Source organism: Malaclemys terrapin, chromosome 11 (genome assembly GCF_027887155.1).
Source record: "Malaclemys terrapin pileata isolate rMalTer1 chromosome 11, rMalTer1.hap1, whole genome shotgun sequence".
Lineage (NCBI taxonomy): Eukaryota > Metazoa > Chordata > Testudines > Emydidae > Malaclemys > Malaclemys terrapin.
In genome coordinates, this window is record NC_071515.1 from 17,552,166 (window position 1) to 17,815,278 (window position 263,113).

Here is a 263,113-nt window from a genome sequence, read left to right on the forward strand (position 1 = left end):
CTTTCCCCCATCTCCTGGATTAACTGTAGGAGCCACCAACAGCAGCCCAGCAGAGGACTGTGGGAGGCAGGAAGAGAAAAGCGCCCCTGGCCCAGTCCACCCACCCAAACAGCTACACCCAGCTCAAGGGCAAGTCCTGGGACCTCCCATTCATGATTTCATGACTCAGCCCTCTGGCTAGGGCATTACCGTCACCCCCTCCAGGTTATGAGGCTCCCTGCAGACCAGCTGTCTGGTGGGCATTTCCCACAATCCTGTGCTACTTCCCAATTAGCCCCTCTAGCACCCGGCATCTAATCTTTAAAAAAAACTGCATGTCAGCAAAACTGTCTTCCCTGAAGGCCTCCACTAGTAACCTCACTCCAGCCTGACAGTTCGTCTTTCAGTATGTACCACTGTAGTCTTCCCTTTAACCAACTCCTTATCCACCTTTCAATTCTCATATTAATCCCCATCTTCTCCAGTGTAACTAATAATTTCCCATGTGGAACTACATCAAAAGCCTTCCTGAAATCCAGGTAAATTAGAGCAGATAGATTTGAGACAAATGAAATGCAGTAGACCTAAAGTCAATTATCTTCTCAAAGAAGGAAATCAGGTTGTCTGGCATGATCTACCTTTTGTAAAACCACGTTGTATTTCCCCCCCCAATTACCGCTACGTCCTTAACTACTTTCTCTTTCAAAATTTGTTCCAAGACTGGGCATACAATTGACATTAAACTAACAGGCCCTTAGTTTCCCGGATCATTCCCCCCTCCCTTCTTAAAAATAGGAACTATATTAGTAATTCTCCAGTTAGCGAGTATGACCCCTGAGTTTAAAGATTCATTAAAAATCCTAGCTATTGGGTTTGCAATTTCATGTACCAGTTCCTTTAATATTCTTGGATGGAAATTATTTGGGCCCCCCAATTTACTCCCATTAAGCTGTTCGAGTCTGACTTCTACCCTGCCACTATCTCTAAGCTCCTCATTAGCCAACAGACATGGTTAAAAATCAGACACTTACGTGCACACACACACACACAAAAGGGAACCTATTTAACAATAAACAACAAAAATGAGACAGCTGATTTAGCAGCCAGAAATGCAGCAGTTACAGAAGCACCCTGGCCATGGGAGACTGCTTTGAAAGCTATCCTTGTAGCAGTTTTCACTTTAGGCCAGCAACTATCACAATAAGATAAAGCGGAGTGAGCTACAGAGCATTCAACAACAGGATGTGAAGTTAAGACCACTTTGGGAGCAAGCTTGCAGCCCAAACATGAATGTACAAGGTCAAAACTTAATCATACAGCAAGAACTCCCATGTTTAATTTAAAGAAAGGTTCAGTATGGGTGGCACCACAAAATATGCAAAAAGATCGGCTCTTATGGGTGCCTGGGTCCACTGTGGATGATCACTCCAAAGACACAGAGGCCAAAGACAGATTAGCAAAAATATGGTGGTGGCCCCAATGGGCAAGAAACTTGAAGGAACACCTTGATACTTCCCTAATCTGTGCCAGACACAATCCAGCTAACAAAAAACACTGTTCTGAGACAGGCACTGAGAGGTCCATGGAAATGAATTCTAATAGACTATACTCGGGAGGTGTCCTTATCGGGTAACATCGGCTTTAGCATGTGCGGGGCCCCACACCGGGATGCGAATTGTCCCGTGTCCCCCCCAGCCCCAACTCCACCCCGACTCCGCCCCCAGCCTGTCCCATTGGATCCCTCCCCAAATCCCTGCCATGGCCCTGCCCCCAGCCCCGCCCCTTCCCTGCCCCATTGGATCCCTCCCCAAATCCCCGCCATGGCCCTGCCCCCAGCCCCGCCCCCTCCCTGCCCCATTGGATCCCTCCCCAAATCCCCGCCCTGGCTCCGCCTCTTCCCCAGCACGTCGCGTTCCTCCTCCTCACCCCTCCCTCCCAGGCTTGCGCTGATCAGCTGTATGGCGGCGCAAGCGCTGGAGGGAGGGAGGAGAAGCAGGACGCAGCTTTTTTTTTTTTTTTGCTCCGCCGGCAGCCCCGGACGTTGCGGGGCCCTCTTAAGCGTGGGGCCCCATTCCGGGGAATCAGCCGAATCAGCTTAAAGCCGGCCCCCTGTGCTAGTTGATGTAAATGCTTTCTCACACCTGGAGGAGGAGGCCTTCCACACTAAATATGTGACTGCCCTAGCAAGAGTGAAATAATTGATTAGCAATGTGTTCTGCAGATGGGGAGCCTAAGTGTAACCCTTCTGCCAGGCCAAGTTGATAGCAGCAAGGGCCGGGTTCAGTACATAGGGGTCCCTTCCCAACAGCGTGACACAGAACCAGCTCGAGCCCCCACCCAGTGACCTGGGAAAATCTTACACAAACCCCTAGGCGCCTCGAAGAGGCAATATTTCCCCTCTCGCAAGCACAGAGCCTCGGTGTAGCAGAAAATGTTTAATAACATGAGGTAAACGACATAGCATTAAATTGGGAAAACACCACAACTAGAGTTCATAGACCAAACCATGAGCGAAGACCCACCCCAGCAAATTGGGCCGTGTCCTCTCCCGTTGGTTCTTGAAACCAGCGACCCAAGAATCACCAAAGTCCCAAAAGTCCACCGATCCCAAAGTCTCTTGGGTCCAGCAACCCAAGAATCACAAAAGTCCCAAAAGTCCGACAACCCCCCAAAGTCTCTGTCCCTGATCGGTGCAGCCCCAGAGTTCAAAAGGGGGGGGTGAGCAGGGTGTTAAGGGGCACCTTACGTGATCCGAGGCCAACCCGGCTGCTTCTCCGTGGGGTTCCACCGCAGCCTTACCACGAACTGCTCCACTCCACCCGCAGTCCCACTCCTGCCGTCCCACGAACTGCTCTGGCAGCTGCTCCGCTCCGCTCCGCTCACCGACCTGTGAGCCGCGCCGCTCCGCTCCGCTCACCGACCTGTGTGCCGCGCCGCTCCGCTCCGCTCCGCTCACCGACCTGCGAGCCGCGCCGCTCCGCTCCGCTCACCGACCTGTGAGCCAGGCCGCTCCGCTCCGCTCCGCTCCGCTCACCGACCTGTGAGCCGCACTGCTCCGCTCCGGCCGTCCCTTGGGCTGCTCCCACAAGGCACTGCTCTGCTAGCTGCTCCTCCAGCCGCTCCGCTCACCGACCTGTGAGCTGCTTCACTCACCCCCGCTTAGCTAAGTTAGCTTAGCAATATAGCTTCAGGCTCCCCCACTAGTTAACACAGCCTCAGTGATCTCAGCTCTTAAATAGCTTTAGCTCTTAGTGATTTCAGCTCTTAGTGATTTCAGCTAGTAGTAGGGGAGCCCCAGTGCTGGTGCACTATTGGCCCAGAGTAAATTCAGCTCAGCAGTCTGTAACTAGACTCCTAAGGGAATCAAAGTTAGCTCTGACATTCAACAGTGGAGAGAGGAGGAGGTGCAATTGGTGTTTCAGGCCCACAAAAGGGACCCACACCACCAGGTACCAATACCTGCCCCCAACCTCTCTCAATTCACTGGGTTTTGTAACCCATGCCCCTTGACAAGCAAATGCTACTTAGGTAATGGTGAATGACTCACTCAGTCCTTCTGTCATACACCAGTTCTACTGGCCTTGATTCACAGAATCAGGGTAACAAAACTTTATTCTTCCTGCCCCAATAACAGAGAAACTGGGGATCCCACACCAGCCAAAGTAACCACTTTGAGTTGCTGTTGTTTCCTGCCAGGTGAGTGGGTGTGCCTATGCAAACAAGATCAGCCCCTGGAGTTCTTTTCCACACTCGCCATAATTCACCACCAGATGTCAGGGTAGAGCTCATCCTGACTCTGCTTACATCCTCCCCCCAGCCGAAAATTTGTCGTCCCGACAAATCACACTCCCTATTATAACAACTCACTGATTCCCTCCAAAGGGCCTCAGATAGCCCACTTTAGCTTCCACAAGCCTGTGTGCTAAACATATTGGTTCCTCACTAGTTACCCCAGGTGCATCATAAGTCAACCGTTTTACTGGTCTTATTACCCTGTCTCGTCTATTGAGAATCTCTGTTGCCGTGGTGCGCGGGACAGCCTCTTGAACGATGGATGGAGAGGTTTCCTTTGAGGGTCCCTCGGCTACTGGCATAGGCCCCTGCATTTCTAGTTCTAACAGTGGAGGGTCCAAGGTGCCCAGGACATCCTCCACCTGTATGTCTCCACTATCCAATAACCTGGGTGTGTCATCACATGGGGGTCCCACCAGTCGCTCAGGGGTGTCAGGAATGGGCCTAAATACTTCTGCCATGGGGTTTAGGGCGGAAGAAGAAGAGCTCTCTTTTGATTCAGCCGATCGAGACTGAAATCTTGTCTCCATCCCAGGATACACCATGGTTGTGTCTTCCTCCTCAGACTCACTCTCGGATGTGCTGCATGGGGGTAGGTTAGCTGCAGGGGGCTGGCTGTCCACGTTGGAGGGCGGCTTTGGTCCAGCACCTTCGTTCTGCCCAGTTGCCCTGTTGTGGCCCATCTCATACGGGGTGCCTACCAATTCCCCCACAGGGAGCAAAAGGTTTCTATGCACTGTCTTTGTCTGCCCTGGACCCTCTTCAGGTTTGATCTTGTAGACCGGCAGGTCTCCTAGCTTTTCCATCACCAAGTAAGGTATTGCCTTCCATCTGTCAGCTATCTTGTGTTTGCCAGCAATACCCAAGTTTCGCAGCAGAACTCTGTCCCCCGGCTGGAGTTCTTGCAGACGTACCCTAGCATCATATCGATGTTTGTTGCGGTCTGCGTTCTTCCGAGCTGCAGATGTAGCTAAGTGATAAGCATCCCGCAGCTTTTCTCTCAGTCGGGATACATATTGCTGATGAGTTTCATAGCTATCTCCATCCTCTGATACACCAAAGCACAGGTCTATGGGTAATCTTGGTTCTCGTCCAAACATTAAGAGATATGGGGTGACTCCTGTAGCATCATTCTTTGTGGCATTGTAGGCGTGCACCAGATATGCAACATGTTGGCTCCAGGTTGCTTTCTGCTCTGGTCGCAAAGTCCCCAACATATCTAATAGGGTTCGGTTGAACCTCTCTGGCTGAGGATCACCTTGCGGGTGATAAGGCGTTGTTCTAGACTTCTTAATTCCCGCTATCCTCAGCACCTCCTTCAGAAGATGACTCTCAAAGTCCCGCCCCTGATCCGAGTGTATCCGGGCTGGAAATCCATAAACTGAGAAATATTTCTCCCACAGTACTCGAGCAACAGTGGTGGCCCTCTGATCACGCGTGGGATATGCCTGCGCATATCGCGTATAATGGTCGGTCACTACTAGAATGTTCCCAATATTCCTCTTGTCTACTTCTAAAGACAAGAAATCGATGCATACCAGTTCCAAAGGTTTGGTGCTGGTGATGTTCTTGAGATATGCAGCCCTCGTGGGCAGAGTTTTCCTTTGAACACATCGAGCGCAAGTCTCACATTTCCTACGAACATCTTCAGCCATCCGGGGCCAATAGAATCTACTACGAAGAAGTTCCAGGGTCCTCTCCATCCCTAAATGTCCAAAGTCATCATGCAGGGCCCTCATGGCCAGGGCTCTGTACTCTTTTGGCAGCACCAGTTGTGCTCGTTGCTTTTGTAAAGGGTCGATGGTCATTCGATGTAACACTCCCTGGATCAGTTTTAGTTTGGTCCATTCTCTCAATAGTAGTTTACCCTCCGGGTTAGGAGGGACAACCGCAGCTGGGCTTCGCCCCTCCCTTTTGGCAAGTAGTGTATCACGAATGTCAACATCTTGCAGCTGGGCTTCTTGCCAGTCAGCCGCATTGAGCACGGGCAAGGGAGATTGGTCCAATGCAATATAGTTCACAGAAGCAGAAGGCACGCAGTCAGGGGGCAGGCCCAAAGCTTCAGCAACACATCCATGAATACTCTCATGGGCCTCTGGCTCTCGGCGACTCACACTGCAAATAGCCCTCACTCCATCCATGGGTATCATAGCCACTTCAGGTGCCTGCGGTCGCCGGGACAATGCATCTGCATCTACATTGCTTCTCCCTGATCGGTATTGAATGCTGAACTCATAGCTAGCCAAGGCGGCCACCCATCTCTGCCCTGTAGCATCCAACTTAGCACTTGTTAACACGTAAGTCAATGGGTTGTTGTCTGTCCACACCTGGAACTGAGCACCATACAAGTAGTCTCGAAATTTCTCAGTGATGGCCCATTTCAAGGCCAAGAACTCCAGCTTGTGGATGGGATAGCGAGTTTCACTGTCAGACAGTCCTCGGCTGGCAAAGGCTACGGGTTTATGTTTGCCTTCCACTTCTTGGTACAGTACTGCTCCCAGACCCTCCAAACTGGCATCAGTATGTAGGATAAACGGTTTGCTTGGATCGGCAAAGACTAGGACGGGGGCATGAGTTAGGCGACTAATGATTTCCTGAAAAGCCCTCTCACATCTCTCATCCCACCTTGGCCCAAACGGTTCGAAGGGGCCATAATGTCTCTGCACAGGAGGCTTTGGAGGCCTCCTCTTATTCTTGGTCCTAGATTTGTTCTTGTTGGACTGGTATCCCCTGGTAAGATCATTCAGGGGTTTTACAATTGTGGCGTAGTTCTTCACAAATCTGCGGTAGTAACCACTAAATCCAAGAAAGGTCTTGAGTTCTCTGTAGTTACTTGGACGTGGCCAGGTAGTGAGTGCTTCTATTTTGTCAGGATCAGTACTCACACCCTCCTGGGACACAATGTGACCCACATACTTCACTGAGGTTCGGCAGAACTGGCATTTGTCAATTGAAAGCTTCAAACCATACGCCTCCAACCTATCGAGCACTTTAAGAAGTCTTTCTTCATGCTCCTCCAAGGTTCTTCCAAACACAATCAGGTCATCCAAGTAAACTAACACTTGTAGTAAGTTCATGTCTCCCACGACTTTCTCCATGAGACGTTGAAACGTGGCAGGTGCCCCAGAAATCCCTTGGGGCATGCGTTCGAACTGGTAGAACCCTAACGGGCAGATGAAGGCTGTCTTCTCCTTATCTTCTTCTCCCAGAGGGATCTGGTAGTATCCACTCCGAAGATCCAACACAGAGAACCACTGGCTACCCAGCAAACAGTCCAAGGCATCTTGTACTCGAGGCATGGTGTATTGGTCAACTGTAGTGCGCCTGTTTAGAGTGCGGTAGTCAATACACATCCGGATTTTCCCACTCTTCTTACGAACCACCACAATGGGAGAGGCGTAGGGGCTTCGGGACTCTGTGATGATACCATTCGCGATCAGCTCTTGAAGATGATGGCGTACGTCTTCCATCTCAGAGAGAGCAATCCTCCTAGATCTCTCCCTGAAGGGTCGGGGATCTTGTAGCCTGATGTGGTGTTCCACTCCTTTGGCACATCCCACGTCCCACTCATGCAGTGAGAATACCTTCGATCTCTCGCAAAGCTTCTTCCGCAGGCGATCCTTCCACTCCTCAGACAGTGGGGAGTCCCCAAAGTCAAACTTTGCGGGATCCATCACTGGAACTTCAGCTTCACACTGGGGTCTCACGATGGTTTCAGGCTCAAAGAGGTCTGCAATCTTCTGCCCTGGTTTTACAAACACGTCACGGCGGGTTTCATTAGCAATCAATATAGCCACCTCTTCCTGGGCTTCAGCAGGTAGGGTTATGACTCCACTGAGAACCAGCACTCCTTCTGGGAGCCCTCCCTCGGTCGGCTGCTCTACCATTGCTAATGTTTTCTTACTGTCTTTTAGGCAGGTACTCATGACAATCACTTCCTTTTCTGTCATTGCAGGAACCACTAAAGGGACCGGGCCCGCATACCTCAATGCTCCCACTGGCAAATCAGGCATCACTTTTCTTGTGTCCTCAATTTTTCTGTAGGCTGCGGCACAGTGTGTGTGTATCACCAAGGTGTTCAGATATTGGTCCCCTGCTCGCTGTCTGCAGTAATCTGCGAGTACCTTAAAGAGGCTGGAGTTGGTCCCTATTAGCACGGACACATCAGAGGCTCCTTTAGGGTCAGGGCATATTAAAGCAGCAGTGTCCACCTCCTGTCTTACCCCCGCAATCTCTTCTGGGAATTCCAGGTGTACTATGACATACCCCTGATAGGGGTATTCATCCATGCTGAGGCCACACAGGCCAAGCCCTGTCAGGGGCCGTATAGGCAGATGCCTAAGCATCTGCTGGTAGAAAGACTGGAATATGATAGTCACTTGGGATCCTGTGTCAAGCACTGCTCTACATTCTGTCCCTTCAACCTTTATAGTTACCTCCGCTCGGGGTCCGATCAATCCTGGTGGGATTCGGGCTGCATGGTTCTTTCCAGGGGAGCCTCCACACCCTGTAGGCCTAGGCGGCTCCCTTCCCAGGCCCTGGGGCCGTTTCCCGACTTTCCCCAGGTGGTCCTCAGCTTTTGATATACTAGCGTGGGATTCTCTGCATTCTGACACCTTGCAGCAATGTGTCCACCCTGGCCACACCGGTAGCAGAAGAAGGATTGTCTTTTCCCTTGTTGTCTCGTTGGGGCAGAGGTTCTAAATGTAGTCCTCTGAACCGTGGTAGTGGAGGGTTCCATGTACCTTGAAGTATTTGCTGAATCAATGGTATTCTCTAATTCAGCCACTTTCTGTGTCAGGACCTGCACTCGTTGGGTAAGTTCCTCTTGAGGATTCACCATCAGTGCCTTGGGTGTTCGGGTGGATGTTGTGCCAGTCGCCGGGTGTGACTGCACCTCCCAAACCTCGCCAGCTGCCTGCCTCTCTTCTTCCTCTCGGACCTCTTTTATCAGCTGAGAGTAACTCGGTGGATTGTCTTGCCGTTCTCTTAATCGGAGGTGGAGAAGGATTGGGTTCTGATATTGAATTCCTCTCACAATCTGAGCCAATCTAGTCCGGTCCATTTGCCCAACTGCCACTGCTCCCCTCATGATGGCTCTCTGCAATAGTTTCTCCAACCTCTGGATATAGGCAGAAACCTTCTCTCCCTTTTGTTGCCTGGCATTGAGGAACTTGCAATAGACATCATCTGAGCCCTCGGTTCTCCCGAAGGCATGATCAAGGGCCTCTAGGCAGTCCTTCACCTTGACTCCAGGGTTACTGAGTTTCAGGGTGCGAATCACGTCTAGGGCTGGCCCCCTGAGGCACTCTACTAGTCGCCTTCTCTTTTCAGCATCAGGCACCGCCCACTCCTGCAGCATTTCAGTGGTGTGTTCCAGCCAGGGTTCAAATGCTTCCTCCCCAGGTATTGGGGTGGGACCCCCAGAAAACAACCTCAGTTTACGATAGGGGCTTGACTCAGGGTGGGGTGGCATAACCTTCTCTAATGCTTGCCCCAAAGCCTTCACCCACTCATCAGGTGAAGGAGCACTCTCCCGGTGTGGGACTCCTGGGTCAAGGCCCAACAGACCTGGCATATCAGCCAAAGTCTTTCCCTCTTTCCCCAAAAAGTCCGACATTTTCTTTAAAAACTCTACATCAGGGGCAGGGACTGGTGAGGGCTGGCTCCCAGTGGTTATTACCGTCCACTCACCATCTTCCACTGCTATCGTGCCTGGAACCTGTAGGGGTTCCACAGCCGATGGCAGCTCGCACAGTACAGCAAAAGCCCCCTCCTCCCTCACAAACATGCGCCCACGCATTTTGCACTTACTCAGGTACTCAGTGGATACCCTTAAGATAGGTTCTATTGCACCCTCATCAAACGCCTCCGGCACCCCCGTTACCAAAAGACAGTTCCTAGGGTTAATATTCATCCCCTTGCACCAGTCCTCTAGCAAGTGTAGGCCCATTATACAAACTGTAAAATTTTTTACAAATATATCAGATCAAAACAACAATAAGAAGATTTTTAGGTTTTCCCAAGTTAATGAATCACCCAAGATGTGCTTGCGAGGGGTACTGACCCAGGGATCCCGGACGAGCCCCCAAAAAATGTAACCCTTCTGCCAGGCCAAGTTGATAGCAGCAAGGGCCGGGTTCAGTACATAGGGGTCCCTTCCCAACAGCGTGACACAGAACCAGCTCGAGCCCCCACCCAGTGACCTGGGAAAATCTTACACAAACCCCTAGGCGCCTCGAAGAGGCAATATTTCCCCTCTCGCAAGCACAGAGCCTCGGTGTAGCAGAAAATGTTTAATAACATGAGGTAAACGACATAGCATTAAATTGGGAAAACACCACAACTAGAGTTCATAGACCAAACCATGAGCGAAGACCCACCCCAGCAAATTGGGCCGTGTCCTCTCCCGTTGGTTCTTGAAACCAGCGACCCAAGAATCACCAAAGTCCCAAAAGTCCACCGATCCCAAAGTCTCTTGGGTCCAGCAACCCAAGAATCACAAAAGTCCCAAAAGTCCGACAACCCCCCAAAGTCTCTGTCCCTGATCGGTGCAGCCCCAGAGTTCAAAAGGGGGGGGTGAGCAGGGTGTTAAGGGGCACCTTACGTGATCCGAGGCCAACCCGGCTGCTTCTCCGTGGGGTTCCACCGCAGCCTTACCACGAACTGCTCCACTCCACCCGCAGTCCCACTCCTGCCGTCCCACGAACTGCTCTGGCAGCTGCTCCGCTCCGCTCCGCTCACCGACCTGTGAGCCGCGCCGCTCCGCTCCGCTCACCGACCTGTGTGCCGCGCCGCTCCGCTCCGCTCCGCTCCGCTCACCGACCTGCGAGCCGCGCCGCTCCGCTCCGCTCCGCTCCGCTCACCGACCTGTGAGCCAGGCCGCTCCGCTCCGCTCCGCTCCGCTCCGCTCCGCTCACCGACCTGTGAGCCGCACTGCTCCGCTCCGGCCGTCCCTTGGGCTGCTCCCACAAGGCACTGCTCTGCTAGCTGCTCCTCCAGCCGCTCCGCTCACCGACCTGTGAGCTGCTTCACTCACCCCCGCTTAGCTAAGTTAGCTTAGCAATATAGCTTCAGGCTCCCCCACTAGTTAACACAGCCTCAGTGATCTCAGCTCTTAAATAGCTTTAGCTCTTAGTGATTTCAGCTCTTAGTGATTTCAGCTAGTAGTAGGGGAGCCCCAGTGCTGGTGCACTATTGGCCCAGAGTAAATTCAGCTCAGCAGTCTGTAACTAGACTCCTAAGGGAATCAAAGTTAGCTCTGACATTCAACAGTGGAGAGAGGAGGAGGTGCAATTGGTGTTTCAGGCCCACAAAAGGGACCCACACCACCAGGTACCAATACCTGCCCCCAACCTCTCTCAATTCACTGGGTTTTGTAACCCATGCCCCTTGACAAGCAAATGCTACTTAGGTAATGGTGAATGACTCACTCAGTCCTTCTGTCATACACCAGTTCTACTGGCCTTGATTCACAGAATCAGGGTAACAAAACTTTATTCTTCCTGCCCCAATAACAGAGAAACTGGGGATCCCACACCAGCCAAAGTAACCACTTTGAGTTGCTGTTGTTTCCTGCCAGGTGAGTGGGTGTGCCTATGCAAACAAGATCAGCCCCTGGAGTTCTTTTCCACACTCGCCATAATTCACCACCAGATGTCAGGGTAGAGCTCATCCTGACTCTGCTTACATAAGTTATTGACTCAGACAATGGGAGCGGATTTGTGGGGTCAAAGAAGTGTGCATCTGTCTGGATGGAGATCAGAAGGTTCCCATTCCCTGTCAGCCAGCAGCAGTAGGACAGGTTGAGCGAATAAATAGGACCATCAGATCCAAGGTAAAAAAAAGAGGTGAATTCAACAGGCAGCAACTGGGATGGAGCGTTACTACCGGTACTAATGTGCATCACAGGTCCAGAATACAAATCCACAAGCTTTTCCCCCCAATGATGCCTTGATGGGAAGACCAGTGAGAGCGCGGAAGGATATAATTAACCCGGTTCCAGCCAATCTAGCTACAGTGGCCCTGTCAGAAGCCTGGTACAGGACTTGCAGATGCAGGTTTTGGAGATACACAGGAGTGTGGCGGTAAGAAAGGAAGCGAAAGTATAAAAAACCAAGGCATGGTTCAATGCCAAAGGGGATGTAACTGAGCATCCAGTGGGATCATCTGGGATCAGCCACTCTCATCTCATAAAACCACGTGGACTACAGACATGGAGCTTTTTACAGCAAAGTTAAAGCGAGAAAGCGTCAGTGTAGATGCTGCCGTTGGTTATGTCGCCATAACTGGCCTCCCCCAGTATCCCACAATGCCCACCGTGACCGCTCTGCTCACTGTTTTGAACTCAGCTGCCCTGCAGGCATGTGCAAGCTTTGACATTCCTCAGTGTGGAGAGCTCACAGAGCTGCTGAGGATGCCGCTCCCTGCAGCTGAGGAGGCTGTGGGAGAACTCGGAGGGAATCACAGAACCATTAATGTGGAATTGGCAGGCAGGCAGAGCAAGCTGCTTCTGCAGGGGCGGGAGGGGAGGAAGATTGCTGTGCTGTGCAGAGCCAGGGGCTGATGTGGGGCGGGGGTGTCCCCCACCTGCAGGATTGGTTGCCAGGACCGGATTAACCTTTTTGGGCCTGGTGCCAAACATATTTGTGGGCCCCCATGGAGGCAATGGAGCATGGCGCGGGGAGGTCAGTCCCCAGAGCGAGGGGCCAGCCAGAGGCAATGGGGCATGGCATAGGAGGTGAGGCCCCACTCTGCTCAGCCCAGTGCAAGGGCACTATTTACAAACCGGCAGTGGCCCACCTGGCCCTGTGCTGCCAGCATACCCCTTCCCCTTGGGGGGCGGGCCCATATTGCACCACACAGCCCCCCTGCCCAACACCCCCTGACTCCCTATGGCCAGTCTCCCCCTGACCCACTCACAAATGCACAGCCCAGTGTCTCCCTGCCCACAGCCCCACCAAACTGCCCAGCACCCCCACAGAACCCCCACTCCCTACTGCCCCAACACACACATCTTCCCCGCCCCCTCACAGCCCAGCACTGCCCCAAACCCCTAGGAGACCCTCTCCCCCACGCACTGCCTCCCAGCCACACTCAACGGCCCGGCTGGGAGGTGACTGTCTGCCAGGCTGAGCTGGCAGCGGAGCCAGGGCTGGTCCCGGAGCAGGGAATCGCTCCGGCCTCTTGGGAGTGGCGCGATCAGCCAGGCCAGGGCCTGCCCCGACCAGGGTCCCTAAGGACCCACTTGCCTGAAGAGGCCCAGCCAAGCCCCATCCTCCCCACCACTGTCATCCCCCCCTCCCACCGTCATCCTCCCCCTCTCCTCCCCCCTCCACCGACTGAGACCTGACAATGGCCAGGCTTCTGCAGCAGTCGCAGGTGGCTCAGCTCCGGGGAGACAGGCGGGGCCCCACAGGTGGTGGGAAGCAGAGACTTCCCAGAGCTGGAGGTGCACTGGGGTCCAGCCAGGGGGCAGGGAGAAGCAGGTGGGTGGGGGTGGGGACGGAGAGGAGCCCTCAGCCAGCCAGCGGGCAGGCCGAGAGGAGCAAGTGGTGGGCAGGGGGAGCCAGCAGGGTCTCAGGGCGCAGTGCAAGTGGAGCAGGCCGGGGCCCCTTCTGAGCATGGGCCCGGCTCCATGGAGCCACTGGAGCCATTGTAAACCCAGCACCAGCTCAGGCTGTTGTCTGAACCTAGAGCGACAGCATGCCAACACACTCTCCCCAAACACAAATTTCCTCCGCCCCACCCACCCACCCAATATCTCACACTCTCCCACAACACACACTCTGTTCCTGTCTCTCTCTCTCACACACACACACACACACACGGTCCCTGTCACAAACTCTCCCCCTCCTGCCTCACATACACTTCAGCTGAAAAGCAGCTGGCAATCTAGTAGGCTGCCCATGGAATGATGGGATTGAGAACCCTGCATCATGTGACTGTATCTTTCCCAAAACCCTACAGCTAGTTGCAGTGGCATAGCTACCCACACTGCACAGTGTGGATGGGCCTTGCCGATATAAGGACCATAATGAGGACGTGCAACAGTGATTTAATGGAAGCACTTTAATTAAAGGGCTTAACTTTTGTCAACAAAACTCTGTAGTGTAGACAAGGCCTGAGAAACTCCTTCTCCTCATTCAGCCTGATGGAAGACTGCCTGGCCACGGGCTGCTAGGCTAAATATTGTGCAAGCTCAACCACTGGAAATGTGGGGTGATGAGGTGTGCTGGAAATGACTAGACCTGGGGACTCAGAACAGCCCTGTGTGGCTACGGATGGGAGTGGACGCTGCACACCTACTGAACAGCTGCTCATCTCATGCTGGTCTCGCAGGAGGACATTCCAGACTCCATACATCTGACCCCAAAGCTACTGAATGGCAAAAACACACATGAGGTCTATCTGAGCCCTTTTGACTTTTTTTTTTTTTACATTCACATTTCTGTTTTTATCTCCCTACTTTCTATTTTGTCATTTGAACCCTTTTCCATCTTTATTGAACCACTTCTGCATTCACTAATAACAATGCAACTGCAGAGACTCTATAGAGAAGGTTTGTGATGGCATCGACATCCAGTCCCCTCTGTCACTCGGCCAGAAGTTTCTCTCTTTTCTTGAACTATGTTGTCTTCAATGTAAAAATGGCTGTGCTGAACTGGTCACTGGTAACAATAGGAATAAAACCAGTTCCCCACAACACAAAACCTATGGACACTAGTACAAAGAGTGAATGATCCCCCAGAGTCATGAGTTAGCTCTATGAACAGAGAAAAGACTTTTGTTAACGTCTGCACACTTAGCACTGGTTGTGAGGTATAAAAAGGCAGTTGTCCGGCTGGAGTACTAAGGCTTGCAGCCTGAATCCAGCTACGATGGAAAAGGTAAGAGAAACCTGTCTGGACTGGATTGTTTGCTATGTCAGCCTGAAGCCAGGGACCTGATTCTCCTCTCATTTACAACAGAGTTACTCCGGCCTATATCAGTAGGAGAGGAGAATCAAGAATGCAGAGCTAGGGGACCTACTGCCTGTATTAGTCCCTGTATATTAATCTTTCAGAGCCCGTTTCTGCTTTCACTTACACTTGTGTAAATGAGGATCAATCCCACTGAAGTCACAGGAGTATATCAGTTTATCATCACTGTGGGTAAAATGTAAGGCCCAGACACTTCAGGCTTAGTGTGCTGGATGGAGAGAAATTGGAATGCCAGGACGCAGTCACACTGTATAGGATGTTACTGAAAACTCTGCCATTTGTTTCTCGCACTAGATCACTCTTTTCGAGGACAGAAACTTCCAGGGCCGCTCCGTTGAGTGCAGCAGCGACCGGCCGGATTTTCAAAGTCAGCTCAGCCGCTGTAACTCCGTCCGCGTGGAAAGTGGCTGCTTCATGCTCTATGAACGTCCCAACTTCCAGGGACAGCAGTTCTTTCTGAAACGGGGGGATTATCCTGACATGCAGTCTGAGGGTTTCAGCACCTCCATTAAGTCCTGCCGGATGATCCCACCTGTGAGTTCAATTTTGCTTCTTTTTTTTTTAAATGGCAGAATTGCCCAAACCACCGTCATAAGGCACTTGCTTGATCATTTTCAGCAGAGATACCCAAGACTGAAAATGAGAATTGTTTTCTTTCTTCTAGAGGTAGTCCCTCCAGGATGGCTGGGGGGACATTGCAGGGATGCCCTTTGCATCACTGGAGCAGTGCACAGGGCTGACTCAGGGTCCAGGATCACAGGCAGCCAGCCTGCTGCGGTCATTCTATTACCCTGTCTCATTTTCTGTCACAGCACAGGGGCACCTACAGGATAAAGATCTATGAGAAGGAGGATCACAGAGGCAACATGGTAGAGTTAACTGAGGACTCTCCGCAAGTCATGGACCAGCTACGCTCCCCCGAGATACTCTCTTGTTCTGTGCTGGAGGGGTACTGGATCCTTTACGAATTGCCGAATTACAGAGGCCGCCAGTACCTGCTGAGGCCAGGGCAGTACCGGAGATTCAGCGAGTGGGGCTCTATGAGTGGCAGAGTCGGCTCTTTGAGACGTGCCACTGATCTCTACTGAATCAAGACGCCTTTTGTCTGGAAGGGTCTCAATGAATAAAATGCTTTAGCAACCATTGTGCTCTCAGCGTGCTGTTATAAGTGTATTAAGGGTAACGTTGAGGCTTATCCTGTGTTCTTGGGCTATGGTATCATCTTCTGATCCAAAATTAGTCCCTCATCTTTCCCTGCCCTCCCCCAGCATTGCATAGCTACTTCCAGCACAAAGTGCTCAACACCAGACACAGGGCTCAGGCCTAGGCAGCCACACAAGGGCGTACGGGAGCACCGCGCTCCGTCCCAATCAGCTCCATGGCTGCACAGACCTTACCCAAAATGCAGTGTGCAGGCCACTTCATAGGAGCTGAACTATAGAATGAAACATACAGGGCTTGGAGGATAGAGAGGCGGCGGGAGGACTGTAACCATACAGCTGTAGTCTAGATGATAATCCTCCAACCCACCCATGGTCACAGATTTGGAGCTAGGGCTAAAGAGGTACTGGGAGCATCACCAGGGAGCAGTAGCTGGCGCCCCCTCAGCCACCAGGGATGGAGCAGGCAGAACTGGGCACCCAGCTGATGGCAGGAATGAACCACATCCTCCTCCCAGCCCAGAGGCAGCATCAATCATAGCTCTCTGCCCAGCCAAGCCTCAGGCCCGAGTTACCTGAGCACCGATCCAGGCAGGGCAGGATTAACTAGCTATAGGCACCACAGGCCTAGGTCAAGGGCCCCAGCTTCTGGAATCATCGGATTACACTGGAACTTTCTGTGCATAACAAAAACTGAGCTGTCTGTCCCAGGGGTGTGTGAAGCAAAGTTTGAATATGACCCAGGTGGAACCAATTCAGAGACATCTGCCCAAGTCTGTAGCCAGCCTGAAACAATACCTCTGAGGGGACTGAACAGACCCACGCGCTTCAGTGTGAGGTTAACTGCAGGAGCCACCAACAGCAGCCCAGCAGAAGACTCTGGGAGGCAGGAAGAGAAGAGCATTCCTGACCCAGTTCACCCATCCAAAGAGATACACCCAGGCTCAAGGGTGAGTCCGGGAGCTACCCTACCTCTATCCCTTCAGCTCAGGGTATGAGGGTCAAATGACCCCTGTTGTCCCCGAGGCTAGAGGGACCTTGCTCCCACTTCCAGAAGCAAATGCCCCCTTCCATCAGGTTCTCACGCTGTGACCCATCTCTCTCTCTTTCTTCATGACTCGGGGTGCTCTGTGTGACTTCATGACTTAGCCCTCTGGCTAGGGCACTACTGTCACCCCCTCCAGGTTATGAGGCTCCCTCCAGACCAGCTGTCTGGTGGGCATTTCCCACAATCCTGTGCTACTTCCCAATTAGCCCCTCTAGCACCCAGGATCTAATCTTTAAAAAAAACTGCATGTCAACAAAACTGTCTTCCCTGAAGACCTTCACTAGTAACCTCACTGCAGCCTGACAGTTCGCCTTTCAGTATGTACCATTGTAGTCTTGTTCCCTGCCAGCCTTTTCCAAAAGCAGAGTGGTACAGTCTGCGCTTAACATAGGATTGACCTGGCTTCTCTGAAGTCTTTTGGAAGACAGGACTCAGGAGGTAAATAGATCAGCAGGCTAAAAACAGAATGTTTGTGCTAAGAAAAGTAAATGGGTCTTTAAGCTAAGAGATAAAGTTTCTCAGCTAACTAGGAGGGGGAACACCCAGGGAACCATTTACTATGAACAAAATAATAATGGACACAATAAGTCAGGAATGAAAACATGAGGTAAAGAGTAGGTGAAACATGGACAGAGCATGCTGTACGAGGATCGGCTCCTACAAAGTAAGCGAGCCACTGCCAGCATATGTGATGCAACATATAGAAAATGAAGTAAAATGTGTCAATGTTTATAAAGGGAGAGAGTTTCTGTGCATCTTTGGATAGATATGTCATGTGCCCTAATGTGACCTTACCCAGGATACAATCTGGACTGTTGAACAGATGTGTCCCCTCAGTTCTCCAACCTGGGGTGCCTTTTACACTGCTTCACTGTGAAAGCAATCACTCCTGGTCTGCCCACACACTGGCTCCAGCATCTAAATTAGTCCCAGCTATACTACATGAGTGCTACATCCAGCCACTCAATTACACTGCAGGGCAACACCAGCAACAGGGCCGGCTTTAGGAAGTGTGGGGCCCAATTCGAATAGTTTCGACGGGGCCCCAGCAGGGATGTCTTCCGCGGCACTGAAGGACCCGCCACCGAAATGCTGACGAGGACCCGGAGCGAGTGAAGGACCCACCGCCGAAGTGCCACCGAAGACCCGGAGTGCCGCCGGGTGAGTAAAAATTAAAAAGGCGCCTAAGTTAGGCACTCTTCTTTAGGGCGCGGGGCCCTCTTAGGCACGGGGCCCGATTCAGGGGAATCGGCCTAAAGCAGGCCCTGACCAGCAAACTCCTGGTCTTGTACTCAGCACCCTCCTGCACACTACAAGCTCATATAAAGGCCATCATTTTATTAATAGACAAGTATATGCACAAATCCTCTTATCTCAAATGGAGTTTCCCAAACACTTCAGTGCAAACACACTGTTTAGGTAAAACAATAGAACAAGTTTATTAACTACAGAAAGATAGATTTTAAGTGATTACAAATAATGAGTCATAAAAGTCAGAACTGGTTACAAAGAAATAAAAAGAAAAACTTAATAAGCTAAATGAATTCAAAGCAAAGGTCTCTCTCACTACATATTTTAGCAGTCTTAATGGCTGGATTCCTTTTCAGACTGGACACCTGCCACGAGTGACCCCAGTGTCACTTTCTTTGTCCTTCAGGTGGTGTTGATACTGTGAGCAGACAGAAAGTGAGAAGTTTTGGGGTGTCTGTTCCCCCCCTTTATAGTTCACTCTCCATCTCCAGCTGAAGTCCAGGAGACAAAGTCTGTTTGGATGGGAACCTCAAGCTCTTCCTTTGTCAAAATATAGATTTTCACTCACACCCTCTTTCCTGCCAAAGAATGGCCACTTAACCAGGTGATTGTCCATTTGATCATGTTGACACCTGGCTGAGGCGTCAGTTTGCCTTTTGTCTCTGAAGAAGTGGTTTGTGGCTGCTCTTACTAACATAACACAATAGAATCTTAAAACTTTACATACAATGCTGCCACACATATTTTACTAGGACAATTACAATTAGCAAATTATGAGTTTTTGAATGATACCTCACAAGGCATGCTCTGTATGAAATGTATCATGGTCCAATAAAAGGAGTACAAATGGTACAGACTGTCACACTACATCCACCACCACCTTACATTTGAGTTTCATCAACTCAGTGAAGTGTTGCTGTATGACAAATAAAGATAACTGAATGACAAAGCCTGGAGTTGAACTGAGTTGTTGTGAAGAAGAGTGGAAAGAGGTCTCAGAGAAAAATCACACCACCTACTTCACAAGGGTCTTTTGAGAATAAATACTTTAAAGATGGTGAAGCACTTTGAGCTCTATTGAGGAAAACCTTTATATAAGTGTAAGCAGAGTCAGGATGAGCTTTACCCTGACATCTGGTGGTGAATTATGGCGAGTGTGGAAAAGAACTCCAGGGGCTGATCTTGTTTGCATAGGCACACCCACTCGCCTGGCATGAAACAACAGCAACTCAAAGTGGTTACTTTGGCTGGTGTGGGATCCCCAGTTTTCTCTGTTATTGGGGCAGGAAGAATAAAGTTTTGTTACCCTGATTCTGTGAATCAAGGCCAGTGAAACTGTTGTATGACAGAAGGACTGAGTGAGTCCTTCACCATTACCTAAGTAGCACTTGCTTGACAAGGGGCATGGGTTACAAAACCCAGTGAAGGGAGAGAGGATGGGAAAAGTATTTGTACCTGGTGGTATGGGTCCCTCTCTGAGGGGTTGAAACACTGATTGCACTACCTCCTCTCTCCACTGTTGAATATCAAAGCTAACTTTGATTCCATTAGAAGTCTAGTTACAGGCTGCGGAGCTGAATTCACTTTGGGCCAATGGTGCACTAGCACCGGGGCTCCCCTACTATGAGCTGAGATTGCTAAGAGCTGAAATCACAAAAGAGCTGAGCTTACTGAGGCTATGTTAACTAGTGGGGGAGCCTGAAGATATATTGCTAAGCGGCTGGCGGAGCAGCTAGCAGAGTGGAGCCTTGTGGGACGGTTGGAGTGGAGCTGAGCGACTCACAGGTCGGGGAGTGGAGCGGAGCAGAGCCTTGTGGGAGCAGCCCAAGGGACGGCTGAAGTGGAGCAGAGCTGAGCGGCTCGCAGGTCGGTGAGCAGAGTGGAGCAGCTGCCAGAGCAGTTCGTGGGACGGTGGGAGCAGCTCACGGGACAGCTAGTGGAGTGGAGCAGCTCGTGGTGAAGGCTGTGGCGGAACCCCATCGGCCTCGGATCACGTAAGGTGCCCCTTAACACCCTGCGTGCCTCCTCCCCCCCCCGAACTCTGGGGCTGCACTGACCAGGGACAGAGACTTTGGGGGGTTGTTGGACTTTTGGGACTTTGGTGATCCTTGGGTTGCTGGTTTCAAGAACCCAAGGGAAAGGACACAGCCCAACTTGCTGGGGTGGGTTTTTTGCTCATGGTTTGTGTTATGAATCCTCTTTGTGGTGTTTTTCCAATTTAATGCTGATGTCATTTACCTCATGTTATTAAACATTTTCTGTTACACTCAGACTCCGTGCTTGCGAGAGGGGAAGTATTGCCTCCTAGAGGTGCCCAGGCGGTGGTATGTAATTGTCCCAGGTCACTGGGTTGGGGCTCGAGCCGGTTTTGCATTGTGTTATTGAAACGGAACCCCTAGATACAGAACCCGGCCCTTGTTGCTGCCAACTTAGATGGGCAGAAGGGTTACATAAGAAATTGGCATTTCAATCAAATCAATTCAGAACTTGACATTACGGACTTATGTAGATGAGGAAAATTTGCACCAGTCCAACTACATCAATCTAATTGTACCAGCAAAAATCTCTAAATCAAACACACTGCAGCAGTGCAAAAACAACCCCATACAGACAGGACCTAAGTACATAGGTTCAATCCAATATTATGCTGCACCCATAAGACACCATTATAAAAGAAAAATTACTCCACAATAGCTGGAAAATTATTTCTGTAGCTAGACTAGCAACACCACCCCCTGCCCTCTGAAACTACACCTATGTTAAAAAGTGGGGGGCTTGGTGAGTGCAGGGCACACCCGACCCCTGCTGCAGTCCCCCGCGACGTAGCTCAGGGGAAGAGGTGGAGTGGGGGCGGGGCTGGGGCGGAGCAGAGGTGGGAAGAGGCGGGGCAGGGGTGGAGCAGGGGTTTTGGGGAAGAGGTGGAGTGGGGGTGGGGCTGGGGCGGAGCAAAGGTGGGAAGAGGCGTGGTGGGGCAGAGCAGAGGTTTTGGGGAACGGATGGAGTGGGGGCAGGGCTGGGGCGGAGCAGACTCAGGGGCTTTGGGGAAGGGGTGGAGTGGGCATGGGGAAGGGGCAGCTGTCCTGGCCAGCTTAGCTGCGTAGTTTGTGTATGGGTAAGGACAGCCCTGACTCGGAGGGAATCACAGAACTATTAATGTGGAATTGGCAGGCAGGCAGAGCAAGCTGCTTCTGCAGGGACGGGAGGGGAGGAAGATTGCTGTGCTGTGCAGAGCCAGGGGCTGATGTGTAGGGGGGGTGTCCCCCACCCGCAGGATTGGTTGCTCAGGCTGCTGTCTGAACTGAGATCGACAGCATGCCGACACACTCTCCCCCAACACACACTCCCGCCCCACACAATCTCTCACACTGTCCCCCAACACTCTGTTTCTGTCTCTCTCACACTCACACACACACACTCACACAGAGTCCCGCTCACACACTGTCCCCCTTCTGCCCCCACATACACTTCAGATGAAAAGCAGCTGGCAATCTAGTAGACTGCCCATGGAACGATGGGACTGAGAAACCTGCATCATGTGACACTGTACCTACCCCATGAGGCATTGTAAACCCTGCCCCAAACCCCAGGGCCAATTGAACAGTGGCATAACTACCCACAGTGCACTGCTATGTATCGATGCAAGAGCTGCTAGTGTGGATGGGCTCTGCCAACACAAGGACCATAATGAGGACGTGCAACAGTGATTTAATGAAAGCGCTTTAATTAAAGGGCCTAACTTTTGTCAGGAAAACTCTGTAGCGTAGACAAGACCCAAGAAACTCCTTTTCCTTGTTCAGCCTGATGGAAGATTTCCTGGCCTCAGGCTCCCACACTATGATGCAAACTTTTGAGTGGGATGATGTGGTGTGCTGGAAATGACCACACCTGGAGATAAAGAACAGCCCAGTGTGGCTGTGGGTGGGGGTGGACGCTGCACACCTACTGAACAGCTGCTTATCTCATGCTGGTCTCGCGGGAGTATGTTCCCGACTCCATACTGCTGACCCCAAAGCTATTGAAGGGCTCAAACACGCCTGATGTCTACCTAAGCCCTTTTGACATTTTTTTTACATGCACATTTCTGTTTTTATCTCCCTACTTTCTGTGTTGTCGTTTGAACCCTCTTCCATCTTTATTGTACCACTTGTGCATCCACTTATAACAATGTAACTGCAGAGACTCTATAGAAAAGGATTGTGATGGCATCGACATCCAGTCCCCTCTGTCACTCGGCCAGAAGTTTCTCTCTTTTCCTGAACTATGTTGTCTTCAATGTAAAAATGGCTGAGCTGACAGATCCAGGGCCCAGAACTGCTCACTGGTAACAATAGGAATAAAACCTGTTCCCCGCTACACAAAACCTCTGGACACTAGTACAAAGAGTGAATGATCCCCTAGAGTCATGAGTCAGCTCTATGAACAGAGAAAAGACTTTTGTTAACGTGTGCACACTTAGCACTGGTTAAGAGGTATAAAAAGGCAGTTGCCCGGCTGGAGTACTAAGGCTTGCAGCCTGAATCCAGCTACGATGGAAAAGGTAAGAGAAACCTGTCTGGACTGGATTGTTTGCTAGGTCAGTCTGAAGCCAGGGACCTGATTCTCCTCTCATTTACAACAGAGTTAGTCTCTTGATTTCAAAGGAGTTACTCCGGCCTATATCAGTAGGAGAGGAGAATCAAGAATACAGAGCTAGGGGACCTACTGCCTCTATTAGTCCCTGTATATTAATCTCTCAGAGCCCATTTCTGCTTTTGCTTACACTTGTGTAAATGAGGATCAATTCCACTGAAGTCACAGGGGTATATCAATTTATCACCAGAGTCAGTAAAATGAAAGGCCCAGACACTTCAGGCTTAGTGTGCTGAACGGAGGGAAATTGGAATGCCAGGACGCAGTCACACTGTATAGGATGTTACTGCAAACTGCCGTTTGTTTCTCGCACTAGATCACTCTTTTCGAGGACAGAAACTTCCAGGGCCGCTCCGTTGAGTGCAGCAGCGACCGGCCGGATTTTCAAAGTCAGCTCAGCCGCTGTAACTCCGTCCGCGTGGAAAGTGGCTGCTTCATGCTCTATGAACGTCCCAACTTCCAGGGACAGCAGTTCTTTCTGAAACGGGGGGATTATCCCGACATGCAGTCTGAGGGTTTCAGCACCTCCATTAAGTCCTGCCGGATGATCCCACCTGTGAGTTCAATTTTGCTTCTTTTTTTTTTAAATGGCAGAATTGCCCAAACCACCGTCATAAGGCACTTGCTTGATCATTTTCAGCAGAGATACCCAAGACTGAAAATGAGAATTGTTTTCTTTCTTCTAGAGGTAGTCCCTCCAGGATGGCTGGGGGGACATTGCAGGGATGCCCTTTGCATCACTGGAGCAGTGCACAGGGCTGACTCAGGGCCCAGGATCACAGGCAGCCAGCCTGCTGCAGTCACTATTACCCTGTCTCATTTTCTGTCACAGCACAGGGGCACCTACAGGATAAAGATCTATGAGAAGGAGGATCACAGAGGAAACATGGTAGAGTTAACCGAGGACTCTCCACAAGTCATGGACCAGCTACGCTCCCTCGAGATGCTCTCTTGTTCTGTGCTGGACGGGCACTGGATCCTTTACGAATTGCCGAATTACAGAGGCCGCCAGTACCTGCTGAGGCCAGGGGAGTACCGGAGATTCAGCGAGTGGGGCTCTATGAGTGGCAAAGTCGGCTCTTTGAGACGTGCCACTGATCTCTACTGAATCAAGACACCTTTCGCCTGGAAGGGTGTCAGTGAATAAAATGCTTTAGCAACCATTGTGCTCTCAGCGTGCTGCTGTAAGTGTAGTAAGGGGAACGTCGAGGCTTGTCCTGTGTTCTTGTGCCATGGTATCATCTTCTGAACCAAACGCTGCTCCTCATCTTTCCCTGCCCTCCCCAGCATTGCATAGCTACTTCCAGCACAAATGACACAGAGCTTAGGCCTAGGCAGCCACGCTATGGAGTACGGGGATACAAGACTCCCTTCCAATCACCTCCGTGGCTTTGCAGACCTTACCCAAAATGCAGTGCAGAATACGTGGTAGGATCTGAACCATAGTGTGAAACATGCAGGACGTGGACCATAGAGAGGACTGTAACCATACAGCTGTAGTCTAGATCATAATCCTCCAGCCCACCCGTGGCCATAGATTTGGAGCTAGGGCAGAAGGGGCACTGGGAGCATCACCAGGGAGCAGCAGCCAGAGCCCCCTCAGCCACTAGGCATGGAGCAGGCAGAGCTAGGCACCCAGCTGATGGCAGGAATGAGCCACATTCTACTCCCAGCCGAGAGGCAGTGCCAGTCACAGCTCTTCCCCGAGCCAGGGGCCGAGCCTTGGGCCGGAGTTACCTGAGCACCAATCCAGGGCAGGGCAGGATTAACTAGCCATAGGCACCACAGGTCTGGGTCGAGGGCCCCAGCTCCTGGAATCATCTGATTACACTGGAACGTCCAGTGTGTAACAAAAGCTGAGGTTTCTGGTCCGGGGGGTGTAAAGCTTGAAAACATGACCTGGGTGGAACAAATGCAGAGACATCTGCCCAAGTCTGCAGCCAGCCTGAAACAATACCTCTGAGAGGACTGAACAGCCCCATGCACCTCATTGTGAGATTAACTGTAGGAGCCACCAACGCCAGCCCAGCAGAGGACTGTGGGAAGCAGGAAGAGAAGAGCACCCCTGGCCTAGTCCACACATCCAAACAGATACACCCTGGCTCAAGGACGAGTCCTGGAAGAGACCCTACTCCTATCCCTTCATATCAGGGTGTGAGGGACTAAGGACCCTGTTCTCCCTGAGGGAGGAGGGCCCTTGGTCCCACTCCTGTAGGAGGGGAGGGCCCCAGGTTTCTGTTCCTGTCTTTTTTGGTGGGGACTCTTACAGAGTGTTTGCCGGGCTAATGGAGGGGGGCCATGGAGACAGCTCGCCAGCCTTACCAGCAGCAGAGGCACTTTGGATCCAAAGAGACTGTAACATCCAGTAAGATGAGTCGTGGTCCTTGACTCTTTTCATGGGCAGTGGTGAAGTGTCACCATTGTAGAAAGACTAATCTGTAAGTACGTTTATCAAGGTGTATACTGGGACACGATTAAATACAGAGGCACTGGCACTGGCCGCTATCGGAAGACAGGATACTGGGCTAGATGGACCTTTGGTCTGACCCAGAAGGGCCGTTCTTACGTACGTTCTTATGAAAAGAGCAAAGGCAACGAGACGTTCAGTATACACATGGCATTCGCCACTATGTTACATTATATATACATAAAAGAGGCTTAACTGGCCACTTAGGGTTGCCAACTTTCTCACAGCACAAAACAGAACGCCCTAGCCCTGCCCCTGCCCCACCCCTTCTCCAAGGCCTTGTCCCCTGCCCCACCCGTTCTCCGAGGCCTCACCCCCACTCACTCCATTCCCTGGTCTCTCCCACCCTCACTCACTTTCACCAGCAGGGTGTTGGGGAGCAGGAGGGGGTGCGGGCTCCGGGAGGGGGCTCAAGCGTGGGGGTGCAGGCTCCGGCCGGGCGGCGCTTACCTCAGGCAACTCCGGTTGGCAGCGCTGCAGGGCTAAGGCCGGTACAAAGCATTCAAAAACAGGATGTCAAGTTAAGACCACTATGGGAGAAAGCCTGCAGCCAAAACATGAACGTACAAGGTCAAAACTTAGTCATACAGCAAGAACACCCATGTTTAAATTAAATAAAGGTTCAGTATGGGTGGCACCACAAAATATGCAGAAAGATCTGCTCTTATGGTTGCACAGGTCCACTGTGTTTGGTCACTCCAAAGAGGCAGAGGCCAAAGACAGACTGGCAAAAACATGGTGTTGGTCCCAATGGCAAAGAGACAGGAAGGAACACCTTGATGCTGGTCTAATCTGTGCTAGACAATCCAGCTAACAAAGAACGTAAAAAAAGATTTTCTGAGACGACCATAGAGAGGTCCATGGAAACGAGTTCAAATCAACTATACTGGGGAGCTGCCCTTAACACCAAGGGGTAATAAGTATGAGCTAGTTTTTGTCAATGCTTTCTCACATTAGGAGTAGGAGGCCTTCCACACTAAATATGTGACTGCCCTAACGAGAGCGAAATAATTGGGGGGCAATGTGTACTGCAGGGGCAATAAGGTTATTGACTCAGACAATGGGAATCGTTTTATGGGGTCCGTTGTCAAAGAAGTGTGCTCCTGGCTGGACGTAGATCAAAAGGTTCCCTTTCCCCATCAGCCAGCAGCAGGACAGGTTGTGAGAGTAAATAGGACCATCATCAAATCCAAGCTTAAAAAAGACGCTGCAACAGGCAGCAATTGGGATGAAGCGTTACCGCTGGTACTAATGTATAACGGAGCTAGGGATGCAAATTCACAGCCTTTTCCCCCAACGAGGCCTGATGGGAAGACTAATGAGAATCTCTTCCCTGGCTACTCACCCAGCGGCGGTCCGAGTCTTCGGCGGCATTTCGGCAGCGGGTCCTTCAGTGCTGCCGAAGACACAGCGCGAGTGAAGGACCCGCCGCTGCCGCAGACTTGGAGCGCCGCCCGGTGAGTACAAGCACCACAGCGGGTGGTGCCTTTTTTTATGTCCGCTCCCCCGCTTTGCGCCAGGCCCCCTTAATCCTTTGGGCAGCCCTGCAGTTCCAGCCCATCTGGCTATAGTGGTCCTGTCAGAAGCCTGGTACAGGACTTGCAGATGCAGATACAGAGGAGCGTGGTGTAAGAAAGGAAGTGGACATATTAAAAGGCAAGGCATGGTTCAATGCCAAAGGAGACCTGACTGAGCATCATGAGTGATCTAAAGTCATCATCCAGGATCAGGCTCCCTGCAAGCCTTTCCCAAAGGCAAAGTGGTACATGCTTCAGGTAGGATTGACCTGACCCCTCTGTATTCTTCATAGTCCTGGAAAGTAAAAGGAAGAGCTGGGTTCACAAAAGTCAGCTCAACGCTCATAAACCTCAAAAATTTAAAAAGGCACAAAACGGTTTCTTCTTTTTGTCTTGTTAATTTGCAACCATGCAGTGGTGGAGGGTTACGACACCGCATGTCCTGATGTGAATGGTTTGGAGTTGGTCCAGAGGTTCAGAAACAGTAATTCCACACTCCCACAACCATTCAGAACATGCCAGACGCCAGCTGTACAATAAAAACAAATGGGAAAATATTCTGCACCCCACAATTAGGGGCAAAACAGAATCAGCCTACCAGTCTAAACCAATTGCCCTGTTTGGCCATTAAGGCAGTGGCTGTTAAAGCTGAAGAACTACAAGGGGTGTGTTCAAATGATAGATGTGGACAACAAGGGATGGGGTTGTATTGTTTAAAATCTATGAGTTCATAATATGTCCCCAAAAATACTAAAAAACAAAAACAAAAACAAAAAAATCCCAGAACGGTAGGATGTTGTGGCATATAAATAAGTCTGGGGAGTTTTCTAAGGCAAAGAATTGAACTTCACTAGGCCTAAAACATTTAGCGGGCACATTAGTAAATAAAACCCAGCTGTTTTAGTGGCAAATAAATGATAGGCAACACCCTTCATTCTAGCCTGAAGTGAGTATGTAGTGGGGCGGCCTGGCTTCCAGGCGCCCCAGGAAGCGATGAGCCAGAACAGCCGCCAGAGTGGGCGGAGCCACCGCGGCCTGTCCCCGCCCCCCGGAAGTCAAGGGGCGGGACAGGAAGTATAAAGGCCAGGCCAGAGTGCTCAGTAGCTAGCCGGCAGCGGGAGAGGACAGACGCTGGTGCCCGAGCTCCCGCGGACCTGAGCCTGCCGAGAGCCCGGTATCCCGAGGAGGACTGGCCGAGCCTGCCGAGAGCCCGGTATCCTGAGGAGGACTGGCCGAGCCTGCCGAGAGCCCGGTACCTCGAGGAGCGGCCTGAGCTTCCCCCCGCCGAGGGCCCAGAGGGAGCGACAGACCTACCTGGTGCTCGGGGCCCGGAGGAGCCCATGATCTGCGACCCAGCAGACGGAACTCAGGAGGAGCAGGTACCCATGGAGGAGGAGATGGGAAGTGGCCCGGGGATAGCAGACCCCGAACCCATGTCAGTGTGTTGCGGTCAGGATCCCCACTGACCGCGCGGCAGGCGGACTGCTGCATAGGGCCCCGGGCTGGAACACAGTGGAGTGGGTGGGCCTGTGTTCCCCCCTGCCATCCCGCGCCGGGTGGCAGTCTCTCCTCCTCCTTGTCCAAGGGGCCTGGGCCCCTGACAGACTATCCGTTGGCTGCCCTGCCCTGACCTAGGGCCTGGGCTAACCCAAACTGACCCAGCCCCTGCTACAAGGCCTGGGCCGCTGACTGACTATTGGTGTGCTGCCCCGCCCTGACCCAGGGCCAGAACTGTTAATTGTGTGCTCAGTCCCTGCACAAGGGCCTGAGTCCTGAACTGTTACTTGTGTGCTCAGTCCCTGCACAAAGGTTGAGCTCTGGACTATCAATTGCCTACTTAGCCCCTACCCAAAGGTCGGGGCCCTAACTGCTATTCGCTTTGTAGCGGGGCGGCCTGGCTTCCAGGCGCCCCAGGAAGGGACGAGCCCCACCCCGGAACTACTACAGAGTACCTTTAGCATATATTCCTTTGAAAATTATGTTCCTCCTCTATGTCCCATGACCACTTTGGGCCAGACAATAGTATTTGTATATACCTTGCTCGTAAAACAGTGGTAAGAAATACAGAATCAATACACCTCCCACTCATATTAAATTTGACATGATACAGACTGCCTGTTACCCATCCAGTCCCATGTAAAAATAGGTTTAGTAATAAATTATCAGGGCACACATTTGATGATAATAGGATCCAGTGAGAGGCATATTTCAAGGACACAAAAACCATAATTCCAAAGGAAAGACAGTGGCAACTATACTGGCTGGCAAAAGAGTTGGGTCCCCCTATAAAATTCTGCAGACGCTAAGGCATTAACCCTTAAAATGAACTTGCTAACTCATAAATTTAGTGCAGCCATTAAAAAAAAGAGGGAAAAAATTAGTACTTTAAATCTGCAGCAGGAGGCATTAAGCATCAGTGATAGGACACAAAGTCTAACATACAATAATATACTTAATTCATTAAACAATAACATCTCTCAGGCATGTGCATGCAACATATAAAACTAAACTTGTTATGTATTTAATAAAAAAAAATAAAGCAGGGGGAATGGTCAAGGTTATTTAACAGTACATTTATCTGGACAATCGTGGAAAAAGGCATTAATAATATTGGGGACGAAAATTTACCATTGCATGGCTAGAAGGCCCTCAACCTTGGGCACCACATGAAATTAGTCATTCAATCGTGCCAATTCTGGTTGCTATTCCTAGATGGACAAGGAATGCTAAATAATTGGTATTTATTAGCAGTAGTGGTACAACAGAGAATGGGACCTATATCCAGCATTATTCCAGAGTGAAGATGGCAGCACAAGGAGGGGAGGGAATAAATAGTCTGCTGTAAATGAATCAAGCACAGATGGTTCCGGGAGTGTTCGGCAGGATTGAACCTCACTGTAATAGAGGGCGTCTAGGCCTGACTACTCATTGCAGAGAGTGAAGGGGGTGGTACGGCTCAGGGACATAGCATGTGTTCTGGAGTCCTACAACTTTTTGGAGGGTACCTCACAATGCCAGGGGAGCATGGATGGATTTTGTTTGAACCTCACCTCTCTGATTCAGATTGGGACCCAGGCCCTATAGCCAAGTGTGCTGATGAACAAAAACGTGACAGACAACACTGAACGGGAGTCACTGGTGATCAAATGCACCTGTACCCCCCTTGTCCATTAACACCACTGATTTAGTACAAAGGAAAATAGAGCAATTGGTTCCCATTGTCCAACTGAGAGCTGAGCAACAGGAAATTGGGGTCAGCCTTACACAGGTAGTAGAAAAACCCTGGTGGGCTGTTCCAGAGGAAGTGAACATTGGGGGAGGCTCATTTCTTGGAAGACAGGATTCGGGAGATAAATCGATCAGCAGGCTAAAAATGGAATGTTTTGTGCTAAGTAAATGGGTCAGTGAGCTAAGAGACAAAGTGTCTGATTAGCTAAGATAAGAGGGAGTACACCCAGGGAACCATTTACTATGGACAAAATAAGTCAGGAACATATAGATGAGGTGAAGAGTAGGTTGAACCGGGACAGTACATGAACAGAGCATGCTGTATGGGGTTTGGTTCCTACAAGGTAACCAAGCCAGTCCCAATATATAATAATATATGGAGATATACCTATCTCATGGAACTGGAAGGGACCCTGAAAGGTCATTGAGTCCAGCCCCCTGCCTTCATTAGCAGGACCAAGTACTGATTTTGCCCCAGATCCCTAAGTGGCCCCCTCAAGGACTGAACTCACAACCCTGGGTTTAGCAGGCCAATGCTCAATCCACTGAGCTATCCCTCCCCCCATATTCAATGATGCAGTAAATGCAATTGTAACCCTTCTGCCAGGTGGAGCCAGCAGCAACCAGGGCCAGATTCAATATCTAGGGATTCCTTTCCATTGATAGGACACAGAATCGGCTTGAGCCACCACCCAGCAACCTGGGAAATTTACACATCACCACTGGGTGCCTCTGAGGCAATACTTCCCCACTCACAAGCACAATGTCTGAGTGTAGAAAATAAACTTTTAATTAAAGGAGGGAAGTAACTCGGCGTTAATTTGGGAGAACACCGCAAACAGGGTTCATAAACATAAACCATGAGTAAAAGACCCACCCCCAAGTAGGTTGGGCAGTGTCCTTTTCCCCTCAAGGTCTTAAGTCCAGCAATCCAAAAGTCTCTTTCATGTGCCCGATACTTCTCTGCACCTCACTCACAGTTGCTGTCCTTGGTCAGTGCAGACCCAGAGTTCACCTCCCACCCTGTGTGGGGTGAAGAGGTTCTTAACTTGCTCTGCTGCTTGGGGACTTGTTCGCCACCCCTCTCTGCCAGCCAGGTGTCTGCTCATGCCGGCCACCCACTCACCGCATCTTTCCACCAGCCACCCAGCTGACTGCTTATTGCGCCTCTCCACCCCACTCATTCACCAGCTGACTGTCAGTCACCTTCTGCTGCCATCTGCCTCTCTGCTGTGACCTCTGCACATCAGTCTCAGTATTTTTAGCTCTTTGGAGGCTAGGCAGAAACTCTTCCCCATCTCAAGTGATTTCCGCTCTGATTAGGCATTTAACATAACAAAGAGGCTCCTAATGAAGCATATTCAGCTCTATTCTTTGAATAGTCAGAAGGAACAGGTTAAACCAGTCTAGGAAGGACCCATGAGGGTATGTAGCCTCCTAACCAGGGATACCTGTCCCCACCCCTCTTACTTTAACATGGGTCTGACATTCAAGCCCCTGACTTAACGAGGTTCTTTCAACTGAGGGGGACAGATTAAGCCCAGTCATTCGGGACAGGTTAAGCAGTCCACCTCCTGTATTCCTACAATAATTACAACATTAGTAACCATATTTCACTACCCCTGCATTTAGTACTAAGGTGATTTGTACCCAACACCAGCCAAAGTTGATCACTTTTTGCTGAATATGTAAGCAGAGCAGGAGCAAACTGTATTTACATAAACACACCCAAGTCTCTACCCCTTCCAGATAGCTGTCAAGGAAGCATTCATTCAGACCCTGCTTACACAATAAAATGTGTAAGTGTATATAAAGGGAGCGAGTTTCTGTGTAACTTTGGATACGTATGTGACATACCCTATATCCACCGCCACTCCGTGTTTGAGTCTAATCAACAAAACATAGTGTTGCTATATGCCAAATAAAGATACCTGAGTGACAAAGTCTGGAGTTGAACTTGGGAAGCCAAGTGGAAAGAGGTCTGGGAGAAAATTCTAACACCTCCCTCACAAGTGTATTATGAGGATAAATACATTAAAGAGAGGGAAGCCCTTTGAGATCTATTGGTGAAAAGCTCTATATAAGAAATTGGCATTAACTGGTTACCAACTTCAAACCAATAAAGAACTTGACATTAAGGGCTTAGCTAGACAAGGAAAATTTGCACCAGTCCAACTCCATCAATCTAGTTGTACCAGAACAAACCTCTAAGGTCAAACATTACAGCAGCACAAGTCCAGTCCATATGGGCTTGATTTTAAGTCCATAAATTCAGTCTAACATTCTACTGGACCCATGAGCCACCATTATACCACAGTCTGTGTTCCCTATAAGCTGCGCTCTTGGGCGGCCACGCAGGAGATGTAAGTGCCGCCCAGTTGATAGCAGAGCATGTACAGCCGGCAGCATGTGTTCAGGTGCCCCTCCCCTCACATTGCGCCGTCCTGCAGCTGCTCCTGGGATCCTCCTGCTGGCTGTGCAGAGCGGGAAGTGGGGAAAGGAAGAGGGTGCTGATGTCAGGGTGTCCCCCTCCCCCCACCCCTGTACCCCATCTCCACAGAGCAGGGCAGAGGAGACAGCCTGGCTCAGGAGGACTGGGAGCTGCTGCTGTCTGAATGGTGAATGGCTGTCAGCTGAGTGCCTCTTAAAGAGACAGTGCACTATTTCTGAGATTTCCCCAGCAGTCAGACAGTCTCTCTCTCTCCCCTGCCCCCTGTACCCCATCTCTGCAGAGCAGGGGAGGGGAAACAGGGCACAGGACAGAGCAGGAGAGCTTTCAGTGAGTGTCTTAAAGAGACAGCGCATGGCTTTCCCCAGCAGCCAGCACACACAGAGAGTCAGTCACACACACACACACACACACACAAACACACACTCTCTCTCTTTCTCACTCACCTCCCAACACATCCTTGTATTATTGTTGTTGTTGCTGTTACTTCTTGGTACTTCCTGCAATGCACATATATTCTCCGTAATTTTATTCTTTCAAAGTGTTATTTTAGTGTTTTGACTTGTCTATGCATTTCATCATTTTTATTTCTCTTACACTTAAATTTAATTCTTTGAGTAGTGAGTTCTAAAATGTCTAACCTGTCCTGGCCGGAGTAACTATCCCTATGATAACTTTTTAAAAATATATATTATATCTAGGTTTTTTGTTTCTACTGGTGGCGCACATAGGCACATACCTCGGTGCAAATGAGAAAATTTATTTCGCACCTGGATGGAAATAATTAGAGGGAACATTGACCACAACAGCTGTAAAATGATTTCTGTATCTAGAGTACTATTTTATATTCCAATTTCCCAGGGAATAACATGTTACCCCAATGTCTCACAAAACCAAACTGAACAGGTCAAACAGAATCTTTGAGATGCTGGATGTTAACATATACAATGGGAAATGAAGCCAACTTTTATACAGCACAAATAATGTAACAACCCACCAACCATCGGTCAGCATCCCGAACAGCATCACCACCCATTCAGTTACCATGGCAAAAGCTGATAGGGATGAGTCCTTTGAGGAATCAGTAAAGAGTGGATGGCACTGATTCAGCCTGGCCCACTCAGAGTGAGGAAGACTTTTTCCAGCCCTTCTCCACTGAGGAAGTGGAGAGAGCACTGAGCTACATGAAAGCAGGAAAAGCATGTGGCCATAACAAGATTTCCACCAGAAATGCTGTTAAAATTTGATAAGCAGAGCATAAAATGGCTGTCAATTTTCATATCCAGTCTCATCCAAGAGGACAGCTATGGCAGAAAGCTCGGATGCTAACTACACCAAAACAAGGAAAGAACCATTCCCTCCAGCTGTCTGATATCACTTTCAGCCATGCTTCCAAACTTCTGGAGTGACTAATTCTACAAAGGCTCATGCTCACATTAGAGCAGGCTCTAAGTGTTGACAAGCCAGGTTTCAAACCTAGCAGGAGAACTTATGACCAAGTTCTTTCTCTTACCACCTATATAGAAAATGGTTTTCTACCAAAAGAAAACAAAAAGACAAGGTCTGTGTTTCCTGACTTGATGGCACACTGGCTTGCTGGTCAAGATGTCAAAGATGTTACTTTGATGCATTGTTATGGCTACAGAAATGATGCTTCAAAACAGACAGTTCCAAGCAGTGCTAGGGAATAAACTGAGCACATGGAGGAGCCAGAAGAACAGGTTCCCTCAGGAGCCCTGTTCTTGCCCAAACATATTTCCAAACAATCTGTCTCCAGATATCTCAAGACCATTCAAGTATGCAGATGACATCCACCTAGCCTCAAGAGACAGAGGTTTCAGAAAGATTGAGGACATCCAGAACAAGATATGGCAGCCATCAGTGGTGACTGCAGGAAGTGGAGACTGAAGCCCAGCATGTGAAAAACTGTGTTGTCATGCTTTCACATCAATCAAACCAATGCTTCATGAGAACTCAACATCTTCTTGAATGAAGAATGATTGGCACGTGATGTAAAGCCAGTATACCTACAAGGAACTCTAGCTCACACACTTACCTATAAGGATAACATCACCAAGAGAGCTCAGGAAATTAACAGCAGAAATGATCTGTTAGATAAGCTTGGACGCTCAAGTTGAGGAGCTAACGCACAAACACTGCATGGCTTGGCACTAACTCTCTGCTATTCAGTTGGAGAATACTGTGCTCCTGTGTGACTTAACTCTCCCCAGACAAAGCTAGCTGATGTGCAATTGAATCAAATGACGAGAATAACGGGGACTATGAGACCAACAAACACCGGGCAGCTGCCAGACCTCTCTACTATCCCAGCTCCTATCAGGGAACACTAACATTTCAGTGAAGAACCTCCTTGACACAACCCAGGAGATAACCACAACTGTCAAAAATACATGGGAGGTGCCTCGCCGCTGGCACATCAGTGGAAGATCAGTATGGTCTAGGTTACAGAACATAGGACTTAGCCTGATGGGAGACTGCCAGGCTTCGGGCTGCCACACTATCCGTGGTACAAGCTCTACCATTTTAGATGTGGGGTGGTGAGGAGTGCAGCAAATGACTAGACCTGGGGACTCTGAACCACTCCGTGTGGCTGCAGGTGGGGATAGGCGCTGCACACCTACTGAACATCTGCTCATCTCATGCTGGTCTCTCAGGAGGCCATTCCAGACTCCATACTGCTGACCCCAAAGCTACCGAATGGCTAAAACCGGCATGATGTCTACCTAAGCCCTTTTGACATTATTTTTGACATACAAATTTCTGTTTTTATCTCCCTACTTTCTATTTTGTTGTTTGAACCCTTTCCCATCTTTATTGTACCACTTCTGCATTCACTAATAACAATGCAACTGCAGAGACTCTATAAAAAAGGATCGTGATGGCATCGACATTCAGTCCCCTCTGTCACTCGGCCAGAAGTTTCTCTCTCTTCCTGAACTACATTGTCTTCAATGTAAAAATGGCTGTGCTAACAGATCCAGGGCCCGGAACTGGTCACTGGTAACAACTGGAATATAACCTGTTCCCCATTACACAAAACCTATGGACACTAGTACAAAGACTGAATGAGACCCCAGAGTCATGAGTTGGCTCTATGAACAGAGAAAAGACTTTTGTTAACATGTGCACACTTCAAACTGGTTGTGAGGTATAAAAAGGCAGTTACCCGGCTGGAGTACTAAGGCTTGCAGCCTGAATCCAGCTACGATGGGAAAGGTAAGAGAAACCTGTCTGGACTGGATTGTTTGGTGTCAGTCTGAAGCCAGGGACCTGATTCTCCTCCCATTTACATCAGAGTTAGTCTGTTGATTTCAAAGGAGTTACTCCTGGCCGATACGAATAGGAGAGGAGAATCAAGAATGCAGAGCTAGGGGTCCTACTGCCTCTACTAGTCCCTGTATATTAATCTCTCAGAGCTCAATTCTGCTTTCGCTTACACTTGTGTAAATGAAGATCAATCCCACTGAAGTCACAGGAGTATATCAGTTTATCATCACTGTGAGTAAAATGTAAGGCCCAGACACTTCAGGCTTAGTGTGCTGAACGGAGGGAAATTGGAATGCCAGGACGCAGTCACACTGTATAGGATGTTACTGAAAACTCTGCCGTTTGTTTCTTGCACTAGATCATCCTTTTCGAGGACAGAAACTTCCAGGGCCGCTCCGTTGAGTGCAGCAGCGACCGGCCGGATTTTCAAAGTCAGCTCAGCCGCTGTAACTCCGTCCGCGTGGAAAGTGGCTGCTTCATGCTCTATGAACGTCCCAACTTCCAAGGACAGCAGTTCTTTCTGAAACGGGGGGATTATCCCGACATGCAGTCTGAGGGTTTCAGCACCTCCATTAAGTCCTGCCGGATGATCCCACCTGTGAGTTTGCTTTTGCTTTTGCTTTTTTTTTTTTTTTTCTTACAGAAATGGTAACATTGCCCAAGCCACTGTCATAAGGTTCTGATTTGATCATTTTCAGCTTAGCTGCCGAGGACTGAAAACGAGAACTGTTTTCTTCCTACTAATGGTCGTCCCTCCAGGATAGCTGAGGGGGACATTCAAGGGATAGGATAGAAAACCTTCCACTGCCTGTTCCGGACCTGGATGCAGCTCTCCTTTGGTTAAGTCTATGGACAGTAAATGACAACATACTTCCAGTTAAGAAGGGAAAATGTTTCCGTAACTTCTGGGGATTTGGAGATACACTGGGCCCACTCCCCTCACACTGGTGTAAAATAAGGAGTAACTCACTTATGCCCACAGAGTTACACCAGTGTGAGGGGAGAATTGGGCCCCAATATTTTCTGTAACACTTTAAAACAAAGTCACTTCTCAGTTACCTTGATTCTGGGGCCGCTGAAGCCTGAAACAGCCCCCAGCAGAACTTGGAATAGCCTAGGAGACCACTTTGCTCACTGAGGATTGGCCAGCATTGTACATTCCAGCCCCGCCCACTCTTGCACCTGGATGGGCTCCCTCCTCCCCACCCCAGACATGCTCCCTGCACTAAGGGTGGGAGTCACGGTTCGTGTGGGTCTGAGTCAAATGGGTGGATATGCGGATTCCCCTCCTGTGGGGAGCAGAGGCAGCTTTAAGGGCCCAGGATCACAGGCAGCCAGCCTGCTGCAGTCACTATTACCCTGTCTCATTTTCTGTCACAGCACAGGGGCACCTACAGGATAAAGATCTATGAGAAGGAGAATCACAGAGGCAACATGGTAGAGTTAACTGAGGACTCTCCACAAGTCATGGACCAGCTACGCTCCCCCGAGATGCTCTCTTGTTCTGTGCTGGACGGGCACTGGATCCTTTACGAATTGCCAAATTACAGAGGCCGCCAATACCTGCTGAGGCCAGGGCAGTACCGGAGATTCAGCGAGTGGGGCGCTATGAGTGGCAAGGTCGGCTCCTTGAGACGTGCCACTGATCTCTACTGAATCAAGACACCTTTCGCCTGGAAGGGTCTCAATGAATAAAATGCTTTAACAACCATTGTGCTCTCAGCGTGCTGTTGTAAGTGTACTAAGGGGAATGTCGAGGCTTGTCCTGTGTTCTTGGGCTACGGTATCATCTTCTGAACCAAAAGTTGTCCCTCATCTTTCCCTGCCCTCCCCCAGCATTGCATAGCTACTTCCAACTCAAAGAGCCCAGCGCCAAACACAGGGCTCCGGCCTAGGCAGCCACACAAGGGAGTACAGGGGCACCTCCATGGCTGTGCTGCCCTTATCCAGAATGCAGTGCAGAACATGTAGTAGGAGCTGAACCATAGAGTGAAACATGCAGGACTTGGATCATAGAGAGGCAGACAGGAGGACTGTAATCATACAGCTACAGTCTAGATCATAATCCTCCAGCCAGCCTCCCTCCCCCCTTACCAGAAATTTGGAGCTTGGGCGAGAGGGGCCCTGGGCTGAGCTCCAGCCTTCACTCCCTGGCCAGAGGGCCCTGGAAGTACCACCAGGGAGCAGCAGCCAGAGTCCCCTCAGCCACCAGGCATGGAGCAGGCAGAGCTGGGCACCCAGCTGATGGCAGGAATCAGCCACAGCCCCCTCCCAGCTGAGGGACAGTGCCAGTCACAGCTCTCCCCCCAGCCAGGGTCTGAGCCTCGGGCCTAATTATCTGATTACGCTGGAACCTCCTGTTTGTAACAAAAGCGGAGGTTTCTGGCCCAGAGGGGTGTAAAGCAAAACTTGAAAGTATGACTCAGGTGGAACCAATGCAGAGACATCTGCCTAAATCTGCAGCCAGCCTGAAACAATAGCTTTTGAACAATGCAATGTGAGGTCAACTGCAGGAACCACCAACACCAGCCCAGTGGAGGACTGTGGGAGGCAGGAATAGAAATGCTGCAGGCCCAGCCCTTCCAACCAAGCAGATGCCCTGGAGCCTTGGTGAGAGTTTTTGGAGCTCCACTACCTCTACCCCTGTATCTCAGGGTGGGAGGGACAAAGAACCCCCTGTTGTCCCTGAGGGTGGAGGGCCTTTGCTCCCATTCCTGGGGGAGGGGAGGGCCCCATGCTGCTGTTCCTGTCTCTTTTGGTGGGGAGCCATACAGAGCATTCACCAGGGTGGTGGAGGGGGAGCCACAGAAAGCGCTCGCCAGCCATACCAGCAGCAGATGTACTTTGGATCCAAAGAGACTGTTATATACAGCAAGATGCGTTCTGATCCTTGGCTCTTCATGGGCAGTGATGAAGGGTCACCGTTCTGGAAAGACTAATCTGTATATATGATTATCAAGGTGTGCAAGGGACAAGATTAAATACAAAGGAAAGAGCAAAGGCAATGAGACATTCAGTTCTAGCCTGCCCTCCAAGGCTACAGCACAGTCCCCTTATGGAGACGCCAAAGGTGAGGCCGAGCTGAGTGTCTGCACGTAGATCAAAGACACAAGCTCTTTTGTCAGTGAGAGAAGCCCAGCATTGTAGAAGGGGCCAGGGCTCCAGTAATAAGTGCTAGACAGTATCCTCTCCAATGGCCCGTTGGCAGTATGTTGTACAGTCGTATGGGAGATGAATTCAATAGAAATCTCTAGACAGACTGCCCAAAACCTGTTGGCATTCTGGAAGCAAATGGCCTCTGCGGGACAGCGTGAGACTCTAATCCAGCAAAGCACTTAAGCGCGTGCTTAACTGAAGCTCATGGATAGTCCCATAGAGAAAGTTACGCATGTGCTTAAGTGCTGTGCTTGATTGGAGCCTGTGCGAAACAGCCTGTCATGGGGTTCACTCAGCAGCGGGGGCACCTCTTTGTGACTACATCTGGGATCAGCTCCCACCTGGGGCAGTACTCACGCTGTGAGCCTGCTCTCTCTCTTCACGACTTGGCCCTTTGGCAATGTCACTATAGTCCCCCGCCTCCTTCCAGGGCACCAATGTCCCTCCAGACTAGGGTGACCATATTTCCCTATGCTGAAGATGGGACACCTGGTAAAATTACTCGTATTCAAGCGAGTTCAACAGCAATCAATCAGCACTATGTAGTACCAACGTTCAAATTAACATCACGTTGACTGAACCCCATGTTAAAAAGAAATACTGCGTAGCTGGAGTCTTTTTATTTACCTTCTTATCTTTAAGGTTCACACAGGTAGAGGTGACACACACACACTCCTACACAACAGGGAGAGGTGACAGACACACACACACACACCCCTCTCTCAACGGGGTGGGTGACCAACTGACCTGACCCTACCTGTCCGGTGCTCTCCACCCTCCATGCCTGGCTGTGCTCCCAGGACGGACCCTCCTCTCCTGGTACCTGGCACCACATCTTCCTGAGGCAACAGGTGGAGGGGGGCACACAGGCACATTCCCTCCCCCCCACCACCACCAGTTTCTGTCAGGGTTCACACGAATGTGGCCAGCAGCAGCCTTTCAGCACTGTGCAGGAAGGAAGGGATGGGAGCTGCTTCAAGCCACAGGGCAGGAGGTGCTGGGGAAGGGTTGATCTGGCCCAAGTCTTTGCAGAGCTCATCTTTTCCACGCCCGCCCCTCTGTTTCTGAAAGCAGCTCCTCTCCCTTCCTGCCTGCACAGTGTCAAAAGGCAGCTAACACTTCCAGGCTACTGCTGGCCACTGGCGTAACCCACCCACCTCTTGTCCCCTGGCTACAGCGCAGGCAGGAAGGGGTTAAGCCCCACAGATGCATTGTGCACCAGGGCCCATGAACCTTACTGCAGGGGTTTCAGTGAACCCAGCCAGAGAGGGGGCTCAGCAGGGCAGGGTACCTACTGGACAGAGCAGCCCCACAATCCCTGGGGGCAGGATGGCAGGTGAAGAGAGAGTCTGCAGAGTCAGGGCACGAACAGGCTGGAGATCACTTCCCCCCGCCACTCCAGAGTTTAGCTGAGGGGCGGAGAGGCTACCCCCTGCCAGCGCTGTGCGGGGCGTTAGCACACACAGGGCTTGGCGCCTCCTGGCCAGCACCTCAGGCCAGAGGGTCTTGGGCTTTCCCGGGGCGCTGGCCCAGCCAGAGGCAGTGGGTGAAGAAAGCAGCCTGCCAGCCAAGCTGTTGGTGAGCTGAGTGCTCCGACCGGGCTGGTTCTCTGCACAGCGCTGGAGCAGGATGCGCCCCAATGGGGAGGAGCAGCAGGGCTGGGGGAGGCAGGTAAAGGCGCCAAGCAGGGAGAGGAGAGCAAGAGGGGGAGCATGTAAAGGGTCAACGGGTGGGCAGCAGAGGAGACATGTAACCCTCCGCCGCCTGGTGCCCGCCTGCACTCACCAGCCACCACAGTGCGCAACCAGTGCTGGCTGGAAACAGGACAGGGGGCGAGATCCTGCTGGCCGAGAGCCGGCACGCAACAGGAGCTGCGCTGATGGACCAGCAGGGGGAGTGGCTGGCCCCGTGCGCTGCAACTTTGCCCTGCCACCAACCTCACACACCCACCCTCATCATCGGCCACTGGATTCGCCCCTCCACTCACTGCTCGTGAGTGGTCAGCTGCTGAGCAGGGATCTGGCCAGCAGCAGGACCCACCAGTATTGATTGGGGAAAGACAGAAAATATGAAACAATTTGTACGTTTTAAGAAAAAGTCAGGACACCTGCAGGAAGACTTAAATACAGGAATGTCCCTTTAAAAACAGGACACCTGGTCACCCTACTCCAGACCAGCTGTCCAGTTGGTGTCTCCTGCAATCCTGTGCCACTTCCCAGTGGCTGGTAGGAGAACCTGTGCCTGCCTGCTACTCGGGGTTCCAGACCAGCCAGCCTATAACTAGCAACCATGGTCTTTGTTATCCCCGACTCTATTGCTGCTCTCCTAGGCTGCTTCCTACCTTCCTTTCACTGTGTTCTGGCCCATCCCTGGGTTACCATTAGAGCCTCCTCTGCTCCCTGTGGCTACTTCGTCCTCTCTCAAGTTCAAGTCCTACAGTCCAAAGCAGGATCCCAGGACTTACTGTCTCCCTAGAGCACCTCCTTCTCTCTTACCAATGTGCTTCCTCTCTAGGGAGTAACTACAGACTTCCTTCCTGTAGCCCCCTCCTTGTGCTCCACTTCCTGGTTTTATACCAGCTCAGCCTCTCCCTGCCCAGCTGGCCTTCATCTTCCATCAGACCTTATCTGCCCTAATTCTGCTCCAGGTGCAGCCTGCTTCAGCATTAATTGTCCCATTATACTTACTCAGGTCTGGAGTGGGGTAGACACCCCAACACCCAGCCATTATTTGAGTGCACTCTCTTAAGCAATATATACTGCAGTGTTGATTGCCCCCTTCTGTTCTCAGTCCTACCACTAAGTCAGGAGTAAGTCTACTGGAGGCAGGGGAGTTATGTTGTTGTATAAGTATGGTGAGAGCAGAAGAAAGCCCTGCAAGGGTGCTACTTGTCACACTCTTCCAAAGAAGAGCAACAGTTAACCTGGCAACCTTTTCAGCATGAAAACGAAAACAAGCCCAAGCCGTCCAAAGGGGTTGAGATACTTAGTACAAAATAACCCCTAATTATTTATATTACTTGCTCTCCTGCCTCATGACACATCATGCAACCCAGCTTTTCCACCTCCCTCTGTCTAATGCCACATATCTTGCTCTATTATAGTCTCTTTTCAGGACAGTAACATTTTTCTCAATGGTTTTCATATACATTGTCTATTGTCCTCCTGTTTTCTGCCTTCCACTAAGTGCCATCCAGTCAAAGGCTTGTTTAGGAATACAGTTTTTTGACATCTACACATGGCCAAAACACTTCGGCCTTCTTTCACTAATCATGATCTCTATAGCCGTTGGCCAAACTCCTACACAGGAATAAAGGGGTGTGTCATCAGAAAGCCATAAACCAAATAAACCCCAAAGAATGAATGCTGAGTGTCTAAGGGAAGAACACAATGGTCCAAATGCTCTGGGGCAGAGTCCTAGTTACAAAAGAGGACAGGATGTCAGATCTTCCAAGATTATCTAACTCTCGTTGAGATTTGTAAGCAAAGGTGTGGCCAAAGGCTAAAATCCTGGAGTCTAGATAATACTCTTAGTCCTGCCATGAGTGCAGGGGACTAGACTAAATGACCTCTCGGGGTCCCTTCCAGTCTTATGATTCTATGAGTCACAATATTAGCCACTTCCTTTAAAAGGATATGGGGGAAAGAGAAGCTTAGGAAGCAGTCTGTATATCCCAATTAGAGCTCATCACAAATTGGCTGATCCTACAGTGACTGACAGTAGGGACACAGGGTTTGATACACTGAAAAACACCGGCCTTCTTAGCCACTTGGCAGAACTTAGAGAAGTGTGTAGCATTCCAATGTCTCAAGGTGAAATAACACCCCACAAAAATCTGAGCGTAAGCGTGCTCCAGAATTTCAGGTTTTAGCTCTTACCCCATCCCTATAAAGGAGATTTGGCTACAGCACCAGAAAAAATGTGCTTAAGTGACTTACCCAAGACTATGTTGGAGCTGGGACTGGAACACAGGGGTGCTTGATTCTTACTCAGACCCTTAGGGCTCCCTTTTTTCTAGTATCCCAGGAGGTGACTACTTTGTGAACAGGAATTCTCATGGGGCATAACTATGGGCCTCTAGAAAACAGGCTCAGTGTTGATTCAATAACTGCTGAGAGGAAAGATGGTCTAGTGGTTAGGGTGTCAGTCTTAGACTAGGTAGACCAGGGTTCAGTTTCCTCCTTCACCCCAGACTTCCTGTATGACCTTTTGCCAGTCATTTAGAGACCTGAGGCAGAGAGAGGCTGTCTTTAAAATGGGTATAATAGCATTTCCCTACCTCACCGGTGTGTTGTGAATATAAACCCATTGAAGATTGGGAGCTCTTACCAGATACTGGTGTTGCCTGCCCAGAACTGGGCCCCGAGATGGCAAACAGGGTTCGTTGCCCGGTGTGCTTGGCACCAATAAAGACACCGAGGGGAGAAAGCAAGCCAAATTTATTTCAGAGCTCTGAAATGGCACTAGGAGACCGGCATGTCTCAAATCAAGTGCAACACATACAAACAACTTTTACCTTTTATATTCCAAGCTGTTTCTGTGGAAGCCTTTGTTCTGTTCCTCCCTCTTACCCCTCCCACCTCGAGCAGTTACAATTAGAAAAGTTCCCATTCGTCTGCTTATCTTTTGGTCTTGCAAGGCCTGTTTACAGCAGTCTGAGCAAAACAGCAGCTGTATGCTAGAGAAAAGCTGACCCTGACATTTCTGCTTCAGCATGTCAGCAGTTAGCACAGAAGTAGGTGAGAGTTCACAAGATGGAGTTTTGTGGTTCAGGTAAGCCCAGAGTAGAAGAGCTTCATCGGCTCTTTTGGCCTTCCACTCTCCCGAGTTACCTGGTAGCTATGCCTAGTGACATCAACAATGTGGTAACAAGAGTGCAGTGGGGTCTACAAAACCCCATACTGAGCACAGACACAGGGGGGAAGGAGACCCTCTCCTGTCTACAAGCAAGCAGCTTGATCACAACCCCACACAGCTGCCAGAGCTGCCAATCATGGAGGGAGGTGCCCACAGCTGCAACCAATAGAGGAAACACAAATCCTGCTATGAAGGGGAGCAGGCAGAGAAGGAAAAGGAGGTAGAAAGGTCTGGGAAAGCAATGGGATGACAGCCCTTTCTTCTCTTTCCTCAGCGTGCCCTCCAGTATCTCTTTCTCTCTATCCACAACATTCAAAGCTTGCCCCGTCTGGCTAACACCCTGCTGAGTAAAGGAGTCTGGGTGCGCTTCCCTCCAAATCCTTCATGCTCCTGTGCCAAAAATAGCCATTTGCTCCATTGGAACTGGAGACTAAATCATTGCAAAGAACGCTTTTAAATAAATCACCAAGACATCCAATTAAGTTTGTACGCCAAGTTAGGTGACAAGGTGGATACCCTTACATGCCTGAACAGGTTTCTCCAGCTGCACATACAAGCTCAATTTTGTGCTCTCATTTCTGAGTGTGCCAGTTTCTTTGCTTTTAAGCATTGCCTCTTGGAAATATTAAAGTCTACATGCATCGATTTGCACCCCCCGGTTAGGTGTGCAGTGGTTTGTTTTAAAGGTTTTAGATTTTGGGAATAGACATTGTCATAAGAGAACAAGCCAAATGGCTCATCCAGTCCTGTATTCCACAGGGACCACTACGGGAAGTGATGTATTTCCCCATGATGTACTGATTGTGTTCTTCTAGGGAAGAAAGTGTCTTCCTGGCTCCAGCTGGTGATCAGTTTATGCTCTGAATTCAAAACTGAAGCAGAGCTATTTGTAAGAACATTCAAAAGAAGAGAGTTTGCCAGGACTAAAACTGCTGAGCTTCAGTATTAGCAAGTAACCCGTAATTTGAAATCAAAGCAAAATGTCAGATAAGACCCAGTTGGTTCAATTGCTCAAATATTTGAAGTAGCTATGTTGATAGCACAATCAGCCCAATAAATGGTGAACTTTTCAGACGGTGCAGGGAAACATGTAACCCTCCAATGTGAAGTCAGTGCAAAGTCTACTTGAATATGTATTTTGATCTCTGCTATTCCTTTCTCCTTCCCTTCCCTTCCCATAGCTGAGCTATGGTACATGATACACGGACAGAAATTCCTTTCTGTTACTGTCTTGTGGAGTCAGGATATGTTCCAGTATGTAGGGTAGCATTGCAGCATGTATTATGATACACATCGATGTTGCTTCTTTTGCATGCCTTAAGGGCATCAGGCATTTTCCTATAGTAATTGAGTTAATATTTTGTCATCTCTTTATAACAAAAGGAGTAAGAAACAGTTCATTTTCACGAAAGAGCCGTAGTGATTGATTGTGGGCCAAATTTAGATGTGGTGCAAATAAGTGTAACTCCATGGAAGTCTCTCAATTCCAGGAGAGGCAAAACTGCTTTTGTAGTGAGCCAGCCACTCCCAGTTCCTATTCAAGCCTAAATTAATGGTGTTAAATTTTGCAAATGAATTTTAGTTAATTCAACAGTGGCGGGTAGATGGGATAGAATGCACACATGGGCCAAGTGTGCTGTTCGATCTCACTGGCAAATACAATTGAGGACACTTTTATCTACAGACGATAAGTCTCTGCTTAACATACTGGCCAGATCCTCAGCTGGTGTTGATTGGCACACATCAGTTTCCACTCTGCCGCCATTGTCTTCAAGGTTATATAATGAACAGTTCATTAGCACTCAGGGCACCAAGAATAACACAAATGTAGCAAAGATGATGAATGCAATATGCTACGTACAGTAAATGCCATTCCTCATGATAAAGAGAAAGCATGAAATCCCCGTACTCATCAGAAAATGCCCCTTTTGTGTTATTCTTGCAGTTGCAGCATTAGGTCTGCTGTGGATAAAAGACATCTCTGTATTTGGTCCTGGCTCCGAGCTGTCACCTCTACGAGCTAGTGAAAATGGGAAAGGTGAGCAGAGCAGCAGACCTGCAAGACCAGATATGCCAATATCGTGATCTAATACGTGCATTTGGGTGAGGTCTTATCAATATTTACATTGCAGATTGTCTTCTACCAAGACAGGAGCTTCCAGGGCCATTGTTACCATTGATCACCCGGATCTGCAATCCTACTTGAAACAATGCAATTTCAGCCAGGTAGAAAAAGGCAGCGGGACGACTTATATGAGTGCCCCAATTACTTGGGACAACAGTACTTTCTTAAAAAGGGGAGACTATCCTGACTTCTGAAAGTGGATGACTCCACTCAGTGCCTCCTCCCCCTCCCAACACCTCCTGCACACCATTGAACAGCTGATTGTGGCAGGTGGGAGCTCTCGGAGGGAGGGGTAGGACCTGATTGGTGGGGCCCACCGGCAGGAGAAAGGGCTGGGGGGTAAGGGGAGGAGCTGATCCGTGAGGCTGCCAGTGGGTGCTGAGCACCCACTATTTTTTTGCCATGGGTGCTCCAGCCCCAGAGCACCCACGGAGTCGGCGCCTATGCTAGGTGCTATACAAACATAGTAAGAGACAATACTTCCCTGAAGAGCTCACCATGGAAACAGAGAAGACTGACAGGGTGGGAGAAAGGTCATATCATCCTAATTTTACATTTGCGGAAGTGTGGCACAGAATGCAAGTGTCTTGCCCAAGGTCATAGGAAGACCGTGATAGTGGTGAGAGCTGAACCCACATCTTCCCCATCCCAGTCTAGTACTTTAACCACAATGCCACCTTTCCTCTCAGCAAACAGATATGAAAAAAGAGTATCTCTCTGTGTATGTTTCTTTAATAACAGCCAGAGTTAATCAGTAGAAGATCTGTCTGGCTTTCGAAAGTTAGAGGTATTTCAGTATTTCCTTCTCTGTGGTCCCTTTGCCATCTCAGAACACTGGCTCCCACAAGAGCGAGCTCTTCGAAAGAGATGACCTTCAAGGCCAAATGTTGGAGCTCACAGATGATTGTCCCTCAGTTCAGGATTGCAGCCATTATCCTGAGATCCACTCCCTCAATGTTTTGGGTGGCTCTTGGATCTTGTATGAGCTGCCGAACTTCAGAGGGTGCTAACAATACTTGCTAAAACCCGGGGAGTACAGAAGGCTCCTTGACTGGGGTGCTGTGAATGCCAAAGTTGGCTCTTTACAGCGGATGGTGGATTTACACTAAAAGATGGTGTTTTAAATACATCATTGACAAACTCCACATTCCTTTTTCGGTGTCATGTTTGCTAGAATATTTTAAGTAAATTTGAATTAAAAGAGGCACCAAGCCATGGAGTCTGATTTAAGATTGCTTGGTGTCCCTAGCCTCTGTTTACCAGAAGCTGGGAATGGGCGACAGGGGATGGATCACTTGATGATTACCTGTTCTGTTCATTCCCTCTGAAGCACCTGGCATTGGCCACTGTTGGAAGCCAGGATGCTGGGCTAGATGGACCTTTGGTCTGACCCAGTATGGCCGTTCTGATGTTCTTAACCAGATCCATAGATGGTTTCACTGGTTTCAATAGAGCCATGCTAATCTATACCAGTTGAGGATCTGGCCCAAATGCTCAATAGCCAGGCAGTCATTATGCAAAGAAAGAAGTGTGCCATTCTGGATTAGTAACAGCACGCTATCCCTGCTCTGACTGAGAAAATTCTATTTCAAATGAGTTATAATAAATGTAATTATGTCTGCATATAGCAGTCACCTCAGCCCCGCAGCATGCCGCGTATAATTTACAAGAAACAGTAAATTACAACAACACTATAAAACTCATGCTACATTTTCATGCCCACCATCATTCATTTAAGGCCTGATTCAGCGGAGCACTTAATCATGTTGTTGCATCTTGTGCTCCCTATACAACGTACGTAATATGAAGGGACCATATGAGTACAGTGGGGTCCAGATAACCATGTTTATAGCTATACACCAACATAGCTCCATATATACACTGCTACTCTGGAAGGGTTCTTCTTATGGCTTCCAAAGCAGGATAGTGAGGACCACTAGAGGGCTCACAAAGCATTGAAAAGGGATACCACACAATTCCTTATACACTACACACGTGCAGAACTTTACTGAATATCGATGGGATTAATCACATGCTGAAAGTGCTTAAAGATGTGCTTAAGTGCTTTGCTGAATTAGAGCCTTAGCTGGTGACTTTTTGTTTTGTAAAACAATGATGGAGGAGCATGAAGAGACCAAAGTAGTTTTTGTTTGTTTTTGTTTTGTTTTGGCCTACCAAAAATAATATTCCGTGCCCTAAGCCAGTAAAACTATGTGCGTTGTTTGCTGTCCTGGGTGCACTTCTGGGCCCCAGAGCGGAAGGTTTGTATGTGATTAACCAACAGGAGAGGGCATTAGGAGTTCTGGTTCTCTCCCCAGATGTATCATAGACTGCCCCTGTGACCAAGGGCAAGTGGAGTACTCTGAGTTTGGTTTCTCCATCAACAGTAATTCTCAGCTCCATGAAGAGTGTTGATGGGCTGTACTCATGCATGTTTGTAAATGCATTGAGATCCTTGAAGAGATGTCATGTAACTACAAAGTGTGCAGAGAGTCGGTATCGGAAATAGACAGTCTGGCTCACACTCTAAAAATAAGTTTGGGGCAAAATTCTTTCAGATTTACACAGCACATTTAATCTTCAATATTCTGCTCTCCTTAGGGGCATGCATCTCCTTCCGAGACCTGTACATGTGAGGTTTATGGTTTGTTTAAAGGAGTGACTGAAAAAGTCTTGATTTGGGGAATGAGAATGAGACAGCCACCGTAGGAAAGAAAGTGTGTGTGTTTGTACAAAATATAAATATGTTTTATTACCCAGCACTAGACTGAGTGGTATGACATTGTGGCACGGATATTCTTATTGCTCAGGTATATTTGTGTGTGCAAATAGTTCTACAGTTGTACACACATACATAGCATGATTGTGTGTGCAAAGTGGGTATGTACAAATGCATGGACATTTGCTCAGTTTTGACCCGCTGAAAATCTGGCCCCAAACTTCATACCGTAGCATTTTTTAATGTTATTTTGCATATAACAATCAATTGAGCTCACCAACAGTCTGACCCAAAGTGTTTGGTGTTCCTGAAATCCTCAATTAGAATAAAAATAAGGCGGCTCCTCCTTTGCCTGTCATCAGAAGTAGCCCGCCAATCCCAGTACACATACACTATGTAGTGGTATGACCTTGTAGAGCAATCATTGGGAAGGTAGAGACTGAGTACCTCACTCCAAAAACTGTGGACCTTACTGCACCAATATTGTGTGGCGTAGTATGCACCAACAGGTACTTGGGCATCCAAGTATTTGTTTGTATGTATAGTTACTCAGTTTACATACATACAATCATGGCACACGTGTGTACCATTGCAGATGTACAAGTTCAGCGCATTCCATAGTGTAGCTACCTCAGGCTCTGTCTGTTGAAAACCCAGCCTTCAATATCGTAGTAGACAGAAGGCCAAATTTATTCCTTATGTGATTTGTCTTCAGCGTGATTCTCCGCTCATCACTCGAGTATCGTGACATCAGTGGACTTAACGCTGGTGTGAAAGCAGGGTAATGTAGTGGAGCACCAGGTCCCCAGAGTCCTAACAGTTCCATGACACGTTTGTTGTACTATTCAATTTATAATATGTCCCTAATGGCCTCCAGCATCATTTACACATGTTTTGTCCGATTGCACATCATCCCTACCAGGATCTGAAGCACTCAACTGCCACACTAACCTCAGCTCTGGGAATGCCTTCGGGATGAATGGAATTCCATAGAGCGCAGATATTTCCTGACTACTGGGAGAGACCCACCCAGAACCTGTTAGGGTCTCACTAAATTCATTTAGATCCTGTCTCTTGCTCCTAAGGTTAACATGCTGATTCCCCACTCACCTGCACAGCTGACTTTACCCTGCTCCCTTGCAGATCCCTGCAATACGGCACAGAAGAGGTTAACCCTTTTCTTGCTTCCCAGAGGACACATTCTGTGGGGCCTACAGAACATTCATCTGGAATGTGATTAAAATAAGACCAGCACCTCTGTGCCGGAGCAGGCACTCCTAGTTGAGCCAGTTAAGGGGCTGGCCTGCACCTAGGCTACAAAGAGTTAGAGGGCAAATTCAGCCAGGGCTGAGCTAGAAAAAGAACTGCCAAGTGAAGCCGCAGGGAGAGAGGGGCTCCTGCAGTGGTTCCTGAGGAAGGGAATGGGGGCTGGGAAAACACAGCTGAAAGTTTTGTCTTTCCTTTGGGCAAAGGCCCCGAGAGCAGGATAGGACAGTGCCTAAGGAAGGAAGGACTGCACCCAGCTTAAGGCCGGGTGGAAGATTTTTTTGCATTTGTTTTGGGAACTGGGTGTTAATTAAGAAAACCCCCAAGTCCCCAGACCTCAAGAAGGGCTGTGATTGGCTGAGAGACTGCGCGGAGTTCTTAAGGGGCTCTGATGAAGAGGAAATTGAGGCCAGGTGCTACCGAGTGACCTCTGGCCGGGGAGGGGACACTCAGGAGGCTGCTGACCCTCTTACACCGACAATTCAGCATTATTTGAACATACAGTGTACTTTTCCATAAACAATTTTGCTAGCCAAAGTTGACCTCAAATATGTGCAGAAAGGAAACACACCTGGCTTATGAATTTAAATGAATCTGCACTGTCATCCGGGGCCATGTCCCACAAAGCCTCATGGCAACCCTGCAAGCAGCCCCCTGCTTCCATTTCCCACTCCAAGGGGTCTCTTTAGTAACTCACAACCCCATGTGTTCATTCACACCCATGCTTGGGCTCGGGGTTATGAAATTAACACACATTAAAAATGAAGGTCTTGCGTCCATCCACTTACCACCTTACCAGGTCACTCCCAGGCCTTTCCTGTCCGTGCCTCACTTCTCAGGTTCCAGGTTTCTCTGCCAGACCCTCCTCACCCCAGCAGCCTCTGCTCTCCCTGGGAATACTCTCTTGGTAGCTTCCTGCAGGGGAATCAGCTGATCCCTGCTCAGGTGTGCTTCCTGAGTAACTAGGGCTGGCTGGCCCCAGGTCTCTAGCCCTCCAAGGGGCAAGCCACCCAGTTCCAGGCATGCACATTTTTTTCCCTACTCAGCACCCAGTTCCAGCAGAAGCACATTTCTGCTCCATTGTGTAAGCAGTGAAACCCTAGGAACAGGGAGATTTCACAAAGGAAACGTGATCCCAGAGAAGACAATAGAGACCACATACCATTTTTAAAATCTTCAGCTCTGCTTCAAAAACTCCAGATGTTAGGCAATAAAGGCACAAGCCTGCAAACTTTTGCCCAGATAAGTACATTGACGAACTGCAATTGCTTGGCTGGGGGAGGACCTGCAGGGTCTTGGTGCTCCAATACCACTGGATGGAGTCAGGACTATAGTTCCACTAAGAAACATGTAAAACCATTTATTTTGTAGAGCATCCTTCACATGCAGACTGGTGGCTCGGTGCTCAGCTGCGGTACACTGGTGAAATCACCGGAGCTACGCCAGCATACACCAGCTGAGGATCTGGCCCCGTCTCTGAGACTGCATTAGAGAGTTACGGGACACAATGCAAATGTAGAGTTCAGAAGAAGAGTAGCACAAGGAGAAAGCAATGACAAGGCATTGGCAAATGAGAACACGTCAGTGTTAAGTGGGATTTGAAATGAGAGAGCAAGTACGTGAGGTGGAAAGATGCAAGAGGCGCAGCCCATGCAGCAACAGCTGTGAGAATGCTCTTGTACCATAGGTGGTGAGAATATGTGTAGGCCCAATTGAAGGTTGATGGTCTGAGTGGAGGGAAAGGGAGAGAAAAAAGGGTCTGTTGCAGCTTAGTGCAACTGCGCCTGTATTTCTTTCGTCTGGTCCAGCAAGGGCAGCCACTCTAGGCTCCCAGCTCTCAGCCATCCCCTCTCTTGGGTAGACACGGGTGTCTCTCTCCCTCCTGGTAGAAGTTTTTCCAGGTTGCACAGTTCTTTGGCTACGCTGTGAGTTCCCCAGCAAGTCAGACTGCCTCTGCAGACCATAATTGCCCATAGCTATACACTACCACACAGCCTTTTCTGAGCAAGCACATCTGTTCTTAAGCTGAAAGCCTTACAGAGAAAAGAACCTACACTTATGTCAATATTTCCAACCTATTTCCAACAAGGCTCTGGCAGACGATCCATCCTTCAAACCCCACCAAGGGGTTTCTCTGTGGTCACAAGTTCAGAACAGCTGTTAGCTCAGAACACATCTGCCCGCTCGAAGCATTACATACAGCCCCACAATAATACATAAAATACTTAACCTTAATTCAATCCGGTGTGTCCAGGATATTAAAGGAAATTGCCATATGTGCCACAGGGTCAGTGAGACAGCCTGGAATAATAGGGCAGCTTTGGCCCTGAGCTGTCTATGTTTCCCTTTAAAGGAGCAAGTAATCAAATACAACTGGTAGCTTATGGATTCTCAAGAACTTGGTATCAGTCCAGTTATATTAATGCTAGCATGTATAATCACTAGTCTGAATGGAAAAGCACAGAACACAGATTTGATATCCAGGTTTGGTGACACAGCCCCCTGAGTTCCATTAACTTCAGTGGGACGTGGAATGGGAACCGGTGTCCTTGCCAGTAGATCCCAGTGCAGGATGGGAGCCACAGTGATTTTTTAAACTAGCTTACGGAACACCTTAACTCCAGCCTGTCCCGCTGAGAAACCGCCAAAGTGGCTTCTGCTGATCGCCCTGCGCACCTTTAAGTGCTACCACTTTACAAAGGTGTAAAAGGAGTAATAATAATGGTGTATGATGCCAATCAAGCAACCAGAATCAAACCATGTGACCAATTCCAAACAACCCAGTTTAGGGATGGTGTCCCGAGTCTCTGTTTGCCCGAAGCTGGGAATGGGCGACGGGATGGATTACTTGATGATTACCTTTCTGTTCATTCCTTCTGGGGCACCTGGAATTGGCCACTGTCGGAAGACAGGATACTGGGCTAGATGGACCTTTCATCTGACCCAGTATGGCCGTTCTTATGAAACGCAAAAATGCACAGTGAAAACCTACCAGGAAATTCTGTGCTCAACTGGGACAAACTTTTTCTGTGCACAGAAAATTATGTACAAAGTGCTACATTTCTGTGGTAATATATATGAACTCTTAAAAGGTCAGAATAAATGGGACTATTTTCTATCCCGTGGCAGATAAAGTCTCTTTGCTGTTCTGAGGTGAGTGGTATTTATTCTTGAACTTCTTCAATCCCCCTGCCTATGGAACTTCAAGTGTTTAAATTTTCACTCTCAGTTGTGAATACCCAGTTGATTTAAGCATCCATTACTACACACAGGGTTTTTTTAAGTGTGAATAATTTACCACCATAAATACAATATAGCCCACAAAATCTAAGGAAAAACATTTTTCCCCCTGATATCCAAATCCTATTGAAGTCAATGGGCATTTTATTAGCATAATACCAGGGCTGCTTTTCAATGTCAGAGGGCCCATGGAAATTTTAAAAAGTCTTTGTCTCAGGGAACAACAAGAGATTGAGAATAAAGGTTATGAAACAATCCTGCAGCAGCAGTTTACCGGCATTTTCTCTTGAACATGTTCCCGTCAGTGAAATAATGGCAATATTGACTGACATACACATTAACCTGATCCCTTCGTTATTTACAGTAACAATACACTTAGCACCCAGTAAACAAAAGGCCATAACAATTCTTTACAATGAATAATGTTGATGATGAGAGGGAAAAGAATGAGGAATTCTCTTTACTGGACAAAAAACTCCCTTTTGTCCAATTCATGTGGAGCCAGCACTGTGTTGTCTATATAAAGCACTGTTGAACCTTCCAGAGTATTGTGGTCTCGCAGCTAAGCTCTGGCTAACATGGCAAAGGTAAGAAAAAAACTGAGTGAATCCTGTGTGGAAATACAGCATACCATTATGTTATTCTATGTGTGTGTGTACCTATACAGAGTGCGTCAGCTTGGGAATAACTTAACAGAAAGAAATGAAAACATACACAGAAGTGTGTGATAACTAGATTAAAAAGGAAATATTAAAATCTTATGTGCTTAATAACAGTCAAATACAAAGATATTTGATACGTGCAAAATCTTTATTTTATGTTTATTTTTTCTGTGCGGTTGGTGTTTTATTTTCTGACTTTTTAAAGAGGGTTAGATTTCACAATCACATGAACATGGAGTCATGTTATTATAAGGTGCTGCAATTTGCACACTGCAATATGGGAATGTGTCTGAATATTCTCCTTATTTTATTTTTTTTACGTATCAACCGATGTCACAAAAAAACTACATTTAACTCCTATTTGGAAGTTGCTGCTACTAGCATAAGGCTATTCAAGTGACTGAAGTATTAGCGAGAGGATACCACAACATCATCTGGAAGGAGTGTCCCAACTATGGGATCATTTCCCTCTGTTCCAGTTGGATGTTTTTCTTCCCTGAAACTTTCATCTTCCTCAACAGCACAGAGGCTGTCAGACCGAGGGTGGGACCGTTCTACTGTGTCCCAGAAAATCTCATCTATGTACCTCTGTCTCCCTTAGCTCCTCAGCTCAGCCACTCTGGTCTCCAGAGCCCATATGTGATCTCTGTGGGCCAGGAGCTCCTTGCACCGAATGCACACATACGCCACCCGCCCATAGGGCAGGTAGTCATACATGCTGCATTGGGTGCAATAAACTGGATAGTCCCCAACTCTGTTGCTGGACTTCTGCCTGCGTTATCTTTTTACTCCTGCAGCTCTTTCCTTTGTTGATGTTTTGTTTTTATCGGGAGGTGTTTTTGGCTTTAAAGAATGTTAAATGTATCTAGCCCCCTGCCACACTCCCGCTCACAAAACTCCCCTGTTAGCCGCTCCTGTTCACTAGCTGAGAGCAGTTTCTCACCTGCCTACGTTACACGGTTTCAGAATGCCAACCAGCCAAAAACCCCAGCAGTGCAAAAGAGTCTCATGCTCCTTCTCTTCTTGGACTCTCAGAGGCGCAGCACACAATCTCTGCCCGGCCAACTCGAAGCGCTGGAGAACGTCAGCTCGTTAGAATCCTTAGGGTCAGCTCTGAAGACATCTGCTATGCTCATCATCGGCTGAACCAGTCACACTTCACTAGCTGTGCCCTGATAGGAAAACATATCTCAGTGCTTCAGTATTAATCCTGGATGTTTTCTAGGCCTGATCCAAAGCCCACTGAGAACAATGGAAGCCTCTTCATTGATTTCGATGGGTTTTGGATCAGACCTTATGGGAGCCAGAAGATCAAAGCCAATTTTTTAAACAAATGCTTTACAATGTTATTAGACTTGCTTTGTTATTTCAACACAGATCACATTCTACGAGGACAGAGACTTCCAGGGCCGCTCCTACGCGGTCACTGCCGACCAGCCGGATATGCATGCTCACCTTAACCGCTGCAACTCAATCCAGGTGGAAAGTGGCTGCTGGATGATCTACGAGCGCCCCCATTACATAGGACATCAGTACTTCCTGAAAAAGGGGGAATATCCAAATTACCAGCAATGGATGGGGTTCAATGACTCCGTCAAGTCCTGTTGCATAATCACACCAGTAAGTTCACTGTCATTTCTCTAGGTGATGATTATTATTATTTATTTTAGAGTAACACTAGAACCATCAAACCAGTTGAGGGATCTATTGTGCTTGGTGCTGTAAGAGACAGTCCTTGCCACAAAGAATTTACAATCAGGATAAAGGGACAGCCAAACGGGGGGGATGGGAAACAGAAGCCCAAATAGATTTGTAAAGGTGTTTAAATGCCTAAACACATGCTTAAATACTTTGCTGGACTGGAGCAAGCATGCTCCGTCGGAACCTGAAGCTCTAGTCCTGCAAATGCCAAGGTGAAGGTTACTCATGTGAGTAAGGTGTTGTCTATGCACGAAAGTTGTACAAGGATATAGTTAAAGCAGTACAACCTGCAGAGGCAGGTATACTGATATAAAGGTGCTTAAAGTCACAAAAAGGGGACTAGGCTGAACTGATATAAAGCACCTTTGTACCAGTATCACTGTCTACACTCGTGGTTGCACTGGTAAAACTATATTGGTAAAAAAAAAAAATCACCCCGCTAACCTGCCATAGTTATACTGGTACAGGAACCTGCCTGCATACTTCCCAACATTTCGAGAGACTAAAGCAGGATGCACTGCCACTCAGGTTTGGCCCGTATACCCCTCTGTAGATGGAAACAGAGGGGCATCCGGGCCAACTACCCCCCGCATCTGTCCCAAAATGCAGGAAATGTTCACTTCAACTGGGACAGGAGGTTGGGGAGGGATCAAAGCAGAACACTCCTGCAAAATGCGGGATGGTTGGGAGGTCTGTGTGTGTGGCTTAGGCCTTCCTGTTTGCAGAATCCAGGCCTAAAATACTAACTCGGGGTCTGATCCTTCAATCGCTGAAGACAGTCAGAGTTTTTACCATTGATTTCAATGGGAGTATGATCAGGCTTTGATTTAGTACAGCATCTTTCATACAAATTGTATCCCAAAATGCTTTACACAGTTACAGAGTTAAAATAAAAATTCGTAGCAGAAGTAGAAAGAAACTAAGAGCGGTAGGGAAGAGGGAAAAATGAAGGTGAAATATTTAAAATATTGGGGTATATTCTTATTTCAAGGTGTTGGGTTTTCTCCTAGAGAGATAATGAATATATAAGGAGGAGGTTGTTAGGTGAGATTGCAATTCTGGGTATTTTTGAGAGAATAGGTATTCACTATTCCTTATGAAAAGCAGAATTACTAGTTGATAAATTAACACCAATCTGTTTATAGACATCCGAGTGCTGAGGCAAGAATAAAATTAGGGCTTCTGATTTTCGGTTTTAACCAATAAACGCTGATAAAACACTCGCAATAAAAAAATGAAATAGACGTTTATCCAGTAAACACTGGAAAAACACCAGAAAGGTTTACTAGTATCTAAGGGCTTGCCTACATGAAGCAGTAATGCGGACTATGGGGGGTATAATTTCTATAGCCCACCAGCGTCTTGCACATGAATTGCACCATGTAGAACCTGCCGGTGTGCACTAAAGGTTCCCCAGTGCACTTTACTGTAGCGCTGTTCAGAAAAATACTACATTCAAGCTCACTAGGGGACATTACAAAGAGATTATTCATTACTGTAATGAACAATATAGATAATATACATTCCTCATTACAGTGGATACAAACAGAAAGACCTTTTTGGACAGCCACATAAAACTCAAAAATTGCTAAAAATAAACCCCCCAAAATGAAATTAATAAACTCTGAAAAACAGATGCCCTCAACATAATAAATGTAGATATATAAGGCCCTAACCGATGAGGGTCCCACTATGCAGCTAGACCCTGTACAAACACATAGTGAGAGACAGGCCTGAAGTAGAGCTTACAATCTAAAGAGACAAAGGATGGGAGGGGAAACAGAGGGAGGGGAAACTGAGGCACAGAGTGATGAGGCGACTTGCCCATGGCCACCTTGCAGGTTAGTGGCAGAGTCAAGAACAGAACCCAGCTCTCCTGAGCACCACTCTAGTGCCCTATCCACTGGAGAACAGTAACGCTGGCAATGCTGGTGCATATGATCCGTATGGCAGTCCAGCTGTTACTTACCACTTGCTTTCATGCTTCACTTGCTAAATATGGGTATAATTTACGCACCCTAGGCTTGATTCCCCACTGCTTACACTATCCTTACACCACTGGAACTCTACTGAAATCACTGGAGTTGTGTAAAACTGGCAGAGCCGTGGTGACTCAAGCCCTTTTTCTGCTAATTGAACACAAGTCGTCATTCATTTCTATATCATTATTGTCAATAAGGCAGCAAGCAACCTGCAACCTATGCTCATATACTGTAGAGCTGCTGCTCGTGTGCTATATACCTGTGTTTGTGTTTGTCTTCCCAGAAGGATACGAGTCTATGAAAGGAATGACGTGGGAGGCAGGATGACGGAATCCTTCTGTGACTATCCTTCTCTCTGTGACGAATTTCATCCCAGGGACATCCAGTCCTGTCATGTTTTTGAAGGAAACTGGATTTTCTGTGGACAGCCAAACTACCGAGCATGGCAGTACCTCCTGAGACCCAGGGCGTACCGGGGAGTCACTGACTGGGGAGCTGTGCCCGCCATAGTTGGTTCCTTTAGGCCGACAGTGTACATTTCCTAAGCAGTACACGTTTCCGTGCTGTAAACGCTTCTCTTCATTGGGGTGGGATGTTCAAAGTTGGGATGTTCAAAGTAGCCTAATGGAAGTTAGGTTCCCAACTGTCCTTCAGTGTTTAAGGCCCCAATCCAAAGCCCATTAAAGTCCATGGGAGTCTTTGGATCAGGCACGTAAGTGATAGGGTCCAATCTGGCTCATTGGCCTAACACACGTAGTTCCACGGAAATCAGTGACCAGGATTAAACCCAGAGTCGGGCTCAGAAAACAAACAGGCAAAACGCAGCTACAGCCAAATTGCTGGAATGGAATTTGATCTGCCGAGTGAGAGTCACATAAATGGCTGCATGATTCTGCCCTTCGCAAAATGGTTTTCAGTTCTTGTCAGAAGAGAAGCGAACATTCAGCTTGAGGGTGTTCTGAACGGCTCTTCCCAGCATGACTTTTCGGTACTGCAACATAGAGTCAGTGGGTCATATTCTGAACCTGCACTCACTATGACCTGGACCTTATTTCAGGAGCGGGCCCATGAAATCAATGGCACTGCTCAGGGTGAGCAAGGGTGGCTGAGTTGAGCCCATAGTTCTTTTGCAAGTGGTTTTCTAGTCCTGCCCGTTGTATGCTGGGATTTATAGTCCTGGGACACCCAAGCTGGTCTACGACAAAGCATTTCAGATTGATTTATACCATGTTTATCAGTTACACTTCCCTTCTTGGCAACCAGCATTTGTAATGTGATTGGTATCATATAATAAACCTTATTGGCGCTTACACCTCGCTCTGTTGTTCATTTCTCAGTAAAATAAAAATATATTATAAAGACCCTAACTCTGCTATCAAATAGCAGAGGAAAATCTCTGTGCCCACCTGCAGTCTCACTGAGGTCAATGGATCAGAGGTCATGCTTTGCTTTTCTGTAGTGTCAAGTGTTTTAAAAATATGAACTAACCACAACCCTGGGAGGTAGCTACGCCCCAGGCCTGCTAGAAGTGCCAGGGGATTTTTTGATGTATTTATCTTCAGGTACATCTACACCGCAAATTAAGATGCAATTGCAGAACGGATAGGCATAGCCACAGTAGCTTTAGTCTAACACTCTGAAAGCTATGTGTCTTAGTGCCGTGTTGGAGCATCAGCCGTTTTTGTGGGAATGACCTCCAAGCTGTGCTATTCCCCTTTCTCGTAAGAGCTACACATTGGGATAAGGCTTCAGAAGTTGGGGGCTTTCAGATTATGAAGTGAAATTGTGAGCTATTTTGTTAACTACTGGTAAAGCTTTGACATCGTTGCCTCTTTGGCCAAGCCATAGCGGAAATACGGGGCCTTGCAGGGTAGTTTCCACTTGGATGAGAAATCGGTGACATGGGGCCAGGATGGTTTCTTTATGTAACTTGTCCATTTACAAAACGTACACACATCCCATTTCCCTGAACAGTCTGGGTATGAACTGCACACCGGGAAGGCACCCATGTCCTGCCCCAAGAAGCAGCTGTTTTCCAGCCCGCTGTTTCTCTCAGGGTTCACCAGACTTCAGGACCAGCCTTACAGGTGGGTGATCACCCAGGGTGCCGTGGGAGGCGCTGTGATCAAGAGGCTGCAGAAGGGCCGTGCCCATCCGGGAGGCGGGGAGAGGGGATAAAGGGGGCTGTGGGGCAGGAGGCAGGCGCTCACATGCATCCCCTCTTCGTCATCCTGGTAGCATGACACCTGCAATCCCGCCACAGCTCCATGGGTCTGCTGCTCTGCCTGGTAAGTGGCCGCCTGCTGCTCGGGGGGCAAGACTTGAAGGGCACCAAAGAAAGTTTGTCATTTTCCCTAAGGCCGGCCTTGCCGGACTCACAGCCACATGCAGCCTGCTTCTTTCCAGGGACCACTCCAAACTCGATCTCCCCACTGCTGAACATTTAGCCCCCTTCCACTCCTCAGCTCCTGAGTTTGAAACCTAGGAAACCCTTCTGGCTCCACACTCTCTCATGGGCATGCCAACGGATCTGGGCTTCAACACCTCCAGTCTGCCCTACCCTAGAGCCTCGGCTGAGTGCTGTAACCCACCCATTCACTAAGAGCTACTGAATGCCTTGCACCAGTGACCCCAATAAGGGCTGATTACAATGGCAATGTTCATCATGTTTGACTTGATTAGTAGCTTACAACCAAGATCACAATTTAAACAAAAACAAAACCTACAGGCAAAACACCAACAGTGTAATTAGAAAAAAAGGAACAACTTAATCCCTGGTGTATCTCCAGGGTGATTTGGGCCAGCACAGGCAGAGGCGGTTCTGAGCTGCAAAGTGCAGATTGGAATTTGGGTTTGTTCAGATGTAATATTTTGATTCAGGCCCACCTCTGAATATTATGATTTATTCCTTAGGAGCCCCAGTTACAGACCAGCACCCCATTGTGCTACACGGAACAAAAAGATGGTCCTAGCTTTAACCCTCCTTTACATAATAATCCAGTTATGAGAAGGGTTACTTAATATAAAATGATCCACATTTCCAGCAAACTGGGTTTGATTCCATGGATAATAAGTAAATCATTAGGTCCCAGGGAACTGACCTGGCCTCTTCCCCTCATTTCTACCCCTCCCCCATAAGTCTGGGTCACTGGTCAGGTCCCCCTCACTGCCAGAGGGCCAAACACCTCCAGAACTAGACCAGAGGAGAGGTCTTGAGGCATTTCGGACCTTCTCAATATGCCAGAGATCCAGCTGGGAAGCCAAGTGGTGACAGGAAATGCTATGAGGAGACCTCAGCTGGGAAGCTTTGGTGGTATATTTAACCAGTCCATCTCATTTATGCAGGTTCAGAGGGGCTTAGGGACCTTTATTCCAGGTTCTAAATGTGCACTAACATGACTGTTTATGGGCTGTTGGAGGCAGCTACAGGAGCGGATGGAAGTGTGTTTCCAAGGTTCCTTATAGCCCTGTTCAGTCATCATTTTCATTCCCTCTTTCCTCTCATCAGTTGATTTGCTCATTAAAACCTTCCCATATAGGGATGTTTATACTAACTGCACTCCTCCCAACCCCCTGGCAACTGGGAATAGCTCTTACCTTTTCCCACCTGGGCAGGTAGGGCTCTCTGCCTCCTCCCCAGCCATGGCTACATGTGGATGAGCACAACACGGCATGCAAGGATTCAGGACACCAGTGACTGCAACGCACAGACAGTTCTCCCGTCATATCTATCAGGGCTCTGATGTTTCTGATCAGAATGTTGGTCTCCTACATCAATACGCTGCACTGGGTTAGATTCCACATGTGTCCTCTCCAGAAGTTTCTCATTTCCCTGAAGCCATGGGACCCATCCTCCCTGTCCTCCTCTAGTGCTGGTACCAAAAGGAGTCTCCACATTCCCTCTCTCGGTGGCTAGAAGGTAGCTACTCAAAGGGCCACAGGATGCTGGAATCAGCAGGGGTTAAAGAGAGCTTTTGGGCCCAGTAAGCCCCACCCCATTATACCTGCGGCCAATGCCAGGCCAGGGGCAGGGAGGAAAGAAGAGAGCCAGGCTCAGTTCGGGGCTGACTGGCGAAAAGGCAGCAGCTAACCACCTCCCTACCTGAGGGGAAGGAGCACTAGCCTGCCCCCCTGGCCTTAAAGACTGAGGCTCCTCAACCAAGCAGAGGACTGAGAGCCACACGCTCTAACCACTAGGCCACTTGGCCCTCCAAGCTGCCTGTGACATGTATATTTTGGAATTCTCCCAGCAAGGTCTTAAGATGAGTCTAAAGCCCCAGACTCTCAAATGCCGAAGGGCAGCCATTTCCACAGAGACAGAGGTTAGGGGTCTATTACAGGAGGGGGTGGGTGAGGTTCTGGGGCCTCCAATGTGCAGGAAGTCAGACTAGAGGATCACAATGGTCCCTTCTGACCTAAAATCTAGGAGCAATGAGCACAGGATTCAATTTCATCTGGACATCAGACTAGGGTGACCAGATGTCCCGATTTTATAGGGACAGTCCCGATATTTGGGGCTTTGTGTTATATAGGTGTCTATTACCCCCCACCCCCGTTCCGATTTTTCATACTTGCTGTCTGGTCACCCTACATCAGACCGTCTCTTGGCTGCCTTGCATGTCAACCCTACACAACACAGGGAGCTCCCCCTTATCATCAGAACAGCAGTATTGCACCTCTCCTGGTAGCAAAGTTGTGCTAAGCGCTAACGCAGCCTGTGTCCCCCAGATAAACACTATGTTCTGCAGGAAACAAGAATTTGTTCTTCTCTCCTTTTGTTCACATACAAGACACCTTCTGAAAAGCCCTGGCGTGCTCTGGATGTCTGGCGAGCTCTAAAAATCTACATCGAATTACAAAGCAATCCAGAAAATCTTTAGCTCCGTTTGCTCTGTAACCATCTGTCCATCTTCAAATGAGAGGGGAAAAAAACCAAAAACAAAGACACAAAAAGCTTCAATGAGTAGATGTCCATGGTGCGTTTCAGAAATTCACAAATCCGGAAACCTTTCTTCATCTCAAACTTTCTTGTCCATTCATTCAGCACCAGGGCAGCCTCTTGGTCTGAAGGGTAACATACAAAGAGAGATGTCGGGTGGACACTTGGTCATCTGTCCACACCTTCACAAATTAAGTGTGCAGGCCTGATCAGGCCCTGCCTTTGGAAGGATGATTCCTCAAGCTGTGCTTACCTAGGGTTACCATACGTCCGGATTTCCCCGGACATATCCGGCTTTTTGGTACTCAAATCCCCGTCCGGGGGGAATTGCCAAAAAGCCGGAAATGTCCGGGGAAATAGGGAGGCAGCATAAGCCAGGGTCCGCCCGGCCCCAGCACAACCCGTCGGGTCCGCAGCGCAGCCCAGCCGCCCGGCTACATTGTAGCGAGCTCGGGCGGGGGAAGGGGAGGGGCGCAGCCACAGAAGGTGGCGAAGGGGCCACTGCTGCCCCCGGAGGCTGGGCAGACTGCGCGCCCCAGCCGAGCCCGCAGGACCATGGGGAGGCCAGGCCCAGCCAGCGGCTCGGGCTTCCCTCGCGGGCGAGGACTCCCCGGCCACTGGGGGACCCTTCCTGCGGCCCCGCGTGGCAGGAAGGAGGCTGCGGGGGCAGGGGGGAGTGCAGGGGCTGCAGGAAGGGTCCCCCAGTGGCCGGGGAGTCCTCGCCCGCGCGGCAGGAAGGAGGCTGCGGCGCGGGCCGGGGCTGCAGGGACCCGCGCTGCCCCGGTCGCTGCTGAGCATCCGAAGCCCCCCGCCAGGCAGAGGCTGCAGGGCAAGGAGGAGCAGGGCAGGCGGGGGCATAGAGGCTGCAGGGGCGGGGGGGTGCAGGGGCTGCAGGGTGAGGAGGAGCAGGGCAGGCAGGGGTATAGAGGCTGCAGGGGCAGGGCAGGCGGGGGGGTGCAGAGGCTGCAGGGCGAGAAGGAACAGGGCAGGCAGGGGTATAGAGGCTGCAGGGGCAGGGCAGGCGGGGGGGTGCAGAGGCTGCAGGGCGAGGAGGAACAGGGCAGGCAGGGGCATAGAGGCTGCAGGGGCAGGGGGGTGCAGGGGCTGCAGGGCGAGTGGGGAGCAGGGAAGCAGTTAGCAACCCCCAACCAAGATCAGAGCGGGAGGGAGGAGGGGGAATGCAGGGAGCTCAGAGGAGGGGGCAGAGTTGGGGCAGGGACTTTGGGGAAGGGGTTGGAATGGGGGCGGGGAAGGGATGGGGTTGGGGAGGAGCCGGGGGCGGGGAAGGGGCGGAGTTGGGGAGGGGCCTGGGGCGGGACTGGGACCCCGTGGAGTGTCCTCTTTTTTAAATGTTTGAATATGGTAACCTTATGTTCACCCATATAAAATAGAAAATCTATCTCCTTCATATTGCAGATGGCTATTCATCCTTTGTTTCCTCGCCGGGTTACACACTGCTATGGGATATCTCATTGTCCTGGATCGGTGGGCTTTCCTTGCAAAGAAAAATAGGAATTTATCTCAACTTACCTAGAAATTTCCTTTCTTCTAGCAGGAAAGTCTGCAGATCCATCCCATCTGGTGCAAATATTCCTATTCTGAGGGAAGGAATACAGTATTGCATCTCTACTCCTTTCTCTCTTTGGTACACAGTATATCTCTGTCTGCTGGTAATTGGGGTGGAACTTGAAGTTACTCTGTAGTACAAGGGTGGCCAACCTGAGCCGGAGAAGGAGCCAGAATTTACCAATGTACATTGCCAAAGAGCCACTGTAATATGTCAGCAGCCCCGCATCAGCTCCACACACATCCCTGCTACCAGCACCTCCCACCCACCAGCAGCCCCGCCGATCAGTGCCTCCCCCTCCCTCCCTGCACCTCCTGATCAGCTGTTTTGTGGCGTGCAGGAGGCTCTGGGGGACAAGGGGAGGAGTGAGGGCATAGCAGGCTCAGGGGAAGGGGCAGGAAGGGGTGGAGTGGGGGCAGGGCCTGTGGCAGAACTAGGGGTTGAGCAGTGAACACCCCCTGGCACATTGGAAAGTTGGCGCCTGTAGCTCCAGGCCCGGAGTCAGTGCCTATACAAGGAGACGCATATTAACTTCTGAAGAGCCGCATGTGGCTCCGGAGCCCACAGGTTGGCCACCCCTGCTGTAGTAGGAACATGTTTATGTGCATTTTTGGCTAGGGTCACTAACCTGTTGGTTAATGGTTCAAGGAATTAGGTTTATGAAGTAGCTTTGGAAGTATCACAAACTAGTTGAATCTCCACAGGTGTGGTCACGCCCTCTCTACTTTGACTGACTGGTCTGGTTCTGCCTCCCAGGAGGTGCCAGCAGAGGAAGACCCATTTTCATGGATCTGTGGGTTTTCCCTGATAGAAGAATGGAATGATATATATGATTTCATGAGATTAGGAAAATGTAAGGAACAACAATCAAAATCCCACAGCACTGGTTTTACTCTGCTTTAAATCAGAGAACCTGGCCATTCTAGAAAACAAAAAATTTCCCCTAATTTTTCATAACCTCCAGTGAGAATTTATTACATTTATTTCTCTGGCCAAACAAATGCGCCTGGAAATAAATATCAGCATCTTGCTCTGGGAGCTTGAGAACTGTCTGATTCTCTTGGGAATAGTTTTCAATCTCTCTCTATATATATGTGGAGGGAGAGAGAAATGTGGGCTCCCTAGAAATAATTTTGTCTTTACTGGCTCATGCATTCTTCACCATAACCTTGATCATTTATAACAGTTGCTTCACTTTTATCAACAGGTATAATAGAGGCATTAGCATGTTGGGAAAGTTAAGAAAGACAGATGTTCACTCCTAATTATACTAATCACATTTCAAGCCTTTTTAATGTCATATTCACAATAGTGAATATTGTGCTAATAATTAAGTCATTAGACATGGGATCTAAACCAAAACCCCAGATTTAAATACCCCAGGCTTTGGGGGCTTTTGAAATCTGCTGTGAACCTCAGTCAGAATTTTGAACGTCTGTATTATCAAAACCCTTGATCCAAACACTCCTAAACTTCGGAATCTGTTAGGCCCAGATATGAACTGTCTCTACGTACAACATAAGCTTTGCTTAGCCAGCAATTTACTGCACTAATGTGTTTAATGTGTGAATTATGATGTTTCTAAAATATATCTTGGAACGGGTTCTAATCTACTTTACCTTGTAACCATCACGGAGGGTTTTTTCACCCTTGTCTATTACTGCTCTGTCTTAAATCCTTACCCTTTCACAACCCTCTCTGTTTCTCTCTCTTAACTCCACTTGCTGACCAACCAATTCCATCTATAGCAGGATTACCGAGCTCCAGATACACAATGACTATTCAAAAGGCAAAAAGAACTAGAAAACAAGTCTGTGGTGAACAGAAAGAGGCAGAATGTGGAAGCACATAGGAATGAACCTGAGCTCCCAATGAAAGGCAGTGGCCAAAGCCAAATGACAATGCAATATGCAGACGAAGGGCTTCCAGCTTGGGTATTTAAGCTCCATTAAGCTATCAGTGTAGTAACTGCAGAAGAGAAAGTCAGTCAGGTGGTTTGTCAGGATGGCAAAGGTAATTTTTTATTATATTTTCATTCCCCTCCCACCACACACACACACTTTTTAAAGCCCCTTTTGGTAGCTGATGACTGTTCCCCCCACACACACACCCTACCTCCCACCGGAGTTACCCAACACTAATCCTATCCTGTCAGTCAACCAGCCAAGGATTGTTATTAATACACGGTAATGTGGTCTGTTCCTTTCTCGAGAGGGTCACCTACAGTGTTTAATTGTAATGAAAGAGGTGCCGGTGCTCAACAATTAGTTGCTGGAGCTCAAGCAATTATTTTACATTCATAACTGATGCAGCAAGTCCAGAGGTGCTGGGACTATGAACTACCAAGCCTAGAGGTGCCGGGGCTCAGCCCTGGCAAGCCGTGGCACAAATTAAGCACTGGTCACCTATTCTCTACCTGCCTCCACTGACATGGAGGGACCATATTTGAAGCCATGTCCAATATTAGCTCCCTACCAAACCAATGACTCTTCGTCACAGTGAGCAATATCAACATGAGCTGAACCAAAGCAAATAACTACAGCCAGCTAACACCACAATGGTCCAATCCACGCAGAATTCTCTGTAACACAGCTCTGATGGTCTATCCCCTTTCTCTAGATCATCTTCTATGAGGACAAGAACTTCCAGGGCCACTCCTATGAAAGCACCAGTGACTGTCCTGATCTGCAGGTCCAGCTGAGCCGCTGTAACTCCATCCGGGTAGAAAGTGGCTGCTTCATGATCTATGAACAACCCAATTACATGGGACAGCAGTACTTCCTCAACAAGGGTGAATATTCTGACTTCCAGCAATGGATGGGCCTCAATGATTCCATCAAGTCCTGCCATGTTATCACATCAGTAAGTCAGCTGTCCTTTATTTCAAACAGTAGTAATTCTATCAGAGAATTAGGCAGGATCTCAGACTAATACATTACAGAGTGCAGTAAAATCTGTATGTGGGCCTGGCTTTCCAGAAGGAAGCCAGTTGTGAGGATGATCCTGGTATAACCCAATTACAACATACCTGAGCAATAAATTGCACAAGGCTGTTGGCCACCGTGAGGCTTCAACAGTGCGTAATAGTTTTGTGTAGCTAGAGGAATGAAAGAAGTGTGGGTGCCACTGAGTCCCAGGTGACTACATGTGCATTGGTTGACTGGAACCTGCTCTCATGAACATTCGTTCTGAATGGCTGTGGGGTTCTACCTCTGCTCCCTTCCTGGTCCCCAGTGCATGTTAGGAACGGGCTGAAGATGTAGAGAGGGGATCAGGGAGCATTCCTGAGAGAAGAAGGGGGTGTATTGAAGCACACTGTGCTCCTGCTACTCTCTGTTTTCCATGACCCATAGGGTATAAATTACAGCCCTGGGGCAGCTCTAACTTACTCCAGGCCAGACCCTAGAGCACCCCCTTATAAGAGTATTGAAAAGGTGACTTAAAATGCAAGGATAGGCTTACTAAGAACTGAGGACGTGGGGCGAGATGGAGCCTTTGGGTTCAGCCCATGTAAGGGACAGTACATAGCTGCACCACCCAAAGAGAAGTACCTTTCCTGCTTCCTCCTAGCTAGACAGGGGGTGGTGTAACTTAGTACCACCCTTCTGGGGATGGAGCTTGCTCTCCTCAGGCCTGTCCAGTTCTGCTGTTCGGTATGGGGTAGGGGGCAGAGCCAAGACAGTCCTTTCCCCTGAGCTCCAGTCTAAGAGGATCGTACTAGCCCTTACCCCCCTTTGCAGCCTAGGGAACAATCAAGCCCTTCATACCAGATGTATTGCTCTGCATTTACTGCAGTGGGACCATGCACAGCAGCAAGCGCTATGCTCGGGAGTGTTTGCAGGACTAGTCCCTTCTAGTAAAAGACACCAAACAGGGGGACTTCCCAGGACCTCAGATTCTGCTGAAGGAATCAACCTCATCAGAACAGAACTGGAATTAACAACACAAGTGCAGTGCGCCAGAACCCACAGAGCTGTTGTCCCCGGATTCCCAGTCAGATGGGGCTCCGTCCTGACGCCATTGAATTCAGTGACCAAGCTCCAGTGAAGTCAATGAGGTAGGATCAGGACCAGAGCAAGAAACTGGAGGGAGTTCAGAGGTGTGCAATAAAAATGATCTGGGAGCAGGACGGATTAATATGCGAGGAAAACTGCGAAGAGCTACTTACGCCGAGTGAAGCAAGTGCTAAGGGTAAGGAGCGCATGAGAACGCTGTACAAATATTAGAAACATCGGGTGGGGAGAGGACTTAGTTTTGGTGGTAGAAGAGGAATATAACTAGGGGTGACAGGATGGAGATGAATTTCCACCGAGTAGCAGGATAACTTCCTAGCAGGGGGTCGTATTAGGATCTCTACACAAACAAGTTGTGCTGCTTTAACTATCCCGGCTGATTGTGGGGATCTACTACTCCTACACCCACACCACACACAGACTGAGCAGAAGGGCTCTTGTAGGAATGCTGGGTCTGTCACTGCCCATTAGTTCATAACAAAGTTTTAGGGCTGGAACAGCTTGTTTAAATAGATCAATACTGTCCCCTCTCTAGTAACAGCAGGGACTGAACTCGGAACCTTCACCACTAAGAAAATGACCTTCTACCCTTAAACTAAAGGAGCAACTCCATTAGGTAACAGCAATAGTAGCTTTTGGGGCAAACACATAGTGTACAGCAAGCTGGGGTATGAATGTACAGCACTCCAGCCTCTCCCCTGCTAACTGGTGATGTAGCCCACTGAACTCGTGAGTTGCACATCTATTTAGGCTTGTATAAAGGTGTCTCCCTTTAAAGGTGACATGCAAACCGAGGGGGAAGGGGGAATGGGTTTGTGCCCTTTTGTGCTACTTTATGGTCCATAAAGGAGCCCTGAAGGTTTTTTTTCCCCATGCCTTCCCCCTTCCCTCCCCCCAGAAATACTGGGAATGTTGAGTCTTGTTTCATTTTTCACCATGCCTTGGGTGACTCAGAAATGTGAGTTGGGAGCTCTCTTGCCCTTAACTGAAGAGATGTTGGAGCTGAATTCCTAACAAAGAGAGCTTTTTTTCGCATTGTTGTTAAATAGATGTTAATGAAAAAATAAACAAATCAAAGGGCTGGATACACTGGCTGGCCCAAAGACTTTCAAATAGTCTGAATAAAAATCATCACTTCTGTCATCAATTATAAGCAAGTCCCACTTCCTTTGTAGCTGTGGTATTATACTCCATGAGGTCTCTCAGAGTGGATAAGAGCTGGGGGGTTTTGTACACCTCTACCCTGATATAACAGGACCCGATATAACACGAATTCAGATATAACACGGTAAAGCAGTGCTCCAGGGGGGCGGGGCTGCGCACACTGGCGGATCATAGCAAGTTCGATATAACACAGTTTCACCTATAACGCGGTAAGATTTTTTGGCTCCCGTGGACAGCATTATATCAGGGTAGAGGTGTATCATTAAACTATATTTTTATTGTATTTGAACAATAATGTCATCAATAGAACATCGTCAATACAAAAGATTGTTAAAGATCAATCTATATCAGCAATGGTAAAATTTATCTAGTGAAGGAGACATCTGGAGTATCACCGGTTTCCAATACAAAATTCATTGAGAGGTAAATCAAACACTTACACTCTCGGAAGCCAACTGCTAGAGCTGTGTCAATAAAACAGCAGTTCATTTCCTGTACAAGTGCCTGAGTTTACTTCTCAGACGCACGGCAAATAGGAGCACACAGAAAAGAGGTTACACATTTTTCAAGGAAGGTTTCTTATAGAATAATAGGACTGGAAGGGACCTCCAAAGATTATCTAGTCCAGTCCCCTGTAGGAATTAAGGCTCTAAAAATTTAATCAGGTTCCTCTCCTTAGAGCAAAGATTATATATCTTTGATAGAGAGATGGAACGGAGGCCTGAAATCTTTAAGGCTGTGACTCCTGTTATTCTATAATGGACTATTTTACGGGACACACTTTACTCCAAACTAGGGCCCTGATTCAGTAAACCATTTAAGCACATTCCTAAATTCATCACTATGGAGCAAAGCACTTATGCACCTGTCTGACTTTAATGCAGTGTGGTCTCATGGATAAAGCACTAGATTGGGGCTCAGTACCCCTGGGTTTCATTCTCAGCCCTGCCACCACCTTCAGAGTGACTTCAGTTTACAGTCTTTGTCTGCTAGATTAAGGAGCCCTTGAGTATCAGATATCTCCTGTCTGTGTATAGTTACATATCTACCTTGACCAAGACAATTTTAACCTTTGATGAGATAAAAGGACAGAGTATCTTAAGTCTCCCATTGCAAGGTGTGATTTTTAGACCTTGAATCATTCTTGTATGCCTAGGTTATCCCTTGCATCATTCTTGTGCTGCATTTCCATTTTACAGATGGAGAAAGTGAGGCTCAGTGAGGTCTTCTGCATTTCCCTAGGATCTAGTGGATTAACCATAGCTCACAGTCAGGACTCATGCATTCTAATCCCAGATTTGACACTCATTTGTTCTGTGACCTGGGATCCACCAGCCTCACCACGTGCCTTCATTTCAGGTTGAAAGTTCACCACTGCCATTTTTTTTTTTTTTTTTTTTTTTTTTAAGCAAAAGGATCTTTTCAATTTCACAGACATTCAGATAGTGGAAAATGTTGCACGCAAAAATGAATCTTCATTTTTTCGATTCATTTCATGGAAGTTTCACAAACTCAGATTCAGCTGGGGAAAAAAAATGAATTTGATGGATGTTTCCCCCCATTTGTCATATTTACACATCTCTCGTGCTTCAGTTACTTTCCTCTTTTATCACCTTAATAATAGTAATCAGAGCACTTAACTCTTACATGATGCTTCACATCCATAGACCTCAACGTGCTATACTAAGGAGGGTTTCACCATTTCCATTTTCCAGATGGGGAAACTGAGGCACAGAGCATGACTTCTCCAAAATCACTCAGGAGGTCAGTCACAGACCTGAGAAAAGAAGCCAAGTTTCCTGCCTCCCATTCCAGTGTCCTACCCATTGGGCCAGACTGCTTTTGACTTAAATTCTTCTTTTGACAGATGTTTCCTTACCAAGACTCCAGACCCTGATCCAAATCTCATTGAAATCAATGGGAGTCTTTGCATTTATATCAATGGGCTTTTGGATCAGGTCCGCATCGCTTCCAAGTATCAGGAAAGGTCCAGGTACCTTTTTTATATTCTCTCTTCTCTTTTTGCCACTGCAGCAGAAAGGCTCCAAGATAAAGATTTATGAGAGAGAAGCTCTAAGGGGACAAGTGATGGAGTATGTAGGAGATAGCAGCGAAGTCCACGATTGCTTCCAATACCACAACGTCAGCTCCTGTAACGTTCTCGAGAGGCACTGGCAGAGCCACAGCACAGACGGCAGTAGCGCGTGCTGGAACCCGGGGAGCACAGGCGCCTCACCGAGCGAGGAGCCCTGAACAGCAGACTCTGCTCTCTCTCACCCCACAGAGACTTTCGCTCCAGACATTATCCGAGTTCTTGCCATTCTGCTTCAGTGGAAAAATAAACCCAGCACGCTGGCATTTCAGCAGCAGTTCTAGTCTGGGTGGGTGTCTAGCAAGGTTTGTTTCCTTTTAAAATGACTATTAAACTCAATGTCAAATGGTACAAGGGTTGTGAAGAGTGAGCACTCATAGGGAATATCTGTATATTTAAACCCTGTGCATTTATTACATTGAAAACATGCCTGTGACAGACCCTCCAGGTGACCTAGATGGGAGATAGCTTGTCACACAGAGGACTACAGACTAGATCCTGCAATGTGCTAAGCGTTGTGGTGCAATGTGCTAAGCCCCAATCCAGCAAAGCACTTAACCACATGCGTAAGTCCCATTGATTTCAATAGGGCTACTCACATGCTTCAAAGTAAGCATATGCATGAGTGTTTTGCTGGAGTTCTCAGAATCATGGTCCTGGCAGAATGAACACAGGAAGGTGGTGTAAGGGACTCTCAAATAAAGCCGGGGCAGTAGATATTGCAGCACAGAGTAGTCCCTGCCTGAGCACAGGAAATCTAATTTAGGGCAAAATCTTTGACCCCTGAAGAGAGCTTGAATCAGTGGATTTCTCTCTAGTAGGCCAAGGGAAAGGAACCTTCTCTCTCAGTGACTGAGCCCCAACCGCAAGGTTGTAGTAACATCTGCATCTCCTTCATGCCACTTCTCCTCTGGGTTCTGGTCAGTGTGTCTGTGTACAGACCCATGAGCCACTCCCTTGTTCTCTCGCCAGCCAGCCCTGCCTCAGTCTGTCCCAAACCCCTGCCTCCTCCCCAGCCCACTGAGAAAACTTCTCTGTGGCATGCAGCGGGTGCACAGCCCCCCAGCACAATGCAGTCACAGCAGTTTGGCTGAATAAGGCCCTAAACACCTATGGAAGGGGCAGGATTTCAGTTCAAATGGCATGTTCTGTGTGTTTCATGTCATGACCCCAGAGAGCTTTCTAACGCAGCCATGACAGCCTTGCCATTTCTTCTCCTCCTTGGCCTGTGAGTCAGAACGAGACATTTTCCCAACAAGAATCACTGCGCTCAGCTAAAATCCACAGGAGATCCCCCCAGAACAGAGACATCCTTTCTCTGTCAATACAAGTCAGCCAGGGAGACCACCAGGCACGTGAGCTGCTCTTGCTCACACCCAACACAGCCAGATGAAAGAACCCTATGTTCCTTTCCCGAATGGGTCACTAGCACTGTGCGACTGCTGAGACTAGCAGCTACAAACAGCAGTGATGAGAGGATGAAATAGAAAGATGAATGAGTAAAAGTAACGATTTTCATCCCTAGCTTTCAAAGCTCCTTACAAAGATGCAGCAGGGAACCTTGGACATAGAGAGATGAAGGCTGGGGTTTTCAAAGGGGCTGAAGGGAGACAGGTGCCCAGCTACCATTGGAAGTCCGTGGGATATGAACACTTCGCTCCTTTCGGCCTTTTTGACAATTCCAGGGAAAAAGACTTAAATACTCAGCCTGCCTCAGAGAAGAGGTCGCACCAAAGATCTGGATCTGAATACGCCCAATCTTTCAGGAGGGGTGAGTAGCAGAACCCGGTTCCAATTGCTGCAGCTGGTCCCAACGTTGACAAGGGCCTGAACCAATGCCTCTGATCAGAACATCTTCACGCTTTGGAGCAGGAAGGAGCTTAAAATCCAACTCTGAATTCAGAGGCCTGGGCCCATCTCTGCATGGCACTCTGCAACGTAAGGGCCACTTTACTTCTCCTTAGCCACTTCTTGGGTCCTTCCCTTCTGTTCCCTTCCTCCCATCACTCAAGCAGCACCACGCCCACTCTTCACTTCCTGAGCAGTAGCCTTACAGGTGTCTCTCAGCAGAATCCTGCATGACCGGCCATTGCTCTTACTGTTCTATCCCTAAGCCTTATCCTCACCAAAGACTCCCTCTCCACCCCCTTGACAACTTGCATTGTTCCACAGGAAAAGGAGGCTGCCTGACTGGGCCGCTGCAAGTACATCTGTGTTTTGCGGGTGGCTGGATTCTTCCATATGGTGATGTCAGATGTAAATGATAACACGGGACAGAGCACGAGATCAGAGCTGATTACTGTAAACAGATGTCTTGCATGCCCCGGGACACAGCTGGGATCTACGCATGGCCGGCCCCCTGAGGGCTGTGTGGATGTCAGTTCACGAACACCAATGAAATTATTTTTTTTTGTTTATGTTTTTAAGCAAATAAAGAAAAAAACAATGCTGGGGGGGAGCTCACATTAAACATTACATTAACTCACTACTCCAGAAGGGATGCTGGGTGGCTCAGGCACCTGGGAGTGGGACACGGAGGCTATCCCAGGTTGAAAGTGGGTACCACTTTTTCCTCAGTGGTCTGGATGAAGATATATTCGGATGCTGAGCACTCTAGACATAACTAGAAATACACGAGTGGATGGTCTGAGCCCATGGACCCGTAGACAGGGGTTGTACATCACCCCAGCTGGCAGTCTCATCGAGAGGGCAAGGTTTGAATTGTCCTGGGGGCTGAATTCTCTTCTCTCCTGCAGAGGTGCCCCCTCTGGAATGAGTTGAGACAGTTTGGGGACAGTTTCCCAGTATTGTAACTCAGTCATTCCTCAAACCCCACCGATCCCGCAACACACAAAACCCCCTCCATTCATGCTGCGATGCGAGTGGCTAGCATGACCGGCGGTGCAGGGCAGACCTCGAGCGAGATCACCTTTTCAGCTGCTGCCACAGCCTCTCTGGAGTGTGGATGCGCAAACTAACGCAACTAAAGCGTTATTCTGTAGCCGGGCCATGCTCTCACATGAGGAGCTAACGTGAGGGAAGTAACTCGAAGGCAGGTCACTTGGGTTAACTCTGGAGCGAAGACACATCCTGGGTGGAGCACTACATGGACACCCCACTCTGCTCGGACCCCAACGTACCCATTCTGTGGATACACTCAGCACCCAGGGCTGTCAATCCTGCAGTTTACACGGGCACAAAATTCCCTGAAGCAATTGAGATTTGTTAATGTACCTGTTCCTTTGTCCACGCTTCTTAGGACAGTTATTTTCTTGATGGAATTTTCCCTGTAACTCTGCGTTGACAGAGCCTACAGTGATCGAAACCCACTAGTGTTACTGCTGGGGCCTCATTGTCCTATGTGCCGCTCATGCACATATAATCAGGGACAGCCCCAGCATCAAAAAGCTTTCAGTGTAAACAGACAAGCTCGACACAGGTGGGAGAACAGGGGTTTAATGAATTAGCCCCAGTTTACAGAGGGGAAATGCTACACGACTCCCCGTTCCAGAACACCCTCTCATGGCTCAGGGGGCATTGCAGACGCTCGGGCTCAGCTTCCACGCCAGTCTCTTCAACCTACGCCAGCCGTAGAGGTGACGTGGCCCTCCAGCCTTGAGAGAGTTCAACCCCTTCCAGAATGAGAGAGTCCCTCAGTCCAAGTCCATCATAGCAAAAGGGTCTTCAGACCCAGTGGGCTCCGCCTTCAGCCCCCTTCCTTGCAGGCAAGCTCCCGGCAGCAATGGCCCACCGCACTGTCTAACCACCGGCTCCTGAGCTCCAATCAACCCAAGCATCTGGATGATAACTCCCCCCATCAAAGCCTCTGGCAGGCCACAGGCCTTTGGCAGTTCCTAGACCGAGCCCAGATTTCTGCCCACATCAGAGCAGCCTGCTTGCTCCCCCTGCCAAGCCAGCCCTCATGTGTAGGGCTCTCCTCCTCTCTGGCAGCCCTCTCTCCTCAGGACTAGCCACAGGAGACTTTGCCTGCCTGCCCTCCTTGCTTCCACTGCCTCGTTCTAAGCCTCACACCCTGCACAGGTGTAGCAGGGTGGGGCTAATGGAACAGAGCTGACTAGCCCCCAGTCTTCTGGACCTTAAAGGGGGCAGACCACCCTGTTGCAGGAAACTAAGGCCCAGGGAGTTAAAGTGACTTGTCCAAGCAAGATCACACATTAAGTCTGTGGTAGGGGTAGGAATTCAACCCAGGTTTCCTGAGTCCCACTCCAGCACTTTCACCCCACAGCCTCCCTCACAATGAGTTCAGCCACCTTCTTTCTATTCACAAATTATTCAGACATGCTTAGAATTTGATGAATTCGTTCAGTATTCCAAAATATTCAGCCTACGGACTGTCATGAACGGTCACCCCAACTATTGCTTTGAATATTGACGATGGGTAATTTGTTATTGACACTGCGTGATTGGTCACCTAAGTCACCCGGTATTGTTTCTCTGCCTGGATGATCTCCAGACCCACAAAGGGCTTTACAGATAACTGTGCAAGAACTTATGCAAATGTCTATTCACATAAAAATTCACTGCCAAAGTGGTTATGTTGCTCCTTGGAAACAGTCTAGTGAATAACTGTATGAACCGTTGCCGAATGCGGCTGACAGGAGACTGTAATAAAACTCACTGTCTCAGAGCGTCACCTCACAACATAGTGAGTTGTTGCAGCAGCTTTGTTTCCAGTTTCCTCTGGGGCTTCTACAACTCCACCCAACCAGTGCGTCCTGTGGGCTGCCTCAGCATCCAAGACCTCCAGTTAAGTCACCTTTAGTCCAGGGTACCAATGAAGCCTTACACTCAGGCCTGTAACTATTTCTTCTTCCCCTGTATCAGGGCAAACCACATTCCTTCTTCCCCTTGATTCCAGGGGTCCTCTATAGCCCTCTAGCTAGAGTCTTTCCGCTTCTCTCCGGCCCCAGTAGTCCCAGCCTAACCAAGGTCCTCAGGAAGGAGCAATCAATCCACCCCCATCAGCCTCCTGCTGTAGGGCTTTTTTCCTTTTAAGTCCCCCACTCTGCCCAGGAGTAGCAAGGTGACGCAGACATGAGAATTCACAGTGTTTATCTGAGACACTATTTACACATACATTTCCTTGTAACTTTTGCTATGCTACCTGTCGCTGCATTAACACATTGGTCACACTAGAGGGTGCTTGTAGGCTGTGGACTCCCAGCGAAGTACAGTGCTAAAAGAGAAATGTCTGAAGAAACCAGACTGGAGGTAAAGTGATACTGATGATTCCAGTGTACCTCACATCACTCTGGCAAAATGTGAAGGCTGAATTTAACCAGTGTAGAAAATTAGGTGTATGGCACCCAGAGACACTCAGATAATATGGTTCTGAGGGCCATCTAAGAAGGCTGAGAGATGTCTCTTTTAGGTACTTATATGACCCCCATTACCATAGTTTCTGGCTGCCACACAGTCTGTAATGTATCTACCCTCAGAACAGCTCTGGTGAGATAGGGCTGTGCTATTATCCCCATTACACAGATATGGAACTGAGGCACAGAGAAGCTAAATGGCTTCTGTTCTATATCGGTTATTATCGGTTTTCATACTGTGCTCGTCACTGTTGTGACGAGCACAGTCCAGTCCGGCAGTCCATTATGCAACACGACTAACATCTGGCACATGTTGTTTGTCCCCTCACCTCTCCCATGGGGGAGAAGCACGTGCCCTGGAGTGACTAGTTGTGGTAGGTTTTTTGGTTTTGTTTGTTCACCCAGATGGGATGGAGTCTCCCAGCCAAACAGAAATGATAAAGCACCACTCACGGCTGTTATGTGAGAGCTCAGTGCCCATGAGGAATCCAGGACTAGTCCTGGATCACAGACTGAATTGACTAATCGTGGATGTGAACCTGATGCCAAAGGAGAGAGCACGGTGGCTGCAAACTATGCAAAATACTTTCTTATGCCCACCAGCATCACCTCTGTCTTGCTTGGGTTCAGCTTCAGCCAGCTGCTCTAATGGACTTGCTCTCGGTCACACAGGAAGGCTGGGACAGAGGGAGGAACTCAACCAGCTCTGAGTCCCAGGTTAATGCCCTAGGTACTGACTCACCCTTCCTTTCCCAGATAGGTCTATATGTATGTTTGGCTCTTCAGTTTTGTAGAAGCTCACCACAAAGATTGTTGGTGGGCATGGTCAGATCCAGAGAGAGAACTATCGCTAGATGGGGGAAACATTACAAATGTATTCTTTGTGATGTCTGGCTACTCACAGCACAAGACTTTTGCAGAGTACTATGGCAAAATGTGCAAAACAAAATATCTGCATCCACAGTAACTATTGCATCCTGTTCTTTATTGTTTATGCAATGCCAAAGATGTGCATGGTGCCTAATAGGTTCCTTCCACTTAGAGATTATCATCTAGAAGCCCAACCTCAGACCTTTACTCATGCAGACAGTCCCATTGAATGCCTCCTGTGCTCTGATGTGTCAAGAACCAATGCATTGCACCAACATGCCCAAGCCTTGAAGCACTGTATGGCTGCATCAAGGTGCTGATGCATCAAGACACTGATGCATCCAGGGCCCACCAAGGACTTCTCTGGGTCAATGAGGATTGTGCCAATGCATTATGGTGCCACCCTGATGGGCCAACGGCCACACTGAGACACCAGAGCACCAGAGCCTATGCTGAGGCGCCACGGATCTGTGCACGAATCTGAAGGGCTGTTCCTAGACACCAATGCCCTTCTCCAGGCTTTAGGTGTCCAAGGACCTTGCAACTCCGCTGCAAACTCTGACTGCGATGCACCCATTGCAGCCAAACTGCACTGAAGCTAACGCCTCTGGAGCTCAACAATGCCCGCATGACGAACCCCCTTCCCCACAATAATGAGCACTTATCCTCTTGCCAGAAAAAGAAAAGTAAGCCCCACCCCCATCGAGCTATCTTCAGATAACATTAAAGGGCTGCCTTTCCAGCCTCCCCATGTTTGCAGACAACTGAGCACCTACGTAGGACATACAGCACCACCTCTGCCATAGCACTTAGCTACCACGGGGCGAGGGCAAAACAATTACTTTGCTACTTTGGGCTTAAACCGTCAGACCTTTGCTGTGATCTGAATGTCAAAGGCAGAGAGAGGGGTTCCATGTGCACTTTAATTCTTTAGCACCAGGGTTGCAGAAAGACTGGAGCAAACATTTTGATGCGTGAAGAACAACCTGAGGCTTAGGAAAGGCCAGGTAAATTGAGAAGCTCACGAAACCCTGGGCCAGATCCATGAGCTAAAATAAATCAACACAGTTCCATAGAAGTTGTGAAGCTACGCTGAGTTACACCAGCTGAGAAGCTGGCCAATGAGTTCCTCAGTGTTTAAAAACGGACCGTGACTCACTTCACAGACATTGGCCCAGCTCCAAAGTCCATTGGTATGGTTGGCGAGACTCCCATCTGCTTCCGAGGGCTTTGGGTCAGGCCCTCAGTGGAGGCATATCTCTGTGTGCATGCAGAGCGTAGGCTGTACACATGAATACGTACGCTGTAGCTGCACATAATAGCGATATAAACAGTACTTAGCTTGCTGAGCAGTGAAACAGAGACCAATTTCACAGGAAATCATGGTACTTTGAAGACCAGGCCTATTTACACGGACCAATTTGTTTCTCCACATTATTTGAGAAGGTTTTAGCGTTCAGGCCTGAGCCCCACAGCATCACAAGTACCTGAGGCTTGGAAAGATGTGTTGGGGGGCGGGGGAAGAAGGAGGCGTATTGCTATGGAGACAGATGAGAGCAAATGGTCACACCATCAAAAGGAAGGAAGAAAAGAGAAAAGGCACAAATAAAAAGAGAGATCTCATTAAACCCAACACTAATTTTGTAATCAGCGAAATAAAGGTACCCTTGAAAGCCTGCTGCTGGAAGACAGGGTACAACAAAGAGTCCGGTCTCATTTCCAGGTTACACGTTGCATCTGAGCACTCAGCTTTTCACCCCGTTCCTTCCCAGGTTGTTCTCTCCTACCGTAGGGGTCCAGCCCGCCGTCGGATCCAGAGATTCAGCAGCATGGGAAATAGCAGGGAGGCCTGCCCTCGATTTAGGAAATTCTTCCATGTTGCAGAGGCTTCTGAAGGACGGGAAGAATAATTTCTGACTATGTAGTAAAAGGCCTGGGTATCCGGGGACTGAATGCGGGGGAGATCCCTGAAGGGGCTTTTCTTGCAGCAGCAGCAGGGAGGGAGAGGTAGCTTGTCAAACCCTGTGTGTCAGCTGGATGTCAGACTGCGGCACATCTTCTCAATGCTGGACATCCTGGCTATCCATGGTAGTTCTACAGCCCCCATTCCCATAGTACCTGAGCACCTCACAGTCTCTAACCTATGTATCCTCACAGCACCTCCTGGAGGTAGGGGAGTGTTACAGATGGGGAACTGAGGCACAGAGAGACCAAGTGACTTGCTCACGGTCAGGCAGGAAGTCTGTAGTGGAGCAGAAATTGAAATCAAGTCTCCTGAGACTCAGACTAGCAACCTCACCACTTGCGCTCTCCCTCTGCCCCGCACAGCAGAAGACGCACCAGGTCATAGTATATGGAGCCACCAGGATTTATTGAGAGGAAACAACTAGCAAATAAACAGACATTCCAGCAGCTGCTCTAGCTCCAGCCTGACATGTTTGTTTACCAGGTACCACTTCCTGCCTGGAGCTCTACTCAGCACACAGAATCCTCTAGTGGCTGAATATTATACAGCGAGCAAACATTCTTATGGAGCAAGCACACACTGGGGCAAAAGCCGTGGAGAGGGGCTGGATTTGCACAGGGAGAGGGCCCTGGTCGTGGGAGGGAGATGTAGAAAGACTATAGGCAGGATGGCAGAGGGTTGCTATGTGCAGGAGTAGTCGTGGGTGGATGCCCAGGGGATTGTGGGACACTTTGACCAGCTTAGGAGTTTAGTGGTTTAACACAAATGTAATAATAATAATAGGTGTCATGGGGCGACTTGCCTTTTAAGAGGGAATGGGTCCAGTTCACCTGTGACTACCTAGTCGCCTCCCAATGGAGCCTGATAGACGGAACTGGCCCTCCATAAAGACCTGAGCACAAAAGGGGAGCAGGAAGGAGCAGGTGAGAGCTGCATGAGATCTGACAGAGCGTAGTGGAGAGTTGCTGGGGAAGAGACCTAGAGAAAGCTGCTGAGAGAGTGCTGTAGGTGGGAGCTGATGGAGAGGAATGGCTGGAGGGGGGATCCCTGCTGAGTGGAATGCTTGTGCAAAGGCCCCTAGATAATGGGGAAGAACCTGCTCAGTCCAGGAAAGCTGAGCCCAGAGGATCAAAGTGGTTGTTGTCCGGTGGGAGACCCAGAGAGGGCAATGCTGGCCTGAGGCTGAAGAACTGCAGTGTGTTAAGCTCTTGTACTCTGGGCTCTTGAGAACTGTCTGACTTTGAGGGACTGGCTGAAGATTGAAATTGTTCTAATCATCATGCCCAGAAGTAGGGCTGGATGTGGACTCTGAGAGAGACTTAATTCCTTTCCCAGGCAAGTGAGATGGCTGTTGGTCTGATCCAGGGGTAGGCAACCTATGGCATGCATGCCAAAGGCGGCACGCGAGCTGATTTTCAGTGGCACTCACACTGCCCGGGTCCTGGCCACCGGTCTGGGGGGCTCTGCATTTTAATTTAGTTTTAAATGAAGCTTCTTAAACATTTTAAAAACCTTATTTACTTTACATACAACAAATAGTTTAGTTATATATTATAGACTTATGGAAAGAGACCTTCTAAAAACGTTAAAATGTATGACTGGCAGGTGAAACCTTAAATTAGAGTGAATAAATGAAGACTTGGCACACCGCTTATGAAAGGTTGCTGACCCCTGGTCTGATCGGTGGTGGAAAAGAAGGCAACATGAAGGGGAAACTGAGGCAGGCCTCCCCTCTATTGTTGTGGGTATGGTTGGCTGCAGGATGGTGCCCTGGAGGGAGTGCAGCCTGTGACAGGGTATACTTGCCCTGCACTGGATGAGGAGGGGTTAACCACGCACTGTGGGCTGAGGAAGCCACGCCCCATCACCCCTGCTGGGCATGCTCCAACTGGAGCACCAGTATAAAAGGGAGCAGCTCAGGTCAGTCAGGACAGACTGCAGAAGAGGGAGGATGCATGTTGCTGGCTCTAGCCATGAGCTGCTGAAGCCCCAGATCACGGAAGCCAGACCCACCAACACACAGACAGATACCTGGCTACCTGAAGATGCCCAAGGGAGGGTGGAGCTGCTGAGAGCAGCACAGGCTGAGGAACCCAGAGACCCCAGAGACACCTGGACTGCCACGTTGGGAGAAAGGCTAGGAAGTAGCCCAGGGGGACTATACACTGATCCGGTTGTAGAACCGAGCAATAAGTTGGTGTTTTTCAGTCAGATCCCCAGTGAGCCAATGGCAAGTACACTTGCCACTGACAGGGCCCTGGGCTGGGACCCAGTAGAGTAGGGAGGGTCCGGGTTCCCCTACCCTGGCTGCCACCCACGCCTGAGTGGTGGCCCATTCCCCCAACAGGCCACCAGACCCCATAGCCCTGCAAGGGAAGGCAGCCATATTGACTCTGGCCACTAGGCTGCACAGCCCTATGAGGAGGGGCAAACATATTGACTCTGGCCACCCAGCCGTGAGGGAGAGGGCAGCTGTATTGACTCTGGCCATTGGGCCACACAGCCCCGAGGGAGAGGGTACTTACATTGGCTCTGGCCACTAGGCCAGCCTTCCCCAAGGGTAAGGGCAGTCAGATGGACTTAGCCATGGGATGCAATGCCCTTGCCCCATGAAGAGGAGGACAGGGTGTACCTGCCCCGTGACAGGGTCCTTTTGCAAATGGGTTTACAATAACAGGCAACTGGGCAAGGGGAGGGGTGACCCTTGCAGAGGGGTGAGGCAGATTCTTGGCAGGATGCCTGGATTTGCTGTGTTGAGGGAGAACTATTATGGGTGTGGGGGTAGTTTAGTGGGTTGTGGGGGAAATAATTAAAGTCACTACAGGCATGTAGATAATGGCCAAGCCAGGAACCGGAAAAGCTTTGGTTACAGGGCATCTGGGGATGGTTTAGAGCTTAAAAACAAATAAACAAAACCAACATGCCGCTGACCAGGTGAGTACTGATCACCCCCCTCACTCCCCCGACTGCTTAGCTCCAGGGATCGAGCCCTGTCTCGCACCCTCTGTTGTAAGCTCTTTGGGGCAGGAACTGTTTCATCCTACATGTCTAGCATCTTTGCAGTGATACTGAACTGCTACCACTTCTATGAACAGTAATAAGAAGAAGAACAGGAGTACTTGTGGCACCTTAGAGACTAACAAATTTACTGAGCTGCCACAAGTACTCCTGTTCTTCTTTTTGCGGATACAGACTAACACGGCTGCTACTCTGAAACTAGTAATAAGAAGAGTTGCATAGAAAATATCCATGAATTATATTGTGTCTCAATGTATTATCATGAGCTACAACTGGATCCAATATCCAGTGAAGTCCATGGGACCGTTTCCATTAATGGTAGCATGACTTCTATTACACTAGCAATAGTATTATACTAGCCTGACATTCTAGGTCAGGGGTCGGCAGCCTTTCAGAAGTGATATGCCGAGTCTTCATTTATTCATTCTAATTTAAGGTTTAGTGTGCCAGTAATACATTTAAATGTTTTTAGAAGGTCTCTTTCTATAAGTCTATAATATATAACTAAAGTATTGTTGTATGTAAAGTAAATAAGTTTTTTTTAAAATGTTTAAGAAGCTTCATTTAAAATTAAATTAATATGCAGAGCCCCCCGGACCGGTGGCCAAGACCCGGGCAGTGTGAGTGCCACTGAAAATCAGCTCGCGTCCCACCTTCAACACACGTGCCATAGGTTGCCTACCCCTGTTCTAGGTACTGTGCGTATGCGTAGTGAGAGAGACCCCTGCCCTGAGGAGCTTAGTCAAACAAGACCGACAAAGGGTGAGAGGGAAAATGAAGGCACAGAGAAGCAAAGTGACTTTACCAAGGTCACCCAGCAGAGCTAGGAATAGAACCTACATCTTCCGTGTCCCAGTCAACACCCCATCCACCTGACCATGTCAATGAATTATAGTCCAGCTCAATATAGTATCTTATCCCTGGTCCAAATCGACATCCTCTGAAATCACTGCTTTCTATTGAACAATCTCTCTAGCAGGCTGGAAAGGTTGAATAAATCTAACTATGCTAACCCTCAGATATCACCTGAGTCAAACATCTTACTTTCTGGTTAACAATCCACTGGAAATTGAAGGAAAAAAGATCTGGAGGAGCAAAAAGGTTGTGTCACTCTTGAGAGGACCTCCCTACCCAATGCTTGGAATGGTACTGAGGGGACTTGGGACAAGAGACACAATTCAAGCTAACAGGAGATGTGTATTAAGGAGGGGAGAGAAATGAGTTAGTCCTAAAAGTGTTTTGCTCGGCTTGACAGTTTAATTCACTAATGTGGCTGCAGCACAGCTGTTTCTATAGAAATCACAAGTCCTACAACGTTTCACTCATTATGGATTCATCTGAAGGAAAAGTATCCAGCTCTCTCAGTGAAGGATTTTGTAGTGTATTTCAGTGAGATTTTACAGTCTCGCCCATACATTTTGAAATCACACTTGGGAGCTCAGTATGACATCTCAGCCCCGCAGGGTCATGAAATCTGATTGGCCTGGAATCTGGCACGCACAGAGCTGTTGGAATGTGCTGGGGAACGACCACTGTTTGAAAACTTTGTGGGCCATGCATTAATGTTATCATTTATCATTGTAGTTACTGTTAACATTTCTATGGAACGATTGCGGGGGAAATTTTCTAAAGTACCCAGGAGATCTAGGAGCACAAATCCCTCTGAAAGTCAACAGGACTCGTGCTCCTAAATCCTGTACATGCTTTTGAAAATCAGCTCCTCCATCAACGTGATTATAGATCACTTAATTTTTACTATTGATCTGGGAATTTGGGGGGAGGGGTGATTGTGTTTTTGCACTAGGAATCTGAAGCAGTAGTGGATGGCAGTTTAGAAAAAGAATGGTATAGCCATATTTATAGAGGTATTTACAGGATGAAAAACAGCCCCATTCGAAATGGGCTCACTGTTTAAATGGTTCATTTAGGACAAAACGTAATTAAACTTGATATTCGCTGCCCACTTCATCCTCCAGAGCTCTCACAGCTGGGTTTATAACCTGCATTCGCTCCCTGTGACTGAGTCTTGTTGAACTTAACAACATTGTAATGAAATCATGGCCCGTTAGGAACATCATGGTTGTCCCTGTGCCAAACACCAGAGCCATGTGAAACTTCGCAGCAGCAGTGAGTGTACAACTCCCATCCCCTTAGTGTTGGAGGTAAAGGACACTCCATTAGCAGTAGCAAGCAGATGACACTCAGTTGAGTAGTTCTAGCTATTAGACTGCAGTGGTGCACATAGACGGGTCAGTTCAGCTTCGGCTATGCTGCTCAAGTGTGTAAATGGCCCCTTTTAATAGCTATCACACTTTGTTAGAACTGAGCTGTTCTCCTTACGCCGTTCATTTTAAATGGACAATGTTTAGTGCAAGATAAACAAGTACTGCACAGAAGGTGGGAATGAGACATTTGGTTTATTCCTGGTGGATCACTGGAGAGGCAAGAGGAATATCAGTGTTATGATTCTTCTCTTTGCCCCTAAATCAGCAAGGAGAAAGCCATACCCTTCTAGTGGGTGCTCAGCTGCCCTTGGGCCTGGTTCAACACCTGTCTTTCCACTGGATCAGGCCCATCGTCAAGAGCATGGTATAAATAGGATCAATATTAAACAAGAGTCATAGTAATTATTCAGGCTCACACACACACACCCGCCAGTGGGTGAAATGCAGTGGGCTGGCACACAGCCTTCTGCACCACTTACGCCTGGGGCTAGACTCTGTTAGGGAGGCTGATGGTGGAATGGCCAAACCAGGGGACTTCTGCATCCCCTGCACCCTGAATAGCAGGGCTGCCTGCCAGCCCCATGGAAAGGGCTTGGGAGACATGGCACACAGAACCCATGACTGCACACTGCTAAGGACCAGGAACCCTAAGTCTAAGGTGCGGAAGGACTGCGCTGGGTACTATGGAACAGCAGCTACTAGGGTTGAGCGACCCACAGCCCCAGATCAGGGGGTGCTGCATTTCTCTTCCCAAGCCCCATGTAGCACAACCAGGGGAAGTCAGATTACTCGGGCGTTATTCTTAAAGGGCGCAGTGCTATGAGAGGAAGGAGTCTGGCAGGCTTGCTGTCATACAGGTGGAGGAGACAGTCCAGCACCAAAGGCATTTCATGTTCATTCTTACCTCCCCCGCAGTACGTCTCCACAAACACCACTGCAATCTTTTCATGTCTTGGGCTGTTCTGTCAGCACCCCCAGTGCCATTCCCTTTGGCGCCTGTTCTGCCAACAGAAGCATAACACACAAACTAAAATAGCTTACCCTGCAACCGAGAGTGCCTCACAATCCTTTGCTGCTGTAGCTCCTACCTGGGCCACTCACAAACAGCCGGCCAGCGTGAGTGTCTGTGTGTAGCTGCAGCCTGCCAGCCACACTCTGGCTTCCAGCAGCTTCAGTTACTGCTTGCAGCATGACCCCAACACTCTCCTAGTCCTGAATTTTCCCCCCAAAAAGTGTGTTCTGCACTGTCCAGGATGATCCCCTGAAAGGGGACAATATCCAGTAGTTTGCCACTTTAACTGGCATTACCAGACAATTCAGTTTAAACACGACACTGGATTTGTTTTGATTAAAAAATAAAAACAACTTTATTTAACTACAAAGAGAGAGATTTTAGGTGAGCACACGTGTAAGGCCTTAAAGTCAGAAATGGTTACAAGAGAAATAAAGATAAACACTTTCTAGTACTAAAACGTAACCAACTAGACTTGGTTCAAGGTAAAATCCTGACCCCACCTTCCCGGCAACAATGCTAACCAAATTTTAGATCAGGATCTCTCCCCAAAGACAAATGGCTGGTTCCTTTGTCTTCTTAGGAGAAAGACAGATGGACAGTGAGAGATGACCTGGCATGTTTTTGCCCCTCATCTTTATAGTCTAGTCCCTCTTTGCAGTGGGTTCTTCTGAAGATTACGTCTCAAAGCAAAGTTTATTCAAACATCGAGGAAAGTGATGGGGGTCTGAAGGTGAAGGTGCCCTCAGGCTCTTTCTTTTCCCCTGTATATGCTGAAATGATTTGCCTTGTCTCCCTCTTGTTGTCTCAAAGATCTTGTTTACCACTTATATGTAAATTGAGGTAAACTCACATTCCTTTGTTTAAGATAACAACTTAACCACGCCTGCCTAACTGGGCTGCTTGGGTTTGAAAATGTGCCACCAACACCATACAGGGAAAATTCATAACTTTATATATAGCATCGCTACATACATTTCACCATGATATTATTGACCAGGGAGTTGTTAGTTTTCAGATGATACCTCACAAGACATATTTTGTACGAGAACAATGTATTACACTCTTCTTTACAACAACCTTTTCCATACTTGAAGACTGTTATCCTGTCTCCCCCTCCCCCGCCCCAGTCTTCCCTTCTCCAGATGAAACTAATCCAATTTTGTCAATCTTTCTTCTTGGTCAGTCTTCTAGACTTTTAATCACTTTTTGTTATTCTCCTCTGGACTTTCTCCGGTTGTTCATATCTTTCCCAAAGTGTGGTGTGAAGATGATCCCAAGATTTAACGACTAGATCCTCAGTGCAAGGCTTGTGAGGCGGAGAAAGGTAGCTGGGTGCCGTATTTATATTTATACCGTGGTGCTGCTTCAGTTTCTGCAACAATTTAGAGCAGCCTTGGGGTTGCTTTAAGTTACATCCAGGTCCGAGTGTCCCCAAGCAGCTGTGACAACAACTGGGGATCTCTGCAGTGCAACAACACTCCAGACATGCTCCCTGTCCCAGCTACACTCAAGCCAGTTTGACCAGCCTTACAGTTAGACCACTTGCCTTGCCAGAGTGGTGCAAAAGGGCTATATTGGGTCTAATCATCTGGCTCTAAATCTCTGCTCCAAAGATGGAATGAAGAGGGCTGGTTCCTTGCAGAAGATTATGAAATATTCTAATTTAGGAAGAGGTTTGTTAAAGTTGAGTCAAATTAGCTGGTCACCTAGGTAAGAGGTTCAGAAACTCATGTTTAAAAGTTAGGAGCTCAAGCCAAGGAACTGATAATGGGGTTTATATAGCCTTTCAGTTTAAGCGTACCTGATCAAACCCTATACAGGTCAGTAGGGATTGAAAGTCATTACTATGTAATGGCTGCTCAGTGGCTCAATCCAGCTTCTTGTATTTGCATCCCTACACTACAGTAATTAGCACTCATTGCCCTTTTGTTGGAAGTAGGAGCAGAGATGCCAAGTACCGACAGCTGAACTTCTCCCTATGACGCACCACCACAGTGAATGAGCACAAACATTTGTGGATTTAACCCTACAACAGTATTATTGTTGCCATTTTACAGATGGGGAACGGTGGCACAGGGACATTAAGCAACTTGTCCAGGATCACAGGGGAAGTCTGAGGCAGAACTGGGAACTGGCGTCAGGTCTTCAGAGACTTAATCTGGTGCCTTAGCCACAAAGTCATCCTCCCTTCTTAACTTTTGGAGGTGGTTTCTTCAAATCAGGGCCACCTTGGTAGAGCAGTGTGATGAGATATGGCTGCTGCCACCTGTTCTGTTGATGAACACTGGTCGTTAGTCTACCCAGTTACTAATCTGACACTTCTCACCAGCACCACTTTCAGCAAAAGGAAAATAGAAGGGAGGGGAACCAGCAGAGAACATGAGGAACACCTTGTCAAGTCATGCCATTGGTGCAAAGGATATAAATAAACTGGCAAGGCCATTACATGTTTAGTAGAAAGAGAAGAGCTCAAAGGATGCAGAGACAAAGCAGGGAAGTGGGGTTGAACTGAACCGGGGCATGCTTGCAAAGTTTTGATGGCTTTTTCCTGCCCAATACATCATTATGTCCTACGCTCACAATGGTTTGCAAACAAATACATTGCTGCTTTTTCTTAAAGACATTCCTTAGTTCTGTTCCTCTTTGCTGAGGTTCAGTACACAGAAACAACTGAAAAACCGCTCAGCTCTGTGTAACATTTAAGGAGCTTGAGAACTGTCCTTAGGGTCTCATCCAAAGCCCACTGGAGTCCATGAGAGTCTTTCCACTGACTTCAGATCAGACCCTTCTCTGGTTTTCCAAAATTCCAACTTCAATGTGATGTGATGCAGGAAGTGGTGTTGAGACGACCAGCTTGTAAGGAATCCATTTAAAATCATCATCTGGCAGCACCAAGATATGCAGCAAAATTAATATATAGAAGAAAGTAAGATTTGTGGAGGGAAAGTCTTTACATTAAAATTGTGGAGTAAACTAGTGAATCCAAAGAGAAGTGGATTGAGAAATCACAGTGCCTGGCTGGAATATTTTCCCTTTTTCTGTGGAAGTCTTAACCGGTAGAGGATTCATTGGATTGGAGAATGCCCAGCAACATAACTTTATACTGACGGTTCTCAAATCTAAGTCCTTGTCCCTGTACCACCTGCTTCCCCTCCCTTCTCCATCACTGTTGAGAGGTCTGCTATCTTCCCCAGCATTGCAATGCAGTGTCCCACTGCACTCCTTTCTCACTTTATTCATCCACTCGCAGGCTGGGGCTGAATCTACTAGTTTTTCCATCAGGTCTGAAATCTGTCCTTTCCAACTACACCCCCGTTTTGTCCATGCTTTGGTCAGCCCTCTCCTCTACCACTGCAACCTCCCCTTCTCTGGCCTCCCTGCGTCATGTCTTCCAGTCCATGAGAAATGGCGCTGTTCAAACCATCTCCTCCTCTTTGAGTCTCTCCACTAGCTTCCCTTCCTCTTCTGCATCAGGTCCCAGCCTCCACACAATTCCACCCCTCCCTACCTCTCAGCACTTGTTTCTGTCTGCTGGCCCACACACTGCCTTCACTCTGCCTATGCCCATTAAAACTCACTTCATATTCTTCTCCCACTCATATTCATGTCTTCTTCCATGTCACCCCTGCCCTCCATCTGCTTGTGCTCAAAATTATTACCTCTCTTCATTCAAATCCCTCTTCAGAGCACAAGACCTGTCAGCACTCATCCACCAAAGAAAGAGAGGAGGTGTATTTGAAATACCATCGCTGCACCAGAGATCAGTTCCTCCCCTGATAGCCCATTGTCTTATGCATTCGAACTTCTACTGGCTTTCGAACTTTAGATGTCAAACTCCCTGGGCCTTCCTCTGTTTTGGCTTTGATTTTTTAACAGCATCAAGATGATATTTGAAAATTATGATTCACACATCCTTGAAGGATGAAATACTGGAGGTCTGCTCTTCGATCCAGAGATTTCAAGATGGGGAGGAACAATGGTATTGAGTTCAAAGCACTGTGCTGGGACTCAGGGCACAGAAGTGTCTTCAATTCCTGGCTCTGCCACAGACTTCCTGTGTGACCTTGGGCAAGTCACTTAACCTATCTGTGCCTCAATTGCATGTAATATGGGGAAAACAATGCTTCCTTGCTTTACAGGGCTGCTATGAGATGCTCAGATACTATGGTAGCAGGGGTCATGTAAGCACCTAGATAGACATTCCTCTAGTAAGAAGATCTGTAAAGTTCTGTGTGGGCTTTTGGAAAGTTTGAGAGAAATAGTCCTGGAGAAACAATGCAGAGCTCTCAGGAAGTGATGGCAGACACCTGTATGGAGGATTTGCCTAGGGTGCAGGCAGTGTGGGCTGCCACATTTTTCCTTTTTAGCCTATCATGATCCCCCTGGGCCTGGGTGCACGTGCATGTGGAGAGCAGTGTTCCCTCAAATTTTTCCCATGTATGTGCAGAATGAATGTTGTTATGTGCACCAATATGGAAGTGATGTGTGATATTCATGTGGGGTTGAGGGGTTCGCAGTGTGGGAAGGGGCTCAGGACTGGGGCAGAGGGTTGAGATGCAGGGGGGTGCAGGCTCCAGCTGGGATTGCAGGCTCTGGGGTGGGGCCGGGGATGAGGGGCTAAGGGCTGGGGCAGAGGGTTGGGAGGTGCGGGGTGAGGGCTCTGGCTGAGGGGTTTGGGGCGTAGGAGGGTGCTCCAGGGCTACAGCAGGGAGAAAGGACCTCCCCCCCAGCTCTTTCTCCCCACAGCAGCACCTGGGCTAGGGAGGGGAGAGGCTCCTCTCCCCGCTGTGGCAGCTCCAGGGCTGGGGGCACGGGATAAGCGCCTCTTCCCCATCCGCGGCAGGTCCAGGGCTCGGGCTGGGGCTGGGGTCAGGGGAGGGGCAGTTTAGCAGGAATTTAGGTGGAGAGGACTGAGAATCTGTTCGTCTAGTTTTCTATTGAAACAAAACTACTTCTTCATAACCATGACCAAAGAGAGAGGCAACACTGACATCGCTTGGCAAACAAACTTCTATGAAGGGCATTTGCTGGGAAGATGTTTATGATACTCTGTTCCTGAAACCTACACTGTGTATTGCACAGCAAAGTGCTCAAGTACTCTCATTTGAAATTGAGGTTGCTGGTTACTGTAAAAGCAGCCTTGTATAATGGCGAGGGGACCTAGCTTGGTAGTCTCCAGAAACTGGGGTCTAGCTCCAGTCCTGCCATGTCACTTTGGGCAAGTTACTGTTGTCTCAGTTTCCCCCTCAGTAAAGTGTGTGTATGTACCCTTGTATGTAAAGTACTTTGAGATCTAGGCATGAAAAGGGCTATTTTGGTTTGTTTGTGTTATTACTTAATAGCTTATTTGATATATGTATGTAATACTGTATTATTAATATGCATCGTGTGTGTATTTATCTTTTGTAGAGGAGTCCTGGGGGAGCTCTTCTTCTGCATGACATTTTTAAGTGCCTGACATTTGGATCAATCTGGTTCATTGCAAAGACCAAACATTGGCTCTTCCAAAGTTGGCACCTCATGGCTGTCATCTCAACAGGGACAGCTGAGCAGTGTTCTGAGAGGGAGCGACTCCATCCAGGGCAGGGAAATCAGCCTAACCTTCCCTTTGCAGAATTTTAACAGAGGGCTCCCAAGAATCCCCTCCAACCCATTACTGGATGGCGGGTCAAACTAGCCTGTGCTTGACCTGAACCTGTGCTACTGGAGAGGGTTTCACTTCCCAGAGCCGGCAGTTGCTCTTCGACCTCTCTAGTGCCAGATCGAAGCGAGCTCCGGTGACTCACCACCAGTTTCCAGGCTGAGTCACAGGCAGAAGCACCAGATATTGCTGCGAGGAATTAGTCTGCACTGTCGCTCCTCATTAGTGCCACCGAGCGCTGTGGTGTCCAGCCACGAAAGGTTCACAAGCTGACTGGGGTGGGGGCATGGGGGGCCTGGACATACGGGAAAGAGGGGAAGAGCACGGAGAACCAAAATGATGCCCCCACGGTGCTGAGGAACGGGGGAGTCAACTCAGCTGGGTTCACACCAAGTTTTGCTGAAGGTCACTTTGCAATATGGTAACTTACGGCTTTGCTGGCCGTTTCCATAAAGTCTCCTCTCATCGCAAGGGAGGAGGGGAGAAAAGGAGTTTTGTTTAGAACCATTAGCGTGCCCCTCCCCCACAACCCCATTAGCAGGCCTTATTAAACCAACACAGACAAAGAGCAAAGATGCCCTTGTTAATGGAGGGCCTCCGATAATTACTCTGCTCTGCTGCTTCTTTCAGGGCCTGAAAGGCCTTTGAATAATGTTTCCCTTGCCGTGGTTGCAGACAATGCCCCAGCAGACTGCTTTAAGCAGTGCCAATCCCATTAGCAGGAGAATAGCAGAGCTTTCTGGGTGTGTGTGTGTGTGTGCACAGCTATGTGTGTGCGTGTGTTTGTGCTGGTAATGGCGGGCTTACAGTGGGAACTAGGGCTAAGTATGCCCATGGCTGGCTCTCATCTCTTCCCCTCCCCCGACGTGAGAAAGCAAAGCAGGGAAAGGCTGGGATGAAACTCCACTTCAGAAACAATCTCCCTATTTAAGGAGGGTCTAAGCCAAGTGGCTGGAGAAAGGGGCTGCCTGTCGCAGTTCCACAGGGATGGGAAAGTCTGCTTCTCAAAAGGGGGAATTGAATGCAAGGGAAGAAGAAAAATGCAGGGGCGCTGAACGCTAGGGGTGCTGGTGGGGAGGACGTTCCTCCAACTTCTACTTCCTCTTCCTGGCTCTGAGTCGCATCGTGCTGCCATCTTGGTGGAAATCAGGAGTAACTCCATTCAAGTGGAGAGTGTTACTAAGGTGCGCCTGTCCTGAGTTCAGAATCAGGCCCCATACAGTATGTAATTTAGAATCAAGAAGCAATTGATTTTTAAAGTGCCCATCACCCTCGTAGTGTCTGGTCATTTACAAACCACAAGACAAATGCAAATGCCAGCCCTGTTCTGATGTATTTATCTCTTTGCCATTCCCATTGACTATGAGGCTAATTAATGTGTTAAATAGATGGCCGCATCGCAAACTTGGATGAGTTGAGATAACTCTACCCAATGCGTTCTCTTTGATCTTTCTTTCCGTGTAATGAGTGAAAGTCGTGTGCAGCGGGGCTATTTCCAGTGTTTAATTTAATCAGCTGATGGTATTTATTTTCACAAACGTGAACTTACCAGCAATTATCGGGAAGGTTTCATCTTGTGCTTAATGTACCAGTTAATCGTCTTTCCATGAAGTAACAGCTTCCATGTGAGGAGTCAGTAATTACAATGTGTGAAATAAAGGCTCATTCTTCAGAGGGAAAGATGGTGGATGGGATCCTCAGCTAGTGTAAGTTGGCACAGCTCTTCAGTGGCAGTAGTCGGCTGGCATAGCTCTGCCAACTTACTCCAGCTGAGGATCCGGCCCAAGGTTTCTGTGGGGATTCCCCAGTTCAGGAGAGAGAAGGTCAGATTCTGACAAAAAGAACCAAACTCTGAAATAAAGGGAAAGGATTCTGGAGCACTAGTGGGAGATGATCAGATTCTGGAGGCGAGAACTCAATTCTGGAGGTTATCGTACAATCAAATGAGCTGAAGACCCCTATTTTTCAGATCACAGAGTTACCAAACAGAGTAGCCCTCTATCTCTTTTGCTATAGAGCCCTCCGCAATATATTAAAAAAGCAGAGAGGGCGTTTGAGGTATTAAAAAGAAGAACAGGAGTACTTGTGGCACCTTAGAGACTAACAAATTTATTAGAGCATAAGCTTTCGTGGACTACAGCCCACTTCTTCGGATGCATAAGTGGGCTGTAGTCCACGAAAGCTTATGCTCTAATAAATTTGTTAGTCTCTAAGGTGCCACAAGTACTCCTGTTCTTCTTTTTGCGGATACAGACTAACACGGCTGTTACTCTGAAACCTGAGGTATTAAAGTAAGAGGCAAAATGCTTAAGTCACTTCTGTATATGGATGATAGATATATGGAATGATACATTTACTTGCAGTATATTAGTCAGCCACTAGATGTCTGTCCTGTACACAGTTTCAGACAAGATGTGAATCCTGGTAAACAAGGGGGACAAAGCTGGAACTCAAGCTGTGTGGAAGCCTGTTTCATTGTGTCTATAGCTGTAGCTGTTTTCTTAATAAATACAACCTGTTTAAGAAAATCCGAGTTTTCATGATAGGATGAAAGGACTGAGTGTAAACATCAAATTTGTTAAGTCTGGAATTTAGATGCTTGAATGAATAAAAGAACATACCAACTGCAGATCAACAACAAACTCTCTATTGTTAATGTTCCTAAGAGAGAGACTTGTGAGAGCAGCTGCCATCCCACAATTTTTAAGGTAGTCTGTTAAGGTGGACTATTCAATCTATCCAAAAGCATGCGGAATATCAGTACCATATATGACAATTAATTAAGTGAGAAAGCAAGCTGTCTATTGTCAGAAATAACAAATTGTTTTTCAGCTGTGGCAGATGGATTCCTTATGGATCACAGGTATAAAATCACAGTTAGAAATAGGAAGGCATCGCATCCCGCTGCAGAAAATGGTGGGTTTTTGCTGTTCATCTCAAAAGACCTAAAAGCAAAAGACATGGCCCAAATTATTCCCTTAGCAAAGCGTGCTCTCTGCATGCAAATTACACCCTGCCTATTCAGCAAAGAGCATCAACGATCTCAGTGGCTTTGTACCCCCATACCTTGGACCCTGAGTGCAGGGATAGGTATCTATAGCTGCGGGAGAAGTGGTTTGGCAGAGGCTAAGAAGGGTGGGATCATCATCCTTCACCAGCCCTGTTGGGAACCCCAAAGGAGGTTAATGCAGTTAATAATTTTTGAGGTTCATGACACTTTGGTTACAGTCCTTCCAGATTCATGGATACAAAGCTCTACATGAGTTCACTTGTTTTTAAAGGGAAGGCCAATGACAGCGCTGAGCTACTACTGGTCCTTACCCAACATGACCTCGAAGTTCTCTTACGATTTTCCCTTCCCTACTTCGGAACTGTCTACTCTGCTACATCCACACTGCCTTTGGGAGCATGCTTCCCAGCTTGGGTAGACCGATGTGTGCGTGTTTTGCTAGAGTTCATATGCTAACAGCAGCAGGGGGCAGTTCGGGCTAGCTGCCGGAGTACAAACCTGCCTGGACCCCCTGTGTATGCACTCAGGGGGCTAGTCTGAGCTGGTGCTGTTCTGTCCCCAGCTACGCTGCTATTTGTAGTGCGCTCACTTGATCAGAACTAGCATGTCTGTCTGCCTGGGCTGGGAAGCACACTCCCAGCTGCGGTGGAGACAGACCCTAACTTTACTAAAAACAAACGACTTCCATTCCCTACTTCTAAACTACGGTCTTCCTGGGATCACAAGAGGAGGCCTGCTTTCCCCACTGCCGTTTGAAAGCACTCTAGGATCTATGGATGAGAAGTGCTCGATAGCCATGAATCAGCAAGGTATGTAAGAAGGAGTGCAACTTTAAACATGTGAGCAGCCCCATTAAAGTCAATAGTTGAAACAGGGCTTATAAGAGCGACATATTAGAAAGGCAAAGGCACAAAATGAGCTCAAACTAGCTACAGGAATAAAGGAAAACAAGAAGACTTTTTATCAATACATTAGAAGCAAGAGGAAGACCAAAGACAGGGTAGGCCCACTGCTCAGTGAAGAGGGAGAAACAGTAACAGGAAACTTGGAAATGGCAGAGATGCTTAATGACTTCTTCTTTTCGGTCTTCACGGAGAAGTCTGAAGGAATGCCTACCATAGTGAATGCTAATGGGAAGGGGGTAGGTTTAGCAGAGAAAATAAAAAAAGAACAAATTAAAAATCACTTAGAAAAGTTAGATGCCTCCAAGTCACCAGGGCCTGATGAGATGCACCCTAGAATACTCACGGAGCTAATAGAGGAGGTATCTGAGCCTCTAGCTATTATCTTTGGAAAATCATGGGAGATGGGAGAGATTCCAGAAGACTGGAAAAGAGCAAACATAGTGCCCATCTATAAAAAGGAAAATAAAAACAACCCAGGAAACTACAGACCAGTTAGTTTAACTTCTGTGCCAGGGAAGATAATGGAGCAAGTAATTAAGGAAATCATCTGCAAACGCTTGGAAGGTGGTAAGGTGATAGGGAATAGCCAGCATGGATTTGTAAAGAACAAATCGTGTCAAACCAATCTGATAGCTTTCTTTGATAGGTTAACGAGTCTTGTGGATAAGGGAGAAGCTGTGGATGTGGTATACCTAGACTTTAGTAAGGCATTTGATACGGTCTCACATGATATTCTTATTGATAAACTAGGCAAATACAATTTAGATGGGGCTACGATAAGATGGGTTCATAACTGGCTGGATAACCATATTCAGGGAGTTGTTATTAATGGTTCCCAATCCTGCTGGAAAGGCATAACAAGTGGGGTTCCACAGGGGTCTGTTTTGGGACCGGCTCTGTTCAGGGATAGCTCAGTGGTTTGAGCATTGGCCTGCTAAACCCAGGGTTGTGAGTTCAATCCTTGAGGGGGCCACTTAGGGATCTGGGGCAAAATCAGTACTTGGTCCTGCTAGTGAAGGCAGGGGCCTGGACTCAATGACCTGGGGAGGGATTGCAACTACTTTGGAGGACAGGGTCATAATTCAAAATGATCTGGACAAATTGGAGAAATGGTCTGAGTTAAACAGGATGAAGTTTAACAAAGACAAATGCAAAGTGCTCCACTTAGGAAGGAAAAATCAATTTCACACATACAGAATGGGAAAAGACTGTCTAGGAAGGAGTACGGCAGAAAGGGATCTAGGGGTTATAGTGGACCACAAGCTAAATATGAGTCAACAGTGTGATGCTGTTGCAAAAAAAGCAAACATGATTCTGGGATGCATTAACAGGTGTGTTGTGAGCAAGACACGAGAAGTCATTCTTCCGCTCTACTCTGCTCTGGTTAGGCCTCAGCTGGAGTATTGTGTCCAGTTCTGGGCGCCGCATTTTAAAAAAGATGTGGAGAAACTGGAAAGGGTCCAAAGAAGAGCAACAAGAATGATTAAAGGTCTTGAGAACATGACCTATGAAGGAAGGCTGAAAGAATTGGGTTTGTTTAGTTTGGAAAAGAGAAGACTGAGAGGGGACATGATAGCAGTTTTCAGGTATATAAAAGGGTGTCATAAGGAGGAGGGAGAGAACTTGTTCACCTTAGCCTCTAAGGATAGAACCAGAAACAATGGGTTTAAACTGCAGCAAGGGAGGTCTAGATTGGACATTAGGAAAAAGTTCCTAACTGTCAGGGTGGTTAAACACTGGAACAAATTGCCTAGGGAGGTTGTGGAATCTCCGTCTCTGGAGATATTTAAGGGTAGGTTAGATAAATGTCTACTAGGGATGGTCTAGGCAGTATTTGGTCCTGCCATGCGGGCAGGGGACTGGACTCGATGACCTCTCGAGGTCCCTTCCAGTCCTAGAATCTATGAATCTATGAATCTATGAATCTATGAATCTATGAACCTTTCAAGGTCCCTTCCAGTTCTAGGAGATAGGATAGCTCCATTAACAACTTAGATATTGGCATAGAAAGTACACTTATTAAGTTTGCAGATGATACCAAACTGGGAGGGATTGCAATTGCTTTGGAGGACAGGGTCATAATTCAAAATGATCTGGACAAATTGGAGAAATGGGCTAAGGTAAACAAGATGAAGTTTAACAAAGACAAATGCAAAGTGCTCCACTTAGGAAGGAAAATCAGTTTCACACATACAGAATGGGAAGAGACTGTCTAGGAAGGAGTACGGCAGAAAGGGATCTAGGGGTTATAGTGGATCACAAGCTAAATATGAGTCAACAGTGTGATGCTGTTGCAAAAAAAGCAAAAATGATTCTGGGATGTATTAGCAGGTGTGTTGTGAGCAAGACACAAGAAGTCATTCTTCTGCTCTACTCTGCTCTGGTTAGGCCTCAGCTGGAGTATTGTGTCCAGTTCTGGGCACCGCATTTCAAGAAAGATGTGGAGAAATTGGAGAGGGTCCAGAGAAGAGCAACAAGAATGACTAAAGGTATTGAGAACATGACCTATGAAGGAAGGCTGAAAGAATTGGGTTTGTTTAGTTTGGAAAAGAGAAGACTGAGAGGGGACATGATAGCATTTTTCAGGTATCTAAAAGAGTGTCATAAGGAGGAGGGAGAAAACTTGTTCACCTTAGCCTCTAAGGATAGAACAAGAAGCAATGGGCTTAAACTGCAGCAAAGGAGGTTTGGGTTGGACATTAGGAAAAAGTTCCTAACTGTCAGGGTGGTTAAACACTGGAATAAATTGCCTAGGGAGGTTGTGGAATCTCCATCTCTGGAGATATTTAAGAGTAGGTTAGATAAATGTCTATCAGGGATGGTCTAGACAGTATTTGGTCCTGCCATGAGGGCAGGGGACTGGACTCGATGACCTCTCGAGGTCCCTTCCAGTCCTAGAATCTATGAATCTATGAATATTTATTATTATTTTTTACATAACCCTCTGTCCTCCATTTTTGGCATCGAGGGGTGGCCTGCCGGCCCACTGCTATCAGTTCACTTTACATCCAAGCAGACTTCTAGAACCGCTGGGACAATTCACACTTCTTAGCTAGAAGCATCATCAAGTAAGTCTCAGTTGCGTAGAGACCTTTCCTTCACACTGAAGAACTAAATCAAACTGTACAGCCAACCTTCACTAGCATCTGTGAGAAGAATGAACAGTAATAAATAAAGTGATTAATAAAAATACAGTATTAGCATGGTTAAAGACAAGGCAAAACCCTTGAACTGATATTTGGCCTATATTCTAGGTGCTGTTCTAGCATCTCTACTTGGATGGGCTCATGTGCTCATGAGCAATAAGATCCATTCCATTTTCATTCATTCACTCAGAAACTACTATATATTCGTGCCAAAGGCACTTGTGCATTGGCATTCTCATTGAAATCAGATACTCCTTGTGAAAATTACTTTTGTGCACTATGCCAACCATATCTGTAGGAGTATGCTAAAAATAAATTACTTTAGAGTGAGTGTGTGTATGTGTGTGTCAAAAATAACTCACCATAACCCCTTCCTCCTCTGTTGGATCTAAATAATTGCATCCACTTCATGGTCCCAATTCTGCAAAGTGCTTTATCATGTGATTACAGTTCAGCACACAAGCAATCCCAGCACGACTCAGCAAAGCACCATTGGCTTCCCTGGGATTTAAATTAAGCATGTACTTAAATGCCTTGCTAAATTGGGACTTGTGTATGTCACCTAAGGTCGCCAACTTTCTACTCGCACAAAACCGAACACCCTTGCCCCGCCCTCTGCCCTGTCCCTCTTCCGTGGCCCAACCCATGCCCCGCCCCTTCTCTGGGGCTCCATCCCCCACTCACTCTATCCCCCCTACCTCTGTCGCTTGCTCTCCCCACCCTCACTCACTCACTCACTCCCTCACTCATTTTCACCAGGCTGGCTCAGGGGGCTGGTGTGCAGGAGGGGTGAGGGCGCTGGCTGGGGGTGTGGTCTCAGAAATGAGGGGCTCAGGGTGAGGGAGGGGGCTCCAGGCTGAGGCAGTGGGTTGGGATGCAAGAGGGGGTGAGGGCTCCGACTGGGGGTGCAGGCTCTGGGGTGGGGCTGTGGATGAGGGACTTGGGGTGCAGGAGGGTGCTCTGGGCTGGGGATGAGGGGTTTGGGATGTAGAAGAGTGCTCCGGGCTGGGACTGAGGTGTTTGGAGGGCGGCGGGGGGATCAGGGCTGGGGCAGGGGGTTGGGGTGTGGGAGGGGGTGAGCGATGCAGGCTCTGGAAGGCGCTTACCTCAGGCTCCTACGTGGAGGCGCAGCCATGCGGCTCTGCACACTGCTCCGTCTACAGGCACAGGTTCCTGGCCAATGAGAGCTGCGGGGGCAGCACTTGGGGTGGGGGCAGCATGTGGAGCCCCCTGGGTACCCCTACGTGTAGTAATGGGAGGGGGGACATGCCGTCTGTTTCCCAGGAGCTGCGTGGCGCGGAGGCTAGCAGAGAGCCTGCTAGCCCCACTGTGTGGCGCCGACAACCAGACAGTCAATGGCCCGGTCAGCAGTGCTGACTGGAGCCGCCAGGATCCCTTTTCGACCAGGTGTTCCGGTTGAAAACTGGACACCTGGTCACCCTAATGCCACCACAAAAGCTAATGAAATTACACTGTCCAAATACTTTGCCACAAAATTTCCAATGACTGATTTAATCTATTTTAAGCTAGCTAGTACAAATTCTATTCCTGTATGACAGCATGGAGAACATACCATTTCTAGAGTCAGCTGATGAAGGTAAGGGTCTGCTTAGAGTAAATTAGCTCCATTTTATACTTGAATGGTTCTATCCTTGAATATTAATAAAAGTCTAGTAAATCTATTTTTTTTTTAATGTCTGTTTGCCTGTAAGGAGATCACAACGTCAGAAAAACACCATGCATGTCCACAGTGCTATATAGAGCTGGTCAAAATATTTTGGAATTCAAAACTTCAATTACATTTTATATCCAAATTGCGACATTTTAAATTTGTTTGTGATTCCCCTCCCCCAACACACACACACACACTCTCTCTCTCTCTCTTCTCTTTTTGACCAGCTCTGGTGCTCTATAAATAACTAATAGCAAATAAAAATAAAATCATCATCCTTGTGGCAAATCCCAAAAGGATTTAGCCTCCTGGAAGATCAAGTACCATCTGGACCGATCTTTAAATGGATCCTTAGGGTGCTCTGGCTGGTTGTTCAGTTTATGTCCATCGCTGGCAATCTTAGTGCACCACACAAATAATAAAACAAGTACTTTGTAACACCTAGAGGAACAGGTTGAATTGAAGATATTATTGCAAATCTAGGGTGAAATATTTATATACCTTAGCACAACCTTCAGTTGCTAAGAGTCTCCCAGCTCTCAGGATTTTTATCACAAATCTCATGATATTTAATGTTTTTCGTAAAGCCCCCGCTCCTGTAGTCAAATGACTGCGTGAGAACCTCAGCTTTCAGTTTTTTAAAAGGAAATTTCTAGCCCTCATGGTCATAGAAAAGAGTTTGAAAATGTGACCACCCCCCCTCCTTCCCACCACCAGGCTCAAAAACAGAAGACAAATAAAAAGACCCTCACATTTATTATTTTTAACTCATAATTTTTATGCCAATCTCATGATTTTTGAAGACTTGGGGTTAGCAAAACTGCTGATTTATTTATTATAGGCAGAGCTGGTAGTGGTGCTTATCATTAAGGTTGTCTGACGGTTCCCATTATAAGACCCCATTTTCAGTTGCTTATCACTTTAACTGATTGATATGCTTATAACTTTATTATTATTTATTTGTATTACTGTAGCCCCTAAGAGCCCCAGTCATGGACCAGGAGCCCACACTGCTAGGTGCTGTACAAACACAGAACAAAAAGGCAGTCCCTGTCCCAAAGAGCTTACAATATAAGTATAAGACAGGACACCACAGATGGATACAGCTGCTGTTTATCGATATAATAATACCTAGTTCTTTTCATCAATAGAGCGTAAAATGGAGAGGTCAGTATCATTATCCCCATTGTACAGATGGAGACACTGAGGCACAGAGAGATCAAATAACATGTTCTAGGCCACCAACAGAGTTGAGAATAGAACCCAGGGCTCCAGAGTCCCACTCCAGTGCGCAATCCACTAGGTCACACGCCCATCTTCTCACAAACACATTATAGCCGATGCATAGAGTTAATATACAGGGAAGAGAGGACGCAGACTGAAAACTGGGATGAAAACACAGGCATGCTTGGGGGTTAATTTTTCACCTGCTCATATCCATTTTAGCGGCATGGTGAACAGTCATAGGTATCGCATTATCTGAGAGAGCACAGAAGATGAAAGCAGTGCACAAGACTAGACGAAACAGGGAGAAGAGCTATCTGTCACATAGTGATGGCTAATTGCCAGCTATGTGCCACAGAGCGAAGGCGTGGCAAGAAGCGAGAACTTCTGTGAGCTGGAACCTTGCTGTCAGAGGATCTGTTTCCCTGGTGGTGGAAGGGAAGGATTTGAGAAGGGACTGAGGCAGGCAGATTGTAAACACAGAGCAGAGGGAAGGATGGATAACGCAGGACACATATGTTGCCTGTCCTGGCAGAATGAGGAGTAATTGTACAGCAAAGATCATCTACTGGGAGTGAATGGCAAAGTGGGTTTTCTGGAGCTCCAGAGGGCCAGGTAAATGTTCCCTTTGTTGTTAATCTGCTGGTTTGTGGTTGGATTTGTGTCTTTTACATATCAGGAAATGTATCAAAGGTTTGATCAATCGGTGCTATTTCTCACTGTTTTATAAACACACAAGCACACAGAGAGAGACAGCTGTCTATCTTAGGTTTTCCTGTGGTGCCCATCATCTTGCAGCTATATTTGTATTTCTTTATATATTGTATACAGACATGCATGATATATATACATACCTCTGTGTATATAATATGTGTGTGTTTATTTGTAACACAAAGAGATGTGTGTATATATGCATACACATATGTAGCAATATATCTAGCCAGAGAAACAGACACAAACACACACACACACAGTCTCTTTTATTAAAAGGTACAGTCCTTGAGATCCTTGCAACACTGCAAACTCCTGATGACTTCAGCTGGAATTTTGATTCCTCCAGGTAGGCAGAATCAAATTCCATTGTGCGGTTGTGTACATATCTGCAGCACAACACAAATACATCCCTCTGTGCTGGTGGGAAGTGCATTGCAGTGTTTTGTTTTATTTATTTATGTATTTTATTTTTGCTTTCTTATGGGACAAACTCCCAAAACATAGTAAATAGAATTATAAACTGTAGGATTAAATAATCCCAATAAATATATGCCTACCTTGTAGGACTGCATAATACCTATAGCGTTAGTTTAGATGCTGTGGTCAGTGGCACCAATAGATAGGATAGAGTGAAGCAATAGCTTTGCAAAGAGAATGCATTATTTGTCTCTGATTTGTCTCAGAAAACAAATATTTAAGGATCCACTCTTGCAGAGATTTAGGCACACATGTAATTTTACTCACATTGAGTAGTCCTACTGAAGTGAATGGGGCTACTCACAGTGCCTAAAGATAAGCATGTGGAAAATCTTTGAAGGAGCATGGTGTCAGTCATTTCAGGCAACAGTAGGCCCGATATATAGCTTGGGAGGTTTGGGGTTTAGTGACGTTTTTCTTGAATCAGAAGTTTACAGGTTTAAAATTCCAGATTTAAAAAATCACAAACTCAACATAATGGGAGAGGGAACTACATAATGTAGCTGAAGGATCTAATCTACACTACCTAGGTACTTATATGGCCCCCATCACCACTATATCTGAGCTCCTGGGAGCTGAGTGGTTTTGGCAGCTTACAGATAATATATTATGTTGCATTTAAGTTAATCAGCTTTTGTCAGGTTTCTGCTGAGCTTTTGCAAAGATCGTTTGAGATAAAGTTTGTAATTTTTTGTTAGTAAACTGTGAGTTCAATCTGTATTGTGACTGTGGCAGAGGAATAATACGGTGTTATAACAATAATGTGCTGCTGTAACCATCCCCCAGAGCTGGCTGATTTTCACGAGGTTGACATGATCTCAGAGGGTTGGGTTGCTGTGCTGTTTTGTTGAAGTTGTGTCTCCATTGTTTTTTTCTTTTTTCGGGTGATAATAAATGTGTCAAACTGCCATGACTCGCTAGTTGGGAAATCAGAAAAGATTTGTTTTGAAATGATTTTATGCTTGTTGTTAAATGGTGTGGTTTTTTATATAATCATACATGCACATATATTCCGGTGAACTCCAAGGTCTTAGTGTAATTAGCTTTGAACTGTCCCTGGTTAGCTCCTTGAGTACTGTCCTTGATTAAGAGAATTGGCTGGAGTCTAGATAATAAAGTTACAATAATAATCCTTTACATTTATGCTGGATAGCACTTTATCCAGAAAGATCCCCAATGGCTCTTGGCCCTATATGTGAGATGCTGAGTGCCCATAGCTCCTGGGCCTACATACATACATTTCTCCGCTGAAAAGCAGGCACTCTTGGGTGTGGGACACTTGCCAGCAGGACCCGGGTGCACAAACAACAGCAGAGGAACAACTTGAGTAGAAATTCCAGCAATCTCCATCCTTTTTCAGCTCCGATTTCCATTTGGGAACAAAAGTACTACAGGATTTTTTAGCACTGGTTCTGACCACCAACACAGCTCTGTGAAATGTGAGGGAGGGGCTTTAGAATGAGATGCGGCTCTAGTAGAGCCTCAAGGCAGATTATTAAATTTTTAAAAATCTTTTACTTATTTGTTGCTGCAATCTGGGATGCCCCTCGCCCCCCTCGTACTTTCTGGATGGAGACGCACTGATCCAGCAGATCCAGTTGTAAAAGGCATCAACCTGAATAACATCTCTCTTAAAATGTCCAGTTCGGTCTTTACAGCCCCCCTCTGTGCTTGCAGCTTCATGGGTCCTCCCAGTGACATCACCTATAACAGCATCTGACGGCTACAGTATTATAGGGCTCACTCCTCTTTGTGCTGATCTCGGAAGCTGACACAGCCTGTTCTCTTCTTGTGTTTCTGAATTGCCTGCTTGGCTGGGAAAAGATGCAGGGTTTTTAACCAGGTCAGTGTGACAAAATGTGAATTAAGTAAACACACACGAAACAAAGAGAAACAGAACTGGGCACCATGTAGGGTCCCCCAGAATGCCGTCTGCATCCAACGGGGATGGGTAGAACTCCAGGGAGGCATGTGGGCTGATCGCTGTAGAAACCCAGGCCAACGTCCCCGTTTAAAGAATAGATGTAGGCCCTGTTTGAAGCATAGTGTTGGCTTGTCAGATGGTTATGTACAGTAAGTGTTCATTAGAGGCCTGATTCGGCAAGGTACTTACGCACGTGCCTAGTGAGAAGCACGTGAGTCATCCAGCTGAAAGGCATTGGGAATTTGTGTTTGAAGTTAGGAATGTGCTTCACTACCTTGCTGAATCAGTGTGGAACTGCGTAAGGCCTCAGTCCAGCAAAGTGCTTTGTGACTTCACTGAGGCAACGCACAGGCTTAAGTGCCTAGCCACATTGGGGCCTTAGCTTTTTTCTCTGGCTCGGGGCACATGCACGTGTAAAGCCTGCTATAGGGCTGCCCTTTTGCAATGCTGCTTTCCCTTCTATTCCATCTCTGCCCAGACTCCTTGCTCCTTTCCACGGTCACCGCCCAGCTGGAGAGCTTTCAAACAGCTAATCACCGTGAAGCCAGCAGGAAGTGATGCAGCCACTCATTTCTCAGGGCATTCTTGGGCCTGGAGGGAAGTGTGTGTCAGGTTGCTGCAGGGCAAAGGAGTCAGCCAGGCTGTGCGATAAAGATCTCTGGAGCGCTGTACACAAACCTGTCTTGAGTGGCGGGGGGGGGGGGGGAGTAGGGGGGAAGCTTTACATAATCCATGTTTCCTCATTGCCCCATCATGGTCACCTCTTTTTGTGCACTGGGCTGTTTGCATCCTTGTTTCACCCTAAAGGTTGCTGCATTTTCATGAAGGTTTGCAAAGTGCTGGGAAAATTAAAAGCATGGTGTACTGTAGGTGCCAATTATTATTAATTAATATTATATTCGGTGATGATGGGTGAAGAGTTCTCTAGATATGTAGTGCAGTTTGTCATGTCCATAGAATGCTCTGGGAACCTTGCTGAAAGGGTCAGGGCCAGGTCCTTAGCAAGCATGACTCAACCTACTTCCAAAAGACAGCGGAGCTGCATCAACTTACCCTAGGATATATAGTTTTGAACCCTGCCAACTGCACAGGTACATGTCATTACTAACGGGAGCCCACTCCTTCGCTCTCTCAGTTACTTCTAGAGCTCTGTAGCATCTCAGCACTCAATACTGTCCTTTAGATTCGCCTAGTGTTATCCATAGAGTTCATCATAGCTGATTCTGCTCTTCGCCTCTCCCAGCTTCTAGGAGACTGTCTTTGTTGCTGTTTCTTCTGCGTGGGTGTCAGAGGTCCCTTGTCACTCTTCTTGGCAGGAAGAATCTAGCAGACAGTTGGGTTTTGCAGCACGAAGCTGCATTAATGTAAGATCAATCTTATCTCTCTGTTAGCTTATCTAGCATTAAAGAGCTCTTGACTGAGAATGCTTTTTCTCTGGCTCTTGTAAGCTTCTCCTAGAATTATTAGGTGCATTGTCTCAGAATATATATGATATGGTAAAGTACGTATTTAGGGCACTGGTGTAACCTGGTCTATGGGGAATTCCTATACTGGGCCCAGCTTTTTTCCTGGACAATTAAATTTCTCAGATTTATATTATGGAATGATAGAAATGTAGGGTTGGAAGAGACCTCAAGAGGTCATCCAGTCCAGTGGTTCTTAACCTGGGTAAATGGTACGCAGAGGTCTTCCACGGGGTACATCAGCTCATCTAGATATTTGCCTAGTTTTATAACAGGCTACATCAAAAGCACTAGCGAAGTCAGTTCAAGCTAAGATTTCATACAGACAATGACTTGTTTATACTGCTCTGTGTACAATAGTTATATTCCAACTGATTTATTTTATAATTATATGGCAAAAATAAGCAAGTAAGCAATTTTTCAGTAATAGTGTGCCGTGACACTTGTATTTTTATGTCTGATTTTTGTAAGCAAGTAGTTTTTAAGTGAGATGACACTTGGGGGTACACAAGACAAATTAGACTCCTGAAAGGGGTACAGAAGTCTGGAAAGGATCTAGTCCACTTCGGCACACTGACAGATGTTTAATTGTTTTTAAATACCTCCAAGGACAAGGAGTCTACGCCCTCCCTTGGTAACCAGTTCCAGTGCTTAACAACTTCTCAGTATTAGTTACTTTTACAAGTACTTTAAAAATGGTCATTTAGAGACTCTTCTCCTTGTGCAAAGATTGATCAAGGCTTGTAATACGCCTTTTACTCACTGACCAATGCCAGAAAAGCACTGTTAGACCAGGGGACTAGCAGCTGTTTTAAGGCCCAAAATCTAATAAGCCACCCGAACTAAAGCAAGATGAATGCCATATACTAGTGTTTTCTCATGCTGTAATCCCATGTTACAACAGACTAAAGTTTGGGAACACACCTCCCATCTAGACATAAAGAAAAGGGGGGGGTGATCTCAATTCTTCCACCCCCCAAAAACATATTTAAATACTGAATCCAACAATTATTTCATGTAATTTTGAAAGGGGCCATGTCAAGGCTGATGCATTAAAATTGCCTTATGACAGCTGTCCCTTATTGTACTCCAATTACTTCAGGATTCTGGCTGTGTGTTTTTTCCCTTCAAGCCACCTGTGGTGAATAGGGAAAAGAGGCAGAAGTTCTACTTACAGATTGAGACTCGCAATAAGCAAACCAGCCTAAGGCCACGTCTACATTACCCGCCGATCGTAATCGATCTATCGGGGATCAATTTATCGCGTCTCATCTGGACGCGATAAATTGATCCCCGAATCGACGCCCGTACTCCACCTCGGCAGGAGGAGTAAGCAGAGTCGATGGGGGAGCCGTGGCGGTCGACTTGCCGCCATGAGGACGGCTAGGTAAGTCGAACTAAGATACTTCAACTTCAGCTACGCGAATAGCGTAGCTGAAGTTGCGTATCTTAGATTGATTTCCCCCCCCCACCAGTGTAGACCAGCCCTGAGTGTATGCGATTGCGATTCCCAATACATTGCATTACCTTGTAAGCTCTTTGCGGCCAGGGCTCACCTTTTATTATATGTATGTACAGCACCTACCGTAGTGAGGCCCTGATCCCTGATTGAGGCCTGCTGGCTAGGGGTTCTCAAACTAGGGGTTGCCACCACCCAGCCCTTCTCATATTGCTGGATGGGAGAGGGGTCTCTCCTAGATGAGAAAGGAATCCTGGGCTCATCCTGATATAAAGGGGGTTGTGTAAGAAAAAGTTGAGAACTGCTGCTGTAGGTACTACTCCACTACACATGATTAGTATCTGCTTTTGGGGGCATTATTTGGTCTGCATCATGGATAGATCTGGGAAAACAACGTGCTATGCACTAATACTTTGCACGTCTCTGTCATCTTCCAACCCTTAAGACTAAAACTCTTTGTAAATATTAATCCTCATGAGAGGTAAGTAAGTATTGGTAAACCGAGGCACAGATTTATTGGTCATATCACAACCAATCAGTGATAGCATTGAAATTACAACACAGGAATCCTAACGCCTAGTCCTGTACTCTAGCCCAGTGGTTCTCAACCAGGGGTACCTGTACCCGTGGGGGTACACAGAGGTCTTCCAGGGGGTACATCAACTCATCCATATATTTGCCTAGTTTTACGTCAGGCTACATAAAAAGCACTAGCCAAGTCAGTACAACCTAAGATTTCATACAAACAATGACTTATTTTTACTGCTCTGTGTACTATACACTGACATGTAAGTACAACATTTATATTCCAATTGATTTATTTTATAATTATATGGTAAAAATGAGAAAGTCACCCATTTTTCAGTAATAGTGTGCTGTGACACTTTTGTATTTGTATGTCTGATTTTGTAAGCAAGTAGTTTTTAAGTGAGATTAAACTTGGGGGTTCGTAAGACAAAGGGGCACAGTAGCCTCGAAAGGTTGAGAGCCACTGCTCTAACCAATCGAATATACTCCCTCTCTGAAATCATGAAAGGGACTTCTGTAGTGACTTGATCTGTCTTGCTAGCTAACTAGTTTGATAATGACCCTTCCATGCTGCTGCAAGGATGAGTATAGTTCTCAGGGATTTCAAGTGACCAAAATACAGCTAAGTTTCATTTGATCCAAGTCGATGCAAAAGCCCGAGTGGAACTCTGAGAGTTTGTTGTTGACAGATGCAGTCTACGTAAAATATCCTCCTAGAGGCCGTATTAGTGTAGTGGCTAAGCACTACTGTGTATTTCCGTAGCACCTTTCATTCTTTAAGGAAGCACTCCCCAGACTGTACGGAAAGGGGTAACCACTCCCCACTGAAGTGACCTTTTATAACAGTTTGGGCAGGGCATACTGCATCCCAAGGTGGTGATGGTGCAAAGTCACGTCAAGATGCAGCATCACATCATCCTGTTGCCATGTGAGTCAGTATCACCATGTGCTTCCGGAACTCATGGCTTTACAAGAATGTGGGAGGTTGTGTGACATGAGATAATCCTCATCCCACAAAATCAGGACATGCTTGCAGCCCCATAAAACAGGGTTTCCAGTGTTTGGTAATAAACCTGCTAAATGCACAATTTCTTGGGTACATTGATTGATTTTTCTTGTATTGATGCAGCCTAGAGAACAAAGGGACCATGTGTTTTGCTGCCCCTTGTCTTCCCCTGAAACGTCGCTGTGACAGGTCACAAGCCCTTCTGCAATCATTGCTGTTCAGATTGTTTAAATCCATCAAGTGGGAGCAGGGCTGGGTTCTCTGCCAACGCTGGTGAAATGGCCTCTTTGTGTGGGCCAGCCTGTTACTTGCACTGTTTGGCATTTGACTATATCTCAGTGCTGATTCTGTCCAAGCTAACACCAACTGCAAATTTGTAAATGAATCTCAAGCAGTCCTGGTACGACCCTCACTCATAAAGAAATGCCAGCGAAGGGTTTGAGGGTGGGTAGGGTTACCATATTTCAGCAAGCAAAAAAGAGGACGGAAGGAGCCCCGCCCACGTCCTGCCCTGGCCCCGCCCCATCCTGCCCTAGCCCCACCTCTGCCCCTCCCACTTCCCCCCCTCAGAACCCCCAACCCTCCCCCCGCTCCTTGTCCCCTGACTGTCCCCTCCTGGGACCCCTGCCCCTAACTGCCCCCCAGGACTCCACCCCCTACCTAAGCCTCCCTGCCTCTTGTCCCCTGACTGCCTCCTCCTAAGACCCCCCCAAAGGCCCCCGAGGACTGTACCCCCTACCTGTACCCGGACTGCCCCAACCCTTATCCACACTCCCACCCCCAGACAGACCCCTGGGACTCCCACGCCCCATCCAACCACTCTCCACCCCCTGATAGCCCCCCCCAAAACTCCCAACCCATCTAAACCCCTCTGCTCCCTGTCCCCTGACTGCTCCGATCCCTCTCTCCACTCCTACCCCCTGACAGCCCCCCTCCCAGAACTCCCAACCCCCTCTGCTCCTTGTCCCCTGACTGCCCCCTTCTGGGACCCCTGCTCCTAACTGCCCTCCAGAACCCCACCCCTACCTAAGCCTCCCTGTTCCTTGTCCCCTAACTGCCCCCTCCTAAGACCCTCCCCCCAAATGCCCCCCAGGACCCTACCCCCTCCCTGTACCCTGACTGCCCAAAACCTTATCCACACCCCCAGAAAGCCCCCCCCCCCAAACTCCCACCCCCCCCCGGTCTCTTGACTGCCCCCTCCAGAACCTCCCTGCCCCTTCTCCGACTCCCTGGCCCCTTGTTGTTGGCCTTTCTTCGCCTAATGTCTCTGTGAGCCGTTCGTCCCGGCAGGCTGGGGAGCAGCGGGGGAGGATCACAGACGATCTGTGAATGCAGGGAGTGAGCTCTGCTGCAGGGGGGAGGAGGGGGCTCTCTCTGGCTGTCAGAGCCCCATGTAAGTCGCACCATCTGGCCGGCTGCCCTGTCAGCCGCGCGCGCTCTGCATGGGTGGGGGGGAGAAAGTCCGGACATTTACAAATTCCCCCCGGACGCTATTTTTAGCTCAAAAAGCCGGACATGTCCGGGGGAATCTGGACGAATGGTAACCCTAAGGGTGGGTGGGTTACGGCTATGGAAGTTCTTTATTCTCCCGCCATTTGTTTTCTCCCAAGCAAAGGCCTTCTGCTCACATGCTTATCCTGGCTGAGGAAGTCTAAATGCAGCTCCCTTTGCAAGCCATGGGAAGTTCCTCCTTGCTCTGCTTTGTGCTCTGCAGGCATTGAGTATGGTGCCTGCCCAGTTATCCCAAGATGCTCTTGTTTTATTGGTTTGCATGAGGAGATTTGGGGCAGGGAGTGGTCAATAAGCACCTATGCTCTGTGTCGCTGCTGCCCTCCTCTTCGGAGATGGCTGCATATTAGTGGGGAAACAAGGGGTGAAATCCCAGCCCAGCTGAAGTCAGTGGGGTCATAGTTCAGGGCCACTGTACACACTCTAGGCTCCCAGCTCCCCAATCTCTTGGTGGAGACCCGCGTCCCCTCTCCTTCCTGACTGGAGTATTTCCAGGCTGCACAGCTTCCTGCCGGCACTGTGAATTCCACAGCAAGCCAGACTGCCTAAGCAGGCCTCCTTCCCTTTCTCCTCAGAGGCTACAAACAGCGTAAGTGCCACAGTTATAAGTCCCCACACAGCCTTTTCTAAGCAAGCACATTTATTCTTAAAGGGAAAGTCACAGAGAAAACATACTAAACCAGTAAAAGAACCTACAAGCGTGTTAATAAGCTCATCAGAGATCACCCAGCAGTAGGCCAAGTACTTACAATCCTTCAACAAGGATTGTGCGCCTCCCTGGACAGAAGGCCCTTAATCACTTTAAACTCAAGCTATTTATCCAAAAGTCCCTTCTTTGTCTGTTGGTCTCTGGAGAATCCAGTTTGAACCAGTATATGGGAGCCTGCGCAGGTGGTGGTACCTCTCTGGAGGTGTTAAAACCTGAATGAATTTGCCCCGTAACCCCACCACCAGCACACACACACACACAGTTCTTAGTTCCCGGAGGGCTGTGGTCACCCTCCCCCATGAAATTACATACAATCCCTGGCCCAGAATGATGCGTAAACTTAACACAGTGAGATCTCCCACAGATATTTTAGGAAATTGCCACATCTGTCACAAATGGCAAAACTCCCGTTGACTTCAGTGGAGCCAGAATTTCCCTCAAGCTGTAGAGCTGGACCACAGAGTTGATGTCCAGATCTGGGTTAGGATCAGGCTAGGGTTTGGTGTTCTGGTTCAAGCTGGAATAAGGTTTAAGGTTCAGTTTTGACAGCACTGAAACCTCACAAGCTGGATTTGGACCCCAAATGCTGGAAATCTCCCAGAGTCAGCTATTCCCATAAGACTGGAGCTACACCTGAACTAGCAATGCCAGATTGGCTCCTTACAATTTTGGGTCTGACCCAGACTGAAAACGGTGAGGGGGATAGCGTGGGCTTGGATCAGTCCTTTGCTTGAAACCCAAAGGCGGTTAGGTACGCACTTCTAATTTTGCCTCCTCTCCAATTGTAAGTGTGTAAGGACCTATATTCTCCACTGCCTCACACATTGTGTAGCCATTGACACCCGTGCAGAAGGACTGTTACACACACCCCATTCTGATTTGACACCATTTTGTTCAGCTTCACCGTTTTGATTCCGGCCCCTCCTCTACTCAAGTAGTCAGAAGCAGCCTAGTGAATCAGTGCCCATCACAGAGTGGTAGTTAATATGCAGCAAGGCAATATTATTTGAAGCTGCTTCTGAAACATGGCGATTTGAAGAAAAAATAGGATAAGGTTTGAAGTGACCTTGGTTATGCATATTGTTGTTTTTAAAGCACATGTCTTGGAAAGCCTTTTACAAAGGCCATCATTTCTGAACTACAGCAACTAAGACCCAGATAGCAAAGATGATAGAAGGCTGAATATTATTAAACAGTAAAATAAGTTATTTGCCACAATAGAGCAAACCGTGGGTGGAAACCGAGTTATTGGGGAATACAAACCCTCCCCAGTGCAAGGCTGTTTGTTCCCCGCTGTTCTGAACAAATTGAATGGTCTTCTCTTTATTAAGATGGAGCAGCTGCAGGACCTGCTACATTAAAACCAGAGCTTCAACCAACTGGACTAAAGGAGTAACTGCTCTAGCTCAGTGGTTCTCCAACTAGGGCCGCTGCTTGTTCAGGGAAAGCCGCTGGTGGGCCGGGCCGGTTTGTTTACCTGCCGCGTCCGCAGGTTCGGCCGATCGTGGCTCCCACTTCCCTTGGCTCACGCCGCTTCCCGCAGCCCCCATTGGCCTGGAGTGGCGAATCGCGGCCAGTGGGAGCTGTGATCGGCCGAACCTGCGGACGCGGCAGGTAAACAAACTGGCCCGGCCCGCCAGTGGCTTTCCCTGAACAAGCGGCGGCCCTAGTTGGAGAACCACTGATCTAGCTGACAGCAGTAGTGGACTTTTATCCTCCTATGGGGAGCGGCCTCTGAAATGGCAAAGACAAACTATAGTGCACGGTTTTTCTAAAATAAACATTAACTATTTGGTGTTTAGTTTTATTGGAAAATCTCTTAAGTTCAGTGTCAACACTGGCTTCCTCCAGCACTAGTGAGGTCTGTCTAAATACAGTATCTAGAGGCCTGCACTCAAACTAATAGAAATCCCCCCGCGGATGATGACAGGAATCCATAGAGGCGTGTTTCTGATTGATTTGGATCAATTTCAGCTGCACCTGCCCCCAACAACAGGAGCATAGTGAGTGGAGCCTCACTTCAAGAGAGGTGACACAGCAGCAGAGGTGAGGAGACTGGGATAGGAGCAGCCTCTGACTGTACCAGAATGAGTGCCCAGGGCCCGCTCTCGTGAGGGGCCGCCATCGCTCAACTCCCATCTTGGCGCTTCGCAGGTTTGGGCCTCAAAACTCTTCTCTGCCTCGGCACTTCTCAGAGACATCAGTGAGCCAGTTGCCTGGATGGAGGTGATGGTCTGCAGGTTAATGACGCCTCTGGGCATGCTGGATTTTGTTTAGCATTGTGTAGCTATGCCCTTACGTTTCCACCGCTGTTTTACATGCCCTGTGATAGGCTGTGTTGAAGTAGCTGTGTTGGTGCCACGGTATTAGCGAGATAAGGTGGGTGAGGTAATATGTTTTATTGGACCAACTTCTGTTAACAGAGAAAAGATATTCCCTCACCCACCGTGTCTCTCGAATGCCCTGGGATCGTCCAAAAACTAAAGAAGGAATTCAGAGTCCAGGTCAGTGTTAGCCTCTCAGCCCTGGTTCTTTAGCCAGGTGATCACTGTGCTATTTATAAAAAGGGCCAGATAGCAAAGTATTCACAGCACAACTTAGTTCAGCCTTAATGTTTCCGGAACGACTCACATCCTAAAGTCTCCCAGGCTTTTTTTTAGAGTCCCTTAGATCCTCATAGAAGCCTGCACCGAGCGTTCCATAGGCCACCATATCACAGAAAGCTAATAAAGAACACCTTTCACTGTAGCTCTGAAAAGCTTATCTTGGCTAATAAATGGTATCACCTTGGCTCCCACTTATCTGGTGCCCCGCCCTGCTCTGTACAGGTTCTAATTCAAAAAGTGATAACACGTAATCTCCCACTCAGTGGACAACAGAAACCCTGTAAGGAAACTTTGTACACAGTAACTTTGATGCCAAAAGGAAAGAGGGGATGATGACGGTGGGAAAAATCAAGTGATTAAACAGCTTCACTTGAATGAAAGAGGGTTTATTAAAATGATGCTGTGCTCTGCTTTACAGGAACTCCAGATTGCCATGAACTGGTTACACTGAATAACTTAACCGCATTCCCAGGATCTGCGTAAATAAGTTAACACTCAGCAAAATAACTGTGGAGGAGCAATTCATCCCGATGCCAACGGCTTTTGCCACCAAAGGCTTTGGTGGCTGTTGTATTTCTCCCGCCATATCTAGGTCAGTGTTGTGCCACAAGCTTTTCTAAAGCATCTTTATCCTCTATGCCTGGACATTTATGCCGCATCTTCTCCTAAACCGGCACTGACAACTCAGACCTTCCAGCAACACCAGAAATGGAAGCACTAGAAGTTGATGACATCAGCCCGGCCTTGGAGGTGACTGAAGATTTCTTCAATAGTTTTGATGCTAAGCTGGAAAAGGTTGTGCAACCGTCCGAGGTGTATGGGGTGCAGGAGGTTCCCGAACTGGTAGGACATGAAGTATTCAATCAGATAACGGACAGCGGAGACCTGAGAAATATCACTTCCTTAGCTAAAAACGGCCTCATTTGGGAACGCTGCAGAAACGGCCTCTTGGAAGCCAATGCTCCGAAAGCGTTCCCTGCCAAAGATCAGTTTACAGGGCAAAGGGAGACAGCCCCGGATAATCTCTCCTGGGTGGAGCAAAGGGAAGCCTCGACTTTTAATATTTTTAATCTCTGTCAGCGGAGGAGAGACAGGCCCCGCTCTGTGAACGATATCCTAGTGCAGAACGAGGAAGCCTCCACTTTCAAGCTAGGACATAACCGGTCACGCTCGGATGCAAGCCGCATAGACTGGGGACTTGTCTTCACAGGTGCATCTGTGCAGCCGCCATCGAGTCAGGACACCAATTGCTCCAGGCTCTCATGCCTACCACCCACACTAAAGAAGGGAGAGGACGTTCAAGGGAACACTGGTACGTACAGACGCTTCATTGCTTTTACTAATGATTTCTTTTTAACATTGATCTTGTCTTGAAAAGGAAACTGCTGGCTGCCAGTCTCCAGCTGCTGTAAAATGGCCTGCTTCCATTGACGTCAGTGGATCTACATCATTTTAAAACCAGCTCAGGGTCTGGCCCATATTTTTAAAAATATTCCCTCACTGCTATTACGTGTTCTTGGGTTTAAAAGTTCACTTATTTCCATTTTTCATTTCATTCAGATTGGCTAAGAAAGATCTGCTTCTGGTTCTTTCTGGTTAGTTTCATTTGCAGGTGCTCACAGTTTGGATTGCTAGTTTAGTGGGAGACTGGTTAATCTAAAAAAAAATAGTTTTCACTGAAGAGTTAGAAATAAATAATGAAAAAATAGGCTTCCTTTTTTTTTTTAAAAGACACAACCTGATTTTATTTTTTTAGGCCTAAATTACTCTGCACTATCTCTTTAAGAAAGGTTGGGTACTCAATTCAGAAACAACAGAAACTCCAGCAAACAATCTGTGCCCTTGTCAATATTAATGCATCTCTGTCGGCTTTGTATGGGATGCAGGAAGTCTTGTTATCGGATGGACACAGACTTTCTCAGTGAGCCACGCAAATGAAGCAATGTTTCAACGAGCTACACATTTCCCTTTTCCTCTCTCGAGCAGGACACTGGAAGAGATTTGGCTGGAGGCCTCAGAAACCCCGAACCAGTGTCTCCTGTTTGATGACTGTTTATTTTACAGCTGCCAAAAGTGCGTTGAGCACTAATAGCAGACACAGCCCGGGCCACAAAGGTCATACAATCTAAATAAAGACATGGCTTAATAAATGGATACAAGAAAACCAGATGGGGTGCGGGAGGGGAAAGGAAAAGGAGGACAATAATTATAATAGCCAGACTGTGTGGTTGCTTAAGGCAGTGTTTGTCAACGACTGGTCCGCGGACTGGTACCAGTCCCTGAGATCTCCCTGACATGGTTTAGGAAGGGAGCAAGCCGGTCCATGGTATCAAAAAGGTTGAGAAACACTGGCTTAGGGGTTACAGCATGCCTTTAAGTCCAACGTTTCCAAAGAGGTTGGCTCCTTCTTAGCCATTAAAATGTAGTGTCTAAATGGGAGCGGAGCTTTTTTAGATTGCCTGCTGCACGTGTTCCACCCCACCTCCTTCTGGTCCATACTGAGCAGTGCACCCTTGGGAGAGTATGGGCAGCGCTGCCTCTATGTTCCCTGGAGTGCAGGGATGGTAACTCCATCTGGTCGTTACATGGGCTAACCCAGGAGGGAGAAGGGTCCTGTACGCCCATGGAAAGGCCAGACATTGTGGGCCCCTATAGAGTAATGCATGTATCTTGACGGGGTTATAAATTGTGGTGTGTGTGTGTGTGTGTGTGTGTGTGTGTGTGTGTGTGTGTGTGAATTACAGAGTGAGTTTTCGGTATTGTTGGCCAAGCTTGTGAGGACCTTACGCTCACCTTGATGGCATTTCTCTTCCTGTAGCGTGATAACTTTTGAACACCACGTCCGTTCAATTCCAACATTTCCGGGAACGTTCAAGGCATCAGTGGCCAGTGCCCTGCTGATTTGGGAGGAAAATCAAACCAAAAGGCAGAACGTGGGAGACATCTGATGCCTCTGCCCGTTCTTTAGCACAACCACAGTTGGTCAATGGCACCTGTTAATGCCTTCTGGAATAGCAATGCTTCTATCCCACCTCTGTCCATCCTCCCAATAGAGTTGAATTTACACGTTGACAGCCTGAATGACTTCTCTCCCAGACCGAAAGAGGAGTAATGAGGGGGAGTGGAGGACAGGGGGTCAGAATGCAGGGAATGGGGCATGGAGGAGGGAAGAGAGCAAACACAGTCCTGGCAGTGGGGGGCGGAGTTGGGGGCCCTATTAGGGGGAAAGGGGGCACACAGAGTTCCTAGCATGCTTGGTAGGTGGAAATGGGGGGCAGGCAGACCAGCTGGCATAGAAGAAAGGAGGAAAATGGGAGGAAGAGGGTAATGAGGGTTCAGAGCCCCTGCTGGAGATATATTGGAGGATCTTGCTATGGGGGATGGGAGAATTGGGGCACACAACCCCTGCTATCGGGTGAAATGGGGGGACCCTGAAATTGGGGGAGGCTGCAGAACCCTCTGGTGGGGGGATATTGGGGGATCCTATCATGGGGGATGGGAGGAATGGGGGCCGCCAGAACCCCTGCCAGATGGAGATGGGATGAGTTTCAGGGAGTCCCTGAGATAGAGGGGGCGGTGCCCGGAGAGCTTGTGGGGGGAACGATGGGATTCAAGGAGCCCCTGGGGTGTGCCATGAGCTGAGCCTGTACAAGCTGCGTGACTCTCTTGGTTTTATTTTATACTATACAAATTTTTCCTGGGGGGAGGGATTGAGCTTTTTGTTTGCCCCCTTTTATAGTTACAGATTTGTACCATCTTATATTTACATAGCCACAGTCCTCTGGAAGTGCCAAAGAATCCCAAACCACCGCCCCACTCCGACTGCTCTGTGTGGCACATCCCTGTCCCCACCCAGAGCTCAATGCCAGACTAGGGCCTAAGGATATAAAGCCGTAAGAGGAATCACTCCAGCCGCAGGCAGGTGCAACCACCTCTGGGGTGAAACGTGCCATGTAACACAACAGCGCCCCGCAACTGTTTAGGAAAGGACGCCAAGAAGAGTATTGAAACTGCAGGGGGAATTTAGGCGGGCAGAAGGGAGTGATCCAAAAAGCTTGTTGCTTTTGGGGTTCTTTTTTACAATTGTAAGGAAACCTAACACAATTTGGAACAGGGGCCGTAGGGCAGCATTACATCAGAGTGCAGGGATTTGTATATTGGACCGTCAGTAAAAGCTGCTCTGACTCTAAGCTTTCTCCTCCACTTCCTGCAACAGGCTTGGGTTGTGTCCAAGAACCCTCTCTGCCTGTATAGGCAAGACTTGCTGTTCCTTCCTTCTTTCTAAATGGCTCCCGTTCCAGCTGTTCCCTCCAGGAGTAGGTGTCCCTTCTGCTCAGGGCTAACAGACAATAGAGACCAGCCATCTAGACGTCCTGGGGGAGAGCTGCTACATGCAGAAGCACGTCCACAGCAGGGCAGACAGGCTTGCAGAGAACTTCCCACAATCCACTGAAAACAGAACAAACTCTGACTGCAGACGATTGGCTCTGACTGAAAAAAGCCACCACAGGCCTGGTCAACTGGCACATGTGGTGACCGAAGGCTTGGCTATGACAAAAGTTGTACTGCTTTAATTATACCACTGTACTTACGTGGTACATCCCCGCCTAGCACAGACACAGTTATACCGGCTTAAACGTGCTTATAGCAGTCTAGCTTAGTCCCAGAAGGGAAATCGATTGAGCTATACCAGTATATAAGGCACCTTTATACCAATATCACTGCATCCCCGCTAGTGGTTGTGCCAGTATAACTATCTTGGTAGAAATCATGCCCTCACCAAAATATACCCGTGCAAAAAACGTGTGTCGAGCAGGCCTTAGTAGACATAAAGTCAAAGAAATAGAGCATGGTCACAAAAGCACAATATCTGCTTTGCCTCAGTGGTCATTGGGGTAAGGACGGCACATGGGGAAGAGAGCTCGCCTTTATTGGTTAAGGTTTGTACAGTGCTTTGAAGCGGTAAAACATTATTAGAGGGTGGCCACTGAACTGTGACAGTGCAGTTCAAAGGTAGTCCAAGGAGGGCGGGGAGAACCCAGAGAGCTTCATATAGCAATCAGAAGGTCTAGCAGATGCCCACCAGCCAAGGCTGATGACAAAGATGAGTTTGTAGCAGGGGCTGCTTTCTCTTTGACCGTTATTCCCCTACATCTACGAAACTGAGGGACCTCCCTCTTCCCATGGCTGCCAAGAGAGGCAGGCAACTCTGCATTTCACCTCTGCACTTCCCCTTACCCTCCCCTGCTGTATGTGCTTACCACTCCCTTTGCCTCTCTCGAAACCTGGCATCCCCTGCCCGGCCTCCCGCCCAGTTCACCTGCTTCCCACCTGGGCAGAATAAGAACCCTCCCTCCCCCCACCCTCTGCAGCCTGTGTCTACTTCTCTCTGTCTAAAGCTGAGCAAGGCTCCTGTCAACAGGGCAAAGAGTGCAAATGTACAACAGCAGAGAGAGGTTGACCATATTTCCCTAAGAGAAAACTGGACACCGCCAGCCACTTGCTTAAGGAGCTGTGCCCCAGCCCCGCCCTGTGAGGCTATTGCCGGTCACTGGAACCCTGGGGGGGGCCCCCTCAAGAGGCTGTTGCCTGTCCCTGGAACCCTGCTGCCCCCCCATACTAGAACGCTGCCCTCCCCCCGCAGCTCTGCCCACCCCACCCCCCGCAGGGGACTGGCATCTCCACACACCCCCACGTTCCTCCACACCACGCCACGCTTTTTTTTTTTACTAAAGAGGGAATTTGTCCCATTTGCTCTTGCCAACTGATCAAGTCAGCAAGAGCAAATGGGACAAATGCCTCCTTTTGAAAAGAAAGTCAGACGGCCGGGACAGGGCTTAAAAAAGGGACTGTCCCGGCCAAAACGGGACATACGGTCACCCTAAGCAGAGATCTTCCGTTACCAGGGCAGGAAGGGCTGTCTCCACACTCACCCATCTCAGTAAACTTGACTCCCACTGACTGAGTGTAACTTTCAATTCATTAGAAATTAGCAGACTCCATATAAGTAATACCAGCAAACAACCTATTACCTACTGTAGCATTCCTCACTCAAAATTGGCAGCCAATGCCCTGGGGCTAGCTTTTATAGCCCACCCATTCCCAGAGTTCCCTGCAGGTGCCTGAAACAAGTCACCTGAGAAATCTAAACACACCGAAATAGTCAAAAGTTTTACTCTCTTAAAAATTACTTTGTGCAGAAGATTATATTTACAGACAAGTTCCGCAACAGGAAAACTGAGCAGGGCAGGGGAAAGAGAAATATATTAACAACAACGGCAAAACTACATCTCTCCAAAATCTCTGGGATGGTTACTTCCTGCACACCAGCCCCACCCGTAGTAGACTGCTGTTTGTGTAGGAGTCGGGTGAAGGTTGAAAGGGTCACTTTAAGAGTCTTTCCCCAAAAGATGTCTCCAGCTCTGTAGTGTTTTTTCAAAGAAAAAAAAACTTCTTTTATGCTCTGGAAACAGGCTAAACTTGTCTGAATATTTCCCCCCTTCCCGCTCAACCAATTTTTGGCTGTTAAGAGTCAGTAGCCTTTATATTTCTTCCTTTTGAGTTAATAGAGGCCTTTCTTTGGTCCTGAGCGCCTTATAAAGAACTGGCAGCTACTGTGAAAAAAGACAAGAAGTGTGCCCACGACAGGTAAATATTTCTCATGGAAGTCCCTAAATAAGTATTAAAAATGACCTCATGATTCCTGTTAAGCATACATAGCAGCTATTATAGTAATGGGGGGAGTCATATGAGTCATGAGAGAGAAGGAAAAGTCCGTTCTCTTACCCATAGTGAGATAGCCCTTTCTAGAACCCTTAAAAGAAACTAAAGCTGAAGAGCTGTCGCTAGCCTCCGCTGTTTCTTTTCAGTCCTCCCCGGACCTGCTTCCTGGAAAGGACTCTCCTGTGTAGCTTGCAGGTTCTCTTGGTCCTTCTAAGACTGGCCAGTTTGTTTCATGAGTCATTACCTACCTAGAGTATTTAGTACTATATGTTTATCTGTTCCCGCTGCTTGTTTTTTCACGACATAGACAAGTGGAATTGGATCCTTTCCAAGCATCATTGAAGGAAAGGATTTGAAAAATGCACCTGATGGGAGCAGTATCCCCTTGTGCCTGCCAGCAAAACTGCTAATGCATTAGATACTAATACTGCTCCCTTCCCCCCCCCCCAGTTTGTGTTAGAGTGCAGTGTTGAGTGGTTAGTGGAACTACTGAAGAGGGAAGTTTAAGTTCAGGACAGTCTTTTGTTGTTCTAGGCAGGCAGCCTCTCCAGCCAAAGGGAAGGTCTCCATAGCACTTAAAGAAGGATCACTTAGACTATTAAGTACAATATGTGAGCAGGTATCTTTGTTGTTTACGTGGATTTTTTTTTTTTTCCGAACATAGTCACCTCCTGAGCAGTGCACGTGTTCTAATGCTTCTCATCCATTCTTCTTCTCATTTGTATTACTCTAGGGCTTAAAGACCCCAACTAAAAGTGGTGAGATTTCATTGTGCTAGGTGCTGTACTAACACAAAATGAGAAACAATCCCTGCACCAAAGAGGGCGCAGTCTAATGCTCCTGTGCTACCCACATTTACACCTGTGCTTAACTAGTTCCATTGGTTCTGGGACTACTCCTGGGAGTAAAGTTAAGCACAGGTGTAAATGTCTGCAGGACTGAGGTCTCAATCGACAAGAGAGAAAAAAGGTGAGAAAGACACAAGCACACAGAGATGAAGTGACTCACCCAAGGTCACCCAACAGATCAATAGCAGAGCCAGGGAAATGCCCAAGGTTCTCCTCACTGCCAGAGCGAAATATTGACCCCAGTAACATCAATGGCAAACCTCCCATTGATTTCAGTGGGGCCAGGATTTCACCCCATATTTTTTTTAGAAATCCTCATCTGTGCAACTAATAAATAGTGGACCAGTAAAGCTGGAAACTTACAGAATGTATTTTTTTTTCACCATTTCTGCTGGTTTGAAGCTTGCATTGCAGTCAGCTTAGGCAGGGAAATGCTGTCTTCTCTAACTTCCCTGGGAGTTCTGCCTGAGTAAGGACTTCAGGCCCCGCCACTCTAAAGAGGGAATCTTGTCTTCCGGACTTTTGACATCTATATGCTGTTGCAAGAGTAGAACGATAGAAAGCTGAGCTCTCCTTTATGGCTATATAGTACACTATGGACTGGGTTGGGTTTGTTTTTCTTTTTTTGAGCCAGACATAAGCCTATGTTAATGAGCAACAAAGTTTGGGCTTGCGGGTCTCCATTGTTGGGCTCATTTGCAGTCGACTTACTTTTGAGTTGTCTGTAAACACTTGAGCGTCGCTTTCCCTCCCGTTCTTCTGTTCCTGAACAAGAATGACCCTTTGCCTCAGACTGGCCAGAGAAGCCCTGGCTCTTCCTTTTCCAGACACTCTTACAGAAACTTTTCCAATTCTCAGTGCCTGGCAGCAGGGAGACTCGTCTGAGCAGTGTGTTTATTTATGCTGTAGCTGGTGAGGAGAAACGGAACGTTTTTTTCTTTAAGGGAATGTATGGTTTGTGAAAGATGGCAGCAGAAATGGAATCAGATCAGCAATGCCTTTCATAAGGGTCCTCAGCTGGCAAACAACTTTTGGCCATGTTTGAATCAGTGACTAAGCCCCAGTGCTGCAGAAAGAGACACATGAATAATCTTATGCCTGTGAGTAGTGCCATTAACATCCAGGTGACTCCCCAAGCTACGGCATAAGTGTTTGCCAGGCCAGGCTCTTAGGAGGGAAAGTCTCTGTGTCACATTACAGCTCCCCTGAAAGGGGTTGATTAGAGCTGCTTGAACATTTTCTACTGAAACTTTTCCTTGAGCAAACATGGGCTTTTTTCCTAAACAAAAATTTTCTGCAAAAAATGATTTCTTTTTAACTGAAAGCCCCCCAAAAATTCAGCTTTTGGTTTTTCATAAAAAACCTGGAAAAATTTGGGGGGGAAAAAAATGGACCATTCTTCATTTCTTTTGAAATTTTTCACAGAAAATACCAGGACCATTTTCTTTCTAGCTTTGTTGTTATCTTAATGAATGGTCTGAGCCAGGGGTAGGCAACCTATGGCACGCGTGACGAAGGTGGCACGCGAGCTGATTTTCAGTGGCACTCACACTGCCCGGGTCCTGGCCACCGGTCCGGGGGGCTCTGCATTTTAATTTAATTTTAAATGAACCTTCTTAAACATGTTAAAAACCGTATTTACTTTACATACAACAATAGTTTAGTTCTATATTATAGACTTATAGAAAGAGACCTTCTAAAAACGTTAAAATGTATCACTGACACGCGAAACCTTAAACCAGAGTGACTAAATGAAGACTCGGCCCAGCACTTCTGAAAGGTTGCCGACCCCTGAGCAGTAATAATCAGCAGAGGGCTGTGCCATGAATCTGTTGCTGCTCTTTTCCTCCTTCTCAGAGAGGGTATAATAATGCCTATTATAATCATCAGCAGCAGATCTCAAAGCACTTCAAATTTTTAATGTATTTATCCTCATAACACCCCTGTGAGATAGGGCAGTGCTATTATTGGCGGGAAGGATAGCTCAGTGGTTTGAGCATTGGCCTGTGAGTTCAATCCTTGAGGGGGCCATTTAGGGAACTGGGGTAAAAATCTGTCTGGGGATTGGTCCTGCTTTGAGCAGGGGGTTGGACTAGATAACCTCCTGAGGTGCCTTCCAACCCTGATATTTTATGATTCTATTATCCCCACTGTACAGAGGGGAAACTGAGGCAGAGATAGGTTAAGTGAATTGCCCAGGGGTCATAGAGGGAGGCTGTGGCGGATCAGGATTCAAACCTAGGTGGCCAAGGCTAGTGCTCTAACTATTGGAGCATCCTATAGGAACACTGCCAGGTGGGGAAGATTCTGTGGTAGTTGAAAGGCAGGTGGTGAGGTGCAGGTGTGTGGGGACCCTGAGAGGAGCGAGATGTTGAAGATGATTGGTGAAGTGCTTATTGTGACCAATCAGGGAGTAGAGCCCATAAGGCCTAGTGCTTGGAGCACCTGCCAGACAGATTTTAGGTGCCTAATTGTCTTTTGTGTCTTTGAAAATCTGTCCCTGAAGAGCTTGCCTCAGAGCTTGTGACACAGAAGCCATGTATGTAGTGGGTGCACCAGGCACGAGGGGACATCAGGTACAGTATTTTGCACCATGCGTCTAGCACTGTAGGACACAAACTTGGATCTGCTACACCTCTGTGTAGATGGGAAGGATGAGACATTACAGGCTTGTCTGACCGAGATCCCAAAATAATCACAATTAAATTTGTAGCCATGAGTTTCTTTGTTGGGATAAAGAATTGGCTTGGAGACTGACAATAGCAAGTGCGTCTGTATGAGACGCCTCCTGGTGGAGGAGCTGGGTGACTAAGGTTGCTTATTGTCTGCACTTTACCCGATGTGTCCATGACTTGGATGGAAGGAATGCGCTGTAGAGATTATTGATAAATTGCTGGTGCTACAAAACTGGAGAAGGAAGAGAAATCAGTGCAAAGAATGAGTGCGGTGAGGGTCAACTGAACAAACTAATGACTTGGAGTATGGGCTCACATATAGCATATGCAACTGAAGTAGGATAATAGGGCCAGACCCTCAGTAGTGTAAATTGACATAGTTGCCAATGGCCCTAGAGTTTAGTGACAGAAATGGCCTACCAGATTGAGTCCGTTTGCCTGCATAGACTCCATTAATTCTTTGATGCAACACTTCAGGTATCAATCTTCAGTGTAAAATGGTTACATGATCTAAAAACTTTTGTATGTGGTGCCTTTTTGTATTTCTGTGTTTCTGCAGCAGTAAAGCTCTCAAAATAATCCAGTCGCGGCCATCCTGGTGGCAGAGCAATATTGCTTTGCATTGCCATGTGGAAGATCTGGGTTCTGTTTCAGGTTCTGATCCTGCGAGCTGGGAAATCTGCAGAGACATCATGTTTGCTCCTGAAAGAGGAAGGCATGGAAAGCCTTGTATGAGTTAGAAACGATCCCTGATAAATCAAGTTAATTTCAGAGTGGCTCTCACCTGGGGCTAATTTATTCCCAGCATTGAGTCGAGGCTGCTATAAAAGCACTGGGGAGGATGGTGGAGGGAGTCTGAAATATTGGAAGGCAGAGCTTTTAATATGAATGAATATTAATTAATATGAATAATATGAATGAATATTGGAAGGCAGAGATATTTAATTATTTAATTTTTAAATACCACCTAGAGGTCCCAAGTGAGATCAAGGCCCCATTGTGGCTAGGCGCTGCACACACACATAGTAAGAGATATGATGAGGTTACACTCTAAATAGACAACACAGACAAAAGGCATGAGGGGGAAACTGAGGCACAGCATGGTGAAGTGACTTGCCCAAGATCGCACGGAAGGTCAGTGTCAGAGCCAGGAAATCGGCTGCCAGTCCAGTGCCCTATCCACTAGACCACACTATTTCTCTAAATACCTCCCTGAGTCCACTTGCATGGGTGATGTGTCTTACCAGATCTTGACTGCTCCCTCAGATTGGACATTGTTGGAGTAGGAGAAGTGAGGCAAGGCAAGTTCAGCGGTGATGCTGAGGGTGGGGATACATTGGCGAGGTAGCTGCATTATAGCGATGGGTAGCATGACCTACTCTGCTGTCTTGTGTACATGGGAGGCTCTGGAAGGTGGATGGAGATGGAGAATCCAGTAGGAGAGAGTGAGAGAGGCACAGACACAGAAGAAGCCGCCGGGGCAGAAGGGTTATGGAATAGCACTGACGAGCTTGGGATGTGGGGCCTGACTGGGGCTCTTCAGACTGAATTATTGGCTGCAAGTATGGTGGAGAAAATGGTTTATCCCTATGGGGCTTTGTGCTCCGGAGTTATGGAACTTCACTGAGTTACTGAGAAGGAGTTTTGATCTCCTGGGGCTTATCATAAAGTTGTGATTTTACATAGCATTTCCAGTTTAGTTTCTAAGACTTTTCCCCTGTGGCCGATGCCAAGCTAACTATCGTGATGTGAACCGAACCTGTTTTAAATAGCTTTGCTAGTCGCTTTCATCCCTTTCTTCCTTCCCTTTGAAGCTGAGTCAGGGAGTTTATACAAAAGCTGGCTAATGCTTTTTCATTTGATATTCCCATTTCCTTTAGAAGTGCGGGATGTACATTTCATGTATCTAATAGCCACTAATAGGTAACCATTTTTGTACCGTGTGCACCTTCTGCCTCTTCCTTACCTGTGAATGGGGGTCCTGATGCTGGTCTCCCATACATCACTCTGTCACTTGAGACTTCATTGGGCCCCAGTCTCTATTACACAGGGACTTCCACCAGTGCAAAATGCTATTGTTCTGACCTGGAAGCTGTCCACTGGCATAAGTGACTAGATACGGTGTAGGTCAACGGAGAATAAGGCCTATTGCCTTCAGGGGATTTACTCCTGGTTTATACCAGTGTAACCGAGAGCAAAGTCAGACCCCGGATTCAGAAAAATTCCCTATCGCTGCATTTAGAAAAACAAGGAGAAAATAATTGTTTTTAAATCTCTTATGATTTGGCTAGGCGGTTCATTTCACTCTGCATCTTTGTATTGAATCATATTCTAGAATAGCTGCCATGTGGACATTTTATTGGAAACGAGCACAGACCTGGTTTGTAGAAGTGGTTTAAGAAACCTGGTCCTTCGATATTAGAATCATAGAATATTAGGGTAGGAAGAGACCTCAGGAGGTCATCTAGTTCAACCCCCTGCTCAAAGCAGGACCAACACCAACTAAATCATCCCATTAAACCAACTCCCCCAGGAATGGACACACCTAGAATTAGAGGTAGCCTAATTCATCATCCTCAAAGTCGGTTTTGCCTTCCTTGAAGCTAAAGACTGAAAAATCATGAAAGCTCAGTGAAAACGGTTCTTCTTATATTAATGTCAGCATTATTCTATGCCAACTGCTGCCCAGACACACAAGACCTTAGTTTAAAGTTACTTGGAAGCATGTGACATAAGGCTAAATAAACCAGTTTGGGTTCTTATACACCTAAATATTGGGAATTAATTGCCAGATATAAAATGCATTGTTTGCAGGACAGAGGCAAATCAAATATGCTAATTACCTGGGAAATGCCTTCATCCATCTAAAATGACTGTTGGAAGTTAATTGAGAAGAAGAGACAAGGATGTGACTTGGGAAGGAAGTGAGCACAATCCTGCCAGGTTGTCAAGCAAAACACTGCAATTTGTCCTACTGAATTTGATGGGGCTGCTCATATGCTTATAGATTCATCGATTCCAAGGGCAGAAAGAACCACTGTGATCATCTCCTACATAACACAGGCCATAGAACTTCCCCACAATAACTCCTCGAGCAGATCATTCAGGGAAACATCCAGTCTTGATTTAAACATTGTCATCAATGGAGAATCCACCACGATCCTTGGTAAATTGTTCCAATGGTTAATTACCTTCACTGTTAACTTAAAATGAAGCACATGTGTAGAGTGATTTGCTAGATTGGGGCCACAATGCTCAGCTCCTTGTAGGGATTGAGCCTCGTAAGAGACTGGCGATGAGTAATCCAGTTTAATTATGTGTGTTCATTATGTGTCAGTCCTGTTTCTAAATTAATAATAATCCTTTGTGCTGTGAACACCTGATCTTGCAGCCATGGAAATCATTGTCAAAGCTTCCACTGAGTTCAGTTGTGTAGGATCGGGGTCTTAAAGCATAGCCTTTTGGCCAAGGATTTTCCTTGCAAACATTAATGAATTAAGCTTCATGGCACACCAATCGAGTAGGCTTTATTCGCTTTTTACAGATAAGTAGACTGAAGCACGAAGAGGTTAAATGAGTTGTCCAAGGTCACACAGAGAGTCAGTAGCCAATCTGGGAACAGAATCCAGGAGCTGTCTTCGGACAACACTGCCTAATCTAAAATGTATTCAAATAACAGGGATGTGAGAAAACACATTTGCTTGTTTTTTAATAGTAGCATTCGCTTGGCATGTGAAGGGACAGGCTGCCTGCCTCCAAACAGAAACACAAATACAAGCTGTTTAGCAATGGGAAAAAATATCCCAGCTTTGCTTAAACCACTTCTGATCTCCCCTCTTCCAATGCTTGTGGAAATCAGAGATGATTTGAGGATGGTGAGCCACCATGTCAGGTGGACACTCGGTGCAAGAAATTTTAATGAGATGTAATACAAACAAACTATCCAGAGAGAGGAGGTAATCTGCAGAGAGAATTCTCGGCTGCTCCCAGCTGCTATCTGTTTGTTTTCCCCTTATTTTTCAAGAAATTACAGTTCAAAAAAGCATAAGCCCAGATGTGGGTTATTTACTGTGATTATCTCCCTTTTTACTGTGCCTCAATTTAATTTCCCTGGTTTTGGGTGGGAGGAGGGAGAAAAGAAATGCTGTTTCTATTTATGTGGTGGACAGAAAGATGGTAGCACTCAGTGGATGGGTATTATCTGGCTTATTGTGCATCAAGGAGATGAAGGAGCAGAGGAGGATGAAGGGAGGGGCACCTTCTAATACAGCCCATCTATCCAGCATCCATTGCCCTGACCCGAACAGTATGAATTTGAATTTTAATCAATCTGGTTGATGTTTTTGTCCCAGTTAAAGTGGAAGCGGGTGAAGCCAATTCCCGGAAGCTTGAGGGAAGGGGAGTGGGAATGCCTAGTGAAAGAGAGAGAGAGAGATGGCCTTTCTGTCGCTCAGCAAAAGACAAGCACATTTCTGGGTAGCTGAACGAGGCCTGGGAGTAGGGAGTGGTTCTGAGTTTGTCTTATTATGGAAGAAGCTTGAACTGTCGTCTGTACTTTGGAAGCCGAGAGAGCGAGTGAGATAGCTGTTGGGTCTGCAGCAGCACCATCTCTTTTATTGGATTAACCGAGAAGGAAGATGACTGTAGAATGTGTACCCATTATCTGCACTACAAAGGGATTAGTGTGGGTTTCAAAAAAATTAATGGCTTTTGAGTTAGCACAGAAATACTAATGAATGTCAGGGCCAGAGATGTAAGGCAAACAAAATTGGTTTCTTATTTTTTTTTTCCCTTTGCATTTGGGGTATGAGTTTAATTTTTCTCTGCAATTTTATGATTTAGATCTATGGTTTTCCCTTTTAGCCGAAATACTCTCTAGTAGGTTGTCCATTTGCAGGGAGTAGTTAAATTTGTGTGTTTACATCCATATCAGACCTGATCATGCTTAAGTCAGTGAATTGTTGAAAACATCTGCACAGAAAGTCTATGTCTACACTGGGAAAACTTATCATGTTAAATACATGTTAACTAACATGATGTTAAGCACAGTTTTGTCCTTAGTGTTTGTCAGGAGAGCGGTCGATTTAGGACGTGCAAGCTAAGCCCAACCTAAACTCGACCTTTTTCCCGGTGTAAAGGTCGGGAAGCACCCTGAGCTCGATTTTGTTGTTGTTGCTGGTTGAGTTTTGCCCAGGTTTCTGTGACTACACTAAGGAAAAGGTCAGGTGTTAGCTACATCCTGGTCTATGCTACAAAGTTCAGTCAACCTAACTACGTAGCAAAGCGAAATGAAAAATGCCATGCCCTGTGTGTGAGACGTAGTTTAGGCCAACCTAATCCCCAGTGTAGACACCGCTAGGAATTCTTCCCTCAACCTAGCTATTGCCTCTCAGAGGTGGAGTTGCTACGGCGACAGAAGGTATTCTTCTGTTGCTGTAGAAAGCATCTGCACTACCGCAGCCCAGCATTTCTAATCTAGACAGAACCTAAGTCTGACCTTAATTTGACCACTTAGTTGAAACCCTTGGGTATGTCTTCCCTGCAGCATTAATTCACGCTCTTACTCAGGTGTTCCCCTTAATATTCCTCGTATCCACACACACAACCCTCTGACCTGAGCTGTCTGGTGCTTTCAACCCAAGTTAGCTGGCCCAGGTGGGGCTATAGGATAGAGTCTGGGTTCTGCTTACAGTCGGGCTGGTAACCCACCCCACCCACTTTGCAGTGAGGATATAGGCTAAGCCACTTGAGTGCTCATAACTCTCCAGTGCCTTCCCACAATTCCCCCTGCTGCACCCCAAAGGACAGACAAGTTTTCTCCCACAGTTCACTGGGGAAGAGGCATAGAGAGAGTAGTGTGCTTCTCAATACTTAAACTGCGTGGGAGGATCTAGATGGTAGGATGTATGGCATGTCCATACATAGAGCCACTTTAGAAAGAACCTCTAGAAAATATTATTCAGCTGAGCCCGGCCACTTTTTTTTATTGTGATTTAGCGTTTTAGGGTTTCCATTTCTGCTGGACCATGGGAGGCAGTGTGGCCTAGTGGATAGAGCACTGGATTGGGGCTCAGGAGACGTGGGCTTTATTCCCAGCTCTCCCACTGACCTGCTGGGTGACATTGGGCAAGTCACCTCGCCTTTTCTGTGCCTCCAGTTCTTATCTGTAAAATGGGGGGAATGGTACTCAAGCCCCTTGGTAAAGTGCTTTGAGATCCACAACTGAAAAAAGCTGTGTGAAAGCTGGGTATTACTATGTTTATCATTTCATCTCAATGCCATTCTGCAGTTGGCTGCATGGGTGTGTCAAGCTCTGCTTCTCCGGCATCATATGTCCCCGTTGCAAATATTTATTTGGGCCAAGACTGTCCAAGTCATACCAGTTCCCCTCAGAAATATAATAATACTTCATTTGGTGTGCCCACGAATACTGGGCAATTGCTGTGAGCCAGAATGACTATAGAGTGAATCGTTGGAAAAGAATTGAGTAATTGTCTTGTTTGGTTTCTTCCAGAACACAAACTGACATTCCCAAATATTCTGAAGAAGGGATACCTAGAAATTAGAAAGGACCATGACAGCTACTGGCAGCCCTGTTATGCAGAGCTCTCTCCACACAAACTGTACCTGTATTACCTCGACAGTAGCGGCAACCAGAATTTTCCTACCGTGTATCCGCTTTCACATTTCCAAAGTGTCACGGTCACAGACAGCACTGAAACAAAGATGGTGGATGCCGTTCTGTCGGACAACTCCCAGCTACAGCTGAAGGCAGAGTCGCCGTGGGAGACTTTGGACTGGGGGAAGAAACTTTGGGAGGTGGGGCATTCCTCTGCGCCAACGTTCAGGAGGCAGCAGGAAAACCTAGAGGACTCACAGAAGCTGGACAACAACAGAGACCTTCCCCAGATTCATGGCTTACAAAAGAAGCCTGCTGAGCTTTTCCAGTGTACAGCTTTGAGCCAAAATACAAAGGAGTACCAAAACATTCTCAGGTCAGGGACTCTTTATAGGTTGACGGTCCAGAATAACTGGAAAGCGTTTACTTTTGTACTAAGCAGATCTTGTCTCATGGCATTTCAGCCCGGGAGTCTCGATGAAGACCCTCTCCTGAGCTATAACATTGACGTGTGCCTGACTGTCCAGACAGATATTCTGGATGACTGTGACTCATGCTTTCAGGTCATTTTCCCTCAAGATGTCCTCCGGCTGCGTGCAGAGACCCGTCAGAGGGCACAGGAGTGGATGGAGGCCCTGAAATCTGCTGCCAACGCAGCCAGAAGTTTAGGTCCAAACCTGCAGGTTACTCTCAGAAACAAAGCCAGAGATCAGCCTCTGGGGAGAGACTTCAGGCAGAGCAAGCGCCAGTCTGTGACCACCAGCTTTCTGAGCATTCTGACCACGTTGTCTTTGGAAAGAGGACTCACGGCCCAGAGCTTCAAGTGTGCAGGTAAGCGACTCCATTGCAGTGGCTTTGCTCTCACATACTCTATATTGGATAAAAGACCGACTGCTTGTAAGTCCTTGTAAGGATTCATGCACATTTGTCCAAGAAATGGGCACTCATTTTCCATCCCTGTAACGCCACAGGCTGTGAAGGCCTCAGATCTGGCAAACTAAGCTGGTTTTGGCCTGGTTAGCCGCACAGTGGGGCATGTTCAAGTGAAACAGAAGGGGTTGTAAGGAGTGGTGCTATAGGTGGCGCTCTTCTCTCTGAGTCACCGCGGCTTACAGTGACACAGAAACTGTAAGAAGAACAGGAGTACTTGTGGCACCTTAGAGACTAACACATTTATTTGAGCATAAGCTTTCGTGGACTACAGCCCACTTCTTCGGAGGCATATTAGAAACTGTAAGAACATCTCCCATCATATCAGGTTTTGTAAACCCCTTCAGCATGTGGGTAGATTGTTGTCTCTTTGGCTCTTTTTACTGTGCGCATGTGCACGGCCTAGCCCAATGGGGTCTGGTTCCTGATGGTGCTAATGTAATAGAAATAATGCTGAAGCTAAATTCTGGAGCTAAGGTGCTTCCTTAATGACAACAAAGGCATTATTTTAATGGCAATAAGGCCTGAAGGCACAACACTTTGTGATGTGGTGTCATGCAATCTCTGATCCTAAGCAGGTTTGGGTAGGTATTGGATGGGGGATCTCAAAAGCACGCTGAGGGGCTGCAGGAAGCAGTGATGGTAGGTAGTGCTTTTCCCTCTGAGTCAATGTGGAGTCCCCCCCAACATGTGAGGTGAAAGGTGTAAACTTCTAGGTGTAAACGTCCTACAGCATTTTTGTAAGAGTAGGGTGTCAAGCCATTGTCCAGGACCAATTCCACTTTGAGTAATCATATTCTGCCTAGCTAAGATTTACCCTTTAGCCTCAGCTGAATACACAAGTATTATTCGCTTCCTGTTCCAGCTTGTGCTGTGTTACTGTGAAGTGGTTGTTGCATTTCATTGGAGGTTTAGGTGATTCATAGGGAGGAAGTCTTGTCCAGTGGTTAGAGCACAAGATTGGGAGTCAGAAATTCTGCATTCTCGTTCTGACTCTGCCACTGACTCATAGCGCATCCTGGCGTGACTAGCAGAGACCTACATTTTCAAAAGTGATTCTGATTTGGGGTGCATTAGGTTTTGGGTGCTTACTTTAATATAACTTAAAGGAGTCTGATTTGCAGAAAGTGCTGAACTGCCCCCCCCCCCCCCCCCAGTCAACAGGCCCCTTTAAAATGTCTCAAGTCGGGCATCTAACAATGGAGGCACCCTAAATCACTAGTCACTTCTGAAAATTTAGGCCTGTTAGTCTCTCTGTGCATGTTCCCCCATCTGTAAAATGGGGATAAGAAATCCTACCAGACACAGGTGGATTATGGGGATCAATTAATTGATGTTTGTAAAACAATATTAAGACCCTAGGGTGCTGGGCACTACAAAAGGGCCAGGGTATTGTAACAATCAGATCAGTATGTATGTGTACAATTAGAACTGCTTAAGGGTACTTTGTCATGGGCCCTTTCTATTAATGTCTACTAGAGCTCCTCTGGTAGCTCAAGTGGTAGGGGCCTGTGTTAGGACCAAGGGGATCTGAGTTCTATGTTCCATACAGCTATCGAACTTGCAGACTGTGTAATTTTTTCATTGCTGTATCTTCGCTGAGTCTTTCATTTCCTTAAAAGCTCAAATTCAGCTCCTGGGCTTCAGGAGGAGACTCCCTGTATGCTTGGATTATCGTGCCTTTCCTTCAGATACTGTCACCTGTCTGTGTGTGTTCTAGGCCTGAGATCCAGATGTGTGCTTATCTGCTTTTTTCCTTCCCTGGAAGTGGATTTAATGTCACAGCCTCAAGCATCCATGTTTGTTTTGTTTGATTAATCGCAACCTTAATTCATTTGAGAACTGACTAGTTCAGGGCCAGGGTACAATTTAATTGGCGCTTTTGAAAATCCCATTACCTACATCTGGCCCTATGTCTCCCTTTGCCTCCGTTCCCCATCTATAAAATGGTGATAATAGCCCTTCCCTATCTCATGTGTGTTGTGAGGATAAATACATTATGGATAGTGAGGCACTCAGGCCCAGATCCTCAGAGGTATTTAGGCTCCCATCTTCTGTTGAAATCAGTGGAAGTTAGGAACCTAAATAGCCTTTGAGGTTCTGGGCCTCAGATACTACATTGATAGGGAGCCATACAAGGACCTGAGAGAGATCTGTGTAATCTGTTACCTGTATGCAGTGCTGTTATAGCTGTGTGGGTCCCAGGATATTAGAGAGACAAGGTGGGTGAGGTAATATCTTTTCTTGGACCAACTTCTGTTGGTGGGAGAGGCAAGCTTTCGAGGTAACATGGAGCTGGAGAAGATCTCTGTGTCAGCTGGAAAGCTTGTTTCTCTCAGCAGCAGAAGCTGGTCATTAAAAGATATGACCTTACCTATCTTGTCTCTCAAATCTGTTACCCAGCAGTCAGGGTTTATTAAACTCCAGGGGAAGCAAAGTCAGTAGTCTCATTTTAAGATATTTTCAGGGTTTTCTTCTTCATTTTCTTCCTTTCTTCTTAATTCTCTTCACTTAAAACAAAATTCAGTAAAGAAACGTTCTCTCCTTTAGCGCCACCATTTCAGTGCTGCCCTGCTTCCAAGAAAGCTGATGAGTGTGTTGCCAGCGACCTCAGCAGGAGCGGGATCAGGCCATGGGAGAGCAACAAATAACCTGTCGTCTTTAATTTGAGAAGTATTTTGGGTATTCTGGATTTTATCCTGTGGGAACAGCCTTTTGTGTGGGAAAGGATGGATTTCCTCTCTGAAACATGCTACATTGCATCTTGAGTCATTCAGATGTTCCCCACAGAAATAAAGCACTCTGACCTTGTTGGGGCGTGAGTGCTGTTTTTAATTTATGGTCTTATTTTTAAAAAACCGCGTGTAGCTTTCATGATACTCCGAGGCCAGGTCTGCACTACAGTCCTGTCTCGGTGTAACTACATTGCTCAGGGGTGTGAAAAACCCACATCCCTGAATGACACAGTTATACCAACCTCCCCTCCCCTCCGTGTAGACAGTGCTATGGTGAAAGGAGAGCTTCTCCGGTCGATCTTGCTACTGCCTCTCATGGAGGTGGATTAACTACACTGACAGGACAAGCTCTCCTGTTGGCGTAGGTAGTGTCTTCACTAAAACACTACAGCTGCACCGGTACAACTGTATGTGAAGACTAGCCTTGACGCTTACTTGTTAGACATTTCCTGTGCTCCCATGGCCAGATTTTTCAGAAGTGATGAACAAGCATAGCTTCCACAGTAGGATTTATGGGCACTCAGCATCTCTGAGACTGAGAATCAGGCGACTGGGCATAATTTTAACTTGAATTTCAATATACCAATACATCACATCCAGTTTTAGAGAAGGGTTTATGTCCCTAGTGCTGTCTTTTTTCATTGTGGGCTGTGCCTGTCCCCCGGGGTCCTGGAGAGTGGATTTGGGGCCTCTAGCTGCTACCACAATACAAATAAATAATAATAATGAATAATAACTGGGAAAATTCCATCCTGTTTGCTTCAGGGAGGAAAAGTTCGTGCCGAGGAGACTTTGGGGAATAATGAGTGTATGCATCTTCATTGCTATATAGACGGTTTCTGCTGTTTTACTTCATAGGCTGCTGTTTAACCTAACAGGACTGCTGTCGGTAATTAAATCTTGCAGGCATTAAGAGCTTTCCCTCCCAACCCCCCGCTCCCACCCCGGCTGCTGGGAGGGGGAAGCTTGGAAAGAAGGGGGGGGGGCGAAGTTTTGCTGTGAATTCTTCAGCCATTTAGTGCAAATTCCTGTAATTACCGTCATTGTGTCGTGTCTGAATGGCACATAATACAGCAGAAGCCTTTCCTAATTGAGACCTTACAGGAGGTACAAATCCCTTCTTTGTTCAGCCTGCCAAATTAGTGCCGGAAAGTGGCAGGGTCCGAGTGGGAATCAAAGGCGAGCAACACAAAGATGGAACTTAAGGCTACAGTAATAACCCTCTCTTGTCCTGCAGGGAAAAAAGTAATGACCAATGAAAAATGAAGTTTTTTTGTTATAAATTCCCTTGACATGACAGCACCTCGGGGCTGCTTTATTTATTTAGTAAAAGTGATTAAACAGTAATACAACAGGGCAGTCCATTGTCTGCCATGCTACCGCCCACCCTACAGACCCCTGCTGCCTTGGCTAATTGATTGACAATGAACCTCTGATAAAGAAGTTTGTTGGGAGGTTTGATGGGGGGGGTTCCCCCCCCTTTCTTTGTCTGGAGTTTCTTTTTGTTTGAATTGCACTCCACATTCTACCCCCCCCCCCCACCTCCCCCTTTTAAAAGCTTTTCAGGGACAGCTCCCAGACAAACAGCTGACACTCACAAGCAGGTAGAGAAGAATGAGAATCTCTGTGCCTAGCTTTTGACAGGTTTATCTTGGGGGCTGACTAGCACTTTCCAACCATCGATATAAGCCAGGGCAGCAGTGTCAGACATAGCCATGGGGTGGAGGGGAAAGGGAGGGGGTCAGATTGTTGATGTGCTGGGGTGAGAAGGGTAGTTTAAAAAAACAGTTTTCCTTTGGTGGGAACTGATGCCTTAGCTTGGTCTGTGCATGCAAGAGGTTTCCCCCACCCTGGTTTCTCCCTCTTACTGTGGGGCAGGGCATCCATTTCTCATACTGGGTTTTCAAGATAGGAAGCTAATATGTAGGCTGTTGATTAAAAGGGTCAGAAGGGAGTGGAGATTTTTAAGACTGCATATATTTTATATGCTTTGTTGTGTGTACAAATTTTTGGCCCCGAAGATGCATATTTTCTGGAGAGAAAGTGAGATGAGCTACACATTCCTTAGGCCCCAAAAAGTCAGCCTCTCCTTGGTCTCTAATTAATGTGCCCCTAGACTCTCTTCTTACAAGCCAGGAGCCGGATCCTGCACTGTGATTCCCTGGCACAGGTGCCCACACTGGTGGTGAATATGTGGAACTGTGTACAGGTGTAGGGTTCACATGGTTCACATGCTAGATGATCACATGGGATCAGAGGCCTGAGGCCCTGAGCCTACAAACAGTTAAGCACATGCATAATTTAACTCAGGTGAATCTGCTCCATGTGCATAAAGTTAAACACCTGCTTAAGTGCTTTGCCAGGTCAGGTTCCAAGCTAGTAAATGTCATGCTTCGTGGTTTGGCTTTTAATGGGCAGATATGGGAAAAGTTTACACGGTCACAAGGTCCTTTTCCATTAATGGGTTGTGTCACAGATAGATCCACTATTTAGTTACTTCGTTTGGATACAGGCAAAATCCCTGAATTGATCAGATTACGAATATAGGATTTGCCAGCCTGGATCAAAGCATGTGTCCATCAAGTCTAGTGTCCTGAATCTGGCAGTGGCTAGTAGCTAATTCTCCAGAGGACAGTGTAGATACCCACCCCCTGTAGTGAAGCACCCAGCTGTTTGTTCAATACTGTGGGGTCAAGGGGAAAGGAAGGAGCTTCTCCCACAGACCTAAGGGGGATCAGATTATGCCTGGGGCTCCTAGCCCTTTTTTGTCATGCCCCCAGTTTTGAAATGGACTGGTGAGATGAGCTGCCTTTTCCCTGGTCTCCTTGCACTGTGCTCTGGCATAGTTACTAGTCTCTTTCTCCTTTGGGGGTCTCTTTCCTCTCTGCAGCTTTTTCTTTTTTACAATTAATTTGTAATTAGATTAATAAAAGGAAACATACGCAGCTCTAACTGCCAGTCCTAATGAATATGTGCGTTCCACCCTGATGCGAAATGTGCTCAGTATCTTTATGGTTGTAGCTTTCTATTTTCCATCCTTGCATTTTTTTTTTCCCCCTCCCGCCATTCTCTTTCCTGCTTTGCCAGGCGATTCCCATTCATTGTCCCCACACTTGCCAGAAAGATACACGCTGCTGCTGGGGCTCCATAGACTTGGCTGCATGTGCTCTCCCCGCTGAGAGCAGAAAGCAAGGGTTGGGCCAGCGAGCCTGCAACTCTGTATGCATGAGCTGCTCCTGTAGAGGCCACGCAGGAGCAGCAGGTGGAAGGCTGGTGGCTTTCCAGGAGGCATTTTACCCATGGCTATGTTGTGATCACATTTGCACTGGTCGGGGGGATCTGGCAGAGCAGAAACGAGGTCCTGCAGCTCTTCCTCCTAGCTAGAGCTAGTGTGGAGCCCACCCAGGGTTGGGAAAATGCTGTTTTTTGTCTTGCAGAATGAAATATGTTTACCCTTAATTTCCCGGCAAACCAGCAAATATTATTGTTCACAAAACTATTTAGTCACTTAAAAAAAAATCCAGCTACAGTACTGACTTGGTCTGACTTTCATCAAAACAATCGCCAGTGGACAGCTAGAGGTGCCCATCCTTTGAATTCAGCAGGTGCTTTGTAAGTCGTTGTAACACCCTAGAAATTCAGTAGCACCTATCTACTGAATTAAAAACACTACAGGCCAAATTTCAATAAGCTGTTCGACTGATAATATTATATCAGAATGTCCTTTTAAAGACCTTCAGCCCCAGGTTATTGCGATTTCATTAATTGCAGCCAGCAGCCCCTCAATCTTACCTAAGTGCTGTACACATCAATTTATGTTCTATTTAGCTTCACCTCAGTTGATCTCATTTCTCTGTCTCTCCAAGATTCCAGGGATTTTTCCTCCTCCCCTTCTTCTGAGTCTCTATAATGCTCCCTATGAGAGTGTGTGTTGCATTAAAAAATTGCATTTGTAATGGTGCTTTATAAACCACGGTTTCTCATGGGTGTATAGCTGCCCTTTCAGAGCCCCTTGAAACCAAGAGAAAAACTTTCATTGAGTTCAGCGGAAGTGGGTTTGGGACCTTTAGGGCTCAGCCCTGCATTCTTGTACTCATGCAAAAACTCCACTGTCCCTGTCTAGACTAGAATTTGGAAGGTGTTAGCTACACCTACTCTGGATAAAGCCATTGACTTCTGGGGGCTTTTCCAGGCGAAGGACTACCAGATGGGATTCTGAAGTGGCTTGCAGGTGAAAGCTCAATTTGTCACATTCTCGGATGGATACTGGAGTAATTTTGCCTTGGTGTGCGATTAGATCTTTCTGGATTTATCCTGGCCCCCTGGCGGAGCCCCTCTGAGGTGAATATTTAGAAACACGGTGAGACTACTGGTCATCAGTGCACTAGCAGTTTGAATGCTGCTGTTTGGGAAGATCACAGAGGGTGTATCACACGATAGCTCTCCTGCGGTGTTGGTTGGCTAAGCATGCCCCATGTAACGAGGCGATGGCAGAAGCCATTTTCTTTTGGTTTCTAGAGGCAGGGTGTGTTTGTTCAGCTGAGCTTTCTGATCCAATTCTAAGATGTGATTCGGCTTTGAATAGTGATTGTAAAACGGACATCCGATTCTATCTGCTCTCTTTGTGATCTGCTACATGTGTGCAGAATCATCTCTTTAGTCTTCTGACAAAAATAAGTTTTTACTCCTGTTATCCACAGTCCTGGGAGGATGAGCTGCGTTCTGTTCTGAGGTGAGCATCACAAACAGAATTATTATCTAAGTTCCCATTGCAGGGCCACAGTTTGCCCTCAGTGACACCTTTGCAACCTCAGGAGTATGACTGAGATTGCATTGCATTTGCAAGCCCTTTGGAGCCATTATAAACATTATAACAGAATGGTCACAGCTCACTTCATGTAGTTTTGGGTCCATTTATCCTATGGACCCAGTTTGTGTGTGACTAGAGTGCCACTGGAGCGTATCAAGTATCAGAGGGGTAGCCGTGTTAGTCTGGATCTGTAAAAAGCAACAGAGAGTCCTGTGGCACTTATAGACTAACAGTCGTATTGGAGCGTAAGCTTTCGTGAATGAATACCCACTTCGTCAGACTGGAGTGTATGAGATGCATCTATTGTTGATGTTGTTATGTCTGACCAGGCAAATGCCAAAAGCAGTGTCTTGGAGAGACATGGTGGGTGAGGTAATATCTTTTATTAGACCAACTTCTGTTGGCGAAAGAGACCAGCTTTCAAGCCTACACAGAGCTCTTCAGCCAGACCTGAAGAAGAGCTGTGCGTAAGTTCAAAAGCTTGTCTCTTTCAGCAACAGGGGTGGTCTAATAAAAGATATTACCTCACCCGCCGTATGTCTCTACATCCTGGGACCAACACAACCACAGTAGCACCGCAAAAGCAGAATCTGTAAACTTCCTGTTCCCTCACGCATTGTGATAGGAGAGGCATCATCAAGAAAACAGTTAAGGAACCGCAACAGAAAACTGAGCAATGTAGAGAGAGCTTCTGAGCCTCAGGGGTTCCATTTTCCAAACAAGTAATCTTATGAGATATGACTTTATTCTGTCAGGCTGAGAAATTGGGATAGTCAATCCAGGCAGCTTTCACTCATCAAAACAAATTACAGGCTGACTACTACATAGATAGTTAACAGGTCATAAATTTTCATATGCATCTGTAAAGCATTAAGCATTCCTCTGTTGCTAAATGAAATATACGTGCAAATACGATAACTGACATGGTGACTAACGAGAGGAAATTCACCTGAACAGATCTGTCAAAACAAAAAGAATTTGCTTTTAATAACCACACACTACATAGTGCAGCAATTACCCAAGATAGAAGTACAAAACTACCCTTAGCATATCTAAACTGAAGTACTGTTGAGGCTCTCTAAATAAGCAGCCGCTGTATCAAAGAACACAAACTCTGCTAACCATGAGGCCTACAATGAGTTGAAAGTCAATGAGAAAACGGGGGGGGCTAAGTGCCCCTTCAGTGAACTGCAGAGCAAAAATGAAAATTGAGTGAAGTACAGTTTTTTCAGCTGAATACCCCATGCGGCCCTGATAATGCAAATGCTTATTGCCCATGCTTAGCTCTATGTACACGAGGAGCTTTGCAAAGTGACTACTCGCATGTGTAAAGTTAAACGTGGGTGTAAACATTTGCAGGATCAGGGATATAATTTTCTGTTATTCTTAAATTATATTTCTCCCTCTGCCTGCTGGACTGGGAGTATTGGCTAGGCAGCGTGTACGTTCTATTGGGAATGAATCACTCACATTGCTAAGAACATAGAAAATTAAGGACACCCACTGCTAAAGAAGACTGGAAGATGGTAACTTGAGGTGGCCTTATCAAACTCTGTGCCATTTTCCTTTCTTCTCCTTTACACTGTTTCTAAGGCCTGGTCTACACTACGACTTTAATTCGGATTTATCAGCTTTAATTCGAATTAACCCTGTAACCGTCCACACAACGACGCCATTTAATTCGATGTAAAGGGCCCTTTAAATCGATTTCTGTACTCCACCCCAACGAGCGGAGTAGCGCCAAAATCGATTTTAGCAATTCGAATTAGGGTTAGTGTGGCCGCAATTCGATGGTATTGGCCTCCGGGAGCTATCCCACAGTGCATCATTGTGACCGCTCTGGACAGCAATCCGAACTCGGATGCACTGGCCAGGTAGACAGGAAAAGCCCCGCGAACATTTGAACTTCATTTCCTGTTTGCCCAGCGTGGAGAGCACAGGTGACCACAGATACCTCATCAGCACAGGTAACCATGCAGGCTGATAATCGAAAAAGAGCACCAGCATGGACCGTGAGGGAGGTACTGGATCTGATCGCTGTATGGGGAGAGGATTCAGTGCTTGCAGAACTTCGTTCTAAAAGACGAAATGCAAAAACTTTTGAAAAAATTTCCAAGGGCATGATGGAGAGAGGCCACAATAGGGACTCTGAGCAGTGCCGCGTGAAGGTCAAGGAGCTCAGACAAGCCTATCAAAAAACAAAGGAGGCAAACGGTCGCTCCGGGTCAGAGCCGCGGACATGCCGCTACTACGCCGAGCTGCATGCAATTCTAGGGGGGGCTGCCACCACTACCCCACCTTTGTTCGTGGATTCTGGGTCGGGGATAGTCTCGACGCCTGAGGATTCTGCCGATGGGGTAGAGGAGGAGGAGGAGGAGGATGAGCTTGCAGAGAGCACACAGCACTCCATTCTCCCCAACAGCCAGGATCTTTTTCTCACCCTGACTGAAGTACCCTCCCAAGCCTCCCAAGCCAGTACCCAAGACTCTGACCCCATGGAAGGGACCTCAGGTGAGTTTACCTTTTAAAATATAAAACTTGTTTTAAAAGCAAACGGTTTTTAATGATTACTTTGCCTGACTTTGCATTCGCGGTCAGTTCAGCTACTGGAAAAGTCTGTAGCTACTGGAAAAGTCTGTTAACGTGTCTGGGGATGGAGCGGAAATCCTCCAGGGACATCTCCATGAAGCTCTCCTGGAGGTACTCCGAAAGCCTTGCCAGAAGGTTTCTGGGCAGTGCATCCTTATTCCCTCCTCCATGGTAGGACACTTGACCACGCCATGCTTGCAGCAAGTAATCTGGTATCATTGCCTGACAAAGCCTAGCAGCGTATGGTCCCGGTGTTTGCTGGCATTCAAGCAACATCCGTTCTTTATCTTGTTGTGTAATCCTCAGGAGAGTGATATCACTCCTGGTAACCTGGTTGAAATACGGGAACTTAATTAAGGGGACAGAGGTGGCCGTTCCTACTGGGCTGTTTGCCTGTGGCGGAAAATAAATCCTTCCCTGCAGTTAGCCAAGCGCAGATGGGAAATTGGCCCTGAAGTTTTCCGCGTTTGGCTAGCAGGGTTCTTCCCTGTTACCAGCCACGCGGTGGGGGGAGGGTACCGTGATCATCCCAGAGAATTCATGGCGAGGGGGGGGGGGGGTCGGCGGCGGGGGGGGGGGGGGGTAGTTTGGTGCCTGCAGGGATCTTCCCTGATACCAGCCATGCGGTGGGGGGAGGGGTACCGTGATCATCCCAGAGAATTCATGGCGGGGGGGGGGGGTTAGTTTGTTTTCTGGTGCTGCTGAATGTTAACAGAAAAACCGCAGCACTCTACTTGCCTGAAGGGGCCCAGACAAGCCCCCCCCACACTGCCCCCCCCCCAACTGGCTGAGATTGGCCAGGCTTCTGCAGCACTCTACAGGCTATGCTTGGTATGTGGGAAAGGAGGGTGCAGAAGCTGTAAAACAATGGCTTACCATGGCCGCATGCAAGCCGAATTCTGTTGCCCAGACCTGTGATCTCTAGCAGCAAAGCCACAAGCACTCAGCATTAAGAGGCAAAATGCGACCTTGCACAGAAATCACATGTGCTATGTAATGTGAACAGTGTTGGTCACCGTGAAAGAGTATAAGCATTGTTCTGCAAAATGTAGCTTTTAAAACAATTCTCTCTTTTTTCCCCTCCCTACAGCAGCTGCAAATTCCTCAAGCCTCCCTCCTCCATCCCGAAGGTTATCACAGATAAGGCGTCGTAAGAAGAAGACGCGGGAGGACATGTTTTCTGAAATTATGCAATCCAGCAGGAGTGACAGAGCTCATCTGAATGAGTGGAAGGAAACAGTTTCAAAGTATAGGAAAGAAGTCAGTGAACGTGAGGAGAGGAGGGACCAACGTGAGGAGAGGAGGGACCAACGTGAGGAGAGGAGAGACGATCGAGATGAGAGATGGCGGCAGGAAGACCAGAGGATGAAGGATGCAACGCTGGGGCTGCTCCGGCGTCTGGTGGAGGTTCAGGAACGGCTGCTGGAAAATAGACTGCCGCTTCAGCCCCTGTTCCACCCTCCCCCCTCCCCATGTTCCGTATCCTCCTCACCCAGACGTGTAAGAACGCGGGGGGGGAGGCTCCGTACACCTTCCCATTCCACCCCAGTAGACAGCCCAAGCAAAAGGCTGTCATTTTTTTAACCTTTTCTTTGTGGCTTTTTCCTTCCCAGCAATCCTCCTCCCAAATACCACCCGGGTTCCCTCCCTCTTTTTCTAATCTATTAATAAAGAATAAATGATTTTTAAATGATAGTGACTTTATTTGGTTTGAAAGAAAGCTGGGGGAAGGGGCAGGGTGGGTTCCTTACAGAAAATCAGTCAGTAAAGGGGGAGGGTTTTCATGAAGGAGAAACAAACAGATATTTCACACGGTAGCCTGGCCAGCCATGAAACTGGTTTTCAAAGCTTCTCTGATGCACAGCGCTTCATGGTGTGATCTTCTAATCGCCCTGGTGTCTGGCTGCGCGTAATCAGCAGCCAGGCGATTTGCCTCAGCCTCCCACCCCGCCATAAAGGTTTCCCCCTTACTTTCACAGAGATTGTGGAGCACACAGCAAGCAGAAATAACAATGGGGAGATTTCTTTGGCTGAGGTCAGAGCGAGTCAATAATGAACGCCAGCGACCTTTTAAACGGCCAAATGCACATTCTACCACCATTCTGCACTTGCTTAGCCTGTAGTTAAACAGCTCCTGACTCCTGTCCAGGCTGCCTGTGTATGGCTTCATAAGCCATGGCATTAAGGGGTAGGCTGGGTCCCCAAGAATAACTATGGGCATTTCAACATCCCCAACGGTTATTTTCTGGTCCGGAAAGTAAGTCCCTTGCTGCAGCCCTTTAAACAGAGTAGTGTTCCTGAAGACGCGAGCGTCATGAACCCTTCCCGCCCAGCCCGCGTTGATGTTGGTGAAACGTCCCTTGTGATCCACAAGTGCTTGCAGCACCATTGAAAAGTACCCCTTGCGGTTTATGTACTCGGTGGCTTGGTGCTCCGGTGCCAAGATAGGGATATGGGTTCCGTCTATTGCCCCACCACAGTTAGGGAATCCCATTGCAGCAAAACCATCCACTATAGCCTGCACATTTCCCAGAGTCACTAACTTTCGTAGCAGCACCTGAGTGATTGCTTTGGCTACTTGCATCACAGCAGCCCCCACCGTAGATTTGCCCACTCCAAATTGATTCCCGACTGACCGGTAGCTGTCTGGCGTTGCAAGCTTCCACAGGGCTATCGCCACGCGCTTCTCAACTGTGAGGGCTGCTCTCATCTTGGTATTCTGGCATTTCAGGGCAGGGGAAAGCAAGTCACAAAGTTCCATGAAAGTGCCCTTACGCATGCGAAAGTTCCGCAGCCACTGGGAATCGTCCCAGACCTGCAACACTATGCGGTCCCACCAGTCTGTGCTTGTTTCCCTTGCCCAGAATCGGCGTTCCATGGATAGAATCTGCCCCATTAACAACATGATCTCCAAAGCACTGGGGCCTGTGGTTTCACTGAATTCTGTGTCCGTGTCCGTGTCCATGTCCTCATCATGCTTGTCGCTGCGCTGCCGCCGCCGCTGCCTCCTCGCCTCGTTTTTCTGGTCCTGGCTGAGCATAAACTCCACAAGAACGCGCGAGGTGTTTGCAATATTCATGAGTGCTGTCTTGACCTCAGCGGGCTCCATGCTTGCCGTGGTATGGAGTCTGCAGTGTTCACCCACCCAGGAAAAAAGGCGCGAAAATGGTTGTCTGCCGTCCGTTGCTTTCATGCAGGGAGGGAGGGAGGGGGGGAGTGAGGCTGTACCCAGAACCACCTGCGACGATGTTTTTTGTCCCATCAGGCACTGGGATCTTAACCCACAATCCCAATGGGCGCAGGAGACTGCGGGAACTATGGGATAGCTATGGAATTGCTACCCACAGTGCAACGGTGCAGAAATCGACGCTAGCCCCGGTACTTGGACGCACACCACCGAATTACTGTGCTAGTGTGGCCGCACTCATTTCGACTTTATACAACCTGTTTCTCAAATCCGAATTATCTAAATTCGGATTAATCCCGTAGTGTAGACATACCCTAAATGAGTCAACTTCTGATTCCACGTCATGGATGTGACAAGATCACAGAGTCTCGTTCTTCTGACACTGAGCAGGACACTTGATGAAAAGAAGGAAAACAGTGTTCTGTGTAAAGATAGACTGCCCCTTTCTGCTTCGCTACAGAGCTCTTCCAGCCCCTGCGTGCTAGAGGCTTAAAAAAATAGTACACTTGTCTGTCTAGATCACTCTAGGCCTGTCATTATCATAGTGGGACCCCTGCAACGAGCGTGTGCTGCGGACCTGCGGGATCGGTTGACGCTACGCACGTCTCATGCAGCGCCTCATGGTCTCAGACGCCATCCGATGGTCCAGGGACATCTACATCGAACACATCACCGGCCCCTGACAGTACCAGGAGGCGTGTGCCAGAGTGACATCGTTCTCCCACTACGAGAAAGAGACCAAGTGACCTTCTCCGTTGGATCATATGAACTGGAACCATAAACTCCCTGAACATTAAATCTCACCAAATGAGGGTCAATCCATCCTCATCATCATATCCACTCATTATTATCCACACCCGAACATAGCCACTTTATGAACTTCATATCTCAACGTCTGTACTTGGACCCATCAACCTTTTACCCCCAATCGGGGATATTGCAGATTATGTATTCCTCATGCCACTTTATCTTAAACCAAACTTTGCACCCTCGATAATCTGTATGTTATTCCCTGATAACCAGAAACTTCTATGCTCAAACTCTGTTCACTATTTTTTTTAACATCATCTTAATAAAATTGTTAAATCTGAGCACCTTACCACACCCCTGTGAGGTAGGGAAGTCGTTCGGTCCCCACTGCAAATGAGGAATTGAGACACGGAGAGATTAAGAACGCGGAGTACTTGTGGCACCTTACTTAGATACTAGCAAATTTATTTAAGCATAAGCTTTCGTGGGTTAAAACCCACTTCATCGGATGAGTTTCAAAGCCACCTAAAGGATTTAAAAAGCAACAGAGGGTCCTGTGGCACCTTTAAGACTAACAGAAGTATTGGGAGCATAAGCTTTTGTGGGTAAGAACCTCACTTCTTCAGATGCACTTCTTCACTTGCATCTGAAGAAATGAGGTTCTTACCCACGAAAGCTTATGCTCCCAATACTTCTGTTAGTCTTAAAGGTGCCACAGGACTCTCTGTTGCTTTTTACAGATTCAGACTAACACGGCTACCCCTCTGATACTAAAGGATTTAGATTCCCAGTTCCCATTACTGGACATCCAAATTCCCTGGGCAGATTGGAAAATCTCCACCTAAGCCCCAGGTCTCACAGGAAGTCTGTGGCAGAGTCAGGAACTGAACCTAGGTCACCTGTATCCTAGCCCAGCCCCTTAACCACGAGCCCCTCTTTCCTAGCACGCCATTACCCTGGCCCTAGGAAAGATGTGCATTATGAATTCTTGTGTCATCCAGTTTGTTTGGGCTTTTTTCTCCCGCAGAGTTAGAACTTGAAAACAAACCTCTTGACACTGGTGCGGCGAATCTGCCGGCAGAGACCTTATTAAGCCCAGAACGGTTCACCGCTCTACACAGCACTCTGTTGCTGCTATTTCTGCTGCCCCTCTTTCTCCTCCCTCGCCTTCCTATTCAGGACTAGCCCAATGTTCTCTGACATTTTTGAGGTGAAAGCTTTTGGGTGGTGCTTGTTTTTCCCCCATTGCAAATACCATACCCACAGCTACATGTTTCCCAGACATATCTATTTTCCAATACCCAGTAGTCAGGGATGGTTCAGGTACGATAGTACGTTTCCCCCTCTTTTGCCTTCTCCTCTAGGGGTTCATACCTGTGCATCAAATCTAAAAATGAGCTTGCTAGGAAATCGAATGTATGATGCTAAGTCTCTTTTGTGGGGAGGGGGGACAGAGGTGCGAGAGGGCAGTCTATGTTTTCTGACCCCTCCCCTCACCAGGAAGACCCTTGTTCACTTAACACTGTCTCCTTAAAGAGGTCAATTGTCCCTCGTTCTCTCACTCAGCCTCGGAGGGGTTACCATTGGGAAAAGGCAGTGCCTTCTTTTCCATCGAACGTGATGGCAGGTTTTGTGTTCTAACCCTTAGATGCAGAGTCTGGATTTCAAAGGCATTAAACCCTGTGCTGCCCCTTCTCCCCTCCTCCTTTAAAAAAAACCCCAAATAGCATAATTGGTGTATGCCACAGAAATATATTTGTCGCTCTATATCGCTTTGAACTGTGTCACATCAAAGGAATCCACTGCTTTCATAACTTGATTTGAAAGAGTTGTAGAAATAACCATCATTATGAAACACAGCAAATAGCACGGTTCAAGGAGGGGAAAGGAAAGAGATTTTCATGGAGCAAAGCCTATAAGGTGGAGGAAAACGGAGGTACAGTGGCCGTGGCCAGATCCAGAAAGAAAGCAACGTGTGCAAATTTTACTTGGCTGTTCTGAATGCGCAGGTTGTAATGGACACTAATACCTGCAGCGTCGTGTGAAAGACACTGTAACCAAGTCAGAAATGTGTTTCCGAGGACCTGGAAAACAAATGCGAAACTAGCAGGACAAGAGGGCAAAACAAACAGTACAAGAACGGACGGCTGCTTTAGCAGAAATGGCTTTCCTTTGGAAGGATCCTTCATTATAAAATAGAGGGGGTGGCTGGCCAGGCACTCTCTGTGCGGGCTCCGGGATGCTGGAACTTGCTCCTACCTTTGGTCTGAAGTAGCCTGAATTTGGTGACCTTCCGGGCATGCTGCCCAAGACGTCTGTTTGAGAGAGTGTGAGGAGAGGGCTGAGGGTATCCTACCTAGATGAATGTGACAAGTTTCAGAGTAACAGCCGTGTTAGTCTGTATCCGCAAAAAGAAGAACAGGAGTACTTGTAGCACCTTAGAGACTAATGCTCTAATAAATTTGTTAGTCTCTAGATGAATGTGAAGTCTGTCACAGTTAGAATCTGTGTTCTAGCTCAATAAATTAGGACTTATTCCCATATCCCTTCCGTAGTCCAATAAGAATGGCCAATGTAAATAGCTATGCATTAAGATGAGAAACCCTGTGACTTACGTTGCCCCGTGAAAGGCAGAATGAACTGTACGGAGAGTCAGAAAGTAAAACCTTGAGGACGGGTGGGGGGTGGGTAGGTGTTTTTGCATGTGACTGGCTGGCTGAGCTCCTGCTGAATGGATCACTTTAATGCTGCTGAGATGCATTGTATTGTTAATGGTGTCTTAGGTGCCTACAGACTTGGAAGGACATTTTTTAGCTGTTGTTTACATAGAAATAAATAAGCAAATAGGTTGCCAGATGAGGAATGTAGATTTCAGCACATACAGGGAGTGTACCTGAGACCCTTATCTTTCATCCATGTACTGAGAATCCTCTCATTGTACATTACCATATGCAGCCTGGTATGGGAGCAGAGAGAACAACCACAGCCACCATGTGCTTCAGCAGAGAGGTAGGGAGTGATCTCTGACCCACAAGACTCTTGCTTTAAGTCCGCCCACCCAAGGCGTCTCTAGGAACTGGAGGACCAAGAACTCTGAGGTTAACTAAGCTCCATGTACCCACCTTTGCAATGAGTTGGGCTGATCTCTGGGATTTGGCACAGAGTCTTCTCTCCTATGGTTTGACATCACCAGCAGGGTCTTCTGCATAATTTAAGTCACATTCAAAACCTCTACGGTGTGGCTTGAAGGCCTGACCTTGCAAACATTTCCTCGGGTGAGTAAGCCTTATTCCATAAGCAGTCCCATTGATTTCAAACCATGAGCGAGAACTGCTCCTGTAAGTAAAGATTTGCAGAGTGCTTCAGTGACTTGCAATAGGACTGTCTTAAGGAACCTTTGTTCAGACTGGCGTTCGCGTCTAGCTCCAGCACGTTGCAAGACGATAGGCCTTAAAATGGTGACATCCTGCTTTGTAGTGAAATTATTTGAGATCATTTTTGGAACTCTCAGAGGTATGGTTTAATTTATTTCCTCCTTCCACCCAGTTAGTTGGTCTCAAGGTACTAATGCAAACTAACATCCTATGTGGAGAGATACAAAACACAGTTGCAGTAAGACTTGGGAAACTTTCCAGAATAGTGTTTTTGGCAAATACCGGATCATCTGTAATGTTTATAAAGCTTTTAGTGGCGCTCAGTTGGGAGTGGCCTGTATAATTCACTCGTGGCTTCACCACGCATGAATATATCAGCCAGTACGAACTCAAGAGAATAAAATCGCGCATGTTACTGTATTTCATCCAGTTTGTAAGAGAAGGCTACATGTAATAAATGCAGAAACTGTAACTAGTTAGTGCACAAACTCTGAATCTTCTGTGCTCACACTGAGATTTGAAATTCTGAGGCAGTTGATGGCAAAAGAAGATTTAGATCCTTCGCTGCTGCTTTTTTGTAAGGCTGGGGCACTGCAGTGTTTACTATACTGAGGTGTATTGCTAATCAAACATTATCGTACTTTATGAGCTGTTACCGTTCTGCTTGGGAAAGGTGCGTGTTCACTTTAATCAGACTTCTCCATCTTGCCCTTTGAGAGGAGGGGTGTCCTTCTGTGTTTTCTTTTCAGAGAGGCAAGACTTACCTCTGTTATGCTTTTAAAAACATCGGTACCATAGCAACAGGGAGTACATTCTACTGGCATCTTTCAGTGCTAATAGAATGGCATGTCAGACAAACAGAGTGTACTTTTTTTTTTAAAATCTCTTCAGCTGTTCTAACACTGCACCTTTATGTATTAACACACATATTTTTTTTAGTGGTATGGTTGATCTATAGAGTTCACCACCTAGGTGTGCTACCTAACTTTGCCACGTCTCGCTGTGTTTTTATGTATAATGTGGAAACTCTTGTAAACTGGTTAATATGGAAGCAGTTTATTAAACAAATAAGTCGGCAGTCCTGCTCCAGATAAATGTTTGTTGTGCATAGATGGGAATATGAACATATTGGACTATTTCTAGGGCTACAAAATTGCATAGTCACATCAGATTTACTTGTCTCTTAGACGAGGTAAATTTGCTACCACGGGCTGGTTGTAAGGGATGTGGTCAAAGTGTTTGTGCCCCAAATTTGTCCTTAGTTTAAATTTGTGTGTCATCCAGTCATGGTAAATGTTCTTCATTGTTTCATGTTTCAAATCAATTGTTCTGATACTGGAAAGGAAAGCAGTGTTGTGGGCATACAGAAAGCAGAATTGTCCAGTTTTGAGGGCACAGGAACGGGGAGACACCAAATGGGATTCCATTTCCAGCGCTGTCGCTAACTAGTTGTGTGATGTTGCTCAAGTTACTTACTATAAGGCCAGACTGTTAAAAGGTTCTGGTTATTCTGGGTGCCACCATTTTTGGAAGACAGCTTAATTCTGATTTTCAGAGGTGTTTGCCACCTGCAGCTCCCAGGGATTTCAAATACAAGCGTGGGAACTCAGCACCTTTGAAAATCAGTTCTCAGGTGTTTCCAGTTGGGCACCCAAAATCAGTAGACACTTTTTTTTTTAAAGTGGGCCTTGTGCCTCAGTTTACCCATCTGTAACATGGACATAATATCTACTTTTGTAACTCTCTTTGAGATGTCTGGATGGAAAATGTTCTATGAGAGTTGTTGTTAATAATTTATGACTTCTCATTTTATGTGCCATCCTGATCACAGCATGCCCGTGCGTCATGTTTTTAGTTTGGGACCAGAAATCAGTGCTATATCTTTTTTTTTAATTGTCTTTTTAAAATTGCGTTTTTTAATTTTCAGCTGAAAGAAGTATTTTTCTTTTATATTCATCTGTCACAAGTAAGTTATGCTTAGGGCCTGTTCTTAATAATAGCCTTTTTGTGAGGCTTGTTCTACCCTTAAAGTAGAGTGGATAAGCTGGTTATTTTAGTTCATGTTCAAGAATTGCCGACTTTTCTCATAGGACACTTTGGAAAGTGTTCGTTAGTGAAGTTCTGCTGATACGGGATGTGTCACGTTTTCAGGTTTTTGTTTTTCTCCCCTTGTAGCTCATGAGTAGGAGATATTTCTTGCTTAGGAGTTAATCTGCTCCTGTTGCTAATTGCTGATTTGAGGGGTTTGCAAACCTGTATACACAAATCTCTTTATTGAGTTCAATAGACTACTTGCATGAGTTGCGGTTTTCAACGTAAGTTCCTTAACATCCTCTGTGATCTCACAGACATCTCCACAGCAACTCATTATGATGTCACAGGGACTTGGTGATGGCAGTATGTGGCAGAAGCACACCCAGTCCTTTGGCAACAAAGATCCTGTTCCCATGCCCATGTTCTTAGTAATGAAAACAGCTATAGTAGGAGGATTTGCTGGGACAGCTATACCAGTATAGCTATGCTAGCAAAACTTTTCTAGTGTAGACACGGCCAAAGTAGCATCAAATACTGAGGTGGGGAGGAGAAGTTGTTTAATTTAGGTCTAGACTACACTGGAAAAGATTTGCCTTTGCCAGTCTAGCTGTACTGGCAAATCTTCCTAGTGTAGATGTAGCTTACCAGGGTAATTTATGCTTGTTTCCCGAATGAAATAAGTTATAATGGCAAAAGCGCTGCATCTATACTTGGGCTTTTGCTGGCACAGATGTAGTAAAAAATCACGGCCCAAACCAATGTTATTATATTGACAAAAGAGTCTAGTGTAGACCTGGCCGTGGATTATAGGACAGAGATTGTCTCTCACTGTGTGGGTACACAATGATCCGATCCTGATTGGGCACTCGATAATACAAATAAGTACTACCGTAATACAAGTGATTATTAATACACCTCTACTCCGATATAACGCGACCTGATATAACACGAATTTGGATATAACGTGGTAAAGCAGCACTCCAGGGGGGTGGGGCTGCGCGCTCTGGTGGATCAAAGCAAGTTCGATATAACGCGGTTTCACCTATAACGCGGTAAGGTTTTTTGGCTCCCGAGGACAGCGTTATATCGGGGTAGAGGTGTAATAAGCACAACAAAGGGAAAAGAAGAAATATATCCATGTATCCTTCCCAGTGTATATACGTTTACAACAACCCATGGCATCTAATTAATAAAATTAGTCCTCCATGTTGTTAATATGGTACTTATTGTTTGCCATTGTAGTGTGTGGTTTACGTGTGGTTTACTTGTACATGCCAATTCAGTGCCCCTTGTGTGACCATTGTATGCCAGTTCAGTGCCCATTGTTAGAAGATGGCTAGCTTGCACTCATCCAGTCAGCAACAGATAAAGGATTTTGCACTGGGTGGGAGGGTCTAGTACGCAAATAAATGATGTTATGCAAGTTGGTGGTATGCATCTGTATGAAAGACATGGTATTAAGGCTTTGCTCAAGCAGTATTCTCTAGGTCATTGGTTCTCAAACTGGAGGTTGGGACCCCTCAGGGGGTTGTGAGATTATTACATGGGGGGGTCGCGAGCTGTCAACCTCCACCCCAAACCCTATTTTGCCTCCAGCATTTATAATGGCATTAAATATATAAAAAAGTGTTTTTAATTTATAAGGGGCGGTCTCACTCAGAGTCTTGCTATGTGAAAGGGGTCACCAAGACAAAAGTTGAGAGCCACTGCTCTAGATCATGGCTGTCTTGCAGAACTGTCCCTTTTTCAAATGAAAAATATTGCTGAAAATTACAATGTTGACTCTCTTTCAAAAGTAAACAACAAAAGTCAAACATCTGATTTGAGGGGATGACAAGAGTGAATCCCTTTGAAGGAAAATGTGTTTGTTCATTTGTCAGGACTAAAACCAAATGAGAGTGATGCTGATATTGTCCAAACAGAGTAAAGTCTGGGGCGGAGCTAGCAACCCTTGTTCCTCTCTTTCCTTATTTGGCTACCAAGACTGGAGTTTGAGATTCACCCTTAAGCCCTGAAACATCTCACAATCTGACAGCCACCCAAAACAGCACGTCCTAACCAATTTCAGATGTTTACGGTAGCGGCAGTTCTTATGGTAGACACTCAAAATCCTGAACCCAGGATTTGGGCCATAAAAAACAAAAGAGACAGTGATTTTCCAGGTGCGTTGTTTTTGTGTGTATGTCAGGTCAAAACTCTGAGGGGACCTCAGTATTTGAGTGACCAGCTTTGAGACAGGTAGGAATGGACTGCTGAGTACCCACGGTTCCCGTTGACGTTGTTTGGAGTTGTAGGTGCTGCTCAGCACCTCTGAAAATCAGGTGTAGGTCTCTCAAGTTGGGTGCCCAAAATTAGTAGACATTTTTGAAATTTGGAGCAGAATCCTGAATTCTGGTATTTGCAAGGGATATGAAACAGTTCATCTTCTAAAACTGCTCTCATCTGGGAAGTGGTTAATAGTTACTCCCTTATCGCACCCAAGGAAACATCACTAGCAAAGGATACAAAATTAATATTATTTTCTTCTTTCCTTTTCCCAGGTTGTCAGCGCTCTATAGGCTTGTCCAATGGAAAAGCCAAGGTGTGCAGTTACAGCGGATGGTATTACTGCAGCACCTGCCATGTGGACGACAACTTTCTAATCCCCGCGCGACTGGTTCATAACTGGGACACTTCAAAATACAAGGTAATCTTCACGTGTGTTGGTTTGAGAAGAAATACATCGCCATGTAATAGAAACACAAATGATGCTGAAGGTTAAAATCTAATTTTATAATCGACTAATATTATCCAGTCGATCACATTCCTGACCTGGCTGAGAGGGGTCGTGCCCGGTGGTTGGAGCGGGAATCAGAGTCGGAAGTCGGAGTTGAAGGTCAGAGCCGGGTTACCTGGGTTGAGGAAAGGCAGGAACAGGGCTGGGTCCCAGTCAGGAACAAGGCAGGAGCAGGACTGGAACGAAGAGGAACCAGGCTAGGAACAAGCCGATGTAGGAGCCATAACAGCTGTGGGCAAATGTTTTAAGCAGCCGCCGAACTGCTGCTAGGCGTAAGCAGGGCCGGCTCTGGCTTTTTTGCTGCCCCAGGCAAAAAAGCCTCCCGCCGCCCGCCCCTTCCCCGGCGGGGAGCGCGGCAGGGGAGGGCGCCAAGCCCGGCTGCGGCCCCGCTCTCCCCGACCAGCCGGAGCGCCGGGAGGAGGGCGGAGAGCCCGGCCGCGGCCCCGCTCTCCCCGACCGGCTAGAGCGCCGGGAGGAGGGCGCCGAGCCCGGCCACGGCTCTGCTCTCCCCGACCGGCCGGAGCGCTGGGAGGAGGGCGCTGAGCCCGGCTGCGGCCCCGCTCTCCCCGACCAGCCGGAGCACCGGGAGGATGGCGGAGAGCCCGGCCAGGGCCCCGCTCTCCCCGACCGGCCGGAGCGCTGGGAGAAGGGCAGAGAGCCCGGCCGCAGCTCCACTCTCTCTGGGTGAGCGCTGCCCCCCTCCAGGTGTCGCCGCAAGCACATTCTTGGAGGGCTGGTGCCTGGAGCTGGCCCTGGGCGTAAGAACTGGTCTGCTGACTCTTCCCACCTAGAGGCGCCAACTTCCTGAGTTCTCGGAGGGTGCTCAACCTCCCCACTCCACCCCAGACCCCGTCCCAACTCCACCCCTTCCCCCAAGATCCCATCCCTGCCCCAGCTGTTCCCGCCCGCGCCCCACCTCTTCCTACCCCTGCCCTGCCCCACCTCTTCCTGCCCCCGCACTCCCCTCCAGCCCAGCGCCTCCTGAATATCGCTGAACAGCTGATTGCTGCGGGCAGGAGGCGCTGGGAGGGAGAGGGAGAAGCTGAGTGGCGGGGCTGCCGGTAGGTGCTGAGCACCCACTATTTTATTTCCCGTGGGTGCTCCCGCCCTGGAGCACTCACGGAGTCGGCGCCTATGTCACCCATCAGGCCCTGTAGCCAATCATTTAGCTGACTACAGGCCAGCTGTCCTCGTTAGATTGCCTAGAGACCAGCTCTGTTGCAGGCCCAGATTCCTGATAGTTCATCTGTCCCCTACTCACATGTCTCGCCTACTCAGTCTGTTACCCCCCCACAGCACGTCTTCAGATCTGCAGAAACCACCTCCATCTCTTCCCTCACGGTGCCACACTTCTCCTCCTGGCTGCCCCCCCTTACGACTGCTGAAGTCCTTCAAGAAGCAGGGGTTCTTCTCTACCTGCTCTTGTGGTCCTAATCTTCAGAGTCCTCATAGAGTCATAGGACTGGAAGAGACCTTGAGAGGTCATCTAGTCCTGTGCCCTGCACTCATGGCAGGACTAAGTATTATCTTGACCATCCTGACAGGTGTTTGTCTAACCTACTTTTAAAAATCTCCAATGATGGATATTCCACAACCTCCCTAGGCTCATGGACTGGGCCTTGGCTACCTCAGACATTGCCTCTTTCACCGCAGCTCCAAGAGCTGTGGTTCTCAGGAGCTCTACAGTTGATGGATCCCAAGAGGAGAGCTTGGTGATCAGGGCTTTTTTTTGGTGGCAGGCACTAGTCCTACGGAATTCCATCCTATGGGAAATCGGATCTCTCTAGCTTCAGAACATCGTGGACTTCATCTCTGAGCACAAGTCTTCTTATAAAAGCAGAAGGATGGCACCTCAGCACTTCCCTGGACATAAGCAACAGAAGTAATATGAAGAGAGAGGTTTGCACATTCAGTCATAATGTGAGGGTGAGGTGGATAAGTACAGTTCTTTAGATGGATTTTACCTTTCTTTTTTTTTACACTAAGATGCTATGAGTGTACGGATAGATATGCAAATATGGATGAATGGATAGCCTGGCAGATATATACTAGTGGCTATTTTATACATCTTAGCATGTTTCCCAAAGGGCACCAGAGAAATGGCGCACAGAACATGCATTTCTGTTGGATGTTTTCATAGGGTTAACGGTGTTGTTTTGGCATTGCAGGGGGAGTGTGCTGAAACAATAACAGACTTATGAGGAAGGAAGATTGTACTAAAGCTTCAAACATAACAGACACTGTTAGGAGAGGCTGTTTGATGTTTAACGTCCGTGAATATTATTATTATTATGGGTTATTTGAAAAGGAAATAAAAGAACTGGTAAATGCTCTGTTAGGGGAAAAAGCAGGCTCTCTTGAAGAAGAAAATTTGTCAAAAGACAGAGATTATTAAAGGAAACCAGAGCCTGCCATTAGGAAAATGATAATCTGATGCCAAATAATATCAGATTTTTCAGGAGTTAATAAAGTTCTTGCATAGAGAGATTAAGGATCTCTTTTTTTCCCCCAGGAGGCCAGATATTGAATATTAAACATTACATTATTTTCCTTTGGATGCCCTTCCCAAAGACCACTCATTTGGCTGGACAGAGATGGGATGAGAGCCTCTAATGTGGATCAAGTGGATGGTAAAGCAGGCAGTCTAGTGAAAACATGTGTCAATGAGACCATAAAGAAGAGAAACTGGATTTTTAATTTAGAATTCAAAACTTGTACCATTTTAAACAGTCTGGCTACAGGAGAAAAGGAACTGCCAGTGTTCAAAGAGTTGGGGCATAAAGGCAGAATAAAGTTTTTAGGCTTCAATTTAAAAGCAAGTTAATTCTGATTATAACAATGAGAAATTCTCAATTTTCACTTTGCCAAAGCACAATACAGTTGTGAATATTCCCTTGGCTGGGAGCAGTGTCAAGTTCTCTGTAAGTACATATATCTCCGGAGTAACTGAGTCTCTCAGGAGTGTTAATTTGTCCTCACAGCACCCCAGCAAGGTAGGGGAGTATCATCATCCTCAATGTACAGATGGGGAACTGAGGCACTGGGAGATCAAGTGACTTGCCCAAGGTAACGTAGGAAGTCTGTGGCAGAGCTGGGAATTGAATCTAGGTCCCCTGAGTCCCAGGCCAGTCCCTTAACCACAAGACCATCCTTTGTCTCCTAGCCCATTATGTAACTGATCAGGTCCCAGGGAATCTGTTAGTTTTGCTCTTTATACTGGATTTTGCAATTTTATGCCTTGTTTCTATCTTCATTGTATCCTTTATTGGAACTAAGCAAATCCTCTTCTGTTGTAGCGCACACTGGCCTGAGATGACCCTTAGTCTTTCATTTATCTCCATTTTCTCTTTCTCTCATACTTCAGATGTAGAGTGTGATGCTGTGTCACTACTGTACAATCCATTTAGATACTTCAGATGCAAAAAAAAAAAAGTGTCTTAGTTTTGCCTGCAGTACTTAATAGCAATAATGTAGCTGCATGACTCTTTATTAGTGTATTGATTCTATGTCCTGGTCTGGCAGAGACAGAAACACCATCCCACGCTCCTGAGGTGTTCTTAGTATTAATGATTTCTGTTTCTCTTGGACTCGCTTTCAAAGCAGGATATCCTCATCCACTACTATTGTAGCTACCTTGATGTTGAGTGTCCCACAAGTACCTACACAGATAGGTCTCTTGAACAGCACTCCCAAAATGGAACCACGCTCCAAAGCCTCACCAAAGAGGCAACACTGTCCATCAATTCAACGCAGCAATGCACTATAGGGGAGCTACTCCAACAGGAGCCCCCCTTTCAACCTGATCCATAATATACCGATGGGGGCTGATAGGAACAGGGCTTTGTCAAAGTGGACCGTGCTGAGCACAGTCCTGTGAAATATCAGAGAGAACATGAGTGTGGCTTCCACCTATTGAATGCTTCTGTATTTCACACTATCTAGAAAATGTGTCAATCACTCAACCTGTGAACAGAGTAACCGTGGATGAAGAACATGAAATAATTTCTCCCCGCCATCTCGTCCTCCTTTGCAAGGTGCATTGGCACCTATTATATCTGCCACTAGCAAAGCTGAGGAAGCAAGCCCCAGTGTATGATCTATAGCTTGGGCCTTGTTTGGTAACGCTGATACAATTAGGTATATGTTTTCAGCTGTTCCCTGGAATTCACTGCACTTGAACAGCATGTATAATATTAACTCTTGGTCTTCACAGTTGGAGAAGATCCCATCTGTCTGCTTCTGACAAGATGAGACTTGGAAAAAATCAGATTTGAAAGTAAGCCGGTACAGTCTGGTACAGGCAGTGGGGAGCTTCCCCAGGCCAGCAATTTAAAAGGGCCCTGGGCTCCGGGCAGTGGCCAAAGCCTCAGACCCTTTAAATCACTGCCCACACTCCGCTGCTGGAGCCTTGGGGTAGCAGCCGGGAGCCCTGGGGCTCCAGTGGCGATTTAAAGGGGCCGGAGCTCTCGGCAGTGGCCAGAGCCCTTGGCCCTTTAAATCACTGTCAGAGCCCCGCTGCCAGAGCCCAAGGGTATTGGAGGCGATTTAAAGGTTCTGGGGCTCCTGGCCGCCGCTATGGTGGCATTTTAAAGGACCCAGGGCTCCCAGCCGCCGCCGCAGCTACCGCTACCATGGGGCCTGGTGCTCTCAGCCACCGCTACTGCAGCCGGATTTAAACGCCCCGCCCCTTCCGGTTGAGGCCCCGCCCCCTGCTCAGGACCCTGGCCCTGTGTACCGGTAAGTCCCGTAAGTTACTTTCACCCCTGGAGAAATCCACAGAGTTGAGCTTTACCGTGTGCTGGATCTTGAGAATTACACTAGATTTGCATACAAAAGCATTTGGCTACTAAGGGAAAGAACCCCTTGATTAACAGAAACCCTTTCAAAGGACTTTCCCATTCGCCATGCTTCTGCAGGCTTCCTTACACAGCAACTTACACAGCAATTTCTTAACCAAAATCGTAGTTCACACAGTTTCTCCCAGCTCCCACTTTTGCTATGGTTCTCAGTCCTTTTCATAGTAGAGTTTTTCATGTTCTTGAGGGAGATTATCTTTTAGATATCGCTTCCTCCTATCCTTATGCAATCTCTTCTCTCTGGCAACTTTTACTTGGTTACATGCAAAAGGTAATAAATAAGTATTGCTGTTTGCTTCCAGTAGCACCCAAAAGCGTGCTAGGAGCTGCACAAACACAAGAAGAGAGACGGCCCTTCTTCCAAAGAGTTTACAATGAGTCTGACTTTTTGTGTTTAGGTTCTGAAGCACAAGATGGCAGCCTCCAGAAAAAAGTACTGATCCTTGTTTTCCCCCCATTCCTCTTCTTTTGACATTTTAGGCTAAAGAGCGCTCTTCAATCTTAATACTTGTATTTGAATGAAATTTTCTGGTGTTTCTAATAAAATTATATGCGTGTGTATTTGTGTATTATAGGCAGAGCTGGTAGCGCCACCTATTATTAAGCTTGCCCCTGTTTTCAGTTGCTTATAACTTTGCCAAACATGAACCATTTGGGCTGAAATTTGACTTGCCAGTTTTCCTATCTCAGGCTGAGGTTTTGGCGGAAATTTTCCAAAAAAAATCCAGCCATTTCTGAAAATGATTCTATAGGGGAAAAAATACATTGTTTTGCCTGTGTTTAAAAAAAACCCTAGTGACTTTTTCTTTGAACAGCGCTAGCACGCCTATATTTTGGAACGGGGATGTAAAATTTGTGGGAGGGGGTGACGTTTGTGTCAGGGACGTGTCTTTTGTCATCCCCATGAAAATCCACCCAATTTTGGCCAAGTTATAAGTTACCTGTCCATTCTGTGCACTCCCTGAGGCAGGGGTCCTGGGGAAAAAAACGTGATCTTGTAATTAAAGACTGTGTACCATAAAGTATGCACACACGGGGACTGAATGAAGGTTGCACAGGCAAGCTTGATTCTGGCATTTCCTAACTTTTGAGTGCTTGACTTTGCGACCTTTAATAATCTTTTAACGTGTGTGTGTGTGTGTGTGTGTGTGTGTGTGTGTGTGTGTGTGTGTGTGTGTGTGTCCATCCATGGGTGCACTGCTGATGAATGTGCCCCATGGAAAAAATATAATATCACTTCCTGCTCATTCCTATATCTGCCCTGAGGCTGCTGGCAGGTGAGTGGGCTTTCCCATCATTTCAATGCTGAGTCACAGTGAAAGAATATACTCCAAAAGGAATACTGAGCCCTGGGGATACTGGCATCAGGTTCTGCCGTGGGAGAAAATCTGGAAACCTCCCCGTGTTCTACATTCCACTTGCTGACTGCTCTCAAAGTTAAGACTACGTACTTGCACATTCCTAGGCCTTGATACAGCAAAGCCCTTCAACGTGTGCTTGAATGCTGTGCCGATGGGGACCAAAGTATATCTGCGAGTGATCCTCGCACGGGATTTGGAGTGAGAAACTACTGAGTTCCAACCGAGCTGTGATATTGAGTGCTTGGGTGGTGCTGAGTGAATCGCTGCTATCTGACTTTCTCACCCCCTCAGTACAAGAGGAATGATACTTATTATAGGTATGGTAGCTCTCAGGTGTGTTGTAAGGCTAAATGATTTAATGTGTGTAAAAGCAGTGTGACGATGAAGATCGTTGTATTCTTCTCTCTAGTGTACAGCTGTATTAGTCTCGCTAACAGAACAAAACCAAGAGACGCCACCAAACTTTTCTGGAGCTAAAGTTTTGTGTGCATTTGGGATCTGAAGAATTTTGTTCTTTACCCGAGCTCCCCGGGTTGTTACTGATTTTCTGTTCCTCAGTTTGGACAGCGCAGTTCCTTGAGTGTGCACTGTTTAAAAAAAAAAAAATCTAAAAGTTGAGAGATGAGTGGGATGTTTAATACAGCTTCTGAGCCATAAAAGTCTGTGGAACCATGATCCTTAATTCACCTTACAGTATCTCCTGTGTTTAAAAATATACCAGTGCATTAGCTGCATAATCACTAACCTGCAGCCAGTACATGCTGCTTCAGTCTTGTTTTCCTCTCCAGATCGGTCCAGCCCCTTCGGGAAGGCCACCAGGGACCAAACTGGTGCCAAAATCACTCTGCTGGAGATGTCCACACATGGGACATCATATGTATGATATTTTTGTTAACATGGAGATTATTCATTGTGAAGCGGTACAGTTGGGATCATCTCTCACTGTAACATCTTCTTCCCTGACCTGCTCCTAATTCCAGGAGCTCGGTGGTTCTCAGCCTTTCCAGACTACTGTACCCCTTTCAGGAGTCTGATTTGTCTTGTGTATCCCCAAGTTTCACCTCACTTAAAAACTACTTGCTTACAAAATCAGACATACAAATACAAAAGTGTCACAGCACACTATTACTGAAAAGTTGTTTGCTTTCTCCTTTTTACTATATAGTTATAAAATAAACCAATTGGAATATAAAAATTGTACTTACATTTCAGTATATAGAGCAGTATAAACAAGTCGTTGTATGAAAATTTGGTTTGTACTGACTTGGCTAGTGTTTTTATTGTAGCCTGTTGTAAAACTAGGCAAATATCTAGATGAGTTGATGCACCCCCTAGAAGACTTCTGCGTACCTCCAAGGAGTAAATGTACCCTTGGTAGAGAACCACTGCACTAGCTGGTACCATCTATAAGGACATATGTTGCTTTGTCTACCTCATCTTCTACAGTACCTGCAGGGAGAGGCCTTTTAAGTCTGAGGAGACTATAGTGTAGCCTTTGCCCTTTTGTTAACCTCATAAAAGGTAGCTTTGTTAGCCTAATTCATTGGTGCCTTGCTTCAGTGTAAACACTGGTTTTAAGGACCAGAAGGACTAATTGAATTGCGAAACATATCATTTTTCTACAGCAGAGTTTCAAGTGGTTTGCAGTTCATTTTACATAATCTCAGCTCTTTTCCCCCCCTTGATAAAATGCAGAAATAAAGCAATAGGGTGGGGAGGAGTATTTGGTCTTTGAAATGGAAGTATCCTTCCCAGTTAGGACAAAAAGTTCCAAGGGGTAACAGTATCTTATTGTGAGTGCAGATGTACAGAACAATATGATGGAATGCGATAGAGAGAAAGTTCTTGAAAATGAAACACCATGATTCCTGAATAATAATAATACCCATTTCTCATCTATGCTTGTTTTCAAAAATTGCTGGATGTGGTTCTGATTGTTCTTTTAGTGTTATGTGTTTTTTACATAACAGCTAAACATGGGAGGAATTACCATTGGAATGGCTAATGGTACAATGGGTTCTGTTGTACATGTTAACCTACTTTTGACTCTCTTTTTAGGGCCCCACCCAACTCCCATTAAAGTATGAGATGACTCCAGCTCAAAAGGAGCTGGATTGGGCCTTCAATATTTCATTAATTTTCTTTGTTAATTGCATCCGACTTAGAATCACCGTGTATCTGCACACAAACACATGTAAACATTCCTAGACAGGAAAAGGCCATTGGAGGGAGTAGTTTGATGATCATTGTAGTTAGACATGTAAAAGATCTATTAGAATAAATCATTAACTTCATCCCACTGCAATGGCAGGATAATGTCCTCAATAGAGCACTATCTAATATCAAACAGATACTGTACATGATCTTCACCAACAGGGGAAGTGGTAAGGACCTGTATGGCTATGAATATCACTGTGATTTGGAAAGATAGGATAGAAGTCTTTAAAGTTTATCGTAATGTGCTCGATAAAGTAGGGGTTGGCTCTCAATAGAAGTTGACAGTGGGATCACTCTCAACTCTGCCTTCCCCAAGAGTTGGCAATGGAAATTCCAAGAGAGGGTTTCAGATTCAAATAACGATTAAAAATGCACATAAGAGAGAGGAATAAAACCATTTAAGGAAGGGCAGAAAGAAAACACATCTAAACTGCGTGCTTTGTTTTTCAGGTATCAAAGCAAGCCAAAGAGTTCCTGGAGTATGTGTACGAGGAGCCGTTGATTGACATCCAGCAGGAAAATCCCATGTTGTACAGACATGTTGAGCCGCTGGCGACTGTAGTCCGTCTGAGACAGCAGCTGAGATCTCTCCGAGCCTATTTGTTCAGCTGCAGAGCAGCAGTGGCAGAAGACCTGCGCAGGAGGTAAGAACCACGGACAACATGCAGCACAAGATTCCTGTTGTCCTGCCTCTTTCTTGTCTGCACATGTTCAGCCCTCACTACCTCCTCTTGGTTCCCATGATCCAATTCAGAAGCCATTACCCATTGTGAAAGCCAGGTGCACTGTAGTTGTCACCAGAGGCTTTTTTATACAACGAGATTGTCTGCTGCCATAGGAAGGCCTGTTTCAGTGATTCATGTGGGCTGACTGTGGAGTTTGGGTACCTAAAGTCATTCCTGCCATAGGAGCATGCTGTTTCTCCTCAGTGGTGTGTCTAAGGCTGAAAATACATAATTATCTCAGGCCATCACTGCGATAATGGAAAGTGTGTGATTTGGGTAATGTCGGTTCCTCCTTTCCTGCTGATTTTTCCTCAAAATAAAATGGGCAGATTGCAATCCACAAGTTTATTTATCAAAGGCACAATTCATTTTAAAACATGCCGCATCTAACTGCTGCTGATCGTCTCCAAACAGCTCTGAAAGACAAACAGCCTCTTCAACTCCACCAGCAGATCAACTGTAGAAAGGCCAACTTTGTTTTTACCCTGGATCTCCTAAAGAAAGGGGCTGGAGGCCTGTTTTGGATCTATCTTTTTTTTCTTTTTTCTTTTCTGTGAGGTGAATGAATCCAGACAAATGCAACTGGCTTGTTGGAACATGCATCTCTTATGCATCTGTATTTCTCAGGTCTGCTAGTAAAACAAATCTGTCACCTTCAGTTAGAAACACTGCCGTTTTGAAATGTTCAACTGCCAAAGGGAGGAAGAGTAAATGGAGGGCCTGTCCCACTCTCTGTATTGTGGATATATGTTTTTGAGGATGTGGAGGGTTGGTACAATTTGCTGTGGTGGTTTGCACTCGCTTCTTTGTCCCAGGAATGGAAGCGAGGTGATGATTGCTATTCATTAGAGAACCTATATGTCACTGCCTTGAATAATTACATCAAGTACAGCAAAGCAAAAGTGGCAAAGTTCTAGAGAGCAACAGGTGAGTTACTATAGTAAACATATTGTGTGTAAATATTTGTGTGTATGTGTTGTGGAATTGAGCAGCAACACACAGACTCGCTTCTTCAACTTTCGGGGAGCCCATCTGCAGTATTTTTAAAATTAAAGCTATTTTCTCTGGCTGTAGTGCACAGTATTATCACTTTGGCTGTCCTGCTGTACAGTTGTAATATTGCTCCTATTTTCTCTCCTTCAATTACAATAAAACTAAAAGGAGAACAGCGTTACAGAGGCTGGAGAAAAGTGGCTGAAAAGAAATTACGGCTTTTGATTAATGCTGAATGCTCTGATTAAAACAGCGAGGAGGAGGTAGGAAAGACTGAAGAGAGTCAGTGAAGAGAGTGAAAGAAAACAGATCAAAGGAGAAGTGAACAAAGAAAAGCAATGGGGCCAGAGGAAATGGGACGAAGGGGAAAGCAAGGAGGCTGGAGGAGGTACTTTGAGCTGGAGCTGATGGAAAGAGATGAGAGGAAAGGGTCCAAAGGGACTGAAGAGGCATTCAAGGGACTAGGACAAAGAGAGAATTTGAGAAAATAAGAATTGAGGGAAACTACCAAGAGGCCAAAAGGGGAAGACTGAAGAAATAGAGGCAGCTCAGGAGATGGGGTAGGAAAGACAGACAGTAAGAATTCGTCAGGAAATGTAGAAAAGGTGCGAGGTTTTGCAAGAAAAGGGATGGAAAAAAAATACCATAAAACTCTTATACCAGTAAGTAATCAAAACGAGTAAAATGTAAAGTAAGGTGCAGCTCTGTGGGAAGACAGAAAGGAAAGGACAAAGCAGGCTAGTAGGTAGGATATGTCTGTCATCTATTATATGGAGGTTTCCTGGTGACACACCGTCAAGCAGCAGCTGAAGGTACATTCCCTACAGCAGAAGGAAAAGCCCTGACTAGTGTACGGTGCTAATAAATGGGTGGGAGGGGGAAAATGCGGGAGGGGGACACACTCCCTTTCCTGACCCACAGACCTCCAGACTCCCAATGATTAAAAACAGAGAACTTTGATGGGTGTTTTATGACAGTTCTTGGGTGCCCTGTTTTCCGTATGCTCCCGATGACATAAGCCTGAGTTAAGCTTGGTCTTCTAGCGCTGCCTGAAATTCCCATTCCTCATGACCTATATATAATACACAGCTGAGAGAGGAGCACCATGGCCGGGGGCTGGGCTTGTGGCTAGAGCTTTATGCACAGTCCTTGTCTCTTGCTCCTTGTTATAGGGAAGAGTGTCTAGTTTGGTAGGAACTTGTGGGACGCTCCAAAAGCCATAGAGCGACCATTTCAAAGGCACAAAGGGCAGGTAAGTGCCCAACTCCCATTGAAAGTCGATGGGAGTTGGCTGCCTGACTCCCACGTGTGGACATCTCCAGCAGAGTGATTTTGGCACCAGTTTGGTCCCTGGTGGCCTTCCCGAAGGGGCTGGACCGATCTGGAGAGGAAAACAAGACTGAAGCAGCATCACCTGGCCGGAATTGTGCTCCAGGACCTTTATTCTGAATATGTCGCGTCCCAATATGCAGACCCTATAGCTCAGCATAACAGCTGGACAGAGAAAATGAGCTCTATTCACAAACAAAATATGTGATTTAAATCACCCATCAGCTCATCACATGGGCAAGTTACAAGGAAAGGGGAGTTTAAACAACTCTGTGAGCCGGTGCTACTAAATTTAGTGCTGTTTCCTAGTCAGAAATTAAAGGGCTGGGGGAGAGAATCCAGAATCCAGTTATCTGTCCTGTTCCAAAGGCATTCTTTTTCAGCTTGATCTTCACCTTAGTACATGGCTGGCTATTAATCACTGGCGAGTGAACACAGCATCTTGAAGACCTGTCAGAACCATATAAACAGACTGAAACAAACTGTTAATATTGCTGTCTAGAGAGAACTAAAAACAGACCGAGTAATCGTATTGGCACCTTGCTGCTTGTGGGACACTGATAGCCTTCCTTATTAGGGAAAGAGCAGATTGCTCTGGGGTGTTATCATCATCCTCATCCTCATCATCATTTTTTAAATCTAGCCCTTCCTCTTGAACCCAGATCTCAAACCTAAGATGGCAATTAATTTCGAAGTTCTCTATGTCCTCCATGAAGACTAAAATGTTTACAGTGCTTACAAGTCACTGTTTCTGAAGAATTCCAGATGGCTACAAACCAGTTTAGCTCAGGACCTAGTTGACTTAAATGTGGAAATGTTATTTATAATGCCTGGTATACATAGGTACTTTGGGAACTTTGTACAACTTGGCGTTCCTCAGAAAACTCAGGCCTGAACTGCACTGTGAACTCGAAGGCGAGTGACTAAAAAAACGAAGACATAGCTAGAGATCTCGGAAGCTAGTGGCTCAAGGTGCAGGGAACTGGCAGCCCTTATTGTCCTTAAGAATCCTAGTTCACTTGATGGACTCCGGCAACAATGGTGGCTGTTTGGGTGGTAGTTCGAAGCAGTCTTTAAAGGCAGAAGGGAAGATAAAACAGTAAAGGAAAACAAGTTTGGCTAGACCCATTAGGCCAGATCCTCAACTGGTGTAAATCAGCATTGCTCCATTGAGTCACGCCAGCTGAGGATCTGACCCGTTGTCTCTATTTCATAAGGGATATTGCTATGACCACTTAGCTGTGGCTGTCACCTCCATCTGACAAAATCGAATTGGCCTTCCCTGTTTTTAACTGAACAGGTTTACCTTTTGGGGGTTGTATTAGATGCATGCGCACGGTCAGTTCCTGGGGGAGAAACAAACGTAAGACTTAAATCTAGTGCTTGTGTAGAACTGATGCAAGCTGCAGTTGTATAGCTCTCCCAACAGTCTTCTGCTTGCCGTGTTACCAGAGAACACAAACATGCAAAGTGGAAACAGTATATCTGGTGCCTGGGGGAGAGGAGAGAAGAGAAGCTCTTGTCCATTAAACAGGTGATGCAATGTATGTGAACGTGTAAATTGAAGGAAGCATCCTTCTTGTTTTTGTGTATTTCTCCTTTAAGTGTGGAGGAGTCTCCTTGTCTCTTATAGATATAAGAAGGGCTCGTAATTTTAACCACTATGGTCTCTCTTCCTACTATTCTGGCTTAATGGAAGGCTTCTTGGTGAAGGAATTATCACCGAGTTTGTTTTTCTTTTAACAGTCTCTGGCTCTGCAACAGGTCCGCCTATCCTTTAGCATTTATCTCAGTGATTTCCATCTGTAAACACATGCTCCTTCTGCATGGAGGTGGAAGACTAAGCAGAATTCTGCATCTAATTACTTGTCCCCTCCACAGGATTATGGTTTTCTGTTAATTGCAGGACAGAGTTTTATATTCATTTAACCTGGCACTGGTTGCTTTACTAAGGGCTTGTCTATACTTACACGCTTGTTCGGCGGCAGGCAATCGAACTTCTGGGTTCGATTTATCACGTCTTGTCTGGACGCGATAAATTGAACCCAGAAGTGCCCCCCGTCGACTCCGGTAATCTTGCTCGGCGCGAGGAGTACGCGGAGTTGATGGGGGAGCCTGCCTGCCGCGTCTGGACCGCGGTAAGTTCGAACTAAGGTACGTCGACTTCAGCTACGTTATTCACGTAGCTGAAGTTGCGTACCTTAGTTCAAATTGGGGGGTTAGTGTAGACCAGGCCTTAGAGCACATTACAGAGAGATGGAATTAAAGCTTGCTGTTGCAGTCAGGTTAAGAGCACATTTCCAGTGCCACAAATACGTTCCCCTAGCTAATACTGTCAACTCTTCGCAGAACAAGAGCCCAAACCCACTGAAGTTGAAAGAAGAATTCTGTCATTTCCTACAATGAGGCCTTAGAAATAAATCTCTCTTTTTGCCTCAGAACTAGATTATTTTCAAAATATTTGCATTAAGCATTTCAAGTTGTTGCTAAGAAACTTGCACAAATGTTTCAGAGGGTAACAGAATCTTTTCGTTCACATAGCATCTCTGAGTCCAGACATGATGTCTAATGCAATCTGTCACCGTTTGTCAAATAGATTAGTAATATTAGGCGTCTAAAATGATTTAGCCTTGTTTCTTCTGTTTAAGATAGATTGCTTTAGAAATACTGCACTTAGATTCCAAATTGTGTTTTCATTAGCTGGGAGCACTACTTGAAATACTAGCTCTGCCCACATTCACCCTAATTTGATCACTTCAGAGTCTGCTTGCAGCAAACTCCAAGTACTCCAAATTGCACCTGAAAGAACAGAGAGTACCTCATTGCTTTTCATTTCATTTTAAGGTGTCTGGGAGATCTAAGCAGATAAAAGGTGGAGCTATTTAATTCCATGTAGAAACTGTCTGTCCCAAACTATTCTTCTGCATTCTGTTCTAAAAATCAATAATGCTTTGTTCCTTCTTTTGATTTATAGGCGTTCTTAAGTTTCATAGCGTTCTCATGATCTTACTTACCTTGGAGAGAAGAATTTGGGAACTTCTGCACTTAAGTAAAAAAGTTATGTCCTCAAGCAGGATTTCCGGTAAACACCAAGAATATCATTTTCATTTGTCCAGTCTTGCATGTGTGTTGATGGGGAACCTGTCTACTAATTTCAAAACAAGTATGAACATGTGCATGTCTTCTTTTCCTCCCAAAGCATCTTTGCAGACACGAGGAAGACAGTGTCATTCCTGTCCATGGCTTGTTCCTTGTCCATTCATTCCTATCCATGGCTTGTTCCTCCATTAAGCCCAACCTGGCCATATCCCTGGGTACGATGTCCCACCATCTAATCAGTGGTCAGCCTCTAGGTCGGGCTGGTCTTTGTTGTGTTTGCAATATTCTCTCTGGCCTCCTGTCATCCGTTTGTCCCCCCATCTTACTCTTTTCCACTGCAGCCAGCCCTGCGCCTTGATTTCACATCGTCTTTTCTTTCTTTCTTCATTTGTCTTTAAATCATTCTGTTTTATACCTTCCATCTTTCGCGTAACACTTTTTACTTTTTCTGGTTTCCCAGCAGTTTTGGCCTGTTTATGCTTTTTCCTGTGATGTTCTTGTTTCATGGCTTGTCCAGTTTTTCCTTGTTTGCTTACGCTTTCCAGTAACTTCCTCTGCTGTGTTTTGTATTGCTTCCTTGACTATTTCCCATCTGGTCAGTAGTGAGGCTTATTCATTATTAAGGCTACGATTTAGTCATGGGTATTTTTAGTGTAAGTCATGGACAGGTCACGGGCAATAAAAAAAAAATTCACGGCCCGTGACGTGTCCATAACTTATACCATAAATACCCCTGACTAAATCTTAGAGGAGGGGCATTGCTGGGGAGGAGCCAGGGGATGCTGTTGGGGGTGCCCGGGGCCAGCGGCACCAGCTGCCGGGGGCTGCCGAGGAGCAGTTGCTCTGGCCACCCCCAGGGTCGCCTCCCTGCCGCAGCTCCGGCCACCCCGGGACCACTGCTGGGGGCCGCCCAGCAGCGGCTGCTCGTGCAGTCCCCGGGGCCAGCCACATCTGCAACTGCGCGGCAGTCCCTGGGGCCTGCTGCCTGGGACCGCCCGAGCAGCGGTTGGTGCGGCTGGCCCCAGGGTCGCCCGAGCAGCGGTTGGTGCGGCTGGCCCCAGGGTCGCCTGAGCAGCGGCTGTTGCAGCTGGCTGCAGGGCCGCTCTAGCAGTGGCCGGTGTGGCTGTCTCCAGGGATTGCCTGAGCAGGTCCTGGGGTCAGCTACGCTGGCCGCTGCAGAAGTCACAGAGGTCGCGGAAAGTCATGGAATCCGTGACTTCTGGGACCTCCGTGACAGACACGGAGCCCTATTCATCCTCACAAAATAATGACCTGAAATGTCCTCCAAGCATCACCTTGTATGCCTCCCTCACAGACCTATTAACTTATCAAGATCAAATTTGGCTCCAGTTGCACCCATCCTTTAGTTAATCTTCATCTTTCCCATTAGTAGTTCATGATCACTACCACACTCCGCACACGGCACTTCTATAGATGCCAGTGTCCAACAGTGACTCTCTATGCCTTTCACTGATGATAATGTGGTCAATCTAGTTTTTGATTTGAACATCTGGTGAGTTCCCTGTAACCTTGTGCACGTCTTTGTGAGGAACTGAGTCCTGCCAATAATCAGATTGTGCATCACACTGCAAGTTCGTAACCTTCTCCTATTATTGTTTGTGGTCCCGAAGCCGTGTGGTCCAACATTATTCATTTGCTTACCCTGTCTGCTACCAACCTTTCCATTTGTATCTCCCATTATCAGAATCCTATCGCGATCAGGAATCTCATCTACAATGCTATCCATCTGCTGATATAGTCCATCCCTCTCTTCCTCTTCTGCTGCTTCTGTTGGGACGTAATGCAGATCAGAGTTATGTATGGTTTATTGTAGGCAGTAGTAAATGTTGCTATGACAATCTGCTCAGACACTGGTTTCCAGCTGTTCATTGAAGTAACTCTTCTCTTGTCCACTATTACAGCAATCTCATCCCTATGCTTCATTTGCCCACTTGTCTTTCTGGAGTAAAGGAAATTCTAGTTTCCAACCGTCTCTAGCCAGTGTGTCTCCTGTATGGTAGCAAAGGAAACTTGTAATTTCCTGAACTCCTCCACTACTAGTTCAGCCTGGACTAGAGCAAATAGATTTCCAACATTCCAACTTGCAATAGGTGTAATATGGTTAGCCATTATCTGAAATCAATGACAGTTTCCATTTGCTAGGCCTGATGGGCCTGGTCCAAATCCATACAAATCAGTTTGGTTTACCGTACTGTTTCTATAGCAAGTGAGTTTCAGATGTAATGGATTGATAGGCCAATCCACATCTTACACCGACATATTTTGAAATACATCTAACCATCCTTACCTGTGAAAGATATCCAGGGATTGGTGGTTTCTAAAAGCTAATTAGACAACGTACTTGTAGGTGGTCTGCGCAAAGCTGCTTACATGCACCAGTATGGACAACCTCTAGAATTCAATAACCATGAATCAGTCCCCTCCAAATCATAAGATTGGCTTAAAAATCATGAGATTTAAATAATAAATGTGGGACTTAATTCGCCTTTTGCTTTCTAAGTCTTCAAGGTTCACATTGACCAGCTTTTCTCACAGACTTTCATTTAAGTCGAGCTTCTCCCTTAATAACACGACTGCGGGAGGTGGGGCTTTCAGAAGAACACCACATAGCTAAAGACTCACAATAAAATCACAAGAGTTGTCAACAGGGAAAAACACCACACTTTCCTTAATCTGTACCTTAATTTTATTGACAAATTGAACTCCAGATGAATTGTGACATAAAATCTAGCAAAAAGACCCCGTGCGTCTGCAGGGAAGCCTAATGCAGTCCTTTACCCTGCATGCATATTTGGGATGAGTGGAAATTAACTTAAACTCTCCTGTAATTGCTCAGGTTAAATGAGACTACTGAAAAACGTGACACAGTATGATTGAGAATAGAATAAGATCTACCTTGCATCATGTTAAAAAAAAAATTTCCCCCTGCCAGCTATTATTCTCACATTTTAAGGATTTTCAAGCATCTATTAGGAAAAATAGGATCTAGGAATCACACTTTTTCCTCTTAATCCTCCTCTCTGCTTCCTCTCCCACTCCTCATCACAAAGATCTGGAAATGGTTTAAGCCCCGTAAGGTCAAAACATTCTAAACCTGGTCAAACAACACACTGCTGGCTGGCACATGAAATAGTGATGCCAATCTGTTTTTTCTGCCTTCTTAGCGGGCTTTTTTGGTACAAAAGGGCTTGATTGTGCCCATCTGCCACCTAACTTGATTTCTTTTGATTGCAGTGTGAAAAGAAGAGTTTGCTCTGCTTATCACATTTGTACTTTAGCTAGAGCGTCAGGTTGGGGAGATTAATTTGCTGTAGCTTTAGCAGAGCTGTCAGGGTATTTAACCCAGTCGAGAAAAATTACTGGAGCTGTTGGTAAACAGACTTTAAATGCAGAGCGATTACTTACTGCTAACAAAGCACTCTGGCTACAAACTTTGCCTAAATGCAAAAACTTATCAGTGATTTTATTTCCAGAAGGACATTACAAGATAACCTTTTGTTTGTGCAGTTACTTACCGGATAAGATCACACCAAGGGCAGGGATGAAATGTCTTGCAAGACTGTTGCTCTGCAGATTACATAGCGCTGTAAAAAAAAAAACACATCACCAATTGGGAAACTTAGAAGACTGCACAGAATGCTAAAGTCTTCCCTTGGGTTGGAGCTAATGTCTCCTAAGGTTCGCTTTCCTTGCACTGGCTGCTTTTGTTTCGAGCACTTTATGGTAAAACACTGTGGAGACTTTGAAACCAGCAGGACTTCCCGGGAAGTGGCAAATCTAAAATGTTAGCATTGAACTTACGTTGTATGCCGCAAACTTAACCGTGACTGACGATCCGGTTACAACACAGCCCTCCTCTGGTGCAGTTAAAAACACAGTTCTGTCTTGCAATGTAGAAGGGACTGAGCGGTGTCTCCAAATTATCTAAAAGCATAGGACAAGCTTTTAGTGTGCTGCTGCACTCAGATACCACTTGCTTTTCAGGTATCCCAGTGTCAGATCCCGAGGCAGTAGGAGATCAGGTCTTTGCTGCGCTGAGCCCCAGGACGTGCCGGTGTGGAATTTGCCATCTGTCTCCCCATCGCTATTCTGGTCTCTCCACTTTTGAAAGCTGGCTGAGAAGGACACGGTCGATTTGAATTTTTTTTTTAATTGATGCATTTTTTAAAATTCCTGTAGGGCACCCTTTAAAGCGGGATGACCTGAATATTTTGATATTCCTTTCACCATAACTTTATAAGCGTTTTTACCACTCCCATTTTTGATGTATATAAAGAAGCTTTACATCAAGGGAGAAAATAAGAGCCCTTAACTTGCAAAGATCCAAGCCCATGCTTCAGTCTTTGCAGGACTGAGATGTAAGTGACTCCACACAGGAGCAATGAAACAGACTATACCCAAAGCACTGTTACATACCCAAAGCAAACATCTGTCACTAACTTTTTATTAATGCAAAGTTGCAATACAATGTTAACATGCTCTGTTGTACATTACTTATTACTTGTTCGGGATCAGGTAAATATTCAAAGAACCTAGTTAAAGATTCTGGCTTGCTGGCTGCGGAGCCCTTCTCTTCCGAGTGCTCTAAAAAGGGTGACCACATTTTGAAATATCTGTCCTCTTTTTGGCACTTCTCGTGTGTGTGTACTTGGTGTGAAAGCTTTTTAATTACAAGGGCAGTCCATATTTTACTATATCGCAATTCCACAGGAGGAGGAGCCACATTTTCCCAATAATGTACAATACAAAGTCTAGCTGCTAACACTCAAAAAGGAATTAATTTGTTGTTCGGTTTAAAATGTACATAAGAACGGCTGTACTGGGTCAGACGAAAGGTCCATCTAGCCCAGTATCCTGTCTTCCGACAGTGGCCAGTGCCAGGTGCCCCAGAGGGAGTGAACAGAACAGGTAATCATCAGGTGATCCATCCCCTGTCGCTCATTCCCAGCTTCTGGCAAACAGAGACTAGGGACACCATCCCTGCCCATCCTGGCTAATAGCTAATGCAGATCCTTTTCACTAATGTTTTTTACTAATGTTTCAGGGATAGCCATTTCAGCCACTATGGGTTGTCTCTATACAAGGTGCTCAGTTTTGAGGGAGAAGTGTGATTTTTCAAGTTGATGGTGGACTTCTTAAGATTGAGTCTTTTATTTCAAAAATGTTAGTTTATGAACATGATCCGTGTTGGCCCTATATTTTATTCTTCCTCATTCACCCTTCTCCCACCCTTCTATTTGTATTAAAACCTCATCCGTTTGTTTTCAATGCTTACGTTTTAATAAGGATGGTGTTGGTTTTGCCTTGATTGAATTGTGGTGCCCCCTAGCACCTGAGGAAGGAGGGAGTGACACGTCAGACAAGATCGTTTAATAAACTAAAGCATTTTGGAAAGTTGTTTCACAATCCAAATTTAAACAATTTGCCGAATGGACGTAGTGCAGCCCCACTGTTGGAGCTCCCTTGTGCTGTCGTGTGTTTGAAACCGCCCCCAGTTCAGCTCCGACACGGTCACAGCACATTTGTTTAAAACTGCCCAGTGCACGGACTGTGCCGCCCACTTTTAAACCCTTTCGTAGGCTGCAGCCTCCCAGATGGAGTGCTCTCAACCCTTCTCGGCTTTGGTGGGATTTGAGGGTGTCCCACGCGCCGCACAGGACGTTCTCGGCCCCTCAGAGGTTCAGGTTCTACCATTTTCTAATGCGGTCGGCGGTGCTGCTGCAGATGCAGGCTTTAGCTGCTCAGCTGTTCATCTCCATCCTGATTCAACAAGAATACATTTTTATCATCAATAGAGAGATTGGACAAATATGAAACCAGACCAACTTTGCTTTTCCAGGGCCCAGTTTCTATGGTAATGGAAATAAGTGCTCCTCTCACTTGAGCGCCTCTTCACTTGCTCATGGCATTGTATTGTTTGTGTGTGTGTGTGTGTGTGTGTCTTAGTCTTACCTAAGAGCTGGAAGGCATTGCCAGTTTCTTTCTCTCAAGATGGAATTGGGAGGAAGGGGTGGTATTTCGCTTTCTCTCCAGCACTGGCCACTGGCACATAACAGTAAGCACATTAATTTTGGAGTGTGAGTTGCAAACTAATACATGATCCAAAAAAGGGAGATGGGAACAGGAAAGGAATGTCTGTCACCTTGGCCTCGATTGGCTGAGGTCACCTTAAATAATGACATACACTTCTACCTCGTTATAACGCTGTCCTCAGGAGCCAAAAAATTTTACTGCGTTATAGGTGAAACCACGTTATATCAAACTTGCTTTGATCCACCGGAGTGCGCAGCCCCCCTCCCCCCCCGGAGCACTGCTTTACCGCGTTATATCTGAATTTGTGTTATATCGGGTCGCGTTATATTGGGGTAGAGGTGCACTAGTAAGTGGAGTCAGTCCTCATTTTGGTTTTTATTACATGTCTGTTATCACATGTGAGAGAGTGTTTATAGGAAATAAAATATTGCCCATACTTCAGTGACCTTATGAATACTCATTGATATCAGTCATTGACAACTACTGTCTAATAGGAGTTTCAGACTTGACTTTCAATAACCTGAAAAATACAACCTTTCACTAGCCAATTATTTTCCTTAGCAGAAGCAATGCTGTAAAGACTTCGACACACAATACAGTTCCTGCCAATGTTATTACTATGTTGACTGACTGCCTGCGTGATCAGAAGAATAGGTGTGTTAATAAAATAAATTCTAGTTAGACTGAAATGTTGTTAGCTGGTTCAAAATGCTGACATCTTAGGCCTGACTTCTTAGTGATCAGTTTTAAAATCTACTGTGGACAAGTCCAAAGTGCAGTGTTATCTTTGGATTTAGTTTTTGGAAAACTTTTTTGTGGCTGGCCCTTAACCTGTAGCCGAGGGACATACAGGGATTACTTAGCCCACAACTGAAATGTGTTTATCTCTGGTAAGCTGAACACACCCTTCTGTGCAACAGTTTAGGACAGGAAGTGAAGAATACCCTATCCATATGAAACTGCAGATAGGAATTAGGTAGACAGAATGTAATTCTTTCAGCTGAAATATAGCTAGGACATATCCCTATTTGAGAAGAGTGCCGTAGAATCTTTAATAGCCACAAATGGTCAAAACCTTGGTTTTACAACTTGTCCAAAACACTGAGGCTAAACATTTCAAAACCGCCCAGGGAATTTGGATACCCCAATTTCCATTAATTTTAATCCAAACCTCTCCGAAGCAGCTTGGAAAATCTCAGCCTAAAATAACTGTTTATGAGAACCAATAGAGCAAAATTAAATGAGGAGCTTTTATTATTTTTTGGATTCACTGATGTTTTGATTTCCAATCTTTTGGCTTGATTTTGTCCAGAAATTGCAGTTGGTACAAAATATTGTCAACCAACTGCTGTTTTGTCCAGATCTATATTTGTCCCTGTTTCTAAAATCTCTTCGGTGGCTTCCAGTGTAATTTCGAATGAATTTTATGTTGTTATTAAAGTTCTTATCAGCCCCTGAATACTTTTCACGTGTGTTTTCTTTGGGTTTCTAATTGCTGTTTTGGTTCATTTCATTCCTTTGTCACACCCCAATCTGTTGTAGAACCTTGCATTGTACATTTATTAATGGATCCCACCAAGAATTCTTTCTGCTTCATCATCATTAGCGCTCTGCCCTGCAGCTGCAGGTCCCTGGACGTATTTTTGGTTTTGTATGTGCTTTGCAATTTGTGCTGAAAGCAACACACTTTTGCAAAATAGTTGCGTTCATTGCAAGATTGACTCAGTATATCCCTTGCGTAGGACACCTTTGCATTCTGTTATGATTGCCTTCATGCTGATTGCAAACCAATCTGATGTGCCGTTTGTTTCCCTTTGCAGTCTATCTTGGTTTGTATTTTTAATTAGATGCATTTGAGTTCTCTCCCTGCTTCTTACCATTTCCATGTGAGAAGCACAGCTTTCACTAGCCCTGCAAATAGCCGCAGATCTTTGCAAAGTCGAGTCTGTTTCTTACAATAAGTAATTCAGTCGCTAATTAGTCCATTTATTGTCTGCTCAGACTCACAAGACTTAACTTCATGACACAGGTCTGTAACAGAAGGGTCCATGGTCCAACCTGACATCTTGTTCCTTGTAAGGAAAATTTGCCTTTCCTAAATAACGTTCTGGAGTAGTTCACAGTATTCTTAACGTTTTTGAATGACTTTGTCTAGCAGCTTGTTTTTCCTTCATGCTCCCACTAAATCACTGGAGCTCTCTAGTGCTCCTGGACCTCCCATGTGGAATGGAGGGTTTCACCCTCTCTGATTTCCCGCAATAGCTCTTGCTTTAAAAGTGCGGCAGTCAACTCCACCAGTTCTCTGTGCCCCGTTGCCTTCCAGACTGCAAGATTTAGGTAGCTCAATTGATCCGTTCTTGCCAAAGGTGGTTTTCTTCTAACGCCATGTAGTAAGGTGTGATCCACAGGAGTACAAGAGCTTGGTCTTTATTTCCTAGCCCCAGTCACTCGACAGGGGGCAGGAGTATGAAGGGTTATTTCTCTGTCAAATGATTTCAGTCTTTATCCACTGACCGCAGTGGCCACTGTTTGCAACTCCTTGATCCTACTCAGACGATACCAGTCTTCACTCTTTCCCAAACACCGGAGGGGAAACACTGCATGAAACCCACGAAAGTCTGTTGTAAAGTAGAGATGGACTTGAACCAAAACTCCATATCTGCCCCCCTCTATCCATTGACGAAGTGTGAATTTGGATCCCAGTTTCACCCGGCGCACTCCAGGACTTCCACTGCTGCATAGCAGTGTCCATACAGGACATTACTGCAGATTCACATCCTGGCTTGCCATGCAGAGGCTTGTTGTATAGACAAGCCCCATGCCGGCTGTAATGTAACTAAATTGCAAAATGGGGAAACAAAAAGTAGGCATAAAGACACAGGTGAATGGATTAACTGTTTAATAATACTTGCTGTTACATAGCACTTTTCATCCATAGATCTCAAAGCACATTATAAAGGTCAGTATGGTGATCCATATTTTATCGCTGGGGAAACTGAGGCGTTTGAGAGGTGAAGTGACTTGCCCAAGGTCACCGAGCAGGCCTGTGGCAGAGCCAAGAATAGAACCCAGGTCTCCTGAGCCCCAGTCCAGGTTGATAGCCTCTAGGCAACACTGCCTTCATGACTGCTTACTGACAGATGACCTGCCCAGCTCTGGCCTGGTAATCCAGTGCTAGTGCTGTGCCCTGTATCAGAGAGAGAGGCCCACCTTATAGATTGCCCATTCCTTGTCTCTGACTTCTAAGAGAAGGCCAAGTAAGAGACCAGGACCAGAAATCATACCAGGTTCCTAGGAAGGTAGTGCAGAGCCATACCACTAGTTCAGAGCTCAGGTGTGATTCATAAAAATGTAGCTTCACAAATTTACTACTTGTGATTTTCAGTTTTAATTTTTAGCACGGGACATGTGAAGTGTGTATTTGGTCTGATTTGAAAATAAGGCCTTGTCTACATTAGAAAGTTTTACCGCTCTACCCAGTATAATTTCAATAGTACAACTCCTTCTAGGTTGAATGCAATTATATTGGTTATGCTGGTGTTAGCCACTCCCGTAAGGGAAGAATAATTACTATAACCAGCATAAATCACCTTTATACCAGTATAACTGTGTCCACACTGGGGCTTTTACTGGTTAAAAAAAAAAATCACACTCCTGCCCACAGTATGAGGTTTCTATTTCTGTAACTATCATTGCACGTGCTTCCCTGACAGCTGCAGAAAAACTACAGGGACTCCCACTGTATTAATTCTTTCCCTGGGAGAAGGTGAAGATGGCAAATAAAAGAATACTGTGAAAGCAGCTGATGCTTGGGAGAGTAACATAACTCCAACCCCTAACTACCACTGTATCAAACATCACTACTGTGTAGAGACCTTGGAGGAGAATGTACAATTCCCCAATGATGGCTGAAGACTTTGGAGATCTTCCTGGTTTGGGAATTTTCCAGAGAAGAGTCTGTCTCTCAGAAGCCTTATGTCCACTCATATCTATTTCCCTCTTTTCAGAATCTTCCCCAGAGAGTACCTCCTTCAGCAGATCCACCTGTATTCCCTTGCAGACCTACAGCAGGTAAGTTTCTTCCATTGATTGTACATTTCTTCTGTTTGCCAGGTAATTTCCTTTCCTGTGTGGATTACAAGAATGACACGCTTTCCCCAGCTATTAATTGTGGTGGAGTTAGCAACACATCCCAATCTCTCAGAGGTTTGTCGTTTGGCATAAAAATCTTGGCATACAGGGATGTTTTAGCCCCAAAACAAAGGTTTATGCCACATGTGTGCATTCTGGAACCAGGAACAAGTCTCTGCAATTCTTATACGAGGAAAACTCCCTCTTCCTGAGTCAAGACCACAGGGTTTGGACCACACAAAATAAGGGCTGGTCTACACTGGAAACTTATATCGGCACAGCTACATCTTTCCGGGGTGTGAAAAATTCACACTCCTGAGAGACATAGCTACGCCGACCTAAACCCCAGAGTGGGCAACACTAGGAATTCTTCCATCTGTCAATTACCTCCCCTTGGGGAGGTGGATTAATGACAGCGCGACAGGAAACTCCTCCCGTGGCTGTAGTGAGCGTCTACGCTGAAGTGCTACAAAAACGCAGCTGCCTGTGCCCCTGTAGCAGTTTAAGCATAGACGTGGCCTAAGTTAGTCCCCATGGCGCGTGTGGCTGTGTAACCAAAAGGAAGTGTGTACGCATCATTGACGAGATGGAGGCCATGTTGGCCTGGCCTACACTGGAAAATTGAGGTGCGTTAACAGGTTAGCAAAAGTATTAATGAGTGCGGTGTTAAACTCCCTGGGGAGCTCCAGACAAAGCATGGTTAGCTTGTCCCGGTCATCCCTCAAGGGTCTCTGTCTACACTCATTGCTGAGTAGTGTTAATTGAAGCTGAAGGGGGAGCCTGAGTGCCAACTTGGATTGGGACAAAAGAAATCTGATGAGGTTCAACAAGGACAAGTGCAGAGTCCTGCATTTAGGACAGAAGAATCCCATTCACTGCTACAGGCTGGGGACCGACTGGCTAAGCAGCAGTTCTGCAGAAAAGGACCTGGGGATTACAGTGAATGAGAAGCTGGATATGAGTCAGCAGTGTGCCCTTGTTGCCAAGAAAGCTAACGGCATATAATGGCCTACATTAGTAGGAGCATTGCCAGCAGATCGAGGGAAGTGATTATTCCCCTCTATTCGGCACTGGTGACGCCACATCTGGAGTATTGCATCCAGTTTTGGGGCCCCCACTACAGAAAGGATGTGGACAAATTGGAGAGAGTCCAGCGGAGGGCCACGAAAATGATCAAGGGCCTGGGGCACATGACTTATGAGGAGAGGCTGAGGGAACTGGGCTTGTTTAGTCTGCAGAAGAGAAGAATGAGGGGGGGGATTTGATAGCAGCCTTCAACTACCTAAAGGCGGGTTCCAAAGAGGATGGAGCTCGGCTGTTCTCAGTGGTGGCAGATGACAGAACAAGGAGCAATGGTCTCAAGTTGCAGTGGGGGAGGTTTAGGTTGGATATTAGGAAACACTATTTCACTAGGAGGGTGGTGAAGCACTGGAATGGGTTACCTAGGGAGGTGGTGGAATCTCCTTCCTTGGAGGTTTTTAAGGCCCGGTTTGAGAAAGCCCTGGCTGGGATGATTTAGTTGGTGTTGGTCTTGCTTTGAGCAGGGGTTTGGACTAGATGACCTCCTGAGGTCTCTTCTAACTCTAATCTTCTATGATTCTATGATTCTTCTATGATTCTAACTCACACCTGCTTAAAGTACAGCTCTGCCTGGTCTCCACAGTTTTGCATGTGTTAGGCTTGGTCTGCACTTAAAATGTAGGTTGACACAGCTCTGATGCTCACACTCTTGAGCAACGTAGCTCTGCCAACCTAACCCCAACCGTAGACGCGGCTCGGTGGGCAGAAGAATGCTTCCATCCACCTCGCTCCCATTGCTTGGGGAGGTGGAGTTCCTACGGTGACGGAAAAATCCCTTCCATCGCTGTAGACTGCATCTACACTGTGGGGCTAAGATACAGTAGCTATGCCGCTAGAGCCCCCGTAGTGTAGTTAAGGCCTTGTTAGCACATGCCACCAAACACCTTTTCCTTAGCCCCACCAGCTAGTGGATCATTCGCATCCTGAGGTAGGAGGACGCTGCCTTATGGCTTATCCCTTATGAATTTTTTATCCTGTCTAACGCACCTTTATACAGGGTCGCTGCATCCACACTAGGCATTGTGCTGGTATAACCGCAGCAGCACAAAATCACACCGTAACTGATACAGTTATACCGGTACAAATGCTATCTATAGAGAACAGATTTGGCATTTTTGAAAATTCTACCCAGGAGCCGCTTTCAAAATCTGGACTCAGGGGTGGATTTTGAGCACCACTTAAAGTGCCGGGGTGTTTTGAATTGGGGGTTTTCCTATGAGCCCATTTCTCATTTTCACTTTGCATTTCTTGCCTTTTTGTCTTCAGCATGGTCACCATAATGTTTCGATTGGGTTTTGGTATTTCACTCCATTGTGTTCACTTTGCCCTAGAAGGAAAGGGGAAATTGCTTTAAAATGTAGGAGTAACCCCTCGGGGAGTTTAACCTCTTAGTGTGACTAGTAATGTTTACATAGATGTGAGGCAGGAATTGTCTCTTTGTTCTGTGTTTGTGTAGCACCTAACGCAATGGAGAGCTGGTCAGTGCCTGACGCTCCTGGGTGTGATACAAAAAATGTGTAGCTTCTGTGATACAACAAATTAACAACAATGATGAAATTAACCAGACACGTGACTTAAAATCAGGCCATCTTGGGTTACTGTAGCTGTCGATAATCAACCAGATGTGTCCCAATAATATACTTCTTTGCTTCAGTCTCTGCTGAACAAGCTGAGTGGATAGCCTGCTATGCAGCACCCGTATTTCAGCATGGGACAGATGGAATGACAAGAATTAGCTTGGCAATAAGAATTGAGGGGAGTTGGGAGAATCCAAGTTTTGTGTGGCAGCAAATACACAGAGACCCAAAGCTGAGGCAACAAGTAGTCTGTGGGCTGGTGCAGTTGTGGGATGGGAATAATTCCACATGTTTTAAAAAGCCAGTCATCTGAGGGATAGAACTGCTTTCGTGGCTTTTCAGGCTTTGCTGTTGTCTCTTCTTTCATAACCAAACCATGAAATAACAAGCTGCTTAAATCAGAAGTGGCAGTCTCCCTGGTGGGCCAGTCTATTAGCCCCCAGTGCCTTGTAAGCTGCTTAATCAGTTCCTAACATTGGCAGTGGAGATTTAGAAGCAATCAGCAGCTTAGCAAAGGCCCTGTGGGAGTGGGGATGGGCAGGAGTCACAATGCATCCATTTATTTAGCAGCTCCTTCCAACATACTTCTTTGTGTTTATTTGTATTTGCAATCCTCCTACCCTCCCCCCCCCCCCCCCCCCGGCTCCCCAAATTTATCATAGTTAGAGGCAGTGTAATTCAATTACTGTTTCTGCTGGGATGGGTTAAATTGGATTTAGCTTTTAATCTAGCTGTATCCTTGTTATCAGCCTGGAGAGTCTTTTCCTCATTTCAGAATCTCTACGTTTGAAATCAGGTTGCCCATTTCTGTCAGAGTGAAACCATGATGGGGAGGAGAGAGCGAGAATGGAGCTAATAGAGGAGCATTAGTGCCCTTAAAGACACTGACTAGCCCCCATATCGTACTTTGCCATTGTTGCTCTCACCTGCCTACTGGTTGTTGGCTGCCAGTGTGTGGTTTTTTTTAAATTCCCGAATATTTCCCCTATTTTTGATTCCTCCCCTGCTCATTTCCTTATATCCTGAGGTTGCTTTAACACTCTGCCCTGCTGTCATGTAGAATGTATGTGTTGGGGGAATTAACCAAAAGGTTTATTAAAGATTAATAGAAAGATAAGGCCTGGTGAGTGAATTAGAAAAGCAGGGAGTGGTAATCTGCAGAAATGGTGCCCTCTCCCCCAGTGACTCCAAGTCTGATGTATTTGTCCTGCAAAGGGCTCTTTAAAATGCCCAGAAAACAAGAAACCTCTCTCCGCTGGGCAGCTGTGTTTTTATAAATGTGCTATCTGGGGGGGCTGTTGTTTGCATGCTGAATTTGAGGGTGCAAGAAGAGAGCTGAATGAAAATTCATTTTTGCCTGAGATGAAGATGGCGATGCACAATATTATTTAGAGGGAAATCTAATTTAAGACTCACGCCTGGTGCAGTGGGGGGGGTCCCGGTGTCTGACTAGTGCTCCTAGGTGCTACCACAGTACAAATAACGAACAGGAATCTAGATAGTAAGATTCCAGGATTGCTGCTCTGTCTGTGTGTCTCCGTGTGAAGCCATGAGAGCAGCTGCAACATGGCTGAGAGCTCTTTTTGTTCAGAATATCTATCACGGGGTTCAATCACCTCTGGGATGTGTGGTCTGTACCGTCCATTTTTAAGTTCTCTGCCATTTTGACTTAACCAATGTACCCCCATGCTGTGTACAGCTGCAGTAAGGCGTGTCTCTCTGCCCCGCCAAGAGTCCTGGAGCAGTGTGATATCAAAGGTGACTCAACATATCCCCACCCTTACTGTACAGTTAATTTGTATGGAACGGTTTCATTGGTTGTATGAGGGAGACTGCACAGAGAGTGTGAATTACTTGGCCCAACTGCCACTCTGTGTGTCCATCTGCCACCCACACAAATCAACACAGATCTTCCAGCACAACCGCCTCACACACACAAATCTACACAACCGCCACATGATAACCCTGAACACACACAGTTCCTCCCCACATCACACGCGCCTCATTCACTACCTGCAAAGATCAACACCAATGTCCCAGCACAACCCCCTCAACACAGATCAACGCAGCCAGCATGCACAGTAACCCCAAACACCACTCTGACGCCCAGAATGTCTGTTGAGTCAGTGTGAAATGGTGGAAGCAGCAGCTTGAGAGCTCTTTTTGTTTAAACTATCACCAGGTTTCGTCATCCTCTCTGTTACTGACCAGCTTTTAAGTTCTCAGCCATTTTGGGCCTTTTTGACACATGTGGCTTTACAAATTACACCCGGGTGACAGCCTAGGCTTCTGCTACTAGTAATTAGCTAATGGTCTGGGGGCTTTTACTGCTGTGATCGATAAGGATGGGGTGCTGGGCTAGTGGGGGAGGGCTTAGCCCAGGAAGGAAAACAGCCAAGTAATAAGTCATTAGTTCTGGAAAGCTGCCAAGCTCCTAATGGGATAGTGCTATGCTAGCACTTTGCTGATTCACAGACCCAGCTAATGCAGATGTGAGCAACCTGGCCGGCCTGCCCTTTAACTAAAGAGAAAACAGGTGATGTTCTTTATTCACAGAAGGATTTTTATTTTTTTTTAAATCAAGTTCTCACAGCAAAACAGTGCCCCAGTTGACTACACCCAAGCTTACAGCTAGGTTAGCCCAGCTCCAGGGGCTTGGGCAGCATGTATTCTTAGCCTCTCCCCAAGCCTGATCTCTTCTTCATTGTTCGCACAGGCATTCACAGGCAAGATAACTAATTAAGAGCATTCAGATTTAACAAGCAGAAAAACAAAGTGTGACAGCTCACCTATTCTGCCCCATTGGCTATGATTGTGTTCCGCTCCAGCCATCACTCTTCATAAGCCCCTGAGAGTAATCTGGTGTGAGTCAGGAATGAGGCCTCTATTAAAACATCACTAAATCTCTGTTAGCTACTTTATCCAGGGCTAGTCCAACCAATTAAAGACTTAGACAAGGGGACGTTCCGGTAGTAAGTGGCAAATATTGACCTAAAATGTTATGATGATGATTTTTAGCAGATGTAGTTCTTGTGACAGTTGATGCAGTTCTCACTACTTGGACATTTTGCTGGGTTCTAAATTAACTGCAACCATTCAGGAAAAAGACCAAAGGTGTCTTTACAAACAGCTCAGTGAAAACATCTGCTCAATACTCTGGGGTGGCCCAGAAAGCAAACAAGATATCCGGTTAAATTAAAGAAAGCGGTATACAGTAAACAAACCACTACCTGACTAGTATTCAGAAGAAGTTTCCCCTATGGGTAGAATATCCTTTACGGGGATTTCTTTCACCTTCCTCTGAAACATTTAGTACCAGCTGCTGTCCGAGACAGGATACTGGACTAGGTGGACAGTTGTTCGGCTCTGGTACAGCAATTCCTATGCTTTTGTTGAAATGTTTTATAAATGTAATATTGTCTAATAACTAAAAATGTGAAAAAAATGCTTCACTGAAGCCTGCATCTCACCTGAACTACGCTCCAGTGTCTGTGATGACAAAGCTAAAAGCACTTTTGAGGAGCAATACAAATGCTTTCAGGGCCAGGTCACTTTTCTAACCATCTCAAATCTTTTGCCAAAAAGGCCAGCTTTTCTATCCTGTCCATCTCTCTTCCTCATTGCAGTTCGGTTTCCAGGATCACAGAGAGCGGGGAACTGTAATCATTTTTTCCTCGCGGTTCGTGATCATTCAGAATGTCTGACCATTCTGTCCTAGTACAGTTATTGAGAAATGGCGTGTGGTTGAGTTATAATGCAGCGCTTAGTGACTTTAAAACCCAGGCGTGGCAATCTCCTTTTCCACCCAAGATACAACAAACTCTAAAACACACTTTTTCCCCATAAAATTTGCAATCCATATACCACAGACTTTTTCTGGCATAGCTCTATTGGTCAGGGGGGTGAGGAGTTGTAATCCCGGATGACAGCAGTGCTGGCAAAAGCCCTTGGTAGAGGTGAGCTTTCGCTGGTATAGCGTATGGCTATGTGTTTATGGCATTGCTTATGGCTTCCTCTGAGGCCCGCACAGTAGGACTAGTGGTAACTTTACAAGTGGCAGGATACAAAAAACAGGGCTTCAAAAACAAACACACAGAAAAACAAAGCACGAACTCTCCTAACTTTCATAAAATAGTTTTTCTTTACATGTGTGTGGCTTCCACAGAGTAAGCGGTGCTGGGGGTGCTGTCAAAATCCCCTCTGGCGTTGCCATTCGTGAGTGATGCAGCTGTCCCATAAACCCTTTAAACGCACCACATTATCATGTACTGTACCTGTTTATATAGCATGCGTGTGTATATACTGCACACATAAACAGGCACATACATAGAGGAGTGCATGATCATAAAAATTAAATGATCTGCCATCAGATCACCCTCCGAAACAGTCACCCTGCCTCTCACTAGTGATTAAGCCTCTCAGATATTTTCCTGTGCCTAGGGCTCCTTTCCTTGCCACAGTCACTCCACTTCAGTGTGGTTGGAAACTTTATACCGCAAAGATTGCCAGCTCTGAGACTTCCTTCAGCTGGGCCAGCACGAAACGCCGAGCAGAAGGCTCTCCCGAGCAGCTGATATTTTAGGCGAGTATTAATTTCCCAAATTGCTGGCAGCTCGTGTTACATTTAGTGGTAATGACAAGATTGGCCAGCTTTCTCCTTTTACCTCAATACTTGGGAACAAGGGAGTTGCTGTAATTCAGAGTGGCAACAGGACTGGTACACTGGGTCAGGCAGCAAAAGGCATCTTACGGTTAGAGAGAGAATTTTGGATAGTGAAGGAGGCTAAAGTCATTGTGGTAGATGGTGGCCTGGAAAATGAGCAGATCTAAGTTTAATTAGATATGTCAAGATATATATATATATAGATAGATCTATAACAAAAGGGCTTTTTTGTTCTGCTTGAAACTCAAATTTGCAACAGGGCTTCGAAACGACATTCAGCGCATTAAAAATTCGATGTGCAGTCGGACTCCCAAGCCATCGTGTGGGGAGAATGCAGTGGGACCTGCCTGCTGTAATGAACCTTTCTTTAAAACGAACAAAAAACAGTGTGACTATATTTGCTTGTGCAAAGTGCTTTTGTTATCTTGTGTTTTTTGTCCTAATTTGCCACACAGAACCAAGGGCCCAGTATGGCAAACTCGGAGTAACAGCTTGAAGGATTGGGCTCTGATTGCGTTCCCATCCCTCAGATAACACATTGCCTGTCCAACCAAGCCATTGACTCAGGACCCTTTCTCAAAACTAAAATGCAAGTATCATTTCAGGGTTGTCCCCTTCAGTGAGATAATGAAACACAGTCATGGCAATTATATGTGCAAATTAAGTGCACAGCTGAGCATCTAATTGCATCCTAGCTTTAAAAAAAAAAAAAATCAGGTGCATCCTATTTATATATGTGTGTGTGTGTGTGTGTGTGTGTGTGCGCGCACACATTTTCAAGTTAAGGAAATTGTTCTCTGTTCTCTAACATGCAAATTCCCAGTACACTTTATATCTTGTTTGATTAACGCAGCCTTTGACCTTAGTTTCAATACCTGCTTCTTAAAACCATCTATTACTCATGCCCACTACAAGATTAGGAGAACACCTGGGTATGACAGAAATTACATGTAGTGCTGCCATCCTTGGAGCCCTGCACTAGGGTTGCCAGGTGTCTGGTTTTCGATGGGTACATCCAGTCGAAAAGGGATCCTGGTGGCTCCGGTTGATGCAGGGCTGGCAGGTTCCCTACCTGGCTCTGCACGGCTCCCAGAAGCAGCAACATGTCCCTCTAGCTCTGAGGTGCAGGGGCTGCTAGAGGGGCTCCATGTGCTGCCCCTGTCCCATGTGCCGGCTCTGCAGTTCCAATTGGCTGGGAACCACAGCCAATGGGAGCTGCTGGGGCGGTGCCTGTGGGCAGAGACAGTGCGCACTGCGCAGAGCCACCTGGCCACCCCTACGCCTAGGAACCGAGAGATATGTTGCCGCTTCTGGGAAGCCCCTGAGGTAAGCGCCACCCGGAGCCTGCACCTCAACCCCCTACCCCAGCCTGAGCCCCCTCCTGCACCCAAACTCCCTCCCAAAGCCTTCACCCTGCACCCCCTCTCACACCCCTGCCCCAGCCCAGAGCCCTCTCCCACACCCAAACTTCCTCCCGGAGCCTGCACCTCCCCCCCGTACCTCAAACCCCTGTCCTAGCTCAGAACCCCCTCCTGCACCCTGAACCCCTCATTCCTGGCCCCACCCCAGAAGCCGCACCCCCAGCCCAGAGCCAGTACCCCCTCCAACACCCTGCCTTACCCCAGAGCCCCTTCCCACACTCTGAACCCCTCGGCTCCAACCCCAGCCCAGAGCCTCCTTTTGCACCCCAAAGTGCTCATCCCCGGCCCCACCCCAGAGCCCTCACCCTGACTCCCTGCTCCAGTCTGGAGCCCTCTCCTACACCCTGAACCCATTATTTCTGGCCCCACCGCAGAACCTGCACCACCAGCCGGAGCCCTCACCCCCTCCTACACCCCAATCCCCTGCCCCAGCCCAGTGAAAATGAGTGAGTGTGGGTGGGGGAGATCGAGTGATGGGGAGTAAGCAGGGGCGGGGCCTTGGCGAAGGGTGTCCGGTTTTGTGGCAACCCTACTTAAAACCTTGGGGGAAAGAAGAAAGAGGCCAGGGGAATGAAACGCCACAAATGTGAAGGTAGAAGCTTTGGCCCAGGAGTCACATTGTGGAGCTCAGTGTGAATCTGGCACCAGCAGTTTCAAGCCCTGCTGTTTACTCTAAGGCATTTTGGCTCCTTCTCCCTTGTGTCCGCTTGAGCTTTTTCACCGCATTGCTTGGACGTGCTTCATGAGAGGGCCTTCCTTTTTCCCCACTCGTCCCAAAAAATATATGCTTGTGTGATACAGAGAAGCAGAGGATCTTCATTATCTGTTGACGTTCTGGGGGTTTTTCCTGTTCTCTCCCCCCCCTTTTCTCAAAAGGTATAGACTGATCTCCTTAGGTGGAATTTCATGTTAACTCCGTGGCCTGTTTGTAGGAGGAGACTGTGTCTCATTTCACTGGAGGGCCATGCCGTGCTGTATGTTCAGAACGGGTTTCCAAGTGCAGGGGGGGGAGTTTTATCGCATATACGGAAGCAAGTGCATCTTGCCTGTCGCAAGGCATCTCAAAGCAAGTTAGCGACAGATGTTTAATTGAACTGACTCTGTTTTCTCTTTAATTCTTGCGGCGTGTATTGCTAAATTTCCTTGGGGGTGTTCTCAGCGATGGGTTTGTTATTAGTTAATGCAGCACAACAGTGCAAAACAGACTAAACTTGGGGAATTGTGGGGGGAGAGGAGCAATCGCTATTAGGATTCCTGGCAACCGGTCCCCATCCTGCACACAGCACTTGTAGGACATGGATGGTTGTTCCCAGTTACCGTTAATGCTCTGTAGATGCCTATGGCAGTTGCTGTGTTATCAAGCTATATCTTATGAATTTGCTTCCTGTGTAATGGGAATGTTTCATTTCTCCAAGTCTGCTGGAGGCAGCTGCTATCTTGTGTTCAGTTCAAATACAGCCTGTTACAGAGGAGAAACACGGCTCTCAAACACGTGCAGAGGGAACACTTCCTTGGTTTTACTTATTCGTATTCTAGTAGCGCCTAGTGCCACCCAACTTCATGGCCCCTTGCGTGAGGCACTGTACAATGTATGTATGAAAAGACAAACCATGCCCTAACTAGCTTACAATTTAAATAAGCGAGATGGGTGAAGGGTGGGGCGAGTGACACAGCATAAAACAGATGTTTGGGAATTAATGACTAGAAAGAGTACAAGACTTGATGAGGATGACACAAGGAGTCAGTGGCAGAGCTGGGAATTGAACCTGCCTCTCCTGAATCCCAGCCCAGTGCCTTAGCCACAAGATCCTCCTTTCTCCCTTTGCCCCTTTCATCTAGACTAAAGCTGAATTGTGTATTGAAATTGTAACAAGAACATTGGAAGAGTCAGGATCTGGCAAACTGAAAAAACGTCCAGGAAATCCCTCATTGGCAACCTAGAACAATCCTCACCTCCTTTCACCTCACACTCTCACACTTCTTATCTGCTCCCTCACTAGAAATGGTCAGTAACTTCCTGGCATGTATTTTCCCCTCCCTTGTATATTTGGCTATAACTTGTGTTATCGTTAGCTAACTATATTACGACACACTGGTTCCGGAGTCCACAGCTTGAAGACCTTTGAGTGAAATCCTGGCTCCACTTGAAGCCCCATGGGAGGTTTGCCACTAACTTCAATCACAGTTTTACCCTTTGTGTTTCAATACCCCCATTCCCACTCCTAAGAACTGCATAAAGAACCACTGTTTATAGTTAAGGCCGTCAGTCCACCCTTCCCTCGCCCAGGTCTTCTGACGTTTTTCAAAGAATACAGTGCAGATCAGTTGCAACAGAGGAAGCACAAAGAGAAGAGGCTGAAAATGCTTTCTGAAACACATTGCAACATCAGGGTTTTTCTTTTAAATCTTGTGTCTTGGCTGCCATGGAGGTGAAGAAAGAATGCTGGGGTATGTACTTCTCCACAGTGTCCTCACCGGCAGAATTTTTGTAGAAATGGAGTAATGGACAGATAAGAGCTAGTAGGCTAAGGCTCAATTTGGATTAGATGGTGTTGATTCTGGGGGAGTGAGGGAAACCTCCAGAGGAGTAATCAGAAATTGATTTAGAGGATGGTTGGAGTATAGAAGTCCTGTTAGATCATTGGATGCTCCATGAGTTTCCTCCTTAAGGCTTACTTCTTTCATGAGACAGATTCCAATCCAGAGTATTTAAAGGGCTTTTCCACCATTACATTGTATAACTAAGGATGATGGTTGAGGTTAAAATGTTGGACACCACTTCTGGTTTCCCAGTGCTTCTTGTCCTTTTTGTGTTTGCCTCGTACACTGAATAAGTCCCTCAGAGCAAGACCTTTTCTCTGTGTGTTGAACAGCACTGAGTGTATTCTTGGCCTTGATAAATAATAATAAACTTTATTTCAAAAGGATGAAGGGCTAGGACAATGCTGCCAAGGTTTGAATCTATAATTCTAGATGTTCTAAGGCAGTGTTTCTCAAATTGGGGTCCACGGACCCCTGGGGGTCCCTGAGGGTACTTGAGGGGGCCCCGCAGGCCTCACTGATCAACTCCTCCCCCTCCTTCTATCACCTGGAGGCTACTGAAGCCAGTCGGGGAGATTTAAAGCGCTAAAACTCCAGCGGCGCAGCGGGGCTGAGGCAGGCTCCGTGTCTGCCCTGGCTCCGCACCGCTCTCAGCGGCTGGCACGTCACTGTGGCCTCTGTGGGGAGAGCAGGGGGTCTCCGATTCCACAGCTTCCATTGGCCAGGAACTGCGACTAACGGGAGCTGCAGGGGCGGTGCCTGCGGGCAGGGGCAGCGCGCAGAGACCCCATAGTCCCCCCCTCCCAGAGCCCGCACCCCTTCCCACACCCAAACTCCCTCCCAGAGCCTGCACCCAAACTCCCTCCCACAGCCCGAACCCCTCACCCCCTCCCACAGCCAAACTCCCTCCCAGAGCCCGACCCCTCACCCCCTCCCGCACCCAAACTCCCTCCCAGAGCCTGCATCCCCTCCTGAACCCCAACCTCCTGCCCCAGCCTGGTGAAAGTGAGTGAGAGTCAGGGGGGATCGAGGGAAGGGGGATAGAGTGAGCAGGGGCAGGAATAGGTGGGGGAGGGGTAGGGCCTTGGGGGAAGGCGTGGAATGAGGGCAGGGCCTGGGGCTGAGTGGAGGGACTTGGGGGTCCACGAAAAATTTTAAAGAAAAATTGGGGTTCTCGGGTTGCTAAAGTTTCAGAACCACAGTTCTAGGGATTACATACCACTTACCCAGTCCCCTCTGTGCCTCACTTGTGTCTACATGTAAATCCGATGGCGGGAGAAGTGGAACAGATTGTCCAATGCTCCAGATGAGGTTTCTTAGGCAAACCAGTGTTTTTAAAGTGAGTGCCTTCTAATAAATGTTATCTTCAGGGAAATACGCCAGCCCCTACATAAGTAGTTAATGTTACTGCCTCAGTGTTGGCTTATAAAACAACTTTATCACGTCTGTGACGATAATGATTAACAAGCTGATTTACAAGGGTGGGGTCACAGAGGCATTTGGCAAATTTACTGTCTTGCAGTGGCAGTTATACGGTATCTGAGTTTTACAGGGTTCTCACCTCTTCAACTGAAATACTTAACCCTGGACTGCTCAGCAGCTTTGCAGTCACATTTCTGAGAGAGTGTCCAACTTGGCCTCACTTGTATGTTTTTAGTGGCTTAGGAAGCTAAACATCTAGTCATACAAGTTCAGAACATTTGGGATATTCCTGGTTTTCTTGCCAATGTTTATTTTCTGATCATTCTTCCACCATGGAATGGTGACAATGGCCCAGATTTTTAAAGGTACTTAGGTGCCGCTGTGCTCACTGTTGCCATGCCTAACTGATTGAGGGACCTAAACAGCAAGTGCCTAAATCCCTTTAAAATGATATTTAGGCTCCTAAATCAGTGAGGCGTTGCAACGCCACGCACAGGAACACCTAAATACCTTGTAAAAATCTGGGCCAATATGTTTCAAGAGATGACATTACGTGGTGTATCATGGCTATTGTCATTGTGTCACACCTCAGCAGGCACGTATTGCGTACATCTAGCATACAGAGAATTCTGCCCTTAGTTCAGGTTGTAAGAAGGTTTCCACCGAAGTGCTGCTTTTGTCCTCTCATCCTCATTTTCAAATGTCTTAAGTTCTTTTTTAAAAAATCCTCTTTTTTCTTAAGTTTTCTATTTTAATTTTTATCCTATCGTAACTCAGAAATAATGGCCCACCAAGTTCAAACTAGTTTAATTCAAGAGTCCTTGATCCAATCGAATACAGTGTGACTTTTTCAGACGTTCAGGTGCTTATTTTTGGAGTTACTCATCTTGGAAATAGGGATATATGAATTCTCTGATGGTCTCCTGCAAACTTTATACAGTTTACCAAAAGTCTTGACAATCTTTATGCAGGTCACCAAAGATATTGATGTCCTCTGTCCTATGCAAACATCTGATGCACTTCACAAAGTTAGCCAAAGGTACACAAGGGATTGCTGTACAGGTGATAAACCCCACAAGTACAAATTATGCCTGGACTTCAGTGTAGGTTACAACTCCTGTTCCTGAAATATTCTTTCTTAGCTGGCAGTGTTAGCAAACTTCCTCCCACCTTCCCCCTCCCGCCCACACACACACCGGGAAAATGTATGAATGCTCTAAGTTTTTTCAGACGTCTGACAGTTTTTAGAAAGGTAACCAAAGTGGCCTTGATGCAAGGATCAGGCATTTCTGTGATTCTGGACTTGAATGTGAGGATTTGTGGATGGAAGGGTATTGAGGCACAGACTGTTAAGCTTTGCAAGTTTTGTCAGCCCTCTTCATGGAGCTTGGTGGTTGCAATTTTCAGGGAGTTTGGCCAACCATTTCTTTTTGTCCACTTCCAGTTTCCAGAGGTTCACACTCCTAGTACATCTCTGTGGAATAAAACAGTCTGAGTTGGAGGGTAATTCAGTCTCCATCTTGTCCAATCGATCCTTGGGCTCTCTGATGAGGTTGCCAATGCAAGGATGCCAGCTACATTGTCCGTTCTGACTGGAATGTCTGTTCATGAGGAACTGAACTGAGTCAACCAGCAGATCACCAAATAGTCAAATAACCACCATACTTTCAGTCACTGGCCACTTGGGCTAGGCTTGAACCAGTGATCCAGAGATGAAAAGCTCTGCTACCGTTCAGCTGAGCCATCCAGTCCCTGAGTTAATTTTTAATATTAGAAAAATTATTGCAACATTGTGTTCACGCTTTTGTAGTGGGGTTGGATTGTGCAACCTTCACTCACATGGGTAAGCACTTACTCACACAAGTATCCCTATTGACTTCAGTGGGACTAGGATGTGAGTAACTCTTCATCAGTGTCGGTAAGGGGCTCTTACAGCATATTTCTCTGTTTAGAATAACAATTTGAATTACAACAGACTAAAAGCCTATAGCTGAAAGATATTCAGTGAAACTGGGCAGGACAATATTTATTATCTATATTAGTCTAAAAGGACAAGATAAGGAAACGAAAACCGGACTAATTCCTGCTATAGAAGAGTTGGGCAGCCATCAAGGGCTGCAGTCTTACTGACAAGCAGTGAAGCTTTGAAGAAGTTCACGTTATCATTCATGTTCACATTAATCTAATGTCCAAAGGGATTTCAGATTGAACAATAGCCCTTGCTCCCTTTCATCTTCAGTATCCTCCCGGTTTTACAAAGCTTGGTTGCTCCTTACAAATTACATCCAGGCTACTACCTAACCGAATGAACAACGCAACAGAGAGAGAGAGAATACAGAGAAGAGAGAAGTGCTTGAGTTATATGTTTTCATAATTTCTTGACTTTGCTGGGGGTGGCTTGTGTGTTTTAAAAGTTGCCTAGGATAATTCCTTTGTCCTTTCTGGGCTGGGAAACATGCCGCTTGTTTGGTACAAGAAGCAGCATGAATGTTGTTGATTGGAGCTTGTCTACACAGAATGCTAGTGCACAGCAATCAGGGTGTGAATCTACCGTTACTAGCTTGCCGTTCAAGTGACATCCAGTACTTCTGTTGTTGTCGAGGAGGGTGCTGTAATGTACTGTAATAGCACCGATTTTTGAATAGCCATGAGAGGATGGCTCAGTGTTTCCAAAATCATTTTCGGATTGACTAACTGGGCCATTTTGGTGAGGGAAGTGCTGCGTGCCACCACCTGACATTTCATGACTGGGACCTCCCCTCACCATAAATAAATCCTGACACTTACAATGTAAAATGCAGTAAGAAAATCGTTTTAAAACGTACCTCCACCACATTTTTTAACACGCTCAGAGTTTGACTTAAAAGACAGACTTTCCCTTCACCTGCAATCTGTGATCCCCACTCCAGGTGAAGTAGAACTCAAACCCTAGCAATGGCTATCTTTTGGATAAAATTATCTGGGCAATTTTAAAGCTTTTTCCATTATGTGTTGAGACTCTTATATTACATACAGCGCCTAGCCTATTGGGGCACCGATCTCAGTTGGGTGCCACCGTAAAACAAATAATAATTATTCTGAGGAGTGTGATGATTTCAAATCTCCAAGTTCTCCTGCTTCAGTGAGTGGAATGTGGCTTTAAGTTTTAATAATATAGCTTAGCAAGTTTTTCTGTCTCATCTAAAATCAAGAGGCTCCATTTTTTTTCCAAACATAGAAACCAAAAATTAGCAGCCACGGCCACATTACTGTAATGGAATAAATGAGCCCAGGGTAAGTATTTTATGAGATGTGAAGAGTCCTTTTTATTTCTGTTCTGGTCAGGTTCTTATACCACACCCGTCCCCGTGGTATCTGAGCGCCTTCCAATAAGGCAACATTTGCTATTTTAAAGATCTTGATTGATCAGTTAGATGGATTAATGATGGGTTTGGGAAGAAGTGTCCTCCCTCACGCTGCCTTTTTCTCCTAATTAGTGTGCTTTTCCTTGCAGTGGGTGTAAACGTTGCTGGTTGGCCAAGGGAGAGTGGAAGGGGAGAGCTGAAATAAGTGGATTGTGGGCGCCTTTTTCCAATCCCACAGACCATCATTGGCTGTGGCACTTGAACATGACACTGCAATTTCCCTCTGCAACACATGAGTAATAAACAGCGGCACTCGAGCTGTGGGCTTGAGAAACCAATGTGAGGCTCTTGCTTGCTCTCCTTTTTCTTTAATATGGTTGTAATTTTTGATCGCTCTGCAAGAAGGCTTTAAAGCGAATGGATGCCACCTCCTACCCTAGAGTGCCCGAGGAGGAAGAGCCCTTCCTCACCAGTGCACCTACCGAGAGGCCAGGCACAATCTGGAGTGCAGGGGGTTCTGTTCACATTGCTGACCATCTGGATGGCCCCTGAAGAGTTGCTTCTACGCCCGGGGAGGACCAAGGCCAGGGATCTGCCCCAGGTGCACTTGGATGGCTGCGCTGGGGGGAGCACTGGTTTTACCTGTTGTACTGATGTAGTGAGTGGTGCCCCTCCCCATGCGCCCTTGGGCAGGGTATCTCCTCCTCAGTGAGCTCTGGCTCCACTTAAGAACCGCAGTCAAACCCTTCTCGAGCACTATGGCAACTGGCCTACAAAGCCAGCGCTGGGCTGCTCCCCACCCAATGAAAACCAAACTTGTGGGCTTGTAAGTAATGAGCGTGGCCCCAACAGACTGTCACCTCACAAAACCAAGACCTGTTAGGTTGACATGCAGGCTGGGCCGCACAGAGGCCTAGTGAGTGAATGGTCGATCCTGGCTCCTGTCCTGGGCACCTCAGTAAAGTGTTCAGACTTCTAGCCCGTGATGAGTGCTGACGGAAGGTCTAAGGGGCACTCCTGTTTTCACCACAATCACACAGGCCAATGCATTAGGGCCCCTCAGGTTTGAAATCTAGGCATCTAGCTGCTTATTTAGGCAGTTGACTTCGGTGCGAGCTGCAAGCCTTCAGGCTCCTGATTCAGGGGGCTAACTTTCAACACCCAGCTTGAAACTGTTGGCCAGTCTCCTTAGTTTGTCTTGGAACGCACAAACACTTCTCAGTGGTGGCTGGACTGTATTTCAGATGCTCCCCTACCTGCTCAGAAAATGGGCCATGGCCTTTCCACCTGCAGTCCCCAGGTTTTCTGGTGAGGGGCACTGAGAGGACGCACTGTCCACTAAGATGCAATGAAAGAAAACTTTAGCTACATCATTTCTTAACACTAAAACTGTCTACTGAAATGTTGCTGCTTTGCAGCAGCAGGAGATGAACATGACTCAGACGTATAACCTAGGGACCAGGGTCTTCTGTCTTGGGGAAAACAGGCAGGTTCCCCTGGTGTGAAAGAGACTGGGAAGGACTCTGGCTTCTCTTTCTCTCTGCTTTTAACCCCTCGGGCTTGATCACCCCTCCTTTCTCTAGTTTCAGAGTAACAGCCGTGTTAGTCTGTATCCGCAAAAAGAAGAACAGGAGTACTTGTGGCACCTTAGAGACTAACAAATTTATTAGAGCATAAGCTTTCGTGGACTACAGCCCACTTCTTCGGATGCATATAGCTACCGAAGAAGTGGGCTGTAGTCCACGAAAGCTTATGCTCTAATAAATTTGTTAGTCTCTAAGGTGCCACAAGTACTCCTGTCCTCCTTTCTCTAGGAGACTGAGGAGAAACAAAGCCTGCTATATCCCTGTCTGACTAGGTTCATTTAACACACCTCCTCCTTTTCCCAGCTATATGTGTCCATAAGGCTCGGGATCTGACTTTCATCCTGGGACTCGGTCTCCCTAGTGCTGAAATGTCTAAAAATCGACAACTCAGGCCTCAATATCTCTCTAGAGAGTGCTTGGTTACAGGTCCCAGGCTTCCTTTCCCTCAGCCAGAAGATGTCCATTACAGAGGCATTATGGTGAAACTGTTTTCTGGGACCTGTAATTAAAAATCCACAGATCGCGGGGCCAGATGGAGATCAATATTGCGTTCTCATGAGATACAAACATTAAAATGAACAAATTGCAAAGAAATGTCCTATCCACTGATCAGCAATGGTCTATGAAGTCTGTTATGAAGTGAAATGACCCTGAATTTGCAGACACTAAAAACAGTGATAACGTCAGTTTGATATTGCATTTTGTCCTCATCCTCAAATGCTGTAAAAGGGGCTATTATTCATATTACAGATTGGGGTGCATGTTGCTTTTGAAGACTGGATCTTCACTGCAGTAGCATGTGTACACACCAGAATTATCAATCAAGCCAATACACTGCTATGACAAAAAATATTTCATGGAAAATATACATCAACTTTCCTCACCGTTCTGGCCATCTAGGCTTTCTCAGAGAGACAGTGCAAGTCTTTGTGGGCAGAACTGGTTTGCCATCCAGGTTAATTCCTTGCGCTGTGGTATGATTAGCTACGTATAAATACTTTTTTTGAAAATAGGTGACCTACATTGTACATCTGACTTTAATCCCCAGCTCTGCCATAGTCTTCCTGTGTGATGTCAGTCAAGTCACACACTGACTCTTTGCCTCGATACTCCATCTGTTCAATGGAAATACTTCCTTTCTCCCTCCCTTTGCCCGTCTTGTCTATTAAGACGGGAAGCTCTTTAGGGAAGTTACTGATTTTTACTGTATGTTTGCACAGCTCCTAGCACATTGGGGCCTTGAATTCAATAGAGGACACTGGGTTATATTGGAATACACATTAATCATAGTAATCTGCAATGCATTAGTAAAACCCAAATTTTGCACTTCTCTGGGTGTCCTGTCTAGTCTAAGTCTATCGTGTATAGATTGTAAGCTCTCTGGAGCAGAAAACTGTATTTTGTGTCTTGTGCAGACCTGAGTCTGTTGTCAGTGCTTACTAAATACAAAAAAAAAAATAGAATATAAAATTGAAGTCTTAAGTCACAAGGCCAGCTGTATAAGGATTACCAAAAGGGATATGGGTACTGAGTAAAACCTAGATGAACTGTCTGCATAAAGTGAAAGATGAAATGACTGTAGGATTGGCATTTTGAGCTGAACTTTTTTGTCCCACCACAAATGTAAATTAGGAAGGACAAAACGAGTCTAGTTATCCAGATATTGGATGGAATGTTGACCCAAAAACGGCCATACTGGGTCAGATCAGTGGTCCACCTAACCCAGTACCCTGTCTCTGAGTGTGACCAGTACCAGGTGCTTCAGAGGGAATGAACAGAACAGGGCAATTGATCACGTGATCCATCCCCTGTTGTCCAGTCCCAGCTTCTGTCAGCTGGAGGTTTAGGGACACCCAGAGCATGGGGTTGTGTTCCTGGCCATCTTGGCTAATAGCCATTGATGGACCCATCCTCCAGGAACTTAGCTAATTCTTTTTAGATCCGATTTATTCTTTTGGCCTTCACAACATCCCATAGCAACAAGTTCCACCGGCTGATTGTGCATTGTGTGAAGGAGTACTTCCTTTTGTTTGTTCTAAACCTGCTGTGTATTAATTTCATCGGGTGACCCTTAGTTCTTGTGTTATGAGAAGGAGTAAATAACATTTCCTTATTCACTTTCTCCACACAAGTCATGATTTATAGACCTCTGTCATATCCCCCTTCAGTCGTGTCTTTCCTAAACTGAACAGTCCCACTCTTTTTAATCTCTCCTCTTAAGGAAGCTGTTCCATACCCCTAATCATTTTTGTTGCCCCTCTCTGCACCTTTTCCAATTCTAATGTATTTTTTGGGATGTGTGACCAGACCTGCACACAGTATTCAAAGTGTGCACATACCAGGGCTTTATGATTTTGTCTGGTTTATTATCTATCCCATTCCTGACCCTGTTACTTCACATTACGTTACACTAGCTACATCCATCTAACTTCTAAGTGCTACACCTCTCGCAGAGCTGGAGTTATTAGGTCGGTGTAGTGGGCAACTTACATCAGTGGGAGCAACATTGTAGTGTAGACACTTACAGAGTTAGGGCAACATAAACTGCCTTACTTCAACCTAATGCTGTATTGTAGACCAGCATAACTATCCGAGTGGCGTCTCTCAACCTCCAAAAGTGCATATAGAAGTTAGTGCCATGCTGTATGAAGCAACTGCTGTATCTTGCCTATAGGACCAAGTGCTTGCTACTTCCAGTTCTTTGTGCTGGATCAATCCTTAGATTCCTAACAGTATTGCAAAGGATCCCTCAGATTTCTTTTCCTATTCAAAAGGGTGCTGTTGGGTGAGTGCCCGTGTAGTGGTAAAGTAAGGATTAATGTTAAAGCAAGGCATCGATTTACTAATGTGTAATTTGCAGCATGTGCTGTCAGAGGCTACAATATTATCCGCGCCTTCCTGTTTGAAAATGCCTACAAATTATTGCCTTTGCTGAAGCTGTGTATGTACATTCTATGCGTCGGTGTTGGAAGAGCCTTTCTTTTGGGGGCTTGCTGCCACTCCTGGAGAGTTAACGCTCTTCGAGGTGCAGAAATTGAAGCATTTCCACAGGCTTGGAGAGGGAGCAGGGCGTGAATGAATCACTGAGAAGTGTTCTTTAAATGACAAAGACGAAACTCCAGGCCCTGCTTTCTCCTCACACTTTATTTGCATTCAGACACAGACCTGATTTCTTTTTGTTTTAATATTTAAACAAGAGTCCTTCAAATATACATAATAGCTGCCTCCCCCATTTAGCCAGTCCTCTTAGTCTGTTGGTTCCAATTATGGTTTTCTGGCCAAGGTTTTTTGACTGGTGATTTGGGGCACCTCAGCAGCTCAGTGCCCAACTTAAGAGGCCTGACTTTCAGGCTGTGCTCAGCACCCACCCTGAAAATCAGGTCCCATCAAGGTGACTCGGGTTGGGACCCAAAGAATACCTGAGGCACCCCAAAATCACTAGCCATCTTTGAAACTCTGGCCAAGATGTTTAAGCAACACTGCTGCTGTTTCTCATGCTTCTTGGATGCTGCTAAACTCCTGTCCTCCACCCTCCGCTTGATTTGGACTTCTGACCCTCAGTTACTCTTGAGTTTGAAAGCAAAAGATCTTACTTTCTTTCTAACACTGCAGCATTAACTTGTTGCTCCTCAGGTTGGGATCTGCCTATAAGGTTAGTAGTGTCAGTGCCTTGAACCAAAACTTCATGTTCCGTTACATGCAGTGACCTTTCTGAATTGTTTATGTTCCAGTATAAGGAACCTTCCTATGCCAGGATGCAATAGGAACGTCATTTTCCCCTCGAACGTGAGCAGATGTCCTATCTGTAACGCTAGCAATAACATCGCCGCTTCCTGTTCTCACAGATGGTCTCAACAGTGTGGAGCTTTGGCAAGGAGGGGCAGGGCCGGCTCTAGGATTTTTGCCGCCCAAAGCAAAAACAATTTTGCCCCCCCCCACTTCTTTAATTACCCCACCCCCAGCCTCGCCTCAACTCCGCCCCTTCCCCAAATCCCCAGCTGTGCCTCCTCCCCCCAGGCTCTCAAGTCTGGGAGGGAAGGGGAGCAGCGGCGCGCGAAACGGCCGCTCGGGATCTCCCCCTCCCTCCCAGGTTTGAGAGCCTGGGAGGGAGGGGGAGACCCCGAGCCGCTGCGGCGCGTGAATCAGCTGTTTCACGCGCCGTGGCAGCAGCAGCAGAGGTGAGCTAGGGCGGCCGGGGCACATTTTTAGAGGCGGCATTCTGGCGCCGGCCATGCCACCCCTAAAAATGTGCCGCCCCAAGCACCAGCTTGTTTTGCTGGTGCCTAGAGCCGGCCCTGAGGAGGGGACACTTCCACTCAGTGGCATCCATTACATTTCCTTTCCTATTCGTGTTCTCCCAGCGATGGCGATCGGAAGGGTGATGAGATAGAATGGGCCTTTAGAAGTAACACCGCTAGACGGAGATGAAGAATGCTACTGGGATTTGTATTCTCCAGCTTTGCTTTGAGCTTCACCTTGGCCACGTTGGCTTTGTATCAACCTGAAATTTCCAGTGAAATTCAAGTGGTATGAAATCGTGTGATTTAAAACCAATGAGCAAAATGTGTTGAAAATCCATGTGAGCCAAACCTGGCAAATTAGGCATGCAGTTAAATATGATCCTTCATCTATTTGGGAGCTGGGGACATCTTTAGCATACTCCTTTAAAGAACAGTTATGATGTTCCTATTAACTGTAGGTCAGTGTCAAATCCTACGACACGTTTCCAGCAGTAATCTAGCAGGCTGCCGTTCACACCATGGGAAGAGAGAGGAGGGAAAGTATCATATGAGGGCCCTGTGCTTTGCTCATTACTCCTTACACTAGCAGAATTTCTTAAAGTTCATGAAATTTTGTCTGAAGTAGTATTTTGCCTGAAGCGCCCTTATTGAGACGTTGTCATTGAATCAGAAATTTAGAGTGTTATGGCTTGGGGCTTAATCTACATTACACAGTTTTTTCACACCAAGAAGGGAGTGCAAAGCACTTTTGATTGCCTTTACACTATTGTATAATAGTGGATTGATGTGGGTCTTTTTGATTGGAGAGCTGGTCACTTAAGGAGAAACTGCCGTTTCCTTTGAGTAATTTATTTTAGAATTCATCTCGTTGTAGAAAAGAATCAATATAATGTTGGAATGGTTATAGATGTACCAAAAAATCACCTCTGTTACCATTAGAAACCTCCATTTGATCAATGGAAAAAAATAGATTTGGGTGCAGAGCTGTGGTTTGTGATGAAGAGAAAATTAGGATTTTAAAACATCATTGGCATTTGGGCTAAAAAATGTGAATAAAAAGTAACAGTAAAGGAAAAGAATTGAAGATAATTTTCTGAGCTGTCACAGATCTTTCTGCAATTGTGTTTATATGAAAGAATGAAACTCTCTTCTTAGGCTTGTCTACACGGTGGGGTAATGTGCTCTGTGGGGGGAGGGGGGGCTGGTTTCTAAAGGCACTACATGTTGCACATTAATTGGTCTGTGTGACCGCTGCTGGTGTGCACTAGAAGTTCCCTAGTGCACTTTAATGTAGTACTGTTTCAAACAGCACTATGTTAAAGGGCACTAGGACATGTTTAGTGTCCACCAGCAGAGTCTGTCCAGACCAGTTAGTGCATTTTAGAAATCACACCCCCTAGAGTGCATTCCCCCACTGTAGACAAACCCCTATCTTACCCCATCGTGCCTTGGTATTTGAACATATGTGGTACGTAAAATGATCCACTATTCAGTAATGTTGTTGCCATACATATGTTTAACGGGCGCAATCACATGAATTTTCCACTTTTCACCATTGTCAGTTCTGCGCAGATTTGACCATTAATATTACTTTGACCGTACTTAGGATTTTCATGCAGCTATAACTGGGAGTTATATTCAGATTATTTCAACTGGCTGTGAGTAGTCACTTCCCTGTCTTAATGAAAGTGAGACAAACATGTCACTGTTTCAAGGAATTCTGCTCCCAGATGGGTTTGTTAATGTCGTCGTTTTCTTCTTCCAGGTTATTGAAGGAAAATTGGCTCCTTTCTTGGGGAAGGTAATCAAGTTTGCCACTTCTCATGTGTACAGCTGCAGCCTTTGTAGCCAAAAGGGCTTCATCTGCGAGATTTGTAACAATGGAGAGATCCTTTACCCCTTTGAGGATATTTCAACAAGCAGGTACCAGTATGCTTCCTTTCCTAGGTTTTACCTGCATGTCTTATCCTCTCAATTCCACGTCAAACGACATTCCATTTCAGCAGGAGTGGGCCTCACTAGGGCACAGTTAAGGACGTCTGCCCTGGACTTGTGTTCCAGAGAGGCCATCCCTGAGCCTGCAAGCAGATAGATGGAGAAGGGCCACTTTGTCATTTATCTGGTTCAAAAGAGCCTAAACCCCATTTCACACAGCTCTCAAACACCTGTAGAGCCCACTGCTGACGCTCAAAAGGACAGAGGCGCTCAGGGGCTGCTTTCCTGCAGGAATACTTGAAATCTCCCTGTGGCTATGCATAACTGTGTTTGCACAGGGCCCTACAAATATAAAGGTCAGCTGAGGATGACTTTGTAGGTCTTTCCTGCCTTTGATTTCACTGGACCTATGGTAGAACGTACCCATGCGTTATTAGATAATAATCACCTCTTCTGAGTTACGGCCGCTGCTTACTGTGAGGTAAGGATATAACTGATCCTCTATTGTCCGTGTGTGTATGCAGCATAGATTTATATTCACATGTACACACATGCGCACACACAGACAGAAATCGTCTCACCCACCCACCACTAAAATGTAGCCGCCTCTAGGTGAGAATACAACAGCTGTTTAACAATGCACAGCATGCTATATAACAGTCTGGGAACAGGAAGTGAGGAAGGATAGTGTATCCAGTTGAAATCACATGGAAAATCTATCAAGGCTCAAGACAGTAACCCAAACTGGAATTCGACCAGAACACTGGAGCAATGTTCCTACTTTTTCAAGAAGTTTCTTGGGTTTAGAACAATCACAAGAGGTAAAGACCTTGAATTTCTTCTCCATCAAGACAATGACACCTCCAGCAGTACAGTCTGTCCTTTTCTAATACACCCTCATCTTAATTTATTCTCAGGTTGCGTTAGTAGAGTAGAAAAAAAGTCAGAGGAGCCTATGCTGGGGGTGATCAGGATCAGCTTGTTAAAAATTCCGCATTGAGAATCGGATTCTCGTGAGTTGACAAAGATCTCTGTGTCGGGAGTGGCCCAGGCCAGCCTGTTGGGGGTTTCAGGCTGACATGTCTTTCAAAGAGTATTTGCACATTCTTTCTCTGAATTCACATTCCAAGAAATGTGGAGACAAAGCGCTGGACATAAATTAAACAAGGTGTGCAGTTTTGTTTTATAAATGGTGTGCAAGAAAAATGTATCTGGATGGAGAAGTTGGAAAGGGAAAGACTTAGATGAAACGGCGTGAGAAGACTATTAAGACTGTACTAGGCAATTAACGATATCCACAAAGCCTGATGAGAACAGAAAAATAAGTAGTGAAATAGTCGGGTAGTGAAGCTTAATTGAAGTGTGTGCCCGTACATGATTTGTCTATTGAATTTTTGATTGGCCACCAAAGCCTTGGGGTTTGTAGTGTCCACAGCCTGTGAACTGAAGCCAGAGACTGCGTACCTCACCCTTGTAGAATTTAAAACCTTCCTGAAATATGGAGCATTTCTCAAAAGGCTAGTGAAAGCTGAGTGAAACCGCTCCTCTCTCTATTTATACACGCAGAGGTTAGCAGTTATTTGTGTTCAAGTGGCACAATGCAACAAATGCAAAATAATTATTGAAGTCATGCCAGCCACAGGAAGCTTTCTTCAGTAACAGGTTTCATTACGTCACAAACAATGAAGGGTCTCCAGTATTGCTCTCCCTTTTTAGCTGTTCATTCCTTTTGCTCCTCTCCCTCCTCTTGGTTTGCTAATCCTTGCTTTTATCCCTGTCCCCAGCCTCTCTGCTTCCCTTCCTCACTAGTTTTTTTCCTCTCCTTGCTGATACCCCATTCTGCCTTGGAGCAGAGCAGCAAAGAGAAATTAACCAGGTCGTTTCAATTTAATTTTCCTGCTCTATTCCACCTGCAAGCAGAGGCAAGTGACACTGACAAGTGAGCTTGTATATTTCACTTGGCACTCCACCAGCACATGGGGGGCAGAGGGGAGAACAGAAACTTTTATATGTGCTACTGTGTGACCCACATGACAAGGATTGCTGACCTAGCTACTCATCATGGTGATAGGCATAATATAAGGACATAATACACACAGATCGACAGAAGTAGTTACAATACACAGAATAAAGTACCTGTGAGAAGAGAGAACCAGAACAAGATTCAGAGAACTTGGATGCTCTTACTCATCTAAACCTGAAGACATGACTTGTGCTGTACTTTTTACTGGATTATAAAACAACAGATCTCCTAAATCAGCTATTGGTGCAAATTTAGGGCAGGTCTACACTACAGGGTTAAGTCGACCTAAGTTACACAACCCCAGCTATGTGAATAGCTGGAGGATGACGTGGACTGCACTCTCAGGGTATGTCTACACTACGAAATTAGTTCGAATTTATAGAAGCCGGTTTTATTGAAATCGGTTGTATACAGCCGATTGTGTATGTCCACACAATAAAATGCTCTAGGTGCTCTAGTCGGCAGACCGCGTCTACAGTACGAGGCTAGCGTCGACTTCCGGAGCATTGCACTATGGGTAGCTATCCCACAGCTATCCCACAGTTCCCGCAGTCTCCGCCGCCCCTTGGAATTCTGGGTTGAGATCCCAATGCCCGGATGATGCAAAACAGTGTCGCGGGCGGTTCTGGGTACATGTCGTCAGGCCCCTCCCTCCCCCGTCACAGCAACGGCAGACAATAGATTTGCGCCTTTTTACCTGGGTTACCTGTGCAGACAACATGGAGCCCGCTCAGCACAGCTGAGCTCACCGTCACCATATGTCCTCTTGGTGCCGGCAGACGTGGGACTGCATTGCTACACAGCAGCAGCTGCTAACTGCCTTTTGGCGGTAGACGGAACAGTAGACTGGTAGCCTTCATCGGCGATCTGGGTGCTGGCAGCCGTGGGGCTTGCCTTTTGGCAGTAAATGGTGTATTATGACTGTTAGCCGGCCTATTACAAGTCGGGTCATCGCATGTTAGCAGTCTTCCCTGAGCAGCAGCTCGTGCAATAGGCCTGAAGACCATCGTCATACACCGCCCCGTATTTGCTGCCAAGCACCCAGAAAGATGCCGAGGGCTATCAGTCACGCTGCACCGTCGTCTTAAGATGTAAAAAAATAGATTTTCTCTTTATTCATTTGCTTCCCCCTCCCTCCGTCAAATCAACGGCCTGCTAAACCCAGGGTTTTCAGTTTAATCTTTGGGGGGGACCAGTCTGTGACAGTTGTTTGTGTCTCTCCCTGATGCACAGCCACCGTTCTTTATTTTAATTCCCTGTGCCTGTACGCCATGTCGTCACTCGGCCCCCCTCCCTCCTTCCCCTAGGCCGTCAGATACTACGTTTGCGCCACAGCTCGAGCCGAGAAGCGGTTCGCGCCTTTTCTTTGAATTCTGGGTTGAGATCCCAATGCCCGGATGATGCAAAACAGTGTCGCGGGCGGTTCTGGGTACATGTCGTCAGGCCCCTCCCCCCTCGTCACAGCAACGGCAGACAATAGATTCGCGCCTTTTTACCTGGGTTACCTGTGCAGACAACATACCACGGCAAGCATGGAGCCCGCTCAGCTCAGCTGAGCTCACCGTCACCATATGTCCTCTGGGTGCCGGCAGACGTGGGACTGCATTGCTACACAGCAGCAGCTGCTAACTGCCTTTTGGCGGTAGACTGTGTAGCATGAGTGATAGCCGTGGGGCTGGCAGCCGTAGTGCTGCATTGCACCAGCCCCTTCCAGGCGATGGTATATTATGACTGGTACCCGTCGTCGTCATACTGGTATGGCTGTCAATCATGGCCACCTGGGCAGACATGCTACTGTTTTGATGATGACGGTTACCAGTCATAATATACTATTTTCTGCCAATTGCCCAATATTGTCTGCTAAGCACCCAGAAGAGGCCGAGGGCGATGCTGGGTGCTGGCGGACGTGGGGCTGGCAGACGTGCGGCTGCATTGCTACACAGCAGCAGCCCCTTGCCTTTTGGCAGATGATGGTATATTATGATTGGTACCCATCATCATCGTACTGGTATGGCTGTCACTCATGCTGCAGCGTCGGCTGCCACCTTAAGATGTAAAAAATAGATTTGTTCTGTGTTCATTTGCTTCCCCTTCCTCCGTGAAATCAACGGCCTGCTAAGCCCAGGGTTTCCAGTTTAATCTTTGGGGGGACCATTCTGTGTGACAGTTGTTTGTGTTTCTCCCTGTTCCTGTACCTGTACGCCATGTCGTCACTCGGCCCTCCCTCCCTCCCTCCCTCCCGCCCTCCTTCTCCTGGTCCATCAGATACTACTTTCGCGCCTTTTTTCTGACCAGGCGCCATAGCTAGCACTGGGATCATGGAGCCCGCTCAGATCACCGCGGCAATTATGAGCACTATGAACACAATGCGTGGTGCGCATTGTCCTGGAGTATATGCAGAGCCAGAACATGCCAAGGCGAAACCCGGACCAGGCGAGGAGGCGATTGCAGCACGGCGACGAGAGTGATGAGGAAATTGACATGGCCATAGACCTCTCACAAGGCACAGGCCCCAGCAATGTGGAAATCATGGTGTCACTGGGGCAGGTTGATACCGTGGAACGCCGATTCTGGGCCCGGGAAACAAGCACAGACTGGTGGGACCGCATCGTGCTGCAGGTATGGGACGATTCCCAGTGGCTGCGAAACTTTCGCATGCGTAAGGGCACTTTCATGGAACTTTGTGACTTGCTTTCCCCTGCCCTGAAATGCCAGGATACCAAGATGAGAGCAGCCCTCACAGTTGAGAAGCGAGTGGCGATAGCCCTGTGGAAGCTTGCAACGCCAGACAGCTACCGGTCAGTCGGGAATCAATTTGGAGTGGGCAAATCTACTGTGGGGGCTGCTGTGATCCAATTTGCCAGGGCAATGAAAGACCTGGTGATAGCAAGGGTAGTGACTCTGGGCAACGTGCAGTCAATAGTGGATGGTTTTGCTGAAATGGGATTCCCAAACTGTGGCGGGGCCATAGACGGAACCCATATCCCTATCTTGTCACCGGAGCACCAAGCCACCGACTACGTAAACCGCAAGGGGTACTTTTCAATGCTGCTGCAAGCCCTGGTGGATCACAAGGGACGTTTCACCAACATCAACGTGGGATGGCCGGGAAAGGTACATGATGCTCGCGTCTTCAAGAACTCTGCTCTGTTTTGAAAGCTGGAGGAAGGGACTTTCTTTCCGGACCAGAAAGTGACCATTGGGGATGTTGAAATGCCTATCGTGATCCTTGGGGACCCAGCCTACCCCTTAATGCCATGGCTCATGAAGCCATACACAGGCAGCCTGGACAGTAGTCAGGACCTGTTCAACTACAGGCTGAGCAAGTGCCGAATGGTGGTGGAATGTGCATTTGGACGTTTAAAAGCGCGCTGGCGCAGCTTACTGACTCGCTCAGACCTCAGCGAAAAGAATATCCCCATTGTTATTGCTGCTTGCTGTGCGCTCCACAATATCTGTGAGAGTAAGGGGGAGACCTTTATGGCGGGGTGGGAGGTTGAGGCAACTCGCCTGGCCGCTGATTACGCGCAGCCAGACACCAGGGCGGTTAGAGGAGCACAGCAGGGCGCGGTGCGCATCAGAGAAGCTTTGAAAACGAGTTTTGTGACTGGCCAGGCTACTGTGTGAAACTTCTGTTTGTTTCTCCTTGATGAACCCTCCAACCCCACCCCCCCCCGACCCGGTTCACTCTACTTCCCTGTAAACCAACCACCCCACCCCACCCTCCCCTCCCCTCCCGCTTGCAGAGGCAATAAAGTCATTGTTTTTTCACATTCATGCATTCTTTATTAGTTCCTTACAGAGGTAGGGGGATAATTGCCAAGGTAGCTGGGATGGGTGGGGGAGGAGGGATGGAAAAGGACACACTGCATTTTAAAACTTTAACTCTTATTGAAGCCCAGCCTTCTGATGCTTGGGCGATCATCTGGGGTGGAGTGACTGGGTGGACGGAGGCCCCCCCACCGTGTTCTTGGGCGTCTGGGTGAGGAGGCTATGGAACTTGGGGAGGAGGGCTGTTGGTTACACAGGGGCTGTAGCGGCGGTCTCTGCTCCTGCTGCCTTTCCTGCAACTCAACCATACGCTCGAGCATATCACTTTGATGCTCCAGCAGACGGAGCATTGCCTCTTGCCGTCTGTCTGCAAGCTGACGCCACCTATCGTCTTCAGCCCGCCACCTCTCCTCTCGTTCATGTTGGGCTTTTCTCATCTCCGACATTGACTGCCTCCACGCATTCTGCTGTGCTCTATCAGCCTGGGCGGACATCTGCAGCTCCGTGAACATCTCGTCCCTCGTCTTACGTTTTCTCTTTCTAATGTTCACGAGCCTCTGCGAAGGAGAAACATTTGCAGCTGGTGGAGGAGAAGGGAGAGGTGGTTAAAAAAGACACATTTTAGGGAACAATGGGTACACTCTTTCATTACAAGGTCGCATATTTCGGCTTGCAGGCAGCCATCGTAGGCCACAGTGTTTTGGCTTTTTTAACCTTAACATGCGGGAAAGGTTGCAAACAGCAGCGCATTTCCCATATCAAGGATGAATTGGGTTGTCCATTTAAAATGGGGTTTCAATGTAAAAGGAGGGGGCTGCGGTTTCCCGGTTAACATGCGGCACAAACACAAGTAAACCACCCCCCCACACACACACACACACACGATTCTCTGGGATGATCACTTCACCCCTCCCCCCCACCGCGTGGTTAACAGCGGGGAACATTTCTGGTCAGAATAGCAGGAACGGGCGCCTCTGAATGTCCCCCTTAATAAAATCACCCCATTTCAACCAGGAGAGCTTTCTGGAGATGTCCCTGGAGGATTTCCGCTCCATCCCCATACACGTTAACAGACTTGCTTGCTTTTTTTTTGTAATGTTTACAAATATTTACAAAGTTACACTCACCAGAGGTCTCCTGTGTGCCCTGAGGGTCTTAGGTGAGTTCGGGGGTTACTGGTTCCAGGTCCAGTGTCACAAACATATCCTGGCTGTTGGGGAAACCGGTTTCTCCGCTTCCTTGCTGCTGTGAGCTACCTACAGTACCTCCATCGTCATCTTCCTCGTTCCCCGAACCGTCTTCCCTGTGTGTTTCTCCAGTGAGAGAGTCATAGCACACGGTTGGGGTAGTGGTGGCTGCACCCCCTAGGATCGCATGCAGCTCCGCGTAGTAGCGGCAAGTTTGCGGCTCTGCCCCGGACCTTCCGTTTGCTTCTCTGGCTTTGTGGTAGGCTTGCCGTAGCTCCTTAATTTTCACGCGGCACTGCTGTGTGTCCCTGTTATGGCCTCGGTCCTTCATGGCCTTGGAGATCTTTTCTAATACTTTTCCATTTCTTTTACTGCTACGGAGTTCAGCTATCACTGCTTCATCTCCCCATATGGCGAGCAGATCTCGTACCTCCCGTTCGGTCCATGCTGGAGCTCTTTTGCGATCCTGGGAGGACTCCATGACGGTTACCTGTGCTGATGAGCTCTGCGTGGTCACCTGTGCTCTCCACGCTGGGCAAACAGGAAATGAAATTCAAACCTTCGCGGGTCTTTTCCTGTCTACCTGGTCAGTGCATCTGAGTTGAGAGCGCTGTCCAGAGCGGTCACAATGAAGCACTGTGGGATAGCTCCCGGAGGCCAATAACATCGAATTCAGTCCACACTACCCCAATTCCGACCCGCAAAGGCCGGTTTTATCGCTAATCCCCTCGTCGGAGGTGGTGTAAAGAAACCGGTTTAAAGGGCCCTTTAAGTCGAAAGAAAGGGCCTCGTTGTGTGGACGTGTCCAGGCTTAATTCGGTTTAACGCTGCTAAAGTCGACCTAAACCCGTAGTGTAGACCAGGCCTCAGCAAGTTTGCAGATTACACTAAACTGGGAGGAGTGGTAGATACGCTGGAGGGTAGGGATAGGATACAGAGGGACCTAGACAAATTAGAGGATTGGGCCAAAAGAAACCTGATGAGGTTCAACAAGGACAAGCGCAGAGTCCTGTACTTAGGACAGAAGAATCCCATTCACTGTTACAGACTAGGGACCGAATGGCTAGGAAGCCGTTCTGCAGAAAAGGACTTAGGGGTTACAGTGGACGAGAAGCTGGATATGAGTCAACAGTGTGCCCTTGTTGCCAAGAAGGCCAACGGCATTTTGGGCTGTATAAGTAGGGGCATTGCCAGCAGATCGAGGGACGTGATCATTCCCCTCTATTCGACATTGGTGAGGCCTCATCTGGAGTACTGTGTCCAGTTTTGGACCCCACACTACAAGAAGGATGTGGAAAAATTGGAAAGAGTGCAGTGGAGAGCAACAAAAATGATTAGGGGTCTGGAGCACATGACTTATGAGGAGAGGCTGAGGGAACTGGGATTGTTTAGTCTGCAGAAGAGAATGAGGGGGGATTTGATAGCTGCTTTCAATTACCTGAAAGGGGGTTCCAAAGAGGATGGAGCTAGACTGTTCTCAGTGGTACCTGATGACAGAACAAGAAGTAATGGTCTCAAGTTGCAGTGGGGGAGGTTTAGGTTGGATATTAAGAAAAACTTTTTCACTATGAGGGTGGTGAAGCACTGGAATGGGTTACCTAGGGAGGTGGTGGAATCTCTTTCCTTAGAGGTTTTAAGGTCAGGCTTGACAAAGCCCTGGCTGGGATGATTTAGTTGGGAATTGGTCCTACTTTGAGCAGGGGGTTGGACTAGATGACCTCCTGAGGTCCCTTCCAACTCTGCTATTCTGTGATTCTATGATAGCTGGAGTCGAAATAGCTTAGGTCGACTTACTGCGATGGTTACACTGCGCTGGGTCGAAGGGAGAAACTCTCCTGTTGACTTACCTTATGCTTCTTGTTCCGGTGGAGTACCAGAGTCGACAGGAGAGCGATCAGCGATCCATTTAGCGGGTCTTCACTAGACCCTCTAAATTGACTCCCGGTGGATCAATCGCTGCAGCATCAATCCACCGGTAAGTGAAGACAAGCCCTTAGATTTGTAACTTAGATGTTCTGTTACGAGGGTCGCAAGGCTGTAATTAGGTTTCAGTTGCTGTTTTCACTTTCAGTCGCTCTTTTCTGGGAGTCACTCATATTCTTGCGCCCAAGTGTTGCAACTCATGGTACCTATGATCATCTGGACTCTGGTGCCTGTGCTATAGATGTGAAGGTAAGAAGAGAATGGCAGCTTTAACTCAGAAGCCTAATTTTCTTTGGTGTTGCGTGTTGGTTTTTGAACATGCAACTGGTTTTGCTAACAAATTGAACTGGATTCTTCGTGTTTAGAAAGAGGCACGTGGCAGCTTTTGTGGCCATCATCAGGGGCATGTGGAAGAAAAGGAGGTGTTTGGGGCTGGCTGAAAATGTGGTCACAAGTGTCCCAAAGGACCAAATTCTGCTCTCAGCTGTCCCAGTGCATAGCCATTGAAATCAATGGGATTGCACTGGAGTGACCCAGAACAGAATTAGTCCTGTTTTAGCTTCTTTTTATAAAATTTAGGGTAGAAAAGAAGTAATAAACTGATCTGCAGTTGATGGCAAAAATAAGTTGTTCTTTGTTCAGTGGCCTCTTCATTAAATAGTTGAAAGGCAAAGTGAGTTCATTTGTGTGTCCTGATTTGGGTGTGGCTTTGTTTTTGCCACAGCCTGGCCTTTCTGCTTCCTACATAAGAGCTCGCACTCTTTGGAGGAACCAGAGTGACAGCTGTCATCTAGCTCAGCAGTTCTCAACTAGGTGTTCGAGGCCCCCTGGGGGCCACGAGCAGGTTTCAGGGGGTCCCCCAAGCAGAGCCGGCGTTAGACTCACAGGAGCCGAATGCCGAAGTCCCGCTGCCCCAAGCCCCGCCATCCAGGGCTGAAGCCGAAACCTGAGCAACTTATCTTCGCAGGGCCCCCTGTGGCTTGAGGACATGGACAATTGCCCTGCCTGCTACCCACTAATGCCGGCCCTGGGTTTTATACAGAGGGGCTGGACCAATTTGTATAGTGGAGGTGAGAGCCACTGAACCAAACTGTAAACCCTGTATATGATGGAAACCACTTCAAGCCAGGGGGTGCGGCTGCACTCCTAGTTCCTGCACCTCTGCTTTTATATGCAGAAAAACAGCTGTTGTGGCACAGGTGGGCCAGGGAGTTTTTATAGCATGTTGGGGGGGGCCTCAGAAAGAAAAAGGTTGAGAACCCCTGATCTAGCGCAGTGATTCCCAACCTTTCCAGACTACTGTACCCCTTTCAGGAGTTTGATTTCTTGCGTACCCCAAGTTTCACCTCACTTAAAAACGACTTGTTTACAAAATCAGACATACAAATACAAAAGTGTCACCCCCACATTATTACCAAAAAATGGGTGACTTTCTCATTTTTACCATATAATTATAAAATAAATCAATTGGAATATAACTATTGTACTTACACTTCAGTGTATAGTACACAGAGCAGTCTAAACAGGTCATTGTATGAAATTTTAGGTTGTACTGACTTTAATGGTGCTTTTTATGTAGCCTGTTCTAAAACTAGGCAAATATCTAGATGAGTTGATGTACCTCCGGGAAGATCTCTGCATACCCCCAAGGGTACACGTACCCCTGGTTGAGAACCACTGATCTGGCCCTTTCAGACCCAGCTACACTTCAGCTTTCGAGGGCCATAAATTTATGTACAGTCTCATGTCAGCTGTGGCAGAGGAAAGTCTCATTCCAAAATATTCTCCTTTGTTTTGAGTTGGAATTTGTGAAGGATGGGTCCTTGTTTAGACAGAGGTATCTAAGAAAAAAAGGGGGAAGCACAAGGGACCCCTCTTAAAGGACTGGTGTTTCTCTTTGGTCCGCTTGTTTGCTCACCGTTCATTTTTGTCAGTCCTTGAGCAAACAGAGTGAATACCTGGATTATGCACTCATCTGGGTTTGAATACACATATATTACATACCCTCCTCTCACTAATCAGCATGACACATTCCTTTGTTGGCAAATGGTTCCAAAACAAACACAATCAGTTCACTTAATTAGCAGGTCTGTGGGCCGTGCTTGGCAGTCTTCTGACATCCGGTTCAACAATACAGAACAACAGTTTGCTGTCTTAGCCGTGCTGGAGGGGAGGACTTACGAAGTTATAAGCTTTTTAAGGGTATTTCCTTTCCGTGGCTTCTCTTGGGAGGCGGCCATCCTGTGCAGAATGTAATGAGGCCATAGACCAGAAGCAGCAAAATACAAATTGGCAAATCATATTGGAAGCCTCTTTCCATTTATGTTTGATTTCCTTGTCCTGGTTCCCCTCCTCTATCGCTATCCTTTCTTTATTTAAGTAAGTGCTCATCAAGGACCTTTCTAAACGTCATAGACTCTGCTTCCTTTGGGAGTTCTTTAAATAATTAGAAATGTATTGAAAGCCCAATCAGTCATTTTAAACTCCTGGGGCGAGATCCTCAGCTGGTATAAATAATCATAGCACCACTGGCTTGACTGAAGCTATAACAATTTATGCCAGCTCAGGATTGCCTTCTCTTTTATTGCTTATATTCCAGGCTTACGTTTAGTGCAAATAAACCCAACTCATCATCTCCTATTAGGTTGTTAATTTGTTGACCAATATGTCTCAAAGTAGGCTTTAACATCCCTGATTGTAAATGGGTTTTCAGAGTTGTCCTCTGTTTTGTCAGTACCTGGTCACTATACATTGATATAATTGGCTATTGCTTACTCAGCTCTGGGGTAGAAAGTTTATTTCTCTTAATCCTGAAATAAAATAAAGTAAATAAATCAGAAATGAAAACATAACATCCTTGTAGATGTAAAATTGTCTATACTAACTATGCTTATTTGTATTACGACCCAGAACATCCTTTTAAAACGTCAGGGCTGTAAAATCTCATGAATTACCTGGGACAATTTCATTGATTCAGAAATTGAATTAAATGGTTAATTTGTGTCCGATTCTGCCAGCCTTACGTTGAGTTGCCCCTTACTCCATAAGTAGTCTTATTAGGACTTCACCCAAAGTCATTACTCACCGTGAGTAGGATTGTCCTTTGTAAGGGTTTTCTCTCTTTCTACTTAGATAAAATGTTATGTCTGATGTTTAAGGTTAAGTTTAATGCTACCCAATGAGTAAGGTCCTGATCTTGCCAACACTTCTTTTATTGCTTGGAGGGTCAAAAGAAACTAGATCTGATGATTTTACTCCTGTGAGTCGTCTCCTTGCATTCAGTAGGTCAAGTCACTCGCTTGTTAGATGACTTCGTATTTTGGTGAAATATGTTTTTGTATCTAGATTTTAGAACTGTTGAGAGTGGTTCTGTTATGTCAAGGTTAAACTGTTCTAACTTTGCAAAGTTAATGTTCTCCCAATGTCAGGTAAGGCATAAAGTTTTAAGGTAAAAACATCAAAACTTAGGTTTAAAATAGCAGCACTGTATCAACCACTGTAAGTTTAAGCCACTTTCCTGCAAAGACTTAGGCATGTTCCTAACTGTACACATTGCTTTACAGAAGTCAGTGGGACTATATTCACAGTCCAGAAAGTTAAATTCACGTGTAATTCTTGGCAAGATCGTGGCTGTATTGTGTTCTGGCTGCACTGCATTGGAGAAGAATGCATCTGAGCCTTGGTGGGAATGTCAAAGATCTGTGCTGAGCACAGATACTAAAATACATAGCATAGAGCACTTCCAGAAAATCCTTTGGCACTACGGAAGTGCACCCGTCATTGTATTACTTCCCATCCCATTTTCATTGGCTTCAGTTATGTTTTATCCTGGATGACCTCTCCACAGTGTCAGCTCTACCGAACTGTGCTAGCAGTTTAGGGCCAGATTTTCCAAACAGGTCAGCGTACCAACTGCTGATCTGTGGAAAATCTGGCCCTAAGTGGCACATCGGGCGCTGCTGAGTGTTGAGCACTTTTTGTTTTTTTAAAGTGACCTTTATTTAGGTACCTAAATGGGAGTTGAGTCCTTTTGACAATCTGACCCCATGTGAATCAGTCCTATCTGCTCAAAATCTTCTGGACCAAGCTTTGGTTTTGGCATCTTTGCAGAGTTGACCAGTAACTCTGTAATTGGAATATGCAACAGGAAAAAAGGTTGAATAGTTCCCTGGGCCTACGTAATACAGTGACTTTTCTAACAAGCATTGTATTTTGAAGATGCATTCATTTAAAAGGTTAATTTGAGAGTCTAGGTTCTGACTTTTACCTTTATTTTTTACCTAGACCTCCTTTACTACCAAAATTATCTTGGCTAGAAGTGTCCTGCATAAAACAGACACTGGGCCCAGTCCTGCAACCACTCAGGCGTGGGGGTGCTTCACCCATCTAACTCAGTGGAACTACTCCCATGAGCCGTGGTACTCATGGCCATGTTTGCAGGGTCAGGCCCAGAGTCAGGTGTACAGGGACGTAGTAAGGGTAACAGGGACCTGGCTTCACCAAAATTTTGTTCCACACCATCATTTAAGCTCAGCGCCACCTCCTGGCTGCACCTCCCTCCTGCCTGAACGTGATGCCCATCTCCCTTCCTACTCCCTTCTCTTCTTGATCCGCATCCCTGACCACTCTTCTTTCCGAGACCAAATACCACTTACCTTTCTACCTCCCGTCGCAGATCTTCCCACACGCTCCTTCCCCTAGTGCAGAGCCATTCCTCAGGCCATGCACCCAAATCATCTCTCCCCGCTTCCCCAAAAATACCCCTCCCCCTCTGACCAAATAATAATAATAACCCCTAGCTCGGACATAGCGCCTTTCGGCCATAGAGCTTTAAGAGCTTCACAAAGGAGGTCTTTACCGTACTCCCCAGTTTGCAGCTGGGGAAACTACCAGCCTAGCAGCTCCGCACTCTTTAAATCTTCCCTATCTCCGTGCTGGCAGTACCGCCAGCCCCAAGGGCTCAAACATCATCAGGTCGCCCTTAACAATTATGAGATTATATTTTATGCATCATAAAGGTTGTGTGCTTTTTCTTTGTCTTCTGGTTTTTGACTGCAGTGGCTCCACGCCTGCTGACACCAGCCCAGGGACTGGCTCGACGTTTTTAATTTTTGTCCATACATTTTCAAGGCCGCTTTTTGGATTTCCTGAGCAGAGCACTAGGTCCGACCCCCAGATTTGTCCCGTTACTCTCATCCTCAGCTTTAGACCTGCAGAATCCAGCTACGGCTGACACTTACCCCTTAATGCTCCCCGTTGAGTGCAAATCTGGAAATATAAATCGAGGAGTGGGACATAAAACACCCTGGAAACCCAACTGCATTAAATGTCGACATAACTAAGGGGAAGTTAAAGACAGGCTTGCTGCCTTAACCAAGAGCCGCAGAAGAAACAGCCCTCAGAGCTGCAGAATTTCTTTACATTACCGACTTTGCTTGAGCCTGTTGTTATATATTAATAAATACCATTAATTCAGTAGATCAACAGCTGTCGTTCAGAAACATCAGTGGGTTAAAGCAAAGTGCTTTCCCTGCTGTTGAGCCCACTTCCATAGGAGACTCTGAGGTGAATGTTGTTTTGTAGCTGACTATGCCCAGGCACACAGCAGGCATGATTCTCCGCAGCTTTGTGGTAGTTTTCACCTGTGCAGCGTGGCTGTACAGCATTGCCAGCTGGGAACAGCAGGGCGTTGCAGTCAGGCCCAGTGGCGTAAATCACTTGCTGTGGCGTAAATCAGGAGTAATTCTAGTGAAGTCTTATGGATTGTTCCTGGTTCAAGCAAGATCAGAATCAGCCCCAGTGTTTGTCGTCTTATTTGGCTCCAGTGCATTTGAGCCTGATGCAGCACCACTTGTACAGGTGAGAAAATCATACTCACATGGATCCCAGTTCTGCCATTCTAATGTTGAGTAGGACCTTGCCATACCAGTGCTCCTATAGAAATCAAATGGAACACTTGTGTGTTTGTTATATCCACTCGTTTTCTTTCGTCTTATAATTAGATTGTACACTCTTTGGGGTAGAGACTGTCTGTGTTCTGTGTTTGCACGGCACCTCGCACAATTTGGTTAGATCCCCTAGGTGCTACCACAACAGCTTATACCCCTGGAGGAGGTGCAGAATCAGGCTCTGTTTAATTTGGTTTATTCACCTGTTCCATGAGTTTTGGAACTGGCCAACATGCATCAGTGCTTCTAGTTTGCTGGCAGAGTAAACTGTTCAGTGAATACACATTACTGGACACACATTGCTAGACACACATTGCTAGCTCTTTCCTTCAGTTTCTGCAACTATCAAACTGGGATAATAATTGCCTACCTCACATGGGACGGTCTGAGGATTAAGTAGTTGTTTGTACTGTTCTTTAGCCTCAGAGTGCATTCAACCCAGAATATTATCTATAAGCAGGAAGCATTAACATACTAAGAGCAGCCGTCATTGGATGATTGTGTGTATACTAACGAGGGCCATAATTATAATTTGTTGCACTGCAATCTGTATTTAGTGCGGGAAATTCCAGAATATGATACCTGGGCATCGACTTAATAACCTAGAATGGGTGCATAGGTCCAGATGTAATGTTCTATTCCTTACATGCTGTATTCTACATAGCAGATACATATTTTTTAAAGCAGGCCTGAAGTACTGTATTTGGACATGAAGTTTTCAAACATGCATAAAAAATGTTCTCCTGTCCATGCCAAGCTGCCTGGTTAAGAGTGTTGCAAAAAGTGAAAGGAGGAGGGCACTATTCTGCCAAGCACCTCATGCAAGGGAAAACCTTTGCCTATATTACTGCCAAGACTCTTCCATTCATTTACCGTATTAGAACCTGTTTTCCTCTCCAGCGTGCGTCTCGGCCTGGTTCCTAGGCAACGGTAACAATGCTGCTGCACATGTGCATCAAGCATTAATTGCCTTTGGGGGCTTTTTGTTTTGAAAGTGAATGCAAACGAGTACGTTTCCTTTTCTTTCCGTTCTGTTAACCTCTCTGAGAGTTTTGCGGGGTGCCCATGAGTTACCCGCAACTGAGCGATTCAGACAGCTTGCCCACACATACACATACACACCCAGAACAAGATCACAAACGGGTTGTCTTCTCTAGCCAAGGGTCGTTTAAGCTGCAGTGTTTAGCTATATGGGTTTTTCCATAGCTGGGCTACAGCTGTATAGCTGAGCATGCTAGAGGTAAAATACACATAGGGCACTGTTTAGAAAATACAACGAATTGTCCACGTTCTCTTGCTTTCACTCCCTGTCTCTGTGTGAATTTCACTGACAGAGTTCTGGACAAGAGAGGACCCAATCCTGCAATCCCTAACTCACACATGGAGTCCCATTGATTTCAAGGGATTACTCATCTGCGTAAGGGATTTCAAGATCTGGCACAGAGTAGATTGTTCTTTGGATGACAAAAAAAAATCAGCGGATAACATTACATCAGAGAAAGGATGGTCTTGTCGCTCGGCACTGGAGTGATGATACTCAGGAGGTCTGAGTTCATTTCCCATTTCTGCCACAGGCTTCCTATGTCACCTTGAGCAACTCTCTTCATCTCCCTGTGGCATCTGTAAAATGGGGATAATAATACTTCCTTTCACCCACCCTTTGTCGTGGTTGTCTACTTAAATTATAAGCTCTTTGGGGCAAGGACTGTCTCTGATTGCATGTTTGCACAGCACCTAGCACAGGGGTTCTCAAACTCTTTTGTGCTGGGTCCCCCTTTGAAAATATTTCAGGCTGTGATGATTTCCCTCTCCACCCCCCAAAAAAGTGATAGCAAATTACTCTACATACTCAGAGGAGCACTAAATGAAGTATGTAATCATTATTCCTGCAGTCAAAGGCAGTGAAGCCTTTTAAAAAGTGTAAAGTAGGGTGACCGTATTTCAAGTTTCCAAATAAAGGACACTGCTGAAGGGCGGAGTACAGTAATACCAGACCACGCCACCCTTACTTCTGCGCTGCTGCTGGCGGCGGCGCTGCCTTCAGCGCTGGGTGCCCGGCCAGCAGCTGTCATTCTCCAGTCGCCCAGCTCTGAAGGCAGCGCTTCCACCAGCAGCAGTGCAAAAGTAAGGGTGGCAATACCATACCATCTTGTGACACCCCCCCCACCCCCACAATTGTCTTGAGACTCCTTTTGGGTTCAGGACCCTTAGTTTGAGAAACGCTGATCTAGACACTTCTGCAATCCAAAGAATAAATAGTAATAAAAACTAATGCCTGTGCAGGATCTAGGATTATTTTAACCAGGGCTCTACTGAACACATACATGTGATATCGGTGAAAGAAAGTTGAAAACAATTTCTTATGATTACATTTTCATGTTCTTTATGCTGAATGAGCATGGATCCCATAGAAAAAATAATATGTGATCATGTGGTTAAAGACTGTATCATAATGCGTACGCACAAGGGGGCTGAATTAAGGGTGCACAGGCAACCTTACTTCTGGTATTTCCTAACTTTTGAGTGCTTGGCTTTGCAATCTTATTGTTCTTTTAATGTGGTATTGGGGGCAATATGTAATAATAAATAATAATAGTATCAATATAGGGTGTAACAATTGTCTGGTTTTGGTTTGGGGATTTTGCTCCTTCTCGGTTATACTTTGTAATGGAACAGAGATTATGTAGAGAAAAAGCTAATTCTCTATGGTACTATACACCAATGCAAACCAGCAACCCAGAAGAAAATATGCCTAAATCATAAAATGCCCCGATGTTTCAACAGACACTGAATTGGCCATAAAAGAGCATGAAAGGAGATAAAGTACCAGAAGGATAAAGCTATTTTAGATGCCCTCTTAAAGGGTTGAGAGTCAGTATGAAAACAATATGCTACATTCACAAGCTCTTCAAAAGATATTTGAAGAATAGGAAGGTATCATTATTAATGTGGAACACTGCGACATAATTCATAACAAAGGAAACATGAAAGGCCTGAATAACTACAGACTCATCAGCTTATTGTCAATAGTATACAGAACTCTCACAAAAGATGCAGGGACTTACGGCCTTCAACCATGAAAGAAGTCAGGATTCAGAAATAGTATCTCAAATATGGATCAGCTCTGACAATGAGTAAGGTTAAGGAACAGACAACCAAGTGCGGCAAACTGTTGCAGATGGTCTTTTGTGGATTGCAAAACATACTTTGTCTCTATGGAAATAGGAGCACTTTAGGAGCACTGGAAGACAAAAACAGTAGAACAGGCATATGTGAGAATCTTGAAATATGCATCTGGAAACAGCAGTAACGTTCAGATTTGAAAAGTTGAGAGGCTATGGCACGTCTACATTTGAGTTGGGAGGTGTGATTCCCAGCTTATGTAGACGTACCTGCACTAGATCTGCTCAAGCTCTGTGCCTAAAAATAGCAGTGTGTCCACAGCGGCATGGGCTAGCCACCCGTGTATGTAGCCAGGGGGTCAAGTGGGGTTGTACTCAGGTGGGGTCACTGGGAGTTAGGTGCTTAACTGCCATTTGTGCCTTTGAAAATCTCCCCCAAAGACACCATAGGCCAAATTTTCAGAAGTGCTCAGACCCATCTGGACACCTAAGCAAGTGACGAGATTTTCAAAAGAGCTTCCTTGACATGTTGGGAGTTGAACATGCATGAAAATCTGACCCCAGTTGTGGGTATGGAGGAAGTCTAGCTTTATGTCACTTCCAGCCTGGCAAAGACTTTTGGAAACCTGGATTGGGAAGAGTAGGAACACCAAGGAAATTGGAGAGTAATTGAACAGTCTTATATTGATGGACGGCATTCTCTTTTTGACTAAGAACCTTGCAACAGGGCTTACCAAGCTATTTTTGATGTTCATTGTGTAGATTCTGCTGATTCAAATTGTAGGCATGGTCAGCAAAATGAGGCGATTTTGACTAATCCATGCTGTGCACTCCAATGCCCACCACCAAATGATGGTGATTGCATTTACCAACAGCCATAGCATGGAGTCGAAACTCAGGCACCCATCTGTCACAAGGTGAAGACAGATCAAAACACGACCACTGCTGGTACTAACTTGACTGACAGAATGGCGTCAGTGCCAATACATAAAGATCACGTGACAGTGTCCAGGTGAAAATGATATCTGTTCAAAAAACATCTGTGCATATTAGGATGTTGAGATAAGGTAAAATGTTACAGCACGTCACAACCAATGAAAATTCAGTAACAAAAAACGATGCTAAAATTACCTTATGACTGTAAACTCCACCAATGTTACAAACATCGCATTAGGAACCAAAGGAGCCATGTTACCTTTAATTGAATTATTTTGTGTCTCTGGCCATTGCAGCAAATACTATCAAAACATTTCGCACCAAATAATGTTATGTAATGGTGGGAGAATATGTAGTCCCCCTCCATGGACTTCTGTGTAAGGAAGGATAGAAGTTTTGTGTACCACTTGTAGTAGTGTAGTGTCATCATTGGTAAGTAATAGCCAAGCATTTAAAGCATTGGCCAGCATCTTTGCAAATCCCTGATACAGGCCCAGATTCTTGCAATCAGACTGGTGCAGGTGGACCTAACACCTGCATGGAGCTGCCTTGAGGTCGGTGGGCTCTGTCCACCTGTGTGGATCTGATTTCAAGATCCAGGCATCTGTGCACTATAATGCTTGGACATAGTGAGACTGAGCTAACAGCCCTGTAATGACTTCCTTGCATTTTGTCGGGTCACATGATCACCGTAGCAGTTCTTTCAGGACTAAGTTATGGGAATTTTGTTCCAGGGAACATCTTTTCATCTAAAGATGCAAAGGGCAGCACATTATTCCTGAAACCCTTTTAATATTTGCCCAGCAAGAACTGAGAAAAATCAGGGCAGGCCTAATGTATTGGTATTTACTACCCTGAGGGAGACCTGAATTTGATTTCTGGTGCTGTTCTCTTGCCCCTCTGGGAAATACTGCGAAGTCGCATGCACTCTTCTGTGAGAAGGAGGGGTAGTCGTGATGCGGTTCTCCAAGGCTGTATGAAAGGACTGCTCAAGGCTCCAACATGAAGATCCCTTAGGATGGAGAAGGGCAGGGATAGAGCTATAAACGTTGAGCCCAAATCCCCCAGGAATATAAAATAACTGGCTGACCACGAGCAGAAAAATTGACACACACACACACACACCCCCCAGGGAGAGAGGTTTTCTCACACACACTCACTGAGCTGCTGACTTTCATGCATGTACCCAGAATTGCTTGCATAGAAGTCTGATTTTGTTCTTCTATTCTGTCTTCTTCAAAGCAAAACATCTCTCTTGTCGTTTACTTTTTGTGGATCCCAACAATGCCTGTTGTATTTGTCCAAGGCACTACAAAAGGATCTGAGGAGAGGAGCAGAAATATATATATATATATATATATATGAAGGTAGTTTGAAAAAGGGATGTTGTTTCAGATGCGGATGAGAAACGCCCTCTCTTCTAACACAGGTGCTGCCCGTTGCCCTTACAAAATACAGCTGCAACGGATCCAGATTCTGGCCATATCTGTATGCTGGCGAGATGGGGGGTGGGCTGGGGTGGGGAGGGCGGCCGGGGAGAGGGAAGAGGGAAATTTTGTTGCATTAATCCAAATTTTAGGCAGTGCTGTAGCCAGGATGTGAGCTGTACGCATGGCACTGTATTTGAAAGTTTAATTGGTGGGATATTACAGTCGGTAGCTTCTGATATGTGTAAGTTAGGTTTGATTTTTAGAGTTCAGTTCAAGTTCACGGCTCACTCATGGTTCACTGTTGAGCTGCTGTCCCCGTCGGTTACTAGCCGGCGTTCAAGTTGTGGGGCACTTGCTTATGCAGGTGGCTGAGCCATTGCACTGGCTGCTGTATTTTCCTGAATTTTAACATTATTTGAAGGCTCCCGCAGCATGGGAATCGTGTATATTTGTAGTTAGAAAGAGACAATAAATATGGCTGCAAAGGTTCCTTCATCTGGACAGCACCTCAATCATCGATTGCCTTTAACAGTAAACAATACAACTTAGAAACTAGTACAGAATTGGCTGTGTGTAAAGCAGGGCTGATGTTTCAGAGCACTGCAGATCTCTCGGGATACAGGCTGCCATGTTTAGTAGTGTGCTCTGGGCCAAATGTAATTAGGAGCACCTGCAAACCCCAAATTACATTAACCAGTTATGGGAAATAACCCCCAAGCACTTATCCATGATTCCTGGTCTTAGGTCTCTGCCTCATGGACTTAGAGAAGGTAGAAAGATGTTCTAATTGTTAAACACGAATGTGTAGCTATTGACAAATCCATGTCCGTATGTTGTCCAAATTTCTGTATGCCAGGAGATGGTCTCACAAAAACATTGTCAAGAGGAATCGCTAGGCTGGGAGTTTTAAGCCCAGCAGCCATTCATGTTTTTGATGTATGCTGGTAAATTAGATTTCAGTATGAAAGAAGAAGCAATGTGACTGAAATATTCACACAAGGGATCTGCTTTTCTGTCATGGTTGGACGATCTTTCCAAGTGAGCTGAAACATGATCAGTCAGTTGATATTGGTAACTATTGGTAGGTTGCTTTCATTTGTATATATGGCTTGGAACTCTGGGATGCTGAAAATCACCTTTTGTATTCTAAGGTACAATGGGCCTAACTCTGATCTTTCAGCTGTTTTGCCTTAGGGAACTCACTCGCTTTCGATGGAGTAACTCTTTTACACCACCGCAGAGCGAACTCAGCATCAGCCCCAATCGGTGTCCCAGGAGTTTCTGCGGCAATGCTAAAATAGGCATATGCATTGGAGGCAAACAGAAGCATCCTCTAGCCCGGCTCCTGCATGACGCCGGAGTAGCAGTGAGCAGCCATGTTTGGCTGCACTAAATAGAGTTCTTTTGAGTACAATGTTATTGTGGTCAGCCTGCTGTTGGGGCAGAAAGCACATGGGCATTCAAGGTTGGCATCATTGGGAGAGCAAACAGAGCAATTTGTGAAGGCCTTTGGGGTTCTTAGGGATCAAAGAGAAGACCAATAGTCCTGGATCTGGTCTGTGTCACTGCTGCTCACACTCCCAAATAAGTGCAGTAAGCTCTTCGGGCCAGGGACCATCTTTCTAGTGTGTGGTTGTGCCGTACCTAGCACAGTGGGGCCCTGTTCTGGGGTTGCCGCAGTCCAAATAACGAATCAGAATAACGGGAAATTTCTTTCTGCTCTGTTTTTGGGGGAACTGAGAGCTGTTTGTTAATTTCACAAATGATCCTCATCTGAGCGTGTTGCTGAGTTACAAAGCGTTTGACAAATGAATTTGTTTAAATTTTGAAATCTGTAATCCTTTTTTTTTTCTCTCTCTCTCCCTCCGTTAATGACCTTTGGATGGCAAGAGCAGGTGCGGTCGGCTCCTCTGTAATCCGTCAGGCATCCATTTCAACAGCAGTGCCTGATAAGTTTTGTCACTTCCCCGAGCGCTGGGGAGAATTATCAAGAGGGGGAAGGGAGTGGCACTGAATGAACACAAAATTACACTCATCATCAATCATTAGCCTCTAGCAACTTCTAGAGAATTGTAAATCACTGACTAGCCAGGGAGAATTAGCTTGATAAAATCACCATTAGTGTCAGTTAGGAATGATTTAAAGTTTTAAAGGCCATGGCTGTTTTCTCTCTCTCTCTCCCTCATTCATTTGTATCTGTGCAGATGTGTAATATACATGTGTGTATGTGTGTGCATGCGTGTGTACATGACCCTATCCAGCAAAAGCACATGCTTAACTTGAAGCATGTGAGAACTCCCATTGAAGTCTATGGTACATCAAGCTTAAGTGCTTTGTTGTATATGGATTGTAATTCTCTCTCTCTCAGAGAGTGAGGGGGTGGAGCTTGGGGCCAGGTAACATCATCCTTAGCGGGAGGGTGAGGCACATCATAGCTCCATTGACATCAGTGAAACTATGACAATTTACACCAGATGAGGATGTGCCCCTATAAGTCTCCTCTGGTCCTGCTCCCAGCACTGTGGCAGGTGAAAGTTGGACAAAGCTTTATACCCACGGTTTAAAGTGCAGTCAGGAGCTGAGAGGCACATAAGGAAATGGCTATTTGTGCCTGGACTTCCCCCAGCGGTGCCAACCCCATTATTCAGAAATCATGAGCTGGCTCTAAAAAACCACCTGATTGGCTTGTTTTTAAATAAATTTATGGTTTTTCTTATTTGCCTCCTGGTTTCTCAGCCATTAGGGTGCCACTCGCTTCCCATTTTCAAGCTTTTCTCCACAATCTTGGGGGCTAGAAACTTACTCCTTTTCAAATGAAACCTGAGACTTCCACGCAATCACCTGACTCCAGCAGCTGGGGATTAAAGAAAACACCAAACATCACAAGATTTGTGATGAAATCATGAAAATTGACCACACCTCTAAATTTAAAAAATGAATTGCCGTAAGGACTCATATTGTACTCTTGTCTTCATTATTTAATACACCCACTTCATCCAAGATTATATATCTCTATCCCTTTTCTCATTTGGCTACAAAGCTGCAGCTACCAAGCCCATAATGTGTTCATCCCTGCAGCTGGCTATTTGCACTGAAAAGATGAGAATTTAAAATTGCTTAGCTCTCCATAATTATTGTAATGTTGCACAGCTCTTATATTAACATGCTCCACAGCAGTACCAAATTCAGAATTAGTGTGTTGATGTCATTGTCTCTGAATGGTTAAATAACAAACCACTCATTTTGCTGGGTCATTGGATTCTTCTAAATTATCATATCACATTTAAAAAAAGAAAAACACTGTTGTAATGGAGGGTGAGACCAGAAGGGACCATTACAATCCTGCAGTCTGAGCTGCTGCATAACGCAGGCCGAAGAATAATACCCAGTAACTTTCTGTGTTCCCTTTGTACTTGGTTGAATATCTTAGTTTTCTTCTGTGGTAGAAGTGGACAGCAGTTTTATTCTTCGCAGAACAGCTGACCACTGCAGTGGAATTCCAGTGAAAAATGTCATAATTCCATTGTCCCAAGCTCTGAAATATGCATTAACAGAAGTGGAGACAATCACTTCGAGTGTGCAAACTAAACCAGAAAACTTGCCTTTTATAAAAGAGCAATGAGAGAACACAATCTCTCTATAACAGATAAATATACCTGTTCCCTAATGAGCCTTGACGTTGACACTTAAAAAGATGGACACTCATCACGGTAAAAATTAACATTAACAGAGCAGATATCCTAGGGCAGGTATACATGGGCACATCGATTTTAATAGAGCTGCGTCCGTTTTTTACAGCAGCTGAGAATCTTGTCCCCGTGTGTACTGGGTAGTATAGCCTTTTGCTTCCTACTATTATTTATTTATTTATTTATTTATATTATCATAGCTCTAGTCACGGATCAGGACCCTCTTTTGCTGGACAAACACAGAACAGAGACAGGCCCTGCCCCAAAGAGCTTGCAATCTAAGCATAAGACAAGAGACAACAGGTGGATACAGACAGACGGGGGAGCACAAGGAAACAATTGGTCAGCATGACAGGCTGTGCTCTCAGCACACCACCGCCTAACTATTGTCAAGTTTTGCGTAGGCACCACGGCAAAGGAGAGCCGTGAGCAGGGAATTGAAGGAGAAGCAGATGTTTACAGGAAGCTCCTCCCAAGCGTGCAGGGCAGCATGGGAGAAAGCACGAAGGTGCTTGTTGGACAATGTAACAAGTGGACGATGGAAGCTGGTGTAAAGGGCCGATCGGAAGCAGGAGTTGACCTTTCCCTACTGAATGAGAGAGAGGTCAGGAAGGGCCTTCAAAATGTAGACAGGTAGCTTATGTTTGATATGATGAAAAGGGAGCCAGTGAAAGAATGTAAAGAGGGGGGTGATGTGGTCAAAGCAATGGGCTAGGGAAATGACCATGAATGGCTCTGAGTGGGAAAAGATTGCATTTGTCAAGGCCAGAGAAGAGGAGGTTGCTGTGTTCAAGACATGAGATGATGAGAGCGTTTAAGATATGTGGATGGATAGGAAAGGTCAAGTCTTAGGGATGTGAAGAAGAAAGAACCTGCAAGATTTAGATGTGAGGAAAGGCCTAAACTACCAGAAATTTCCCAGCAAGCGTTTGCTGGCCACATCTCCTGTTATAATCAGTTGCATGCTATTGGTCACCATGTCGCTTTCATTAACAGAACTAATTGGTGTTTGCAGGTGCGAAAGCTGTGGCGCTGTCTTCCACTCGGAGTGCAAAGTGAAGTCTGTCCCGTGCCCCAGGTGTGTGCGCAAAGAGCTGCAGAAGAAGCAGAAGTCCTTCTGGAGGAGACTGAATATGGACGAGAGCCTGGAAGAGTCTTGCACCATGTTCGAGCTGTCCTATCAGAATACATGACTTCCCTTAGGCACTGGCTGACAGGAAGAGATCTTCTTCTACAGTCACCAATTCAAGCCGCTTCTCAGATAGTCAGGTGGCAACCTGATTGCAAAGACTTTGCCTGACCCTCATCCTGATTATCGCTTAGCACTGGCCAAAAGGGCCATGAAACCTGGACGGCTTTAGAATGTAAACAGCCAAATTGCATTTTGCGGTAAAGTTGAACCACTAGATCTCATGCAAAATGTGGCTTGCTTGAAATGTTTCCGGTCAAGCCCATTAAACGCTCAACCTTTTGTTTTCCACCTCAGGAGAAGATTTTCCTCAAGGCAGAATAGATTTCCTGCCACGACCACATCGCTGTTATTTTTGTTGTTCTTCGGTCAGAAACAGTGAATCATCTGCTTATTTAAGTATATTATTTTTATTAGTCTTGGCTGAGGCTCTGGTGAAATGTTTTTCAGGAGCCAAGAAAGTAGCAGTGGTACCATGCCCACCTGCTTCATCTGACGCAGATGCATGGATCATTTTTCTAATGGCTTTGGGCTTTTTTTTTCCCCTCTATTCAAAGAAAAAAAGAGCTTTTCATGTCAGATTTTATTCAGGATGTTTTAAAACGTAAGACCCAGGAGAATTCCTTTAGGTGTGTGTCTATATTTATAGCCATCCCAGCTGAATACTATGTGATCAACAGAGGACTAATTGCTATTTTTGGCTGGGGTGGCAATGCCATTCTTGCCCTGTTATTGGAGCATCATACCTTCTGCCTGCTGCTGCTGTCTACGCGAGCCTCTGGTAATGGGATGTTAGTTCAAATCCCTGTTACGTTCACATTCATAGCCATTTTAAACCACCAGATTGTTTTGTTTTTTAGATCACCTTATATTAATGAGCAATGCTTTATCCGTAGGAGTGATAAACATGCTTCCCTCACCTGAATCTGCTAGAGCTACAGGAAAAGATCTCTTCTGCCTTTAATATATATATATGTGTGTATGTGTGCAAAATTTCCCTAATCGTGAAACATATTTCATCTTTTTCCTGCATCCTTCTTGTGCATTTTGTGTGCTGCACTGGCCCCTGGCAGCATTATGCAGGTCCAGAGGGACTTTGGTACTTCAGTAGGAACTTACCAGGGGGAAAAGGCAGTTCTTGGAAGTGTGTTCTGCCCCACATACCTGGAATATGGGAAAGCAGGAAACACAGTAAGTCATGTCTTCTGTGCAAAGAGAATGTGTGATCAATTTGATTGGGAAAACGTGTATATTTCACCACTGACAATGTCTTTCACCACCAGTGAGTCTTTGAGATTGTCTTCACTTGAATCCATTAAATATCTTAAGTTTTTCTCCGATCCCTACAGAAGTATGTATATTACATACATATGTATTCATGTGTATATTTATAGAAAGCAAGTACAGTGTCAGGAGAAAAGTTCACAGACTTGTGTGCATGTGTATTTATTTATCGCTTCTCTCTAGCAGGTTTGCTAAATGGCAGGCCACCAACCTGTGCTTCTTAGATAATCGCCTAGCCAGTGAGGTTCTCCCCCCGACACCTCCCGGCAACTCGGGTTTGGCCAGATGCCCCTCCATCATGATGGAGGGGTGGCAGGGCCAAATATGAGTGAGTGGCGTTGCAACCTGGCCCACAGGGTCACAGCACCACTGAAATTATAACAGGGGGGCAGCCGCCCAGAAATCTGCTGCCCTGGGCAGCTGCCAAGCATCCCTACAGCTAGAGTGGTCTCTGTGCCTGGCCTAGAAACCTCATATGGTAGCTGTTGTATTTAAGGGAGCAACCAGAGCCCCTTATCATCAGAAATTTGCATTAATTGCTGGAATGTTATAAATAAAAGAGAAGAGGGTATAATACTTATAGGAAGTGGTTGGCAGGCTAAAAATGTGTCCTCTCTTCTATTCAAACACCAGTGTTTCTATTTTCCAACCTTCGGAAGGTGGGGAAATAGCCGAACCTGAGCTGAGTGTGTTGAGGGGTAACTATGCTTCCATAGTTTTTTGGTTGGTTTTCATTTTAATGAAGATAACGCTTACTGGTTGCCCGATCTCGTAGTGAATTGCTTTTGGCCAAGGGAAGCATAGAGATTCCCTTGTTTAATGTACCTGCTTTCTGAAAATGAGCCATGCATCCTCACCACTGCACGACCCCTCCTCCCAACTCGATGGACTATAGGTGAAATGCTTTGCTTTCCAATATGGTCCCTAGAGCGTGCTCCATCGGAGTCTTGCCTGGCTCCATCATTTCATGCTCATGCACGAATGCAAACACCTGGGGAGATATGCTGGAATTACAGTCATACAAATAGGAAATGGAGTCGCATTGGCTACACGAACAATCCAGCCCCACTGTATGTTTTCAGTGTGTGTCAGTTAGACCAGTCATGGGATAAAGCCACCAGCCCAGAAGTGAACCTGATGTGGCTGGTGCAATTTTGAATTAATTTCAGACATAATGGCAGGTCACGCAAAAAATGCCAGTTGCTGTTTCCAGACCATAACACCTTAGAATACATGGTTGTTTACAATGATGTTTCGCTCCCGGGCGTTAGAGCCCATTTGCACACCTTGTATGAGAGCAGAGGAGCTTTTCAGACTCCATTTGTAAACTTATGTGACATCCATGTGCAACACTGAAATGCACCAGTGCTTTGCTGGATATTTTGGGCCAAATTCTGGCATAATCCCATTGGAGTTATTCTGGATTTACATGAGTATTACTGAGAGCAGAACTTGGCCTGTTAACTTTTAAGCTTTACAGCAAATGGAATAGCAAGTCTGATGTAAAGAGCAGATGTGGAGCGGCTGCCATCACCCCGACGGCAAACTACACTAGCACATCACATTGAGTAAGAGCTGCTGCCAATACCAAAGGTTTATGTGAAGTGCTGTCATGCAGCAGTGTTGGAAGGGAACCAGTTCCTGGAATAGAGCTACGTTCGCGCCATTGGAACGATAGACCTAACTTCTCGTAGTGTGGAAGCTTTCTTCTCGGGGGACGTCTCGCTCCTTTTTCCATAAGGAGTTAAACCCATTTCTACGTCGGCATGCGTGGGAAACTGCATCATAGGTTGTGTCCTTCCAGCAGGCTCACTGATGAAGCATGATGAAGCGCCCAGTCCTGACTACAGGAGGAGTAGAATTGGGTCTGTATTAACTTTCAGCACCGCAAGCAAAAGCATAACTTTAAAATTCTATTAGTAAAAAAACAAAACTGTTCCACTACTAAGCATACACTGACATCCACTGAAAAGGGGCCGATTTTCTTTAAGAACCCCATCTCCACAGGAAACAATCTGATGATGCATGATTTCCAACAAAATCTCCCAATCCTGCTGCAGGGATGTCTTTGTTTTGGAGAGGGGGGGTTCTCTGTAGTCTCTGTGTAGCAACATAGCTACTGCTGTTGATCCAGGAGAACCATTCTTTGCCCATTCTGCCTGGTTCCTTAGATTTCTTACACATAGACGGGACTACCACCTGCTCCTTGTTTGGCGTAGAACACCAACAAAAAGGACATGGGATCGTTCCCTGAAAAGAAAATCCCTTTCTCCCAGGAGTATATAACGCCTATATTTGTGCTTGCGAAATTTGTGCAGAAACTTTTCATTGTGAATCAGAAATAAAATGCCCTGACTTGTCTGCAACATGAAGAAAATACTCTTTCTGCTGTGTGGGAGAGGGTTATAGAAGAGGTTCTTGATGATGCATCCAGTTATCACTGTTATATGCTTGTACAGAACTAATAGTCACCATAGATCTAGCGTGCTTTACTGAAACGGCTAGATTATAGCCTGATCCTTATGACTACTTAGAATACTTTGAATCTTAGTTTAGTTAGCCTGAGACTATTTTTAACCTAGTACAGTTAGAAAAAAAATGTATGCAAATCTCTCCCCCTGCCTTATGGAGTAAAGACATAGCTAGAAAATGAAAGCTGCAGCTTTTTTATATTGTCGACCACTTGAACGAAATTTCCCAAATCTTGCTGGTCTCGACTGTTTGCACTTGAATCAGTCGGCATCCTAATTTCTGCTGCAAAGTGCATTTCTCCAACCAGCAGTTTTGGTTTTGACTGGTGTCTGTTCACAATTTTGCTCCTGCGACCTTAAGTTTTTAGTGCTGTTGTCACATATGAGAAACAAGGGATTTCCCAATGGATGGGTTTCACCAGTTGTTGCGTGTTTTCTCTTACATGCTTCTACGCCCTTCCTGCTCTTTGTCAGTCTCAACCGATGAGAGTTGATTTCTCCATCATGTGACACAGTGTCCAGACTGGCACATACCGGCCCAGCCTCGTTTCTCTGATGCGAGGAGCTCGCAGTCGGGTTGGCTTCTGAACGATTTGAGCTAAGGCTCTTTTGGCGAGAACTCTGGCCTTGCTCACCCCTTGAGGAGTGGAAATTGAGAGAGCTGCTTGTGGCAAGTCTTTCTCTTCATATTGAATATCAGTAGCTGTGTACGTTCTAATGTATTGATATCTTGCAAGTTAAAAAAATGGGAAGCCTCATTAAAATTAAATGGGGAACCGTTTGCTTTCTCCCTCTGGAACAGAATCTGTCTTTGGGAAGGTCACGTCCATATTGCAGCTGACTGTTGGTACCTATAGAAGGGATTTAATTGACTAATCATTACAATCTTAGCTCTTGTGCCCTGCTGCAAGCTCTCTCTCTTTGTCTTCCTGAGCTCTCTAGCCAGACTTCCAGCTTCGTAGGCCATTGTATAGCTATTGAACCAGTGGAGTCTGGTGGTTCCGTCTTCATAATTTGCCTTTCGATTCTCCCTCCCCAGTAGGAGTGCCTTACAGTACTGTATATTAGTGTCTTTGTTCCTGTGTCATAGTTCCTGATGCAAGCTACTGTTTGATTCATTTGTAGCTCTCAACTAAATCTTCTGTTAACTTTCCCTCGCACTCCACCCCACCCCTGCAGAATCCTCACAGACAGGATATACCAGCTCTGCAGACACCAAGCTCCATGTCAATCTTTCACTTTCGCTTAACTGGGTGCCTTAATTTCCAGAAGTGAAGGATCCCTGTCAGAAACGCGCGGTCACAATTGAAAAACACTTTGGATTGGAGCTGTCAGCCCTGGCTCACGTCGGCATCCACTTTACCGAGAACTGTAACAATGAGGTGTTGTAACTGCCTGCACTTCGGATGGGGCTGGTTTGTCAGGGGAGGTAATTACCTGTGACCAGGAGAATTCCACTAGCGGGTTTCTCTTCATGAGACAATTAGGTGGTGTTAGAACATGAGCTTGAGGAGTCATGTTGACCAACACCTCTTTGTAGTGCAGACCGGGACAAGTCATGTTTAACATTGTGCCAGCCGGTCTTTCTGGAACCATGGGCTAGGCCAAGACCAGCTGACACAGTGTCACACATAACAGCCCGTCTATGCTGATGGATTGACGTTATCCGAGAAAGGCGGCTAAACTGCTTAAGTCCCGGCAAATAAGCAGTAAGTCCTACCAATGTGTGCGCCAGCCTGGGGAAAAGCCTGGCCACCTGGTGTGTCCTTTTAAGCCCATTATCTAAACCACTAGCAGGAATCCCATTTAAAAATGGCATTCTTGTCCCTGTAGCTGAGCAGAGAAGCTGTCACATCCTAAGATCACATATTGACTTAAAGTGCTGGTCTCCTCTCAGTCCCTAAGGAGGGCAGTCACCCACATCACAGAGCCACCAAACATTCTGGCCCAATCAGGAATCTCAAGAGAAACCCAGGACTAGAAACCCAGAGTCATCGCTGGCCGGAACCAATGTGTATTAGGGCAGTGGTTTGCATACTGTTCTTTTCTGGCGACCCAGAACCAAGAAAATTGTTGATGCCCGCGACCCAACGGAGCTGGGGATGAGGGGTTTGGGAGGGGCTCAGGGGTGGGGCAGAGGGTTGGGGTGTGGGGGTGAGGGCTGCAGGGTGCAGGGCCGGCTCCAGGCACCAGCCGAGCAAGCTCGTGCTTGGGGCGGCAGATTCTACAGGGCGGCATTCCGCCCAATCCTAGGGCGGCACAGACGCTTTTTTGTTGTTGTTTTTGTTTGGTTCACCAATCTGGTGGCCCTGTAGGGGGCGGCAGCGCGGAGGAGGGGAGCGCCCTGCTGGAAGCGGGCTGCGCGCTCCGTCTGCCCCAGCTGGTGCCAGGTCTGTAGCAAGCCTGGCAGGGCATCCTGCGTCCTTCCCTCCCCGCCGACCGGAGCGGTGCAGAGCCCTCCCGGCAGGTGGCATAGGCAGTTCCCCTGCACCCTGGCTCCAGCCGCCCCGCAGGTTTGTTTGTTTTTTTCCTGCTTTGCTGTTCTGGCCGCCCCAATTTTTTTTTTTTTTTGCTTGGGGCGGCAAAAAAGTCAGAGCCGCCCCTGGCAGGGTGGGGCTGGGAATGAGGAGTTCAGGGTGTGGGAGGGGGCTCTGGGCTGCAGCAGGGGATTGGGGTGCAGGAGGGGGTCAGGGCTCTGGGCTAGGGGTGCAGGCTCTGGGTTGGGGCCGAGGATGAGGGGTTTGGGGTGCAGGAGGGGGCTCAGGGCTGGGGCAGAGGTTTGGGGTGCGGAAGGAGATCAAGGCTCTGGGCTGGGGGTGCAGGGTCTGGGGCGGGGCCATGGATGACGGGTTTGGGGTACAGGAAGGGGCTCCAGGTTTTGGGGGGGCTCAGGGCTGGGGCAGGGGGATTGGGATGTGGGGTTAGGGCACCGGCTTACCTCAGGCAGCAGCTCAGCAGGAATGCTAAGGCAGGCTTCCTGCCTGCCCTAGCACCACGGACCGTGCTGCACCCTGGAAGCTGCCAGCAGCAGATCCGGCTCTTAGGTGGAGGCACACAAGTGGCTCCATGCGTCTTTCGCCTGCAGGGCAGAGCCGGTGCTCGGGGCGGGGGCCACACACGGAGCCCTGTGGCCCCCCCACCTAGGAGCCGGACCTGCTGCTGGCCACTTCCAGGGCACAGCACGGTGTCAAAACAGGTAGGAACTAGCCTGCCTTAGCCGGGCAGCGCCGCCGATGGGACTTTTAACGGCCTGGTCGGTGGTGCTGACCAGAGCCGCTGCGACCCAGTGCCTTCCAGTCCAGTACTGGGTTGTGACCCACAGTTTGAAAACCACTGTATTAGTGGGGGGGCTTGATTCAGTTTAGCTTCAGGGCTCATCTAAACGCAGGTTGACACTGGTTTAACAAAAGGTATGGTTTCAGACCCATTCTAGGGACATTGGTGCAAAAGGCTGTGCAGATACTCAAACCAGTTTAAATCTGGCTTATGCCAATTTAGTGTAAATCACTCCCTTACTTTCTTACACTAAACCAAAATAAGAAACTTACGAAAAGAATTGAGAGCATTTACACAGGGCTCTGCACCAGTTCAACTAAATCAGTTTCACTTAAGAACAGTGGATTTTACCGATGGTGGTGTCTCTTGAGTTTGTACCTCTCTGTTCATGGACAGTCATCGTGGTCTAGCTGCTAACCTGTATGTGACACAATTGTTGTGTTTTTTACTTTTGACAAGGATTTTTTTTTTAAATATCTGCAACTGTTGGATCAATATCCTTAATTTATGATCAGCAAAGATAATAATGTTACCATAGAAGCTCAGTGAGTTGAATTATATGTTGACAGAGTACCTAAGTGGGGGATATTTGTGACATAATTTCAGAGCACCAGTCCCTTGTGTATAAAGCTAAATCTAAATAAACGGTAAAAAAAGTCTTCTTGGCACCATTTTTTCTTTGATTGAAACACTGCAGCATGAGTAGGACAGACTTAACATTGGGTGATTGTTCAGGCCTTAAATCTAGTCTGCCTTCAAACCCTAGTGCACTGGGGAAAGTCCTCTAGATTCTAGCTAATAATAATATTTTGCTCTTCTTGGATCAGATCCAATGCAATGGCTACACTACAGAGACTATACCAGCATAGCTATGGCACCGTCTCTATGCCGGCATAACCCCGTAGTGTAGACGCAGTCTATACCAAAGGAAGTGGTTTTTCCGTCGCTGTAGGAACACCACCTCTCTTCATGATGGTAGCCAGGGCAACAGAAGCATTCGTCCATCAACCCTAGCCGCATCTACACTGGAGGTTAGGTTGCTATAGCTACATCACTGAGGGGTGTGGATTTTTCACACTCCTGAATGATGTAGCTATGTCAATCTACGTTTTAAGGGTAGACTTGGCCTAAAGTTCATTGAAGTCAATGGATTTCACTGGGCTTTGAGCTTTAGTCCCTCCCATCTGAGGATCTCAAAGCACTTTACAAACGATTAATGACTGGATTTTCTGAGGGGATGAGCACCTATGACTCCTTTTGCAATTAATGAGAGCAGTGGCTGCTCAGCAACTTTGAAAACCAAGCCATAAATCTCTCACTGCCACCGTGAAGTAGAAAGACCACGTCACCCACTACTGAAATGCAGCCACCTCTGGCTTGTCTGCCTTACAGAATGTTACCATGTTCAAACACCGCTGTGAAGACGTCTTAGCTGACGTGACGCTGACAATAACTGAGCAGTCGGTATAGGCAAGGGCAAATAGTCTTCACCACTGAGTCAGCTGGTGTCATGATCAGGCCCCGTCCTCACCTGTTCCTTACTGCTGTAGCCTTCTCTTGTGGGAGAGCAGGCCTCATGGAGAAATAAAGGGCAAGATTTTGGAAAGGGGTGGCAGGATACTTTAGTCCAAGGGTTTGTCAGAACTTGGTAATGCACTGACCTTTCATCTTTGAAGACCTGGGTTCAAATCTTGCTTTAGGTCACAAGTGAGGACAAAGGTGATGATCACATTGGTGTGCACCACAGAGCACTGTGAGCTGTCTCAGGCCAGGAGACACTCCTGGAATTGCCTCAGCTGTTGTGCTTCAGCAAGAATATGATGACTAAGTGTTTCTCAAATTTTAAAAGACAACATACATAAAAATGCCTAGTCCCTGGCTCTGTGGATGATGACAGTGTTTTAATTTGCTTGGGTTCATGTCTGTAAATATAATGTTTAAAAATCTACAACCTGGAAAAGGTAAATAAACTAGATTGGCCTTGGTGAGGTGTGGGAATTTGAAATAAACAAGGTGGAAGCCCCGAAAGCTTACATCCCATTATGATGTCATGGGACTTAGGTGCTCTAGCATCGTTAGGCCCAGTAGCGAGACCAGGACCACTCTAGATGTGGTCCCTCCAGGTCAAGGTTAAGGCAAGTTAACCTTGTGGGGAAGTTTTTAGCGCCACTTTCTCTGCTCTGTCAGGTCTGTGCATCCGTGCCCCAGGGATGGGAAGCCAGAGCTTCTTACAAGCACTAAATCCACTATTTAAAGTAAAGGAAGAAAAAGATGTTGAGAAAATGGACAAGAAGGGAAGTGCCTCTAAACGTATACTGGTGACCCTTGTGTTGGCACGTCTTAGACAAGAGTGATCCCTCCCCCACCTCCTCCCACCTAACCCTTAAAAAAAAATCAATCAGGAGTGTAAATCCTCTGTTCCTCAGGTGCCTTTGGACTTCATCCCCCTGATGAAACCAGCTATGATAAAGAGCAACGAGTTAATGTTTGACTGAAACCAAAGGAGCCACACGATGTAACCATGTTCCTGATAAGACCTCCTCTTACCTCCTTATTTGCCTTACAAGGTGAGTGAGTTCTGTTTCTACATCTTCTTCCCCCCCACACACACACCTTTTCAGTCAATAGGATTAGACACGGCGGGAAGTTTTGGCTCATCACTAGGCATCAGTGGGGAGCAGAGAGCCTGATGGTTGGAAAGCAGCTTTTTTCCCATCATGCTCTTTTTCATTTTATGAGCGTTCTAATGAACCACGTTGGCCAAAAATCTATTCCATCTGCTGTCAGGGGCCATTTGGGATAGGAGGCCTTGATTTCAGTTTGGGTCAATAACCTCATAGCTGTGATTTTTCCTGCCTCCTCCCACCCTGTGGTGCATAGTAAACACTTTGGAACTGCCTCCTTGCAGTAAAGTATAACTACTGCAATAAAATCTTACCTTGATGGCCCTTGTTTTCCTTGCAGATGGAATGAGAATGTACTTAACTGCCACTTATATTAACCCGCTCTGTTAACTGCTCAGCGGGGCTGAACTTTACGGTCTTCAGCCCAGGCATGGAAGGACGTAGAAATGCCCCGTTGGGATACTGTGAACTCTCCGGGCTCACAGTGGGAGCGCAGGTGCTGAGTACTAGTTGAGATCAGCAAGATAGGGGCAGTGTACCTCTCCCCTCCCAGCGTGCTGTCAGTCAGGGTGCTGACAGTTCTCTTTCCCTGAGAGGACCTCACAAGGATAAGGCTGAATGAACCCCTGACCCAGCCGCCCTTCTGCATTGTGTTCCTCCTCGTGGGTTCATTTATATCCCTCATCCTGAGGACATACACATGTCTAGATGCCCCTCTCGCTGCTCTGGGAGCACTATAGCGCAGGCAGAGCACACCGGCGCTGGACTGTACCTCTGAAGTCCAATCTGCTGGGAGAAACCAGCTGTTAAGGGCATTTTTGCCCTTTCACGGCCAATTTGCACACGCCGTGCTCTACAGTAGAGTCGGCTGGACCAACTCAAGATTCTTTGTAGTCCCAGCCCCTGGAGGAGTCACCTTATAACCACTCACTAATACGACTAGCATACTCATCTACACAGAAACCCTTTTCCTCATTCAAAATTCACCCTTTCCATGCCTAGGGCCGAATGATTCTGCATTGGGTTGCACAGGCAAAATGATCCCAGCACTGTGCTCCAGGTCTGATCCAGCACCTTGTGATAGTCACATATGGCTTGTGCCCCCGCCCAGAGCTAGACCCCAGCTCTAGGGAACTAAAATTTTACCTCCCTCGTCAACTTCCCTGGGGTTTCTTTCCTGCTTGCTTGCCATAAACAGTACAACATAAATAGGGCCCTGCCAAATTCACGGCCATGAAAAACGTGTCACGAACTGTGAAATCTGGTCTTCCCGGGTGAAATCTGGTCGTTTTTGTGCTTTTACCCTCTACTATACAGATTTCACAGGGGAAATCTGCATTTCTGAAATTGGGGGTCCTGACCCAAAAGGGAGTTGCAGGGGGGTCACAAAGTTATTTTAGAGGGGGTCACAGTGTTGCTACCCTCACTTCTGTGCTGCCTTCAGAGCTGGGCGGCCAGAGAGCGGCGGCTGTTGGCCGGGCGTCCAGTTCTCAAGGCAGCACCCCTCCAGCAGCAGCACAGAAGTAAGGGTGGCAATACCATACCAGGCCATCCTTACTTCTGTGCTGCTGCTTTCAGAGCTGGGCGGCCAGAGAGTAGCTGAAGTGAGAGTAGCAGTACTGCAATCCCCCTACAATAACCTTGTGATCCTGCCCCACAACTCCTTTTTGGGTCAGGACCCCTACAATTACAACCCCGTGACATTTCAGACTGAAATAGCTGGAATCATGACATTTATTATTTTTAAAATCCTATTACCGTGAAATTGACCAAAATGGACTGTGAATTTGGTAGGGCCCTAAACATAAAACTCTGGATAGAAATGCACTGGTGTGAAATTACAGGTGTAAATGAAGCCAACTAAAGCTAGCTTTTCACCCCGCAGGGGAAGTAGAGCGTTCCAGCCCTCTAAGCTGACTAGCTCGCAGTGACATTGGAGGAAAAGGATCAGTGAGGGGTGGGGCTGAGAACTGCAGTGTGAACCAATATGCAGCTCATCTCTGGGAAGGGAAAGAATTCCTGGGGCTTTGCGTACACAGTTATGGTTTGTGTTTTAAACGGGCTCCTGTTTAATTAAATTCAGATACCAGGTTAGTCAGGAGGGCCTTGTGTTACCATTAAGGAAAAGAGCTGAAAAGCGCATCAGCTAATTGGGTGTCACAAGTCAAACCAGACAAGGTCTTCACAGCCAGTAGGAGTAAATTCCAGCCATTTGAAGCACAGACAAATCAAAACCTTGGCATTGGGGTGATGAGCATGCTGAAGAGCTGTTTCATTGCCTATAGTAAATGACTCTTGAATTTCTGTCGCTGAATTGTTCAGACACTAAAAATGAGGTTAGTTGGTTTATCTGGAAGGAGAAATAAGGTAAGGGCTTGTTTCAAGCGTTGCACTTTCCATTCACTAGAGAACTCAGAGCTGCTCACTACGTACAATGTCGTAGCAAGTCAATAGCAAGAACCATATTAACAATGTAAGCACTGTGTAAATACAATGCCTGCATAAGGACATGTAGTCACTTGGCGCGAGTAGGTCAGCAGCAGGTAGAAATCGAGTGTACGTATGTAACTACTGAAACCAAGGTGTCCTTGTATTATGCACATTTGTTTACAAACTAACCTCACTGGTCTGTGACTAATGCCATAGGCAGGTACATAATGTGCAACTGCTAAGCCAAAGGGCGCTGAAAATCCAGTGTCTGGTTCTGCCACACTGCCTTACGGTGAGTAATACCTTGTGCTGAATTTCTGTCACAGAGTCCAATGGGCACAGAACCTTGCCCTGAGTGATGTAAGCACTGAGCCCTGAGGCTAACATTCGGCCCTCTGGCACATACGTGTGCCTGCTATTGAATCAATGGATGTTGGACGTGCACAGCTGTGGGCAAAGTTTGGCTGTAAACATGCTAAGCTGGGGCCAGATTCCACACCCTGGAATAGCACCTTACTCTGGGCATGGGCTCTTCGCTGTCAGTAGCAGCAAGATTGGGCCCATAAACAGAGACAGATCCCAGTGACGTCAGTGGAAGTGGCAGCAGTATGAGAGAGACCAGAATCTAGCCCACAGCGTTTAGAGATACAAACTGTAGCAGTTTACAAGTGTGGCAGATTCCCGGTAAAAATGAAGCAGCAGCACCTGTGTTTGGTACCGAGTTAACACTAGATGATACCAGGTAAAATAAGGAGGGTGTAATAGATGTACACAGTAGTGACATTGTTAACTGGACCTAAAGGTTTATGTCAATGCTGCTGCATGGCCATAAAGCAATAAAGCACTTCTGTGAAGGGGTCAGGGCAAAGGGACAGCTAGAAGAGTCTCACAAAATAAGGCCCTTATCCAACTTGCACAGAAATCAACACCAATCTTTCCAGAGAATTCAGTAGGAGCTAGATTGGATCCTACAAGGGGAAGGGAAGCCCAGATGGCTTGTTTGCTCCATTGACTGCATGTAACTAACCATGTTATCAGCAGTTCTGGTTTGATCAGCTCCTCTCCGCCTGTGGCGGGTGCTGGGAGGGCAGCATGCCAAATGGGACGGGGGAGCGGTTGTGTAGCGCCATCGGTGCTGGACGGTGGTGTCTCTAGTGGCGAGGTATGTGTCGGTGGAGGAGGCGAAAGTATGCCATGCTAGAGGCCAGCATTTCATTTCCTTGCTTGTTTGTTATGTTAAGGGCAACCTAAACTCACACACAATGTCGTTTTTGTGGGTACTAACTACTAGGGATCACCATCTTTTCTTGTGCTTCCATCTCACTGACCCCAGGCCTATGTACAGTGTAAACCTAGATTTTCAAAGGAGTCTAAGGGTGTTAGGTACCCAAATACCATGGAATTTCACTAGGGGTTGGGTCTCTAACACCCTTTGGCCAGAGGCAGCACAGACCACGCTAAAGCCAGAGAGGAATTCTAGTCTGTGTCTCCCAGCGTTTGTGGTTTTGAGTCAGAGCCTCGCTGATACAGAGCTACAAAGAAAAAGCCAATGAGAGCACAACTGGTCGCGGGCCAGGTTTATGGCACCACCACTGCCAACAGCACATGCTGTTTGGTAGCAGAGTGTCAGAGCCATACTCCAGTCGCTCTCCTGGACAACTCACCACACAGCCCCCTGGGCTGGCAGTACTGAGCCAGCCTTGTGCTGCCTGGCTTTTATTTAAAGCACAGCATTGTGGACATGACTGTCCCCAGAACCTGGGGGTTCAGATCCAGACTTGACAGCTGAACCCCATTTTTATAGTGGGCCAAACCACAACCCCAGGTCCAAACACCCTGATTGAGGGGGAAGTTTGGATCCAAGCTCAGTGTGGGTCCATCTTGACTAGACATTTTTGCATCCCTTTGTATGATTATGCCAACTTTTCTCCTCAATTTCTTCGAGACAGAATTGGAGCCCTCCTTCGTCTTGCTTCGGAGAGTTGCTGGTCTCCCATAAGCTGTTGTTACTAGTCAGAGGTTTTGCTTCTTTCTCCGGGTAACTAGGATAGGTTTACAGCACAGCTTTTAGCTGAAACATCCCATCCTCTAGCCGTCTTGCAGCTTCCCACTTTGTGGGGTTGTCTCCGTGCTCGCAGGCTGGTGGCCTGGTCCTGGACTATGCTTCTCCAAAACCTCCTAGGCTTCCAAGAAAATCACCTCCGTGTAGGTATTGATGGGGCACTTGACGCAGCGGAATGAATGTCTCATCCCAATGTGCCCGTGAGGCAGAAGGTGGCATCCCAATTTTACCCAGGGGGAACTGAGGTACAGAGGACGCACTAGATTTGTTCTGAGAGGGAGGTGATGAGGTGGATTCTCAATGGGGACTGCTGGGTGATGAGTTCGCTACTCCCACGTCACTTGCCCAGGGACACACAGGCAGTCTCTGGCAGAGCCTGAACCACCATGTTGTCCTTCCTCTCCAAGCCCATCAGCCTTTTTTCTTTCTCCTACCCCATTATTGTTGCTACTCTCCTATTCCAGATGATTAGTTTGGAGATGTTGGGTTTTGATCTTGACCCTGCCTCTCACCCATCCGGACAGAACTTCTGCTGCAAATGCTGGGGCAGACTCTGATCTCGTGCCGGAGCAACTTTGTTGGACTGAACGGAGTTACTCCCCAAGGTATGTGACATGAGAATCTGACCCTTACCCAATAGTCACAGGAGCGGCCTCGTTCCCTTGGCCTTTGCCCCTTCATGTCGTATCATTTCATTCGCCTGGGCTTGTATCACAGTTGAAGATGACACCCAGGTGTGTTCAGACGTTGTCCCCTATGGTTGTACTAGCCCAGGAGTTGCCACACCACAGACCAGCCACCCATCCTCCCCGGCCATACACAGTAGAGCACTGTCGTACTCAGTCACCTCTTGTTTCCCATTGGTCCTAGGCAGAAAGAAGAGTTGGAAAGTCCAGTTCATTCAGGGCTTTTTTAAACACAGCAGAGCACCAGGGCACCAGGGCACCAGGCCCCAGTGGGTTTTGTTTGTGTTCTTTTCCCATGAGTATTTAAGTGGTGCCCCCCCGGTCACATACGCTCTTCAGCCGCTGGGATCTTGAGACTGCTTGGCAGATTGAGACATTCCCTTTATCCCCCCATACACTAAAAATCATTATTTTTACTCGTATCATTATTAATTTTCTGGCAGCTCGGGCGCAAACAAGCCGGCGGCGTAGCTTGTGTGCGTGTCTCTTTCTCTTGCTCTCTTCCCCCGCCTTGTCGTCTTCTTTTATTGAGGGGGCGCGCTGATTGGAAAAGCCCGCCTGCCCCCCTCCTCTTCCTCTCCAACCGCACAATTGTCACCGCCAATTAGTGCATTGTTCAGGCACACAATGGCGCTGTAGCCAGTGGAATGGGCCGCTTTTGTGCTTCTCCAGTCGGCCGTGGGGGCAGTCAAGATTCATTTAGGGCCTTACACAACATGGACAGAAAATGCTATCAGAAAAGCAGCAAAAGGAAAAAAGAGACGAAGCTGGAGGCGGGGGGGAAGGAGGGGAGCAAGCAGTGTAGAAAAAGAGAGCGGGGAGGGGAATCGGCTATTCAAGGGTTAGGCCAACCTCATGAAAGGCCCAAGAGCCAGCATCGCATTGAAGCCACCCCTTGGAACACAAAAAGGAACTAAGGTTTAATAGTAATTAGTGGGCTAACTGTGCAAAGAACACTAGGCCTTTTTAGTGGATTGTTCCAACTTTTACTTCTTCCCCCCCTCCTTCCCCTTACAAATCGGGGAGTGGGGGGAGCAGAGAAAAGCTACAGGGCTGGGAGTCGGCGGCACTTCAGTGCTCACCACATTCTGTAGAGGGCCATTCAGCGCTTCTTTTTGACAGGTAAATTGGATTTTATTCTCTGAAGCTTGTAGCCAATTACGCAGGGTATTTTGCAGCCGGAGCGCGACATATGGGTACGGTTTGGGAGTCAACGTTTGGCTTGTTTCAAGTACCTTGAGAGCCGCCCCGTCCCTTTTTGCAGCCTGGGGAGATGCGCGCGGTGGCCAAGCCTCTGCCGCTTTTAACCAGGGCTTGTGCTTTTCATCAGCGCGACGTGCTTCCTGGGGCTCTTTTTTCTTTTCCTCGGAAAATACATAGATTGAAAGTTGGGACTTTTACGGAATTCAGCTGGGGCCTGAGGTGGCAGCAACACCAATCAGTTTAGCGGCTATAAAGGCTCCACTGTGGTTAAAAATGAAACAAACCAAATGCCAGCTCCTTCTAGGGCTTTGTAAGCATTCGCTCAGCATGGAAGCTGGCTGTCTTCGTTTTGCCCTGAGAGTCTCTCCTGAGATGACCCATCTCCCCCTTTTTCTGCGTCCATTCCCCAGCCAACTCTCACTCACAGTAGGACTCAATGGGTACATCTACACTGCCATTAACCACCTGCGGCTCACCCGTGTCAGCTCACTTGGGCTTGCGAGGCTCTGTCTACGGGAAGGTCCCAGAGGCCGGGCTCCAGCCTAAGCCCGAATGGCTGCACAGAAATTAAACTGCCCCCTAGCCCATGTCAGATGAAACGGGCTAGCCGTGGGTGTTGAATTGCAGTGTGGCCATACCCAGTCTGTGGTCACTGTAGTGCTCTAAAACGCAGTTTGCCTGAACTTGTTTCAGTTTGCTGGGGCGGGAGGGCGGCCAAACCACGTTTACATTCTCTTCGAGGGTTTCCAAACTCAGTGTGTGGCTAAGCCAGTGCCCGGCCAAATGTAGACGGGGCGTCAACGTACGTCTCCACTGCAATGAAAAACCCACGTCACGGAGTCAATGGACTCAGACTCACAGGGCTCAGGCTGCAAGCCTGAAAACGGCAATGTGGCCGTTTGCGTTTGAGCCAGAGCCTGGACTGTGAGACCCCCTGCAGGGGCGCTGGAACGGAGGGGGCCATGGCCCCGTCACTTTTTACTGGCCATAAGGGTGAGCGGTGGGGGGAGGGGGCAGAGAGGAGCGAGTGGGGGGCAGGGCCTCAGGGGGAAGAGGCAGTGTGAGGCAGTGCCTTGGAGAGAAGGGGTGGCATGGGGGGGGCAGAGCAGAGTTTGGGTGCTGATGGCCCCACACACTTTTAGGGAGCTTCTCCCGGTTCTGACCCCATAAGGGGGAGGGTCTCAGAGCCCGGACGTCTACACTGCAATTTGTAGCCCTGTGTGCCTGAGTCAGCTGACCCAGGCCAGCCGCACCACACCACAGGGCTTTCATTGCAGTATAGATGTAGCCGCAGAGGCAAAACCTTTCCTCTGGAGCCCATTACGGCTCCTCCTTCCATTTACCAGCAGGAGGCGCTAGGGAACAACTAACGCCCTCCTCCCTCTCCCCCCAGGGCTGAGTGCCCTGGGATAGATGCTGAGCTCCTTTACATCAATGGAAATCCAGACTAAATCCACTGGCTTCAATGGAGCTGCTCGGATATGAGCGCAGCAGCTGACCTGTTGTTTCTGCAGAATTCTCTCCCTGGCCCTGAAATTAGTGTTTGACCTTAACCTGAACCCTCTCCTCGGCGAGCGCCATCCTGGGTTAGACTCTGTTAAAAGCACATATTGAGACGCTGAAGTGTCTGGTCTTAGCAAGAATGTCTGAAAGGTCATAGGAGGCTGGTTTGGGAGCACCCTATGCCTGATGTTCACTAACTGGCTCATCTAAAGCCTCAGTTGCAAATACCGCTAGTGTGGGTGTCCTCCCCCCTAGATGGAGGGAAACACACAGGTCTAGATTTTCAACAGCGACTGGTGATTTTGGCTGCCCCTGTTTTTGGATGGCCGACGTGAGCCATTTCCAGGGGCTTGGTTTTCAGGAGGTGGGTGCCCGCTACTTTCTGAGACTCGGGCATCTTTAAGGTGTCTCAAGATGGGCACCCAAAATCACTCAGCCCTTTTGAAAAGCGTGGGCGTAGCCTCTTGAAAGAGCTGGGGTATAAATGGGGCCAGTGTAGCGCTTTGTTTATTCCTCCTGTGCGTGTACCCGAGCGTAAGTAGGGGTTGCAATTTGGTTTTCTGAATATAGTTTGCATCCACGCTCAGCTATGACAGTTGTTAATACCTTTGTCTTAGATTTGTAGAGCCAGAAGGGACCATTGGATCGATTAGTTTGATGGCCTGTATAGCGCAGCCCATAGAATTTCTTTCAGTTACTCCTGGACTGGCCAATAACCTGTGTCTGACCAAAGCATATCCTTCAGAAAGGCATTTGAAGGCTTCAGGACATGAAGAATCTATCATTTCCCTTGACCGTTTGTTCCTCTGGGTTAAAAATTGGTGCCTTATTTCTAATTTGAATTTGTTTGGCTTTAATTTCCAGCCATTGGTTCTTGTTTTGCCTTTCTTTGCTGAAGAAGAGCCCTTTAGCCCCCAGTATTTTCTGCCTGTGAAGGTGTTTATACACTGCAACTGAAACTGAGTTTATTTAAGCCTGAGGATAACGCATAGGAACATAAGCACATTGCCAAATATTCTGGTCTGAAACATGGTACGCAAAGCCTTGTGCCACAATGGAATGGCTGTGCATATCTGACTAAAATAAATTGGTGCTCATTTGTAAGGTAGAGGAATGAAGAGAAAATAGCTATTTTAGGATGGTTGTTGGTCAAAAACAGCTTTGGTCTAAAAATATAGCACGTAATAATTAACTTAGATTATCATCATCTCCTAGAGGGACTGGATAGTTCCAAGATGGGAGATAGAGCTTTTTGCCTCTAGATCCTTAGCCCGTGTAAATCAGTGGAGCTCTTAGGAAGAGAATGGAGCTATGCAGTTTAAAATCAGCTGACCATAGGTCAGTAATTCAAATCCAGCGCAAGTCTGTACTGACCAGAACTTGTTCCCATCTGATGGCTGTTCAACAGGGTCTGAGAAATGAGCCAGTGGGTCTCAGTCCAGTTCCAAAGAAAAGCTCCACCTCATTGTCATTCACTGTCACCTTTGCAGGACAAAATTTTGAGTGAACCATGGGCACTGAGCACTTCGTTCCCCCCGGTCCTTGCTGTTCAGACACATTGATGGACAGTACGGGGCTAAGACTCTGGAAAAAGCTGTTGGAGTTCATGCTTCAATTTGGCAACTTTCCTGAAACCCAAAATTCACTACAACTAGATTTTTAAACATACAAATTTCTGCCCACCACAATCCCCCTTGCTGTTTAAAAGTCCCAAACGAGCAAGCTATTTCACATTGCAAAGTACTCAGAGCAACCTCTTTTCATGAAACGTTTCACTCTATGTAGCAATATCCATTTCAGAACCCATCCAGCTAGGTATTTAAACACTCATTACAGTCTTTTGGGTAAATAACGCATGTTTTTAAAATGTTCTAAATACACAATAGGCCCTAACCCAATAGACCCTAATTGCTTTGAAGGAGCCATTAGATTCTATCAAGTCAATAGACTGGAGGGAGGGGGTTAAAGTCGTTCACCATCTAGTTACATAATCCACAATTTTAAAGTCCAAAAATAAGTATTTACACAATGAACACTGAGGGCTTTGCAAGAGCCATAATAATTTATCATGTCAACTTCAGCATTGAGCCTTTTCTCCTTTCCAAGGGCCAGTATAAAAAAAATTTTAAACCACAACTTGATGCACCAAAAAGTACATATATGAAAAATGTCAGGCTGTGATGCACCGCTGCAGGGTAGCCAGGAAGATCAAAGGTAAAGCCCACGTTGTTGTCTTGGTCGGATGTCCGTCACCCACCTGGGTGAAATGTCAAGAACAAAGCAAGCTGCCCTGTTACTGAATGTGGGACTCTGGCTACATTGTTCAAAGGTAATGCAGGGCCTTGGCTTCGTATTTATAAACCATTCTCCCTCGTTCAGCTGAGCAAAGTCAGGCTCTGCACACAAAGTGCAGGCCTCCCAGCCCAAGGTCTCACATTACTCAGGTGGTCAGAAGCAAGGCCATGCAGTGAAACAACACTTGAGCAGGGAAGCCAGACAAGTGCAATTATTTAGGTACAATCTGTACATGTATTCCAGATACCCATGTGTTGAGAGTTTAGATACAGAAAATGCGTGTCTTCCACGACATGCATCTGATTGATACATATGCATCATGTAAAAATAAAACAAATCATGCCTAATAGGGCAGTGCCCAAGGGCCCAGCAAGTGTGCTAGGCATTGTGCATACACAATAGGAGACAGTTCCTGCTCTCTAGAGTTTGCAGTGTAAATAGGCAAGCCAGACCCCGGGTGGGGGAAGGATAGAACACACAAGCAGAGTGAACAATGTGCTGGCAGGCGCAGCCAATGGCATGTAAGTTCCAATTGGGTGGGAGGGCAGGGGCGGAAGGGGTGGTTAATGAGGCAGGGATCAGCATTTAGGAAAGGGAGGGGGACAAAGCTGGGGAGAAGAGGCTAAGAAGGGCAGATGTGGCATAAATGTGAGGTGAAGAGATTGTGATGGGGGCCAATCAGCACAAGGCTGAGAGACCAATCAGAACTGAGGGAAGGTCTCCAAATGTCCACAGGTCCTTCCCCCCTTTGGTAGCTTCTGCTCTGACCTGCTGGAGTCGCTGGCTAACTCCTCTCTGCATTTTTCCCCCAAGGCAACATGGCAGGAGGGAGGGGAGGCATTTATTCGCCTCTGTCTTGCACCTGGTGTTGCCATTTTCACCTGGGCAAAGAGGGTATAATGTGCTACCAAATACGCATAGTTGAGATAAATGACTATCCATGGGCCGGGCAGTGGCGAATCAACCTTAGCAGCCTTGTGTAACTGGAAACATTCCCCCCCCACTGCTAGCACTAGTTCTGCTGTACTGAGTGTAGCAGTGTTGGGATTGGCCTATTGTAGATGGGCCACTCACATTTTTAGCACCATTTCAACTAACCATGTGTTTGGAGCAGGTCTAATTGTCATGGTACTTAAAAAGATGGTGGCAACCAGCAAACCCTCTACACAGGGGCTTCCAGCATTAATGCCAGTGGAGCTGACACAGTATTAACAAATATGGGAAGTATCTGTAAAACTCCGCTAGTGTAGACAAGGGGAATGGCTATATCTTCAAAGAAAGCTAAGGGAATTAGACATCCAACTGCCTTAGATCTTTTTGACAATCCCAGCTGATATGTACAAAAATCCCAGGATACCCTCATCAAGATAATTATTCAAGTTAATGCTTGTAGGCTAACAAAAGATCAATAAAAGAATCAAATACAGAACTGCTCGCCAGTTGATGCGTCTCATTCTTACCAAGCAAAACTCCGCTCTCAGGGAACAGAAATTATCTACACCAGTGATACTCAGACCTCCGGGGTGCAGGAGCCAAATTAGTGATCAACATTACCCGAAAGAGCCACAGGCATGTCAATTCCTTGTTTCATTTACTATCAATCAATGGATCTATCTAATTCTCATAGCAAAATGATTGGCCAAGTAGTCTACAATTGGTTAATATAGTAAAAGCATCCTGGTTGGTTAATAACTTAGATTGGTTAATAATTAAATCACGCAGTTTTAATATCGTGTGCTGCAAAGAGCCGCAGGAGACATATTAAAGAGCCACTGGTGGCTCCTGAACTTCAGTCTGAGTATCACTGATCTACAATGACAAGGTCTATCTCCAGGAACTCATATAGTGTCAGCCTAGGCCAGCAGTCTCCTGGAAGGAAAGTTCCACATGCCTTCCAAACAGAAACTGCTGGTGGGATGGGGAAATACACCAACATCTTTATTATATGGACTAAAGGTAAAGCGCTACCTTATGAATTCACAATATTTATCAACCACGTACTCCCTTAGATTGTTAAGCTCTTTGGGGCAGGGTCTGTCTTTTTGTTCTGTGCTTATACTGCGCCTGGCAAACTGAGGTCCTGGTCTGTGAGGGATTCTGAGGCACTACCACAATACAAATAATATATTATAATACCAACGTATTTGTTTGTAATGCATTATGCTCACCTACGATACGCTAGAGGTAAGTCGTAATCCTATCGAATGTGCTTGCACTGATACAATACATAGATGTTCTGCTATGTATTCATTAAAAAAAAAAAGAACAGAAGCATAGACAAGCCAACAAGTGCCTGCTAGATTTCATGGCGAGGAAAATATAGCATTATTTACAGCCAGGCTCTAAGACTTAGATGCATCTGGAGCAGTGGCAAAAAACCTGCAACAAACTAACAGCTGATAGAATAACTGGGAAGCCAGAGCATGTACACACTTCCCAGGACAAACCGACGCGTGGCCCACCAGGGAAACGCTCATAAAAATAAAAAACACTAACAGAAAAAGACGCGAATGCCGTGGGTTTACATCCAGCAATTCCTAATTACACAGTAACCAGCACGGAAGGTGGCCCTCTGCCATCTATCATATTTTGGATCAGGAACCAAATCCCCTGGTGACATTTCCAATGATTGTTTACTGCCAGTCTCCTAATTTACAGACACTCTTGATAAGGGGGCGAATTAAAAAACTGTGAGGCCTGCAAAGGAGTGTGCTACTGTGCTTCAAAGAGAAGGGTGACTTGTAAATAGCCACAGCCAGTTTCTGTATAGCTTCAGCACAGGCAAAACTTCATTTAACAGAGCTCCGTGGATGTGATTGGTCATTGTGTCGGTGTAGAGAACGCAGCAAACACTACACGGGCCCAAACGATGCTGAGTTACAGGTAGGATTTTGCAAGCACAGCCTAGCTCTCATTACTACAAAACTTGGCCTGCCAGGGACTAAACCATTTAAATCAGCACTGGCTGTCTGCTCTAGTTCAGTTACAAGCAGGAATTACGGGATGAAATCGAGGGTTGGTGTTATCCAAGTGTTACTTTAGATTAGCTGATCATAATGGTCCCTTAAAATCTATGAATCTTTGAATATTTTGAGAGCCATGACCACAGAATCAGCACTAAGGCACCACACTAATGGGCACCATAGAAATACCGACAATAGGTAGAAAGATTGGCTAGCTAATGAACGTTTTCCCCACCGGAAAAGTGTCAAGGTAAGAAAAACTCGGTGAATGAAGGAATTTCCAGATTTAGTCTCCAAACCTGCAATCTGGTAATAGGCTGCGCATGGAGGCCAATGCTTCTGTCTGAGTGAAATGGGCCGGGGTGACACATGCCATCCATGTCCCATGGCACGTACCATGTACTGCTTAGCTGGGGCACTGCGAACACTATTTCCAGTCTGGGAGCCAATGGGCTGCCAATTTTACAGCCAGAAAAAGGCAAAAGCTGGATCTTATTTTGCGTCCGGTCGCTAGGGTGACCAGACAGCAAATGTGAAAAATCGGGACGGGGGTGGGGGGTAATAGGAGCCTATATAAGAAAAAGACCCAAAAATCAGGACTGTCCCTATAAAATCAGGACATCTGGTCACCCTACTGGTCGCTGTTTAGACTCTCCTGGGGATGTGCCTGGGAGGTCAGCAGTGGCTTGAAGGCAGAGCACAAGCAAAGGAGAGGAAACTCTGGGGAGGAGCATGGCTTACCCAAGCCTACCCAGAAGGTGGTGGCTCATTAGGGGGTCAGTGCTGTGAGACCCTCCCCCTGCCCTGAATTGCTATCAGGGGCCCTGCTGATCCACACAGTCAGCGATCACTTCCTAACGATTTCCCAGCTGTGCAATCTGATGATTCCCGTTAGCTGATAGCGGAGGATTTGGCCACACTGTGCACACAATGGGGACATGCCACTTTAACAGCATTCCGTCAGTGTATGATGGTGCAATTGACCCATGTCATCAATGGCTCTACGCACAGCTTTCAAGGAGCAGGAAATTAAACTACTGCCGCCACTTCTAGGCTATAAAAACTGCAGGGGATAGTTTGTATTAAAATGATGGACGAGGAAGGGAGAAACCTGATCCCATACTCAGCCCCACTCGCTAAAATCAACACGCGGTAGCTGTGCAACAGGGCCAGTTAGGAAAGACCCCCTCCACCAGCCAGGTCACTGCAGTGCGTTCGGGGTGTGGGTGTGTATTATTTATTTATGTAGTTTGATTGGCAACAGAGGCTCTAAACTAAACTGGATTGCATACACGTAATTTACGACATACAATTCATACAAAAACTCAGCTCAACCCAGCTCAGCTCAACAGCCTTCGCCCTCCCCACAGCAGGCAACCTAGAGTGACCAGATGTCCCGACTTTATAGGGACAGTCCTGATATTTGGGGTTTTTTTTAATATGGATTCCTATTACCCCCCCCCACGCGCCCTGTCCCCATTTTTCACACTTGCTATCTGTCACCGTAAGGCAATCAGGCAGATGAATCCCAGAATACAGTATTTTAAAAAATGCCCCTGAAAAGCTCAGCTAACCTCCGCAAAACTAGGCCAGGGAAGATGCCTGCTAGAAGCGCGGGCCTGAAGGGCCACGCTTGTTTCATTTGCCTGAAGAGGGGGTTCAGCGTTGCACAGGTTCCCAGCAGCAGCTGCACCACAGTCTTTCCTGCCATATAGGGAGTACACCCAGGCAGTGGGAAGGGAGCAGAGAGATTACCATGACCTTTGTACCAAGGCTGTGGTGTGATTGCAGTTACAAAGCAAACAGTGGTCACTGCTGACTCACCCTGGCTCCAACACCTTTCCCCCAGCACTACTTCCTGATGATTTCGCCAGGAGATGGGCTAGGTTGGGGGCCATGAAACATGTCAAAAGTCCTGGGGCCATGGGCGGGGGGGTGGAGCAGCAGGACTTACTCTAATGGCTGTGAGTGGGCGTGAAAAACAACAACTGGGGAAAAGGCAACAGAGGGTCCTGCGGCACCTTTGAGACTAACAGAAGTATTGGGAGCATAAGCTTTCGGGGGTAAGAACCTCACTTCGTCAGATGCGTCTGAAGAAGTGAGGTTCTTACTCCCGAAAGCTTATTCTTGGGGGTAAGCTTATGCTCCCAATACTTCTGTTAGTCTCAAAGGTGCCACAGGACCCTCTGTTGCTTTTTACAGATTCAGACTAACACGGCTACCCCTCTGATACTTGAAACTGGGGAAAAGTCCATTCTGCTGCCTTTATGGAGAAGTCCATATTACGAGGTGCATGAGAACCTGAACTCCATAAACACCACCCTTGTTTGCCAACACCCCGACATAGGCCAAATCCTCCGGCCACGTCAGAAGGGGAAAGGAGAGAAACAGACTTGAAAAAAAATCTCCCAGTTCCATCCATCGCCACAGGAGAGCTTTGTTCTCTTTTCTATTGTTCTTCTCCGGTTCTGGGCTATTCTTTGACCACCTGCGAGAGCTGTCGCTTCCCACAGAAAATCCAAACAGACCCACCTACGAGTGAAACAACAAAATGTTTAAAACGGGGACCAGCGACACCCCAAGAGGCTGTGATGGGGATTTTCGAGAGCGAGAGGTCTGTTTGGTGGAGAGGGGTGAGTTTAAATTCCTAAAACAGACAGGGAGGACAAAGACACATGTTGAAAGGTTAATAGGTCAGACAGCACCTTAACCTTTTCACTTCACTGACTTCTTGTGCACCTTCGCTCTCAGCCAGGCTGCTTTAAACCAGTCTCCTCAGCATTGCTCCTCGGTGTGTTTATGAGCAGTCGACTGGTGGAACATTGCGTCTTTTCCCAGCTGTGTGCCTAGTGCCCTGCATGGGCAGAGAGGGGGTTAAAAAATAAGCGGCATGCAATACGGTATGCAGCAGTGGAGTGACCTTTTTAAAGCGGGTTTTGCATCACATGCAGGGTGCGGGGTTGTTTTGTTTAGGGCGCGAATAACAAGTTATTGACAGCTGCAGCAACACAGTTTCGTTCGCCCCCCCTCTCCCCTTCCTTTTTGCAGGCTAGCCGGACAGGCTGTCCATTGGGCTCAGCAGAATTGGGCCTTGTTCGTGTTGGTCAGGGGCCCTGGAACAGGGCGGGCCCAAGGGGTCATGGCCCTCCCACTTTTGGAAGTGGACGGGCCTGACCAGTCCCGGCCCCCTGCCTGTCCTCTTTCCCCGAAGGCCCCCGCCCCCCCAGTCAGGCCAGAAGCTGGAGCCCAACCAGGGTAAGAGCAGCCCAGGGAGCCCCTGGCCAATGTTTTCACCCCCCCAGACCCCTGCCCAGGACAGGTGGAGGGTCTGCAGCGCCCCACAGCCCCCTCTTACAGTTGCCCGGCTGTGGTTCTTCGGTGCAGGGAGGCGGGGGGTGTTTGTCACTGGGCAGAGGAGATATGTGGGGCGGTCATGTGATTTCCGCTTTAGATTGTGTCCCTGCTGTACGGGCAGGCACGAGTCGTCTATGCATCTCCTGATGGCTTCAGTTCAAAACGGGACACCTGTCAGGACTTGTCTACATGTAAAACACTACGGGCAGCGCAGCTGTAGCCTTTCGGTGTAGCCACTCCCTGCAGCACCGGGAGGGCAAATTCTCCCATTGCTGTAGTTAATCCACCCCCCAAAGAGGCGATAGCTAAACGAATGGAAGAATTCTTCTGTCGACCTAACACTGTCTACACCTGTGGTTAGATCAGCTTAACTACACCGCTCGGGAGTGTGGATTTTTCACAGCTGAGTTGACCTAACTTTTGAGCGGAGACCTGGGCTCAGTCACACGGTATTAGACTCAATACAGGAGTAGCTGGATGGAATTCTCTGGCCAAATAGGATCAAGCTACATGAGCTAATGGTCCCTTCTGGCCTTTACATCTATGAATTTACACTACATAGCTATGAAGTAGGGCTATGAGACCGTGCCATTGGTTGTGCTTGGAATTCCAAAATTTATCTGCACGCTCTCCCCCCCCCGCCCACTCTCCCCAGCTGTGCTCCCCGTGTTAGGGGCAGCTGCATTGAATGGTGGAGGGATTAGTTGGGGCAGCTTGGCAGAGCTGTGCCTGTGATAGGAAGGGAGGTACCGTGAGAGATCACGTTTGCCTTATTTCACCGCTGGATTGTGTAGGCTGTGCCGGTAGAGATGTTTTCGTGCCATTGGAATTGTCACCAGGCCGGGCTCATACATGACAGTGGGGGCTCAGTGAGGATAAGTGAAGGCAATGGCTCCGAAGGACTCCTCAGGGCAATGTCAACGCGTGGTTACATTTAGCAAGGCGGGGGTGATTTAGCTGACGTCGGAGTTTGAATGTAGGTCAGGTGTACAGGGCACCAGCAAACCAAGCACGTGCTTGGGGCGACACAATTCCAGGGGCGGCATTCCGGGTTGGTTTTGGTTTTTGTTTTGCTTTGGCAGTTGCGCTCTCGGAGGTTTTTTTGCTTGGAGCAGCCAAAAACCCAGAGCCGGCCCTGCAGGTGTAGGTAGCTCCCGTTTGCTCTGCTTGACCTAAACCCACATTTTGCTTTAGCAAGGAGAAGGTGTCAGTCTTTCAGTGTCCAGGCACTCTGTTCCCAACATGTTCTGCAGCGTCTGGGAGGGTGTAATGCTCCTCTATGCATTATTGGCAAATTGGGGGCAGCTCTCAAAGAGGGCAGAGTTAAGGTTACATAGTGGGGGTGGCAGGTACTGTGTATTTCTTGGTTTGCAGAGGTTTACATTTAGCTGATCTCCCCATTCTCTGAAGGGCACAAAGCACCACAGCAGAAAGAATGAAATTATCAAGCTTTTCATTTCCTGGACTTTTTTTTTAAATTATTTCTCCACAGTCCCATGCACCACAGCCTGACTTTCCCCCTGCACTGCCTCTGGCTCCTTGGCAATGATTTCCCCAGCCACCGAATGCACCGGCTGCATGTAGGTCCCCTCACTGCCCCAGCGTCATCTCCTCATCTCGTGTCTCTCTGCCCGGCGAGGCAGAACTGAGTAGCTGGGGAGAGGCTGAAGGAAGAGTGCTGGGACGAGCATGGCGTCCGTGGGGCTGGTTTGTGCAGGGAGAGAACAGAAATGGGGGGCATGGATCTGGGGGTTTTGGAGAGGACAGAGATGAATCCCCCAAACATCTCCCACTGCATAGCTCGGCCCCCTCCCTCCTTTCCACCCCACTCTTCCTTGTTCCAACACCTCCCACCCAATCCCCTTCACTACTCTGACCCTCCACGCCCCCCCACTGCTCCAACTCCCCCAACAGACCCTTCATCACACCCATTGCCCTGCCCAACCCCCTCCCTGCCATGCCGCAGCCCCCCTCCATACACCTCCACTGCCTCAAGCCTCTTCACCCACCCACACACCAGCTCCACCCTCCTGCTTGCACCGCATGCCCCTGGTAAGCTGGTGGGGCTGTGGGGAGGTGGTGGGGCTGTGCAGAATGCAGGAGGCGGCAGGTAGGGGCAAGGGGTGGAGTGGCAGACACCCTACCCCTGATCTAGATTTAGAGCACTAGGAATATTCATCTTTTAAATAATCAGCGCCTTGCCACCTCAACGAAAGCAGAGCGGCCACTCCGCTATCGTTTTCATTCAAACACATTTTCAGTGTGAACATTTAAAGGAAGACTCATGTGCCTGCCAGTAGGAGTTCTCCTTTGATGATGCAAAGAGCGAGAGAAAGAGTCTGAAAGATTCGCAAGATCTAGTGCTCCAACTTGGAAACGGGCATGGAGCCAATACTGATCGTAAAGTGACAGCGTGGCCATTTGGTGAAAAACCTTCCAGGATCCTGCGCGGCTTGTGAGTAAAACACAGATCCTACTCTTGTCTGGCACATTGAGCTAGGGTTTTTTAAAAGTTGTTTTTAATTCGCTCTTGCTGCTGACGATCACTGTCTATTTCATTATTAGTTTCAACAGCAAGACCCTAATCCTACCCTCTCTTGCTGATTTGCCAACACAAAGTGTGGGGGTGGGCTTCATGTTCGGGGCAGGGCCAAGCACCGGGTCAAAATCCTCATAGTAGGGGCAGGCTGATGGGGAGCGTCTTGATATGCCGTTGGCGTCTTCTGCCTTGTGGTACATGCCCCCTTCCAGTTTTGTATTCTCTTCCTGCACTGGATTGCCATTTGCTTACTCCCCTCTTCCTCCAGCCTGTTGCAGAGGTGCAGGTTTGGGGTACGTCTCCCAGAACCGTGCAGCTTGCTGAACGAACACCAGCACTCCGCCAGGATACGGCTGAGCATCTCTGGCCAGCCAGCGGCACGCTGGGGTGAGGATCTCCCAGACAGCAGCTTGGCTCTAGCACTGTTTGAGTGAACTGAACTGTGCAGAGGTAGAGCAGGATGCGCGGAATGAAGGGTTTGAACGCTGAATACGTGTATATCAACTGGCAGGTGGCTCACGGTACAGAGGAAGCCAGTAGGTAGAAACAGCCCCCAAGGAATTGTGGGAAGGCATTGGAGGACTATCACAACCCTAGCTCTGTAAACTGGGCTTCAACTCCATCCACACTAGAAAGTGGGTGGGTTAGAGCCCACCATAAATAATACCTGGGTTCTAACTTATACCTCAAGCCAGGTAAACAGCCCAAGTTCAAAGCACATATAGACCTGGGTCAAAGGGTTTTGTGTGTGGACAGCGGAGGAGTTTGGACTAAAACCTGGATAAGAGCCTGAGTGAACTCTCACACCCTAAGTGATACTAGCCACAGCAGATCCCTGGAGGATTTCGCTGGGGGTAGGATGATCCTCAGGTAGTGCAGAGTTACTGTAGCTCCTCTTCACCAGCCCCACTGCTGGCTTGGGGGCATAGCGGGGCAATACGACTCTGGCTATGTCTACACTGAAAACACTGCAGCAGCACAGCTGTAGCAATTCAGTGTAGACACTCACTGCAGCGATGGGAGGGGTTCTTCTGTCAGTGTAGTTAAGTCACCTTCCCCAGAGGTGGTAGGTATGTGAATGGAAGAATTCTTCCCTTGACCTCGCGCTGGCTACGCCAGGGATTAGGTCGGTTTAATGATCACTGTCTATTTCATTATTGGTTTCAACAGCAAGACCCTAATCCTACCCTCTCTTGCTGATTTGCCAACACAAAGTGTGGGGGTGGGCTTCATGTTCGGGGCAGGGCCAAGCACCGGGTCAAAATCCTCATAGTAGGGGCAGGCTGATGGGGAGCGTCTTGATATGCCGTTGGCGTCTTCTGCCTTGTGGTACATGCCCCCTTCCAGTTTTGTATTCTCTTCCTGCACTGGATTGCCATTTGCTTACTCCCCTCTTCCTCCAGCCTGTTGCAGAGGTGCAGGTTTGGGGTACGTCTCCCAGAACCGTGCAGCTTGCTGAACGAACACCAGCACTCCGCCAGGATACGGCTGAGCATCTCTGGCCAGCCAGCGGCACGCTGGGGTGAGGATCTCCCAGACAGCAGCTTGGCTCTAGCACTGTTTGAGTGAACTGAACTGTGCAGAGGTAGAGCAGGATGCGCGGAATGAAGGGTTTGAACGCTGAATACGTGTATATCAACTGGCAGGTGGCTCACGGTACAGAGGAAGCCAGTAGGTAGAAACAGCCCCCAAGGAATTGTGGGAAGGCATTGGAGGACTATCACAACCCTAGCTCTGTAAACTGGGCTTCAACTCCATCCACACTAGAAAGTGGGTGGGTTAGAGCCCACCATAAAGTAATACCTGGGTTCTAACTTATACCTCAAGCCAGGTAAACAGCCCAAGTTCAAAGCACATATAGACCTGGGTCAAAGGGTTTTGTGTGTGGACAGCGGAGGAGTTTGGACTAAAACCTGGATAAGAGCCTGAGTGAACTCTCACACCCTAAGTGATACTAGCCACAGCAGATCCCTGGAGGATTTCGCTGGGGGTAGGATGATCCTCAGGTAGTGCAGAGTTACTGTAGCTCCTCTTCACCAGCCCCGCTGCTGGCTTGGGGGCATAGCGGGGCAATACGACTCTGGCTATGTCTACACTGAAAACACTGCAGCAGCACAGCTGTAGCAATTCAGTGTAGACACTCACTGCAGCGATGGGAGGGGTTCCTCTGTCAGTGTAGTTAAGTCACCTTCCCCAGAGGTGGTAGGTATGTGAATGGAAGAATTCTTCCCTTGACCTCGCGCTGGCTACGCCAGGGATTAGGTCGGTTTAATGACGTCATCCAGGCATGCGGATTTTTCGCACCCGTGAGAGATTTAGCTGTGCTGTGTTCTAATTTATCCCCCCAGTTTTCAGTGTAGAGCAGCCCTGTGGCTGCACTGGCATTTTTGGAGAACCCGCTCACCTTCTGGAGAACTAGTGTAGACAGCGCACAAGGGTAACAACAAACTGACCAGAAGCTGCTGACAATGAAGTGAAATGAAAATCCCCACTTGCTTCAGTGCCTTTCATTGGACTTTCACAGCTCATCCTGTTCCCTGCCTAGGCAAATCCCATTGTCATTAACAGCATTTAGCACCTGCCCAGGAGGTGCTAAGTGCTGCTCATTGACAATGATTAGCACCTCCTCCTTCTCCTGCTGCTTTCCCTGCTCTCACCAGCTTTGTGTACCTTGAAAGCTGTAGGACCAGCTCCACTGTTATTCTAATACCAGGGCAGCTCCACTGGGACTGGTAACGGTGGGATCTGTGGCTGCTGATGTTTTTACCACCCTGCCACCTTGATCTACAAGTTTAGTCCGTCAGGCAGTTTTTCCTACCAGGGTCAGATGAAATGGGGCCTGATCTCCCAAAGAGGGCTATTTTATTACTGAAAAATGCTGAGGTGGACTCCAGTGCTGAATTCCTAGGCGTATTCCTGCCATCTGGATAGCAATGATGGCTACAAATAAATTCCAGTGCAATTGTTTCTCTAAAACTGCAAGCCAAACAAGCCAGTATTTTCAATCTGGGGCCCAGCGGGTACATGCGCTTGCATTTGCACATGTGGGCAGTATTTGCATGTAACTGGGACACCTACCTGCACCTTTGCTCCCACAATGCTCTGATTACACAGGCAAATACCAGTTTGCATGTGCAAACACTCAGCTCAACGGGCACACCTCTTACGCCTGCATCTGATCATTCGGTCCTAAGTGAATGAAAGTGACAGCTGAGCGCGTTCCGGGGGGGAGGAGGGGACAGGCAGGGGCTCACAATTAATGAATTAAAATCCCTCAGCTTCATGGAATTTAATTCATTTTTTCATTGTTAACAGTAACCAAGAAATATACATACTAGGATACCTTAGTCTAAGGTCCTTGGACCAACTACCAATGGAAGTGGTAGATTCTCCATCTCCTGATGTCTTCTGATTAGGGTGATGATGTCCCGATTTTATAGGGACAGTCCTAGTTTGGGGGTCTTTTTCTTACATAGGCTCCTATTACCCCCCACCCACTGTCCCGATTTTTCACACTTGCTGTCTGGTCACCCTACTTCTGATCAAAACTGTCTGGGGAACATGCGTCAAGTCAGACACAAGTTATTGGACTCAATCCAGGGGTAACTGGATGAAATGCAATAGCCTGTGATATGCAGGAGATCAGACTGCCTGGTCCCTTCTACCCTTAAACTCTGTGAATGTATGAATGAATCAGCTTTCCTGGAAGCAGCAACATGCTGTCATTTTCTATTGTTTCACTCCCGTCCTCTCCCGTACCACTCAATGCCTGACTTGGGCTTTACATGCCTGTGTAGTTTTGTTATTTAGCTTATCCAATGCTGCAAACCCTCACTCACACATATCAGGTTGCCAGATGATTATTTAGATTACAATCATGACTAGAGACCCATTGTGTTAGACACAGTAAGAACCCATAACAAAGAGCTGGTCCCTGTCCCAAAGAGCTTACAGGCAGCATGCCATGAGATGCAGCAGACAGACGAGGAGACCACAAGGAAAGAATGAGGTTGTAAGCACGCTGAAGATGGGACCTGGTTGCTTTAAACCCCTGCTCGCACTGGTTTAAAAAAAAAAATCAAAAAATTTCACCCCAAAAGGGGCCAATTTTTTGCATTACCCCCCCCCCCGCCCTTTTTTTCAGCCAGCTGCAATAGCTGCAAATTGCCATTTACACCAGAGGTTGTGTTATCAGTATTACAATATTGATGACAAACTGCATTCAGTGTTGGAACGCTCAGGTGGCTGCAACATGAAGGAATCATAGCTTCCGCTTAGAGACCTGCCCTATTGAAATGAATAAAGAAGATCCTCTCTAGCTGCTAACGCTCCAGAACTCTAAATCCTGTAAGCAGCTTCAAACATTCTAGGAAAAGGAGCTCGTTCTCTCAGACATTAGACTTGTTAGTGTCTATAGAACCAGATTGGTTTCTTCCCTGTTAAATGCTATAGGACGTTTCCATAAGGAGCAGTGAGATTGATCTTGAAGAAAGAGATTTAACAGGCTTGTCTAGTCCACTTCCTAATATGTGAAGCGCTCATGTAAGTATCAACTGATTATTTTTTGGTAAAATGGAAATTTTATACGTCGATAATAAAGGGACAAAAAAGAACTACTCACTATTATTACAGGACAGCAGTTATTAATGCTTAGATTGGGGGTTAGGCCCCAAACGTGCAAATATTTATGCACGTGCTTAATACTACACACCAGTGCTCCCTTTGAAGTCAATGGAACTAGTCCCATGTGTAAAGTTAAGCAGCTACTGAAGTACATGTCTACGTACAGACTTGATTTAGCGAATGGTAAGGTGTTTAAATTGATTTTGCTAAACTGGTGCAATCCTGTCTGTAGGCACTCTTACGTCAGTTTAAATCTGGTTTCTTTTGATTTAGTGTAAATCAGTAAACCGAAACAGGGTTAAATTAATGTAGGGCCTTGCACTGCTTTCAAGAAATCGATTTAAAAATCCAATTTTAGCCAAACTGGTGCACGTTTTGTGTGTGGACAAGGTCTAAGTGTTTGCAGAATCAGAGCCTTGTAGGTGGGATTCACAAAAGGTATTTAGGCACCTAACTCCCATTGACTAGTTGGGAATTAGCACCTAAGGTGACAGGCACCTTATAAATAGAAGAACTGTGTTTGTTATAGTATATTGATTATCTCATCCACATTATAAGATGAACCAGGAGCTGGCTTCTGTTTTGAAAAAATATCAGCAACTTCTTGCTGCTTCATGCCACTCGGGGAGCTGGCTGAGACAGGCGAGGGGCTAGCGTCCAGCCTGTGGTAGCCAGGAAGGTGACCACGGATATTTTTCCTGTGTACACAGGCCCCAAGGTGGGACAATACCACAGCTGCTGTCCCCTGGTGGTACTAGGGCAGTGGAACCAGGAGAAACTGCTGACAGTTTCTGCATGCAAGGGTGCGCTATTGCTACTCAGACTAAAGCAAAATATTCAAGGGGACACCCATCTAGAAGGAGAAGGGATGGGATGTTGGAATCACAAGGTGCACCCCGGTTCATCATTTGCTTTCTCTGGGCCGATGAGCTGGTCTCCAGGGCAATCCGTGGGCACTAGGCCCAGGGTTTTGTCTACACTAGAAAGGCTACGGCAGCACTGCTGTAGCACTGACACTTACCGCAATGGAAGGGGTTCAGCCTCTCCGTGAGGTGGCAGCGAGGTCGACGGGAGAATTCTTAGCGCTGTCTACACTGGTCGGCTTACATCCGTCTCTCAGGGGTGTGAATTTTTCACAACCCTCAAGCGGCGTAGCTGGGTCGACCTAACTTGCTAGTGTAGCCCTGCCCTTATTTTCTTTGGAAAAATTAATTGGGCAGGATTCTGTCATACTATCTAATCTCTCCTAGGAGGGGAAATAATATGGGATGATCCAGCTCACATTGAAGTCAATGGGAGTTTTGCCATGGTCTCCAACAGGCACCCCCGGATCAGAGGTTGTGTCCAGGGGAGGTATAGCTCAGTGGTTTGAGCATCAGGGTACGAGTTCAATCCTTGAGGGGGCCATTTAGGGATCTGGGGCAAAAAAATTGGATGATTTAGTTGGGGATTGGTCGTGCTTTGAGCAGGGGGGGTTGGACTAGATGACCTCCTGAGGTCCTTTCCAACCCTGATATTCTATGATACAGAAGTGAGAGTGTAATGGGATGTACTCTGGGACACCTTCCAAAGGGAGCTCTAGTCTGAGGTAGCCTGGCTTCCAGTTCAGCAGCAATTCACTCCTGAGACATCCCTAGCTGCAGTGGCCCAGTCTCCAGCCAAACCATCACTATCTATCTGCAAAGTAGGTACCACCCCCCAGACCTTGAGTAAGGAAGGGCTGTTTACATGCATAATAATCTCTTTTAGACACAATTACACAGAGCAGACGTTGCAACCTACATGCTGTTTCTGTATTTGTTTCCTGCTCTGGTTCTTTCTGGTTCAGTGTAGAGGGGGCTAGTTTAGCAGACTGCCTAGGGAAACAGGTGGTTAGCAGTCAGATTATTAACTAAAGGCCTGGAGAGGAGGGTGGGTTTGTTCTGTGCTTGCAGGTTATTAGTCCCCGGCAGAGGACAACGAGTGTCCACAATCACCTTCTGATTGGCTAGTTGGGTCTTTTTTATTATATCACTGCTGTACACCAATTCCCACTGCTTAATCTTACATGCCAAAATCCTACTCCTCTTGTGTTCAGTGGGTGAAGTGGGCAAAGTTAATGGAGGGAGCGGGACAAAGATACTGCACCTTTGAGGGTGGGAAGTGAAGGGGCAGTGAGGAGATGAAGGGGAAAAAGTAAGTTTCAATATCTGCTTCTTTCCTGGGAGTGCCAAACTCCCCATCGACTAATAATCTGTGTCCCTGTGTCAGAGGCTCAGCAC

The 263,113-nt window shown here is 47.1% G+C and overlaps 5 protein-coding genes and 2 pseudogenes across 6 annotated transcripts; all 7 read left to right on the forward strand.

Moving 5' to 3' along the window:
* Nucleotides 1–14,641: 14,641 nt before the first annotated feature.
* On the forward strand, nt 14,642–15,755 carry LOC128845228 (gamma-crystallin B-like; annotated as a pseudogene).
* Nucleotides 15,756–19,648: 3,893 nt separating this feature from the next.
* Nucleotides 19,649–23,949, forward strand: LOC128845048 (gamma-crystallin B-like). The gene is made up of 3 exons (XM_054043249.1): nt 19,649–19,657; nt 23,158–23,397; nt 23,674–23,949. The coding sequence occupies exons 1-3, from the start codon at nt 19,649–19,651 to the stop codon at nt 23,947–23,949; spliced, it is 525 nt and encodes a 174-aa protein (XP_053899224.1).
* A 4,156-nt stretch (nt 23,950–28,105) lies between these two features.
* LOC128845047 (gamma-crystallin B-like) lies at nt 28,106–37,446 on the forward strand. 2 transcript variants are annotated; one of them, XM_054043246.1, is made up of 3 exons: nt 28,106–28,204; nt 36,149–36,388; nt 37,171–37,446. In XM_054043246.1, exons 1-3 carry the CDS (start codon nt 28,166–28,168, stop codon nt 37,444–37,446), a joined length of 555 nt encoding a protein of 184 aa, XP_053899221.1. In that variant the 5' UTR covers nt 28,106–28,165. The 2 variants fall into 2 exon arrangements, with proteins under 2 accessions (XP_053899221.1, XP_053899222.1); XM_054043247.1 differs by lacking the exon at nt 28,106–28,204 and adding an exon at nt 35,713–35,739.
* An 8,386-nt stretch (nt 37,447–45,832) lies between these two features.
* Nucleotides 45,833–47,037, forward strand: LOC128845049 (gamma-crystallin D-like; annotated as a pseudogene).
* A 6,694-nt stretch (nt 47,038–53,731) lies between these two features.
* LOC128845229 (gamma-crystallin C-like) lies at nt 53,732–58,043 on the forward strand. The gene is made up of 4 exons (XM_054043618.1): nt 53,732–53,740; nt 55,193–55,435; nt 55,795–55,811; nt 57,782–58,043. Exons 1-4 carry the CDS (start codon nt 53,732–53,734, stop codon nt 58,041–58,043), a joined length of 531 nt encoding a protein of 176 aa, XP_053899593.1.
* Nucleotides 58,044–66,008: 7,965 nt separating this feature from the next.
* Nucleotides 66,009–71,434, forward strand: LOC128845230 (gamma-crystallin M2-like). Its single transcript, XM_054043619.1, has 4 exons — nt 66,009–66,017; nt 66,624–66,866; nt 70,517–70,525; nt 71,216–71,434. The coding sequence occupies exons 1-4, from the start codon at nt 66,009–66,011 to the stop codon at nt 71,432–71,434; spliced, it is 480 nt and encodes a 159-aa protein (XP_053899594.1).
* A 30,379-nt stretch (nt 71,435–101,813) lies between these two features.
* Nucleotides 101,814–228,518, forward strand: PLEKHM3 (pleckstrin homology domain containing M3). The gene is made up of 8 exons (XM_054044613.1): nt 101,814–101,916; nt 114,115–115,008; nt 130,457–131,392; nt 153,511–153,656; nt 162,631–162,824; nt 178,388–178,451; nt 202,152–202,309; nt 227,366–228,518. The coding sequence occupies exons 2-8, from the start codon at nt 114,405–114,407 to the stop codon at nt 227,541–227,543; spliced, it is 2,280 nt and encodes a 759-aa protein (XP_053900588.1). The 5' UTR covers nt 101,814–101,916; nt 114,115–114,404; the 3' UTR covers nt 227,544–228,518.
* The last annotated feature ends 34,595 nt before the right edge of the window (nt 228,519–263,113 follow it).

Coding starts and splice junctions, on each gene's coding strand:
- LOC128845048 (XM_054043249.1), top strand. Junction 23,398..23,673: donor CCTGCCGGATGATCCCACCT/GTGAGTTCAATT, acceptor TTTCTGTCACAG/CACAGGGGCACCTACAGGAT.
- LOC128845047 (XM_054043246.1), top strand. CDS start 28,166: ATGATCTGCGACCCAGCAGACGGAACTCAGGAGGAGCAG. Junction 28,205..36,148: donor ACGGAACTCAGGAGGAGCAG/GTACCCATGGAG, acceptor TTCTTGCACTAG/ATCATCCTTTTCGAGGACAG. Junction 36,389..37,170: donor CCTGCCGGATGATCCCACCT/GTGAGTTTGCTT, acceptor TTTCTGTCACAG/CACAGGGGCACCTACAGGAT.
- PLEKHM3 (XM_054044613.1), top strand. CDS start 114,405: ATGGAAGCACTAGAAGTTGATGACATCAGCCCGGCCTTGGAGGTGACT. Junction 178,452..202,151: donor CCCTTGCAGACCTACAGCAG/GTAAGTTTCTTC, acceptor TTCTTCTTCCAG/GTTATTGAAGGAAAATTGGC. Junction 202,310..227,365: donor GAGGATATTTCAACAAGCAG/GTACCAGTATGC, acceptor TGGTGTTTGCAG/GTGCGAAAGCTGTGGCGCTG.